Below are 285,764 nucleotides of genomic sequence, written 5' to 3'. Positions count from 1 at the left end.
GGTGTGCACCTGAGGAGCCTGCCTCCAAACACAGCCCAACGTATGTATATATAGGTAGCAGTGCAGCTATGTGCCAGTGCCATTACGCAGTTTTTGCTCTGAGTTGTGCTGTGTAAGTCCTTGTACGTAAATAGGCCAAGGCTAAACCTTGGCTGAGGGAGGCTGGTGTCACAGTGTGGGAGCCCTGCAGGTGTTGCTTCTATGGGATGAAGGCCATCCACGTGTAAGGAAATATCTCAATCTGACAAAATTCAGATAGTGAAAGAGGATCGAATGCAACGGCCTGGATTTGGAATCCTGCTGTAATTCAATAGGCCACGCTAACAGTATTATACACAGAACTTCACAACCAAAACCTACAGAGGAGCCAGCAAGTAGGACTGCAACCACCTGGAGGAAGTCAAAGAAAAGGGCTGCATGCACTCTTTTCCTACACAGCACACCAGGGCTGAGTGCCCAGCCCAGCTCAGGAACATGGCACGTACTTTTCTCAGCTCTTCTTCTAGCTTTCTGTCCACAGGATTGGTGCACACTTTCTTCCAGGTCCGTGCAACAGCATCCAGTGTTTTGCTTGGGACTTTTTCATCATCAAAGTTCACAAAGATGGCATTGCTGGGGTAGAGGACTGGGTTTGCTGTCTGCCTATGGCACACACAGGCATGAGGATTTCATGGGAACATGCAAAAATGAAGTCTGTTTTCCAGATGACTGAGGAGAAAGGATCAAGCTGTATGAGCAGTGGGTTTTACTTTGGCCTCAGCTCCTCATGGATTTTGGAATCATGTACTTGTAAGCTGTAACTTAAAGACTTTTGTGATACCACTGAGGAAGGGAAATTCCAGTTAAAAAAACAACACCATCCAAATGGCCAAACTACCTCTAGTTGTCTAATGAAAGTGTTAGCCTGTACTACCAGAGAGAAACCCCTCCATGCAATCGATGCTGATTTGCAGGAGATGGATTTGTTACACAAAAGGCTGCACGCTTCTGTTTTTGCTCCACTGTAACTCCTGGAGTTCAGCAGGGTACAGGGACAATGTAAGATGGAAATGCAGTTATTAAGATATTTTTTTTCCCCTCTAAATGCTGATAAAGGAGTGCAGTGAGAAAAGCAAAAGCTGTTTCTTGTGGGAGATCTCACAGAATGTTCTTCAGGCATAAGTGACCATGGGCCTTGAGGGAACAGATCCAGTGAATGTGGTCAGAGGAACATATGGCATTGACTCCTCATTGCCTCCACACAGCTCCAGCCCATGGCAGTGGCATCACTCCAAAATCTCACATTGATCTTGGTGAGACTCAGGAGCCTGGGTAGGGATTCCCGCTGCAGGGTCACCCCCTGCACTGTTCCCTCCTCTGGTTGGGGCTGAACTCCTGGCCCTACGAAGGCACACTTTCCTGTTTCTCACAGTGCTCCCCATCATCAGGTACCCCATACATAGCAGTGTTTGGGACAGCTCTAGCCAGGGCTTTGGTAGTGAGTGTGTATTTGTGTTACAGCTGCTGGTTTTCCTGCTCATCCCAGCAGTACAGGCAATTGTGGTATGGGGCAGAAGCAGAACTGCCAGCCCTAAATGTGCAAGAGTCCTGATGCAGCCTCCTTCTCAAAAGTAATGAGCCTCATTTGGATACTGTGATATATATATATATATATATATATGTGTATGTGTGTGTACACATATAAAGAATGATTGACTCTTTATTTTCAGCCTGTAGGGTGCAGTGGCACTACATTTTCAATGCTCTCCCTGCAAACATCAGGCTTAACAAATGTCTTCATCTCTTGGCTCTGACACTCCAACTTTAAGTAATACAGCTGATTATCATTAGACTTGAGAGGAAAGCCTCCAGACCTGTGAGAGCAGGTGGCATAACTGCAAAGGGAAATGCTTTAAAAGGAGACAGATGTGACTTCAACTGTGGGTAATTTGAGTGCTGTTAATTCATAGAATCATAGAATGGCCTGGGTTGAAAAGGGCCATAGTGATCATTTAATTTCAGCCTCCCTGCTACTGCTCTGTAAGTACCTAAACTAAAATCCTGTTCCCTTTAGGAGCCCATAGGAAAGGGGCAAGGAGTGCTTTCTTTTCTTTTCTACGATCACAGGTCTGTTTAAACCCTGGGGAGGAGTTGGCAGATGAGTGGGTGTGAGGCAGTTCAGTACTTCACGGTTGCTTTCCTGAAGGTTTTGCTTTACTCTTGCCTTGTCAACTGTTGCCCTGGTGTCCCATGGAGCAGTCCCCCAAAGCAACACACTTTTGCTCTGATTCACGTCTTTTTGAAGACGTAATAAGTGGCTTCAGTAGGCTTTATGAACTGTGATTTCACATCGGTGTGAATGCATTAATATTCACAAAGAATACACAAACCCGTAGGGAGGTAAGTCAGTCCTCCTTACTTGTAGTTCAGTACTGAAATATGTACATATGCTTCTTCTCTATGTTTTCTGTTGTTGCATTTAATCTAGTGGAGGGGTGCATCTCTCTCTCACAGATGTTGGAGGACCCACTAGCTTGAGATGTTCCATAAATGTGACATGAGTGCTCTGTGAATTGCAAACACTTGCAAACATGGCATTTCTGGAACAGTGGGCTCTGACTGGAATATCTGGGCTGAATGCCATTCAGGGAAGTATTACATTTTCTGACTGATCTCTAGCTGTTAAGTGTTTGACAACAGGCTTCTGAGCCGTTGAAAGTGTTGGTTATGGTGAACAGAAACTCTTTTTGAAAATACTTTGCCTGGTAGAACTTAATTTCAATGTAAAACAGGATGGATTCTTTAGCTCTCAGTGATGCCATGAGGGCTCCATATCAGCCCTGTGCAATGCCCAGATCACATAGGGTGGAATGTGCTTCATTTCCTTACATGTGTGTTCTCACTTAGCAATATTTTAAGGAGTAAGGATGCCAAAAGACAACTATGTTTTATATTTTTATTGCTACACTCCATAAAAAGTCTATCAGGCATTTCAGCCCTTATGCCATGCGATTTCACCAGCTTTTATCTCCCTTCTTTGAGCTGCAGCTTTTCCCCGCTCATCTTTGTAATCTGACATTGTGATTTGTTCGCTTGTATGCTTGTTTTTCTCCTCAGAGAAGATTTGCTGAATCATTGGGGAGGAGGCAAGGGTTGTACGTGCAGCTGGTGGGCCACGATAAAGCCGTGGTCGCATCCAGCCATCAGGGTTTGCAGATGACAGCCCTTCAGTTGAAGGGTCTGAGTCACAGTCCCTTCGGAGCTAAGATTGCTGGGGACTTGGGAACTGAGGAAGTGGGGCTGGGAGCTAATACCAGTGACTTATTTTTGGGACACAGAATGAACTGTAGATTCTGATAACTACATTTTTTTTTTTGTTGCATCTCCTGAAAATTTATAATGATGCTGTGAGAAAGCTTGCAGACAAAGGCTTAATCCTTGTCAACTGTTGTCGGGGGGAATATTTATAGGTGAAAAATTAATAGGGGGTAGGAAGATCACAATGCTTTAATGCTCTGTGCATTTTCTATGGGATTTATTTTCATAATGCCAGGTCCCATCCCAGCACATGTACAGCAATTCTACCTTGCTCTTATCTGTTGATCTCAGGGTATGTCTGTGTTGTTATCCTCATTTTGTGGTTGGGAATCCTGAGACAGAGAGAAGGATAGTGACTGGCTTGGATCAGCTAACAGCAGCAAAGATAGGAGAAAAGTCTTTTTTGTTTGAGTTTCATGTTCATCACTCTTCATGATGCCTCAGTATTAAAAAATGGACTTGCAGTTTCTAGATGCTCACACCTAGGAGCTTATTGAGCCAATTGATTTACAGACAAGCCACTACAGGCTGGATCTAAATAAGGCACTGGGGCAGGGATGTGTGAGTGACACAGTGGTTCACCATGTCCATGCCCTCTTTGCTTTCTTTGAAAGAACAGGAATGCATCATCATCTGACTTCCCTTTCCCCAGCTGAAGCAAGAGATAACTTCTATTATATAAAGAGAAGAAACCAGCAGTCTTGGCCACTGCTAAAAATCCCACCAAAGTTCTTAATATAGAAGAGCCTAGGATGTAAGATAAAGTCCCATTGCTTTAAAACTCCTCAATGAGAAAGTAGAATCAACAGTAGGTGGGTTTTTTGATTTGTTTTTAACTCGTAAGCCTTGATGAGAAAGCCTTGAACCTCAGAAGTGCATTGGCCACTGCTAAGTGTGGATGTTGTACTTAGAGCTTGGTTAAGAGCCCTTGATGCACCGAGGAATTAAATGGCCCTGAACAAGCTCTCTGCCTGGAGAGCAGCAGACTGCAGCCTGGAACAGAATCAGCTGTGAGAAACATGGCCTGAGAGCAGTGCACAAACCACGAGAGTGTGACTCATCCCACGTAACTTCAGATATCTGCTGTGCTAGGTTCCCTTTCTGATCAGTGGGAGAACAAGGTGCATTAAGGACAGAACTTCTCTGTCCTACTTTAGATGCATACTTTAGGAGGAGCTGGATCGTGCTCTGTGTGCATGTATTTATATATATGTGTATACATATATACATACATACATACATATATATATATATACATACATATATATATATATATATATATATATATATATATATATATATATATATGTAATGTTACTTGCCATAAAGGGAGCCTTTGAGTGACTAGCTCAGAAGATATCTTATCCTACAATGTTGCTGTCCCCAGCCCTCTATGATATCCAACGTACTCACTTGTAGGCAGGTAGCATGTTCTTATGGGACAGGCTCAGGGCTTTTACTTGAGCCATCTCTCAGCAAAATTTCCTGACACAGACAGGACCTGAGTCCCCTGTTTCAACCAAAAGACCTGAAGATGAGCCCAATGCCCTGCATGCAGTCCACTACTATGAGCAGTGACACGGTAATAATACAGTTAGAGGGGCTGTAGGAATGCAGTGTGTCTAAGCTCATGGTCTTACACTATTTCTATCCCGCATGGCACATCCTCAGCAAGGAAACCAAGTAGGAAATGTGCTGTGCAACAATTCTTTTACCCTCTGTCATGACTGAGGTATGCAGAAAGGGAGTTCATCCAAACATGGGAGAGCCTGCTGTATAGATCTGGGTATTGCTGCACTAAAGCTAAGTGTGAAAGGATTTGCTGGTCCATGCTTTTGCTGCTCAGAATGGATAAGGTTTTTCTTCTATTTACGTGTTTGTTTTCTTAAAGGGAAAACAAAATAATTTTTTGTATGCTGAAATTTGGTGCCTTAGCGTTAGCCTGAGCTGCTGGAGCTCAAGCTCCAAGCTCAAGGCTTGATGGCAGCCTTCTGAAGGATCAGCTTGTGCAGTAAGCATCCAGACTCCTGAGTCCGACTCTCCCCTTTGGGCAACGTTCCTAGGAAAGCTTTCCCCCTCACCTTCCCTCAGGCCTCTATGTCCAAATTTGCAACTTTCCTACTGCACTTACCAGTGTCATTTGCATGGACAGGGCTCGTGGCTGGGAGCAGCAGGCTGACAGGTCCTTCCTGCCAATCTGTCTGCTCTTCAGATGAAGTGGTTGGAAAGTGCTCACTCTCCAGTTCCCGCTTTGGCTTAGGCGCTCCGATAAGGCTGGGGCTGTTCTATCTGACCCCGGGAGCTGTTCCCCCTCCCTAACAGGCCCACTTTGCTGGCTGACAGTTAGCAGCCGGCAGTGCCTGATAAACTTATCAGGCTAAAGCTGAGCCTGGTGCATGCTCATCTCCTCCCTGGCCTCAGATTTCCCCATTTCTGGGAACTCTTTGCTCTCTGCCTGCCTTGCAGTCTGGTGAGGTGAATGATGATCACCCTTGAGCCACCAGGTCAAAATCAGCCCAAGGGCCAGATTGGAAATGCCTGTATTTAGGCAGCATCCTCAGAATGAGGGGGGTCAAGTAGGATGTCTGTAGCATCAGTATCCAGCTCTGTCTCTCTCTCTCTCTCCCTTAAATATTATTCACTGATGGAAATGCTACCTGTCTGATTTATCCTTTGTCTTTCCACTTGCTTCATTTCTCTGCTTACGTGAAGTTTAACTTCTAATTTGGTGTTCTTGTTGTGCTTGGAGGATTTCTTTCTAAGCCATTAACAGAATTGGGTTGCTTTGCTGAAGTATGTTTCTATCATTCATTATTAGGATCACAGTAGCACTAAGTAGGTTCCAGCTGAGATCAAGGCTTCATTGTGCAAGGCACTGTTTGTAGGAGATAAGGAGGGGCAGTCCTGTGTCTGATTATCATACTGTTGGGGAGGTGGAGGAAGGAAAAAAAACAAACAAGTGAAATAGAAGGGAGAGGTGGAATTATCCTCCTTTTGCAGATGGGCTGAAGTTTTCTATGAGCACCTTTCTATGCATAGGGTGCTGAGCCAATTCCACAAATCCAGAGCTAATGTCTTGCCCAAGGTCATGCAAGAGATGTGGCAGATCTGGCACCTCAGGTCAGGGTTGTGAACATAGGATCCGTGTGTGTCCATGGTGACTGTTAGCTGAAGTGTGCTGGTTCTGTAATTGCTGCACAGGTCTGCATTTTCTTAGGTCTCACCTACCATAGAAGAACTGACTGATTTAGCTGCCCTGGGATGGTTGGTGTGGTGATTTGGTGCTTCCCATATGAACGTGTTGCTCCAGGTCAAAAGTGGGAAAACATCTCTGCTTTGTAAGCAGAATAATTGATTAAAAAAAAATAATTATTATGTAGTATTTCCCTATCTGTGGCCAGGCCCTTTTAATGGCAGGCAGGAATGTTTGTCCCATGCAAGGAAACATGCTTATGCAGCTGTTACTGAGAGACTGTGTAATGCTTCCAGGTTTCCACACGTGTTGCTGTTGCAGTTAGCAGCACAAAACTACTGGCAGCTGGGAGTACAGCTGCATCCCCTTTACTTACGACAGGCTGTACAGCACTGGGGGAATGGCCTGCTGCAAGGACTCTGCTTTTAACCTTTCACTGAAAACACTCTTGTGTGGTCTAGGATGGGAAGCAACTGGACTCAGCAAATACTTTTTTATCCAATGCAACCCATACCTGTCTGGATTCAAATTCTTCCCCATCCTTTCTCTCATTTCCACTCAGACCTTCTCTAAGTTTTGCCAACACATGTGAGAACTTCAGTTTTGCCTTCTCTGTCGGTTAATACAATCTGAAGATAAGCTCCAGTATAATGCCATGCTAACCAGGAGAGCACCTTTTCTTCCTGCAGGTGTCCTGTGGCTGTCTTCATTAGGAAAAGATGCACCCTGTGTCCAGACTTAAATCTACCTTCGATCACAACATTTCTGGGCCGCTCCTCTCAATACCTGAAGGCTGTCTGGAAGACAGAGGCTCACCTCTGCTCAACAGGATTGCTTTGCATGTCCCTCATTTGCTAAACAAAACAGCCCCAAGACTGAGGATTTTCTTTCCCTGGCAATAAAGGAATGAAGGTGTGAAGAGGACTGGGGAAGTGCAGGGTTTATGGTAGGGCTCAGGGAGAAGCAAAAACAATCGGTTCTTTCTTCAGCCACAAAGATTAGTTGAGATTTTGCTTTTTGTTATCTATTTCCTTGATTGACTGACCAGAATGTTTCAGATGCAAGGGGAGATGGTGGAGAAAGGGGTTACTTTCAGAACAGTCAGAACTGGGGAGAATTTGCATTATTGGAGAACAAGGCCAGGTGTGTTTGGACTTGGTGTCACCAACTGCCTGATCCTGACAGGTGCTCAGCATTCTTGGGTGCCTGTTGTGTGAGTTCAGTAGTGAGGATCATGTTGGGTTTGAAGCACTTGGGTAGGACCAGACCTGCTTCTTTCCTCTCTCCTTCGTGCCCAGGGAGGTGGTGAAGTCACCATCCCTGGAAGTGCTCCTGAACCAGGGAGATGTGGCACTGAGGGATGTGGTCAGAGGGCATGGTGGGGATGACTTGGAGTTGGACGTGATGATCCTAGACAATGATACTATGATTCTATGATTTTTCAGAGCTTCCAGTAGCATGGATGGAAGCCTGGGGAATGGTGCAGAGTGGAGCTGCCAGCCCCAGAGAATGGGGTGTTCCTTTCAATCTGGAAATGGGGTGCCACACACTGAGCAGCAGGCCAGAGCAGCCCCTGCTCCACGCTCCTGCCTTGGGAGGTCCATAGCAAGCAGGCTGTGAGGTTACACCGCTGTGTTTGTCACGCTGACTTCGCTGGGGCTGTTCCTCGAGATCTTTACTAGGATCTTTCTGATCTCTCGCTGCTGGGCAGATTGGAACTGTCACAGTATTTCTCTTTGCAAAGAACAGCAGGCAGTGAAACCAAGGTGGGGGTCCCTCCAGCTTCTTGCTCAAAGGACATCTCTCCCTGATCTGAGGAGCTGAGGATGCATGCTTGTTTTTCCTCTGAGCTGCTGACATCCATTGCTCCTTTAAGCATAATGTGGTGTTACCTGGTGGCCTGAGTCAGAGAGGCTCTTTAGGAAGAAATATATATATTTTTTAAATTGCTTTAGTGCAAAACTCTGCAAGCTAACTCCTTCCTTCTCAAGCCACCTTCCGACTCTTGTTTTTCTGTCTTGCAAGCACCTTTGCCAGCTGGCTTCCTTCCACAACCTGTGTTTGTGGAGATATGTTCACAGAGCTGGTGAGAGTGGGCTAGTCTGCCCACCCCGTCCTGTTGCAGCACAGCATGCTGCCCATGCTCACCCAGCATGTCTTTACTCACTGCCTTTACATCTCCTGGGAAAGGGTTTGGCTCCCATCAAGTAGATGGGTGAGGCTGGCACTGCCTGCTCTGGTGTGACTGCTCCTTGGTGATCTTTAGGCTCAGGAACAAAGAAGAATGGTGAAAGCTTTATTTCCCAATGTCCAGGGGAAATAAATGAAAGTTCTTGGGTGATCCTCTCTTTGCTAGAAGCCACCTATTCAAGGCTGTGACTTCTCTGTCACATAGAAATCAGAGGCAGAGAGGAAATCTAATAGATACAGTTAGATCTTGTTCTGCAGGCTCAAACCTAGCTGGCTGCTTTGGATTTGAGTGGTTTTGCTGGCGGTCTTGCTATGGTGCTGATCAATGTACACCAGCATTTCCCTCAAAACTGAGGAGCTTCTCATGAGTCAGAAGCACCTGCTGTCCCCCAGGATGTGGACTGGGTGCTGGTGTGCCTGTTGTTTTGGGGCCGGAGGGTGTTAGCTACAGAGCCGTTCAGATGCTCTTTGTATATCTCTGTTTGCAGATTTGAGGAGGACGAGGGAAATAATAAACACAGTTTGCATTTTTGGCAGCAATTTTAATAAGCTAAAATGGTTTTTACCTTATCTGAGGTTCGTGCATGTGTGTCTGGTGTCACAGATAGGGCCTGGGCATTGCTTTCTCTTTGGGAGCCCATACCCTGACCAGGTTCTGGCATGGTAAAATACGGAACAGCTCAGCTTTAACAGGGGAGCAATGCTATACTGTCACCCCCATCCTTTCCCCTTCTGCCCCCACTGCTGGCACCTCCAGAGCTGAGCACAAGACTTTCTTGAGATGAATGTTTTCAACACAAAGCACCCTGTGTTGGCAGAGCTACTGAGAGGTAACAGGTTTATCAGTTAAATCCCAGCAGGCCTGTACATGTTGTCGCTGTCTGGTGTATTGCAATAAAAATATACATTAGAAAAAGTATAAATACATATTTACAGTGTGCAAGGACAAGCCAGGAGTACAGACTCTGTTTCGAGTTGCCAGGCTGCGTATAAATGAGTAACAGCTTAAGCAAAGAACAGGGGCAAGTATGTTTTAAATCTTAGTAAGGAGAATGGCTTTGGATTTGCAGCAGTGTAGCTGAGGACAGGATCAGAACTCTTTTCTCTGGGCAGTAAATGAATTTTCCACTTGGACTGCTGCTGCTTTGCCCGTGGGGGCAGCCTTCCTTAATGAGCATTTGGAGTGAGATGGTGGATGGCACAGCCCCTTCTGCAGGCTGCTTCCCATAGGAGTCATCGTGCGATGCCATGGAGTCACGGAGTGGGCTGTGCCCTGCTGCAATGCCCCACTCAACAGCAAGCACTTGTCTTTTTAATGCTATAATAATACTTTGTCCTTCCTCTCAAAAACTCAAGGGACTTTACAAACCTGAACGAATGACTCCTCATCACCAAGAGGTGTGGAGAAATAGAAGTCAGAGCAGTGCAGTGACTTGCCAAAGGTTATGCACTGAGAACACAGCAGAGCTTAGAGGAGAGCCAGCTATTTACTTCTTCCTGTGCTTTGTTTCAACCTCTAGACCTGCAAGAAGGAGGAAATACCACTGCTGTGTTGGTGTAATATTTGTGAAGTACTCATATCATGCCAGTGTATATGGGTTAGACCACTTCCTCCTGTAAGAGTGGAAGGAAATCATGTTTCTTTGGCCCTTGACATCTACATCCATGGTCATTCCTGACCGTGCAGTAACACAGAGCTGTCCAGGACAGATTTAAGCCAATAAATCCAGCACACAGTGCAACACTGGGGAACATCCCAGCCTGGATTCTGAGAGCCAGTCTCTCTCCCAGAGTACTGAGATCCAGGGCTCATTAGCTTAACCCCAGTGCTGTGGCGTGGCTTTCCCTGGAGTTCATCTGGTTGTCCCTTGCTTAGGGATCTTTGCTGGAGGATGTGGGTGTGGAATGCATGCAGAGACCCTTGTTATTAGTTAGGGATAGGAGCTATTTTTTTTCCCAATATTTTCCTCCTACTCCAAGCTAAAAATAGGATGCAGTTAATTTGTCACTTGATCACAGTAAATGCTCCACTGAAAGAAAATGACTTTAGGTGTCTGTTGCTGGAATTTATGACCTGGGCAAGTCTCTGCAGAAGCCCTGTCCAGGTTAAAAACAACTCACTGAACACAATCTATTTGCATGCCCTATCCTTATCTTTCTAACCATCAAAGCAGAACATGGTTACAGCAGCAGCTTGGCACAGATTGTGGCTGCCACTAGTCCAGGTGTTCCCACCTCACTGCTGGTCAGGTTGGTGTGATGGACTGAATTCTGAATGGTGTAAATCCAGAGTAATTGTGACCCTGGAGGAATTTGGAGGAACCCTGCATTTACACTTGAGCAGGTGATACCAGATCTGGCCTGATACCTGCTGTAACCAAGAAGTGAGAGCTCCCACAGGCTTCTTTGTCACATACTGGGGTGTGTAAGGCTCTGGGGTTGCAAGAACACCAAAGCAGTGATATGGCATTGTCACTTCTCAGGAAAGTGCAGGAAGCAATGTGAGCTGAATGAAATGAGAGTCCCCATGCTGGATAGAAATGCTGCGGAGGGTTGTCTTCCATGAAGCATGCACTGGCAGTGGGACCTCCAGCAGAGAACTGGAGCCATCCCTCACTTGAGACTGTGTTGGGTCTCCCGGTGCCTCCGTAAGTCCACCTTACGTTGGAAACCCTTGGCACAGAGCTCACAGCTGAAGGGCTTGAAGCCAGTGTGCTTGCGGCTGTGGGTGATGAGGTTGGAGCTCTGGCTGAAGGCTTTGCCGCATACCTGGCATTTGTGGGGCTTCTCTCCTGCAGAGCAAAGAAGATGGTAAGAAAGCTCTCAAAAGAGAGAAAGAAATATGCCTGCCAGTGTCTGTGCTCTCCTTGAGGAGCAGAGGGGGATTAACAACAGAGGCAGCCCTCCCCATCTTGGTCCCAGGCCCTTTCTGCATCCAGGGCTGGGGGTGAGCATGCTGTGGACCAGAGGCTGGATAATGAGTGGCTCCTCATTACACAAAGGAGGAGGTGCATCTCAGGGATGCTCAGACTTAGAAAAGAATGACTTAGTGTGTGTGTGTGTATAGACATGAGGGACTCCAGTTTGTATTTATTCCATGGGAATATTTTGTTTCTCACCAGTGTGGATGTAAGTGTGTTTCTTCATATCCGACTTCTGGTGGAAGCGCTTGCCGCAGTATTGGCAGGGATAGGGCCGTGTGTCGGAATGGATCAGCAGATGTGTGGAGAGGGTGGAGGAACGCTTGAATGTCTTCCCACACATCTTGCACTCAAAACTTCTTTCCTGGTAGGGAAAGAAAATCATGAGGTGTCAATCAGTGGCTGCAGAACATGTGACAGCTTGAAGAGTGTGGTAGATATGAGCAAATCTCAGCTCATGGGCTGATGTGCTAATACAAGGAGGATGAAAGGAGGATTTAGGGAAATAGCTGGCAGTTGGTCCTGCATCCTTTAAGAGAAGGTGAAGCGCAGGAGAACTAGTAGCAACAATCCTCCCCGTGCAGGACTTTCCCAAGGACTGTCTGAGAGTGGAAAGGTGAGAACTATGATCTGTGGTCTTCAGAGCTTCTGTCGCTGGGTGCTGCAGGAAAGCCATTGCATGTGTAATCTAGGAAGCATCACCTCCCTTGTCACAGAAGTCCAAGCACCACTGGGCTGTGGAGGGCAGTTCTCTTGGGATGCTACACACCTGGGAGTGAATGTTGGTGTGCTGCTCCAGGCTTACAGCGTGTCCAAAGGTTTTGCCACATACTTCACAAGCGAAGGGCCGGATCCCACTGTGAGACCTTCGTACGTGGACCTCCAGGCCGTGGGGAGTGGAGAACACCTGAAAAACAAAATGCCATTGATTTTTCCAGGAGCCGGCTTTGTTTTCACCTCTGTTTACAGTTCCTACTCTTTGATTCTTCCCTCTCACAGGCCATGTAAACTGTACCATTCTTAGCCCCCTCCAGCCCCAACTCATGGCTGAGGTTCTCAGCCACACACCTTGCTGCACTTCACACAGTGGTAGGTCTCCATGTCCGAGGAGTACTGCATGCTGTAATCCAGAGGGGGTTCGGTGCTTGACAGGAGATGGCTTCCATACAGGCTGACTGGGTGCTCCAGGAGGGGTGACTGCATGCTGGAAGACATCTGTCTGTAGCTGTATGGCAGTTGGAAAGCATCCCAAGAAAAGACGGTTTTGTAGAAGGTAGGCGTGCTGGTTGGGCTAGCGCAGTGTTTGACTTGCAGACCTGAGATGGTCGTGTCTGAGTCTGTAAAGGAGAGGGAGAAAGTGAGTGTCATACCAATGCTGAGTTACCCCCAAGCTAAGTCAAGTCCTGGTGCCCATATGATGTTTGATTTAGGACTTTGATTTCAATCTGAGGAAATGTTAATGGAGAGGGGATGTTAAGGGATTGTTTTCTTGAACAAGTATCATGGGGACACCCATATCACCCACCACAGTTACATTTGTTGCTGAGGTTTGGAGGCTTGCTTGCTGGGAATCGTAGCCATATGCTTCAGGGAGATGCTGATCTAAACCAGAATCATAAAGGGAAATACAGAAAGATTTTAATGATCTCTGCCTGGGGCAAGTTTGACCACTGGTGTCAAAATAAGAGCTGCCATTTGTTGAAAATCTGGACCCAGTCATAGGGGCCCCCTAAGCTTACAAAGCCCTGATCTCTTCTGCAATTCTGGCTTTGGTTAGCAGACCTTGAGCTGAAGTTCCTGGCAGCATCCTGCTCAGGTAGGGGACAGGGACACTTTCTTCCTTTGGTTGAAAAGAATCATCTTCTTGTTTTGGAACCACCCATTCCAGGTCCTGTTTCTTGCCATCCTCTGGTGTCTTGTCTCTGTCTCCTGCGGCTGTAATCACAGTAGTGTCACAGTTAGTTTATTCTAGCCACTGAGAGAACAGTCAGTGCACTGAGCATGTGAATTCATGCTTGGACACACAGATCACCCACTCAGTTCCCTGAGTTGTTGCAGAGTGGCCCAATCAGCATGGCAATCAAGGTCTGTCCATTGCTGGCAAAGGGAAATTCTAAGCAGAATGAGATATGCAAGTTAGAGAGGGGCAGGATATGATATGGCACTTGATGCAACCTATACCTATAGCAAATCAACCCTAGGCTGCCACGTTTCTGTAAGAATAATTTCCTTATTCAAAACCATTTCATTTATGAGGGTAATTAACGATCACTAACTTATTAACTTCCCCATCTCTCCCAGCAGAGAGTTCAGTAGACAGTCAAGTAAGGAAGCTGAGAGGGGAGGTAACTGCTTGTACAGCTGCAAAGGTTGCCACAGAGCCTTGTGTCCTTCTGCCCACCCACATTTCTCCATGCCTGTCCCAGCCCTTTAATAGACCAACCAGTGCTTGTTAGATGTATAATTTATAGTACAAATCTAAACCAGAAGTCTAATACATGTGCCTCATTTCTGCTGCAGACAGCACTCGGCTGCTGAAGGAGAGCATCCATGTGTCATCCAAACCATCCTGTGCACTGCAGATGGCCAAGGGATGATGTGAGGAACTAACACTGGAAAGTTGCCTCCATTCTTCTATCAAGCGTATCATAAGGCTGGACTCTAGTTCCACAGCCAGGGCTAGAACAAAGGGTAAGTTGATCCTAGATTTGAATAATGAAAATTTGAATGGGGCCTGAAGGAAGGAGATAATTGTCTCAGCCCCGCTATTGCATGGATGGCTGTGGGAGAGCATGGCCAGGAGAAGAGATGGCAGCAGGCATAGGCAGAAGCAGCATTGGTTTGTGTTAATCTAGCACACAGTAGCTGGTTTTTCCTCTGCAGTGCACAGGATTCCTTTCAGTCAGTGTTTGGATATCACTATTTTCTCATTCTAGTTTTAACCTTCCTTGCAAGTCATCAGGAGGAAGTGGTAACACTGAGGTAGAGAAGATATGGTGAATGGAGATGGCAGTCAACAACTGGAGCAAGAGCCAAAAACAAAAGGCAGAATTCTGTCTAATTCCCACACAGGTAGAGTACTGGCCATCAGGAACTCTGTGCTTACTCAGGGCTTCCAGTGCTTGCATCTGCCCAAAGCTTGCCAGTGTAAGGGATTCTCGCTCTGCTGGAATTATAATAGCAGCAGCCCAACAGGAAACAAAGGAAGGATCTAAATTCATTTCCAGCATGACAATGTGGATTTAGCCAACAGAAAGAGGGTGCACACAGAGGGACCAGTTTGTCCTCAGACTGCCATCCCTGCATGGGAGCAGGGAATTAGTAATTCTTAGTAATTCTTTTGCTCATTCATCCAGCTCCCTTAGCTTGCTTACTCAATTATTTATTTGCCTCGGTGTATTCTTACGTGCCCGGTGGATGTATTGACTCACCAGTGAAAGCAGAGGTGATTGGATCCCATGTGAATGTAGGCAGATCATCTTCCACAAAGCGGTGCTGATGGTAGGAATGAGCCTTTTTGGTCTTCACCAAAAAGGAACGCGGCATTTTCCATTCACTGCCTGGGCAGAAGCGTGGAATAACAGCATGTAAATCCCTGCAGTTTGTGGGGTTATTCCTCCTTGCTCCCACAGCACCTCAGCTCTGCATCCAGCAGAGGTGAGAATTAAAACCCTTCTGCTGGGGTGACAGCCCACCTCAAAGGGCCCCCCACCCAGCTGAAGGGATGGGAGTGGTTGCTTGGCTGTAGGCGCTCAACGGGCCTTAACTCTGGAGAAAACACACAGCTGTGTGTAAGCTGTTACAGACCAAAAGTGTTCGTGTGGCAGGGATGCACCAGAACTCAGAATCTCCTTGACATCGTTCTTTGTTCTGGCTGACAAAGTCAAGCAGAGGCTGAGCAAAGAGAGGTTACCTTTTGGACCCGACTCAGATATCACAGACCGTTGAAATGATGGGTTAGGAACTAACATAAAATGCTCGAATTTAATCGTATGAAATTCTCTTGCAATGCATCTGTTATCTTTGCTACCCAGAGCCCAGCCCGCCCTGTGCCCGCTCCCCGTGGCCAACAACTGTTCTCATGCAGACAGTGTGACAACAGGCTCAATCCTGCGTGTGGCAATATCAGCTGGTGCATTATTTGCATACGTATTTGCATTTTCCCTAGTAATTGTTCAAGATAGCAGCACTAAAAGCAAATCTTGCTATATTTCATATGGAAAGTCAGCAGTAAGTCCTGGCTCTCAACCGATGGGCAAATGCATTATGTTATTGCTTGGGTTCTTTTTCTCAGGAGCAGTTGAAGCGTAGAGTACTTATTTACTGAAAAAGAATACAGTTTGTTCCTGTTGAGTAGGAATGATGTGAAGTGTCTGCTTAAGTTAGGACAGAGCAGTGTGAGCTCTTGGAAACAGCCAGGGATGGAAAAGCTCTTCTCTTGCTCCTCTTTAGGGTTCAGAAGTGTATGTGCTTACCCCTAAATGCTAAATGTAATCACAGAGCCCAGTGGTGTTTCATTTAAGGGTCCAAGGGACCAGATTTACACCAGATCTACGATTGCAGCTTTGCCTACATTTACACATACAAGGGCACTCATGCAGCAAAGTCTACTGTGGCCAGTGAAGCTCACTGCTGTCTGTGGGAGTCAGGTGCTCACCAGCCCCAGTCCCACTAGAAATCCCATTACAGCTCCAGCTGTCTTTTTAATTCTGGTCCAGGATTCCCACTTTCATGTATGACTTTAGCCATTTTTTTCTTCTGAAATGACTCACCTGTTTTTATCTTCTTCCGAGAAATGTACATGTGACTTGAGATGAATATGAGACAACAAGCCAAGAGTGGATGTGTTAATTTAATTTTAGTAAGAGAACAAAATAGTACTGAGAAGGAATCATAAGTATGCACACAGGAGAAGGGATGCTGAAATACATCGCTGTATTTACATTTCTGCAACTCTCCAGTGAGGTTCTTTTAAGCATCATGAAATGTATCAGCCTGACCTGCATGCAGAAGCACTCAGCTCAGTAGCACAGAAGTGCTCTGGGATGGCCACGAGCATTGCAGCAGTGTGCTCTGCCTGGCCATGTGCCTCACACTCTATGGGAATGCTTAGCTCAGCAGCGATGGTGGGAAGGTCTCAGTACCCTTGCTCAGCCCCGGGTGGGATCTATGTGCCTGGACAACTTGACAACACAGACGTGCCCCAAATTAAACTCCTGCCACAAGCCCTTTCTGCATGGGATTTCCATTCACGTCAAAGGGATTTTCCCATAGAGGGCAGGACCGTGCCATCTACAATAGAGACTATTCAGATGTCTAAAGCTTGCTGGTATGCGTTGTCTGCCTGAATGAACCAGTTAATTTTCCTGGGCTTCCCACACAGTGGAGGAAGAGGCTCTGGCAGCAGGTGAAGGGCAAGGTGAAAGCGTGTGCTCAGTGCTCCTGGAAAGGCTGCTCTCCCTGCCTACCAGCTGGAACATCCAGAGGCACTCACAGATACATTGGAGGACTGCAGATGGGTGGCAAAAACAGCCTTGCTGTGTTTTACTCTAGTATCCATGCACTCAGGATATGAAGGTACTGATTCCAGCCCATCTTTTCAGGTGGCTGTTGAAAGTAGCTGCCTAAAAATCACCAGGGTTTTTCTGGATGAATTTGCCCCAGCATATGCAAAAGTCAAATTTGGGCCAGTATCTTGGCTGCTGATAAGCCTGTACTGAGCAACACAATCTTTAATGCACTACTGAACGTTGCAAAAGGAAGTTACCTTCCCCCACCCCATTTTGCAGAGAAAACAGGAACTGGGAGCCTGAGCATAGTTAATTAACGACTGCATCGGACTGTCTTTGTGATTCACACAGCCGACATAGAGGGAAAGCTGGGAGCACAGATTGTCAGAGAAAAAAAATACTCTCTCCCTCTCTGAAACTCAAGATTATCAGCAGCTAGTTGAGCTGCTACAGACAGCTCAGTGCATCTCGCAGGGAATGCAGTGCAGTGGGCAGCAGGGCCTGCTGTGGCTTGAACCATCACTGGAGCTTCCAACAGAATTTTGCTTTGACTTTTTGTTAAAAACAGGTCTTGTCTTTTATGGAGCCTGTTTTTGCCAGCTCCAGTGGCAGAGGTTTCTGTCTTCTGATAACTGCATGGCAGAGTTCATTGCTTGGGCAGGATGTCTTCCTGAGGCGCACATGGATGGGTTGGGTTCAAGATCCTAATTTGTATCCTAATCCTAAATTGTAAGGGCTCATGTTCCTCTTGAAGCCCCAGTTCCCATCTCAGCACACAACAGCTCACAGTCCCCAAAACCACAGGATTGGCTCCTTTGGTATATTTTAGAAGAAATCGGTATTCTCTCTTCCCTATATGAGGTTATGGGTCTGTTCTGTCAGCAGTTCCTTCAGGGACACAATTAACCCCAAATTACCATATTTTGGGGGCAAGGGTTTGCAGGATTGTGCCATCCTGAATCAGGAACCCAAGGTGCCATGTAAGTTCCATTCTCAAGCTGACTCATTTTCCTCGAAGTCTTTCTAAATTCAGGTTTCCCATTTTCAAATTTACAATGTAAACTGTAGCCATGAAGCCCTTTCACCCACGGCACTCAGAAGAAATACTTCATTTTACTTAACTTAAAATTGATGCGTGGCTTTATGTAAATTGATGGGTATATAAAGTTTTAGCCTGAAAGAGGCTTATTTCCTTCCTACTGCTTAATTTATTTTAAACCTTAGTATTGGTTTGTGTTTTTTTCTTTTTCCTGGCAAAATTAATCTATGAAGAACAGTGTATCTACTGGAAGACTGTATTTGTGAAGAAAAAAGCACAAAACATAACCTGTGTGTGACGTTTTTAAGAGCCCAAGTAAAATGAGAAGTTTTGTGGACTTCTGACTCTTTAAATATAAAATACTTCAGAATTCCCGTTCTTTACACTGAGATCAAGCCAGTGTAAAATTCATTGTAGTTGGGGCAAATAATTTGAATGTGGCTTTTTGAGTGAGGAAAGATGCACAGAACACTTTCCATTCCTGCAGTAAGAACGGGCAGATGGGCGTTATGCCAGAGCCTGAAAATTACAGTGAACGTTTTGTCAAAGAAGTAGATGGGAAATCCGTGGAGATCTTTATTATCTAGACAGAATGCTAATAATATAATTGCAGCATTTGTCCTTCAGAAAGCTCCTTTGCTCCTAGCGATGTTGGGAATGCCACTGGTTTTAGCACTCTGCCTTAAGCTTCCATTTATAGACTTACACAGCACAGCCTAACACATCCTATGTCCCTCTGTATATGCATTTAGTTTGTGGACTTGTAAACCATTTGTTTTCCTGCTTAATGCATTGAATCAGCCAGGTAAATATTAGACACTTATAAATACCAAATTCCATATGTTAAAAATTGTTACACTAATTAGCATGTGCTTAGAAAGGATGGAGAGGTGATATAAATTATAGGTTGGAAGCAAAAATCCTCAACAGGAGAGTGAGTTCTCACCTAGCAAAATCGGTATCAAAACTTACGCAATTAATCATTTAAATCAGCAGAGATGTAATAAATCTGAATCTAAAAGTCTGCACAAGAGCACTTAAAAGGAAAAATACAGTATATCCTCATTGCTCAAGTACAGAAGTCTACAGCTGGAAACTGCTCCTGCTGCACAGAACTCGCTGGGATGCAGGTATCTGAGACCACTGACACATCTTCTGTGTTTTATTCTGCTATTATCATTTTCATGCGTGCATGTGAGGGTGCAAAATAAGTATACAGTATGTCACTTCTGTAAAGTTTGATAAAAGTAAAGCGTTCTCACAAAGGAATGCTCAACACAACTGACTTAGCGGGGAGCTACGTTACATATTTGCACACAGAAGCAAAGAATAAGGCAAAGGGTACGAGATCAGAGAAACAAGCCGGACAGTGACACTGAAAGTGTTAAAAAGGATAAATAAATCACCTGTTTAGGGTACTCTGCTTCACTGGATTTGCCTTGATGTCTCCCCAGACAAGCCCCCAGCAAGACGTAGTCTTCTCTCTGGGCTCCGTCTTCCACTTTTTCACTTAGTTGCAGCCTGCTGAAATAGAAACTTCTCCTTTTTTCTCTCTGTTTTTTGCCCCCGTTCCCCTCCCTGATTTTTCAATCAGATTATTTGTGTCAAAATCTGGCGGTGAAGAAAGAGCCAATGGAGAAGCAGAGCCCAGAAAGTATTTGCTTATCAAAACTTCCCAGGACTTTGAAAACTTGAAGAGAATTCACAATGCCCAGCTGCAAACCCTGGAGGCAGCACCCTTAAATTTCGCTTTCTGCAGGAATACTCTTCTGTCATATTGACAAAGAGCACGACATGGGGAAATAAAGTACAAAGCAGGCATTTCTATGCTTTTTCTTAAAAAATAAAAATAAAAAAATAGCCCTTAAGAAACCTGTATTTTCACACACGTTCATCCAAGCATCGTATCTTTCCCAAACAGACATGCCATCTGTCTCACATACACTCCCATGCTTCAGTCTCATCAACAAAACCATACAGCACATATGTACGAAATTATTTTATTCCAGGATGGATCTCTCTCCAATTTCCAAGAAAAAAAAAAAAAAAAAAAAAGAAGAAGAAATAATTTCACAGTAATAACTGAAAAAGATGTTTGTTAATCAGCCTTTGTTTTCCTAGATGTGTGTACGCAGTCTATATATGCATTTTAGGCACTGCTCTTATCTATATACAGCTGCATATAAGGTATAGACATAACACATAACAAGCACCTTTGTAAGAAGTTCTTCACCTCAAGAGCAATAATAAGAATTTGTATTACTTCTATTGAAAATGGGTTTACAAGTGTGGAATAACTGACTGCCTGTAAGGTAGGTGAGAGAAGGGAAAGCACAGCAGGGCAAAATGCCTTTCCTCATCACCTGGTGGCTCTCCAGCACAGGTGAGATGGAAGCTGAAGAGCAGTGATTTTCTTTGGAGAATCCTCAGACACGACTCTTGTTTGGGGGAAAACAAGGAGAGAGCTGATCTTTCCATAGCCTTGGGGGGGGGAAAGAAGTGATTCTTTGATTTCACTTGTTTTCTGGTTTCCACTGCACCACTGTGCAGTGCACAGCGTTGTGCTGCCTGTGCCACTGGTTAACCCCTCCTGCACAGCTGGAACAGCAAAGATACCTCCTAAGTTTGTAGCTTCAGAAGCACGCAGCCAGCTGCCAAGCATTCAGACTTCACTGTCAGAGGACTGCCTTGATATCATGGACTTTTCTGTGCGTTGTGAACCTTCAAACACATCTCCCTGTTTCCTACAGCCAGCTGCACTATGCCAGGATTCAGCACGCTCCATTTTCCTGCTGTAACGCAGAGCAGTGACAGCACCAGGAACGAGTGGCTTCTTCTCTGCCACGCAAGAGGATCGGCTGCAGGGTGCTGGTGTTCCCCTGCGGAACAGATGCGGTGCAGAGGAACCTCAGATTCATCGTGGAGGTGCTGTGTGTGTCGCTGGTGGCCCGAGCGCTCCCTGCTGGGACAGCCACAACTCACAGCTCGTAGCACCGCGTTGTCCCACGGCACCGCACAGGCTGTGCAACAGGGTTTGCTGCAACTGGGAGATAGGAGCGTAGATTCTCAACGTAGACCCACGTTGAGACAGAATCAGATTTTAATCTTTGCCCATCTTCACCTATTTACTGAACTTAATTAATTCTTGCTGTTTACAGAAGCAAACGATCCCTTTCCCTCTCCCTTTTCCCTCCCTTTATTTATTTAGCTGTATTTTGCATGAAAGAAACGTTCCCAAAGCATTGTGCTAGCAGGCTGATTTGCATCCTCTTAAACACAGGCATTTCAAGGATTACGTTTCCCACTACGAAAAACAAGCACTGTAACAGAAGACCAAGATGTACATTGCAGCTTCGGGGTTTCATGTGAACACGGTTACAGGAATTAAACAAAATAGGAAAAAAGACAAGCTGCTGAAGGGACTGAGATGTTATTCTATGAAACACTGGAGCTAGCTCCTGCCAGCACCTTGAGCACAGACTTCCCATTGACATGAAGTGCAATTGGTTGTTCTTAAACCAGAGATAATAAAACCAAGTCGACCACAGAAACAAAACCCTAGAACAGACTAATTATACAACACAATTTAACAGTGTGTACAGTCAAACTTGAGCAGCTAGCTGGTTCCAGAGGAGATCCAAACAGCACTGGGCATGGTCCTTTGGAGAAGGAGGATGGCTGCATCTCCTCATTTCAGTAGGCTGTGCAAAACATCATCTGTATCAGCCATTCTAGTTCCCCAAGTAGCTATCATCTCACAAAGCACCTATATCACTGAATACAAATTGATCCCTGAGATACTCTGTATTACTATTATTACAATGCTAGAATGTCTGAAGAGAGACGGGGGACACTGCTGTATCTGATTCAGCTCTCATTCATCCCTTTTTACTTTATGTCAGGAGTTCCTTTGGAGCAAATAGCCACAGGACCAGAGTGTGGTCAGGAAAGCTGTCACCGTGGCTCCTTGTGATCTTCCGTAAATCTTTTTGTGGCCCCTGTTAAACTTATCACCTCTTCTCTTCAGTGAAATCATTAGCAAAAGGTGATTTATACAAGCTGATTATACAAGGAAAATAAAAGAATGTCAGAGATGCATTTTAGTCTAGAAGGACCTTTGAGGTGACCCTTTGTGTTCAGTCATATTTTATGTTCTTATTAATCCCATTTCCCTTTTCTTTCTTCACATCTCAGGGTCAGCAGAGGGCCTGGATTCAGAACCTTGTGCTGGCCCTGACCCACAGAGGGGATATACAATGAGTTCACTTGGCAACTGAAGGCAATTTAATTTTATGTATTGCTGTGAGTTCTTATTACATGTCACATGCTCTGGTGCATCCTAAGCGAATAGATGATTACGTGCATAACTCAGCAAGAACAAACAGGTTAATTATAGTGCATCACGCCCGTTCTAATGGTGTTGTCTTTCCTTTCAAATCTAGCAGCAGACCTCTCCTATAGCATCCACGTTCTCTATGTCATATTTAACAGTATAGTAATTAAGTCACAGTAAAATAACACAACTAATTGTTCTCAGTTCTTTTCTGAAGCTCATCCTAACTTGAATTCTCTTCTGTGAGAAAAGAAATAAATACATCTGCACAGCAGAAAAAAATGCCATCACCCAGCCCAAGCTGCAGTAAACATTAACTGCAATGGATGCAGCAGAAGCGGATTAAAAGCACGCTCACATCAAGCAGCTCCATCTCATCCAGAAGCAGAACAACCCATCACAGGTGCAGCACAAAGGAACTGCTGTAAGAGGGCACAGCTGATGCTGCAGAAGTTAAAGATCGGCTGTGACTTGTTGCAGGGGGCTCACAGCTGTGTTTTCTTACACCTGGCTTCTACTCCAATCTCTGTACTTCTCTCTGGAAGACAGTTCTTACAGGTAGAATTGGATCAAACGCTTGCAAAGGATTGTTGGTGCAGCCCTGCTGAACTCATCCTATGGGGAACGCTGAGACCCCGCTGGGCTGAGGGCTGAAACACGGGTCTGAAGAACCTGTGTGGCATATGGCAGCTGGAGAACCTTCCCTGAGCCAACGTCCTGGCTTCTCCCCTCAGCCCTATTTTAACCACGGGAATAAAAGAAAAACACCTAAAAAGAACGATCTTTGGCTGCTGGTTCAGCGCGTGGCCCGGGCCGGCAGCACGGTGCTCGCAACCACCGCTCTGCCGCAAAGGGCCAAACCAGGCGATCTCAGACGCAATATCGCTCCTCACGAGGAACCGCGTACGGCGCCGCTCAGCGGCACATAGAGAAGCGCCGCGGAGCCGGGCTCAGGCAGCCAGGCAGTGCCGGGCCTTGTTTACCGGCCGCACCCCGCCCCGCCCCCTCACGTGACCGCCGCCCGCGGCTCCGCCCCCAGAATCACGCGACCTCTCGGCGGCCGCAGGGCGCCCTAGTCCGGATCCTTCCGCCGTGAGAGACCGGGTGGGTGCGGCCATCTGTCCGGCCCCTCCGGCTTCCTCAGAGGAAGAAGGGTTCATGAGGGAAAGCAGTCGGAGAGGGGCGGCGTGGGACCGGCGCGGCGCCGAGGGAAGGGCGGTAGGAAAGCTGCGCGGGATTACTTTCTATGGCGGATGGATTCCAGGAGAGAGGCGGCTCGTGAATGGGAGGGGGGAAGGGGGAGGCTGGGCCAAGATGGCGGCGCCCTGTGGGCCAGGGGAGCCCTGAGCGGTAAACAGCTGAGGGGAGGAGAGGGCGAGGTGAGTGCCGGGCCTGCCGCCGCCCCGCTGGGGGAGAAAGGAGGGGCAGGGAGCGGGAGACACCGTGAGGTGAGAGCGGGGAGAGTGCTGAGGACGAGGCGGCGGGAGAAAGGGAGGGGGCTGGGGGGCGGCGGTGCGCGGAGCGGGGCTGGGGGGCGGCGCGCTTTCCTTTGCCTTTCTCCTCCTTCCTCCTCACCCCGCGGGGCCGCTCTCTGAGTACCGCCGCGGCTCCGCTCCCAGCGCCGGGCGGCGGTGTGCGGCTGCCCCCCGGCCCTGAGGGGCTGCCTGGGCGGGGGCGGCTCCCCTCGCTCGGGGAGTTGTTTGTTGGAGCACAAAAACGTCCGGCTTCCCGTTGTCACGGAGAACTTGGGAAGCTGCAGCTCCGCAGTTCTCACTTTGTGAAGGCGCTCTGTCATCGTGCTGGCTGTTCAGTCAGTGCTCCTCTTTCTCTCTCTCTTTTTTTTTTTTTCCCCCTAATGAGCCGTTTACAAGGCAGTCAGTGGGAGAAAGACGTGCCTCAGAGCAGTGCGTGATTCAAGCCCCTCAGAAATGACCCGGCGTGGGGATTGGGCCACGTCTGTAGAGCTGTTTCTAGAAGTGCAGGAGCTTTTTGTTTTTCGGTCCCATCCCGTCCTTTCCTCTGCAGCGAGTTGTTAGAAACCATCGCTTGGAGCAGTGCTGAAGTGATGCCATCAGGTGGGGAAGGTCCTCAGTGCTCTGTGTGAGCCACAGGGAGCTGGCAACTGAAGGACTGGAACTGCCTGAGCATGCAGCAGTTATTGTGAGCACTGGGAGTGCAGCTTTCTGAAGTTTGCTAAGCAGCAGCAAGGTGCCAGATCTGCTTATCAGAATGAGCTACGTTTGAGCTTGAAATCAAGGATTTTACGTCCTTTACTCAAATGGCAACAAAAACATCTCTTTTTGTTCTGTTTTTTAGTTAACAACCTCATCAGCCTTTGGCTAAGTTGTGTTTTTGTGGAGTGACGTGGATTACTCAGATGAAAATGTAGTCAGAGCGTCTAATGTGTCATGAGATAAGCTTTAATTAAATGCCTTTATCTTTGTTTTTCAATCTCAGCTACCTGACTCTGTTACTTGAGAAGTTACTTTAGGGTGACTAACAGAAAACAGTGCTACTGAAGGGTTCTCACATGAGATGTGCTGTGCTATGGCAGATGTTCTGATCAAACCAGTGAATGTTGTCTTGGCTCCACGTAGAGCTGAGCTGCTGACCTGTAGTGATCCCTGATATTCTGTTGGCTGTCAGACACCTTCTCGTTGGGTCTGGTGGTGTGGTTACCACAGGCCACGGTTCTGTAAGAGCCAAATAACATGCAGCACATACACACACACACACACACGTGTGTCTCTGGAAAAGGTATTTTCCACGATAAGCAAGTCAAATAAATGGTCAGTGAACTTTTTAGTGGCAGAAGTGAGGAAGAGATACCAGATTTTATGGCACGTTGTGGCCAGATGAGTGGCTTTTTTGGAGAGACTGTTAGAGCTTGGTCTGATGTGCAGCTGCAGTGTTTTCACATAATTTTAAAAAACGTGATGAAGACAAGTAATAATACTTAGTGATCATAAGCACCTCTTTGGGTATCACATTAAGACACAGAGCAGAATTTTGGAATCAGTGTATCCCCATTTCACTTTCCTGGGTATTGTTCATTGTTTTTAACCGAGAAGTTTAGCATCGTTTGGTCATGGCTCTGTGCAGTGCCTGCTTTGATTTTGGGGTGATTAAGATGACAGCGCAGCAGCTGGTTTGCAGTGGTTTCAAGGCCTATTGGATTGCACTGTAACCCCTGGGATATGCTTAAGGGGTTCTCCTAAGGGCAGACAAACCTGCAGCAGTGGTTCGGGAGTCTCACTTGTGTTGCTGTGAGAACTAGAGCTCTCTGTGCATAGTTCTAGAAAGATTCTGTATCTAAACTTATTTTCCTCATGTGCTGTTGATTAAATTGGCATAGAGAAGCAGTGCTTGTTTATATTTGTTTGTTGTTAGTAGATATGGTTATATGTAAGGAGCTGAAATCACTCCTTGTCGGGTAACTGGCTTGTTAGCATGGCTGCTGCCAAAGGGTTATGTGTCATCTCTGCCATGTTTGGGCTTCTTTTTTCAGCATGAATTGATTTTAAACAATTTTCTCTCTGTCAGAAGTTTGATGGGTAGCAATTAGTGTAGTATATTGGCACAGCACAGTTTCAAAAGAATCTTTAAAGGTGCTGAATGTGATTCTCTCTTTATGTGGAGGTGCTGGTCTTCGTGGGTCTCCATGCTTCGTTTAAGCACCTGTAACGAAGTACATGAATGTGAATGTAATATATTGAATTACACCTTATAAAATAATTACTGAGTTTAAGAGCCTGATCTTGTGTTAGATCTTAAAATAACCAGAAAAAATCTAGACTATTAGGAGAAGCCAGACGCCTGCATTCTTATAAATGAATATTTACTGTATTGCCTGTTGTAATGATCCATTCAAACTGATGTTCAAAGTGTTCAGGGTTAATATTTTCAGGGGGCAAAAAAGGACGCTATGAGCTGCTTACTGCCCTGTTGCCACCACTGCTTTTTATTCCTACTCTCAGTTTTCATTCTTTTTTTTGCTTGTGAAGAAATTCTAAAATCAGATATTTCTAGGAAACCAAAGCCAGGATTGTGGTGTTTCACGTTGGAGTGAGGCGTATCCTGTTTGACCATAGAACATCTGAAAGTTTGGAACGTAAGGGGCTCCGTTCTTATCAGTCTGAGCTTTTCTTCAGAAATAACAACCCCTGTGCAATACTTCTGTCCTCATTCGTGGCCTGCTTTGCCTGCAGTGAGAATCAGACAGAAGAATGTAAGCTTCAGTTTCATTTCGTGGCTATCAGCAGTGCTCTTACGTTGTTAACATCTACGTGCTTTTGGTTGGGGGCAAATAACCATTCCCTTGTATGTCTCAAACTGTATTTAATGAAAAGGGATGAAATGCTGACATGGCCCCAGCACTAAGTGCTTCTGAACTGCTTCACTGTAGCCAACACTAAGGACGTTACAGGAGGAGCAGGTGTGTATGTTGAGTGCGTCCCCCTCCTCCCCACCCCTCACAGAGGCATAACTGGCACTACCAGCTGCCTTTTCCCTTGGCTGGAGATAAAAATACACCGAACAGAAGAACATCTCTTGACAGAAATACTTACAGAAGTCGTACTCTTTTGAAATACTTTTTCTCCTTCTCTCCGTAGCCTTTTCCAATGAACATTTGTGTAGTCTTTCCCTTTTGTCGTGAGTTTGCAGCTCAGCTGTATTGTGTTGTGGTTAAATTAACCACTGAGAACTTTTTAATTTGATTCTTTGCTTCTCGGCTTCTCTGTTTTCCCTCTTAAGCTGGCTCTGAAGTGGTGCTGGTACTTAAAGACCACACTTCGGTTAAATTTGTCATTATGGAAGGTGCTGAATATAAGAATAACTATCTTGTTCTTGGTGTTTGTATCTTCTGATGAGAAGAAATGTTAAAAGGTAACGAAGCAGAATTTTTTCGATCTTAATTATTGAGCACATTGGACATTTTACATAAACCTAATGGTTGTGAAGAGCCTCAAACTGCATGGAGAAGTTGCATTGTTTCAGTGCTGTCCGTTCGGAGGATTGCTGTGTGGATGTGGAAATCCTTCTTGGGGAATGATTGCAGCAGCTAGTGATGGAAGAAGTAGAGACTTGTCTTTATGCTGTGTGTCTGAGAAGCAAGGCACAACCATGATATGACAGTGCAAAGATCTAAGGGAGATCTGGTCACCACAGGTGCCATACCAATCCCAGGTGCAAACTGCTGTGGCTTTCAGTGGATGATCTTGTTTTGTTCCAAGGTACTGGACGTTCCCCAGCCTGGTCTGTCTTGAGATCCTTATCTAAAGATTGGAAAATCACGTCCCAGGTTACTGTGGGATTAGTCAGAAATCACCACAGCTCCTGGGAACCGCGCTTGTTTTTCTGTCTTTAAAGCATGACATAGTGGTGATGCTGTTGTGGATTTCCCTGGTTTGTTCATTTCTGCTGTGCGCTCTTAGGATTTCAAATCTCTTCCTCACAAAGGTCTTCAAAGGAAATGTTGCATCAATCAGATTTGCTTTTAAAAAGTTTTTTTTTTTAAAGGACTAATTGTGTGCAGCGGGGTGACAACTTTGTACTGGTTTTTATTCAGCTGATCAACTTTCCCCTCTAATACCATCCCACTGTTAAACCTGGCTTGGGATTCTTTTCATATTTTGAATGCTGGCTTCTGGAGCATGGCTCCAGTTCGTGGCGAGTGCTTTCAGTGCACAACTGAGTGTAAGGCAAATTCATTTTGACTGTGCTGAATTTCTTGGCACAGGGTCGCTTGAGCCATCTGTTTTAATTCGTTTAGGGGGCTTGGGAAGTTATTAGTTACCTCTGCGTGTAGTTATCATGGATTAAGCTTGCATTGTCCACCTTGCTTTGGTCTGACTGTAGTGTTTGTATGTGCCAACAGCATAAAGGTTGAAATCCTTATACCTGCTGAACACTTCAGCCAGAGTTCTTCCCATCTGGCTGCAAGGGTTGTGCTGAACCTGGCCACCAAAACCCAGTTACTGCTGTTGCATAGGTGGTTCTTGATGCCACCGTGCTGTAGCTCTTCTCTGGCAATACCAGGCTTGGGAAGACCTGCTGTTGACCTTTTTACTGGTGTCGTGACAATCTGCTCCAGCACAATGTGGTATTCCTAGAGGAAAATCAGAAATAAAAGCATTTTGGGTGGTGAGTTCAGTTCTGTATGTAAAAGGTGCTTAGGCAATGGTGGGTATGGGGAGCAAAGAAAATACCATTGACAAGGTCATGATGGGGTAAAGAAAAAAGAAATAAGAAAAAAGCAGAGACTGCTATTTATGCCACTTCAACTCTCAAAACAGGTTTTGCTTGCAGCTTGGGGGGTGTGGTCATCCATCTCTTGTTAACAAGACTTTAAACAATTAGTTCATGTTGCTTAGGAAGCCCATGAATCCCTTGCTTAACCAAAGCTGAGGCTGAATCCTGATGAGGAATGAGGGATGTATGTTAGCAGGCCTTTGGTGATCTCAAAGGTAATGTTCTCGGATGTAATGGAGTTGGTGACTTGTAGTAAACTATCTCTGGGACTGTGTGAGTTCTGGGTATCTCAATATAACTGTAATTTACTAAATGAAATGTTTCAGTGATTACTAGAAACTGACGAAACGCTTGGCTCCTGAAAATGAACAGTGAAGCAGAAGATTGACTTCTTAGGTTGTGTAGAGGAACAACTTTAAACTTTTTCAGTGGATGATTTCCCACTTTGAGCATTGCTTCTCTCTGACCAGCAAAGCTCTTTGAGGAAGAACTTGAAGCTTGGAAGTCTGTAAAACTTCCAAAGTCAAAGCAAAATAAACCCAATGCAAGAACAAGTTCTGCCCCTCATCTTTTTGGAAAGCATTCTGAGCTCTTACGTATTCGAGTGAAATGCAGCACTTTCCCCTCCACCCCCAACTTTCGCTTCTATTCTGTTCAGTTGAGGTTCTTCTCAGTACCAGCTGGTTTCTGAGTGCACGGTTTTTAAGGTCGTATCAACACGGGCCATGAAATGTCCTGGGAATTGTCAGGTAGCTGCTTTTCTTTGGGCTGCTGATCGGTCTGTGATCATTGAGAATCAAGAGTGATTCTGTGCTCTGGAACTGTGATTGCTGAAGCATTTTAAGAAAGTTTGTTGCTATAGAAATGCCTGTTGTGAGCGTGGTGCTATATTATCACCTTTGAAATTGCAGTCAGTGCCAAATTAAGTAAGCTGATGGCTTGTGGCCCCAATAAAAGTGACCTTGGGCAGTTCTGCATATAGGAAGTGATATGTTGCAAATGACGAAGATTACTGGTGAGCAGGTTAACTCCTGCAATCCACTAACTGTCAGATGTGAGCTCTAGAGAAAGTAATACCTGCAGAAGTAATGATAACATTATTTCCAAAATAGAACGTGGATACATAGTCCTTGGCTAATGTGTAACAGTGTTTTAGTTAGGGACTGAGGACTTTAATATTATAGAAATTTTGCTGGGTTCAAAGTTTTCTAGGTAAGAGAAGACTTTTTTTTTGGTAAGTTTTTACCTATAAAATAAAACTCTTTTTGCAGCAGCTTAAGATTCACAGTAGAAAGCTGTGATCTCGTGAAAGCCATCTGGTTTGAGGCCATTGTGCAGCCTAACTTATGGACAATTCCAGAAGAGGCATAACTGCAATACTTGGTGGTGTTTTCCAAAACTAAGGGCTGACCTCTTACAGGCACAGGTCCTCCTTACTCCAGTACAGGACATACTGAGCTCTGCTGTTCTAAATTTACCTGGTTTGATAAGGAAGAGATAAGCTTTAAACTTTGTTAACCTTGTCATGTTTTTTTCTTTACTTAGTGATCATGAAAGCTGTGTGGTTGACAGCATTGCAGACAGAAGCTCAAGGCATCCACAGAACAGGTACAGTATACACAATTCCAGTAAAAAAAATACAATAAAATTCTTGTATGTAAGCTTGGTGCATGTCAGTCCTGCCTTCCATAGGGGAAATGAAAAATGCATGCTGGCTGGTAAAGAAAAAAGAAAACCTTACTAACAAAATTCAGTGTGATTTGAAGCCAAATTCCCTCTGTCATTTGGAAGAGTTCAGCATAGGAATCTTATGGATGAAGGAAAATTTGATGTATTGTAATAGGTAGGTGTGGTAACTACACCTTTCCCTCAGTGCTCCTTGGGAGGAAGCCCCTAAAAAGGCTGAGATGGTTTATATTTACTCTTGCTCAGTACTGCAGAGATGGCCTGAGTCATTTAATCTACACAGTGTTGTTTGTAATAATCTGTACAGCTTGTGTGCTGTGGAGTTTTTAATATAGAATGCACAAATCATACATGTGAAATTGAAATGTGTTGTACTGCAAAGCTTGTAATTTAGTATGCATGGATGGCCAGGCAACAGCAGCTGTAGTAACCCTGAGTTTTTGAACAGCTGCAACTTGGCCACATTGCAAATATTAAAGCACAGATCTGTTAGTATGCAATAATGGAAGGCTGAGGGCAGAGAAATTCTCATCTAGCGGTGAAGGATCTTGAGCTGTGGATTTCTTCCAGAATGTAGACCACTATGCAAAGTGGTTGGTTGAAGAGGAATTGCTGTTAAGAAAATGAGTGGTTTCAGGGAGTATTTTTCTTAAATTAACAGAATATTGTGACATAGTCAGTGTACACTAGCCAAAGTCTTCCATAAAAGACATTAATATCTTAAAAACAAACAAACATTAAAAACAAAAACAACCCCAAACTCTTCTCTCAGAGCTTTTGTTGCAGGTGTGTGAACTCTAGCAGTCGTTTCAGTGTGAAGCTGTTAAATGGCCAATACTGCAGAAAAGAGAAAAGGAAGTGGTGAGAGATCTAGGACAGGAAGGGAAAAAGGAAAGCTCATTCATCTCTTCTCTCCTAGTCTGGTAGAGGCACAAATGAGGAACTCCTTGACATTTTAACCTCCACATTCATGTTAGTACATGCATCATGGCTCAGCAAGGGAATGTTGGTGAGCTCCTCTCAATGCTGGATTCTCCAATTCTGGGTGTTCTGGAAGACATAACAGCTGCATTCAAAGATAATCTCATCTGTGGTACGTATCCTTATGGTGGTAGAATTCTGCTTAGGCACAAGTAAATGTAGAATAATGGTGCTTTTTTTCTATCAAATACATTGTTTTGTGAATACGACTTGAAAGAAACTCTTAGTATTTGAAATTTAAATGGCTTTAAGGCTTGAGTCTCCTCTTTGGTCTGTTTTGCTTAATGGCATGCTTCTCCAAAGGTTTGTTATATAATTGTTAAAATGCTGTTATGAAATGACTGGAGTTTCCTGGGGCATAACCTCAAGATGCAAACTCATGAAACTTTCTTTGTGGATTGTATGTAAAAAGAATTAGGTGTTATGTATGTTATGGGAACTGGTGGAATTCCACTCACTGGAAACAAAAAACCCAACCCTGAAGAGAACGCTTTCTGTTGCTAAAGCATCCCTTATGTTGATGGAGCCTTTTCAGGGAGTGAGAGCACTGTTAACGTCCTTCTAGTAAGGGGAGTGAAGATAGAATTGCTCCTGAACTCTTCTCCTACTGGGTGGAATACTCCTGCAGTTCAGCTCCCTCCAGGTTTTTAAGGTCAGACAGTGTCACAGTCATTGCTATTAAAACAAACAAAAGAGCTTGCAAGTTCATTTCCTACCCAGCTGAAAGCAGTTGCTCCATCAATTGTAGCTGAGATCTTCTCTCAAAGGTCTGGTAACAGTTAAGTCCTAGTTTGTGTCAGAAATTGTGCAACAGTTGCTATAAAGTTGAGCAACATTCCTGTAACAAATGCTTCATTTCTAGTGTATTGAAACGTATGTTGTCTTTTTTCTTGTTAAGACCGTGGACCTGTGCTTGTGAACAGCCTGGTGGACTATTACTTGGAAACCAATTCTCAGCAAGCACTGCATATACTGTCCACATTGCAGGAGCCTCACGACAAGGTAAAAAATAAAAGTAAAAAAATATGACAAATGTTAGCCTCATAATTAAAGAAACCTTGAAATTACGTCTGCTAGAATTCAGCTTTTACATTATATATGTAATTGTCTTGTTGTAGAGATACAGTATCTGTGTAGTAAGAGCACTGCAGTGTTTTTTGTGGGTTTTTTTTTTTTTTTTAAAGTCTTCAGAAGACTCCATTCCTGGAGTTGTTTAAACTGGCCAGGCTATTCTGAAATCTAAAACCTTGAGGAGTGATGTTGTCTCTTGGAAGTGCTGCTGCAGCTTGTTCAGTGCTGGATTCCTCAACCTGAAAAAAAAAATGGGTGTTTCGAGAGCAAGTAAACGTTCTTAAATAGATTGAGTGGAGGGCACTGGAAATGTTTATTTTGGCTGAGCAAATTATATGGTATCATTTTGACCAAATTATATAATAACATTTTATATATGTATGTATCATTATATCATTTTAATGTTTGGATCTGTTGTTAGATCCTATGTACGTGTAAAGTTGCCTTAGTTTCCATAACTGACAATAGCAAACTGTTGAATGTAGATTGGTGGAAAAGAACATATATCTGTTCAGCATTTAAAAAACAAACACAAAACTTCCCTTTTTCTGCCTCTCTGCAAATCTTCCATCAGCACCTTCTGGACAAAATTAATGAATATATGGGCAAAGCTGCTACTCGTTTACCCACTCTCTCGCTGCTGGGACATGTGATAAGAAGACAACCATCGTGGAAACATAAGCTTTCTCAAGCACCTCTCCTGCTCTCATTGCTTAAATGTCTCAAGGTAAGAGCTGTCGCACTTGTACACTTGAGGTAAACGTGCATACTTGCAATGCAAGGTATTTTTCTGCTTTGATGTCATTTAGTTAAGCTGTGAGAAGAGATGCTGATTAAAATATAGAGTTTAAAAATTTCAACTGAATATTCTGTGCTGACCCTGTTGTTACTGACAGTCTTCTCTTTAAAGAAGGCACTGCAGAACTTCGTGTTAGAAAAGTTCACCAAAACTCTTCTTTGGGTATTTGAGCTGTGTCAGAGATTGAGAGCTATTGGCAAAGCTGACAGATACCTTGAATGTGATCTTAGTAAGAAATACAATAACTTCCCACTAGTGCATTCTGAAATGCATACCTCTAAGGCACTGCATTCCGCTCTCCACAGCATAGATGAGCCAAACAGCAGCAGAGCAGCTGCAAAGGAAAGCATGCATTGAACTGGGGGAGCAAGTAGGTGCTGCACAGGGAAAGAGTTTGAGTGTGTCCTGGTCATGCTTTAAAATTTGGTTCTTTATTGTATCTAGCTAAAGGTTTTTACTCCCACAGCCCTTTTTCTCAGTATAAGCCATAGAGTTCTGACAGTTGTTTGAGTTGCTGCTTTTTGAAATATTTACCAACTGGAGTCATCAACCAGGCAATGTTTATGCTTGTATGCCATGCAGCATTGCCACCCTCAGGTCTCAGTGTTTCAACAGTGCTGTTTTGGTTTTTTTTGTTGTTGTTGTTGAACATTGGAAGACTCTGAAACTGTGAGAAGCTAGCTTTTGATTCAGTGAAGATTTAAAAGACACAATAATTTATGTAATAATTTATCACGTGAATCATCCTGCAAACTTACTGGGCACTGTCACAGGTAACTTGTTTGCAGGAATTCACATTTGGTCGAAATCATCTGACCTTTGTGTTGGTGGTTGGCCAACATCCTTGAATGCTATGGTCAGGTTTGCCATTTCTTAGATGCTGAAGTGCATTGTGCTTGGCTCTGGGGAAGAAAGACAGGCAGTACATAAGATGCTTCACATACCAGTGATTTTTTTTTTTTTTTTTTCTTACCTAATTGATGGAATTGTGGTGATGTTCCATTCTTAAGTGAAGGTGTTTTCAACAGAAAAGCAGCGGGCAAGTGACAGGTTAAGAACAAGAACTTAAAATATTTCTTAAATTTATTATGGATGAAAGAAACAGTAACCTTGGTCCATTAAGTTATGGAATGTTTTGGAGAGATTGTTTCAATCTAGAGGACATTTTTCATGATGATGATTCCAGCATTCACTTCACCCTTGGAAAAAACAACCTCTAGTCAACTAATGCAAGTTTTTTCCCTTCTTGCAGACTGACACAGATGTAGTAGTACTCACCACAGGTGTCCTAGTGCTAATAACCATGTTGCCAATGATTCCTCAGTCTGGCAAACAGTACCTCCATGATTTCTTTGGTATCTTTGGGCGTCTCTCAGCCTGGTGCTTGCAGAATCCAGGTGAGATTTCAGTTTGGTTGCATGCAGTTGCAATGTAGCAGTATCCTTGAGATTCTTACACCCTTTCTTTTGTGAGATTCCTAATGGTTTCAGATTATTTAAATGCAGAAAATGTTGCAGCTCACAAGGTATGCTGTTCTTTGACAGCATTGGGTTGTACGTCTGTACTCAAAAGTTAGAAGTCTTAGATTCTTTAGTGTGATGCTGCTATTATGTGAAGTGTCATTGGCCAGAAAGGCTACATTGATGGCAGTGAAAAAGCAGGGGTTTATGTTAATTAATAGAGAAAGGAAAAACTGCTAATATTTGAGGCAGATATTTAGGAATTTGAGATTCTGAGGTACGGATGGGTAGGAGAGCAAAACAACGTGCGTGAGTTTATTTTAATTACAACTATCAATAGTACTGAAATGTCATCAAATCTAGTCAGCTTAGTTACAACATCGGTTTTGCAGAAATCTTGAGTTATCTGAGATGTAACACTGTAGTTACACATGGATGTCTTAGGGCTGTGTGGACAGAGGCTGGGTTAAGCACACAGAAGTACTGTGTGCCATTTGACACTGGCAGTTAAGATTGGAATTTATAGGAGGAAAGATGGCTGGTAAGAGTCAAGTCAGAATGCTTTGTGTAGAGACAACCTTTCAGTTTTTACTTTGGAAGTGAAGCATACCTTGTCTTTTTAAAATCATTTGGTCAATCTTGCAAGCTGTCTTACTATCTAGAGTGGTTTCGACCTTTACATTTGGATAGAAGGGACAAATTCAAACCAGCATCCTTTAATTCTTAATAGTCTATATCTATTTCTTGTGTTAGCTGAGACTGGATGAGTGAGTATTTGTTTGTTCACTCCGAAGGCTTCACAGCTTTGCTAGGGAACATTCATAACTCTGAAGACTTTCCAGTTAGCATTTCAAATTTAAAAGCACTTTGCCTTCTTGAAGTGTTGTTCTTTACTCCAATGTACTGAAAAAAAAAAATAAAAATCTAACTACTTTTTCCAGGTCACGTGGCAGAGATTTATCTTGTCCATCTTCATGCCAGTGTTTATGCTCTCTTTCATCGGCTTTATGGAATGTATCCTTGCAATTTTGTCTCCTTTCTGCGTTCTCACTACAGTATGAAGGAAAACTTGGGGACCTTTGAAGAGGTAGTCAAGGTAAAAATGCAGTTCAGCTCTATGTTATCTGAGACAAGGAATTCATAGCTGTTCAAAGGCAGTTATGTGCTACATTAGTACACTGTGTTATTTAACTGAGTGCTACTCAACAAAAATGTATAAAGACAGGGTACTACAGGGATGAAAGCTCATTTGGGAACAGGATCATCTCTTGAATCTGGCAATGTGTGTCAGCTTTGAACATCTGTTAAATGCAAAAATCCCATTGATTTTTGTGATCAGGAGTTAGCTCTCAGCTTTGTGTAGTTCAGTGCAAGCAGAAAAAAATGTTTTAATTGAAGTCTGTACTTTTTTTTTTTTGCTCTTGCTCATTCAGCCAATGATGGAACATGTGCGAATTCATCCAGAATTAGTGACTGGATCTAAGGACCATGAACTGGACCCACGAAGGTACATACGTTCTCTCTGCTACTAGGAAAGACTGCAAACTAGCAGTTTGTACTTGACTTATTTCAGAAGGCTTACAGCAAAACCTTTTCTCTTGACAACAGTGTGTGCCAGTGGTGTTTTGCCATCCATTTTTCCTAAGTCCACCAGGTAAATGTAAAATTTCTTCATCCAGGCTGACGGCTGGATGAATAAGCAGCCTTTTGTCATGAAGGGCCGTTAACAGCGATGTTGGGGCTCTGTATTCATTTTGATTTTGGGATAGAATCTGTCTCTTACCCAACTGCTGACTTTGTCTTAATTTTATGGCTTTATAGTCAAACATTCTCAAAGTTCTAAGAAAAAAATCCCTTGTGATAGGAAGGAAACATTGGCGTAAGCTTTGGGTCGTATTTTTTGGTCTGTTGTAGTACTTGGTGGGATTTGCCCATTTGAAATGGCTTTGGTGTGTCTTTGTTTTGGTACCTAGACATTGGTTCCATTAACAGATCAGTTCTTTTAACAGGTATGTCTTAACATCAGCTGTATTAGTTTTCTTTAGAAATAGGCTCATTTGCCTGCAGCAGCACCACTTGCTGCTTTTCTCTTGTCTCCACAGGCCCAGCCAATGAAGAGGAGAAATTGACTCTTGTTGCTGCACAGTAGTGCTCTTGCCCTGCTTTTCAGAGCCACTAGGAAAACACTGCTAAATGGGAACCTATTGAATATCACAGTGCTCAGTTTTGCAGGCTTCTCTCAGACAGGGAGGAGGGGGATGGAGAGAGAGGGTGGCACCACTGAGGAATTCAGTTGGCACAAAACTACCATTTGAAGCCTTCTGATTTGGTATCTTTCACGTGTCTTTATATTCAAAAGTAACTCAGCCTTTCATAGACAGCCTAATAGACAGCCTTCTGTGCTTTCTCTTCTTTACAGTGAACTTCCATCCCTTGAAATATTGGGCAGATCTGATATGGCTGCTAAATTTAGTGAGAAAAGATTTCCAAGCGAAGGTGGTAGTAATAATAAAGGACGTTCCCAAAACTTAGGAGCCAAAACACAGACCTGAAACTGGCATTGCAGGTGGCAGTTGCTTAAATAATATGGTTCCCTGTCTGCTGGCATTTCTAAATTTTGGCAACCAACATCTGAGTCTAAATGAGCTGATTTCTACAGCTGCCGAAGCTCAGGATCAACCGAATCTTCATATGCTATTCCTCCTTTCCAGAATGCTCCATGGCAGACCTTATGGATCTCTATATCAAAGCTGTTTGTCTCCTATCTGAGACCCCCTTTTCACAAGTCATCTGGTTACAATTTCTGTACGGTGCCTTGTTTTGCATTTGGGAGCACACAAGGCAGTTTGGATCAAATGAGCCATCCTACAAGCCAATTCCTGAAATCTCCAGGAACCTTTGTTCGTAGCAATAATTGACTAACTTACTCTTTTGGATCCAAAAACTGTCTGCAGGTGGAAAAGACTAGAAACTCATGATGTTGTGATAGAATGTGCCAAAATCTCCCTGGACCCTGCAGAAGCCTCATATGAAGATGGCTATTACTCTGCGTCTCGGAAATCCTGTACAAACTTAAAACATCATCAAACTGACCCCAGTGCCAGCCATTACATTGACACACAGAGCAGCTATGGTAAGATCTGCCTGATGTCTAATGAATACCCATTTCCAGGAAGAAAATGGCCCCTATAGCAAACGGGCACCTTAATTGATTTATTCTCACTTGAAGTCCAATTCTTAAGCACTGGAAAACAAACTTTCATTTAACATATGTATATAATGTTATATGCATGTATGTTTATTTATATATGCATGCATGTCTGGTCATGCAGATGTACAGAACTTTTACAAAGTTACCTTTGCCTACTTCTGCCTGGGCCCTCAAAACAACCAAACCAAACAAAAGCTGTAGTATGTAATACATTCAAAACATATTTTCTTGGGTTGGAATAGAATTTTCTTGTTTGCTAGCTATGACTGTATATGTTTAATGGACTTAAAGGCTTTTAAATAAAACATTTCACTATTTTAACCATAAGAATAATTGCTTTGTATTTGGTATGTAGGATACTTTATTTATCTTTTTACATTTTCAGGGACATCTACCCCATATTCCACTCCTCGACTAACACTATCACAACTGCCAGGGCAGCTACCTCAGATTCTGAGCCCGCAGTCAATAAAGCTGTCAACTGAGCCACAGCAGGTAAAGCAGAGGATCACATGCAGTGTGTGTTCAGTGCCTTGCAAGGTACAAGTGTACCTTCTTGTGACAGTCTTAAAAAAAATAATGATTTTGGGAAGTACTGTGAACTGGTCAGAGCTTTGCATACGTTTCAGATTTCATTCCCATCTTGTTTGCAATGTCAGAACCTGGATATGGATATCTCGCAGTGCACGTGTTCCTGTTATGAGCTTTGCTGATCTGTGTTTATTGTGTATTACTTTTGCATAGGTTACCATCTGGAGTCCTTCTGCAGTTTGTGGTATGACCACTCCACCAACCTCCCCTGGAATTGTCCCATCAGAGTCAGCCCAGTCAGCATCGCAACCTTACAGCAAAGCTTTTGGCACATCTGGTACGTGCTGTGTTTTTGTATTACTAAAATAGAAACTCTCACTATAAATTGTGCTGTCTGCTTCATAAATTGGAACTGCAGCACTTGGCTATTTGAGAGGCTTGAGCCATTAATTCTGTGAACAGAGTGCCAGGTCATCCAGAGTAGTACTAGTGCAAATACTGAGAGAGGAAATAAATTCCAGTGAGTTGAGTGCCCAGGTCTGAAATAGGTCCACTGGAAACTCTGTGCTTTTATCGTGCTAAATAGTTGAGAGAGATCTAAGAAGTGGTTGAGATCCTGTTTAAACACACAATTCTTCACATACAATGTTCAGCTGAAATGTGGAAATGGGAACCTTACTGAAATAAGTTTTGCTCCCACTTTTCAGCAGTGGGGAAGGGAACACCTTTGGGGACACCAGCCACATCTCCTCCACCCTGCACTTCAGATGACTTTGTGCATGTCTCACTTCCTTCAGCTGCTGCCACACCTCCTAAAAAGGTACAACAAAATTCTTCTGCCAAATGAACACAATTTGTCATTGACTGATGATACATGCAATGACCGTAAATGAGAAAGAAAATCAGAATAACAGATTTAATGTTATATTTTATTGCAAAATCCCAATTTCTAAGGTTAGAAACTTTTGCCATTTCCAATTACACATTTTTGTGTGATCGTTTCACACAGAACTGTTGTGTTGCTTTGCTATTCAAGGTATCTACCTGCAGGAATTTCATTTCTATGAAACTACTCAAGAGATTTGTTTCCCACAGATATCTGATGCAAGAAATCTGTATGCCTTTCTTGTGTTTCTTTTCTAACAGGAGGACAAACCAGATTCTGGGAGGCCTTCACTGTACCGACAGCAAAATGTCATAAGCAGCGATAAATCATTGGGTAAACTCCAGTTTCCTCTCCCCATTTTCCATAACCTGTGTTAGACAAACCTTGGTTTTGTTGCCACATTCCAACTGCCAAACACTTTTCCGCAGGTTTTTCTCTTTTTCTCTCCTCTGAATTCTTCATAGTTCCAGGATCCTGCCTTAACCTGTGATTCAGCCTAAAACCTTCCTGTGATGCTTTTGATTCAATTTTAACTGTTCACCTTCAGAAATAGGTTGCAGATATTTTTTTTAACTAGCCCTCTTGCATTCTTACACACATCTAAATATGAATATCAGCACTGAAACCTGGAAAAGGATTTAAAAAAGCTGAAGGTTTGAGGGTGATTTTTTTTTTTTTTTTTTTTTTTTTTTTTTTTTTTTTTTTTTTAGAAGCAACAAATTCGAAGCTTTTACTTGAATAACTTTTATGTTGTGTGCAGCCTTACAATTTGATCCAGGCTTAAGGATAGATGTTTCTTTTTAAAGGCTTTTGGAAAAATTTTGTTTGCTATCTACAATTGTAGTGCTGTACTTGAACCTTTTTTTTTTTAAAAGTCCTGTGGAATGTTGAAAGCAACAGTGGATGGTTGAGGAGCTCAGCTTCTAATAGGTAAATCTAGATTTCCTTTTCCATTCTCTATCATCTACATCTCTGACAGCTATAAAAAGGGATTTTGACTCTGTGTTTGAGGCTTCTATACTGTGCTTCCGTACTGTCCCCAGGGTGGAGATGGTAATGAAATTTAAGCTCATTTTCCTGGTGATGTTGTAGCAGCAACCCTGGAATCTGAACTTCATGAACTACAAGTGAAGACTGTGCTAAATTCTTCGCTTAGTTCATAATCTGTGACTGAGCTGTGAGCGTGAGGTTTCTGTCCTGCACAGTTGGTGTGTATTCCTGGCAGCTGTCTCAGTGTTTTGATCAGTAGTGTAATACATCAGTTTACTTTACCTCCTTCTCAGGGAGTAAGTACCGTGCTTCTGAGTAGCCAGGACTGAAGCCAAGAGGGAGTTTAAAGCTAATGTGGAAGTGTAATAGACACACTAGGTTTTGGCTGCTTTTCTAACTGACATAATGGGTTCAGTTGAATCCTTCTTGGTAGAGGAGGCCACCTGCAGTAACAGGTGTTAAGTTTACCAAATGAAATTCCTGGATCAGGAGAAATGTGACTCGTCTCTGAACTGGTTTCCACAAGAAGAGATGCTTCCTTAAGAAGGGGATGCATTTAATCTAAGGTCCTTACAGCAGTAAGAGGCTCCTGGTTTTCGCTCTGATAAGACTAGACAAGACATATGTGCAATCTGTACAACTAACTTTTCTCTTTTCTTTTTTTTCAGACACATCTGGTAGTAAAAGTTCAGTAACCTTAAGTGATCTTCCAGAGTTTTTAGGCGGTTTGTCTTTTGAAGATAGTGCTGAAAAGGACAGAGAAGAAGGTAACTTCTGTCATCCTTACCTATATCTTAGCCAAGGAATTATATTTAATAGAAATGTGAGATTCACAGCTTGTTCTGAAGCGTCTTGCCCTGTATCAGTGTTGTTCACCATGCTCTCTACAGTAGATTTCATATGGTTAATGCACTTCTTTTCAAATACAGCTGTTGTTTATAAACAGTGAAAACAGTAAAACTTGCAGAGTTAATCTTCAGAAGGTTACTGAAGTGAGTATGATTTTGATGTAAAAAACAAGCTCTCTAGAAGGTGTTTTAGCTGCTGTAAATCTGTGTTGCCTTCGAAGCAAGTTGTTGGGGTTTTTTGTTTAAGGCACGTTTTTGTGTTGCCCATTTTAATTCTAAGATTTAAGTTTTTGAGGAAAAGTTGACCAATTTAAGAACTAGAGACATTTAAAACAGAAGCAAATCACTCTTCTACCTCAAAACCATGAGTTAGCTTGTGCTTTTCAGTTCTGAAGCATGGTCTGGTTCTGAATTTTACATCTGGACCTGAATCATGGTCTGGTTCTAATTTTATATTAGGACACCTCACAGGATTTTTTCCCTGGTTATTGAGAAGTCCAAGCGTGGATGAGGTAAATGGATGCCTTGAGAACTGGTTAGGATACAGCACTGGAACAGCAATAAGTACACTGTACAGAAACAAAGTATACTAAGCTGAGCTGGCAAATAACTGTGCTCCCTCCTCCAATCCTTTTCAGATGCAATATCTAAAGAGATCTCTGAGATCACAACCGATGCTGAACACATGGTGCCTAGAGGAGGTTTTGACTCTCCATTTTACCACACAAATGAAAATCTGTCGGGTTCTCAGAAGAAGACCCACTCAGTAGTCTCTAGTGTTCAGGGACACAGTCTGACCTCTGAGCCTTTAATATCTTCTCTGGACAAGCCTGGGCCTGAGAGTGTGCTGGAGACACCCAAACAAACATTTACTCCCATAGACAAACCCTGCAGAGGCTCTGGTGAAAGCCCTGCTGGTAACAGGGAAGGAACCTCTGGGGAGACGAGTATTCTCACTCCCAGCCCTTGCAAAGCATCAGCACAAGGAAGAGCAGTGTTTGGGAGTGGACAGCCTCCCCTGTATGAGCACCTTTTTGAGGTTGCGTTACCAAAGACTGCCTACCTCTTTGTTGGCAAGAAGACTGAGGAGCTGCTAAAGAAAGCCAAGGGAACCCAGGATAAAGACTGGATGTCCTCTACTTCTCCCGTGGAAGTACTGGATAGGCTGATACAGCAAGGGGCAGATGCACACACTAAGGAACTGAACAAGTAGGTGACTGAAAGTCATACTCTACAAACTTTCTCATGCAACTTTTTTGTATTGGCTTTATTTTAATACCTCTGCCTGGAAAGCACCTGTGCTAGGAAACGTGAATGAAAGCATGTTCTGTGAAGTGTTACTGTTAACTGAGTTAGATTCTCTACCCAGCAACCCTTTATAGTAACAACTAGTTTAATATTTTATGAAAAGTGGGGGGAGAAAAGTGTGGTGGGGAGGTCAGTTAGAGCTCTATATACCTTCAGTAACAGAGTTTGGGATGAAGAAGCAGAGCAGCTGGGTGTCTTAAAGACCACTGTTGTGCATACTCTCTTCTTTCTAATAGAATGACACTAAGAACTGAAGAATCAGATTTAAGGGCTAGATGCATCTGCTGCATTCCTTCTTTTCATCTCGTTACTCTGTACTCCACTTTGTCCTTATGCTGTTTTTTATGCCTGAGAGAATTATTCTTGCTGAGTTCCAAGAAATAATATGGCCTCTTTCACCATCTGCCCTTGCAACCTGCTTCTTGCACAACTCCTCTTTATTCTCCCCATACAAATTGATCATCTTCGTGCTTAATTATTAAGCTGTAAGCTCGTTTGAGGTGGGGATTCCATTTTAAAGTGATTTGCTTAATGTTTGCATATTTAAACTTACCGGTTAATGCTGCGTTTTCATTTTTCAGATTGTCTCTGCCAAGCAAATCTGCTGACTGGACTCACTTTGGAGGTGATGATGTTTCTTATGTTTTGGCAATCTGTTCCTCTATTATTAGACTTGTTTAAACAATGACCTGCTACTGTCTTGGGTGTGTGTGGGTGTGTGTGTGTGTTCATCTCTGTCTTGTAACTCCAACCCAGGTTCTCCCCCTTCAGATGAGATTCACACCCTGCGTAACCAATTGCTGTTGCTGCACAACCAGCTGCTGTACGAACGCTTCAAAAGACAACAGCACGCCCTCCGGAACAGGCGCCTCTTGAGAAAAGTGATTAAAGCCACAGCACTGGAGGAGCACAACGCTGCCATGGTGAGGAGGGGTACAGATCTAGCAGTGCTCTAAATCACTGCTCCTAGAACAGGAGTTAATCGGCTTGGGCAGCACCTCTCAGCACCACTGAGTTGCAGAAGCCCAGTAGCTCACCGTACTCAAGTCGGTGTTTGTGGAATGGCCCGTGAATGAGTTGTGTGTGCTGTGATTATTCCTGTTGACTGTAAGTGGCTGAATCAGTGAGTGACTGCGTGCTTTACCTCTGCAAGCAGTTACCTTTGTTAAAGGCTTCGCAGTTAGTGCAGTGGTTACTTAGTGCTCCTCAGTTAAAGAGGGGAAAAATAAAAACGGTTGGAAAACTCAGACGTTCTTTGAGTTATTTACTGTGATGAAATTCCAAGTTGTAAGTGCACTGAAGAATGTTTAATTCTGTACCTCTTTATTGTAGTTACTTCCATTTACAATTTCACTTTTCGGTAAATAATTTAAGAGTGAAAAAGAGCTTTCCATATTAGTTTTGGAAAATAAAGTGTGGCTTCAGCTTTGAAGTCTAAGTCCTGTCAAGAGCGTGGCGGGGAGGAACATGCTATTGCTCACTGTGCCTTCGGATGCAACTTTGAGTTATCAGCCAGTCCCCTCCAGCACCATTCAGTCTCTCTTTAAGTTGAAGAAACCCCACAAAACCATACATTACACAGAATGTTCCATGTATGGAGAAGTGTTCAGCCTGCATGCTGTTAACTGATGTTATTGCTTTACTTAGCTAGTGGCACTGAATAGATGTTCTAACTAATAAATGTCTTGTCTAATGCTTTGCATGGGGTTCTCAACAGAAAGATCAGCTGAAATTACAGGAAAGAGAAATCCAGGCCTTGAAACTGAGTCTGCAGAAAGAACAGGCCAGGTACCACCAGTTTCAGGAGGAGCATGAAAGTATAGTGGCTCAGCTTCACAGCCAGATCAGACAGCTGCAACATGACCGTGAGGAATTCTACAACCAGAGCCAGGAATTGCAGGTATGAAGCAGAACACTGAGCAACATTGCGTTATCTCCTCACTGTGGTTTTAAAAATAACCTTCCCAATGACAGAGCATGAAATACCTAAGAGAAATTTATTATCATCTTTGGATGTATTGTCCTAATTCAGAATAAGACAAAGCTTAGTTGGAAATGCCTGGCTAAACAGTCTTTGTCCATTCGTAGCTCTGTTTTATTCTGTCTTCTATTTGGGAATAGGAAAATGCAGTTTCTTAGCTTCTGTTTTGGGACTTTCTCAAGTGCTCTACATAACTTGACTCACAGCCTTGGGGGTTCTGGCCTTCCAGCCATGTGGCACTGCTGCTCCTTGCTGAAGTTTCAGAACCCTGAGCGAGTTCTTTTTGTTTGAACAGACCAAGCTGGAAGACTGCAGGACCATGATTGCAGATCTGAGGTTAGAATTGAAAAAGGCTAACAACAAAGTCTGTCACACAGAACTGCTGCTTAGCCAAGTTTCTCAAAAGGTAAGAGAAGTCACAGATTGCAGGGTCCCTCTGTCTGTCTTTTTTTTTTTCTTTTACTTTTGATGATTGCAGTTGAGTGCTTTTTCTTTCTTGTTCTGAAAGCCTAGATCCATAGAATCTGATACTCATTGCACAAAAACAACAGAAGCAGATCATGGTGATGAAATTCTAAACAGTTAAAGGCTCTTGAAACTTCTCATTTTGGCTGCTCTCCATGCAGCTTCATTGCAGCTTCATTGCAGCTCTTCTTCACAGAGTGAGCAACATAAACTTGTATTAAAGCCCTGCTAAATCTGAGCATTAGAGAGATCTTGCTGAAGTTAAATGGGCTTTTCATCAAAGTGGAAACAAGATTGAAGGAAACAATGCCAGTGTGGTGAGAGCCTGTTTGAATTGTCACTGCCTTTATGAAAATTCATTTCTGTAGCACCTATGACCTTTGCCTTTTTTAATAAAAATAGCTTGTGAGCAGTGCTGGTCAACTGTGACTCCTGCTGAAATGTTAAATCCAGTGTTTAATTCTGTTCAATTTCTCTTTAAAAAGCTTTCCAACAGTGAATCAGTGCAACAGCAGATGGAGTTCTTGAACAGACAACTTCTGGTTCTTGGAGAGGTCAATGAGTTGTACCTGGAGCAGCTGCAGCACAAGCACACAGACACTACAAAGGTACAGTTGCAGACAATGCCTTCTGGGGAGACTTGGCTCACAGTCATCATCAAGCTGAAATAGCTTGATGTCAGAATAAAAGAAATGATTCAGAGCTCAACGTATTTTGTTGGCCTTCTGTTCAGATATTTTTATGCACTGTGTGGTTATGAAATCTCTTCAGCTCGCTGTTCTTGAAAGCTAAGAATGGTGTGTTAGCATACACTTGAAGTCAGTTTTAGCCACTTCATCTGAATCCTTATTAATTTCTTCATGCCACTGCTGTAAGTCACAAACCTTACTGTGCTCCTGCTGTAATTGGTAGCAGACTGTTGGAGATTAAGCAACACTGGGCTCTTATGTTTGTGGAAGTGTATCTCATGGAATAGTATTGGCATTTGCAGGAGGATCTTAACCAGGATTTAACTAGTTAGTGTGATATGCTGTTCTAAAACAAGCAGCTGCTTGTTCCCCCTAAGTTGCTTTCTTCATAGGAGTGCTAACTTTACTAAAACACCTGTGGTTCGTGTGGTTTTACTTCCTGACTTCAAATAAGCCTTTTTCTAATTAGGAGCAAGCAGCTTGCCCAACAGTAGAACAGTTTCTGCATGACAGCAAGTAATTGAAGAAGGTGAATAAGCCAAAAAAAAAACCAAAACAAAACAAAACTATTTTTCATGTTTTTATTGAAGGCCATGTTGAAAAGATTGTTTTAAAATTGAGGCTGCCTAATCTGCAGAGCTCAAAAGTTTGCTTTGCTAAAAAGTTTTTTTTTAATAAAGAACAGCAGTGTGCTGATAAATTGCAGTGATGGAGGATTGCTTTCTCAGTGACTGTGTGTACGTCCTCTCACTATCTGGCTTTCTATATCAACTTCTAGAAATGCATCTTTTTATCCTGCTTAAGTTGTGCTTATTTATAGTGCCAGAAACATGTCTAAATAAAAATAACACACAATCAAATTGTACTTAATGTTGTGCTCTTTCCTTTGAGGAGGTTGAAATGTTGCATGCTGCTTTTCGAAAGGAACTGGAGAAAGCAAAATTGTGTGTTCAGCAGCAAAGCCAAAGGCTCGATGCTTCCCAGAAACGGATAGCTGAACTGGAATCTCAGCTTTCTAAAAAGGACCACCTTTTCTTGGAGCAAAAGAAATACCTGGAGGATGTCAAAATCAAAGCAAGGTAGAGATTTCTAATAAAAAAAAATTGTGAGTGCATTGACAGATGCAGTGTTATATTTGAGGGAGAATTTGGAGATACTGGATCTGATAGGTTTTGATTTCTCTTTCCATTCAGAGGTCAGTTGCAAGCAGTAGAAAGTAGATACAGGGCCCAGAAAAGAATCACCCAGGCGTTTGAGCTGGAGATCTTGAACCTGTTTGGCCGACTGGAGAACAGCCCACTGAAAAAACTTGAAGATGAAAAAACAGAAGCAGCTGAAGCAGCAGAAGAAAGGTGAGGATGATGATGCAAAGTATGCTGGACTCACAACCAGCTCCAGGGGTGTTGTATAACTGGGGGATTCCTAGCACTTGGATGTATTGTTTCAAGGTGTTTCTGTTACTCCCCCTTTTACAGACTGAGTTTGGGGATTCTTCCTGGATTACTGGGAGTCATTAGCAAAATTGGAAATGCTCATAAAATACTTCTCAGATAGTTGAGCCGTTATTTAAACTTTGGGCAAACTTATCTATTTACACTATTCTGAAGAAGTTGCTGTATAAGTGTAAAACAGTTGGGTCCCCTCAGATGATACTTGTTCTACACCGGTCTTCTACAGCATGAGGATCATTCTTTGCACTGCAAGCAGATTTGTAGCAAAAAACTTGTTCTTGGGATAGGTGAAAGGTCTGCAACCCAGGCACAGTGCATAGCTACCTCCGTTTTCCTGTCTGATCCATCAAGGATACAGTTCTGTTTTGCTTTAGGATTACTGTAAGTTATTCCCTTCCTGGTTACTCGCTGTCAGTTCTGCTTCACTACAAAACTGCAGAAGATGTAGGCCTGCTGAAGCATACATGCAGTTCTAGAATTAGGAAGTAATGAAACTCGCCTCCATTCCCATTTTAACAGTTACCATTTCCTTGATGCTGTATCCTCTCTTGTTCCAAAACAGGCTGGATTGTGGTAACGAAGGTTGTGCAGATACTGTGGCAGGATACAGCGAAGAAACCATTGATAGAAATGGAGAAACCAAACCTCCCAGCACTCGAGGTAGCAGTAGCAGTAAAGGTGGTAGCAACAGTGAGCTCTCCACCCCAGAAAAAAAACAGAACCAGAGATTCAGCAGTCGCTGGGAGACCTCCATGTTGCGGGAGCCCTCCACTACCGTCCCACTGACTGTAGGTTCACTCCCCAGCTCCAAGAGCTTCCTTGGCATGAAGTCACGAGAGTTGTTTCGCAACAAGAGTGAGAGCCAGTGTGATGAGCACGGTGTAACCATCAACAGCCTTTCTGATACTCTAAAGACTGAACTATGTAAAGATCCAAGCATGGAGACGAAGGCTCCTCCAAGCCCCGATAACCTTAGCCTCTCACCTAAGATCCAGGAAAGCAGTGTTGGACAGCTTCATATCATGGACTACAACGAAACTCATCATGACCACAGTTAAAAAGGAAGATAGTCAATCAGTGTTATTTTCATGTTCTTGGCATAGAACAGGAGGCGTGAATGCAAGTTTAACTAAAAGCTTTTATGTTTCTTTGGTCTGAGCAGCTAGCTCATGCAGTGGAATAGGATTGATGTCCAGTAACACAAGAAGGCTGCTGAATGAATGCAAGGTGGATTTTTGGGTCTGCAGTTGAAATGCCCAGCCTAACTCTTGCTTCTTTCTCAAATTCAGTCCTTAGCAGCGTGTACTAATTTGAAGGGACAACTGTTAGCATTTACAGATATTTTTTTTTCCCTTTCTCCCTGTCCGCAGTGAGTTGCTGCGTTTATGAACTTGAGTGCAATATGAGGCCAAACTAACGTTTGTGAGTCTACTATGAATGCTTTGTATTTCCTTGCAAGCTTCCAATTTAGAGCAGTTAATTGTGCTGCCTGTTTGGGTGATTCTGATTGTTTTCATCACGGAAAGGAGCAACGCTAGAATTTCTGGTGTGTTCATCTAAGGGTCTCTATTTTGCCTGTCTGCTGCCCCACCTTTCTCAGAGCCCGATCTTTAAGTTGGACTCCAATTGAGTACTTAAATGTTTAAGGAACGGTGTACCTCTGCAAAATGATTCATTCATCCTAATTCATAATCACTGTTTATATTGTCCTTAACATTTCTTGGAAAGTTTCGTTTGAACAGATGCTTAACAAGGAACTGGAGCTTGTAATGCAGAGACGATATGTGAAGACTTGTTAAAACACTAGCTTCTGATTGCATTGGAATTGTGTTTGTTTGACAGACTGGTACTGACCTCAGACTGGTTCATAGGGAAAGCAATTAGGTGGGAGAAGAGGGAGAAGGAAGCCTTAGTCACATAAGGAGAGCATGCAGAACATGTATGTAGAATGAAGATTTGCAGCTCACAAAGAGCGTTTCTTTCTCTAATCAGGGAAGTATTTGTCCTGCCTGGACTCCTTCACGGTTTTTGTTCCTGATCTGAGCAAGACCACTGTGTTCTGACGTCAAGAAATTGGCTTCTACCTGGGAGTTTGTTTTGGGGCTTGACTTGCAGAAAACAGTTTCCTTTGAGTGCTGCTCTGTACCACCTGCCGCATGCTTTTCAGCTCAGCGATGTCAGTTTGGCACTAGATGTATCCCCCTCATCCCCATTTCCTTAGAAGATGAGGCTGAAGAAGCAGCTTGCTCGATCGAACTGAGAATCTGATGGTGAAAGCCTTTCTGTGTTAATCATGTTTAAGCCCTCAGTGAAAGAGGATTGCAGGGTCAGGGCTTGTCAGTGGTCTGACTCAGTCTCCTTTGTGACAGAGCAGAGCCTGTGGTTCGGAAGGCAGTGTGCTTGTTTCAAGCCGTAGGAGTGTCCGAGTCCAAGCGTACGTGGCCATACTGGGCTTCACAGGTACCTGCACGGCACGTGGCCTCTTCTCAGACCTTCTGTGGGTGGCAGCTGCTGGTCGAGAATCGTCTCAAGTATTAAATCAAGGCCACATTAAATCAGTTCCCATCCTAACCTGAGGAGGAGTCTGCTGGAGGAGCTAGCGGTCTGATAACTTGTGCCAGGCACTGCTTTTCCTGCTGCTTTGTCCGTAACACCTCGGGTTGAAATACATTTCTGCCTGTCTGCGTTACTCTGTGTCCTTTTGGTTGGTCAGTCCTAACTCTGAAAGTAAGGTGAACTTAAGTGGTTTTGTCAAAGCTTGAATCTGCATGGAATAGAAAATAGAGAGTTGGTTGTAAGTGACAGACTGGTTTTGTCGACATGTCTATAGGCTTTCTAAGACTTAGTGGTAGCAAACGTGGTAGCGTATGTTTTGGTAAGGTTTGGAGGTTTCCTGCCTCTCATCCCACCTGGTCCCAGCATGGGGAGTGGAGCAGTTTGCACGTTGCCCTGCAGGCAGCTCGGCTGGTGGAGCTGGAGGTGTTGCATGGCTTCCTTGGAGCACCCTGCTGTGCTGAGCCCCAGAGCAGCACCCTGCTGGTGTGGCGACCTCCATCGTCCAGAGGAGAGGCAGCTTTTGTTGTCGGTGACAAACGTGCCCTGGTGGTAATGCAAGCTCATTGAGGTGGCTTTTTTCTTCTTTTAAAAAGGACTTTAGCACCAGGATAGTGATAGAAACCACTTTCGGTTTGTTTATGGACCACAACGATTATGGAGGAACAAATTTTGCAGTTTGTTTTTTTTTTTTTTGTAAAAGTCTAAAAATCATGGATCTGCTGTATGTAGTTAACTTGCAGTTTGTTTGAAGGGGTCCCATCAGTGAAGTGGAAACAGATATATTTTTTTTCTAACTGACTGCTTTTAGTTAAATCTAAAATTGCTGTCTTTGTCAAGTTAATCTGTTCCCTGCCTCGCTCTTTGTAAGCATGTTAAACAATCCACATTAAATGCCATAAATATGAAACATGAGGAAATGGTACAATCCTAAGCTAAAGAGAACTTAAACCAAAAGGAGGTTTTGCTGTCCTTATTAGAATGTTCTAAAATGTCAAGGCAGTTGCTTGTGTTTAACTGTGAACAAATAAAATGTATTGTTTTGCACTACTAAGTGTTAAATTCCCTGCAAGCTGATCTGTTTGGGACCAAGCTGTGCTGAGGCAGAACGTGCAGAAACCAAGTGAAGCATCCTCCAGGATCTGCAAGCAGAACAGCATTGAGCAGGTAAGAGGTTCTGCCCCTTTTTGTATGGTGTTCATTCGACAGAATTTGAACAGCGTGCATGAAGGCACGAGTCAATGTGCAGCTGTCTGTGAAAGCACACTGGCTGAATGGGAGGATGTTGTGTAACCCTAAGCCTTATTCTAGATACTGGGTGTTGGGGAAGCTGCTTTTGGTCCTCCTGCATTGGATAAGAAAGCAGAAAGTTCATCCAAGCTCGTTTTGAATCCCTTTTGCACAGCTCTTAAGAAGCGTGCTGCTGGAAAGCTGAATGTGCCAGTGTAAGAATGGCAGGTGTTACCCACAGAACTGTGGCCCCAAGGTACAGCAAGAAAGAAGAAAGAAAAGCTACAATGTAATAGCTTGGTAGTTTGTAAACCTGGCTGCGAACAATAAATACACAATAGGCACCAGGGGAGGAAATCACTAACTTTATTTCATGTCTTTTAAGCACTTCTGCTGGTTGATCTTGATTTACTTGTACTGCTTCGCTACCAGTGCAATAGGCTGGAGTTTGGAAGTTACAGAGCTGGTGACAGAGCTTTGTGGGGGAAGCATTGGGCATTCAGAGCCCTGTATCAGCATTTGGGGCTGCAGGGCCGGACACTTAACTTGCACACTCACAGAAGTCGGAGGTGAGCCTTACCCCAAGGCAGTGATGGGTGCTGGGATGCCCTAAGCTCTGCTGCCCTGCAGCCCTCAGCATCTGAAAGGAATGAGGCGTTTATTTTCTCGGCGTACATCAGCTCAGTGCCAGCAGTCTCTTGAGATTTTATGCTCTCAGAGCCTGAAGTAGAACTTTATGGCACTTCTGTGCTTGGCATTTACATCCTGTTTATGTAAATGCCTCAAACAGCTTGATTTGTAAGAGAGAAAAACAATTCTTGCTGTATCTTTTTCTCTTTTGAAGTGTCCATCCACTCTGGAAGAGAAGAACTTGTATGGAAATTAAGTAATTTGTCTCTCTGTTTTTGTGAGGTTTAACTTTGTGTCTTTCCAACAGATCCTGGTCGTGTCATTACCAAACCCCAGACTGCAGTTTTATGTGCTCGTTTTCCTGCTTGTGTCTTCAGATTTTGCTTAAGACTGATTGAAAGGATAAGGCCAGGTTAGAGACGACTGCTAAGGTCTGTGAATTGTGTTTGTTGTGTGTGTCAGACCTCTGTCAAGCACGAGCGCTAACAGCGGGGCTGGAGAGGCAGCAGCTCTGGTGGCACTGCTCTGACGTGCAGTTTGTGCTGTCACGTGCTGTGGGAACTGAAAGGAGCTCTGGAGTGGAGGGTAATTGCAGTCTGATCAGAGCCTGCATATTCAAACTGAAGTGTCTTGGCAGCTGGCACTGGGACAGCCAGAAAAGAGAGCTGGGAATTGTATCCCTGGTGTCCCAACACTTGTTGCCCTGTAGTCAACATAGCTGTGCTGGGTTTGGAAAACTTTCCAGGCCAGCAACTGTTATCAGACACTCGTCTTTGCAACACGAAACACAATGAGGCAGCTGCAGACAGCTTTGATTTCCTTCCCCCAAAGCTGCCTCTGCAACACAGCTCCCTAATGAAGCACATCTTGCTGCTGTGGCCCCGTTAGTGCCCTGGAGTCTGTGTCATCTCAGGAAGGTTTTGGAGTTCAGTTGGAGTGTAATGCCTCATAAAAATGGGCTTCTTCTCCAGATGGGCAGATGTATTAGAGAGCAGCACATGGAGGCAGGGGAGGAAGGGAAGTGGAGAAAAAAGAGGGTATATGTGAGGAATCACAGTGCTCCTGGAACTACTTATTTCATCATTCCTTACTATGTTCCCTCCTCTGTGTTGTATTAATTCTCCCTTCTTTTTTGGCTGCTTGTTGCCAAAATCTGGTCGTAAGGCAACAGCTTTCCACAATTTGAGCAAACTGAGCCAAGTATGCAAGGGGAAATTGTTTATTCAGGAGTGTCTTCCAGCAGGAAGCAAAGAACAGGAGCTAATTTGCCTGTGGGAGGGGAAAAGAGCAGTCAGATACAGGGAAGACATTGCATTAGTGAGATCCTAAGTTTGTAGCTAACTGCATTTGAATAAAAGCACCACCACAGATGCATGTTGGCTGCAGGGAGGGGGGGCTCTGTAACTGCTGAGCCCCCAAAGAGGGCTGGGAGGAAAGCTGCTCTCAGCAACTGGGGAAAAGGAATTGTGTTGGAATTGCAAAGGGCTGTTAGAAAAGCAGTGTGAGACCATTTCCAGTGCCTTTCAGTTTTAATGAACTAGGTGTCATAACGCCCTTGAAAATCAAGGAAGCTGGGTTCTTTTCTTGAACAGGGGGAGAGGCTTTTTTTTTTTTTTTAATATAACTTGCAGTCTGTAAAGAAAGGAACCATCTGAAAATGGCCACCGCTTTCTCAATCTCTGCTTCCCTTAGATTCCCATTAATCATGCTTAATGAAAAGGATTCCTCCCATTAGCTTTGCCTGGTTCTGGGGAGGAATCCTTTATATTTCCAGCTCTGCTGACAGCAAAGAAGTTAAAGTGGATATAAGGAAAATGTTCTGGTTGGTGTTACTGGTGATGATGTGAGGATCTGCAAGGACCCCGCAGAGCCCAGGCAGTGCAGCTAAACCATGCTGACCTTTCCTATAGCCAGTGGCATTACAGTCCTGTTGACACTGATTCTTTGGTCCAGAAAGCTGGTGATTTCCATGGGATCAGCGGGGGTGGGGAAATCTTAGGGATAAGCCCAGTATGATTAGAATATGATTGCTCCTCACTGTTACTCTCACCACAGTACTTGTCAAAGGGACCACGAGTGATAAAGCTGCTTCTGTTGAGATCTGACTTTCAGGAGGAGAGTGGAAATAACAGCAAGGAGGAGGAAGATAGATCTGCCAGGACTAACTCTTCAGATCTTGGATTTCCAGCGTTCATTTCACTATCTTTAATCAGCCACCTGATTAAAGGCGGTTAAGTGGAAGATACACGAACTTCAATCCTTTAAAAGGCATGTCTGCCAGGTGGTTTCCAGGGGCCTTTAAGTTTCCCACAGTGATTTTCTCTGTCAGTCATGTGCTTCTTTCTGACACGCTTATTCCCCTGCACTTGTACACAATCTTTGTTACTAACTGAGGTCTGAGCTTCAGGATGGACGGAAGGTGTTTGGGGGGAAATGGCTGCCCTAGATGCTGCATCCTGGGGTGCCCTCTTCTCAGCACTTGTATCACTCACGTTACACACCATGTGCCGTGGCAGCTTCTCAATGTGGGACAGCCACTCCTTCACGCCATCTAGGACAATGGGGATGAGGCTCACCACACCTCCAAAGTGATTCTTTGCTTCGTCGCAGCTCAGGTGATTCACAACGTCGTGAGGATATCTGTGGGACAGAAGGAAGCATTCGTTGAGTAGTCCAGGCAATGCAGCCCTGGTGAGTCCAGCAGTGCCACCCTGAGCCCACGGGGAAAGGTGGAGATGTAGGCAGCAATGTCCCCAGAGCAAAAGGGCGCTGATAGAACTTGAGAAAGGAGCTGTGTTGTGCCTGCTGGACTCAGCCTGCAAGAGTTGAAGAGCAAATACAAACATCTGCTCCACGAAATTAACTACACACAGAGCAGGAATAGCAGGGAGGAGCCAGAACGGTGTCATAACAGAAACCAGCAGGGAGGTCAAGTAGGAATATGCATTCTTGTGACAGTCTTCCTGTATCCACAATTGCCTCCACAGAACTCAGCTGATGGAAAGACGTACTTGGCTCGGATGGTGCTCAGATCATTGCTGTGGTTAAGGAGCAGCTTGCATCTTTCCAAAATTTCATTGGTTGTGCTGTTACCACGATGCATAGTTTCCAGCTTGTGGCAGAGATTGCTCAGGTCATTACAGATGTTTAGGAACATGGTGAGGATACGCCTGTCCGTTAAGTTGTTACAGTGGTGGTCCATGTAGGACTGTACCTGCAGAGTGCAACGTGGGGAAAGATGGAGTCACGCATGTTAAATTACACTGTGATATGCTGCAAAGTTGCCTAAGTCAGTGAACAGCAGATACTTTCTGGTGTGACTGAAGGAATGAGCCACTATGGAAAATGATACAGAGGCAAGCAGTAAGCTTTCTAGGGCATGCCTGAGATTGTTCGCTCATCATTCATCACAGCTGAAGAGGGCTGGGGTAATGGATCTGCTTGTCAGCACAGCAACAAGCCTTCCTTCCCTCTTTGGAGAGTAGTATGGCAGTACTGCAGCCAAAAACAGCTCTGCTACGAGCACTGCAAAGTTGGGTTGGGTGTAAGCAGGGGAGTTTACTGTCTTCTGTACTGCCACAGCTGCTTGCATAGAATGGGGTGGGAGATGGGGGTGGTGGCCAAACTGGGAGTGTTCTGGAGTAAAGCATGGATGTGCTTGCATACGTGCATGTTGTTCACGGTTCTTTATTTGGCACTATTAGCTGTGACAGCAAAATTAAAAGCATTTAACCTGAGTTGTCCTTACTAACCTGTTATAGCAATGACAATTCCCTATTTGCCTTGAATGGTTTTGTTACTCAGAGTAAATGGCACTGTGTGACAAGAGATTCAGTATCTGCTCCAAAAGCATTATGCTTCAGACTTGAGTGGTAGGAATGTAAAACACGGGGGGGGGGGGGTTGGCAGCCACAGCTGGACTGTAACACCTTCAGTGCTTTCTGTAAGACTACAGCATAAGAACGAAGGAACCGCTCCACCACCAGCATGCTCTGTGCATACAGAACAGCCATGCTATACACCAGGGCAAATTCTCAGCAGGTTTGTAAGAGAAATAAAGAAGGCCCCTAAGGATCCATTTCCGCTACGGATTTTTCCTTCCTCTGTGTTCATGCTGTGTTCTGTCCACGTGAGTGGCAGGATTTTTTTTTTTTATTGCTGCTCTGAGCAGAAACAGTCCTAAAGAGAATAGCGTTTTAGCCTGGGTGTTCATCAACAGGATTACAGGACTTCTTTCTGTCCATATCAACAGAAGAGAGTTAGTGCACCAGGAGGGGACCAGGACAACGTGAGCAACAGCTTGCAGTGACCACCAGGTTCTGCAGCAGGAGTTGCTGGCTCTTAAGCTGCAGCCTGGGGAGCTCAGGGAGAGCTGGACTAAAGCCATGAGCACAGCCAGGCTCGGCAGCGGAGGCACTTGCTGGGTTATTTGAATCTCTGATGGAAGCAAGTGACAGCACAGGTATTTGCTGGTTTTATTCCTATGCCCTCCTATATACAATTCAAAACAGGATTGGGATAAGGCAGAAGAATGGCAGTGAAACTAAATGTGTGACTGTTTTTGTCCCAGTTAACTTTCTTTGTTTCAGTTCCCACACAAGAGCCCACCACCGTGTGCTGTACCCATGTTCCCTGCTCTCCCCAGTAACAATCTCTTCCTTTTTCTCTCCTTTCTCTAAGGTGACATGGTGATATCCCTAGGGCTACCCATGCAGTAAGGTTTGCCACTGCTGAGTCCACGTCCCTGTATCACTGTATCAGTGTTACTGTCAGGTATGAAGTAGTTGCTAGAAGGTTTCATCCCTACAAAAAGCAGGTCTTCCACCCCACCAGGAAGCAGAGTCTGAGCTTGCTCTATGCTTCTACAATACCCGTACTTTTAAAAACAACATAATGCTATACAAAACTTCAATGTCTATTTTTCTGGGGGAAAAAAAAAGAAATTAGCTTAATGTCTGTGAGAATACCCTTCAGTGTTAGAACAAAGTCAGCCCTCTTCAGTTTCTTAATCCTAGTAAGAGCTTGGCCTTCATTCTGGCTTTGGCATGCTTCTGGTCTTTGTGCCTGGGTTCTGCTTTCTCACATCCACTATTCTAGTTCTGTTTGGATTTTTCTTCCCCTTTTGTTTTCCAGTGATTGAAGTTTGCACTACTTAAAACATCCCCTTATCAAAATTCCATGACATTTCACTTACCAGCCCAGAAAACACCTTAGCCCACTTGGGACTTTCAGCCCTCAATCCATCATACTATCTCTGTAACACAGCCATTATTTTTAATAAGCCCTACAGAAAGATACAGTAGCACCAATACCAGGGGAAGAGGCAAGCAGGCTGGTTACTGCAAGTTAAGGATTACAGATTCCATGTGTGGCTGGGGAGGAAGGGTGGGTTTGTTGGTAGTACCCTGTACTTCTGACTGCCTCAGCAGTGAAATGACAGTGTTAAGCTAAATTCTACAGCAGTGCTGAGCAATGTACTTCCTTTTCTGTCAATGGGAAAGTCTAACAGAGGTGTTCCTTTCCCATGCTTAATCTTTTGCCACTGCTTCACAGTTGTGCACACACATTAGTAGCAAGTTTCTGTGCATTCTTGCATCGTTGTGCCCCCTTCCCATCAGCAGAAACCTTTGTGCTGAGCGTTCTGTACCTGGCTGATGCTCGCCACGGGTCTGATCATGTCGTGTGCGTTCTCTCGGGTGTGTTGCAGAGCTCCAATGAACGTGAACTGCTGCTGCAGGAAGAGCTTGTAGTTGTCTTCTATGACTTTTAGGCTATCCCTTACCTCATTCATCTTTTCCCTCTGTTGGAATCTGGGAGAAAAGGAGAGAAAAGCAGCTCCTTTTTAGAAATGACACGATTCTACGTGTGTAACTCTATGTTTCAGCAGAGTTGGAAAGCAACACCACCACCAGAAGGATAGAAAAGAAGATATACGACGTCAAAGCACGGTGGTCCCTGGGTCCCAGGCAGTAAGTCATGGAAGCAGTAACGATGCTGGAAAAGAGGCAGAGAGCCCGGGGGGCCGCTGACAATCAACTGCCATAAACCCGAGCGGGGCTGCTGTAAACATAACGCAGCACTGCATCAGTCACGGCGCTGGGAAATGGCCGCAGGGAGAGCTGTCGTTTTTTTTGCCCGTGTGAAACCATTGCCCGAGGGGGAACGCGGGGCAAATGGAGGGCCTCTGCCCGGCACCGCAGGTGGCTCCAACGCCCCCCCTCACCCCTTCACCGCCGCAGAGAACCGGGCCGGGCCTCCCCATGCAGCTCTGTACCGGCGTGTGGGGCCGCGCGGGGCAGTGGGGCCTGGGCCGGGCAAAGCACGCACCCCGAGCCGGGTCCCTAGCAACCGCCGCCGCCGTCTCCGTAGCAACCGTCGCCGTTCGATGACGTCACACTGCAGCGCCTCCCTTACGTTTCGGGGCGCGTGTCGCTGCGTCGCATTGCAGTGACGTCACTCCATAGCAACGCAGCGCCGCGGACGGTTGCTAAGGGCGGCCATGGACGCCCCCGCCCGGTCGTGGCCGCCGTCGGTGGGCGGCTACGCGGAGCGACAGGGGCTCTTCCGGCTCCTGCAGGTGAACAGGGGCGGGGAGGGGCCGGGGGGGCCCGGCTTTCCTTACAGCCTCCGGTGTCGCAGGGAAAGTGGGCACGTAAGGCTGGAGTGCCCGCGTCAAACTGAACCCCGATGTGCAGAAGTGAATGAAATGGAGGGGAGGCACGTGAGGGTGTGGGCGCGGAACGGCGAGGGTCCATCGCTGCCGGCCTGAACAAGTTCGATAAAGCTCGGTTTGCTCTGTTCAGTCAGGGCTCGCAGCTCGAACAAACGCTGCAAAGCGATGGTCGTGGGCTGAACTTAGGAGAAGCCGAGCTTTGTGCTGTGCTGTTTGCTGCTGGGTGGGAAAGGAGACGGTCGTTCACTCAGCACTGTTTGAGGTTTGCTTTTAATTACAGAACTCTCAGCTGTGCTGAAGTGCCTGATGAGAAAACGGATGGAGTGGTGTTTGCCCATAGAGCCGCAGTCAGCAGAGATCTGTGCTGCTGGAGGGGCTTCAGCTCAGCTCCTCCACAGCCTCCATTCTGCAATAAGAGAACAGGATCCAAAATCAGAGTTCAGAAAAGGGCTTTAAACCTTTTTTTCCCCTGCTAGTTTTATGGCAGGACAGAGGGCAGCAAGATTAAAGCAGCAAAATGTGCTGCTTTTGTGGTTTTGATTGCTTGGTTTGGGGCAGTTGTGTGTATTTCCTGTGGGCCCCGTCTATTCCACTGCCCTCTAGGCTCACTGGGCACTTGTGGGGATGTGCCACAGGTTTAACTTGCCCCAAAAAGACACGAAGGAGGCTGGTTTTGTGCTGTCCGTGTGGGTTGATGTCAGTGCTGGCTCAGCCACTGCAACACTGGGGCAAAACCCCTCATGTCTCCGTATGTATCATAAATAAGCAAAAGCAAATTGCTGTGGGGTTTTCATTTAATTCATTTCTTTATTTATTGTAAAACCATGTTTCGCTTTTTCAGCCTCTAAAATAGGGTCTATATTCCCTGCTTTGTCTGTTGAAGGGGACCTAAGAAAATGAGTGGCTAAGATCCTCATCACCCCCTTGTTGTAACATTGCTCCTGTGGCGACTGAGAGCCCTTTAATTTTCCTCTGACTTTGTCCTTTTGTTTTTCAGAACATGCTTGAAGAGCTGTTAATTCATAAGCCGGAGGACCCCGTTCAGTTCATGATAGAGCACTTAAAGCAGCACAATGATGATGGTAAGTGAAAATTGAGAGACTAGAGACAGTGCAAGGCCTTATTTGCAACGAGCTGCTCAGAAATGGCATTTTGGTTGGCAAAGGGTGGATAAAAGGTTTCAGACCGTTCCCTGGAAGGAATAAAAAGGATTGAGCGTTATGCAGTGGTTATAAATAAGGTGCTTTTAATTTCATCATCATCTGTTGTGTTTTTTTTTTAGTGGGTAATCTAATAAAAAACACACTTATAACAGTTATAACAATGAAACCCTCTCAGGGAATAACAAAGAGTTCTATTGTATCAATTATTAATGCGTTCCGTGCCCCATCTGATATTTCCTGTTGTCTTTAAGCTCACTAATTACTCCTTTTGTCAGGTGTAAATTTGGTTTCCCATTCTACCTGGGCTGGCAGATTCTCTGGTTTTTGATTAGTGAGTTACTAGCTGTTGTTAATGAGTTCCGCCGCTCAGTGGCATCTCAGATGAAGGAACAGTGAGTGTGCCTACTTGTGTGGATAACAAAACCTGGTAAATTGAATGGGAAGGCTGTACTCTGCACAATAAAAGCATGTACACTCAATCAAATTATTTGATTTACAAACTGTTCACCCTTAGGCAGATTCTATTTGGATATGCACAACGGAACTCTAATTTTTGTTCTGCGTGAGCTGTCAGGAATAGCTGGCGTCACGTTGCTTTGATGTTTCTTTAAAACCAGAGTAAACCATTACGAAAGTTCTGCTGCAGCATCAATGAAGTCATTATCACTGGAGGTGCTCTGAGATCTTCATACGTCGTGGTAGGGATCAGATGGATGTTGATTGAAACCCCGCTCAGGATCAAAACCAGAAAGAAATGTCCAATCCTGCAAATTGTGCCTGACCCTTCCTGGTGTGGGCAGCACCAGTAATCAATCTGTTTTATTGGCCCGTGGGCAATTTGCAGAGGAATTGCAGCTTGATGGAATGCTGATGAGATTTCTCTGCATTACTCGAGCATTTGTTGCTGAGCCCCACAGAATTATTTGAGCGCATTTAGGCGGGCTGCCATTTTGTGGCTTCAGCTCTTGGAGGCTAAAGATAGAACTACAGCAGTTGTTTGTCAGAGGAAAAATGCTGTCTGCTTTTGGTCTGGAATGAGCTATTAAGAAGGGGAAGGCGCTCCAATTAAAATTAGAGACTAAATGTTGTTTTAGAGATAAATTATATGGAAAGTAACGTACCAGAAATCTGTAACAAGGTTGATTTTACCTTTTTGATCATGGCAGAAGGTGCTGACTATTTAGAAGAAAAAAAACCCTTATTAGAGCCATCAGTAAAGCAATGAATTTTCATGATCCTGCCTTGCTAGACAGCTTTAGCCCTAGAGAAAATTTCAAACAGAGACGTGTGGAAAAGGAGTATTGCATCTATCCCAGGTGTGAAGTTAGCAACCCTTTTTAATTAATAATAAGATCTAAAGTACTCTTAAAAATATAAACAAGTCTAATGATGATTATAGCTCACAACTGCCTCCGAAAGCTCCGAGGTCAGACGCACACCAATGCGTTTGTGCTTCCAGTTCTGTGATGTTCTGCTTTCCTGTGATCCTTCTGGAAGCCCTAACGAACGATACGAAGATTGAGAATTCTTTAATATACAGAGATGTGAATTTTGTGTGTTGCATCTTGGTTTTTGTTAACAAAGAGAGCTTTCAGGATCCGAGCAGCATTTCTGTGAGCTTTTGCTTCACAATTCCTCTGAAGGAATTTAACACAGTTCTGTAAGAATGTTCCTCACATACTGTGTGCTGTTCCTCTTTGACGTGGAATTTCCCTTATAAATGAAGCAGATTTTATTGCATTAATATTAATTGTAGACTCTTTTGGACCTAAATGGAATGCGGAGAGTCCAGCCGTATTTCATTATTCCAGAATTCATTTTGTTTATTGCTAAGAGCATCCTTGGATGTTAAAACTTCATAGTGCTTGGAAGAGTAAATCCTGTAACATTGGGACTAAACACAGGATGAAATGTGATTTGTTGCTGCAGGAAAAGTCCTTTTCCAGGTTTTTCTCACTTTGTTTAGGGATGGAGGTCCGGACCTGCAGCATTAAGCACCGACTGTCTGCTGATGGGAGGGGTTAAATATGACATCCAGCCATGTCCTGCTTGTGCCCTGGTGTCAGATGTTTGGGGAGAATGCTTTAGAAGAGCCTTACAAGTGTGCAAATGAGTAAATCAGTGAATTACGCTGCCCCATCTGCTGCGAGTCACTAAGCAGAGAGAAAACCAGATTTAGTACAAAGTGAGCATTTACAGTAGCCCTGGGCAATATTAAAGCATGATATGGTGTATATAATGGTATGTTTCGTTTTTTATCAAACGTTTGTCCAAGAAAGCTGTGTATTAAAGCTTCAATACCTAAGGGTTTTCTTGTGAATTTTAAATCACGCTCCTAGTTAAACCTCAAAAGGATCTGTGGATGGAAAGGTTTTTTGATTTTCTTTGAAGTGGTTTGAAGAAGTTGATTAGTGTTGGCACCCGAGCACTCTTTTATGACGCTGTTTATAAATAATTCCTAAGTATCGGGCTGGAGTTTCAAGGTGTTAGATTAAAAAAAAAAAAAAAAAAAGCCCTAGGATTTAATCACATTACATTTGAAAGAAATTAGGTGATAAAAACAGCTGATGTATCCTTTTAAAGTATTTTTCTACATTGTGTACTAGTTCTGTTGCACTTGCAAGAACCAATAAGGGGGAGTTTTTCTTAAACCTTCCGAGTCGGAGAACTTTGTAAAGATGAATCTGTAATTTGGGTTTCATGTATGTTTAAAAATTGCACCTGCCCAATAACTGGTAAGTGTGTGGAAGGCCTCATAAAAATACAGTTCACATCCTTCCATGTCTGCTGTCATCACACGCTGCATTTCCCTCGGTTACCAAGAACTGAAGAGGTTTGGGGGTGAGCAGATCCCTCCTCTGTGCTGCCCTGTGTTACTGCTGGTAAGCCCTTGTCAGCCCCTTCTCTAGATGATCCTTTTTTTGTTATAATTTTCCTGAGAAAACATCAAAGGCATTAACAGAAAATGTCAGCTCCAGGGATTGCAGCCCAAAATATGGTTGTGCAAAAAGTCCCAAATACTTTCCTGAGAGTTGCTCCATTTCCCCCCCCTTTTTTTTTTTTTTGCCTTGCCCCTGCTCTGTTCACATTACAGCTATCAGTGGCAGGATTGAGAATTCTCCCCATCTTGGGTGGGGGACACACAGCAGAGAAATACAGCTTACAGAGAGGGGGAAAAAAAAAGGCCTTTCAACACTGACTTGAGAACATGAAGGCAGCTGTCAAAGCGCAGAGGAAAAAGTGCTTAGTTTTGCAACATCTAAATCTGCTTTCGACCCTGACACGGCTGTTGAGTTGCAACTAAAATGCAGAGTCTCCTTTTTTTGTGATGGGAGCCAAAAGCTCTGCCAAAGTTTGGTGGTTTTGCTACGGTATTTCATAAGGAAAATGAGAAGAGATTAGATGATCTCCGAAGATCCCATCCAATGTCAACAACCCTGTGATTACAGCATTAGTCACTTTTAAGTAGTCTTGTCCTGCAAACACAAACTATCTTCTTTTTTTCATTGCAAAATATGCTCTAAATCAATCTTTTGGGAATAGAAGTCAAACTGAGATAAGAAAACGTTCCTGTTTATGCTCTGGTTCACCCCATAAACTATTTATCCTTTGGAATAGATAGAAATATGCTTAAGTGACGTGTTTAGTTAGGATATCAGTCTAATTAGCCTTGGAGGTTAAAGACAGACCGAGGTGGCACTGGCTGAGTGTTCCCCCTTCTTTCTCCTTAGCCCAGTCCTGAGCTTTACGTTCAGGCAGATTTCCTATTGAAATAATTGTTTCTATGTGCTTATGGCTAGGCTGTGCAATAACAAGGAAACAAGTTTGCATTCTTCTGTTCCACATCTTAACATTTGCATGTTCTCATTTCTTAGCTCCAAGGATTTTCATACTCGGTCCACCTGCTTCTGGTAAAACTACAATGGTAAGTGTGCTCTTTTCAGGGCTCTGACACTCCCCACGTACCTTCTTGCTTTTTACTTAGCACAGCACTTGTGAAGATCAGTTATAGAAGAGCACAGGGCACATTGAAGGGTGGCATTCATAGGGTTACCTACCATAACCCGTAAAGTTAAATGGGAGCATTCCCGTGAGCTCTGTGAGAACCTGCAGGGTAGTGGTGGTGGTAGTGCTGTAATACAGAACTCTGCGTGCCTTTTCAGTGAACCTGGGAGGAGTTTGTGGTGTTCCCACATTGCTGGTTGCTTTGTTGGCATGGCCGGCTGCCTCTCTTGTCCACACTGAAAATGTCGAAGCTGTGTTTGAACCACAGAGAGAGCTGAGCGCAGAAACTTCACAGATGATGGTGCTGTGTGCATGCTAGGAAGAATGCTTTCTTCTTTAAAATCCATGTTATAGCAAGGTAGATGAAAAAGGCCTTATTCAAAGCTTTAGATTCTTGAACGTCTTTGTATGATACTGTTTAAAGTTACACACATAGTCTGCTTGTTTAAATTGAAGGTGAGGAAAGCTCCCTTTCTTTCTCGAGTCTGCTGAAAAAATGCTGCATTTTCTTTCCAGATATTTCATCCTGTACTTTTTTTTATCTTTCCTCAGGCAATACGGCTTTGTAAACATTTGGATGCCATACGTATCTCTCAGGAGACTTTGCTTTCCAAGGAAACATTAGCTCTGACAAAGGAAGCAAAGGCATATAAAGAAAGAAAGCAGGTGTGTAAGAGGATATAATAATGGTAGCTCTCATGGCACAGAAGGAGAATTATGTGGCATTTCCATGATTTCCACTGCTATAAGTTGAGCAGATCAGAGTAAGTATTCTTGTATCTATGGAGGTTTATGCATCAATTTATGTTTACGTAGGTGCAGGGTCCTTCCGAGAGGAAGAGTAGCCTCTGCTTAATAAGAAGATATCTACAAGTATAAGAATATGTCAGGGCATAGAATTAGGGGCGAGGGAGGAAGAAAATATAGAATAATGGAGATCTTGAAAACATCAACCTTGGACATGACTTGACAGAACTGAGAGAAGCCCAGGAATGCTTGGTACCATTTAAAGAGTGTTTCATTATATCATCAAACAAAGCACCTTCTGGTTTCAGCATATTTGGTAATCTCCATAAAGTAAGCATTAATCTCTGAGGCTTCCTTCAGTACAAAATATGTACACAAAGAACTCTTTTTTGATCTGACAGAGCTACTTAGTCGTGCACATTTGATTTCTCTGTAGCATGACACGAATAACTCAGTGCATCAACTCAAAATTTGAATGACAATTCAGTCAGTTGTTGAAAGCTGTAGAAGCTTTCAAACTGAGGCAATAGCAGTAACTCAGGAGATCATTCCATTCCCAGGTGCACTTTGTCCAGCTGTGAGTGCACTGTTTGCTCTATTCCAGGTTTTCCATTGAAAGCAGCATGTTTTTCTGTGACCATCCCTAGCAAGTCCACTGCTCTGAGCTGCTTTTCTCCTTTATCGCTTGTTTTCATGAAAATTGAAAGAATTTCATGTCTGTAAGAATTCTGTATCCTTACTAAATTTGATTTGAATTGGCCAACAGATTCAGAACTTACTAAGATGGTAGGTTGTGTAATTTCAGAGTTTTGGCTTCCTGGGAAAACTAAGTTGAAAACGGAGTGGTGTCTGTTACACTGAATTGATGAGTGAAGTTGGAGATACCTCAGGTGATATATTTAAAGATCTGAGAGGAAAGACATCGTTGAAATCATGGAACTTGCTGGCAAAAGGTTTGCTTTTGGCTGGGATGATAGAAAATTATTCTTACTGAGCATTATGTACTTTGAAATTTCAGTTCTAATTGTTAGAGATTGTTTTACTGGATTCATAAATTTCAGCTTAGATGGGGGAGAAATTAAAACAAAAATTCCCGTTGGTTTAATTACTCTAATTATTAATGTATTTCAGACTATACAGATGTACTTTCAAGGGTGTCCTTTTGGGCTTATTTGGTTTAGAAAGATGGATGGTGGGGAAGATGAAAGGCAAAAATGTCAAGGCTAATCAGGTAGTGAGGGCTGTGAGGAGTGCCTGAAGAGCAGGATTTGTTGGTGTTTCAGCACTGTGCAGTTTGCCTTTGTTTCTGAGATGATAAATGCTAAATGTTAAATCGCTCACTCACTTCTTTTGTTCTTTCACACAAATTTGAATCTTCAGATGTAACTCCTAACGCTGGGAGGGAACTCCTTGCTTCCTCTAAATCAGCTGAATCTTTGGAGTAACTTAACATGTAGGCAGAGCAGCATCTCAAGAGCTGTGTGTTCTCTTCCTGTTTCATGACTGCTGGCTACATCTACCTTAGCAGTAACTGACCCTAGGTTCTTCTGAAGCAAGCAGTAAACTTGATTCCTCTAGCATACGTAACATCCATTAGCACTAATAGGTTTTGAGTGTCTGTTCAGGAACAGAACAATAGCTGTTTATACAATCTTCGGTACAACCAGGGCATTTAAAACGTTGTACTGCTGGCCAAAGCAATTTAATAAATGGAGAGAGGAAAAGCATGAACTAAGACTGGTTCTGAGAGTCCAGTGTGAAGATCACATGGCACAATTTAATGTGAGAGGAACGTTCTGTGTGTGCAGGGTTTCTGGGGCTACATTAACCCCAGTGCCAAAGGTCATTTGTTTTGGGGTCAGTAGGCCAATGTTACCAGATTTGGGCAAATGCTCCAAAAAGGTCTGCAAATATTTGTTCTCATATTTTACTTCTCTTTAGCTATGCTTTCATCTCTTTTGTGTTCACTTCTAGGAAGAAAAAAAAAAAGAAAGCATGAGAATTCGTGGTATTTAAAGTATGTGATTATTCTCTTTAGCTCAATTTTTAAATTTGGACATGCAATCATCTACTAACACACCTGGCCACTTACTAATGAGCACAGCTGAAGTAGTGAATTTTAAATATTGACTGTTCAAAGCAAAATGTGATCATTCTGCATGTAAAAGTATTCCAAAAAGAAGTAAAATATTTGAATATTCAATAAATTTGAGGAACCATGAGCTACCAATAAATATTCCATGAACAGAAAAAGAGGCTACATTTTTTGATAAATCATTGCAAATTATTCCCTCATCTCTAGTTATTATAATGTTAATAGAAAGCACCTTCAGGTTTTTCCTATAGTGGAGTCTAATGATGTGCTACTGCATGTTTCACTTCTCCTGTTAGATGGGTAAAATAAGAAGCTGACAGAGCTGTGCTGCTAGCTGTGGGCTTGTGAGATGGGTGTGCTTTTAATTCAGTACTGAGTTACAGGTGTTTGTGTACTACTGCATCATTTAGAACTGCTCTACGGTTGCATCATATCCTCGTAATTTCTTGGAAGGCATAGAAGAAAGGAAAAGCCACGGTTTTATGCATGGGTTTTATCCTTTTTTATGCATGGTCAGTGTTCTATTCAAGCAGTCACTATGAACAAATGAGTAGGAACTGTTCCACTCTTATGTATGCATTAAAAAAAAAATCAAACTAAAAAAAGCCCATCCTTGTTGGGTATTTTTCTCTGAACAGTCTAAATGCACACACTCGTGGTTTTCAAAATGCTAAGCCAAGTTTCTTGTGCCTTTTAGAAGGTTTGACATTTCAAGCAGTGTGTCTTTCCATTAACCAAACTGGATTTTGGGACAGGCTCAGAGTGCCTGCAATCAGATGCACTGCTTTAGTCATCAGATGGCTTTGCATCATTTCCATTCTTGCAGATTCCTGGGAGGAGAAGTCCTGCTTTATCGTGATGTATTCACGTGTTAATGTGTAAATGTGCTTTATAGACCACATGTGCTTTGGACTTAATGGTTTCTAATGCAATAATCAGGTGTTCTACAAGCCAGCTGTTCAAAGTGGTTCTGTAGGCAGCTGCTCAGTGGGAGGAAAACTGCCCAGGAAATGAGGCTGGAGTTTGTGCCACAGAGAGCAGAAGTAGCTAAAGCACAGAAATACCTGTGTGTCACCTGAACTGCTTTTGTGCAATAAACCCTGCTCAAAAGAGTGCTAAGAATACGGCTGCACTGAAAGAAGGTAGTATAATTTAAATTGCTTTGGCAGAGCTTAGCAGAGTGGACCCCTGGCAGTTGCTAGCCCGTCTTGACATGACACATCAAAGAAGTAAGCAAGACGCTGGCTGTTTCTGATAGCAGCATGATGCACCTTTGGAAGGTGACAGACTCAAAGCCACAGACCCAGGTTCCAGCAGCGAGAGACGGCGGGAGGCTTTGACACACCGTCCTGTGGGACCTGCTGGCTTTCAGGAGACGAAGCGATTCCTTTCCCTTTCCTCTTTCACCTGCTCAAATGCTGCCTGATGAATGGCTGACAATACTACAGGTGCTGAGGCCTGGGGACAGCAGAGATGAACAAAACAAGGAAAGCAGTGCCTGGCTGGGCCACCTTGTTGCTTCCCCTGCTGGGCGAGGACTGTTTTCTGCAGTGCTTTCTCCGCTCTACTTTAAAGTAGGAATCGTGTGGTAGTGTGTTCAGTGCTCCTGGTGAAAGTGTTTTGTGACTAGTGTGCTAGGAGACCTTCCGCCACACTTCCACCAGGCCTGTTTACATCCCTCAATATGATGTAAGCCTACAGAAATGCTTTATTTCAGGATCATGTCCATCAGGCTATTTGGTTAGACAGAGAGATGGGAACCCACAGTGTATGCAAGTGCTTGGAAGAAAGAATCTGGTTCACACTGTCAGGTGAAAGATAATTCCATGCCTCGGGAGGCAGGGAATCTGACAGCAGCATTTTTTCTAAGCGATGGCAAAATGAATGAGGCTGAAGCACAGCATTCAGCTGAATGGTCATTGACTCAGAGTGGCTGGGAAAATATTAAATCTGCAGAGGAGGATCTTCATTCTCCTGCCCAATAGCAGATACCACGTTACAAAACGTCTGTACGTGTGGCAAAGTGGAAGTCACAGAAAGAAACGCCACAACAGAAAGTTTTGGGACGTCTCATTTCAATTCCATTTGGAACTTGTGCGTTGAAAATTAAGCTAACATTAAAATGAACTTTAACGTTACCGTTTATTTTAAATAAGCTTTCTGGAAATTGAAAGAGAGTTAACAGAAACCAAAGCAAACTTCCTGAAAATGAGGCTGTCTTCATATTTCTGTTGTTGCTGTTCTGCTGAACTCACTCCATGGCTGTTTGTTTCACTAATGCTGTGTGCTGACGTGACGTAGGGGGTCAGATACTTGCAAAAGAAATTACACGTGGATGTGATATCCTTGTGGATCCCTTTGCCAGTTTGATGTCCAACATGGTAGTCAGTGTGCAACATTTGGCAGTGCCAAATTGGTCGTGCAAAGTACATGGAGGTGGGCTTGGGCAAGCAGAAGTGTGCTCAGCTTCCCTTCATTTTTATGCCTTTATTAACTCTCTGATCTATTATGTTAACGACTTGGGGCTTACGCAGTGTTATTTATATATTTATTTCAAGAAGACATCTCAGTTCACCTTTAACCGGAATATGCCTGCATGATAAAATTCCTTTTGAACTCAATTGTGAATATGCAGCCTTCTTTTTTTTTGTTGTTCTTTCTTTAGAAAATTCCCAACGCGCTTTGGGCCAATCTGATCCGGGAACGTCTGTCAAACGTGGACTGCATCAAACAAGTAAGAATTGCTCCTCGGAGGACCAGTGGATAAGCACTTACACAACTCGTGCATAGTAGTTAGCATTCTGAGTCCTGAGCAGAGGAGGGAATAGGGGCAAATCTGTGGGGGCTCGGGAGCGGATTGCTTTCTTGAACATCAGCAGAGGGAGTTTGGAGCTTTATTAACAGGATAAAGGGGAGGATGAGAGTATGCATATGCTAATCTTTTAGCACTGAGATGATCAAAGGCTGAACAAGTGTAGCTTTGTTGATTGCCTGGGGCAACTGGCAGAGTTGAAGTGGACAAAACAGATAAACAGAAAATATATAAAAATCAATATGTTAAGGCTTTAACTCTTATTGAGGACAAGAGGAAAAAGAGTCTAATGCTATTCATTTCAATTTGCTTCCTTTCTTATTGAATCTTTTGTTTCTTACCGTGTAACACTGAATTTGAATATATTCTCCTCTGGGTAATAATTAATATGTTCACTGTTAATTACACAAACAGGCAACTGTATAGGTTTGGTTGTACCCACAGATGGGTGGCTTTCCTTCTCCCCTTTCCACTCCAGTATGCTCGATCTTAATGTAAGTAGAGACTGTTAACTTGGAATCAAAAGAGACCTTAAGTAGATTAATATTGGTTGAAATTAATGGCTGGACTCAACAAAAGCAAAACTTCCTTTCTGTGTTTCCTTTAAAATCTCAGGTGTTGTTATGGTTTGTTGACTCCATAGTCAGACCATTATAAAGGATTATTGGTGAGAGACAAATCTGTAAGGATAAAAACCTCTCCCTAAACGATGCCAGAATAATAATGTATATTACTTGATGTACTGTTGAGAGGAAAAAGCCCATTGACCAAAGCAGGTGTTGCACTCATGAAGGACTGAGCAACATTTCCAGAAGACAGTACAAGTGCTTAGAAGGGTTGCTCTGTCTCTTCAGCTGGTGGTCATAGGCCAGCTGGTACTTCTGACCTTGCAGGGATGTGGCAAGCTCACAGCTGTACTGAAATGTGTTACTCCTTGACATCATTCTCTACCTTGTTGCTTCAATAAAGCAGGGCCAGTAATTAATATTTCACTGAAGTGTGAAAATTGCTTCTTGAATTTGACCCAGCATCAGCCCCAAAAGAAACTGAACATGCTGAAACCTTATGTCCCACGTTTCTGGATGTGTAAAATTAGCAAGAAAAAGGAGCAAAACTAGCAAGAACTCAGATCATTGTTTTCTGCCCCTGTCTGAAAGTTTCTGCCTTACAGCTCAGGTGATGTAAATGATTGCTATAAAGGTCTTGTGCTGCAATGCAAAGTCAGTTATTTCAGCCTAGGCCACTGGTGGAGCTGTCTTTCAGTGGACCTGCCTTGTGTAAGCTAGATCAGATGGTCAATTACAGTCTATGAACTGTGGAAAGGATAACTTGATCAGGATGGTAATGAATAGCTGGAGATGTAATCTCTTAAATTGTTCTTTCCTGGCAGGTTTGCTAGGGGACATCTGTCTGTGTCATATATCTGTTGCAGAAGTATAGCTGTAGCAAAATGGGTGGCATGCTGCTCTCCTTCAGCAATGCTTTAGGACTAGCAGTAACTAAACTGTGACCTATCCTGTTAGATAACCCACTGTATGTATGGGAATTGAATTTAAAATTCTGCCTGCTGGTATTTAATGTTACTGAGAAAAGTCTTTAAGCTGAAATAAAACTTGCCAGGTTTGGAAGAAGTGCACATAGTGCCCTTATTTGTGTGACAGTGCCTTTATGTGTGGAGGGAGAACCTCAGTATAGAAGTCCTTCTTTTCACATCTGTAGAGAAAGCTATGAAAGAGTAAGAATAAGTTAGGGTGGGTGATTTTTGAACATTTCATTGAATTTGTAGCATAATCCAAGTTTACCGAGAGACTGACCGTAACAAAAAGCTGGGGTGCATCGTTGGTTTGCATAAATATTTACAGATGACAGTACTTCTCCTCCCCCATAGGAACACGTGCAATTGTTTTATGACTGGTAATGTATGAAGCAAAGACCTGGCTTGTCTCTAGGTTATAGTTTTCCACCAGGTATGGATCCCACTGATGGTAATGGGGCTGAATCTCTGCAAATTTGGAGTGATGAGTTGAACCCTGCACTTTTAAATTACACCAATATTTGCTTACATGGAGAATAATTTAGATACTCTCAGCTGCTCTAAGTGGTTCTCATTTTTAAGTACCAGGTCATGCAAAGTCTGAGTGAGGTGACGAGATGGTTCAGATGCCAGCAGCTGCACTGTGTCCTGCCCACGTTTTGTGCCTGCTGTTATCAGAGCAAGATGGAACTGGCAGCTCTGGATGTGTTACAGGAGCAACAAAAGCAAAAACCTTTATTTCTGAAGTTTCCCTGGCATTCTGAAAGAATGAAATTCTTACTATTAGCCTAAGTTAAGATTTCAGCTATTTTTAGGAAATAAGCATAACTGGCTTTTCGAAGTAGAGATGGATATGAAAACCATTTTGTTTAATAGAGAGTAATCTACGATCGCTAAAACTTCCTCACGTTGTGCATGTCTCCTCCGTGGGAGAGGGGATCTAGAGATTTCAATTGCCATATTCCCCCTGTATGAGTGGAAGTCATGCAGTGGATTTTGTTCGTCGCTGAGCAGATTTATGCCATCTCTCTCAAAGCATGAGTCAGCCTTTTTTTTTTTACTGAAAATGTTAATAGATGAGGAGCTGGATGTTGGACACAGTACCACCAGCTGTTTGTTTTATTTCTCCTTGTGGTGTCATTGAGTTGGCATTAATTGCACAGCTTTCATCCCACTGACAGTAGGAATACAGGATTTTTTGTGCCATTGTTTTGACACTCGCAGGTTTATAGATGTCACAGGCATTCTCTGAGGAGAACATTTTTATTGATCAACGGCTCTGCTGGAGACTGTGTTGTGTGTTCTTCTAATACAAATGTCGTTAGGACTGCGAGGGATCAGATGGGTAGGTCTTCCAGCTCACACACAGAAAACTTATTGCAAGCATTATGTTAGAACCTGGGACTTGGGAAGTTGATAGGAAAACTTTTCATCTTTCAGGGTTAGTACATGTTGGTTATAGCACCTCTGGCTGCTGTGTAACTCCCAGTGCTGGGACTGAGGAGGGAAATCACAGAACTGGGGAAAGCTGGTGAGGAGATTGGTACATGATGAATTGGTGAGAGAGAGCTGAGCAGCCTTCATCCTGCCTCAAACCACTTGGAAACTAAGCTTAGGCTGGTGATGCACATGAATAGAGGCAGAATTACATCTGATTGGTATTAAACTATTCAGAGGGGTGGTGGTTGCCATTGAAAGAGAAGGAAAAGAAAGCAATGGCTACTGGTTCTTCTGATCTTGCCATGACAGATAAAGATCATCATGCTGTCTCTGTGAAACTCCATACCAAAGATAGTGAGGGTCTATTCTTTTTCAAGCACAATGTGGCATTTTTATATCTTCATAGTTAACTAAAGCTACAAAAATACTTTGCATGTGGGAATGAGGGGTTTCTTCCTAATGGAGAACTCGGTAAAGTTGGAGCTTCTTCCATCATCTGTACTCCTAATGCTGACAGGCTGCAGGAGCCGGGTTGGCAGTTTGGGATCCATTCTGGCAGAACTATTACTGATATCATTTTGTTGTGTTATTTTCTGTCCCCTTTCTTCAGATGGCAGAGAAGGATGTGGTAATTTTCACAACCACTGAATGATGATGATGCGGAGAATCTGTTGCAGTGATCTGTTTTCCTAAGGGCCAAGCTGGTCGTGCCCTTTGGTTGCCATGCTTGTGGTTAAGATTTCTTTCAGAGGTGCCATGTAATTCAGAGCTACATCTGTGTGCTATCCCTTTGCTGTTTTCATTATTCCAAGCCAGTCTCAGTTCTGTCTTTTCTAAAGCATTTTAAAGCTGTGCTGGTCAAATAACAAGAGAGAATTGAATGTCTAGGTCATTCTTATTGGGCTGGAAGGTGTGAAAGTCTGTAGGCTTGGTCTTACAGCTGAGAGCAGTGTGCCAGTGAAGGAATGAGATCTACATTTCAGAATGACCTTGAGGTTTTCCTTTGTTCCAGATGCCTTAAATCTGGAGAGGAAAGTGATGGCTTTGAGCGTTACTTCCTTGTCACTGAATTTTGGTGTGGTGTGGGTCTCCAAGGAGCACTTCACTTGGCATTAAGGCACCAGCAGAAATTTGTATTTACAGCAGTCTTCATGGGGGAAAGGATGGAGGTTTGCAGTCGGTGACCACAGAGTAAGGCACTGTGGAATTACTTGTTTTTAGCCTTTGTTCAACCCTTGATGTGATAAAGTGCAATCGTGCTTGGATGTAAGGTTACTACTATCAAGAACAAAAAATAGATGACTTCTTAAAGAAGCAAATTTACCATGTGAAGTTACTAATTACACTTTAATGATAGTCAGGAGGGCAAAAAAGACCAGTGTTTGCATAAAGCATGATAGGCATATTTTAAGTCAGGTCTTGCTCTGCTGTGTGTTGCTTCCTCTTGCTGGTTCCCAAGCCACACTCCTTTTTACTCTTTTTTTTTTTTTTTTTTTAATAATTTTTTTTTTATCTGTGACATCTGCTTGGAGCTTGTCCCTCCTGTGATACCATACTACTTGCAGCTGTTCAGACCTCCAGCTCTGAGCTGTGCACGGGGTGCCCTGAGCATACGGCCTTTTTGATGTGTGATAAAACAGAACCAAGCCACTGGGGGTATGGAGAGGGAATGCAGCAGAATATCAATAAACCTGTTCTGAACAAAGCTGCAGCTCTGTGGTGGAATAGACATTTCACTGAAGTGTCAAGTAGATGGATAATGTATTCTAATTAGGGACTGACTGATACCCTGGAACTCAGAGACCTTTGGAAATAAGATCCAAAATGCTAACTATTTCTGTAGCGAGTGGTTATTATGCATTTGTTTAATGCCTTGAAATGTATTTGTTGCAGGAAGCCATTTATTGAACTACGTTTTACTGCACTGCAAAAACTTTCATTTATAAAATTCCTTATTGCCTGCTTTAAGGACCTTTGAAAGGAGTATAGAAGCATCTTGAAGCTTACGCTGTTAAAGAACAGGCTTCTGTGTTTACTGCCTGTTGCTCAGGATTTGATTTTGAGCACTAAGCTGTAGTGACACCAGAAGCAATGGTTTTGTGGCATGCTGGATATTTTTGTATTTTTTTTTTCCTTCTGTTTAAGTTTCCAAAAGCACTGTGCTTGGACTGAATAAAATGAGCCAGATTCGTAGTCTGTGTAAATAGGCATAGATTTATTGCCTTCCAACCTCTGATGCCATTTCTCCTAAGAAGATTCGGGCCTGTATAACTCCATACAAACACAACATATTCAGAAGTAGCACTGAAGTTCCTTGCATACTGCTCAAAATACTGTGCAGCCTTGCCTCCTGCAAGTCCCAAGGGATAAATTGATTTCTTAGCACCTGTGTGACCTTAGGCAGCGGTTCATTCTCATTCGATAGAGCAAACACTGGGAGTGGCAAAAATGGCTCGCGGTTTCTTAAGGCTCTTATTTTCTACAGCTATCAGCAGGATGACATGTTCCTGAAACCAGGCTAATTAAGGAATTTGAAGTAGTCTACTCTATTTTCGTGTATAATTGGAATGTCCCAATTTCCTCTTACAGAAGTCATGGAGATATGCGAAAATGCTTCTAAAACCTTTGGACCCCATACTGGCAGAGCTTCAAATTTATGTGGGAGATGAGAATGATTGCTGGCTAATGCAATATTAAAGTGTCTTATTTCAGTACGAAGATGGTTTTCCCATTTACTGTAGTATCTCAGAGTTGTCTGGGGGTATGGGATGTAGTGACGAGGACGTGTGGTTCAGGCACTGATAAAAATGAGAGAAAGTCCCAAAGATTCAGCCTTGAGTCTGGGAAGTGATTACTTCTCAAATACTGCATCACACAGAAGCAGAGTGAGGCTGCTGCTCTTCTCTGCTATTTTGCAAATCCGTAAATGTTTTTTTAAAGATGCTCAGTCCAACACTTAGCTGGCTATAACAAGGACTTAAGGGAGCAAAAGGCTCTTTTTTCTTTTTCCTTTCTTTTGCTCTGTTGCTTCATTAGCTTTGGGAACGCCGGTTCCATTACTGTGAGTTTCCCTGTATAATTTAAGAAAATAATGAAAGCGTGCATGTTTTCCTCGGCGTTCTTGGCATTAAATCTGTCTTTAGATTTGTTTAGCCTCTTTTTTTTATCCACAGTGTGGGCCGGTATCCTTTTGAATATTTCAAAACTGTAGAAATTGTTTTGGGGTTGTTTTTATTCAAGAGAGAAGTTTCCTTTTATTTAAGACAAGTATGGAGGAAAAAAAAAACAGAACAAAAAACAAAAAACATTTTTGCTGCAAGACAAAAGTGCCCTCTGCACTGTGCTGGTGGTGATAGTGCGTGCCACTGCACAGAAACACCAGTGCTCCATGTTTGTGTTCTTCTCTCATAGGCGTCTGTAACAAATATTGTGCAGCTGTGATAGAGAATGAGGCAATTTGTCTGCAAGCAGCACTGATATTTAGTGCTATTTTTTGGGTTTTCTCTTCTAGTACCAATAACACTTTCATGGTTTTGTTCAATAGGGCTGGATTTTGGAAGGCTTCCCTGAAAATCAGGAGCAGGCATGGTTGCTGCAATCATCTGGCATCATTCCGAGGCACGTTGGTAAGCAGTGCGAGGTTGATGCGTGGCTGCAAGCAGCAGGTGAAAGCCTCCAGTGTTCTTCCCCAAACATCCTCTTTAAATTCAGTATCAAAATTGGAGACAACAGAGTCACCAGACAGCCAAAGGATGTTTCTGTGTAGTTCAGTTTCACTCAAAACCTGGAGTTAACCTGGAAATCTTGAGATCCTGTCTTTCATACATGAACCCCTGTCTTCCTAAATGTTAGAGGGAGAAAATTCCTGCAAGTGTCTCTGAGCAGCTGTATGTAGCTTTGCTTCAGTACTAGGCGTGGGTCTGAATGTTTTATGATTTCAATCTCTAGATCTCTAAATCAATCTCTAAATCTGTTTGGTGATTCTCAGATCAAAGCAATTTCCTCATCCCCTAAATACAAATTCATTCTTCTGCCGAATTAGAGAATACAAACTTCACAAACTGCACCGAGTGAAAAAGAAGCATCGTGATTTTAGACTTGATCTGCACCAGTGAGGATGAATTAGAACTTGATTTGAGAGGAACGTTTCTTTACTGAAAAAGAGCTCACAAACACGACCTTTCCAGCTGCCATTGCCATCTAGAACAGCCAGCTGTCCCGAAGTCATACAGTTAGAGAACCTATTTAGATGTAAGAAATGATTGCAATTGCTTGGAATACAGTGTGAAGTGATAGATGTACTGCTTCTCAGTGGATGCTGAACTTAACACAGTGTTAGAGAACTCAGATTGTCACTTTGGATTTGATTTGGATGAGGTTTGACTGCTAATGAAGAATTTGGAATCACTGCAACAGAGTCAGGCAAAAATGTTTAATGTCTGGTACTTGCATGTATTTTTAATATAGCTAATAACATTTGAAGTCAAGTTTTGCTCACAATTATATCTGTGCAACCACGACCTGAATGAGAATCTTAAAGCTCAGTCTGTCTAGTTAATCAAAAAGAAGATTGAGAGGAGATGAGATTTACAGTGTATGAGTACCTTAATAGGGAGAAAAGTGTCTGAAAGTGTTATTTGATACTGTGAAGAAACTCTTAAGAAGAACTGGTTTGAAACTTGTAATCAAATGCACTGAAAACAGTAATTAAATTACAACGTTTAACTGTGAGAATGATGAGCTGAAAGCAACCCGGGAAACTGACAGATTCTCCATCTTTTGATGCTTTCTAATTAAGCTTGAACAGTTTTCTGGGAGGTTATCCAAAAATAAGTTTCACTGGTTTCACTACCAGAATAGCTGGGTGTAAAGGAATTGCTCGTGGTGCAGAAGAGAATCAGTGTTGGGTGATCTGTGGCTGCTTGTGTGTCCTAAATTCTGGATATAATGTAAGTGAGAAAGAGCCTTGTTAATGGATGTGGTGGCTGGGATAGCCAGTGCTCTTAGGTTATTATTATTATGTATTTTCTCCTGCTATACTGTCTAGGAGAAGGAGGAAAACTCTGATTAAAGTGAAACTAACTATTTGCAGTAGAACACTGGGAAAGGACAATGAGACAAGCAGAGACAAGTGCGTTTGAAATGCATTTACCCATCTTTAAAACTAGAATATAACTGACCAGCTGCAAGAAATAAAGCAAGTAACTACACTTCTTTTCTTTCTTTTTCTTCCTACTGTTTTTTGGTGGGGGTCCAGTTGTGCTCTATGCTGCAGACACTATGCTGATTGAGCGGAACAGTGGGAAGAGGCTCGATCCCCTCACAGAAGGTGCAGTGTTTGTTTCTTCCTGTTCTTGGTTAGAAACGAGGCTAGGATAAGTCTTTTAATACATCCCTTTAAAAAAGAGAAGAAATCTATGATTATAAATGCAAAATTTATAGAGTTTGGGAAAAATGCGTTCACTTTATATTATTTTCTATGCCAGAGAAGTATGGCAAAATGTAAAGCTCACTATTGATTTTGTAAACAGCAGAATATGGCAGTACAGAATCATGAAGGTTAGGTCTGTCCATATGAATTTACATCAAGCATCTGTGCTGGATCCTGATTTTTTTCCTGAGCTTCAGGCATGCTTTTGTGTGTCTTCCATTGAATGACTGTCACACAGATTTAGCTCCACATCATCTCTCGAGTAGCTGTCAGTACAGTTAAGAAGTGTGTTGCACAGATTATTGCTTGTGCTACGATTTGAAGCTTAAACGTAGACCTTGATATTCTCTATGAAACTGGAGCTGAGCAGCATAGATGAAATCATCCTCTTAGCTCCTAATTACTCTCTAACTTCCAGAGGTGTACCACACGACCTTTGACTGGCCAAGTGATGTGCAGATACAGCAACGTTTGGTGAAACCAGATGTGACTGAGGAGGAGATGGCAAAGCAGCTGCTGGAATACCATAGGAACCTCCCCGGAGTGTTCCAGATCTACCACAAAATCCTGCGATCGATCAACGCAGACCAGCCTTGTGTGGATGTCATCTCACAAGGTAATTGGGCACGTGTATGGCAAATGGTAGTGGACAAACTGTTCTCTGAAAGGTAGCTCCTAATTGTTCTAGGATTAAAATCAGTCAACGTGGATGGCTCCCAGCTGAGTCGTGTTCTCTCTATGGCAGAGTTTGGGCTGTTCCTGATAATTATTTTCAGAGGGCTGCGTAAATGCAGATAACCAGAAAGTCTTGTTTGCACCCTCCTGTCAAGGAGCAGCTTGCTCAGCACAGCAATTGTCAGTTACTTCTTTGGGGGTCACTTAAAGGCTGCACTGTGGCTCAGCTGCTCACCCCCCAAAGGCCAGTGCCTTCCACAGGTCTGATAAGAAGGAGGAGTTGTTGAAAGCTGGTCACATTTCATGATTTAAAAGCTGCTTGTGCTTGTAGCTTTTCTCTTCAACAATCCTTGTTTGCCTCTGCTTGACTGTAATGCAATCTGACTTCTAGTGTTGATACTTCAAGAAGAAAAGAGGGAAATTGCCAGAACACCCAGCTGATAATGTACTTTGCAGCTGCCAGTCTGTAGATGATCTGTTATATCTCAGCAATTCTGCATCTCATAAAGGTCTTTTTTTTTACTGACAAGTGCAGCACTTTTAAGATAAACAAGTAGGAAGTTTATATTCTGAATTTACGCATTAATTACCTCTAAATTACTTAATTAAATTTAAAAGTTCGTATCATAATTCATAAAGAATTCATGCCTTGAATTGTAAATAAAAATGTGAGTGCCTGAATATTAATTATTATTAATTAATAATGTAGTGAGATAAATTGAAAATTGGAATGAAAAAATCCTCTCCAGATCCTTTTTTCTGTAGTGCATCAAGCAGCCAGATTTTTTTTTTTTAAAGAATAATTAGATGTGGAGACTGTCTAGGGGATCATTACTCCTAATTAACTTGGTTATTTACTGCAAATTAAGCATCATTTGTAAGCAGGGTGCTTTGCCTGTAATGTTTGTGCTTTTCAATACACAGGGTTATGGAAAATGTTCAGAATAACTAGAGCACTCCTTGGTTAGCTGATACTGGGCTCTGCAGCAAACAGACTTTGCTGCTGCCATTTTCCTGTTGGTTTTGATTCTGTGGTGGCTTTTCTTACAGTATTTGTATTACTGCAGACAGAGATTAAACAATACAGAGATGTCAACAGCACTGGGATTTTAATGGATTGTTTCATACAAGGATGAGATTTTGCAGATTCCTGAATTTTAGTGGAATTACTGCTGGGATGTGTGACATCACATCCAATCCATGTCGTGGTGTTGCAGCACGGCTTGCAGTGCTGGAAAAAGAGATGTGTATGATCCTATGTGGTTGCACTTTGAGGTAGTTTCTCAATTCTCTGGATTCTCTAGAATAGCAAAGTGGGAGCTTTCTTGAGCTGCTGCTTTATTAATTAGTCCATAATGATACCTCCATGTCCAGAGGAGGGTCCTTAGAAAAATTGTTAGTATGCAGCAGCATGTTAACAGTAGTAATTCAAATACTTATCCTGTTGATGTTCTTCATCAATCCTTTTGCATTATTTTAATACAGAACTATGATTCATACAGATCCCAATGCCTGCCCTAAGAAGATTCTATTTTATTGCAAGGACTCTTTAGAGCATAGACCTATTGGGATTGGAGATGCCTGGGCTGACACTTGGCTGTATATGCTGCAGGTGCAGAGGAAAGAAGTGCAGGTGTGCTTATGCAGCTTCTAAACATGGGTAGCAATGGCAGTCAAGATGCAGTAAGCATGAAGTTGAACCTTTCTGTGTGGATCTGTGATGCTGGAAAGCTCAGGTAGCTTATACTGCAACTTTAGCTGCTCTCCTTAGTGTTATTTTTGGCCTGAATAGGGGTATGGAGAGTAAAACTGCTCAGCTGCGTACGAATACAATCCTAGTTTGTCCTCACTGTCAAGCCACCTTTTGCTATAGCATCTTGGTGTCTACCAGGTTCTACTGTTCTACTGTGGCAGAGTTCAGGTCTCTTTAATGCAGCTACAATTATACTCCATGCATCCTGTGGGCCTTCCAAGCTCTTGTAATCTGTACGTTGATACGACTGTAATTTCTAATATGCAGTAGAAAATGCTGAAGAAGGAATACCATCCAACACAGAACTGAATCAGACAGAAGAGATCAAATAGCCTTTCCACGTTATGCAAGAATGACGGACAAAGAAAGAAACTTGTGCTCAATTATGTGTTGTCAGTGCCATATTGTGACATGATACATTACAAGTCTGTGATAATGTAATTAGGAGTGTGTTAATCACAAACGATGCTCTGTAAATGTCATATTAATTTAACATCCTGAGTTTTTACAGTTAAATATTTGTTCAGAAACTGCAGAAAGTATTAAGTGTAATTATCTCCCTCTATAATTTGCATGGTAAAATTGTACCTATCAAGCAAAAAAAAAAAGACTTCTGCTAAAAACAACATGGTGAAAGAGCAATTATTAATTGAATCTGCTCTTTAAAATGATTTGATGTCTGCTGATGAAAGGAGGTACAGGAGCCTAATGATGGTAAGATTTCTAAAGTGCTTCTCAGTGGAAGTTGCTGACACGAGAGTTTTATGAGAGTCTTGATTTGGGCTGCAATCTCTGGATGTTTCTGTGGTAAAATAAACAATGATGATGATTACAGCCTTCAAGGAAAAAAAATAGAAGTTAATGTTTATAATGTAAGTTAAAAAAAATGAAGAAATAAGGTACGAGCAACATTTCTTGCCTTTCTGTCCTTTTCTAGCTCTTACCTACGTCCAAACCCAGCCCCGATCAGCTGCCCCTTTTACTCCACGTATTCTCTTTTGTGGCCCCCCAGGCAGTGGGAAGAGCCTGCAGGCAGCACTAATAGCTCAGAAATACAGCGTTGTCAACAGTAAGTTCTCAGTAAATATGCACTTTGCTCAATTCCTCCTTTCTGTCTTTTTGATCATTTATCTTCTGCTGTCTGCCTTTCTTACTCGCACCCAGAATTTCTCTGCCCATTGCTATGGATGTCAGATTTTTGAGGGAAGTGAAAAATATTTCAGTGTAGAAGTATATACCAACAGAACAAACATTCTGTGACAAACCAGCTCTAATGTTTTTTTAGTCATCATTTTTTATATCCTTTACATCAGTGCTTTTTCACATGTTGCATTCTTGTAGTGCCGTGAATTCTTCAGTGGATCGGGGGATTGTGAGTGATAGCATTGTAGCTGCAGCTGTCTGACTAAATTTGGGGCACTTTTAAGATAGAATTTGCTCTGAAATTGTACGTTTTCTTTCTTTTCTGTCAGAAAATTCAGTTTGAGGCTTCCTGGTTCCTGCTTAACATGCTGGTGTTAAAAAGTGCTACAGTACAGATACTCAGCTATGTGATGGGATCAGTGCAATGTGTGTCCACATTCCATAACATTTTCTAATGCTGGAGTAGCCATCAATTATTTTAAACAAATGTCTGATTTCTGTAGAATTTGCCAGCTGGCAATATCCTCTTGGTGAAGTAAAATGCTGATTCGTTTCACTAGTCTTCCTTCAGCATACACCAAACAACAAAGAAACAAACCAGAATTAGGGAGGTAGTGGGGTTTTGCTTTTCTTTCTTTCTTTCTTTTTTTTCCTGCAAGTTTGGCACAGTGATTTCATCTAGGTCAAAATTTGCATTTTTAAAAATAACTGCTATGTAAAAGAGTTGCAGTTCTGTTTACTAAATACCACTGCCACTGCTTTACCCACCCATTACATTCTATTGTAATTATACTTTAAACCAAATATTGCTAAGAATTGCCTATTTAAGACAAAGTCAGAAGACCATCATTTTTTCATCAAGTCAGTGGTGCTGCTGGTGTTGGTGCCACTGATTTCAGGGCAGAACTGATTTACAGCTGTTGGTTGAAAGGTTGTGCAGTAATGCATGCTGCTATTCAGTAGTTACCAAAAATGAAGTGGAATTAGGACATGCTGTGATATCACTTAATTTCTCCATACCTTGGTTCCCTCTCTGTAAAACGAGGGAACATGAGCTCATATGGGGCAGCCAGACACAATAACTCAATAACTCAAGTCCAGAAGTGCTGTACAGTCCAAAATGGTGACATTTCGTGCACTGCTGGCCTGAATGGAACTTTAAATCTGTGTCTCCTGCTATTCTGTGTATTTGAAGTCAATGACAAGATTGCATTAGCACAGTTTTTAAAATATAATTCTTGTATGATCATTAAATGACCCAGGGAGTCACTGCCTCGAGCTGCGTCTGATCCTGCGCCCCCAGCAGTGCGGTTCAGCTGCTGTTCAGCAGGCGCAACTTTTTTCCCCTAATTATAACTTTATAAGAAGTGAAAAACACTAGCAATCCCTTGAGTTACTATTTCAGTAACATATTTGATTAGTACCTTTCCCTCTGTTTTTAATATGATCTTTGCCAAATGTATTCTTTTTTATTCGGTATTCTCCCCTGCTCAGTCTTTTTGCTTTTTCCTCTGCTTGGCCAAAAAGAAAATAATCCTAAACAACAAACCTGAAGAACCTACAACTTTTATTTTATTCAGTGACCTTATTCCAGTATGCAGCTTCTGTGTTGTGCTTTTTTTTCTTTTTTTTTTTTTTTCTTTGTTGCTTCCTTTTTAAAATTTAACCTTGTGTCTTTTTGTTCTTCCTTCCTCTTAGTTTGCTGTGGGCAACTGCTAAAGGAAGCTGTTGCAGACAAGACAGAACTTGGAGAACTCGTTAAGCCTTATATTGACAATGGATACCCAGGTAGGGCACCTTGTTGTCTCATTACACTGTAGTTACAAATTAATGGAAAAAGATCAGTGATGAATGATTTTTTTTTCTTGATTGGAGTATGCATTACATTGATCTGGAGGCTGCTTAATTCCATTCATTAGATGTGACTTACAGCACTACACAGTTAAAATAAACAACAGAAGTTAGATTTTTAGGCTCCTCAATGTGTTCAAATAGTCCACTGTTCCAGTGAAATTCAGTATTTTTGGTACATATTCCATAATTTAATTCCATATTTTTTATCTCTGAATCCAAATCAAAATTCCGATACAGATGTGCAATTTAACAATATTTAAAGTGCCTTCTAAAGCACAGTATCCTGTTTCACTTTTATTTCAGTTTCAAGTAGATGATAATAAGGACTGCCTGCTTTTATGTAGGTAGGTGTCGACTTATAAAATGCTACTGTAGGTTCATCTGGATTCACACAAGCATTTTTAACTCAAAAATAAAGTTTCGTGTCCTTCATTTCTTATTAGCCTCTATGGTGGTAGGAGGGGCATACCACAAAGAATATTTAAGTATATATTGCTTCTGGATGATGGTTCTGCAAGTGATTTCAGATAAATCATAAATACTGTAAGCTCCTTAGGGCAGCAGTTTAAACTTGCATGTTTGTTAGCTTTCTTGCACAAAGACAGTTCTCTGTGGTGGATATTAAAAATCAAAAAAAGATCTATAGTTCTAAAATATAAATTGCATTTCAGCACGGTTCAAGCATGTTTATTTTGCCAAATTACAGTGGCCTGGAAGAGGAATTTTTAGTCCTGTTTCCAGCAACGGGCCACCTGGTTACCAATGAGACAAATGCAGGGGGAAGATCTTGCTGAAAATTGAGCAATCTCAGTCCAGTTTTCATATTGACAGAACTTTGTACAAAAAAAGTCTTCATTGGTTTTTCTTTTGCTTTTTGGCCAGCTGAGCCATTTGGTGAGATGGAAAGCTTAAAAGGCTGTCTCTTTTTTTTTTTGCTCCACAATAGTTTAATTTTGTGACTGAATTACATAGATCTGAAACGTGAGCCTATAAAATTAACTGATTTTCCCTCAATACCATATGAACAGATTCAGTACTTTCCTAAGCATTTCAAAAAGACCTTTGGCAGCCTGCAGCTTTGGGTATTCTGTCTCTCCATCAAACCACAAGGTAATGTATTTTAACTCTAAACTTGCTCGTGGATTAATGGCTGCCCTTTCTTGGAGAGAACATTCTGATCTAGAGATCCAGCTAACCAGTGTTTAACCCACAGGCAAGTGTTCTGAGCCTTTGTCATTTGCAATGTATCCAAGGTCTTAGTATGGAAGTAGACTTAGTATAGTCTTAAAGTATGGAAGCAGCTTCTGTATGGGTGTAGCCTGATGGACTCTGGACCCGTGCCTGCTTGGTATCCTTTAATTTCAGGATCTGACCTAAATACCCTTGTTTCACTTTTTTTCTCATCCCTATGAACTCTCTAGGAGTGTTCAAGGCCAGGTTGGATGGGGCCCTGGACAACCTGATCGATGGGTGGCAACCCTGCTTGTGGCTGGGGTTTGGGTCTGGGTGGGCTTTAAGATCCCTTCCAACCCAAACCAATCTGTGATTTCTATCCTGATTCTATGGGGGGAGAGCACTGCCACTGCAAACACCTTCCTCTCTAGATTCCAGTTATGTTTGAGACTGGAGTTTGGATGATCTGTCTATTCAAAGCTAAGTCCTACAAGAGCTTTCTTTACTGCGTGTATTTTATAAACTTCATCTAACCATTGAAGATCCTTAAAGGGGATATCAAAAGCATTCCCAGGAGAGTAGAATAATTGCACATGTAGTGTTTAGCCTTAAAAATACGCACATCCTTAGTCCAAGGGAGCTCCTTTTATTTCAGGAGCACGCAGTTGAAGCGATAATCCATTTCTTCCTCCAAATTAGAAATTATTTCAGATTTAGACAAATTTTCTGATATAATATGCAAGGATAAAACTATATGGTGCTTTTGAATGTTAATGGGAATCATAACTATATTTCAGTGCATCGTGCTAAAAAAACTTCATCTCTTTTGCTCTGCGTGCACATATATTTTATTTAGTTGGACGCACTACAAAATTAATGGATGAATAAAAATAAATATTATATAGCAATACCAAAAATAATAAGTTCTGTCACTTTGCTAATCCTCCTCTCCTAGGGATAACAGAGAATGAATTTACATTCGTAAACACTAACAAGAATTCATTAATGCCCTCACAAGAGCCTAGGAGAAAATGAAAGAACATAGGATACTGAGGAGGAAAGAAGGGCTACAGAGTCACAACCAGGTTAATATGAGGGAAAGATTCTTGTGCTATTATTGACTGTGTTCTGTTCCAAGAAAATGACATTTTTATAGAATTAGTTTAGCAAATAAAAGTAAATGAGGACACATATGGACTTTCACAGTGTTATAAATGTGAAAACAATTGAAACTTGAAAATGTTCAGTACATTTCTAGTTACAGGTAAGCTTAGTGCTTCATTTGGATGTGGAATCATGGCAGTGACTGCATCATAGAATAACCTGGAAACAAAGACCAAGAGAAATGTGACACTCAAATCATTGCTAGTCAAAATCAAACCAGAGCCATAAAATCCTGAGGCATGCCTCATATATTCTTAAAACACTTGCCTTGGGGACAGATCTCAGTGTGATTTCCCTTCTTTTGGACCATTGCATACAATTAGTCAGTCAAGACACGCCAATGGAATATGTCATGGTGTCATAAAAAGGCTCCAAAAAATAGCTTATTCAAATCCAACTCATTATGGAGTTACTGAGGCTGTCCGCTGCCTGTTCTGTTCTAGTTCTGGATGACTAACTCAGATCTCTCCTTGTTTTCAGGATTCACAAACATTCCTTGTTATTGTTTCTTTCCTGTACTGCTGCTTCATGTATACTACATGCATTTCAAGAACAGCTCAAACAATTCTGTTATTCATCCCAGAAGGCAACTCAATGCATTCCCGTTTTCAGTGTTTTCTAGTGCTTGTTTTCTCATAAAGACCTTAGCTCTTGTTTCATCAAACTCATCAGGTTTTTTGTGGGGTAATTTATTTTGCTTAATGAAGGTAGCATGAGCATTTTTGAACCCACTCCTTTTATTAATTCCCAGAACACTTTTTTTTCCTGCACTAGATATTTTAATGTGTGTTCTCAGTTAAAAGTTCAACAACCAGACAGCCTTCTTTATGTCACAAACACAGATTTATTGTTTGGACAACACGTCTGAAATGTGCTGATTTTTCCTTTAGTACAATGTGGTTTTCTTTGAATGCTGTGCACTTATTGCTAAATATACTCTGGGCAGAAAAAGACCAACCTGGAATCTGATACCAGTTTCCTGGTCCCTATCTCCTGTTAGCTTAAATCTCGGTCGGTAAAGCTGGATTCAGCAATTACTGTTTGTTTGGTTGGGATGGGAAGACTAACGTGTGCAGGATGAGATGCTCTAAGGAGCTTTCCCAGGCAATGACCCTTCCCCAGGCAGCAGGACGGCTCCTACAAAAGAATTCTTTCCATGTGGCTGCTACTGGAACGTTGTGAAAAGTCTGTTCCTTGGGCTGCTCCTTCCCTTCCAGTATTTGAGAGCAAATGTGAACAAGGCACATGTATAGACAGTCCACATTCACAGACTCCTCTGGCTTGATGAAGTCCTTGAAGGCCTTTATGCAGGATTTGTTGATTCAGATTGCTGTAATTCTGAGGGCTATTCTGCACCTTAGTAATGAAAATAGCAGAAGAATTTGGGCAAGAAAAAGAAAAGCCATCAGTCAGTTGAAAAGAAATTTGTTCAGTCTGATATGTCTTTGTGGTGAAACAGCACGGAGTGATCACTGCTAGTTAATGCGTTTGCGAGGCTGCAATAAATGGATGCAGGAAAAATGAAACGACAGGAAAACAGCACGAAGGGCAGAAAAAAAAAACAACAACCCTGAAGCAGAAAGATTTTGCTTTTCAGCTGGGAGAACCGCTATTAGTTTGGGTAACGTCGGTTTTTTTTCCCCACCAAAATGAGCATTCAGGTGGTAAAGAGATTCACGGAAGACAAATAACACGGCGCTGTGTGCAGCCTGTTAGGATCGAACGCACACAGTCCGTGTTGGTTTTTTTCCTCTTCCTTTTTCAAGCAGTAACATACGAAGCTGTCCCCAATGGCAGTCTTTGTGTGAGGGGCACAATCCGGAATTCTCTAATTTCTCCTCTTTTCTAATAACAACCATTACCGCACAAACGATGATTTCTGCCCTGGTTTTCAACTGGGATGGATGTAAAGGGGCGCTTTTTGGTGCCACCTCTGCAAGTCAGGGTCCCCTGGTGACAGTGATCACAGTCTCCCTGAAAGCACTTGCGGGGTTGTTTGTTTGTTTGTTTTATTGACATCAAATTAATATCCTCGTCGCTAAGTGCGAAGCACAGGTTTGGCAATAGAGCAGCTTCCTCTTTGTTTAAAAACTTGCAAAGAGTTTGGGAGTTGAAAGGCTGAGTAAATCCTTCTATCTGAGGAGGTAAGCTCCGTGTTATTTCTTGTTTTTAGCAGCTCTGTACTGGCGAGCTGCAAGCTGTCTGAACATCGGAGAGAGACCCTTTGGGAGCTCCATTGGTTTTCAGCAAGTCTTTGCATGCAGTGTGTTTGTACTAGCTGAAGACAGCGCATGGCTCTCTAAATAATTTACAAGTTGATTAATAGACTCACATGGGTATAATTAGAAGAGGGAGAGACAGCAGCTACAGTAACGGGTACAGTGCTTGGGGGAACTAGAGACTTTATTTTTTTTTTAAGAAACTTTCTAGGGTGCTGGGCGTTTGAAGATAAGTTGGGAAGAGCTCAGTGCCTCTTCTCTTTTGAAGTGGAAATAGGACAGTTTGAATCCGTCGAGTTTAATTTTTCACAAGCTTTAGGGGCCCTGCAGTGCAACTCCCTTTTTATTATTGAAAAAAACTCTCCATTTTTCTTTCATTTTTCACACACATGCGCACACACACACACACACGGACGCTCAGAGTCCAAACAGCACCTAATAAACAAATCGATTTCCTACTTTATTTAAGTTCATTTCATAACAAGGGCGCGCATTCATTTATATACACCCCTCAGTCACACACACACACCATAGAAAGTTAGGAAGGTATTTGTGAATGCACCCTCCTTTAATTTATGCATTTTTAAGGAACCTTCACCTCTGTTTGACAATGCTTTTGAAGTAGCTCCGTTTTTCAAGTCAAACTTTTGACTTCTCCTCTGGGACCGCTACAAAGGGTTTTTTTTATGGAAAATAGGTAGCAGCCTTTTTTCCTGCCAGGATAAAATTGGTGGTCAAGAGAACAAAATAAAATTTAAATATCTATTTTTTTTTTGGTTTTTTTTCTGGTTTAGATGTCCGTATTTTAGTAACAGATGGAAGGTCGTAGAATAGAAAGCTTCACATGGGGGCACGTGGACAGTAAGTTGTCATCTCCTTTTCTGATTTTTTACTTTTGTTCTTTAATGTGTTGAATCACCACAGTGTGGTAAATTGGAGCCGTCCCCCGTTTCCTTTATTTGGCAATTGCAATATGTTGATTTTCTCCAGCACAACACGCAAACAATGCAAACCTCTGCGTGTGGTCACCAGATCTGCTGGGTGACACTGGAGAGACCTGGGCACAAAGGTATTCTTTAATGCCGCCCCATTTGGGATTAAGAAAAACAAACAAAAAGAAAAACCAACAACAAAACAAACCACCACCAAGCAAACAAACAGAACCACGCACACACAAACAGGGAGGCAGATCAGAAGCAATCTGTAGAGTCGGTGTGACTTTAGAGGCTGGTGAGGCTGTGCTCTGAGCTGTTGTGAGGATGGCAGTTAGTGGGCACGGCTCTGCCCATACATGTGTTGCCATCCTCCTGGTTTTGCAGCAGTGTTTGCCATTGTCCTTGTCACCAGGGTATCAATAGGTGCCTTCATTTCGCAGAGACGCTGCTGGGCTCTGTGGGTTTGCATGAGGAAGGGGCTGAAGCACTTTGTAGATGACAAGGTAATGCCCACAGTCACCCTTTGGAGTCATCAGGGATCACTGTGAATCGACACAGAGCCGCAAAAACCTCCTGGATTGGAGGGAAGCTGTGGCCATGCTGGGCCTCGTGCTTATCAGGGCTTTTAAACAGCAAAGCAGAATATCGATTCCGAGTGCTGATCTTCTGTTTATTTTGATCTCTATTGCTGACTGTCATTCTTAGAAAACATAGAAATAAGTTCTTTATTTTCTTCCTGGCTGCTCTTCTTGCAGCACCAGCTGCTGGGCAAAAAGCTTGAATTGTTTGTTCTGCTGTTTGGAGTTTGGGATGGTGAAATCACAGTGTTTTTATAAGATAAGTGGAAGGCAATGCACATTGGCAGCACCCCTTTCTAGGATCTTTGGAGTTTATCATCCAATTCTGTCTTTGGCTGTGTTTCGCTGGGAGCTGTATGAATGGAAACATTTTATTGTGACAAGCAAAACATTAAATAGCTCTTATGCATCACTCTACGTTTTGGAAACGTGACATTCATTCACTGTTTTCTACTCAGTATGTGGTGGGTTGGGGTGGTGTGAGGTGCTGGTCTGGTGGTTTGTGTGGCTGGGAGCCCCTGAATGAGGATGGTGGGTGAGGGGAGCAGCAAGGGGAGCAGGCTGGCACCAGGCATCACTGCTGGAGGATGACAGACCCCTTAATATCCTCCTCATCATATGATGAAATCTATATTTGGTATAGAAAGACAAGGTGGCTTTCAGCAGGGCTGTCAGAGTGAATTTCTTTTTTTTTTTTTTAATATTGTCAGTGTAAAAAAAAAAAAAAAAAAAAAGGGTTTTATAGCCCAAATTCTACTGCAAGCCCTGTGCTCTTCAGTAGAGCTGTTGTAGAAATAAGGAAGAGATAGGAAGCTTTGTTGAGTACCCTGGAAATGATGCATTACCTGGGTGAGAACTGTGCTTACTGCCTGACATTTAGCTGTATTCTCTCTGCAGAAGCTGAAGGAGTAAGAAGCAGTGGTGCAAATACACGATTTCCTGCTAGTTTTAGAAACTTGCAGGTTAGAAACATCCCTTTGAGGCAATTCAGAGCAGCTTTTATCTTGCAGGTGGTAAACTGAGGCAGAAGACCTAAATCAGCTCGAGCCGTGCTGCAATCAGCGTGTGTTTGGGGATGGGAACCCAGGTGTGTGGATCTGACCTTGCTGTCAGCCCACTAGATCATCCCAGGGCTCGCTGATGGCTGCTGCCATTAGGCAAATTATGCAGAGATGCTCGAAAACACCTAAAAACACAGGGCCTGTTTTTAGAGGAGAAAAGCTTTATTTGTTGTTGGTGGATGCAGGACTTGGACTGAATTTCCTTTGCTAAACAGAAGGTGCCACTGGCAGGTAAAGCAACGCAGGGCTGAGTGCTTTCCCCCATCCCTGGCTGTGAACAGGAGGAGATCTCTGCCTCGGTAACCGAGAAGGAACCATGCACTCCTTTCACTTCATCATACGGTTCTGAAAGTCTGAATTTGTCACACATCATCTGCTATCGTCTGATTGATGATTTGGGGTTGTACCTGCCTTAAAAATGCTGCTGTCACTTCTCTTGAAAACCTTTAATTTTTATTAAATGGCAACAAAACTGAGGGGGGAGAGGAAAGAAAAGAAAAAAAAAAAGGAGGCTCTACTATGTTAGAAGAGACAAATATATATATATATATCTAAAATGCGGCCGTTTTATTGTATTAAAATAATTCCTCTTCTTACGGGGAGCCATCCTCTCAGCGCTGCACACGTGAAATGAGCGACCGCAGGCTGTATTTCTGCGTGCATTTTCCATCCGATGAGAGATGATTAAATAAGCGTTCACAGCTCTTCGCAAACACCGCGGGCCGCTCTTCTCCCTTACCTTCTCTCCTTCTTTGCCGCCAACGCAGCAGCCTCAGCGCTCGGGAAGGAGCGACGCGTGCGGTGCTCGGGCTTCGAGATTCCGAGAGCCCCGCGATTCGATTCCGAGCGCCCCGCTATCGAGTTCCGAGGGCTGCGGGGCAGCTGCAGTCAGGCGCTGCTCCCGCTGAGCCGCCGCGGCCGGCAGGTGGCGCTGTACAACCGGGAGCGGCGCGCTGCCCTCCCCGCGCGGCGCTGCCCCGGAGCGGGTCGGATTCCGCGCATCGCCACCCGCAGTGGGGATGGTTGGTTCTGTCCAACTGTGAGATGGAGGAAGAAGTCCCTGCGTGCTGGAGGTGTTATGTGAAAATCTCGGTCGGGCTACGCGATCGCGTGTCGCTAAGGAATGCCGTTTTTGGATGTTATTAAATTGGGGCGAACGTGGGTGTGAAAATGGAGTGCCTCTCTGAAAGGTGCAAATAAAATTACCTAATGTGAATAATGCGGAGTTTATAGAGCAGTAAAATAAGCAAATTGCATGCTTTGCTAATTTTAGGATTGACACCACAATCCGGGAAAGCAGCCTTTGGCAGTAGCTTCTACTCAGGGCAAGATGTTAACTGTCAGGTACTGGGATCGAGCCTCAGGCATCTGAATTAGCAGTGAAAGTCTTCTGCTAAAAAAATCTCTGAGTGAAGTATAAAGGGCAAATGGACAGTATTGTCAAAAGGACCTTAAGGTTTTTATGGTGCAAAGCTGACAGAATTTATGCCTGCAAATGCTTTTATGCCCTCCTTAAAATCAAGGGTTTATAGCATTGGAGAAGTGAGTCAATAGGCTTCAGACGTCTGTTTTAAAGAGAAATAGGTGGAGGAGGAATCCATTTAAATATGATAATCGTATAGCTGGGAGCACTGACAGCACTGAAGCTATTGGGGAATGGTGCCCTGTAAGCTCTCAAGCACTGTTTTTGCCTCTCAGTCTGTGCCTTTAATGTTCTGTTACTTTTGTCTTGAGCAGATGGTATGATTTTGTCAACTGATTGCCTGATAGGGTTTTCTATTAGTCCTGCAGATCTATGGGTTGGGTCAGAGCTAATAGGCCACACTCCTTTGAGTTTCATGAGAAAGTGCTTTTCATGCGAAATACCTTTTACCTGTGAAAAGCTTTGAAGCTCTGGGAAGTAAATTTATTTTTTAATGGTCTGCTGGAAGGGGCTGATTGACAGTCATGGAGACAGGAGCTCTCCGGGTGTCCGTGCAGCAGTTCCAGCTTCTGTTCCTGTGCCATGCATGCCCTTACCTTTGGGCTGCTTAGGGTCACGGCCAGCTGTGTGGTCTGGACCATTAGCACAGCCGAAACAGGCTGAGAGCTGAAGGGGATGCGCTGTGCGCTACTGACATTAGGCAAGAATATAGTTCATTACTGCATATACTTCTGCATGGAGCTGATTGTGGCCCAGTCCTGCCACGTGTGCCATTTTGGAGGCCCTGCCCCACTGCTCTCAGCATAGGGTGCCATTGGAGCTCTGAAGAATTACTTCTGATGGTGGGTTTTACCCCTGTACCTTAATTTCGCTCCTTAATAGAGATGTGCTCCAACTGCCTGCTCTGGATATCTCTTTGTAGCAAACTGTAATTTTTACAAGAAACTTATCTTTGGACCTCTCTAATGATAAAGTAAAATCTCTCTAGAGCCTCGTTCCCCCAACTTTCAGAGTTGGAAACTCACACAAGCTTATGTTGAAAAGGAATTGATTATTCAAAGCTCTCGTGCTTCATAATCTACTTAAAACATGTAGACTGACTGCCTCATCAGAAAAGCTGTAGACTCTACTTTGCTGTATAGCCCTCTGGGTCGTGTGCTAAAGGCCAGGAGACCTATGGCTAGTTGCTCACAGGCTGTGTGCCACTCCAATTACAGGTTATTAATTTCCCTTGCATTCCAGAGACAGTTCCACATGAGTGAAAAGGAATACCATACTGCAGCGTTCTTCATTACTTACTGTCTATACCACGGCAAAATACTGATTTCTTTCTCCCCTCCTCCCCCTTTTTTGTTTCTCTGGCCTGTGGAAGATGTTTTACAGTTTTAATGCAGCCGTTTTAAGTGCGACTGTTCCTGTTCAAGGGCAGCTGATGTACTTTGTAATGCCATTGAACAGCCAACAAGCTATGTTCCCCCATTGTGTTGAAGTGATAGGTATGTTTGCTAATCAAGAGGAGAGCAGAGCTTGCTGTCTGACTTGTTTATGTTTTATTTCTCACCATCAAGCTTTAGAAGGAGGCACAGAAGTATGTAAGCATCTATATTATTCACTGATACATGGATGTACGTGAGCACACAAGCAATGTGAACAGTATTGCTGATCTCTTCTCATCAGTCATCACCAAAATTAGCAGGATATCAGGGTTACCACGTAATCCCCAGTACTCCTCAAAAGACCCATCAACCTGGTGTATTGTTGGCTGTATTGTTAATTAATTGTTACTTCAACCTGTTAGACTTTTTTTTCCTCTTGTGTTGGCTTCAGTGCTTTTTTCAAAAGCAGTCACAAAACGGGGGGATTTTCATCCTCAGGCTTCATAGAAGACTAATGGGAAGTGATCAGATGAATCAGATGGTTCCCATCACAATTGCATTTTAACTGCTTGTAGGCTGTGGTGTTTCTCCTCCCCTTATGCAGGATGGGAGCAGTTTGACTCCTGGAACTGGAGAATCTCTGAAGATGTGCTGGCAGCCCAACAGCAGAGTGCACCCACTTGTGTTTCTGTGCCATTCCGGGGCTCCAAGCTCTTGCCCCGGTTCCCTGGAGTTCATCTTGCAGGGAATGTGGGATCGTGCAGAGTCCCACCTTCGCATGGGTTTATGCATGGCTTCGGAGGCCTCATTCATTTCCCTTGCACAACCATCTTTAAGCATTCTGTAAGTTTCAAAAATCACACGTTTTGGCATCTTTACATCCATTCCAGCGGGAATCGTGACAAAACAATGTGCATGGAGCCTGAAAGTTTCGCGTCACAGCCAGAAATTCATGAGTACTGGGGAAATTCCACCCATCTTTGCATGGAAATACATTTTCAGGAAAGAGAAGGTGGGATTTTGTTCTTGTTTTCCTACTGAAATGGCTTGGTTCTGTGTTAGATCTTGAAACCTGGAGGGCGGGGAGAAGAGCTGACCTGCAGACAGCTCTGCAATGCTGCTGCTACTCCCAGCCTGCAGCTCAGCTCTTGGGTAGTTAGATAGGTAACACTGCTTAATAACATTCCCGCCTGCTGTTAGTTTTATCAGTCCCATTTTTAATGCAATGCCGAGTTTTGCACTGTCATTTTGCCCCCTGTCAAGTGACTGGTGATGATTTTATTCCATACCTTTTCTTTTTCTTTTAGCAGATGGAGAATAGCACTCTTTATCTTGTTGGGTTTTTTGGTTGGTTGGTTGTGTTTCCTTTTGTTGTTTGTTTTTAATAATGTGAAACGAGTACCCTCAGTTAATACACTAATCTGTTTTGTAATTAATTCCCCGTGGTTTTCCTCCATTTTTGCTGGTACATTGAATTCTGAGTGCAATTCTGTAAACTCAGTAATTTGATTACTTAAAGGAGAGGTAATGAATTTCATGATAGAGGTATAAGTCTTTAGGAAATATTAAATTTCAGGGAGCAAATGGATTCTATTACTGCAGTTCAAACCCAGCTTGTATCCAGGGTGTAAACGTGCACTGACAATAATAATATACTCCTCTAAACACAGGCACGCTGCTGTCAGTCAGTCCTAAAGCAAATTGCATTGTCAGAAATCTGACACACACACCCTCCTGCAAAAACCTGTTGCATTTCTGTATGCAGATGTGATGGCAGGGCGAGTATCAGAACATCAGCATCCCACCATGTGGATTTATGTCGCGTTTTTTATTGCTTGCTTCCAGTAGAGGCAACAGTGTATTAAACACAGAGCACAGATGAAGAGGAGAGACTCTCACTGCTTCTTGCAGATCACTTTGGCTGCTTTGTGGGATGCAGCTGGAGGTGGTTTTGCTGCCCTTTCTTTGCATTATTTGACAAGAATCCCAACACAGGTCAAGGCCTCCGGAAAATTAAATCGTGGTTGTTGAAGCTGGTTACTGAATTCTCCAGTTTGTTTAAAAATGGTAAAAATATTTACAGTACAAATATTTTACTTTATGGGGTCTGTTATGCAGGATACCTCCTGTGTATGATTACCTAGAATTTAAAAAGCTACATGGTGATTGTAAGCCCAGCCAAGCTCTTGCAGGTATCACTCTCTTGCCTAAAAGATAAATAATAACAGAGGAAAGAAAACTTCTATCTCTAAAATTGGAGTCATCAGTGCTGTAACCACAGTAGTTGACACACGTTTTGGAAGTGTATTTTTGGTTGTAAAAGCTTCAAGCCTTTGGGCAAAATGGAGAAGTAGCACATCCAGCCTGCTATTGCAGAACCATTATCATCTCCAAAGTGAAATACAGAATGCTGCAGACGTTTGTTTTTGCCCCTGGTTTTAGGATCAGGTCATTATTTTTGCATTTTTATAAGATTGTGTCACACACTTCTTTGTGACATCATCCCAGTATGAGAGAAAAAGGACAATGCAGAGCTACCAAGGTGTCAGTTCTCACCAAACACTTGCTGTAATCCTATGGTTTCTTATGATCTGGGGGTTTCTGTGACAGCACAGTAGATGCTCAGGCTCGAAAAGATCATGTCTCCAAAATCCATCATCTGTAAACACGTTTCTGTTTTTGTTGTTCCTTTTAACCAGAAGCAGTGGCATGCTTGCCTCTTTAATTGCAGACTCAGTGTACAAAAGAAATGTCATCTTTGTAATCCTTTGCAGTCCCAGACAACGTGGTTATGAAGATCCTGGAGAGACGCCTGAATGCACCAGACTGCATGACCAAGGGCTGGGTGCTTCGTGGCTTCCCGAGGGACATAGAGCAGGCAGAGAGGCTGCAAAAAGCATGTATTATTCCAAACAGGTAAGATATATATTTAGCACATTACATACATTGCAAATAAGCCTGTGGAGAGATACAGATCTTTACTGACATTACGTAGGCAGCTGCAACTCCTCTGTTTATTCCTTCCATATCTAGAAAGGGGGTCTCATTCTAAAGAGCTGGAAATAGAGCATTGGCCTTACGAAGCCTTATGAATTAGAAATCAGATGGCTAAACTGTGGAAGAGAGGAGAGGTTGTTCTGCTCGTTTGTCTGAGTTGCTTTTAAAGGCACGCCATAAAACCATAAGAAATGGATTAAAGTTTGGATTATATCAGGAGGTGTATTTTTATTTGCAGCAGGAGGGGGATCGACATCCTCTTGCTTTGGCATTGGCATAATATCATGGAATATATTAGTACTGCAAGGACTCGTTATGAGAGTTTTGGGTTTTGTGAAATAATTAAAGACAACATGAGAATTACATTTTATTTGAGCCATAAAGCATTGTTCAGAAATGCAATAGAGGAGAAATGAGCATCAAAAGAGAACTTGTAATACAGGCAGATACAACGGGGTTACTCTTCACAGCTGGTCCAAAGGTGGTGAGCATTTGAAATGTTGGTAGACTTATCTATGCTGAGAAGCTTTTCCATTCTGCTCCAGGAGTTCCTGGTTCAGTCTGTGCAACTGGATGACACGATGGCCACTCCCAAGGCACACAGTGGAAATACGTGGTCCTTGAGCTTCTAAAAACTTGTTTCTATCTAAGAACTAATGGGGGAAAAAGTGTTCAAGTTGGTGAGGGTATCCTTCCTGTGTCTTCTCTGTGGCTGCCTTTGTCGTGAAAGAAGTGGAGAAGGAATCTTGGTAGCAATGCTAGTGACAATTAAATAGCATTTCCCATGGATTATTCTTGCTGTGCACTTAAAAAGCAGATCCGCAGTCTCTGAACAAGTGTCTGAGCACATGAGATCACTGTGAATGCTCCAGTGTGCGCAGGGTGCTCCTTCACAGGGCTGGGACCTCATCAAGTGAGAAAGAACAACTCGTTCTGAGATCCTCCGTGTAGAAATTTTGCACTCATCCATTTCCTCAGCCTCCATTTTCTTTAAAGAGCAAGGCGCATTCAGATCTGAGTGAAGAATTTGGCCCTTACTGTTTTACACAGGGCTTGAAGTAGGGGACAAAAATAGGCATCATGCTACCTGATTGATTTTGGAGCTGTTATTTTCCATGCAGCTGAAGCAGTAGGTGTATGAGGGAGAGAGGGTGATTATAAACAAAAGGACATATTGCAGCCTAGGATAGCAGGGCAGTAATTCAGTTGCAGTTGTGATGCTAGTTATAAAACACTATCTGCAGAGGTGGTGTTTCTGACATCAGGAGAAAACCCTGATAGAATTATAGCCCTGAAATCAATCTGGGAATAGGATGCAGAAATCTATAAATCAGACACGGAACAATCTGCAAAGTCTCATTTTTAGGAGGACTCTGTTGATGAAATTAGATTAAAATAAATTTACATATATATCAAGTTTATTATTAAAATCTAGTCACATCAGTAAACAAAATTATTTGTGAAAGAGTATGTTACTCTGTGTTTTGAACTCAAAGTAGACCTCTTTGGCTGATCAGAACACAGAGTTATTGTCTGGTTGTCAAGTCATAAATCTATTCCTTAGAGCTAATAAATGGTTAGTGTTCAAATACTATGTTTTATCTGACTCCCACCTCATAAAGCTGGTACACATAATACTAAATTATACAGCATGGAGCAGGATCAGTCTCCTGACTCCTCCATCTTATGGAAAGAAAAACAAACCCAGTAATTGATGGTAGAAAAGAAGGAAAATAAAGTTATTTGAAAACAAACAAAATGGGCCATAAAGTTTGTTAAAATGTAACAATAAAAAAAACTCATAGGGAGTCAGCCACTGCATCCAAAGAACTGCCCTGGAACAAAAAGGACAATAATTCATCTTCTACTGAATGAGGAAGGTGTGAGGTTTTGTTTAAATTAGAATTTGCAGTAGAGCAAAGGCTGGCTGATGGGCTGGTGCAGGAAGATCTCCTTGGCATCAGAAAAAACTTGTCTACCAGAGAACTCCTCTTCCTATACTCAGAGAAGAGCCTTGTTCTGCTTTCTGTGTTCTTCCCCACGAAGCAGTACTGCTTAAGTGGACAGGATCCTCAGCGCATTGAACTGTGGCAGCCTTTAGGGCAAATGAGAAGCTGAATCCATTAGTGGTCTCACAGCTATCCAGCAAAAGAACAGCATTAACCACTTAGTGACTGCAGCAAGTGGGACTCCAAGCATAATTACAGGTTGCCACCTGAAGCTCAGAACTTCTAAGGCAAGAGGCTGAACGCAGTTCCTCATCCAGATGACCACAAATAGGCATTTTGGCTTTGTTCATTGCTAATGCTTGAGCAACAACAAGAGGAAACCCAAAGCACAGCGCTGGGCAGTTCTAATATTAAGAAAACTCTACTTAATGTTTGGCAAAATCCTTCTTGTCTCTTTCTGCTCCCTCCCAGTGTAGATAAAACACAGTTCAGCAGCAACAATCTCATCTGTTATTGTTCTCTAGTCATTCGCTTCAGCTCATTCATGACCAGCTGTCTGCTGGTTCCAGGCCACTTTGTGGCCACCAGCAGTTTACAGATGCCCTGAGCTAGAGGCTCATCTGATCAGCTACGTCTAACAACCCATTTTTCTTGACTTTATAGCTTCTTCAACACGTTGTGCTTTGGGCCTCGACCAAGCAGGAATGAGTTTCACTTGTTAATTTGGCATTATATGAAAATGCTTTGCTGGGGCTTTTTTGGGTTGTAAAAAGAAATAGTTGTAAGTATTTCCTGTGCACCCTCTCCTCACACTCCTGTTTTAATCCTCTTGTATGTCCCAGTTCAGCCTAAGTTCCCATGTGAAGGATCTTGACGTGTTTATGCTTTCCTATTTTGGAAGTCATTTCACTTTTCTGATGGTGCTGATTCACTCCTCTCTTCTTGTAGTTCTTCCAGCTGTTCCTTTTCTATGATGGGACAACCAGAACCATGTTCAGCTTTCAACACAGTGCTGTGTACTGGATGTGTAGATATAGGAGCACAGATACATTTTTATTTTATCTCCATTAATAACCACTCATATTCCATTGGATGTTACTGTGATATATTTGTGAATAATATCTCATGTTTAGATTGTGGTACCTATACAGTGTCTCCTTCATTGAGAACATACTGGAAAATGACAAAGTGTAACCAATCTCAACTGAGTGTATAAACTTAGCAAGAAGGAGCCTGAGGACCCTTTAACTCAAGATCTCTGTAGTTAAAATTATAGCCTAGTTTGTCTTGGAGTTCCCCTCAAGATGATGAAACCAATCTTTCCATGTGTTCCAATGGGGGCTACTGCTAAGGGTGTCCTGAGATTCCCATTTGCTCTGCTACACCACCTGCTTTGTTTTTCCATCTATTCTGAATCCAGGGCTGATTGTTTTACATCTCAGTATTGATTAATTATGTTACAGTAGTACCTACAGGCTTCATTATTAGACAGATAACAATGTTGTCAGTTCCCATCTCATCTAATATGCAGAAAATTCACCCAGCCATACACCAAGCGGACAGACAAAGCTGGGGAGGGATGCTGAACTTGAGGGATGATGTAGCAGTACAATGAAACAAGCGTGCAATATACTTCAAATACCCATTTTTCCAATACTAAAGGTTTTTCTTTCCCAGTGGAGAAAACAAACAGCAGTAGCTTCTCCAATACAAGTTTTCCAGTGCTGTTTTATCTGGTCTTCAAAAGGATGTGGCTGTATCTCCAATTATACGATCTTTTCACATAATAGATTTAAAGCTTCTTTTTCACCAGGCTACTAAGAACTTGTATCCAAACAGATTAGGGTAATGAAGTTCCCCATTTCTAACGTAGCATACGTGGATATGCTGAGAACAAAAGGAAAAAATCAGAATGGGGAAAAAAAAAAGATTTTTTTAAACTATTTGGTCTTTACCTGGGGCTTTCATATTTCTGCAGCTGATCCCAGTGTGGATTAGGGATAATAAACAGCCTATTAATGGAGGCCTGAACTAGGAAATGGAGTTGGAATCAGCAGCAAAATTCAATGGCTGGTGAAGGTTAATAACTCCATTACTACCAGCTCTATTTTTGAGCCGTTTGAAGAGCTAGGTGTTAGCCTTATCTTACTCCTCATTAATTGAGCTAATAGAACCCCAGTGACCCTGCCGTGCTGCCATTATCTGAGAGTTTACCAGACATGGACTGGAATACTTATCGCTGAATATGTATTCCTCAGATTCATTTTTTATATCAGAAATATTTTTGTTAAAGACTGGCTGTCTTCTGGCTCTTTTTTTATTATTTTTTTTTAATTTCCTGCCTTCTGTAACAGCTACATATTTGGAAATTAAATGTAAATGACTTAATTAAAATCCTATCAAGCAACAAGCTAAGTCCCAAAATAGTTGCATCAAAAAAAAACTTAGCAGTGATTGAATTATTCTGACATGGAAAATCTTACAGGGCGTTTTTAAAACTTTGGCCTAATTTAGATGATAGCTTCTGTGTATCTTTTTAGTGGTGATTTTAATTGATGGCATGCAAAAACCTTATGAGTAACAAAGAAGAAATGTTGTAACAATATCTTATTTTCCCCTCATTTTCAAGGGAAAAATACAGAAAGATTGTTTGTTAATTAAGGTACTAAATCAGTACACCACAATTTGCCTGCACCAGGGACAGAGAGAAACTGCATGCAAGTCCAAATGGCCTATGGCTTAATTTTAAAAGGAAGTAGTAAAAATAATGGGCAGATCAATTCCCCGTTTCAATCATTCTTGCTTTCTGTCTCTTCTGATTAGAAAGCAGCTCTCTCTTACCAGAGCTGTTTTCTGGTTGCTGGCTTGCTGACTGTTGTCTTCACTAATGCTAATTGCTTTCCTTTTTATTATCACTTCTCACATCAGTGCTCCCACCTCAGCTACTCTCGTCCTTCTCCTCTACATATTCAACGCCAAACAGACTCGAGTGGCCTGGTAAGATCTTAAGAGGCGAGTCATTAGGAGCTAAGAGGGCAGGACAGCCACTTACCTTTCTTTTCCTGTTCCATCTCTATTGCAAGAGTTGTCACTGAGCTCTTCATGATGGGCAGAAGCGTAGCTATGCCATTAACCTTACGCACAACAGCTGTGCATGGAAAGGCACTCTTTGCTCTGGCATCTGGGCTCTATCCAGCAGTCACACCCTCAGGTTTCTTCACAGTGACAACTAATGCTCCATGTTTAGTGCAAAAAGCAGCACATCCTGTCTTTGGCAAAACTGACAGAAGCATCTCCTCTGACACGTCTGATGTTTGGTTGGTGGTGGAGAATCCTTATTCTCCTTTCTCCCTCTTCCTTAGCAGACTCTGTTATTTCTACCCTCATAAAACAGCAGTAATCTGAATAGATGTTATTGCTACTAAGGAATCCAGTAGATCGCTACTGGAGAAAAAAAATCAGTCATTACAGGAATAGGGTTGTGATGTCACTGCTGCAGCCTTTGCTGATCGTTGTGCCTAACCTATAGTGGTAGCACATCCTGCAGAGAGCCATTCCTGTCCCTCTTGAGCCAACAGCAGCAAAACATCAAATGCAGCTGTGAAAGCCTTCGCTGGACGTTCTGTGGGATGCTACATTTGCTGTCACAAACATCACTTCTTCTTTCTTACTCTGCTCCAGCAAGAATAAGAGGTATATTTGGCTTCAGCTGTGGGAAGCAGGTATTAGTTTTACAGGTTTCCTCTTCCAGGCTCCTTCTGATGGTTGAAGTTGGTTTGGTGAAGTCCTGGGTCCAGCAATTAAGGAGATCTCTGATCTCAGCAAGCTTCCAAGTCTCCAGGAAGAGAAAGAAGAAAAACTTCTACTTCTAAGCCAAGGTTTTTTTATTATTATTTTTTAAGGACACAAAACCACACGCAGAATCCTTTCATTCTTTTTGCTGCAGAAAAGAAGTGATGTCTTCTTGCAGCAGCTACCTCTTGCAAACGAAGAGACATTAGGAAACCTGAAGACTCTCTACACTGATAAAATGTGTAGTCTGGGCTACTTTTCATGTCTTTGGCAATTGTAGCAAGTGTTAGACAAGACAAACCAAACCAGAAAAACCTCTGCATGGGAACAGATACAGTCGAACTGTGCAAGCACTGAGCTTAATATTAATGCTTTCGGTGCTTCTTCACAAAGTGACATGAAGTATCCATACTGCCAAGGCAATGCCAGTGCTCCTAGATCCTCCTTTGGCTTCCAAAATTAGATGCCTTTGATCAAGGTGACTTTGAATAGCTGACATTGGGTGGTAATCTCTAAAATCAGCAAAGACAGTTCAGGATATTCGCCTACAACACAACTTTTGTTGAAGGAATGAAAGTCACAGAATCACAGGATGTCATGGGATATCAAAGTGTTATTGCTTCTGTGATCATACGTGCTTTTCGCTCCTGAATTATTTTTGCTTTGGTGACAAAAATGGGAATAAAAACCATAACAACATCCTTGGGAGCTCACAGAGCCTGGTCCCCTTGGGCTTCTCAGCGTGCTCTCCTCTCCTCCTGCTCCCTGGGCTGACCCTGTGGGCTGGGATCTGGCAGCAGCCTACATGCTGTGAGAGGGCCATCCTGCAGCCCTTGGCTGTTTGGTGTAGAGCTACTTTTAAGTAATGCTTTTGCTGAGATGAGTGTGCAGGAGAAGATGGAGCTGCATGTGGCCATGCACCCTCAGTCACATTTTGTTGAGTGTGGTATTGATTGATCTCACCAGGATAAAACATGACACGCAGTGTCAATTCTGACTGTTTCTTCAGGGACTAAAGCACCCGTTTTTCAAAATTTTACCTTAATTTCCCCAGTAGTTCACACACAACAGAACCAATATGCAAATCTTATCTTAGGGGATGTGGCAGCTTTTGGTAAGGAAATTACTGGTTTCAAGAAGAGATTGGAACCAACAAGCTGGAGGAACTAAACTGAGGGAGGAAAGCTTCAACTATAATGGTGCAACAGAATTTTAATATGCACTGGAGAAAAGACCATGTATTGATAAAACTGATGAGAGTTGTACGTGCCTGAGAACTGTGGGTGGAGACGGTGTCTGAGAAAGCACAGGAGGAAGAGGAGGGTCTGCAGTGTTGTCAGGCATCTCAGATCATGGATCTCTTACCATTGATTCACTTCAGTGGTGTGGTGGCAGAAGTGGGCTGAATATTATTCTGAATAAATGTGAAAATTTAGTTTATGAAAGTCCCTGTTTGCTGTCGGATTTTGCACCAGGGTGGTTACATTAGAAATGTTCCTTGCCTTTGAACTCTGTGGTTACTAAAATTTGGGAATGCTGGAATAAAAACGTAGGACAAGGCTTTGCCAGCTGCCCTCCTGTTTAGAAATCTCTCTGGGCCTGAGCCTCATCCCAGAGTAAGAAAGCTGTTACGCAGGTAATGTGGCTGGCAGCATTGGGCCGTGCTGAAATCCACAAGCAGAACTGGCATTATGCTGCTTTTGCTTAGATTCTCCATGCTGAAGATCTGGGAAGACAAGTGCATCAGTCTGTAGCAAATGTAATACGGCTGGGGTGATTAAAACTGTCAAGTAATATTGCATATTGAATGGAGACTAGTTTGTCATTACCAGGAGGATTAGAAAGTGTAATCTTCATTAAAACATCAGTGGATTTACTGCTGTTTGCCTTGGAACAAGATATTTGCTCAGAATTTTCTAGTTAGTAAATTTAGCAAGCGCGGGGCAATTTGAGAGAGCAGAGCTGAGTGGTGCCAGAGCTGATCCTGCAGGAAAGGTGCTGGAACGACCCCGTAAGTCTGACAGATGCAGTGGATCTCATTCTGTTGGTCTGGATCGTGTGCAGTCACATAAATGTATTAATTGCCATCACTTAAATTGGCTTCCCTTGTCTCAGCTGTAAGTGGAGACGCAGCGTTTTTGTGCTATGAAAGGATTATAATTTCTGTCCCTAAATGCATCGTGTTTACATATTTGTGTATCACTAAAGCCTGTCCTTTGTAAGGCCTGAAACACATTTTGGGTAAGGCTCTCATCTGTCCCACAGAGGCTTCTTTCTTCTCCTTTCCTAACAGATGCTGTATTTTTGAGCTCAGTAAGACCAGTATTGAAATTTGCACGTGTTCAGAATTTAAAAAAATGAAAGGTTGTATGTTAGGGTTGTTTTGATCTGAATCCTGATAAATATCCCATTGACATGAACCGCCATGATCCAGAGAGCAATTTGTTCTTTTGGCATAGCTCTCAAAAGACCAAGAAATGGCAAATTAAAAAAAAAAAAAGTTGTTTGATTTAACCAGAAATGCTGCTAATTTTGAGAACATAATTGAAACTGATTTTCTAGCCAAGTTTATATGAAGAATTCCACCTCGTGTAGTTGCAGTCAAATGAAAGGATTTGTATTGGCTGTGAATTTGCCCCAAAGTTGAAGAGAAGAGAAACAGAATAAGGAAATCACATGGCTTCTCAGCCCCGTGAGTCTTCTGGGCTTTTCATGTTGACATATATTTTTCATGGCTGTGTTTCCAGTAGACCGCTGAACTGTCAGAGCCAAGTCATGGGTAAGGCAAAGTTGTTACGATTTCGTAACCCTAACCCTAACTGCCATGGATGAGAGTGCATTGGTACAGCCAGAATAGGAGCAAGTCCTTGGCTTTCATCCCAAGGATTACAGGGCAAATCTAGGACTGGATTCAGAACTTAAGGTCTCATCTACATCCTTCTTTATATTTGCCTTACATAGGAAGTTCAGTCATTACAGCTTCCAAGTTGTTCTGTCTGCAAGAAGCTGAGAGTAGCTCCCTCTGATTTATTAAGCCTTGTGTTTCAGTGCTAAGCAGAGGAAAGCTCAATATTCAAGCTGAAAGTTTGTTTTCAGTTCCTGCCTTGCCGAGAATTTCTGCAGCAGTTCCCAACCACGCCGTCTTCCTTTCTCCCACCCCTACCTGACCCTGCCATAGATCTCAACGGTTGTTTTACCTTGTTGATGTTTTGTCTATATGTGCTTTAACCAGCTGCCCCTCTTTGCATGCAGCACTGGGACTCATCCCCTCTCTCCTATCAACAATAATTAGCCTTGTAAGACTAATGGAAGAAATCGTGTCTAATTACCCTGTTGAAGGCCCAATTATGTTATTAACATTTGTGGGCTATAAGCTAATGATGAGGAGAGCCGCTCATTTGCATAGCATTAAGTTAATTGAGCTGGAAGCTATGGGGTGGATAGCGGCGACGATAGCAGGATTCTGTTACAGAATGGATAATGATGACCAGAGCAGGACGATTCACCTGACAGGTTTATTAATTAACAGCTATCTGATTACCTAACAGAAATGGCAAGTGGCAGTCCTGAAAGAAGCAGCAGCATTTCTTTTTATTGAAAGATTCTGTATCGCTGTTGATGTTCTGGGATGATTTATGGCAATGGCAGTGTAAGCTCCTTCCTGGAAGCCTACCCAAAACTCGTTTGGGTCCAGCCCCACGCCGTTATGAAAATGCCCAGTGAATGTCCCTTAACTCTAAATATGCCTAATTCCTACATCAGGTGGGGCTGTGCCAGTGAACTCGTACAGCTCTGAGAACAGTGTATTTTGGGAATCCTTAATGATGATACAGTCCTCAAGTTTTGGCTGCAGAAGAGCTGGATGGTTTGGTTTGGTAAAAGCTCTTGTTAGCCGTGGTGTTGGGAGGGATCCTCTGTTGTATCAGGGAGAAAATAACAGTAAATGTTGAGCTTTTCAGATTTCCCTGGTACAAACAAAGCACAAGTGGAGGTGAGCGCCCTTACCTTCGATTTATTTCTAGGTACAAAGAGTTGTGCAATGTTGGTGGGCCTTTTAAGAAACGGGATTTTTTTATTATTATTACTTAAAACTGTAATAAGTGTAAAAATGTCTTTTCCTTCCTGATGAGATGTCAGCTTGTCTTGTTAATTCCAAACACGTTGTAATTCACAACAGATTCAGACAGTCTTGTTTGAACTGCAGTATCCTTTAGATGAAGAAAACCCACTCTGTTTAAAAGTTGCCTGCATTAATGATTCCAAGGCAGAGCTGAGCTACTTGCTACACCGTTCTTCTTTCTTACAAATCCTCACCTTAGTCCTGAAGGTACCCTCATGTCAAATACACCTTCCAGTCAACAAATGTTCTTAGATTATTTTTTTTTTTCCTACTACTTCGAAGCGCCCATTATTAAATCATGTGAACTCCAGCCCTTAACTACTGGCTGGGACACCGGTTCATCCTGGAATGACCTCTGACCAGACTTGTTCCAGGCAGAAAGAGAATACTGCCAATTTTAACCTTCCAGAGAATGATCTTTCATCCATCCAGATGGCACAATGATTAGGGTTTCAATAGTAAGGGATCTGTGAAGAGTAAAGATGGTTAAAATGCCATCACCATTATTGTGCTGTCAGAGAATTCATACGGTTTCCCTTAGTTCTGGGACTGAAATTTGTTGGATACCAAGAAGTAGATAACGTTGCCTTCATCAGATGTGATAAGGAGTCCAAAAGCTTAGTTTAATAGATACTTAGAAACATTCACAAATCAGCACAGGCACATTTGGTCGTAAGGAGAAGAAAAGTAGAAAATCAAATATAAAGGACACAGTCTGGGAGAGCAGCTCCTGAGCTGCTACGTCCGATCTGTTCCTACAGCCAGCAGCTGCCAGCAAGGAGAAAGTCCCACTGTTCACACTGACTGAGGGACAGTGACTCTGTGGCTGCAGAAACCTGTGTGACATGGAGCAAGTGAGGGTGAAATGTTTGTCCAGTATTTACAAGGAGCATCTTCTCTCTCCTTGTAGCGATGGCACAGAGGCTGATCTCCACAATTGTGTTAAAATTACCTAAAAGGTTGCTCAGGAAACGTAGCGCAATAAACGAGTGCTGGAATTTAAACCCTACGTCCTCCTGCTCCTCATTATCTTTCTGTAATCACTAACCCGTACAGTCAGTGTTGGATAGAAATATCTTTACTGTACAAATTAGTTTTTCTGTAAGGCATTGTGCAGTTCACCACAGTGCCTTGCTGAATAAAATAGACAAACGCAGCATCAAGCCAAGATCCAATAGATGAGGAATTATGTATTTAATTCAGAGTTCTGTATGGAGTGCTCATAAAAGCTTGATCATGATGGAGGGGCCAATAAACATTTGGGAACATAAATATTTCTGTAGGAAATGGCTTTGTGAAACATTTAGTTGTTGAGTAATAAGAACAGAGAAAATCAGAGGAGCAGAAATCTCTAGGTACTAATCTGATGGGTTATATATGATACAATGATAATAACATTGAGAGAGATTATTTTTTTTTACGGGACCAGTAGCAACAAATACACTGAGTCCTGCACTTTCTGCTAACATCTTCATCTGTTTGATGCCCCACTTTCTATCTCTAAAAGTCAGCTTTAAGCCTAGGAAAGCAGTGGATGAGATGGAGGAGTGCTGAGCTACTGTGGACACGACCTGTAAGTTCTCTCTGAATCAACAGGAGTGGAGTGCTTTGAGCAGACAGAGCAAAGCCTTGGAATCTCAGGCTCACCCAATCCCACCCAGCAGCTCTGCTGTTGGAACAAAGCCTCTGTCAGAGGGACCGAGAGGGACGTGGTGGCAGATCTGGGGTCAGCTTCTGCCAAGGGACAACCAGGAGCAAGCTGGGTGTGAGCTGGAGGCAGGTACTGGAGGTGCTCTGCTGGCAACTCACCTGCTGCTGGCACCTTTCAGCAGCAGAAGGTGATGGAGCTGGGGGAACAAATCTGATCACATGGCCCATGCATTGCAGATTGTGGTCAGGGATGGGCTGTGAGTGGATGTGCAACTGCCGGAGGATTTGGGGAAAATAATGCTCGCAGCATCTCTGTCTTTTGGCTTTTATGGAACATCCATTACTTGAGTGTTTAGGCATCGATCCAGATCGATGACACAAGGAAATGTTTTTAGAAAATCACACATTTTAAATTGTATGTTAAGTGATCAAATTGTAGAACAAACACTCTGGCAACGCAGCCGGTGCCTTTGTCGGTGCGTAGGCTCAAAAAAAAAGAGAACTGCTAAGAAAAATAAAACCAACGTAGGAATGGCTAACCAGGCAAGAAGCGATGCTTTGGCTGCAAGGATTTTTGAGGGCTACAGAGAAAAATAGAATAAGATTAGGAAATGTTTGTCCAGCCCGGATGACAGATGTGTGAGAAGATGTTATCATTTGCTACTTCTCTTTTTTGCTCTGAAAACAGCAGCGGCAATGAGCTGGCAGGCACAGTGAAATGCAGTTAGCAAAAGTAATGGGAGTTGAAAGTTTGACCTTTTGTGATGGAAATTTGATATGAAAAAAGGGCCTTTTGATAATTTCTCTACCCAATCAGATATTGGAGATGTCTTGATCCTGTTTCCTCATTTGCATGCTGACTGATCTCATTTGAAAACCCAATCATTCAGAAATATTGGGACGTCAACAGAAATGTTACAAGCAAGGAGCCGTTTTATCTGAAAGGTCTGCAGGATGTCATCTCTTGTTTTTCACTCCAGTGGCCTGATCTCTTCTTCATCATCCCATGTTTTTATTGGCAGGATAAGTTGAACATATTGAAATGCAAATAGCCTTTTCCACATTGAACCAAAATAGAGAAGTTTTTTGCTGTATGATTGATTGTATCCGAGGTACTTCAAAAGCAACAAAGAAAATACTTTCTGCTTCCTTTCGTGACATTGCCAAGTTTTGACGTTTCCTGTCAGTAATCATGGGCAGAACATGGGCAGAAATCATGGGTTTCTGGGCCCCCATCTCACCTCTGTTTTTCCCCCTTGTAAGGCCCACGCTGATGCATTTCACTGTTTCTGGGACAAGGCTGTGAGGTCCTCCCATTTCTCTCCATCGACTCACACACAGATGCTGTCCTCAATGTATTTAATAGACCTTCTGAAATTGTAGAGCTATATTAATCCAACAGTGGTATAATTCAAAGCCTACCAGTGTTGCATACTGACTTTCAGCTGTGTTAACAGATCCCTGATGCTGGGCACTGCCCACTCGAGTGAGTTGAATCTCACAAAGAATTTAACCTTTTTATTTTCCAGAGCAGGCAATTCAGTTTTCATTTCACTCAACCACGTGGTGGGTTCATGGTATGTTCTTATACTCTGCAATTGGAATCACGTTCCCTTATTTCAGAGAATGCCTATTCATGTCTTAAGCCAAAATTCTCTATTTGTTAAGCCAGAAGCGAAGAACAAATGAACAATATATAGTAGTTTGAATAAAGAAAGTGATTGTCAGGGACTTTTTAGAGACATTCTGCTTTTTAGAAAAAAATAAATGCTCACTGACTGTAAGTCTCTTGCCTTGTGCTGGTGAACACCTGCACTGGACTGCAGAAGTACTCTGCTTTTGTGCTTTGGTGTGGCTTTTAGAACAGAATGATGCCAGCAGAAGTGAAGGGCAGAAATGGATGTTATTAGTTTGATGCTGTGGCACTTGGCTGGGAGATGGTTTGTCATTGGAATGCCAATGGAAGCTGGCACATTTTAAAGAGTAATCCTGTGCATCAGCTCCTGGCTGTCCCTTCCTAACAAAACCTTTCTTAAAGTGGTGTTTTTGTAGAGTTTTGCTTGTGGCAGATTGGCACACATCCTTGGGTTCTTTGGAGCCCATAGGTTCAGACAGGGGACTCGATGCCCTGTGCTGTGGTGTGGGGCATGTGATAGGGAGCAGCAATGCAGGAGTAGGGGACGGATGGACCAGATGATCAGCTTTACATTATGGGATGTTTTGAACTTTGTGTAGTTGGTATTCGTACAATGCTTTGAAAGGTAAAGCTCTAAATTAGGAGGTCAGGAATTACCAGTCTGCCTCAGGTGGGTGACAATTTGTCTGATTAGGGACGTGTAGAAGTTCAGTCTGCAATTCTGGACTGCAGAAATAGTACCCAAGTTAACCCAACTTGTTCTTTATTCAGTTGGTGTCAAGGGCTGACCACAATGTGGTGCATCAGTTTGTGGTATCCATCTTCCCCCAGTTTCTCCAGCAGTAGATGTAGTTCTGGGTGCAGGCTGGGAGCTGATGGAGGAATGCACGTGTGGGTGACTGAGGACAAGAGCACCCCAACTGACTGATGGGCCTCTTCCATCAAACCCCTCGGCCTGTCGGCCAGCAGAGATGCTTTGTGGGATGGCAGCAGAGGTAAACCTCCTGTTCTTTGGGCAGGAAAGGTAAACCTCCCATTCTTTGGGCAGTAAACTGAAGCTGTTGGTATGAAGCCCAAGTGCAGCTCTGCGTTAGACACCGAGTGTTTTCCCAGGTGGGAAAGCAGCCTCTTTCATCTCTCAGTATTCTAGAATATCGAAGCACGTAAGTTAAAACATGATGTGTTATCCTCAATATCCGCAGCAATCAAACTCCTCCCTGCTGGATTCTTTTTTCATAATATATTTCTCTCGCCACCTATTTCTGTTGCTCCTCAGTGTTGAGAACAAAAACGCAGCTTAGTTTACCAATATTTTCTCTGCAGTGAAGTCAGCATAGAATATTAGTGTCCAAAAAGTTGTAAAACAAAAGACTATCATATGTTGCACCTTTTAATCATGTAATTGCTGAGTGACATTTAACTCTGCAGCTTTAAGTTTCCCCTTTGTCAGCCAGCCTTCTCCTCCTGCCCCTCTCATCCCCTCCTCTCAAGGCAGCCTGCTTTTGCAGAGTAGTGCTTTAACTACACTGAAGTTTGGCTGGGCTTCTACATATTACAGCAGCAACACGAAAGCAAACAATTGAAGTATTTGAGAACAATGAAATATGTATGGCTATCTGTGACAGCCCTATAAAGCAGAGCAATTAGCCGCGTAATCCGAGAAAGCCAAAGCGCCCGGCAGCCCACGGTTCCCTATTAGTTAAATGCTTTTTGTACGTCCTCTTCCCATCAAATCAACTAACACTTCCTTTAATTGGTTCATGAATTATACAGCTTGGCTGCATTATAATTTAATCACCAGTAAACATTCCTGGGGCCCGCTGTAAAGCGTATAGCGCTCATTAATTCCTTAATTTCAGCAGATGGAAGGGGAGATCGGATGAACGGTGGCAGTACAGAGCGCCTTGGGCAATGGAAGAAGGAAAAAAAGGTGGGGGGCCGTTTAGGTTTTTTAAGGGCTGTCAGAAACTCAATCTGTGAGCTGTCAGCAGCTTGGACCCGCTTCCCCCCGCCTTCCCCTGCCTTCACCCCACCTACCGCTGCAAGTGACTGACGGATTCATATGGAGCCTTGTCAACCCGTCTTTAAACATCAAGCCAGCGGGTAAACCAAGCCCAATGTAAATTAATTCTTGTCTTACGGGCCCCCCTTTCTCTGTCCCCATGAATATTTCATGGCGGGCAGCATAAATATTAATTCTAATAGCTCTGCACAGTGGTTATTATTTCTGTTTTATGACAAATATTCATAAAATATTCAGGACCCTTTTTTAGAACATTTACACACTTGATTGTGAAATTTTCCAGCTTCCTGGGGACACAGTAAACATATTGGGGTTCTCTTGATGGACTTTTTTCTCTCTTAATTAATACTACGCCGCATTAATATTTAATCGGATTTAGTTTTCTTTTCCCCAGAAGTGAACCCTATTACATTTGAGGATTTATTTGACAGTATTTAAACAGGGAATTTTTATTCCCTATTATGAAATTGGTTTCCTTTGACACACATATAAAATGACACATAATAATCCATTCTTTTATTCCCTCCCCTCGCCCCCACATCATACACTTTTTGGTGCCGGTTCTTTCATTTATCTCATCGGCCAAATATCCTGCCAACAACAGAAGTTTGTGTTTAAATGGTGGAGTGGGGGGACTCCGATGTAGCTTCTTATGAGAACGCTTAAGATTAAACATCATTTGCTATCAATTTGATTCTGTTTATTTAAAAGGAAGAAAAGTGTCAGGAAGAAGATTATAAGGAGGAAAAGTGCTTTTTAGAAGCAGTTGGTAGCAGAGAAAAGCAGCAGACAGGCAGTGAAGGCATCACTTCTGATACGAGTTTCCAAGTGCTTAACCCCAGAGTTAAAATTTGCTCAGCAGAATGTAATTAATGCAGGGAGGGCTGCAGGCATCTGAGGAAACGGGACTGCGCTGGGGGGAGTGGATTCAGGCTCCCAACCGTGGGCCTCCGGGGCTGCAGAGGCTTTCGATTGTGGGAGATGGATCTGACTAACCTTATGGATGGGGGAAATCGTGGCAGCCACATTACTCCGAGGCAGTGCTGGCTGCCATCTTATTGTGTGATTCATAAAGCACTGCTGGAATGAACTCCAGGCGGAATGCAAAGATGCTCGAATAACAGCTGAGAAGTAAGGAGGAGGCAAAGAATGAAAATGAAGGGAGAAACGTAAAGCAGGTTTGAATGGAGCAAGCCACAGAGTGCATACAGAAAGAGTTAATGTTGCTTTCTGAATTGAAGCTTTAAAACCCCACGGAAGCCCCTAGTATGAAAGCATTTGCTCTGTACATGTGTGTTTTTCACTGTGCTTATATAGCACTTACACTGCCAGCAGCTCGTCTTGCGTGGGACGGCTCTGGGTGCACATCTGTGTGATACCAGAGCAGCATCTCTGCTTTCTCCCTGCTGAAGCCCCAGCCCATGGTTCTGCCCCGCAAGGCTGTGCCCAATCCTGTGGGGTGAGCCATGTGGCACCTGCAGAGACACCGTGATGGCTGGAGGGTGAGCTGCCCAGAGACCCCATCCCTGTTGAGCATGTCTAACTGCTGGGTGGAGAGCACCTCATGGGGTCATTGCTTCATACTGCCCACGAAGAGAACATCTGCAGCTCTGAAGGATGATGTTCGTCTCGCTCCCCTGGCCTGAAGCCACGTCTTGGGAATTGTGGCCCACTTAGCTGCCTTTCAGAGTTATCCTACAGAAATGCATCCATTTGAAAAGGAAGATCCGATGTCTGGAAAGAGCTTGTTGTCAAGTGAGTCATTGTAGGAGCTCTACGTTGGGCTGATTAACCTGTGGTTTAGTCTTTATGCAATGTTTTTTCCCTCGTGGTCCAAACCTAGAGGGTGAAATTACTTCTCAAAATAGAACTAAGCATTCTTCATCAGAAGAGATCCTAGAACTTGAAAGACATTGCTGAATAAAACCTCCCAATACCTCCATCCATAAATAAGAGATACGGTTCATTTCATCCTCTGCAGAGAGATGCAAAAGCGGTATTTAGGATAGGAGGTAAACTAAGATCCACATTCAGTCAGTAGTTCAGCCTTAGAAGATCATTTGTAGTCTGGGTACCCATGGGCAGAATACCTGGTTTATAGCTACACTGAGAGGAAGCTGAACAAGACTGGGGAAGAGGTAGGTGGGATCTACATAACCAGTCTTTATGAGGGAGTTTGGAGATGGAGAATGTAATTACGGAATAGGGTGTGCACAGAGTCCTGTGCATGGGCTCTTGAGAGGTGGCTTAGCCAAGGTTTCAAGGGCACATTCTAAAGGGAAACTGCTTGATCCAAGCCTGGTGTCTGGCTGGCTAAAACATCAATAAAGACAAGGTGACCAGGGTTTTAACTGAGAGGAGTCACTTGGATTCAAATCTGAACCTCTTTCTCTCTCTCGGGTTGAACCCTAACTTCATCTGCCGTATTGTTGAGAAAGCTCAGCAGTGCTAAAAGCACTTTGCAGTGCAGATTTTTCTTGTATCTTGACCAAGCCTGCTGCTTTACCCCTGCTTGGCTTGATCCAGAAGTTTGGTTTTTTTTGTATTTTGGGAAACTTTTAAACAAAAACAACTGTGGTCAGTTTTAACAGTGGGCCCATGGTTTATCCATGGTTCTTATCTCTCTGCCAGGCCAGTCCATAATGCCTCCAGGGCTACTTCATCCTTTTGTGAGAGCTGTGTTATTCCCTCCTCCACCTGCTTTGGCTCTGTTTTATGAACCAGAAGGAGGAGCTTGCACGGAGCCAATGATCACACAAGGATTCGACCTCTGGCAGCCCTTTAGGGAGCTGCTGCATCCATACACTTCAGTAGCCTCATTTCTTTTCCAGCTTTATATCTCAAATACAAAAATCGAAGCCGTTGTGCTGCCAGAACGAAGTCCTCCAGGTGAGCTCCTTTTCATAGGGAATTATGTCATAGCATCAGATAACGTGGTGTTAATATCTTGATTGTCAAAGATGTATCACACCCTATCAAAGACTCCATTTTCTCACCTTGAGCTTAGCATTTTCTATTTGTCTGCCTAAAAAAGAGAATAGTTTCAGGGTCCTTCCCTCTCCTTCCTCTCTCTTTTGCTCTTTCTCCCACTCACTCTTTCCATTGCCTTTTGCTCCTGTTTAGCTGGGGCTTCTGTCAAAGTTCTGCCAGCAAAGTTAGAAGTAACTTTGAGATCACACAGACATCTGATCTTCACATTCTATTTTTTTCCTTTTTTATTTAAAGAAAAGCAGACTGATGTGGTATGTTGTAAACTGCCAGGAGCACTTGCTAATTTAGTAGTTAATGACAGTCACAGAGAGTGTTTTTCTTGCCCCTGGAGAGGTTTTAGACACAGCTGGGGTAGATTTGCCACTATCAATTATGCACAATTTTAAACAAGAATTGGCCAGCAGGGGCCTCTTTTTTTGCAGAGTGCAGAGCGTGAAGAATGGGAGCATGGCAGCTGGTACCTGCCTACATGGGAGGAGATGTATAGGAGTCAAGAAAATAAGGGAAAGATTAATAGCTTACTATTTTTAAAGTTGCTGTTTCAACTCAAAAGTTTCAATGCTGCATTAGAAGCGGCCCAGTGCTGTGCTTTTGGTGTTTGTTGTTGCCTTTTCTTTTTTTAATTCAAGTGTCCCAACTTTCTTGCCAAGGCTGTTCTGGCCATAGCACAGCCACAGGTGAGGCAGCACTGCCTGTTTTTAAATGCCAGTTAGGGAGTCAAGATTCTGAGTTCAGTGTTCTCAGATATTGTGTCACGTTCTCTTTACATCCTTAAATGTAAACGAGGTATGAATTCCATTACATTTAGTGGTGCAGGTCGGATTTCACTGGCAGTAAGCTTACAAAAAGGGCTTGGCTTTGTGCTCTCCTCCACTGATGTCAATCCAGAGTAACTCCAGGTAACAGGAAATGCCAATGAGAATCTGGCCTAAGTAAATAGCTCAGGTCCTGAACAGTCAACATCTGCATCGTTCCTTCAGGTCAGCCTCACAGAGCAGCTATGATGACATTACAAGACCAAGACCTGTGGATGGCCGTGGTCTGACAAGCAGAGCTTTGCTTCTCATGGCTGTGAAGGCAGCTGGAAGGCAGTGGGGCCATCCTGGGAGGTGGCTGTCAGGACCTACCTGGGGAAGAGAAGTGTGCCCTCATCCCCAGCTCGATGGTGTCAGATGCAGGCACACAACACTTTTTTTTGTTCTGTTTTAATGGCAACACATTTTCCTGTTGTACGTGCTTTGAGACTGTGACATTATATCCACAAAAACAGGAAAACCACCGCCAAAAAAATTCTCCCGAGGACAACTCTCAGCTCTGTCAGTTGTTAATAACTTGGGTTAACCAGGTTGCCATCTGGAACAAATGCGTTGTTCAGGATTAGAAGAATGCTGCTGTGCAGGTCAGAAATGCTTCCTTCTTATTTACTGCATGGCTGTGACATGTTTCTCCAAAAACCTCTGCCGTCACCACCTTTACCTTCTCTGTTTGTGAAGGGAAGCCATCAGGATGCTGCAGTGGCAGTGCTGAAAAGCCAGAAGCGATTGGAACACCGTTTTGGGATAGCAGATGGCTGGTAGGAAAACAGCATTATATTCCAGCTGTTGGAGGCCCCATGTGCTTCATCATCATCCAAAGGCAGATAGTTCTCATAACAGGGCCTTTGACTACGTGCGCAGTGATGGTGTCATCAACATTATTAATTTGTTGGAGTTTAATGTGTCTAATGTATCTGAAAGCTGCAGTAGATTAGACAAGTAGAATCAGAGAATCGTGAGATGGTTTGTGTTGGAAGGCCCCTTAGCAATCACCATGTACAGTGGGAATTAAGCAGGGTTTTGACATAAGATTTTTTCCCTTTGACATTTGTTCCTGGTTTTGTTATCTGTGTAAGCCAGCTGGTGGGACTGGACCCTCTCTCCCATCCCTCTCCTGGAACAGAGAGCAAAGGAGAGAGGACAGAGTTTTGCTTACAAGTTGCTTTGTTCACTCCTGCACTTGGCAGCAGTGTGTCCACTCGGTAGGTTTGGGCTGAGTGTTCTACCAAGTTATATTCCACAGAACAGCCATCTGTACCTGGGTGCCGAGGGTTTGGGGCTGTCCCCAGGCAGGGAGCTGAGCTGTGGTTCAGCAGGGAGGATTCCTGGAAGGTCTGTGCCCAACCCATCCCAGAGCAGACCTCGTGCTGCTGCTGATTGACGTTATTCACCTGTTGCAGAGCTGAACTAACAGCTTGCCAACTCTGAAAGAGAAGCTGTGCTAGATGCTAATCTAGCAGTATAATGTAGTATCCTTTGATATGAGGCTGTGTTTCCTTGCCTCCCTGTCTACCGATTCTGATGACATCTGTTTCATATTTCCCCTTGATAGAAGTTGTGACACATTACAACATACAAAGCCTGGCTGATTCCTAACGCGAGCTTTACGGAGGATGCATTGATGTGGGGAAGAGAAACAAAGCACTGTATGCAGAAGGGGCCAAGCTCTGAGCCCAGTGCTTGCCAGGAGCTGCTCCCATTACGGCTCTGAGCTCTGGGGTCATGGATGCAGCCCTTTGTCTCAATGCAACAAAGGCATTACCTGGACAGCTTGAGGCTCGAGAAATACCAGAAGGCCAACGCTCTGTAGAGCGCGTGTAAATAGCGCTCACTCATGTGGGTGACCTCCTGGGGCTGCGTAAGTGCGCAGTGCTGCGTGTCTCCTTCAAAACAATCACAACACTTTCGAAATGGAAGCATTTAAAATATCCCTGATAGCTCCATTGTTTTTTCCCTTCCTTTTCCTGCCTCGGAGTGGCGTTACCCAGCCAGCCCTGGGGTTCCAGCTGCGTTGCACCTCTGGGGGCTGTGTGGTGCCTCCTTCTGCTGGGCCACGTCAGGAGTTTGTGCTGTGTGTCCCACGTGCACCCTGTTACCATGCGTTGGGGGAAGAAAGAAATCCGTATTAGCAGCAATGTCTGTTCTCTCCCACATCTTCCCCCGACACTTCTCTTTAATGGTGACACCAGCCTGGATAATAAGAAGCATCTTGTGTAGAAAAGAAGGGAATCTCAGACAAGGCTTTCAGAGTTCATTTTGTTGGCAGCTTTTTAAGTGGAGTTTTTTAGGCTCTTGTGTTTCAAACACCGTAATACTTCCTGAGTTGGTAACTATGAATTACGACAAGCTTTCTTGATACGCCAGGTTATAATCCTTTAGTGGTTTTGTTTATTTCAGAATATAATGGGAAGCCGTATCAATTATCATGACTGCATAGGTGTTGTTCCTCTCTACTAGAATATTCATCTCGAGATGCATCATCAGATGTTACCTGTTCTGACAATCACGTTTTTGTGCCATTGTTGGGCAACGGAAACAAAGAAAAACAAAATGTTCAGAGTGTATGGGATAAAAGAGTGTTGAAACTGTTGTTCTCTTCCTGTCTTTGGAACCTCCGAGATCTTGAATGTTTTATTCCTGGCTGTTGTTTTGTTACCGCGGTGTGAAAGGAAGTCATTATCTGTAAACATTTGAAAAGAGAGATGATTTTCATAACTTTAAATCCTACAAAGGATTCTAGTAATCTGCTCTGTGCACGCCGAGGCAAAGCTCAGCCTTTCATCTGGTTTGATCCCACCCAGGCAGTGTAAAATGTTCCTTTGGTGAATGTCTAAAGCGTGCCGCATCGCTGCGAGAGGCAGACAGCCGAAGTGGGAAGTCGGGCCTTGCAGGGAGCAGCAGAATAAGGTGCTTTATAAAGAAACACGTGTGTACAGCCTTCAGGCCTGTTCAGTTGGTAGAAGTTTATTTTCCTAAGTTTTCAAGGGAAGCTTTACTTCTTGTTTTGCTCTAAATTCACCATTACATGTGACCTTTGTTCCGGCTCTTCCAATGACTGTGGGACTCCCCCAGGCTGGGGGCTCACAGCACTCAGTCTCACTATGAGAATTCATCGAGAATTTTCTGCTGAAGTGTTTTTGGACCAGAATATAAAATTGACAGAACCATTGTGTGGAACCAACCTGCCAACGAGGGGTCACTGTGGGACGGGCACAACGGCACGGCTGGGCTCCATAGCAGTGTGTATTGAGTTCTGGTTGTGCATCCTTGATTCAGCTCAGGGCTCTCATGTAAGGCAGGTGGAAGGAGCTGACCAGTCCCACCCCATGCTCTGTTCACAGCATGAAACCCACACTCCTGACACTGGGGGTCGGATGTTTTAGGGTGCTGAGCAACTGTGACTCGTACAGACTCAATGAGAATTGCAGACTTGGATCTTAAAACCAAGCATGAACCTTTTCTCTTAGCAGCAAGGCTTGTTGCCAGAGGGGTCATGCCTCTCTGCGCTGCTTTCTGTGCCCTGGCATGAGTGTATGCTGAGCTCTGACGCTGCACTGTGCTACTCACTGCTGCCTTTGAAATGCAATAACTGCTCTCCTAGCTTGGAGGCTCAACGAGATGGGAGAAGAACCAGAGAAGAATCTGTGCATATACTACTGCCTTCTGATACACTAATGCATGATGGACATTTCCATGTCTGTATGTCCCGTTCCATTAGGATAAGGATTAACTCCTGTCTGAAGATTGCCAGTGCTGTTCTCAGGTTGTTAATGCTCTTACTCATTATGTTCTCCATAGGGTATTTTTCTTCAATCTTCCCTACGAATCCATCATTGAACGACTGTCTCAGCGGAGGATTGATCCAGTCACAGGGGAAAGGTTAGCACTAATATCTCATGTTTAACTTTTTTTTTTAAGACTGCCAGCAAGATGAAAGCAGCAAGTAGACTTCATAGAAATCTAAGGAACCTCAGGAATATTGTACTCATGCTCAGGGATTCCTTAAAAGAAAAGTTAAAATTTTCATAGCTACTCAAGTACCAACCCACCCATCTGTTCCTGTATGCTCCTCTCCGCAGAACAGGGCATTTTAAATTCCCAGAGACTGAAATGCACAGCAGCAAGTGGCTCCATTCTTAACATTTTAATGGCAACTAAATTGGTCGGTAAAAATAATGCTGAGGGAAGATGTCTGAAACCTAGCCTAAATGCAGATGGTTTTCAGACATTCCCATGAGAATTCTGAAGGCTTTCCAGCTGGGGAAGATGGAAATCTTGCTGTGTTTTACTTCCCCTGCTGCTGTGATGGTTCTGCCTACCATGAGATATTAAAACATTTCCCGCTCAGTAGAGCAAACTTGTTTGAGACACAGAGTCGCTGTACAACGTGGTTCTCAGATGTGCTGGTTTGTCTGACGGATGCTCACATCGCCTCATTTCATGGGGACATCAGGTTACTGCCTTCCCCACCCTCGTGCTGTGAGGGACCGCCCTACATCTCTGCTGGAAATGGGGCTGCAACTCCAACTGTCGCTTGTGCTGCTTTATTATCTCCAGTGGATAACTCCCCACACTGGAGTTGTACAGCACTGTTTCACATTCTTAACGTGCAAATGCCTGCTGTTGAATCAAAGACAAACACGGAACCCTCGAAGATAAGGCCCTAAATACTGGGTTTGTGCCAAAGCCATGTGATTATTCAGACATCTCACTCTAGGTGCAACATTAACTGGTGACAGCAGCAGTGATTTGCAGAAGCGTTCTCTTTGTTTTAGTAATAAGTGATGCAGTTGTTGAGAAGAAATGAACGGCACGAAGCAAATCATTCACACGTCTTTGCATTTCCTATCATTAGGATTAGCCTGTTTGGTATCTGCTCCAGTTAACACGTCTCCTTCTTCCAAAGTCCGGGTTTTATTCCTTACAAATTCATTGTGAATTGAATTGTTTTAGATGCTGTATCTAATCCTCATCATTATATTAAAGCTGCATCACTGGCTGAAATGCAGTGAGGAGGGCGGGTGGCCTTCAGCTGTATCCTAAATAATCCTCACGTGGAATGAATTTTGTTCCCACATTGTGGTACCAGCTGGAGCTGCAATGCAGTTCTGTGCAGAGGCTCCGCTTTCCTCCTTGTTGTTGCTTCTGTCCCAATGGTTTCAGGACAATTGGCTTTACTACAGAGGGATGCACGGTCTCTGTGACATCAGGAGCAAAGGGGGCAGGAGATGATCAGTCAGATGCAGAAATACTGTGGCAGAAAATTTAAATACGTGTTTGCAAAAGAGCTTTTAGCAATTGCTGAGAGCCTTTGGCAATACAGAATCATTGTCTGAATACCTTCTGGCATCAGCTGTGTGGGCAGGCTGGGCTGGACTCTGCTGATGGAAATCCTCTGCCTCTGTAAATCCACAGCTGCGGGTTCAGGAGAGCCAAATTTCAGCATTTTGGAAATCAGAAGTAACTAAAATCTACCTCAGAGCAAATCAAGCTGTTTTTATTTCCAGCTACTATAAAAAGACACCAAGAATTACATTCTATCTTTTATCCTCCCAGAAGCAGGCACGGGAGAGCGGGGCCAGAACAGATCCAGAAGTGCTTCTTAATTTGCAGCATTGGGCACAGGGCAGGGGTTTATCTGCACCTTACGGGAAGCAGTGTTGCATTGCCTCCAACAAAGCAGATAGACACTGGCAGCAGTTTCTGCACCACTTCAAGGGAACCTCTTGGTTCTTGAGTATCTGACGCTCTTGAGAGCAGGAATGCTGGTTAACTTACCTTGAAGTTTCCAACCTAGACCAGAAAGGAACAGCGGTAGGAGAACCATGGAGTGAGTGAGGCGATGGCTGCTGTGTCCTCAAGCTGAGCTGAAGAGGTGGCATTTGTATCCCATCTGCAGATACCACACAACACTCAGACCAGCACCCACTGCGAAGATCCAAGCCCGCCTCAAGCAGAACCCCAAGGACAAGGAGGAGAACATTGAGAAGCGCGTGGACGCCTATCACAGGAACGTCAGGGATCTGCAGGAGTTTTATGAAGACGCCTTTGACGTCAATGCTGATCAAGATCCATATCCTATCTTTGAGTTCATAGAAAGCTGTATCATTAAGCCCCTTCCGTGCAAAAAATTAAATGCTTCTAATTAATTAAGGTTGATTTCTTGGATAGTTGGTTTCAATTTTTCCTTGTAATGCTTGCAATCCAGTCACTGATGTGGCACATTCACAGGGGAACAGGAATTCAACCAAGCAGTGTTAGATCCAGAGCTCACCAAGGTGAAGTACAGAATAAGAGATTGTGCTTTTAGGGATTTTTGTTTTGCTTTTGTTTCGTGATCCAAATTATGAAGGGTGGCAGCTAAGGAAGCTCCTGTGTTTGATTCAGATGTCCTTTCCTGACTCTGCAATGGAGCAATTAGCAGTTTTATGTTAACCGTGTGATATCCATACATAACTTACAATATTAAAGCTACTAGATGTTCTTTGGTTTTTTGTTTCCTTGTTCACTCAACTTGCTTAAAATATTCTGGCAGAGCAGCAGGACGGTCCCTGCGATCTGCTCTGCAATCACACAGCCAGGCAGAAACACTCAGAAGAACAGGAGATAGTTTCTAGAGTCATAGACTCTACCACCAGCAGGTTCATCACGTTTAGAACCCAATTAGGGGCATAACGAGGCTCTCAGCCTGTGTTAGAGGCTCTTCTGTAGCAGCTATTCCCATCTTATTTCCTGCTGGCTGGGGTTGTACCTGGGGCTGCTGTAGCTTGGCTGGGGTTTGCTCTGCCTGGATCGGGCTGCCCTAAAATTCAGGTAAGTCTTTCTTAATTAGAAAATCATGAGAGGTGAGAAGTACAGCACTATTAATTAGAGCCTGGTTATGGGAACGTGCATCTTTCATTCTTCCAAGGAAGGAGTGTGATTTGTTGTTGCGATTCACTGAGTTTGATGCCTTTATTATGACTATTTCTGCTGTGTATGAGTGTGAGCTCCCCTTGAGCAGGGGTTGAGGGTGCCTCGACTTTCTCCTTGAAGTCTTTATGTCTAGGAAGAGGCAGGATGTGTGTGCCCCCAGGAGCCTTTTGGTTCTGTGACTTCTCTGCTCCTGCTGCTATCAAGTATGTCCCTGTTGTTGTCTTTAATCAAGTATATGGAGTACCATAAGGATATATGTGCTCAAATCCTTCCTTGCACCTGCGGAGTAAATTTGGTTGGGAAGGCCCTGCTTAGCTGGATGGCTCCGGTGGTGCTGTGTTATTTGGGGTAGGGATGATGAGAGTTTAAGGTCAGAATTCTCAAAACCTTTGGGAGGTTTGATGAGGGGGGGATTTGCCAGCCTGAGGGATAGCATTAAAGATCTCAGGATAAATAAGTTAGTCTCTAGTACTGGCAATATGAGTTGAGTCCTCTGTGCCTCTTGCACTGAGAAATTCAACCCACGGTGCCAGGAACAGCCATGCAGGGCCTGACTGCAAACCCTTGTGTAAAGCTGGGCCAGAGCATTTATAACAGTTTTACCTGTTACAAATGTGCTGTTTGGTAACCTGTTTGGGCAGCTGTTTTTTATGCTATTACTATAAAGATATGCTGTAGCATTCATGCATAATTGGGAGCCCTTCTATTAATAATACATGGGAAGCTCATCTCGCTAATATCACCTTCATCTGAGTGTTCCAACTAAATATTTTGATAGATGAAATGGGTAGAGAGTGTATTTAAATACTGTTTGTACTGCAGCTAGGGTACAAAAGGGACGGCCTGTCTTTAATTAGACAGGTACATCTGCTTAATTAATTTAGCTGTAAAGCCCTTTTTCCTCTTCATTCTTTCATCTATATGCGGACGTTATATTAGTTCCGCTCTGCTGGTTCCATAGAAACTGAGAAAAAGAGCTTGTCTCATTGAGATGCACTTGGCATGTCTGGGTACGCAGTCTCAGGTCAATGGTCAACCCCCAAGGGTTTGCAGCAGGCCTGAAGAGCAGAACGTAAGGGTTAGCAGAACATGCTAATACTCGTGTAGAACTCTCCCTCGGAAACAACTAAAACAATTGACATTCATTTAATTACTGTAAACGAAACAGCCCCTGCATCACTTTGCATAGTAAAGCCTGTTAATACCAAAAAGGTTCAGCGGATGGGAGGAGGAATTAGGTTTTTATAATTGGAATGCAACACTTGAAAACCAATTTGGTAACTGTTCTTGATTTTATTAGCATCTTATTCCGGCAAAACAAATGTTAAGCAATGAGAGAAACACGGTAAAGAGGAGGCAGTAAGAACACAGCAGGGAGCAGACATTACTTATTGCACCGTGTGCCCAGTCCTGGAGCAGACATCTTTCATCAGTTTTCCAAAGACACTTTGCAGGGAGGGCTGTTTGGAGGCTGTGCTGTACTCAATAGATTATGCTGGTAATGATGTAACTCGCACCAAAACGAACGCGTTCAGCTGTTCCACAAACTTTCCCATCTGCCTGCTCCACAGAGCGGATCCTCCGTGTGCTTTGTGGAAGGACGCTCAGGTGCTGTGGGTAGAAAACCCAATCCTCCAGCCCTGTCTCTGCAGGGGCGCCTGTGGCCCTTGAAGGAATTACCCTGCCTTTTTTGCTTTCTCAGCTTTCCTTTAAGGGCTTAGGTGCACACATCTCAGGTGAGGATGCCAGCACAGAAATCTTAGCTGTAACTGGTTTTACATCCATTCACGGGGTGTTGTAGAAGCTGTATGATGGAAGGAAGAGAAGGAGGCATCCTTACAGCTCCTTAAGTTTTTTGTTCCTGTGCCTCAGGGTCTGCTTCTCAGAGGTGCCAACTGCAGTTCTGACCCTGTAACTGCCCATCTGGGTCAAGCTGCATAAACGCAGCCTCAAAGGTGACTTCTGGATTGTTCTTACTCATACAGTGTCTATTCCTCTCTACAAGCAGGCTGTCCTGGGCTATTCTCTTTCTCCAACCAGAACAGTTTCTTTCTATGGAAGAAAAGAAAAAAGTGATTGTCAGACCCCTTCCTTGGAAGCAAGTTGCTTCTTTAGTGTAACTGTGGATCTGGAGAGCTGCCATGCAGCACTGAGGGTGTCAGGGGTAAGGGGCTGAACCTACACAGGTGAGGAGGGAAGGGCTGTACAGCTGAGGACCTCAGGTCATCCCTCAGGCTTCACCACCAGTGTTGTGGCACCTAGGAGTCAGAACTGCAAGTGCTATGGCTGGGAAGTCATCGTCCAGATCCGTGGAACTTGCCTCTAAATCATGTCTCAGACTTCTTACTTCCCCCTTCCTCTGTGTGTAACAACAGATGAACAGTGCTTATTCATCCCCAACCTGGTTATTTGGGTGTTCACAGACATAAAGAGCTTAGCATTCCGTATTTGTTTTAACCAAATAGTTTCCATTGTAAATAACTTCTCAGGATTAATTAAATGAGGCACAACTATTCCATTTCTCCAGCAAGCCACTTTTTTAGAGCTGCAGAAACTTTCTTTTCTTCTCATCTCTTTAAAGATTAAAATCAAGAGCTGATCTTTTTATCCTGTTTCAGCAGCCTAGGCTAAAAACATTTATCCTTTCATAACGCAAATGAGGCCCAGGGTTACAGCAGAGATTGAGAAGAGCTGCCCGTCTGCACCATACAGCTCCCTTGACATAAACAGCCCCTGGCTCTGCATTCACCTTTCCCACAGCTCCTGTATTTCAAGTCTTTCGTATGTCATAGCTGAGAAATCCCACTTTCAAAAGGCACGGGGTCAAATCTGCTGCTCTGTGTTGTCCTTATGGAAGTGAGACTTTTATTGAGTGTGAAGCCTTATGCTCAAAGACCGTGTGCTTTACATGCCTCACCTTCTCTTGTCCCTTCCAGCTCTTGGCACTCTGTGTCCCTCCCAAGAAGTCACTTCCTTAAAATACAGACATTACAAACAAGTACTTTATTTATTTATTTAGAATTTAAAAAAAGGAGCAGGATTACAATGCAGTATATAAAACATTCATCCGAGTTTGCTTCACGTTTACAAAATGTGCCATATACATAGCATCAATATTCACAGCAGCTTTGTCAGACCCTCTCGTGAACTGAATCTCCAAAGAAAAATCCAGAAACTGAAGATGAGAACTCATCTATGCTTTTCATTTAGCTTGGACCGTGCAGTCTGCCAGCTACAACACTTACACTGCAGAACAGAATTTGAAGCAGCATGAAGAGATCCATTAAATTAGCAGAGCAATTTAATTTAATCTTATGTGAACTGTTCCTTTTGGGTGGCTCTTGGGTTTTCCCCTTTGGGGGTTGGCTTATTATGCTTAGTGTTAAATAAGAGTGCTACAGGATTGGTGTGGCCCTGGAACTCTGGCTGTAGGCTCTCAGCAGCGCACGAGTCCTTCTGTGATGGAGGTACTCCAGATGAGATGCACACACTTGGAATGATTTAGCTGAAGCCTAAGACAGTGCAGGAAATTTGCAAACTCCCTTTGCTGCTCTGTAATGCACACAGATTGGATAGCAATGCAGTTAATGTTAGGATGGAGCCCTGTGTACCTGCTGTGTTGCAGCAATGGGAACAGCTCTGGCTAGTCATGTAGAGGCAGTTGTGACACTGCTGAGGTCCCTATGCAGGTGACAGAGCAGCAGGAGTTCTGGGTATCTCAAATAAAGACAAATAAAAACTGAATCAGCGGTAATAAAATACAGCTATGGAAAAAGAATATTCCTACTGACAGCAAGGGTCTGGAAACAACTCCAGTGTAAAGTATTAATGCACACTTTGTATGAGTTAGAACTGAGTATGGCAAAGGATTAGCACAGATTAAGTGACGGTGTGGATACAAGGCCCTCCTCCACTAGAAGTGAGAACAGCAGCTCTGCAGACACTGCTGTGCAGACGTGCTGACCTCCATGTAACTGTGAAAAGCCATCCTGGCCTGAGACTTCCAGGAGAATGCTGAACTCTGTCTTGTCAAGATTTCTCCATCTTCAATAGGCAGAGTAGGAATCTTGGTGCATAGAGCCAAGCTCACATCCTCCTTGTTTACCCGCCCAGATGGGAAAAGCAGCTTTGCTAATCTCACGTAGCAGCAAAGCAGTAAACTAGCAGGCATCCCACAGCTCTTATTAAAGGATAAGCCCTTTCCCTTGTCAGTGTACATTTAAAATGCAAGTGTAGCTTGTGCATTTACAGGCCTGATATAGAAAGCTTCAAAAGGGGGGTTGAGAAAAACAGTCCTGATAACTACTTGGAGCATCTCACCTCTATTTACTGAGATTCCATCAACTTTTTCTTCCAGTTTAGAAACTTATAAATCTCCCTTCTGCTGCGACCACCAGCACTTTGAGGCTAATTCTGCTATTGCCCTTGCTTCCAGCTGCATTGCTAAACCAGTGCACAGCAACAAACTGCGAGGCTTGCTGTGGAGGGCACTGAACTGCTGCTGTCAGCACACTTACCACGTGGCTGCCAGAAAAAATGATGACATTCTTCTCCTGGTTCTCTCTGATTTCCTATTTGGAGGTGGTTGCTGAGATGCCAGCAATTGTGCCTTCAAGTGCTGCCCACTGTTTTACAAACTGGGTAAGCAATAGAGAAGGGCTTTGTATTTCAGAAGTTACACTTGTGAAAACAAGCCTCCTGTAAACACTAGTTTACTTCCCCACCCCAAAGCTAAATTAATTAACAAGGCAGTGATGAGCTGCAGTGTCACTGATTCCAGAGCAGGAGATGGAGTTTGGAGAACCAAGTGTCATCATCACCCCAAACTTTCACCTTACTTCAAGCAATGGCATTTAACATCAAGGCAAAACAACTGTCCAAAACCAGTCCAAAGCTGTTCTGTCCATCTCCTCAACAGCCTGGATTTCTTCTCTCCAGGATAAGAGCGATGAACTCTCGTAATTGCCATGAGAAGCACATCGTGGTTTCTCAGACCAGACTGAGCCTTAATGCAGAACTGCTCTGCCAGGTACCAGTTTGGGAAGGCAGCTCTGTTCACAGCCAAAACCGTGCAAGGACCCAGCAGCAGGTGTTTGTACCTCCTTCATCCGCTGCCCTTCTCTGTACGTGGGGTGAAAGCAAAGGCTTTGATAAGGGAAAACACAAGGGATGATGCACTAGGGTGCAGCTCTGCAGGCTGCTACAGTACTTTACCAGGAATGGGACTAAACCTCCCATTTCTAGGCCTGCAAGCCACGTATCCAAGACAGACAAAAGGTTTCTTGAAGTTTCAGCTGGTAGCTGGGCAGAAAAACCCAGTAAGATCAACATCTGAGGTTAAATGCTACTGGTCTGAGGCTACACTACTCAATCTACACTAGTTAAAAACACATTCAGGGACCAATGACTGTTTAAAAAATAAATCACAATACCTCTTTACCTGTTGTGAATGGGTCAGGGTGAGAAGTGAAAGCTTTGTGCTAAAGGATCTCCACTGGCATGCAGACAAAGCTGACATCGTTGGCTTTAAAATTCCATTCTCCCAGCAGTCATAAATCAGGTTAAATAAACTGGCAATGGTATAGTGAGTATCTACTGCCTTGAAAGACAAGGAAAATAAACATTAATGCTGGAACATTAGTGCTAGGTGTACTAGCTTCTACATGTCTAAAGCATTAAAACTCCAGGGAAATTCAGGAGAACTGCTTGAAGTAAAACCAGGTTTTCATCTGATGACAGCACAGTGAACCTTGCAGTCAGCCAACCAACACTTCAGCAGAGCAGGGCATTAATCTAATATCAGAGTTCTTACGTGCAGCTCTGGAAAGCTCTCTCATCTCTGTCATCAGGTGAATTTCTGAGTGGGGATATTTATTCACTGAGAGAAGTGGTCAGGACTGCCCAAGTGAAGTCTTGAAGCTTCTACTTCATGTGCTTTCCCTGTCACCACCTTCTGTTCACATCAGAAATAAACGTTGCGCCCCCCACACCCCACAAACACTGGGAAGGAGAACATCAATGCTGTCTCAGGTAGATTCTGCCTCAGACTGCACACAAATTGGGCAGCAAGGTTTGACTTTGCTGTAGGAGATGCTGCCACGATCTGCCTTTTCTTTGCAGACACCCCAAAGTCATTTCAGTGTTCAACGCGCAGCAATAAAAAACTAAACATTTCTTTAATACAGTCATGGTATCACTTCCAAGGATATTTACAAACGAGACTAATTATGTTACAGATGAATGTGCTTCCGTTGCTCTAGTCTACTATCTCAGTATTATTCTCAGTCAAAGCACTGTCATGCTTAATGCACGAACACCAAATAGTGAGGACAGCCGACTTGTTTTAATGTTAGCTGCGAAACATTTGCTCCTGCTGGAGGTTAAGGAACAAGAAGAAAATATGCATAGTCATTAAATGAAGGAAACTAAGCACCAATCCACACATGCACTGCTGGAGACTGACACTGTCACAAACAGAGCAGCACAGCTGAGTGTCCCAGTTCATATTCTGAGGAATGTAAATACATGAACTTTGTATTATTTGACGCCGTGTTTTTTGAACAAGACAACTGTGCCATACAACCACACGTATTTCAGAGGTATCGTTCCTCTAGCACTGCATAGGAAGCTGAAAGGGATTCTCCTGCTCCTTGTGTGAACTAGATGCAAAAGACAGATTTCTTTCTGAAAGCAGAACGGATTCTGGGCTCAGCCATGCTACATCACTGCCTTGTCTATGAATCTCTTGATGAGAAAGTCAGGGTTATACAAGAGCAGCTTCACCAGGCTCCAAGACCAGCTGTGGAAACCCTACCTGGAGTACATTGGCCATGTTGGGGCTTTTGTTTTGCTTTAACTGCATTATTATGAAAAGAGCTGTCATCTGGGAGTGATTACTTACATCAGATTTCTGTGAAACAAAGTCTGTATGAGGGGACTCAATTCATTTGAAATTAAGGTAAATTGGTAGTGGTTTTGGTACTGACTTGCACTGGAAAAGAGGATTCTTGTTGGTAAAGGGTTAAATGGAGTGAGAAGTACACGCATTGGGAAGTAGTCAGAAGTTCTTTTAGAAAATTGGGCAGGAGACCTGAGATTGGGAATTTTATATATATTAGTGTTTAATTGCTAATAGTTTAAAATCTATTACGTTAAAAACTCTTCTTACTGATCTGTATTTGATCCAAGCAATAGTTTACTCTTCTAACTGCAACACTGTTACGACAGCTCAAAGGCAGTCATTCTTCAAGACTTTGGGTGGAACTAATACATCAGCCCATTTCTTTCCTATGGCTGCAACTGAGCCTGGCTTTGCTCTTCAAGAAATTAGAACCACAAAATGTTTTGTTGGTTTAATATTCTGCAGGAAGTGCCCGTATTGTGGGGGGGAAAAGGCAAACAAGCACTACAAGTTAAAGCCTGCTCTACCCACCAAGGCTATTCAAGAGGCAGCTCCGCTGTTCCCTCCCAGCTTTTGGGAAATCACACAGTTGTCCTGCAGAGAGGACAGTTCACGCTGTGTGCTTAAGACTTCAGTTTCTTTTCAGTGAAAGGAAGCATGTCCAGCTGCTGACACATCAATGGGGTGCTTAATGAGCTCACTCTTCCAGACGTACTTCTGCTGCTGGAGCATGGAATGGCCTCTGGACACAGGGAGTTTCTAGAACATCCAGCGTTCTATTTACAGGGTCAGGGACAGAGTCCTCCCCCTCCAGTAAAGTTTGTATTCCTGCACTTGATATCATTCTAGACTGTGAAGGGAGCTTATGCAGCAGAGAAAATAGTTTCAGTCTTTACACAGCTCTTGTCTAGAACACAGGAGAGTCGCAGAACGTGCAGGGTCCTTGCAATAACCTCTTGATCCACTCAGGATCTGCAAATAAGAAAACACTCTTTAGAACTGGAGATGCAGATGAACAGAAATGGTGCTGACATGGACAAACTAAACAGCAATCCTGAAAGTCTGCATACATTCACCATGCAGGATTAACTGAGAGTGCAGGGAGTCCAACTCCATTTCTGACTTGAAATTCCAAGTAATGACAGCTTAAATCTCATTTCAGCAGGCGACAAAACTAAGGTGAAACAGTCGATGCTTCATCATTACATACTCAGCTAAGCAGTCTCAGATGGGAAAAAGTCACATAACTCAAACAGGCAACAAAAATTGAAGAATCACAATGCCAGAATTTAACATCCTTGTTTTTTAAATGAAATTACATGCGCTGCTTGCAGTCTGTAATTCCTTCTTCTTTGTCCCCCTCCAACATGGAAGCAATGAAGGTTACAGCCTCTCTCTATAGAGGCTTCAGTTCTGTAGTTGATCTTAGTGATGACAGGAATTCTCACACCTTATAGAGGAAAAGTATCAACAGAATTTGGGACCTAAGCCAGCAGGATGCTCATTTTTTCTTAACGTGTGCTGGATCAATACAACTTGCACTGAATGTCAGGGACATCCCACATCTGCAGAACTGTGTGTTAATTCATTTCTTTAGCTTGAATATAACCTAACTGTTGCAGCACCCTACTGTAGTTTACATGTTCACCAGCTGTCATAAAATACAATACTAACAAGTTAATTTCCATAGTAGCTATTTTGTAATTAACATCTACCAATAAGGTATGCCAAAACCAGGACAGCACGCAGTGCATACTAGTACCTTCATACAGCTGCCTGAAAGAGAAAAGTCAGTGAAATTAATTCAGGTCTTTATGCAAATAAGATGTAAAAATACACAGTCCTGCCCTTTTGGGCCACAGGAATGGTTTACCTTCTGGGGTTGGATGCCGTGCAATGCTGTCGTGAAGCAAACACCTCCTGTACACCAAACTCTGACAGGACTGGTAGGTTAGAAAGCACCTGTGAAAGGACAAGTTGCTTTCAACCCCAAAGCTTGGGGTTTGGTAACCTGCTCACACACCCTGCCCACAGGCTGGCTGGGTTCTGTTCCCAACAGACCTCGCCTCCTGAGGTAAGGGCAGCGTGAGCCACATCAAACACAAGAACTGACAGTTCATTCATTCAAGTAAGTGAAACTTCACACGCACAACATGGTTAAAAAGCCCAAAACCCAGCTTTCTAGCGAAAAAAGGTTCATTATTGGCCCAAGAACTCTAGTGGACAGTAGAAGAGGCAAAATGTCCCACAGGCACTGCACAGGGGAAGAACCACAGTGTCTCCAACCAAAAGCAGTGACAATTTAGCCAAAATAGCTCTTACATCTGCTAAGAAAAATGTATGTGGGAAAGGCTTTTCTGAAGTGAGACTGCTGCCATGCTAAGGCTCCAGGGACCAACAGCATCCTGATGCGTTGATGTGGAAATATTTCCTTTTCTAGATATTCCAGAATATGTCTGACTTCTCAGCATGGCTGCTGCCTATCATTTTTCACTTTGTTTTCAGTGCTGAAGTAGCTAGAATTCTTTTACATGCTGTTCCAAAGGATGACATGTGCTTCATTTCTCATCCTCCCCCTGCTTTCTCCCTGTCCCATCCCTCCCTCTTGAAGAAAAGAGTTAAATGATCAAAAGCATTTTATTTTGAAAACAGTATACTGATAAAAGATCCAAGTCCAAACTACAGTGTTTTCTCTAACTACAGTGTTCTTTTCTTTCAGGGATGAGGACACATAAGAGCCAGCAAAAAAAAAAAAAAAGCAATTAATTGCAGTATGGCAACACACTTCACGACTTCTTACTCCAGAACTACAAAGAATTTGATGTCAGCTATTGAAACACGTTTAATTTATGTAGAGGAGGAAGGGGAAAGGCAAAAACTCTAAGGACAGATTACCTGAGCCAAATATGTCCATTGGAGCAGACTGCCTGTTTGCGATCAGTGAATGGCAGGATCTCCTTACACAAGCTGCAGTGCTCTGGAAAAGTCTGTTTGTTCATTTTCTTTAAGATATGCCCAATCAGCACCTGGGAATACACAGCAGTCAGCATCGTTTATAGCAAGACAGCTGCCTACTGAAAGGTAGAGGAGTCTCTCAGGATATAGTGATTTTAGAGCATGATACAGGATGCAAAGACCTATCCACTTCACTGAAGCACATTCAGAAGCAGAAACATAAGGCTGTCAAAGAGACATTAATTTATTCTTGCTTTATCAGGATCTCCTACATTAATCTGTGCTGTACTAAAGGGGTACAAAAAGCAACAGTGTTAGGTTAATTATAAATGTAAACACCACTGGAAAAGTTGATGTTGTAGCACTTCAGAAGATCTCAGTGATGGTTACAGTGAAGTTTTCATGTGTATCACAGTGAATGGGCTAAAAAAAACAAACAAACCAAAACACCTATCCAGCACCCAGTGGGATGTATGTGTTCAGCAGTCATCACAGAGGATACACAACGTTTACACTAGAACATCTACATGATCAGATTTATCATTTCAATGTCAAATGTTTGTAAACCACATCCCAAGAACCTTTAAAATGTGACAGCAAACCAAATAGATAAAATAGAATTTGGAAGTCAGCTTTTAATCACTGTAAGGAGTAGAATTTTAAGCCTTCAGTTGATAGTAACTGGGTCCTAGAAAAGCACAGCAGTTCTGCCAGAATGCTTTTCCAGTGGATTACTGAAGAGCCCATGGTGTGCCCTGCTTGCTTGCAGAGAACACTACACTGCATCAGCAACAGAAACTGTGCCTGTCTGTCCTTCTGGATGCAATGTAAAGATTGGCTTTTACAGCTCAAGTGGTTTGAGAATTTAGGTACAGGAAAGCATTGTTCTCTGCTTGTACAAAGAGGCATAGACAAATGTGAGACAATCTTGTCATCCAGTCTTAACAGCAGGGAGGCTGAGGGCAGCATTCCCACTGACGCTTCCTTGCCTGAAGGAAACCTCACTGCCCAGTGCAGGGCTCACTGATCACTGATTTCCTGCCAGAGAAATGCAGGCCTGCAACTCTTACATCTGCAAATGCAGATGTAACTTTCTAGAGGATACAGCCCCTAGGTTTAGTTTTGAAGAGATGCTAAATTAAGTGAACTTAGCCACAAAAACATTCTTCTCAATCAGCACACCTTCTAAACCTACCAACAGCTGTGGAATAACTGAGCCTCTCCCATGTTCTGCCAAAACTGTGTTTACACCTGTTTATTCTTTATCGTACCTGATCCAGATTTCAACATCTGTACTTCCATTCCCTCTTGTTCCACAATTTCAAGGAAGCACAACTTAAGATGTATGCACTGTAGGAGCTGTCTAGTGAGGATTACATGATTACAGCTCTCTTTCCTACCCAAGCTGTGTTCTCGTTTAAGGTTGTGGAAGGGGGTGAAAGAAGAAACTTGCAACACCAAATCCCCAGAGCATAGAGGTGCACTTACTCGTGCTGTTCTGTCATCATATCCATCATCGGACATTAAGAAATCACAGACTCCTCTGGTGGGAATACTGGTGTTTTCTGTAATCCATGTGTGTAGATAAACTTCTCCCAACACCCGTTTCATGTGTTCTCGTGTCAAGTGCATTTCTACTGCCTCAATTTGTGCCTGTATTTCAAGAAGCTTTTCTTCCATTGGCTCACGGCCTCCTATGTCACTCGACTGAGGAAGAGAATCATCTGCAGTGTCATCTATGTCCATACCTTTGCCTGTGTCACATAGGCTCTGCTTGCTGGCTTGTTTAGAAGTTCCTTCCTCTTGATCGTCTTCAGTGCTGCCCATTCCAGGGGAATCAGATATCAGTATTTTTGCATCCTCGTGGGAAGGTTTCCACATCACCTCTGAGGGAGCTTTCTGCATTGACTGGTATAAAATCCTCAGGAGAAACAGCTTAAACCGCCAGAAATAAGTAGAACCACAGCTCTCAATCTTTTTATCCAGTGCTTCCTGTAAAAATTGAGGAATATGCTTATCCTTCAAGATTTTCCAGCGTACAAGATCTGTCAAGTCCACTTGCCGGAAAAGATTCTGTACAGAAGATTCCAAGAGCTGTGCAGCTGCCTCCTCAAAAGTCTTAAGGGTAACAAACTGAACTTGATAGTTTTTGTTAACAGGGTGAAGGCCGTTAGTCATGCCCTCGGTCGTAATAACTGCTAAGTATGCACCGCAGGGGCTAACAGCTATTCCGTGAGTCCTTACAGAGCCAAACACTTCTGAGAGCTTAATCAGCTGGTGCTCAAACTTTAAAGCAACATCTGTAAAGATAGGAATCAGCTGCCTTACCTTTCCATCGTTGGAGCACGTATACACTGTGCCGTTCTGTTTGTCCGCCGTCATAGATACAATTGGCAAAGAATGTAGCCCTGTCACGTGGGAATTATGGACATTCAGACCTGCCTTGGATATCAACAGAAGACACCAAAACACATAAGCTCCTCTTGCAGCCACCACTAAGCTACAACTACATTTCTGGTAGGGATGGTAAAGAGGAATACATTTGATACTATGCACTGGCAACTGGTCCATTTCTTGCCATAACACTACGGGCTGCCTGAGCGTAAAGTAGCCTTTGACTGCTTTCAGATTGACGGGAAGGATTTTAACTGGTCCAAAAGCACTGCCTACAATAAGTCCACTCATCTTTCGGTTGTTATGTTCATATTCCCACCAAGACAGGACACTCGGAGAACTTATTCCGGACTCTATGGTATTGCAAGAAGTAATTGATTCCTTACCCAAAAACGGAAGCTGAAATTGCCAAACCGCAATGTTACTGTTTTCAAAGAGCACTGCTAAGAGCACGCTGCCAACATCCCGACATTCGTTGTTGTGTTTAACCTGCTGAGTGGTACAGATACCCGACCACTCCATGCGTACTGGGGTCTGCATGCTGTGCCGCCGCTGAAATTCAGAGAAGTCTTCTAATTCTCCCCTGGGAGTGTCAGCCTTCGTCAGTCTGTAATTGGCTTCATACAAACGTTCCCCATAGATTTCCGTCAGGTCCACCAGCTGCACCCACTGCAGCCTGTTGAGGTTGGCGTGGATGGTCAATCGATTGTCCATGGTTAAAGCTGCAAGCAGGCACCTTCCGTTGGCATCGCAGCCCAGTGGTGACCAGCTGGAATACTTGAATCCTCGCATCGGCGGCAGCGACTTTCCCTCTGGATTGAACACACGATCCAGCATAAAAGTCTGACTAACAGTCGGATCCATGGAATTGGCAAACTTCTCTTTGCATTCCGCTACCTCCTTTTTCGGGCCAACCTGAAAGATGACGAAAAAAACCATAACGTTTAGAATGTTATTTGAAGAAGGCTTTTTTGGAGTTAATAACTGTAGAAGCATTTGAGCTGGAAGGGATCTTTAAATCAATCTGGTCCAACTGCCTGCAATGAATAGGGACACATACAGCTCACTCAGGTGCACAGAGTGTGGTCCAGCCTGAGCCATCTGAAGCAGAGCATTTCTATCACAACCTGTGCTACAGCGCTCAAGTTATTTGATGTCAATCTTGGTGACTGAAGCTTCTCTGTTGGCCAAAATTTGTATAAGTTCTGACTTAGAAGCACTAAAGTTACAAGAGACTGCAAAGATCACATCCAACCATCAGTGTTCCCTCTGAGCTGCGTCCTTCCAGGACTTCAGGTTTCTGAATCGTTGTCTGCTGAACCAAAGAATGTTTTCATACAACAGCTCTGCAAGCTGTCCAGAGGGGGATTTCAAACAACACTGAGAGTGGAGTAAAATGAAATATGAGGTGCTTTACGTAATCTCAAGTGTTGATTTGGAAATATAACATTAATGATCAGTGACACTGACTGATTACTGAGATGCTCAGCCGGGGCTGAGTGCTGCGTGGGTGAGGAACGTAAGAGAAACGTGGAAATCTTTCCGCTCCAACAGCAACACGAGCAGCATTTCCACTCAGAATTACACTCGCAGCTCTCAGTGTCGGCGCTGAAGCGATTCTTGGAGCGGCAGTTCGTCCTCGGAGCCGTTCCGTACCACGTCCCCGTACGGCTCTCGGAGCCTCGCAGCCGCTCACCTTCAGCAGGCAGGCGGCGCCGGGCGCGGGCACGGCCGTGCGATGGATGACCATCTCCTGCCCGCCGCCGTGCACGTCGCTGAGCTGCTCCAGCACGGCGATGCTGCGGGCGGTGCTCACCGACACCCGGTGATCCTCCGACCAGGCCAGCGGCTCCAACCCGCTGACCCCGTGCTGCAGCCGCACCGCCGGTTCTCTCCTCACCGCCGTCAATCGGAACCCCGCGCTGGCCGCCGCGGTCGCCGCCGCTTCCTCCACCAGCGAATCGAGTCCCAGAGGCGGCTCCTCCTCCCCCGCCGCCGGCGCTGACGGGCCGCCCCCGCTCTCCGCCGCCGCCGCCGCCATCTTACCGCCGCCTCGCGGCCGGCCCGCCCGCACCGCGCATGCGCCGCCGCCGCCGAAGGCCCCGCGTTGTGCGGCTGCCCCGGCGCTGCCTGAGCGCGGTTACCTCGGCGCCATGGAGGAGGACGGGCCGCTGCTCCTCAACCTCGGGCGGGTGGGTGCCTCCTCCTGCCTGAGGGGGGTCGCTTGGGAAAGGAACCGCGGGGCCCGTGGGGGCGGCAAAACGCGGGGCTGAGGGGGCTTCTCCGAGCGCTGTGATTTCCCGCGGGGACGCCGAGATGGGAGCGTCGTGAGTCGCTGCGGGTGGAAGGACGGGGGTTTGTTGGGTTGGGTGAGCGAGGATGGCGCTGCTGGTGGCGCGTCAGCCTCCACAAAGCGGGGAGGGGGGGAGGCCGAGGGGGCTGAGGGGTGAATCCCTGTGGGGGGAACGCTGAGGGTAACGAGGGGGCCGGGTGTGAGACCCGCGGAGCTGGGCGAGCGGCTGGGATTCGGTCGCTGTGAAAAGCTTGGACAGCCGAGAGTCTGAGCTGAGAAGTTCTCTCATGCCAAACAACGTGAAGAAGAGAGTGGAGAAGACGAACAGGGCTTGAGAACGGTGCGGTTCACAGGAGGACAGGGAGAAGTGGGGGAGAGGAACGGGCGAAGTGAGGCAGTGTGGGGACGTTGCCTCGCTGGGGAGTTCTGCAGGTGTGTCAAATATTCATTGAGAAAGGGCTGAGGAATACGAAAGAGCTTTAGGGACAAAGGAAGCGAAATTAGTTTCCTTCCTCGCTGTTTCTGGAGGGAAGAATCTTTCTTCAGATTGGAAGGTAAGGAAAAGAATCCAATTGTAAAAGGAAGAGAGCTCAGAAATCTTGGAAGCTGGCAGGAGCACGGGTTGGAGTGAAGGATGGGGTTGTTCTTCCTAAGAGAAATAAAGAATCCCTATGAGCTTGTTTTGATGATGTGAGGACGTTTGCAGAGCTTTTGAGAGTGATTTTTTTGTAGCTAAACAGTTCCTAGTTTATTTATGGCTATATATAAAAATCTACCTTTGTTTCTTTAATTAAAGTGCAGAGGATTTAAAAAAGAAGGGATCAATTCTTGGGCTGATATTTCTGTTGTTCACTGTGAGTGAGGTATGGTACCATTTACTCAGTCCTCATTCATTAATGCATTCTTGCTGTCTGGTTTGTTTGCTAACATCAAAGCAGCGTAATGCTCTGAAAAGAAAGCTCCAGTCGTCACCACATGGAAACCCACCTCTGAAACGTAAATCTAAGCCATCAGTAAACAACTTCAAGAAACGTGCTGCAGAGACTGGCACCAGGGAAAAGGGAAGCTCATCACAAAGATCTCTTCCTAAGAAGCAACTGACTGCCAACCAAAACGAAAGCCAGAAAAGCAAACTTTTCATTAAGACATCCAGCCTGTTTAAAAACAACCCTGATATCCCAGAAATTCACAGGTATCTTACAAATTTCAGTGCTTGAGATTCAGTCTTCAATTCTAGCCCTTGCTTTGGCAAAGCAATTGCTTGGCATTTGGTTTCTTTGCTTTCTACATGAAATGCTCATGTGTAATTGTTTACTGTATGCTTTGCTTTGTTTTCCCTAACTCAGAAAAGCAGTGCAGCAGGTGCAAGAAAATGTTTTCACTACAGACTCTTTCAGCCAGTTGGACCTCCATCCACACCTGGTGAGTGCTGTGGGGGCTTTGTGCCTTAGAACATGCTATTTAAGGGAGGGTGACTTTTGAAAGATGAGAGATGTGCTTATATTCATGGCGACTTGGACAGACTCAACAGTGCTTTGATTGTGCTGCAGTCTCTTAGCTCAGTGTGCTGACCAGTGTCCTGACATATCCCTGCACACAGTGACTCAGCACCCTTTGCTGTTTCCATCTGTAATGTGGAAACCACTGAAAACTGTTTGAGAATTTCAGTATTTTGACAAATCTGGTATTTCATGTTGCACCAGCAGTGGTGTAATTCTGATGAACTAGTAGAAGTATTTTGAGGATGTTGAAACTTTTCCATTTGGTTGTCCTGGGCTAGCAGAGAAGGTGTTTTCTGGTTTTTGCTTTGTCTTGTGCTACAGAAGTAACAAAAAAGACAGTTTGACAACAAAACCTGTTTACTCCTGTTCATTCTCTCTCTAGATAGCCACAATAACTACAGTTCTGAAGATATGTAGTATGACCAGGTAAGCAAATACCATGTCGAAACTTCACGTTTCACTGACTCTTAAAGCCAATCGTGTGTGATTGTTTCATTACATATAATTGGTTTGTGAAGGCAGCAGCAACTGTTAAGCTGACCCACTCCATGGGGTTTGTTTCTTTCACATTTTAGTACAGTAAATGACTTCTAAGTTACGTAGCAATTCATTGGGTAGAAGTGAAACCTAGGAATCCTAGCTCCTAATTTGGTACTCAAATCATAAAATCATCTTTTTTTGTGATTTATCATACCTAACATGTATCTGTAGACTTTCCTCAAAAGCCACCTTCACTGGTGTAGCCGGACAGCAGAGATGAACGTGCAGAATTAAGAGTAAACAGTTTTGAAACAGCCATTGTATGTTATAACCTTAGGTTTCTATGCTCTCTTGCATTCTGTATTTCCTGACCTGCTTTGTTTGTTACGCAGTGTTCAGAAGCAAACAATTCCTGTGCTCCTGCAAGGCAAAGATGCTCTGGTGAGATCTCAGACTGGTTCAGGTCAGTGCTTAATTGCCAGTTTCCATTCCTGGGGCATTTTAAGTTGGATCTGAAAAAAAGAACCAAAACATCATGTTTCTGGTACAGCTTATGAGAGTGACAGGCTCAGAACCCTGGGGTGGGAATGCTGTGGCACAGACAGATGCTGTGCAAACTTCTGTAATGACACAGTGCCCAGTGGTGGGACTGAATGGTGATGTGCAGCTGCCAGCTATTGCACATGGGCCAGTTCCAAGGCTTGTGCTGGGGATGCCAGTCCAGGATGCCAGTGGAGCTAAGCAGCACGCTCTCATCAAATAAACTTATGTGCTTACTCTACAGTTAACTGTCTTGATGTCACATTTTCTTGAGTGGAAGTATTTATTTAGATGGATTTATTCTGCTTTCAATCCTTTTCAATTTAACCCGAGTGTATGATCTACCAATCTTCCTTCCTGGAAACATTCTACTTAATTAAGACTTTTCCAAGTTCTGAAGTCAGTTTAAGAATAGTGGGGTGAATTATTTTATTTTCTGGAGTACCACAATTTCCTTTTTTTTTATTTTTTTTTTTCTTGAATACTCTTCCAATTTTCTTCCTTTTATGAAGGTAAAACTCTCGCCTATGGAATTCCACTTGTACAATCTTTGCAAGGAATGAAATCCAAAATACAGGTAGGTGCAACAGAGTATGCTTAGTTTTGATACTAAGATTAATAAAAAATAAATTCTGTCATCTTGAAGTCATCAGTGCCTATTCTTGTTACAAATATTAAGCAGTCTCACTTTTTTCATTCATGGTTGTGGCTTATGTGATTGTCCTGTACTGTTGAGGTACAGATGATGTAAGAAAAATGTAGATTATGTATAAAATGTTGCACATTTGCTTTCACATCCTGCAACAGCTAAATGTGCTATATTGTAAAGCTGGAAGCAGGTGGATTGCAGGAGAGGCAACAGTTTGGAATCTTGGAAAACTGAAAACAAAGGTTACCACCATGTCCATTGAAATAATAGGCTTCTAATTTTCAACATCACGTGAGATTTGTTATTTGCTTTGGATCATCTGGTTGGCCAGAGAATGCTGCTGCCTTCATTTGTGCATTGTGTTTTGTGGAAAGCCTTCAACCCATAACAAAGTTGGGGTGATGCTTTTCCAGCTCTTGGAATAAATGGGTACAGTGGATTAAATTCCAGTATGTGGAATAAAATGTGGGGTCTGACTGTAGGTGGGTGTCAGAGCAGAGAAGAGGTGGCAGTGAGGTATTGATATTTGAAAAAGAGGTGGTTTTTTTAGAACTTCTTTAAAAGGGGAGGAGGAATACCTCAAAGCATGGTGTGCAAGTTTGTACTAAAACCCATGAGAATTTGCTTTGTCAGCTATCAGTGCTAATAGTGGAAATGTCACATGTATGAGCACTGCATTCTTCTTAGCAGTCTTCTCTGTTTGCAGCGAAGTGATGGGCCTTATGCACTGGTGTTAGTCCCTACAAGAGAGGTGGGTGACCCTTTTCCTTTCAGTCTTGCTGAGTGTTTGAACGTAGGGCAGATGTGGATCCACAGGAGCCTAAAAAACCTTAAGAAACATTTGTCCTTTTGCCCGCACAGAAAGAAACACTGGATGTGTGTTGGCATTTTGCTTGCTGCCATACTGAAATAAGTCATAAGAAATGTCTAAGTTTTTCCATGCAGTGAGATATCAGTTAGCAAGACTGGAGGAACACTCTAATTCAGTGCATGGGAAGGAAAAGCTTGCTTAACTCATGCAGGGGTTATAAGTAAAGCTATTGAAATTAGCTTTGCAAGTGCGTAGGTTTATACAAACACATCATTTTTAAAGCCTCTCTTTCAAATGTGTGAATGCTGAAGATGAGGCTATCAACAGTTGGTTTCTCCACTGAACTGTTTGATGTATGTGATTTGCAAGTGCCAAGGCAATTTCAGAGTAAGGTATCAACCTTTTTTTTTTTTTTTTTGTGTGCGTGAAATAATAATAACTTCAGTGTGGAGAAATGATTACAGGCATCCAGTTTGGGTCACAATATTTCATACAACCTGCAGTGCAATATTTCATCTCAGTTCCATGAGAAGATAAGGATCTGAAGCTATTTTGCTGTTTTTAAACTTTTACTGCAGTAAGCTCTCTGCCTTGCTAGGATGCTCCACGAATACTAAGCATGTAGGAAGCTGCTCATGAGTTTGTTTAAAGAGCTTCCATTAAATGCACTGACGCAGATAACTTGTAATTGCAGTTGTGTCATTTTTACTTGCTATTGAAGGCAATGGCCTTTCTGGAGAGCTCGACAAAGAGTGTGTAATGTGTGTAGTCAGAGCATTTAAAAAAACTTCTCTCTCACAACTGAGCCCTTTTCACTTGTGTTCCATGAGTGAGTCAGAGTGGCACCACTGCCATTCTCAGTCTTCCTCATTGCCGTGGCACAGATGTCTGTTGGGCAGTACATGAAACCCAACAGTGAATTGTTTCTTAAACCAAATTTTTGGTGACTTGCAAGCTTTGTGTGTACCATCTGTGTTGTGCTTACTGGGATATGAAGAGGTACTGAGATCCAGTGGGGTGATCAGTCCGTGGTCAGGGGAGGAAATAATGTGGCCCTTCCTGACTGCTGGAAGACAACTTGTTTTAACCTCTGGGCTCTGCATTTCCTTTTTGTAGTGATTTTCTTCCAGAAGTTGCAGAGCTTTCCTTTTTGCTCCTCCAGTGGAGCAAAATCTTCTGTGCCTCCAACTTATTTTCTCCCTGGGGCGTTCACAGAGGCCAGCAGAAGTCTGTATAGTCCTCAGAGCTGCCTTCTGGACCTGAACAAATAGGGAGGTTTTTGAACAGTTGCAAATACAATAGAAGAATGATTCAATGTAATAAAATAATAGACAACTTCTTTAAAAAATAAAATCAGATAAATCAAGGATGTTGTTAGGATTCTGAAAATCTATGAAACTGAATTATTTTACAGATTTTTTTTGAGCCTAAAAGGGACTTAACGTCCACTAGCAGGCTTTCTCAGAACTCACTTTCTCATGTTGATTTCCTTAGCTTGCACTCCAGACTTTTGATACAATACAGAAGCTACTCAAGGTAAGAATGCAGTTCCCCGTTGTTTTCTTGTTTGGTTGTGTTGTGTGGTTTTCTTTACCTTTGATCATCTTGGAAATGCTTACGATGACATGTACCATTTTACTGAAACTTATAGACTGATGTGTTTCGGAAGGGGAGCAGAAGTTGTTTTGCCAGTTGAAAAGCTGGAGGAGTCAGAAGGCTTTTCGAAGTCGTTTAATGGTGATGTGCTCTTTTTACTGAGGCAGAGGTCTTACAGTGGGGTTAGAAGGTACCTAACTGGTTTATCTGATCCATATTCCCACTCTATCTTTTGGTTTTCCTTGAAATAATTATGGACTTTCCACATCTTTTTTTAATGCTGGAATTAGTATTTCTTTGTATCATGGTGAGGTTTAAAGTACTTCAGTCTTCCATAGTAGTTACAGATTATGATGAGCAGTCTCTTGGTGTGGAATTTGCACCTTTTAATACTGGCCAGTAGCATTCTTTCATGATCTCAAGCGATTGAAGACGATCTGCAGAGATGAAGTCTGATTGCTGCCCTTTTCCCCTCTAATTTTTTGCTTGATTACATACATGTCATCACTATCAATTGCCATTGTGACCCAAACCAAAAGATTTAGATCATGGTCAGACTGGACAACTGGAGAGTGTAATTTCTTGGGTGATCACTGAGGGAGAAAACAGACAGTTGATCTCTTTTTGGCACTCTAACTTTGCCAGCTGCAGAGATGACATTGTATGGATCTTGCTTAGACATCTTTCTTATTTTAAACCTTATAAAGAAGTGCTTTTTGTTAAAAACTATTTTGTTGGAGTATTTTTGGCAAGCAGTGACCCATGCAAACTGAAACTTACTTCCCAGTCACGCATTTGTGCAGTCCTTCCAAGCTGTGCTGTGTCTGTCCTGCATTTCTTCTCAAGCGAGGCAATGGCAGTCCTGTGCTTTGATTATCTCCCCTGTAAATATTGGGCAGTGTTGGATGTGATGAAGAGCTGGGCCTCATTGAAGTAAAAGGCAAAAACTCCTGCTAGTATCAATGAGACTGACGTTTTATGTGCAGGCATGGTGACTGTGTGCCTGTAGGGCTGTGTACATACCAATAAACTTCATAGGTCTTGTGTCTTTCTTAAGTCTTTCTTGGCCACAGGAGGATATTGCTTAAAGGCAAGATGAAGAAATAGCAGCATAGTTTGTCTTTGAACATTTAGACTTCATGGGGAGAAGGAAAAGAAATATTATTATGTGAGTGAAAGTGGTGCAAAGATGATTTCATTTCTATCTTCCTAGGCAATGTGGGGAGTAAGTTACATGCCTAGAACTAGAGGTGCCATTGATATTTAGCTGTGGGTGAGATAGAGCATGTAGATTGGGTCTGTTAGATCAAATCAGGAACGCTCTGCTGCCAGCCCTGTCTTTTCTCTTTTTGCCAAGAAGAATAATTTTTTGGTTAGGCTCTGTTTCTTAATAAAGAAGAACCTATGTTGTTCTTGGTTTTCCTTTCTGTAGCCATTTACCTGGATTGTGCCTGGAGTGCTTATGGGGGGAGAAAAGAGAAAATCAGAAAAAGCCAGGTAGGAAGCCAACTTCTTAAACTGCATTTTGGATTCTTCTGCTCTACAGCCATTTTATCTGTTACTCTTCTTCGGAGTGCTTTTCTTACTGAGCAAGGGAGTTGTGAGTTTGGATCTAGCTGTGATCCCCTTGGGTCTTACGTAGGTAGGTTGGCTGGGTCAGCAGGAAGCATTCACTTTCCTCAGTTGGATCTATTTCTAAAGTGTTGATGAGCCTTCTGAGAAGATGATCTCCCTTGTCAGTATTTTTTCTCTTCTGACAAACACTTATATTTGCTTACCACCAAGTGCTGCCTGTAGTAATTGTTACGGGGGAAATTGGTTTCTGGAGAAGAGATTTCCTGGTGTTAAAAACCTTTCTTTTCCCTTTGCAAAAATTGAACTGTAAGCCAGTAATCCAGAATGGAGTTTTCATTTGTCTATGTATAAGCATACACAAAAAGAAGTTTACTCTTGACAGTAAAAAATACTTGATTTGAAAGAAAACCTGGCTTGCATGCTGTAATATTACTGATATTTCTTTCCACCTTGTCTGTATCTCTGAGTGTGCTGCTATGAATATCAGTGATGATTAAAGGTGAAAGTTGGCAAGGAATTCCAGCTTTCATCAGTAAGAAAGTACTGTTCTGTTCATCTTACTGTGGCAGTGATTTTTCCTCTGTAGGTTCAGTTCCTCATTGCAGGTTCCTATTCCAGAGTTTCTGGTGATCAGTGTGTTGGGTTTTTTCTTTTTCTTAATCAGATTACGGAAGGGGATAAATATCCTTATTTCGACTCCTGGTCGCCTGGTTGATCACATCAAGTCCACAGAATGTATTCATTTCCGTCGCACTCAGTGGCTGATCATTGATGAGGCAGACAGGTAAACTTGCAGGTGTTTGGATACAGAAAAGAATGAAAATACCCCCTGCATCCACATGGATAATGCATTTAAAAAATAACGAAACCATTCGTACTCAGGGCCTCAGTCAAGCAGCAAATGCCTGAGATTAGGAAGAAATGTCCCAGTTGGACAGATTATTCCACAGTCATTCAACTACAGAGGTCCTCTCAGTGTCTTCTGACATCTTCTTTTGGCAAAATCCAAAGACAAGAAATAAAGCTAGATGGGCAAAAGATCTGATCAGCTCTAACACTTCTGCTATTTTTAATGGGATTATGTAGGCTTCAGACTTCTTTTTTTTTCTCATTCCTTCCTTACGGCGTCTTTTGTCATTTCTGTTCCTTTTGTAGGATCCTGGACCTGGGCTTTGAGAAGGATGTAACTGTGATACTTAATGCTTTAAATGCTGAGAGGGAGACGCGTCAGAATGTCCTGCTCTCAGCCACACTCACTGAAGGTAGGTTACAGACAGGTGGTCAGCAATGTTAGCTGAAAAATTCACAGGGAACTGCAAAATAAGAGACTTAAATTACATTGTTGAAACTTACTAAATTATAGCCCAATAAGAAGCCCTTTGCTGAAGTGGAATAATGCCTATTGATGATATGGGATTTATGACACTTTTTTGTTACTGGAGTTTCTGTCAGTGTGTTTATGTATATGTCACACACGTTCCAGAGCCATGAACCTGGCAAGCGCTGTTTTTTAATGATATTTCTTTTCTTACATGTGAGTTAAGGCAAAAAAAGGACAGGGCAGGGCTGTTGCTGTGTTGTTTGCTCTTATCTTACGGTCAGCTGGGTGGAATTGAGCCATGCCTAGTGCTCTTGGTAAATGCAAAGTAACACAGTTGGCTGGAGTAGGGTCCTGTGAGACTGTTGTGGAGTCCACAACAGCTATGCTTAGCCGAGACCTGAAAGCTCTTATGTTTGTGCAAGTGTTCTCTCAGTGTTTGAGGCATTACACATTAATTCCTTGCCCTTCACTGTTTTTCCCTGGAATTGCATTGTTGTATGATCACCTTCCAGATTGAGCCTCATGTATTTTTCATTTCCTGTGCTCCAGGAGTAACACGGCTGGCTGATATCAGTTTGAATGATCCCATCAGAATTTCCATAGCAGATGAAGTCCGAAAGAGTCTCAAACCAGCATTACAAAGAGAGAAAGAAGCCAACAGTTCCTCAAACTGTATGGAGCAGGAAAACTTTGCTGTTCCGGAGAAGCTTAAGCAGTATTTCATGATGGTCCCCAGCAAATTGAGGCTTGTCACATTAGCAGCTTTTATCCTGGAGAAATGCATGGTGAGACTCTTGTTTGCATTTATGTTAAGTAGCCTTTTGCTCATTTCAACTCTCACATCTCTTAGTTTGTCAAGGTTAGCGTGGATTACGTATAAAGCTTTGAGCTTAAGGCTTTCATGCTGACTGAGGTAATTTCTTCAGTGGCTTAGCCTTTGGCTTCAGACTCCTCAATGTATCCATTCCTGGGTAATTGTATCTACAGAAGTGGAAGTCAGGTCGTAAATGAGCTCTTGGAGTTGGGAGAGGCCTGCAGGAAATGGTTAAATGCGATTTTCTTATTTTCTTACAGTATGCAAAGCAACAGAAGATGATCATCTTTTTCTCCAGTTGTGAACAAGTAGAATTCCACTATGAGCTCCTTGTTAATGTCCTTTCAGGAGAGCTAGAGTCTGAACAGCCTAAACGTTCACCTGTCTCTGTGCAATTACAGTTTCTACGACTGCATGGCAACATGGAACAGGAAGTATGTATTATCAGAATGGCTGGATACACAGTTTTGTTCCTTATTCACTGTGATTTATTTTGTGGTTATTTTTGGGAGGAGGGCAGAAGAGAGGATAGAGAATCATTTCACCTCTAGGGGCCTCACTCTTCCATCTGCTAATGAGAATAAGGATATTGTCCTACTTCTAAAAAGTACTTTGGTAGCTATATCCAAAAAGCACAGCTGAAGAGGAAGGAGGTACTATTTCAGCAGGCTGAGGCAGCCGTTCAGTATTCCCAGTGGGCATGCTTAAAGCATTTATGTATCCATGCTGCTTTTTCATGCAGTCAAAAAAGACTTTTGATGCCAGAGGCAAACTTCATCCAAGCCCCAAAATGTTACTACATGATAAGTTGACCCCCATTAGATGTGGATGGAGCAGTTTGGCACTGATTTTAAAGAACAGTGTCTTGACAGGCCGCTCTTTTCACTGGGCTGGAATAATAGCAAGATAATGATGATTACCCCAAAATAAATGGGTTTTAGCAGGGTGTGCCTGGATGATGAATTTGGAGTTTGCTGCAGGGAGTTGAGAGGCCAGGAGAAGAGCACCAAATAAGCTGTCACTGCAGTGTTTTTCTCAATAACTAAGAGAGCTCCCTTGAAACTTCAGCCCCTGATCTTGCCCTTAGCCTGTGATAGAGAGAGCTGCTGCTCCGCTCTGAGCTGCACAGCAGAGATGGTAAATGAATAGAGCTTTTCTGATGAAGCAAGAGGTGAAGAGCCATTGTTTTTCTCACTCATTCCCATCCTGTGGAGACCAGAAACATGTGCTTTGCTGTCCCTGCATTCTGGCCTTTCCTCAACCTGCCTGTCTGAGCGAGTGAGCAGGCCTGGTCTGGCCCAACTCTACCCTGACCAGCTGTTAAGGCAACAGAACACCACTAAGTAGCTGGCACCAGGGGAAGGGTTTTGCCTTTTTAGTACCCAGTGTGTAATTAGTGCTTGATGTCTTCAAATTAAGAGCATTAATGGAGCTAAATTGTGGATCCCATATGGTACTGCTGAGCACGGCTGCTGTCATTGTCAACAAGATACAGCGTGCTCTCTTCTTTAATTTTTGTCAGCAGAGGGTTCATCGTGTCAGCAAGGCCCAAGTTTCCCTTCTTTCCTAGAGCAATGAGTCTAGCTGGGAGTCAAGTGTGTAAAGCTGTTTCTATAGCATCGATATAGCAGGTTGTTCACTTAGCCTCTAACTCGGGGGGGAAAGCTTGGAACGTGGAGGGTGAGGATATTTTGGAAGAAAGGGGAAAGTGGCTCAGGAAGGAGGTGGGAATGGTATATTGGAAGCCAGAGACAGGACAAGAGTAAATGGAGCAAGGTGAAAGAAGTGTGAATGTAATGTTGTTTCTTACAGCTGGGGTAGGCAGGAGCAGCTGAATGGGTGTTCCTCACAAATGTGAAGACCAAATGCTGTTGAGGCCTTCAGTTACTGGTCGTCAGAGGTTGACTAATGTGACAGCAAATACATCTGTGATGTCATGTGGGACTGCTGGCAGGGCAGTGTGGTGTCTGGGGCTGTGGGCAGCCTTACTTTGGAGACTGACCTCAGTTTAGAAGTGGAGTAGCAGGAATCGTGTTGGTACAGACTAGAGGTGGGGACACAGCTGTAGAGCTGAGGCTGTGGTCCCATCCCAGTGTCATCAGTCCTGGTTTTCAGGAGCCTGTGGAGTGGCCCTTAGAAGTGCAAGGGCCCTCCTCATTGCTGGGGCCACGGGAGGGCGCCCAGGGAGCTCTACGGATGCTGCCTCAAAGCCTGGGAGCCCACTTCCTCCTTTCTGCACAGGAGATTCTGACCAAGGTCTCCTTTCCCTCATCCTGTTGCTTTGGAAACTTATCCTATGGTTCTCGTGTGCAGCTGAGCATCTTTGGGACTTAATAATCTGTTTTGCTCCATTGTGCTTTCCAGGCCATGCATCTGTACCATTACTTTGTCATTTGAGCCCGACTGCTCTTGAAGCTGTACATGATAGAGTTGCAGGAGGTGTAGTTGTTGTTACTCTAGCTAACTTGCTTTGAAGTTGATTGTAATGTGCATCCGTGTTCTTCATTTTTCTGTTCTAATCCTCTAGGAAAGAACGGAGGTCTTCCAGGAGTTCCTAAAATCCAATACCGGCATCTTACTTTGCACCGTAAGTATCTTAGTCTCTGCAGCACCATGCTAATGGGCCTGCCTGGTAATCTAATGGTAGGACAGAGGACTTGGCACTGAACTGTAATTCCAGCTCGCTGTCTGACCTTGAGGAAGGTCATCTCCTTTCTCTGCATCTCACATGTTAAATAAGGGCTGGTGCCCTCTTTGCAAACTATTGTGTGATCTTTTGCAGTAAGGCACCATCTGCAGAAAAAAGCTTGTATCTTATACAAGAGCCTTTAAGTATGTTGCATGGCCGTATGTCTGCAAAAATCTGTTCAGTTGAAGCTGGAACCTTGCCCTCTGTGTGCAGTCAATAGAGAGCAATCCTAATTTGTAGCATGCCCCATAACTGCCAGGTAAATTGGATGTGGTGTGATATTTTCCATCTTAATGACTATCCCAAGGTTAAAAACAAAAACCTGCGGGGATGGAAGGGAAGCCCTACCAGAGAACAGTGTCATTAGAAATGCACATGCTCTGCTGCTCTCCATAGTTTGCCCTTCAAGCTTCCTTCACGGGTGCTGAGGGAGAAATTCTTGTCCTCTACTGAAGTTTGCTGGCACCCTTGTGTTATGGTGGCACCTTCTACTTCTCGTTTCTGACCTGTCGGTGCCACAGCTAGCCTGCTGCAGTGGTGCAGAAGGCTGCACGATTTGCTCTCTAATAGTGGCAGCTGTTGACCTGAAAATGTGTGAATCTTGGCGATTTCTACCCACTGCAAACTTGTAAATTACAGCGATCGGGAGTAATTAGAGCTGAGAAACCCTCTCTAGCTCTGAAGTGACTCCTGTTCTTGCAGCACATTGTTCTTAAAGGAAACTAGTTACGATTTATTTTTTGCAGAGAATGGGGGCTGATTTTTGTCTTATTTTTAAGTGCACAGTTATGAAGTGGGACTGCCACGTATATAGGAGCATTTGACTTAGCACTGCCAAATTATGTTTTGTATCACTTGTGAAGATGCATATATTACCTGCTCCTTGTCTGTGTGAAGTCTTTACAACAAATTGATCAAGGTCAAAATGCATCTTTGCAATTCATAAGTGTAACTATTACTTTACTACTTATTACTGTATCTGGAGATAATACTTAAGTGTCTCAGGTGAGGAACATACCAAGCTTAATCATTCACTGGTGCAGATAAAGTATTTTGAAGATAAGTAGCATATGGTAAATGCTGTATACTAAATAGGTAAACTGTGCTATCCTTCATGCACACTTTAGCTGTAACTGAGAAATTTCAAGGATTTTGTTACTGAAATTTCTGTTTAAGGAGTTCACAAAGATGCTGAATGTTTGGTTTTAGACAAAGATAAAATAGAACCATTGCAAACACTCTTCTGTCTTTCATTGGGATAACAGTTCCTGGGTAAGATGATCTGGAGGGGAAGTGCAGCCTGTGTCAGGAAAAATATGGCAGGAAACATACAGCTGATGGCAGGGTAGGAGGAAAAAAAAAGTTAGATAAAGAAATCCCAGTGGATGGGATTCCCTTCTTGAGACACTGGAGATGTGGTTTGATTTCTTGCTATGCCACAGGCTCCATACAAGTGGACGAGGAATTGTGATGACAGGGCAGGTAGCCACATGTCAACTGAGTGATGATAGTTGTGCATTTGCTCCTGACCTGTCATAAATGGGAGTTAATGTGTATTAGCTTTGGTTGCAGTGAAGAGAGTAGTGTAAGGTGATGCATTTATCATAACCCTTCTTCATTTTCGGTCTAAGCTACTTTGCATTTACTGCAAGGTAGGGATGCAAATCCTGACAGCTACAGTTACTATGGCTCAGCTGGCACATGGTTACCATGTTAAGTACAGTAAGTTGTATGTCTAGTCCAAAATAATCTCTGCGCTTCAGTTCCCCATCTGTAAAATGGGGGTAGTAGCACTCTTCTGTCTTACAGAGACGTTGGGAGGACAAATGCATTGAAACCAGGAGGTGGCCTGTTACCACAGTAATGGGGACCATATGGACGCCTTAATATAGAGATAGGCTTTGCACTAGTCCCACATTACAGGTGCCTCCCCAACGCAGATGTCCAAAGGGCAGCCAGGCACTATGATCACCTCCTGCCTCCGAGGGCATTGCTTTTTTTGTTTGTTTGTTTTTAAATGCTTTTATTCATATCAGCAAAAATCTGCAGTGAGGTGGTTCTGCTCTCTTCACTGCAAAACCACGTTTGGTGCCTGCGAAATTTTGAAACTTGGCTCACAAAAGAGCTGCACAAATAATGTTACTGTCCTTCCCTTGTCCCTTATGCCATGTTCTCCACCCATCTTTCCGCTCCAGTAAGCAACGGGACCTGCTGTTCCTTTTATTAATTTGCTCTATGTCATATGTATATTAGTACAGACCATGAAATATTTTGTGCAGACAGGAAAATAAAGAAGGGCTGTGTATCTCAGAGGGTCTCATCCAGATTTATTTCTCTCTCCTTCACTGAAGTTCTTTGCGGCTTCCTTTGGGATGTGCCTTTTAAACAAGTTCATCTCTTCCATGGAGAGAGGAAAGATCATTTGGAGATTGTTTGCTGTTTACTCAGTCACGCTAACTCATCTTGCCAGTTTTCTGGCGGCCCCAGCCAAGAGCTTTCGCCTCTGACAGCTTCTGTGCTCTCTCCTTCCTCCTCTGATTACGCAGCCCAATCTGTCACCCTGCCGACGGGGGTCTCTACCCTGCTGATGGCTTTCCACACTCGGCAGTAATGACTTTTGGCAGGCCGGGAAGGCGCGAGAGCTTCTTCCCCAGCTTGGAGAGCCGTTAGGCCCTCTCTGCCTGTTAGCTAAAGCACTTTGTGAGGTTCTTTGGTAAATAAATGAGTCATTTTAATCCAACTGACAGCCTGGCACCTGAGCAAGCTGCCTTCCATCTGTACTTCTAGGCCTCATGTAGGCAGCCAATTGTCAAGCTCAGGGCCTTCAAGACCTCACCATTGAGTGTCTTTCAAAAGCAACTTTAGCAGTTTCCTTTGCCCTAATTAGATTGTGAGCAGCGAAGGCCACTGCAAAAGTTTTGTGGCTGCGCTGTTTCTGATATTCTGCAGCAATACCCTTTGCTCTCTGTATGGGGTTTCTGCCCTTTGTTCCCTTGCATCCAACCCCTCTCTCTCTCCCTCACACCTCTGTCGTGCCATGAGGATCGGCTGCTGATGTGCATTGTTAGTAGCAGGAATTTCAGCATTTCTGCAAGTCTTCAGGTAGGCTGGACTTCTAAATTGTGCCATTCTTTGACTTGCAGTTGGGATCGGGGCAGGAACATGGCGAAGGCTTCAGGTTATTATTTGGTTGGCATCAGGGTTTTCTTTAAAATTATGCTGGAGTGGTTTCTTTCTCCTTGCTCCTGTGAGATGGGCATTCAGTTCTCCCTCTCACTGCTCATTGAGAGGAAACAGCGGCGATGTCATCAATCAGGTGTCATATTCTTCATTTCCCTGTTATTAAGGAATGGTGGTGTGAGAAATATATGGGAGGGATAATGCTGTCTGGGACAATGGGGAAGAAGTGAAAGTAGCGAATTGGAAATCTGTCAGGTTTCTTGAAAGAGCATTGGCAGCAGGTTAGTGCTTCTGTGTAGGAAATAAATGTCGTGCTAGTAGAACAGGATAATTGTTGTTTGAGCTGTATTCTCTTTCCTGATACAATGACCCAAAAGTGTTTTTCTAAAGATGTGAGAAGCGAGAAGCTCATGCCTTCCTCAGCAGAGGAAGGCAAATCATCTCAAACTTTTAATCCTAATTCTACCCTGCTGCTGCCTACCAGGGTCTTTGTGAAAAAGGAGCTACAGGAGACGCAGGTGGACTGATACTGAGAAATCTTTGAGAGTTTGCAAAACACTCCAATTACCAGTGAATCCCAGGATACTTCTGAAAGAAAGCCAAGTTAAACCCCAAGAGAATAGCTGCTGATACATGTCAGTAACAGCTGAATGGAGTTGGTGGCATTGTGAAAGCAATAGCGAATGCGGGGCTGATGATGGCAGAGAGCCTCCTCCTGAAACGTCCCTGGCTCTTCATCATGATTTTGGTTAACCTTTCAACTGTTCTTCTTCCTTTGGCAAAATGTACTTGGAAACAATGGTGTCTGCAGTAGTGGTTTCCCAGCCAGATCTGTTGAGAAAAGGTATCGTAGAAGAGGAGGGGAATGGTCCTGATGGTTGAGAGGGCAGGTCCCTTTCTCTGCTGTTGTCCCTGTGTAGGAGCTGTGTGCTTGTGACCACAGGGATAGCTTGGTTATCTGCATGTTTCAGGTAAGCTGTCCTTGTCCCAAGGTCAGAGCCCTCTGCTCAGCTACAGCCTTCCCTATACTGCTAGGTGTGAGAAAGAGCACAGAACAGGAGAAGACCAAAGACCTGTCAGCATGGAAGTACGTAGCAGAACCAGCAAAATCAGACATCAGCACTCCTATCTGATTGTGCTGTAGAGTTCATAATCTTGTTATCCCAGTAACTGCTGTTCCCTGACTTCTCTTGATTTATCTTCTCCAGCCTCCTTTAAATGGCTTTTTGTACATCTGTTCATCTGACTCTGGGAACAAGTCATTTCTTAATGAGCGTGTTGGAGTGGAAGTACATATTATTTCAGAGTGGGCGCTGTGGAAATTGTCTCCTCCTTTACTGCACTTGGAGCCACAAAGCAGCCTGGCTAGAGCTCATGGAAAGGTCTTTGCTGCCAAAACATCAGCTTCCTCGTCTTTTAACGTGTGTGGGAGTCACATGAAAACACTTCAGTGGGTGGCTGACACATTTTTAGTACATTAAGCTCCTGCTTACATTCTTAATATATTCTATTTTGCGACTAGCTAAAAGATACACATGTTCCAAAACATTACCTAACAGAGTTAAATCTGCACACCTGCTCTGTTACTGTGCGTGGTGAATGTAAAATCCAAGGAGTATGTGAGGACGTTGCTAATGAACAGAGCATCAAGAAGGGAGATTGAAGCACGCTTGTGCTATCTCTCCATTTTGAACAGTATTTAAACTGTTTCTTCTCTGACAGGATATATTTTTGAGCTGCACTTGTCTGCAGATAACTAAAGGGTCTCACTCAAGCCCTTCTCCAAGTTGATGGGTTTTCTTACCAGCTGGCACATCAAACCATGTGAATGTCAGTCACTTCAGACTGTTTTCTTCAGGGCTGAGTTTTGTTTCTCCAAATTAAAACCAGACTGGTGAAAATCTAAAGCATGGCTGGAGTCTCTTCCCCTTGGGCTGTCCTTCAGCTTCCTGCAGATTCTACCAAATTCTTTGCTGCCCCTTTTTTTTTTCTTTTTTTTTCTTTTTTAATCACAGCACCGGGTGACCTGCAAGTCTTCTGCTCCTCTGCTTCGTATCACCACTTAGGACACTCTTAGTTCTTGGTGGAGATCAGTGCACTTTCGGATGTTGTACTCTAGGCCTAGAATCATTAGGATCACTAATCACTTGTTCTGTGGCCGTTTTCCTTTTCACCATTAGCAACCTGGTTTTAGTTCTTAGAGTTGCAGAAGTTAGCTCAGTGGCAGTATTGCCTTCCAGGGTTTTAATTCTGCCTCTCTTGTTGTTTGGGTTGTATATGCCTCAAGTGAGTCTGTTTCATCGATGAAACAGACTGAAGAACCAAAGGTGTCAGTACCATTAAGGTAATTGACCCTCTGATGTAATGCAAAGGGACTGTAATTCAGCACCACTCTCCTGAAAGAGTTGTTTTTATATTCTCCAAGCTTTGGCCCATGGTAGTGGAATGCTTTTCATTGTGTTAACCTGATAACAGTCTCCCTTATATTTAAAGCTCTTCACTAGTTGTGACCTTCAGCCCATCTCACCCAAAAACAGGCACGTAAAATTCCTATTTGTGCAGCCAGTTGTTCCCCAGCATAATCACTGTCCCGGCAGAGTTCTTAATTTGCTGAGACCTGTGAAGCATTTTCACTTGATCATTTCCTTGTTCATTTTAAAGGACGTCGCAGCACGTGGACTAGACCTGCCTCAAGTCATGTGGATCGTGCAGGTAGGTTTGCTGTGTGTGTATGTGTGTGTGTGCATTAAGTGCAGTCCTGCTTAAATGAGCTCCCTTTCCAGTCCAGACCCTCATTCTGCAGTTGACTTGTCTTTGTGCTGATGCTTCAGGTGTGGGAGACCCATGTATTTCTGACTGCATCTGTGCATTGGTCTGAGTGCTTCAGGTTGGGCTTTCCTGGATTGGGTTTACTGGGTTAGCTGTAAGCATTCAGCTTTCAGTAGAACTGTATAGTTCAGATTTCTCCTTCAAAAACAAACAAAAACCCACACCAACGCTGCATTGCTGTTGACAGAAATATTGTCTTTAAAAAAAAAGTCTTGAAACTAGGAGAGATGGATTGAACCTTAAAAATAGCAGTCTGTCACTTCAAAGAGGAATCTGGGGGCATGAAGCATTTCAATTTTTGTAAAAGATCGATTATTAAAAGAAAGTTAGTTGAACTGGGGAAAACTGATTTAGAGATTCTCATGTATCAAGTGACATGTGGGTAAAAAGAACAGGGCACAAAGCGTTGGTGAAACAACCTTTTAATTTCTACCTCATCAGGTAACAAATTTGATTTGAATTTAGTGTTTTTAAAAATGAAAAGATTTTGTAGCAGCTAGCTCGTCAGAGAAGGCTGGGGAAGTAAAGTCTTTAATTCCCAGATCTGTATATTAATATAATTTACCAAAGATATAGTTGCCAGTGTTAGAACGCAGTGCAAATTACCTCGAGCCCTGGGAGACTTCTGTGTGTCCAGAAGGCGAAATCTCAGCTGTCCTGAGAGCTGTGTCCAAGAGCAAGGACCTGCAGGGAGCAATTAGATTGCTCACAGCATCTTACTCACACCTCTAGCCAGTAGAAACTTTGCCAGAGGGCACAGGTATAAACACTAGAGTGGGCTTTGGTTGTTGGTTTTTTTCCAGTTAAACTGCTGAGGGCTCATTTCTGAGCAGTATCTCTGTGCATGTTCATTTTTCTAGGAAAGGAGGGGGAGAAAGAATGGGGGAAGGCTAAAGGGAGGGAAATACGTCACCCTTTATCAGATCTTGCAAATAGCTGGGCATTTTGTCAGTCAAGTAAGTGAGAGGCACTGCTCTACTGGGGTTGGGTGGGGGCCTTTAAGCAACATCTCAGTTTGGACTCACAGTCATAGACGGAAAGACAACTGCTACCTGTATCATATGCTGCCCAAAGGACTTGATATCACATCTCTCTTAGGCTTCTTCTATCCAAAAACTACCTATGATTTGCTTTAATCACAACAAAAACATAGCCAAATTTAGATTGGCCATATTTAATTGCATGGCTTTTCTCCTAAATGTGGCACAGGTGGCATCCCGCTCTGCATGGGTACTGATGGGCTTTGGTTGGTTGGAGGATTTAGTGAGAATTTATTTTTTGAGAGGGAGAAGCAAACAGATTCCTGATGTGCCTGTATAGAAATAAAATGTAAAAGGCAAAGAGAGACACTGAGATGGGGAAAACTGTCCTATTATCTGAAAGTTGGCCAATGTGTCACATTCACATGTCAAAAAACTGCTGCGGCTGAGGGGGTTGAGTGATGGTTACAGCGATGAGTCCGATGGGCTCTTGATAAACAGACTGATTCCGAGGGAGGTACAGCAGGTGGGTTTTGCTGAGATCCCCTTTGTTTCAGACGAGCAGACCGAGCGTCTCGTTTATAATTAACATGCTGTGTTCTGTTAATTCCTCCCTTCCCTTCTCATGTTCCCTTTTTGAAGTATAACGCTCCAGCTTCACCTGCGGAATACATCCACCGGATCGGGAGGACGGCTCGGATTGGCTGTCACGGGAACAGCCTGCTTGTCCTGGCGCCTTCGGAGGCAGAATATGTCAGCTTGCTGGCTTCTCACAAGATTAAGTGAGTCAGAAACGCGAACAAAAGTTTCAGCTCATCCTTGCTAATTAACCTTCCGTGGCGCTTGCAGCGGGACTGTAGCTTCGTGCAGGTTTTAATAAGAATTTATTAATTCTTGTGATCCAGAACCAGCCCCAGACTGGTAAAAGGAGAGGGGGATGCGTGTGGAAAATCATCCGGCTGGCAGACTGTATGAGAAGTGTGTGTGTGTGTGTGTGTGTGTGTGTGTGTGTGTGGTGAGGGGCACGGAGGAGATGGGAGTCGGAGATCCTTTGCGTTTGGTTGTTATCTCTGTGGCCCTGGGTTCAAGTTGTGGCTATGCGGAGATCACAAGTCAAATGAGCCTGTCAAATGCTAGCTGGCCATCTGCCTGCATAGCACCATATTGTCAGAGATTGTGCTTTCTCTTCAGGAGAGATCCGGCAGAGAAATAGCTGGGGAGCAGTGGGTCGTATCTGGCAGGTAATTGGCCCAGATATGTTGTGTAAGTGCCTTGTGGCAAAAATAGAAGAGGTTTCTGTGAGTGGTGAGTGCCCAGTATGGTCCTGGAAGGCAAAGGGGTGGGGGGGACTCAACAGACCTAAAGTGGGGTGTGTTTCCAGGCTGGCTGAGAATGCTTCTCACACCGGCTGTGGCCAGGACTCGGGACCAGGCAATAAGGAGAGCAAAGCCAGGCTGGTGAGGGAGCTGACTGCTCTTTGGGCTGCTACTTGATGGCTGGCATGCTATGATATTTCAGTCCAGGTCTCCTTGCATAGTGGTCCCTTTGTGGGGATAAAAAAACCTTCAGTATTGCTAGCAGGGAGCATTACCAGGTCCCAAGCCTCCCCAGCAGGCAACTGGAGATGCGACTCCTCTTGCTTCCTGCATTGCTGTCTCTTTGGCATTTCAGAGCAGCAGCTGAATAGAGTCCCTTTAGTGTTGTTCTAGCGTTGGTGGAGTCCTGTAAACTCATGCACAGATTAGTTCTCTTTTATTTGTTGTGTTTATGTCGGGTGGAGCTGCTTGGAGCCGAATTTGGTTTTGCATCCTTGAAACAAACAAATGTTGGCAGTAAATACGGGCTTATTCTAGGCTGCGAGCCATTTAGTGGTCTAACAAAGAGCCATCCATCATCCCAGGTAACTATCTATTAAGCAGACACCAGCAAGACATGGAGGGCTAAGCTGACAGGGCTTTTTTTCATGTAACAAACAGCACTGACATTTAAAGGTGAAATCCCACATAATTGTGAATTTTTAACTCCAAGTAGAAAGTTGTATTTTTCCACTTTATAATATTTGGGAAGGGTTGGAGGAAGGAGAGGAAAACTTCCTTTTTTCTTTTCTTTTTTTTTTTTTTTTAATTGTTAATGCTTTTATCCACTTTTGCTGGATTTTTTTAACAAGTTTAAGAAGCAGTGTCACTCACTCACACTGCTAATTATATCTGCTGAGAAGACCTGTTGTTGAGCTAGCCACCGTTCTTCAGCAATCTAGAAGACTGTGCTCAGTGTGTAAGGGAGAGCTTTATGTGAATATTTTTTCTCTGCTTCTCAAATCAGTACGTCCAAACAACTCCAGGGATTGTCTTCTCTTGTTTGTTTTATGTTCGTCGTAAAACTTGCTGCCCTGGAGATAAGGGACTGCCGAAAAAAAAGGAGTGTGATTTTTCTGCCTTTGACCTCTGTCTTCAGATGGGAGAAAATCAGTGTCTAATTGGCATCGGTGGGCGATTCGGCCTGTTTGCAGTCATGTGTCCTCTGCTCTTCCTACGTAGCAGTGCGCGGTGTGAGAAGGGACAGCGGCAAGAAGAGAGAGCTGATGAATTACAGAGAAGATGCAGGAAGGCAGCTTGAAGCTAAAGGCAGCGAGTGCCATCAGCACAAATTGCCGTTACTCTTCATAAACAGAGCATTATGGTGATAATCCTGACAATTTAATTCAGTGCGAGGCTGAAAGACAGCATGTGTTGGGCTGTCACCCATCCTCTTCAGCACTGGTAATTTTTTTCCTTTATCCTGGGTCTTCACAGCTTTTGACCCGGGCTGCACAAGTTACCAGAATTCGTGTCGTTTTTAATTCTTAGCCTTTTGTTTTGTGTTGGTTTCTGCGTGTGCTGTGAATTGTTTTTAATTTTTTTTTTTTTCCTTTTATAAATGAAATTCCCGTGAGGTTTATTGAAATGTAAATACTTCATAAAATATGTATTTCTGAGAAGACAAAGCACGAGACAGGTCCCTGCCATCTTCAGCTGGTGTAAATGAGTTAGTGCCACACTGATTTACAGGAGGTGAGGATCTGACCCAGAGGTTTTTTTAAACCCCTCCACCCACCCCAGCATGCATGGGAGTAAGTCCAGAAGTGTTGAGAGTCGGAAGTAATGAGAGCAGACGTGGCTTTGTTCCTGGATGAAAATCCACTTCGGAATTAGGGATGACTGCCTTTGAAATTGGAAATCGCTCGCAATTAATTTTCACCAGTACCTGAAGCCTCTCCTTGGCTTCCACTGTGGAAAAGCAGCTTTAGCCGTTGCCAAAACGATCTCACTTTGGCTCTGCTGAGATCAGTAATTCCCAATGGGTCTCAAGGAAGCCGTGTGCCTCTGTAACTTTCTTTTCAGTCTTTGTGTGGCTTGAAGTTGTGGCTCCTCTGTCCAGCTGTGTGTTCATGCATGCTGATGTTTTGTGTGCATTTCCCCATTTTTCTTTTTCTTTTTAAAGGTTAGACTCCAAAACATTCTGTCTCAGCGTAACTAACACATTTTCCTCTATAGGGAAGAGGCAAGAAGCAGCAGAAAGTCAGTGAGGTTTACTTTTTTTTTCTTTTTTTTGCTTATGTCTCTTTTAGTTCCTTCAACTGCAATCTAGCAGCGCCTGCCTCGACAGCTATCAGATAATTTCTTTATCTCCTAACGGGCGGCCTAACTAATTTATAAAGGAGGGAGCATCACCGTGAAGGCACGAGTCATTTCTCTCCCTTCTCCACGTTGTGCTCCCCCTCCCCTGCTCCCCTCACATGCTGCTCCCCGCTGAGAACCGAGTTCACATATCTGTTAGGCTGCGAGCTGGCAGCGCGCCGCGAGAGGGGAGGATCGGCGAGGGGGTGACATATCAGACAAATCAATGTCAAAGGTTTGACGTTTTCATTCATAGCTGTGTCAAAGAAACCTTGGGGGGGTGGGGAGGTACACTTTTCACTTGCTTAAGCGGTTGCCATTTATGTTTTAATTTACTGTTACACTTTTCAGAAACAAACAGAAACCCTCAGTTGTCATTTTATGCTCCATTTCCCTTGCTCTCCATCTCTCCCCTACCCCTCTCCGCATCCCCTGTGGAGGAATTTGTGTACTGAGAATCCCAGCTGCAGAGAGATGGGGCTCCTCTCCCATGTAGGATATCTTACGGCCACATTCGCCTGTGCCTCTGAGGCTGGGTGACTCTTTCTGCAGACCATCTCTTTTCCTTTAGTTGTGTTGTGATGATGAGCCAGTGGAGGTTGGAAGTGCAGATTGCAGGAAAAAGGTATTTGTTGCTTTAAGTGGAAAGGACACTGCATCCCGTTGTAATGCAGAACATAGCAAGGAATTATTCATTCCTCCTTACCAGGAGTTTTGAGATCTCTGAGTGAAGAGAAAAGGAAGATCCTTGTTGGTACAATTTGTTTCGGTACTTCGTAGAAAATCATCAGTGCCTGCTTTCAGAAACTGCCTGCATCTGTCTGACCATGTGAGATCTGGGAATCTGAGGAGTGCTGGGCCCCCAAGATTTATCTTTTCCTTACCCTCTAGTAAACCCCAATGAACTCCTTGGCTTCCATGCAGTATTTATGATTTACTCTGGTATAAAAAAGGGAAAGAATCTCTTTTTCTAGAGATGACCTTTGCCCACCGCTGAAATGCAGCGACTGGAAAACTTGGACCCACAAACATCAACTTTTATTATTCGAGCAATTCCCTTGGAAATGGGGCCCAGTTTGGATGCAGGCATGCTATTAATTGCCTGAAGCTGCACAGCTGTTCTTGTGCTGTGTCACCTGGTGTGTGTGTGCCCCACAAGACAGTGTTAAAGAGGACGAAGGATATCTCATCTCCTTTACATGTGTCTCTGGATGGGACCACTTGCATGCTTTAAAATGAAGCTGGCTCTTAAGAATTCATTGGTATCTAGGCCATAGCAGTAGGCCAGCAGTGTCTTGCAAGCAAGCAGGGCTAGAGAATAAATCATCTGGTTGAAGCAACAGGAAGAATGTGAGGTAGAATGGAAATAAATGCCCAGTGTGAAACATGGCTAGGGATAGCTAACTGAGTTGACTTTATTTTAAAAAAATGTTTTTAAAAAAAAAATAAATAAATAAAGTATTTTAAGTCCCTAATGTGCAGGACTTTGGTTTTATACTTGTGCCGAGGGAGAAAGAGGGTGAGTCCTCAGAACGGAAAAGAAAATCAAACTGTGTGTTTGGTATCAGAACTGGCTTTTGAAGCTATAAATGAATGTGAGAGTAGGTCCATCAGGAGGAGTATTTCTGGGCTCCGAGTCCAGCAATGGAGAAAGAGGTTGGAGTGACATAAGTGGGGTATGATGTGACTGTGTGGAAGAGAAGAGTTGGCTTAGTAGAAGTTCCTTTTGATCCTGTTGTTTCCCCATAAACACTTTCCTTCTTTGGATGAAGGTTGAGTATCACCTCCTATCTTGGCATCCATTATCAGCCTTTAGTTTCTTATTCAGAATAAATTGCAAGTTTGTTTTGTCTTTGCTGCTTCAGTGTCTCAGAGATAAAGATGGAGAAGGTCTTATCCACCCTGATGAAAGACGATCGCTTGAGGCTGCACAGACCAGGAAGCAAGGTGAGTTTCCTGATTTGGAATTGCTGCCATTTTCATTTACCAGTTAAAGATCATAAATATTCCTCCCTTAGCTTCCATCTTTGTGGTGTGGTGGTTGGTATATCCATCATGTCAGGCAATGCAAATAATCACAGAATTGCCTTATGTCACAGTTGCCCAATCTTTAACCTGCTGTCCAAAAACCAGTTCTTTCTAACTCTTCAGCAAATATTTTGTAGCAGACAGTAAAGCTTTCTGGCTGCAAAAGTATTTTTTTTTAATTATTTTTCCCCACATTGCTTCTCTTCTGCTTGGCTTTTCTGCACTATAACTGTTGGAGATGGCAAATAACATAAAATCGTTCTGAAGAAATGAGCAAAATGTATTTGGTGATGTGCTGTGTAGGCTTTTTAATTATTACCTGTATTTACTTGGAGCCTGAAACAAATCTTGCTGGGCTGACAGACATCTTTTCATTGATTTCTGCAAACTTTGGGTCTGCCGTCAGTTTGCTAATTCACAGCATTCAGTCATTTGCAACTGATGGCTGAGGTGTTTCTGCATTCTGTGGAATTAAATTCTTGAGGAACTTTCAGTCGAGAATGCTTCAAGCATTTTGCAGAATGCTTTTTTCTTTCCTCTTGATGCAGTTTTGCCTGATTGTTCTTTCTGCTTTAAGACACGTGAGCCTACAGCCTGTCCAGTGCCTTCTCATTTCCTGCAGATGGCTGTTAAGAACTGTGGTGGTTTTGGTAGATATGCTTTTGGAAGATGCTGTTCTCCTTAACGCTCTGCGTTTCACAGAAAGCCGCATCTGTGGCTGCTATGAGATACAGCTGTACTTCAAGCTCTGAGCTTTTCACTGAAATCACCATACATCTTCTATTTTAGATGTTTGGAACACGCTTATGGCATGGTCTGTCAGCTGGTTCAGCAAATACATAGAAGTGTAGATGTGCTTTGTTAATGCAGGAATTATGTAAAATAGCTTTTTGTGTCCTTTTCTGGCTAGTAAGCCTGGTTAGTAGCAGGACTGATAGAATTTGTATTTCTACCATGCTTTCAAATTGCAACATACTCTGCACATATAAATGTAAAATAGTCTGACTTAAATACTCTTTTTTTTTTTTGCCTTTCTTACTCTTCTCAAAACAAAAACAAAGGGATACACAAATAGCAACAAAATGTATTTGGAAAACAGTTGTTTACTCTCTTTTTTTTTTTTTTTTTGCTGGGTGCTGCTGCCTAGCCATGCCCTGTCATGCCAGGTACTGTGCATAAACAGGAGCCGATTCCTTTCACCTGCAGTCAAAAGTAGGATTGAACTTCTCTTTTCCCTCTGCCTTCAAAGTGAATGGTATTTGCTTGTTGACTGCACTGGAGCTGTGATAGATCCACTCTGGCTGTAGGATGGTCTGAATCTGCTGTGAGGACTTAAAAATACAGAATTATCAATTTTGATATGACTCAGAATCTTACAGAACTGAGAGTGAGAAATAGTTGATGGAAAAGAAATCTCTGCGGTTTAATGGGAATGAGATTGCAGTAGGCCTATCAATATCACATGGGCTTCTTGAGGAATTACTTGAAAAATATACTAAATGCAATCAAGGATGTTGAGTTCTATTTTATTGCCATCAGAGGCTCTGTAAGAGGTCTAACACTTTCTCAGCTGTTGCAGGGACACGTTACCAAGTTTTAAGGAAGGTTAATCTCTATTAAATTCCCTAAGTTTGCTGTAAAGGCAGCAGAGTAAGCTGGGGATGCAATGGACACTGCATAGGACAGAGAGTGAAGGAGGTCTTGTTACGAGGAGCTGAACCTGATCTAGTTGTGATGTTCCCATTCGAGAGAGAGTTAGCTTTGCTTATCAGCTCTCCATGCATTGAGTCATGTATATATTATAGTTGTGCACACAGGAATCTCATTATGATGCTCTTCGGTTCTCATTGCCTCAACTGAAGTCCATTACAAGAACCCCGTTGGAACGTGCATTTTTTGGGCTTCTGTGTGCAGCCAGGGAGCAAGCTGAAGTGCCTGTAAAATGTATATTTTATATTTAGGTGTATAAAATATATATGTGGCTATGTCTGGGTGTGTGAATGTTCACCTGCCTACAAAGAGAATAAATTTGATCTTTCAACTTTTATCGAGGGGGGCAGGGGGACTTGGTGAGTTCTGGAGGAGGTGTGTGGAGGTTGGTAAAAAGTTGTTATTAAAACAAAATCCTTCATTTTGTTTTGAAGTATAATGGAAGCAGGAGATGTTATAGCCAGGGTTTGGGGCTGGCTTTTTCTTTTTTTCCTTCCTGCTTTAAGAAAGAGAATTTCTCCACCTCAGCCTGGTTTTATTGAGTTTCTGTCCTTTCCACCATTAACAAACCTCCTAATGAAGTAAGAGGCTTTCAGTTCTTACCCTCACCTCCCAAACCTAAAAGCTGCAGTCTTTATAATCACAAGTTTCTTCTGAAAGAGGTAAGTGTGCCTTTTCCAAGCGTAGCTGTGGGGAGGTTCCCCAGTGTCCTGAGCTGGTTAAGTCACGTTATGGCCAGGCCTTTTTCTTCTTAGAGATGATAGATGCTGTTATTGATCACAGGTTATGCTAGTGGTTAGGGATCTGCCAGAATAGGTTCATTCCAAGCAAATACAGGCTAGAAAATGCTCTTCTATCCCACTAGTTCTCCATAATGACAATCATGCTTATTACTTAATGGATGTAACGAATTCATCTATGTGGGGAGTAGATCAAGCAAACCTCTGGAGTTGGCTTTTATCTTCTGGGCCTTGGAAAAGCTGTAAGGGTCTCAATTGTCCTGCTCGCCTGAACCTGGGCACAAGCAGGATTAAAGCTTGTAGAGCATAGGGCTTGGTTTCCAGTACACTTCCAGTAGCACTGCTCTGTTTGATCTGCCCAGACACTCGCATGGTGCACTGGTTTTATTTTCAGTTTGGCTCTGAGACAGTTTTAAATTTAGATTTTCGGGGTTTTTTTAATTATTTTTTAAGATGATCCTCTCTGGAAGGCAGGAATCAAACACAGATATTTTTTTTTCATGCCCATTAGGGGGCAATTTTAAAATGAGATCTGTCTCAAGGGGCTGGAGGGGATAAAAGACAAGGTGGAGATGGGAGGAGGGGAGAAGCTGTTTTGTGAGTACATTATGTTTCCTGCCATTTGCTTTTTTCATTTATTTCTCTTGGACTGACCTCACACTTTGGAAATTATGCACCTAGTTCTTTATCCCTCATTTTTGTCTTACTTTTTTTTTCCCCCAGCACCAGGAAGAAGAGATGCCTCATTTTGAAACCTAAAGGGGGGAATAAGAAAAGTCCTTTGTAATATATTGCCATATTATCACTAAATCCCCTGACAGTTGTGACACAGAAGCAAGTCACCTGTCACTTAAGCTTGAGGTCTCTTTAATTTTCTCCTGGAATTCGCACCAGGCTGTCTTTAATTTGAGGCCTTTATTGGAATTCTGAAACCTTTCTGCCTCCCCGGTGCTCAGATCTATTCTGAGTGCTGTTACAGAATGTATACAATAACCAACAGAGGGATTCAGAAGGGGCTGAAGCACTGTTTATTTAACACTCTGGAGGGATTTTCGTGCTTATTCGGTCCAGGCTACCCGGCTTTCAATATCGCTTTGACAACCGTTATGCCCTTCTCATTAATTTTAAACAGTTAAAACACAGGAAAAAGAGAAAAAGTTTTCATTATTAAAGTGCTTTACTTTTTAATAACAGAGGATTCTGTCCGCCAGGGGAAAGGGCAAACCTCACTAATTTCACATTCATATTAAAAAACGCTGGGAAGGTGACACTTTGTGCTGCCAGGAGGCTTAACAAAAGAAAAGTGATGGGGGCTAGGAGGAGCGGGCGGGTGGGAGAAAGTTTTATGTTTCACGTCAGTGGAAACTTGTTAGTCACAATGACGAGTGTCCACTTGGAGAAGGCAGCACCACTTGTAGTTTATTAAACCCTTACAGAGGCCCCTCGACTGGAAACTGTCTCAGCTGATTAATAGGAGTGTGTTAAGTCGAACCAGAAGATGACGACGAAGCAGTCTGTATTGGCCATCTCTGCGGTGCACTGGGAGATGGAGAGCAGAGACTGGCAAACTGGGAGCCTCTTACAAGTCCTTAAAACACCAGCGTTGATTTTGCTGGAGGTACAGGTGGTTCAGGCAGGGGGAGAGCAGGAATTCTGTTCCCCGTATGTGTTTGTTTCACTGGAGGATGATGCAGTGGCTGGGAGCGGTGGGATCTCAAGCTCCAAGGAAGGCACCATGCAGGGACTTTGAACTGCACTCAGGGTCTTTCTGCGAGTGGGTTTTCTGTTAGGATACAGAGCAACAGATCTGGGTCAGCAGAGCTTTTTGCATCGGGTGTCAGCAGCATTTCCTGGCTTCCACAGTCCTCAGGGTTCCCAGTCAGCGTGACATGGCACCCCTGGACTGGCAGCAGGGCAGAGGGAAGTGAGGGTTTGAGCAGCATTAGATATGCTGGGGAGGAAGATGAGGAGTTGACTAGCATCAAATTACTGTGTTGGCTCATGTGCTCCAGCTTGGATGCTGGTTCCTATTTGAGTAGCTTTTGAGAGTTGTGGTCCTTTCTTGAGGGAGGTTTGTATCCATGGATGCTTGACTTTGCACTTTGCTGTCAACTTGCCATCGAAAATGTTTTCTTCTGGTCCACATTTCCTCTGCCTTGGTAGCTTAGAAGTAGAGCTAACCTCTTTCCTCCTCCTAGTAATGGCTCGTTCCCTGCAGTGTTTGCTCTCCATTTCCTGAACCAAATCCTACAGTCCAATGATGGGAAACCTTGAGCACATTCAGAATTGCCTTTTTGGTTTAAGGAAGTTTCTTCTGCCACGCATTTGGTGCACGGGACTTACCTTACCGTAGAGGAATTGTGTGATAACGATTAGTTACATATGCCTTGTTGACAATGAGGAAACTTCATGTAGCCATCAGTAATGAGAAGCTAGGTTTGTTCTCAGGTGCTGAATTTGGCCCATTCAATCAGGCGTGGACATGAATGTAGATCTCTTGCCCTGTGCATGCTAAGAAGGGGCCAGGTGCTGTGGGGAGCTGTTCAGGAGAGCTTGAAACATCCATCTGAAAGTCCTAAGAAAAAAAAACTCAAGTCTGGCGAGGCTGGCATGGAGCCTGTGGAGAGTTACTCCAAATAACGGCAGGAGAAATGAGCAGTGGTATCTGGCCTGTTGAATCAGAGGAGAAAAAAAGAAAAAGAAAAAAAAAAAAAAAAAAAAGAGGGGGAAAAAGAAACGTGAAAGATGTTAGAAAACACAAAATTAAAACTGATTTGCTCTCCTCACCATGGAGTGCTTACTGGCTGCTTTGACTTTAACGTCTTTATCTATAATTTTTTTTTTCCTCTAGTAATATTGAGAGGATTACCTTTGTTGGCCCCTGGGTGGTTACTGTGTGATTTTACTGTTATTAAATCTATTGTAAACTGCTTCATTATTCCTGACTCAAATTCTCTCTTTCCTCTAATCCTCCCTTGTAGAAATCCTATGGCGTGGACCCTCAGGAAGTCCGGGAGCGGGCCACGGTCCTGCAGACAAAATTTGAGAATTATGTTCACTCCAGTGAGGGGACCATCCAGTGGGCCAAAAAAGGTCAGTGCATTTCTTCTCCATTATTGCATTATAGGAGTGGGGCTCGTAAGTTGCTATGATTTGCTTCAGGGAAAAGGATTGGAAGAAACCTTTCTGGGTCCGTTGGGCCCTGCAGGGGGTTGGGATGGACCCAGAAGGCTTTGTGATGATATTACATGTTAATTTCTTGCATTCCCATATTAAGTGCAAATGAGGTTTAATCTTGGCTTTCAGCAGGATTCACATCTGAGGGCTCTGACCCAATCACTTGAGCGAATAGAGTGTGTTGCTCTGGGAAGGTCAGCCTGTGCAATACCTGCTTGGTGCTTTCAGTTTTGCACCGTGGATGTTTGAAAGCTGTATGGCAGGATGTCTTAGGAGCAGCTCTCAGGCTGGTTGTTGCTGTGTGGGACGGGAGAAAAATGGGAGATCACAACTGCAAGCAAAAGCAAGCAGGAAGTAGAAAAAAACCAGGGTGGATTTAATAATAATTGTACCTAGGAATAAATCTGGAGACTGTGTGTCCATCTTTGCCTGGTCAGATATGCAGCTGCTGTGACTGTGCAGCCCTAGAAGCTTTTTCCTTCTGCTTCTCTAAAAAAAAACAAGTGAGGTGGATTTGGGGAAGAAGATGGGAAACTTGACAAAGATATGGTGGGAACTGTACTGCATATACAACCAAAGTCACATGCTAAGTGGTCCAGAAACAAGGGGGGAAGTTGGCCTTTGAGCTGTACGATGTCATCGTGTAACTGAGCACGAGGAGGCTGTTCTCCACATAGAATTTACATTCAGCATTACAATTGTATGAAATCAAGAGACGTGATTGGACCTGTTAAAGAGGTCAGAGGGGCTGTTTTTTCTGAATGTTAGCAAAACTTTTTTGATTGCACTCAGAAAACCTCTGTAGGCTGTTTATCCAGCATATGTCACTGCAGGTAAGCACACACACGCGTTCCATATGCACTTGTTGCTGACCTCAACACCAAACTTTTCCTATTTTCCTCTTTTCCTATTCCACTATCTACATATGCAAATTTTCCACTGCTGAGTGGCTTCCATAAACCCCCTCTTCCTCCTCTCTGCGCCAGGCATCATGAATAATTAACATGGCAGCTGGCTTTTGCTTTCATGGCAGACAATCAATTGGAAACCGTGCCAGAGATGCATTTGTTTCTCTCTTTTTCTCTTTTTCCCCGTTTTCTGACCCAGTCAATGTTAATAAGCAGTGTTTTGATTGCAGCTTGCTTTCAGAAGGCGAGTGGCTCCCTGCCCGCTCATCCCTTCTGCCCTTCAGATCCATATTTTTCTAACTCAGATAGTTTAGAGAAAGTGCTGCCCTTCAAACTTGATTGACTGACCAGCAGTGCGATAGCATGGGAGGAGAGCTGTGGCTGAGCCCTGCTTTCTGAAGGACAAACTTCATGGAGTGTGGAGCCCTTTTTGGAAAGCTGAAGTCTTACGTGGTGAGAGGTGTGCTGCTCTGAAGCTGCAGTGACAGGCAGAGCTCATTCTTCATGCTGCTGTGGAACCTCATGCTGCTGGAACCTTAATGCTGCTGTGGTTACAGGAAAGTAGGGAAGCAAACCACTGTTTGTGGTTGGTAGTTGAGCAGCTGCTCTCACCCTCTCTGTCCTCAGCACTGCTATGTGCAGAGGGACAGCAGCGTTACAGGAACCCACTGCTGTGGCACAAAGCCTGTGTTGGTGGTGGTTTTGGTGCGTTCTTCCTTCCTATTCCCACATGCTCTGAACAGTGGCAAAATGTCCCCACCAGCATATCCAGCCATTATCCACAAACCTATCTGACCTTCACTGTGTGTAGTTCTTTGGTTTTTCCCTTTGTCTTTCCACAACTACAATTCCATTGGAAAAGAGAGAGGAAATGGGGAAAGGACCGGCCTAAATCCATTCTCTTATATCAGTGCAAATCTGAAATCTCCCCAGACCAGCATGCATCTCCTAGGGCTGCTGTTGGGTCTCCATTTAAATCTCATGGGTGCTGTGATGAACGTTAGCAGCTCTGAGCTCCCCAGAGGTAAGACAGTTACATGAGCTGAGCTTTCACCCTGCTGATGTGGCAGGGCTGCTAGTTCAGATTTGGATTAGTCTCTCTTTCACATGCTCTGAGTCAGCGCTGGGGTTGGCAGTTTTCTGGCTGGACTTTGGGAAGTGAGGGGCCTTTGGCACTTTGATTCTCAAACGGTGATCTGGGGAATGAGTACCAGCAGCCTTTGCCATCTGAAGAACTGTGGGAGATGAGCTCAGCCTTCATAATAACAGGATCTTTAGTATCAACCATTTCAAATGCTGAAAGAAAAACAGCTATATTAACTCCAGTGGGACTGGATTCAGTGCGGGAGAGAGCTCGTGTTGTTCCTTTTGAGGAGTTGCACCCTCTCACAGCAGGTGAATTCGACCAATAACTTTGTGAAAAAAAGCAGCAGCAGAACAGGTTTGTTGAGAGCATGTGAGCTGGTTTATAAGCCCTCCGAGGGATGGCCTTCAGATGAGACAGTGAGACTTGGTGTTTGGAATTTAACATTCTCTTTTTGGGAAAATACAGGTCTCTTGATGTTCAGATGCCTCTAAAACAGTAACGTTGTGAAATTGGGAAGAAGGTGCAAAAAAACTCAATCTTTTCTTCTCATCGATTGGGAAAAGGAGTTCGCTTTGCTCAGTAAACAGAGCTTTGATGGATTCCCTGGGTCCTTCCAGGAGCTGATCTGCTAAAATGACATTTTTATTACTGTTCATAAACTCCAATCTCCTGCTGCTGCCAAGAGATTAGACATAAGCTGTGGGCAAACTTGCTGGTCCGGTGGCTCAACAGGCAAGGGCAGGAGAGGTTAGAGTTTAGAGCTTGCTGCTGTCAGGGACTGAGAGGGAGAGAGAGATGAAGGTGGTGGTTGGGGTGAGGGCTGAGGGGAGGCACAGGAGGTTTAAAAGCAGAGGAGCAGTCGGGGGATTGTGGGGAGGCGTTTTCTGAGCTGTAGAGTTTCCTTACTGAAAGTCCTTGTATTCCCTGTAGCAAAGAGGACAACCTGGGTATAATGTTACAGGTACCTTGAAGAGCAGTGCTGGTGTTCATATTAGTGGATGATTGTCTTTGGAGCAATGAGCCCTGAGGGAAGGGCATTACAGGAATATAAAGATGTGAAAGAGAAAATTCGTACGCTATCCTATTATTTTTCCCTTCTGAGAAGGTGAGCTCTGTTCTCAGAGCGATGATGAGTCAGGAAATCCATCTGGTTCTCATGTATTTATAAGGGACTATCTAGTAACTGGTGAAAAATGCATGGGCTGCTGGGATTGTAGTATTGGAGGAGCCTTCCTGTGCCACTTCCATGCTTCCATTTCCCTTTCTTCATCCCTCTATCCCTCTATTCCCTGTTTCACCCTTTCTGCTACCTTTTGATGTCAGCAACTCTTCATATGAGATGTGCTGCAGACGTTGCCCTCTGTGGCAGAAGGGGCATTCTTACAAGAGGCAAACCTAATGCAACCTAATGTAGTGTTGTTTCAGTTCCTAACCCTTCTTCACCACCTTTCTTCTCCTTATGGGATTGTACCAGTGCTATGTACAACCTTCACAGATTTTTAACATACCAACCTTATTCACCAGCTGCTGACCAGAAGGTGTCCCAAAGGACAAGACCAATGTCCTTTCAGCTGGAACAGCTGAATCTTTAAGTATATATATATAAAGATGCAGTAGCAAACAGAATTCACTTGTTTTTTTTTTTCTCTCCCCAGCACTGCAGTCTTTTCTTTGTGCCTACACTGCCTATCCCAGAAGCCTTAAGCACATCTTCCACATCAAATCTATCCACCTGGGTCATGTGGCCAAGAGCTTTGGCCTGAGAGATGCTCCCCAGAACCTGACTACTCTTCCAACTGCTAACTCAAAGAAGAAAACCAAACTAAAAGCAAAAAGGTAGGCCAGCTTGGTGTTCTCAAGCCAAGGGATGCCATGTGCCAACCCAGGGTATGCATTGCTCCCTGAAGTTATTGTGGTTGCTCCAGGAGTTCATATGTGATTGCTGAGAGGCTAAATCATGCTGAGCCATTGGCTTAGGTTGTGCTCTGAGCTATTGCTTAATTCTCTGTTTTTCCCCAACAGCTGTAGAATGCCTAAAAATTATGTGTATTAAACCAGCTTGGTTGAATATTTGAATGTGAATTTAGTTTAAAAAAAAATAATAATAAATAGCTCACTTTGTAGTTTTGCTTCTGATAAAGATGATCTTTTCTTGAAGGAAGGCGTTAAGTGTGGAGCAGTGCCTCCATGGACTCGCCTGGGTTTTGCTGCACCTTTTCTGTTTTTTTAATGCTTGAAACACAAGCAGAAGCAGCCTAACTTTTATTTATTTATACTTAACTCCAGAACTACTTTGAAGGATCAGGAAGGGCACAGGCACTGTTCCAGAGCGAAGCATGAGATTTCCCATATATTGGAGTGGTTCTCTGCCTTGCACAGGCCGTGGTTGTGATAGAGCTCCAGCAGCAGTCCTGTTGGAGCCAAACATTTCTGCAGTAGAAGCTGCCAGGATTTTCCATTCACATCCTCGTTTCCAATCTCACAGTCCTACACAGATCTGTGATTCCTGGCTTGGGAGCAACTGCAGTAGCATCTCTGCCCTCATCCCTGACTAGGGAAAGTCTCTCAGACAAAGCTGTGTGCATAATTGCTTGCTGTTGGTATATGGAGTGATAAAAGCATCAAGGAAACTGCAGAGGAATGAGTATTTTCCCTTTTCAAGTTTGACCGTTCTCCTTATTGTAATCCAAGGCAGTGTGAGTGGTGATTTATCTCACAATACACTTCTTCCTTCTTGGCCTTGACAAATACCAGTCATTCTCCCCTGTCTTATAGGTGTGCCTTTCCTGCATCAGGAATCTGAGATTCCCTGTCAAACCTGGAGGAGAAAAGCCCCAGGTGGTCTCCTCTCCCTGAGATGGAGCTGAAAATGCTCGGTACCTCTCACCCTAGGTGCTTTGAGGTGGTTCCACGAGACAAATAGTCCTCCCTTCTGAGATCATAACATTAAGCTCTTGCAGTCTTCCCCAACACGACAGCGGACTGCAGACTTCTGGCTTGCCTGTAAAATCACTGCAATAATTCAAAGGAAGAAAAATCTTTCTTTTCCTGGTATCAGTTGTGACTCCTTCCATGTAATTGTTGCTGCAAACCCCATTAGCCATGCAATTAAAGCACTAATCCACTTAATTGTTCCTAGGCTGGTGACATCTCTTGCACATGTATGTATTTTGGAGGGGGGAGGAAAAACAAAAAAAAAAAAAAAAAAAAAGGAAGAAAGAATGGGGAAAGGATTTTAAAATAGAAAGTCGGAGACAGCATTGTCCTGCTTTGAGAAGCCACCAGGGACAGAGCACCGATCTGCCTCCTGCTTCAGCTGACCCTCACCAGCAGATGGGCAACAGGATGGGAATGCCCCTGTGAGGGGGGATTTAACGGAGCTTTATTTCAGGAAGAATAGCCTGATTAGCTGATAAAGAGCATGTAAGATGGTATGGGGTGGGCTTTGATGTCTTGCTGGCCCAGCAGGGTGTCGAGCTATGACTGACAGTAGCGTGTCACAGGATTACTTGGCCTGCAACAATGCCTCTCTGTGTTCCTATGATGTTGCTATTCTGTTAGAGCTACTTTTTCCCTTGTTACGCACCTCTTCTAGACAGCATTCCTCCTCCCCAAGTCTTCATCCTATTATAGTACAGACAAGCTCAAGATACAGTAGGTAGTTCAGGCACAGGATGCGTGGGGTTGGGGGATGTGGAGGCGTTGGAACAAATGGTCAGAGTGATTTGAAAGCTCATTTGCACATGGGTCATACAATTGCAGCTCAAGGCAAGTGGGCAGACTTTGCATGGGTTTGTCACTGCTCAAGCTCCAGGACACCTGAGAACATCTGGGAAGCTAAAATGCTGCAAAAATACTCCACTGTCATACAACTGTTATTGCCTGTGAAACTTAGTTCTAATTAACTTTGGTTAAAAAAAAAAGGTATATTAGTATTTAAGGGACAGCTTAGAAAAAGGGTGAATACAGATTCAAATTCAGTATCTGCTAACATAAATCCAAGATAGCTCTGTTCATTTGCAGAGGATTGCTTTCGAGTTCACACTGACATAGCAGAGAGCAGAATTTAGACTGCCATAAATGGTTTTGAATTGTAATGTGTGGGGCTTGAAATGATAGCACTGTAGGCATGGGGCAATCTTTTTAATTGTATTTCTCACGTGGTACCGTGAGTGTTGGTTGTATTACACATTGTCTCCAAACATCTGATACTTGTTTTAATCAGTCTGCTCACTAAGGCCTCATCTCTCAGCACCTGCCCAGAGAAGAAAGAACAGTTGAAAGTAAAGGCAATCATTAAATGTTTCTTTAAGAGGACAAAGAAAAGTTGTCCTCGTTTCTTTTGAAGTCTCCTTTTGCGCTTAGTGCCTCCTTAGGGAGCCTGGTTGGGGAAGGTGGGACAGGAAGATGTGGCAGCCAGGTGTGTGATGGTTCAGTGCTGGAATGTGGAAGCAGCCCTCTCCTGAACAAGTGTAGAAAACTTCCATGTTTTTTTTTTTTTTCTTAATCTTTTTGTGCAAAACTGTCCCCTTAGCCATAGCAGGCTTTGGAAAACCCAGTCTGAGGATGGCAAAATCACATACTTGTGAATTCTTTGGAAGCTGGAATGCTGTATTTATGTAAGCTGCATAAACCAGATACTGTATATTGAGTTACAGTACATCAGCTTAGTAAGTGCCTGGGCTCGTGCTTTTACTGAAGGGTAGATGCAAGGAAGCTGATCCCACTTCCATTGAGGGATTAACTGTCTTTCACTCACTGCAGAGAAGCAGCTTGCACAGGAAGCAGCTGACGTGCCCAATAGACATGTCTTTTGACTCCTTCACAATGCAGATGCTGAGGACCTATTGCCATTCCCCCAAGCCTCCCTGTGCTGCTCGGCGTTTTGCACTGTGAATCAGCAGGATTTTATGGGATTCTGTGGGGTACTGGTGGCCTGTTTCTTTTCCCTATTGATCTCTCTGGAAGCCAGAGGGTTTCACCATAATGGGGAGTCACAACTTAATTTGCCTGGTTTGTGAACTCGTGCCATTACAAAGAAAGAGGTAAGTCCTTAAGTTCAATGGATTCTGTGGAACTCATTGCTGCAGGAATGCTCAGAAAGATTGAATATTAAATATAGTCATTGCTGCTGCAGCATCTGCATTTAAAAATGTATATATAAAAACTAAGGTGAAAATCCCCTCTACTCCAAGGTTAAGTCGAAGCTCAGGTAATATGGGATCAAAGTAAGGCACACAGGATGGCTCTGCTTGAGGGGATTGATTTACATCATTATTACACCAGCATTGCTCTGGATATGAGTATTGTTAGGCCCTTAAGGTTTTGGCTGCAAGATTGTTATCCAGTTTTGTCTCTATGTGTAGCTGAAATAATCGACTTTGGTCGGTGTGCAGTGAACTTTACTGTTTGGCTGTCTCAATGTGGACACTGCTCTGCTCTGACTGCTGCAACAGCACTTGATGCTCGGTCTGACCAAGTGATAATTATGTGCATTCTGCTCAAGGCAGTGTTTGTATCAGCAGATAAGAGGCCCTAGTCTGTCTGTTGGGAGCAGTGTAGGATTGCTGATGAATTTCTTGCCCCCACTCCACTAAAAACAGCAATGGAGAAACCAACGCAAGCAGGGTTGCGTTGGCTGCAGATGGTTTGTCCAGCTCTGTAAGTAGAAAAAGCAGGTGTTGCAGCAGCCTTGGCCCAGAGGTAACCCAGCTCTGCTGCTGGCACAGTTTCAGAGAGCTGCTGGAGATGCTGTCAGGCAGATTGATGGCGCGTTCCATGTTGAAATGCCTTCTGATAAATGAAACAACCTACCTCAGTCTCCTCCAAAGACACACCATGAGTTCTGGGACTGTGCGTCAGAACTTTTTACTCTGTCTTTCTCAGCTGAAGCAATTTGGGAACCCTTGGTTGCTGCAGATGCTGCAAGTTGGCTAAAGGTCGTCACACTTGCTGCACTGCATCACACCAGCATTCCACAGAGCTCAAGACAAAGGAACAGCCAGCAGTAGTGACCGAGAGGAAGGAGAAGAAAAAGCATGCTCTTCATTTAGGTAAAAAGAGGCTCAAATCTTCTCAACCATCAAATGATGTCTGAGTAACCACGCACACGTGGGTGCAGTGCTCTGGCTGTGGGAGCTTTTAGTTGAGAGATCAGCTTGCGATTCAGCTCTGCAGTGAGGCAGATATATCACTGTGATGCACAGACTGGGGATTTTGGCATGAAAATCAAAAATGGCTTCAGATGCTCAGTCCTTTTCTTAGCATTGTCCCTCGGTCCTTTCACACCTGAGTGTGTGAGAATCTCCCCATCCATGATGAGGTTTAGTAAGCATGGTGGTGACGGGTTGTGGTTGGTGTGGATGATCTTAGTGCTCTTTTCCAGCCTCAGCGATTCTATGATTTGAACACACGTGTTGCAGTCATGTTGGGAGGTTTTTTGGTTGTTTTTTTTTTATGTCAACAAAGATCTGCATGGATGTTTTTTTGTTTTGTTTTGTTTTTATGATACTCTGAAGCAGAGCAGTGAATTGAATTATGGAATTGAAAGGAATTGCAATCCAAAATTGTTAGGATTTCCTTTGGGTGGAAGGCTGGGCAGCTGGTCACTGCAGACAGTGACACAGGGAAGTCAAATAACTTGTGTGCAGGGATAAGTTGCTCCTAATGTGCACATTGGGGCTGTTTCATTTTCTGAGTTACGGTTTCTCTATTCCTGTCTTGCTTTCCCCCAGCTAATAAAACTAGCTATTTTCTCATCCATTTGAGCCTTCCTTTCTCCTTTAAGCCCTGCTGAAATCTTGGCACCGTAGCACATCGAGATGGTCAATCATTAGTGATTTTTTTTTATTTCTTATTTTTCTCTGCAAGCTCCCCTTCGTTTCAGTGTCTTGTAGCTCCCCACCAAAACACTGACTCTGGTTTGGAAGGAGGAATTTAAAGGGCTGTGGATTTCTCTGCCCGTTATCAACATGATGTGTTCTCATTAGAGCTCAATACAGCATGATATCTAGACATGAGATCACAGAAAGAGATGCTGACAATCCATGTGTTTATCCAGTGATGGGAACATGGGTTCTGTCTGTGTTGCAAATGTGTCTTACGTTTCCAGCCGTTCTGTGAAGCTTTTTGCCAGGCATTGCCACACAGCTCTGTTCAATTAGCATCACTCCAGCCCTCGGCAACTGGGAAATACAGACATCCTGGGTTATGAGGTGGGAGAATGGACATGAAGGACAAAGAGGTTAAATACTTTGCCCAGGGATGCTCAGAGTTGAGTGCTGAGGTCTCTCTCCATTCTCCTGGGCTTTGCGTCATAACCACAGGGCACCTTTCCTTGTTAGCTTGGCTCCTTTAGCAGAGCCCTGGAGACTTTGGCCAGTTGAGCAGAGAAGGGAATGCACAGTTAGCAGCAGCACAGCAGGGTTAAGGATCTGGACGAGGATCCTGACCTGGTGCACTTTCCCTGCATGCTGTCACTACAGCCTGTCACTGTTGCTGGTGCCTCTTACATCTTGTGGTTAATCGAGGCCTTGACAGCTGTTTTTCTGCTTTCAGTGATCAGCACAGGTTCCACAGCACAGCTCCATTGATTTTTGTGGCACTCGTTAGAGGGGCAAGCCTCTCTTTTTGCCCCCCCCCCCCCCCCCCTCCTACATCCTTATTTTTCGGTGTACAGCTGATCACCCCAGCAGGAGGTATTGATTTACTAATTGGGCAATGATTTCACCTGATTGATAATAACGTGTTGGACAACCTCCCTGCTGAGCTGAAATTCAGCCTGGCAGCTACTGGTGGATTGCTTGTCCTTTTGCAGCAGATAGTTCCATGTTGTTGAGTAAACTGATCTGTTGCTTGGTAACCCTGAATTACTGTAGTAAACACTTGGGGACACACCAAAAGTGTCAAATAGAAACTTTGTCAAGTGATGGAGGGGTCTGGGCAGGGAATGCAGCTGCAGAGGTACCCTACAAAGTTACTCCAGCATTGCTGGGTGGCTGAGGGTACATCTTGCACTGGTGCTGTGCCTGCACCCCCTGGAGCCCCTCTGTGTAGCAGTGCCACGTAGGTGTAGGAAGGCAGTTTGACAAGGTGCATCTGTGGAGGTACTGTAGGTAGGGCTTTACCAGCAGCATAATTGCTTCACTGGAGCTGATTCTGTCTTTTTCCCTTAGTTTCTTCAGGTTTCAAAATAGGCAGTGGCTGTGTGCCTTATTTCTCTGCTATGTCCAGTCTCTAACCCTTCTGCCAGCACAGAGTTTGGGTCTTAAATTAGTGAGAGAATGGAGGCTGCACCAAAAATAGCAGTTTTCTCTCCTGTCTTCCGGGTTTCATATGCTAGAGAAACCATCTTACAGAAGTAATCATCACACCATCCTTCTTACCATTCAGAGCCTTCCTCTTGAACACAGTCCAGCTGTGGGAACTACACAGGGATGGAAAATGAGATGTGGAAAAGGGGCGAGCAGATATCCCAGATAGACAAGTGTTTGCTTCCCTTCCCTTCCTTGCACACTGGGCCTAATGAATGAGTTCAGCTGTCGCTGCAGCCAAGGTTCTGTGGTCCCCACCATGGTTCTGCACACCTGAAGGCGCTGTGAGGGGCAGTGCTGTATGGCTGAACCCTTTAGGACTGCTGAGGTCCCTGTGTTATTAATGATGTGTGCTGGAGTGCATATGGAGCTTCTGTTGTATTCCTTCGTTTACTTAGGTGGACCCCTGTTTACTTCTCAGGAAAGGTTTGAGATCTGATTCTGGTCCTTGCAATAAACCAAAGAGTGGGATGTGCAGACCCAGTAGCTGTGGATGTCCCCTCGTGCCCAGGACTGTGGGAATGCTATTGGGAACAGTGGTCCTGTGCTGAAGAGGCTGCAGTTCAGACAGATAAGAGGGAGGGAGCAGCAACAAGGATGAAATTTGCCCAAGGTCACAGAGCAGGACAGTGGCAGAACTTGTGGTAGAAAAATGCTGAGTGGGGTTTTTATATTTATAGCTGGCAGTTTAGGGCTGCAGGGAGATCCACGTCGGAGTTTAGAGGCTGGGCAGAATGTGGCTTCCCTTGCAAAAGCTGGTCTCTGGAGAGGGAGTGCTGCAAGGTGCGTGTGATGTCTGCAGGACAGTGCAAGGGAAGAGTCTGCCGTGTTACACTCTTGAAATCATTTTTTGTTGATTGTTTGTTTGGGATTTTTGCTTTCAAGCTATGGATTTCAGCTCTGTTTGTAAAATGCTTCCATTGTTCGGTGTCTTAGAGCTCTTAGTCTTTTTCATTATTATTACAGTTTTCAAACTGCTGTGTCACCTAATTCATCAGCCTTCAGCACAACCTTCCCTCCTTCTCCCCACCACCCCTGCAAGAGCATTTGTACAGAACAAAGGCTTGCTTTTAAAAACGGCATGATATTTTGCCACCTTTGTGAAAACCTGTCACAACAATATCTAATTTTGCATGAGACGGAATTTCAAATCAAGCCTCAAGAAAAGGAAGCTGTTCTTCTGCTAATGCGCAAATGTCACTTTCCACAGCTGTAAAATAAGTAACCCACCTAGCAGAGCAAAGCAGAATCTAATTCCTGTTACCTTCCTCCTGCCCAGGTCTGACCTTCTCAAGAAGACTCGTGGCAAACATCGCCTGGCTGAGATCTTGCGATCTGAATATTCCAGTGGGATGGACAGTGGTGTATCCAAGGTCAAGAAGAAGAGGAAGAAAAAACAGAGAAAAACTGGCGACCAGCAGACCCCAGAGTGAGCCAGGACCTCCCAGTCATTTGCTGCACAACCTGCTGGAGTTACCTCAGCCAGAGGTCAGGCTGGTCTGCCAGACTGACTGACGTGGTTCAGTTTGTCAGGCAAAATGGGGAGGGGTCTTGGGGATGCTGACCTCCTCCTTCTTATCCCATAGTTCCAAATGGAATTGAATCCAGACATGTCCTGTTGCACTGCTGCAATTATATGTGGCTTCCTGAGGATGCAGCTTGTTTCTAAGGTGATATTTTGCGAGAAAAATAAAAGAGTTTAATTACGGTTTTCTGAGAAATGTGGTGTCTGTGTAACCTCAGAGTGAGACAAGCGTGTTCAGAAAGGAGACTTTCCTATGTAGAGGACCCATAGAAACACTCTACAACCTGTTTGCTTGCTTATTTTTAGCCAGAGAAGCAGTGGTGGAGAAGGTGTTCAAGGTGCACATTTAGGAGGAGGGAGAGGAGGCTGCTGCTGTCCAAGAGGATACTCTGCTCCTGTTACAGGTAACAGAGTCGCTGCCACCTTCCCTCTGTGCACGGGGGCAGAAGCTGCCCCTGGACACCGTTACTCAAATGCTGCCACCTCCCAGCAGCGTCCCCAGTTTCAGTGAAATTGGTCTGCTTTTGGAGAGCTCTTCAGTGTGATGACACACGGTCCCTTTGGGGCAGAGCTCATGGGCACAGAACTTCATGTCAAAAGTCTGAGTTTGGGAACAAACGTTGTCACCGTAGGAAGGAGCCAGAGTGGAATCCAGCAATCTCCAAACTTCTCCTTGCCTGCAGCGTATTGTCATCCCTAATTATGAAATGCAGAATATGTATGAAATGTCTCACCTCTCTGAACATGAAAGCCTTTGCAGAGCCTTGCTAACGCTTCCCACTGCTAACCCAGGCTTTCAAGGTTCTCCCTGCTTTGGCTAGGCCTCGCACTGTGCTTCATTTCAGTGTGTCCCAAGCCAACAGTTTTCATTTTGTGCTTTTACCAGGTGTTGTTTTTCGGGTTTTTTTTCTTCATTCCTCCTTCTCTCATCAACCAATACTGACTGAGAAAAGGGACACGGTGTGATCCTGAACACACCAAGGATGGCACTCGTTCCCCGTTGCCCAGCATGGGGAGACTGAGCTCCGGTGGGTCAGGAGTTTGTGTGGGGCCAGCAGGGTTCCAAGCAGGAGACTGCAAAGCCCTACAGGTGCTCACCCACCTCACTGTGCTGCTCCCAGCACCCCAGCAGTCCTGAGCCTTCCTCCAGGGTGGGGACAAAGTGCAGCCCATCGGTGTAACGTGGAGCCAGAGGGGGGTTCCAATCCAGCAGCAAAAGGGGACAAAGTCACGAGAACAAAACCCACTTTGTGAATACAGAATTGAGGGCACCTCCTGTTGGGTTGTAGTGAGTCATGCTAAAGGCTGTAGGAGGGAATAAATCAGTCCGAAAGTATTTAATTTCTCAAGTGAGTGCAACTCTTGAGAACCAAAATGCTTCTCCTTTCCTCCCAGGCAATTACCAAACAGAACGCTGATTTTACTGCAGCACTTTTCTGACTGCTTAAGAAAGATGTTAAAAGGACTCAAGCAAAACATTAATTGTATTTTTGCAGAGAGAGAGAAAAATTAATAATATTTATTAGATTAAGATAAGAACAAAACCCACCTGACTCTGTGATTACTGCTTGGCAGAGCAATCAGGTCTAAGCCAAATGTCAGCTTAGAAAACAGAAAAGAAACCCCTGAGGATGAAAATGACTCAGAGAGGGCAAAGCAGAGAGTAAGTTTGGGAAGAAGTGATCCTGTGCATGAGGGGAGAGCACCTGAGCTCCTGGCTCACTGTTAAATACGAGTCAATGGAGGCTATTGGTAAATTCACACTAACAGCAGCCATGGCCATCAGCACATCAGTGAGACTCCAGGACATTGCACTGCTGCTGGCATGAAGTGGGCATGGGAACCTTATGAACAATGATGAATAACATGATGATGTTTTTTCAGCTTCATCTTTGTTAGCAGGGGGCTCTGGGCTAACGGGGTGGTTAGGGAAAGGAGGAGGAGATTGTTAACAGGAAAAAGAAAGTCTTAGAGGCGGTGGGCTCACCTGAAGCTAAGCCCAGCTGGTTTGCTCTTAAACTTCAGAGCCAAAGTGCAGAAAGCTGTAGCTGAGGCAGCAACTCTGCCCTTATTTACACTTGAGCAGCCCTCTGTCTGCTCTGAGCTGCCTTTATCCGTGTACCTCCCCTAATTCAGCTAGAACTTAGCTACCTGTTTGCAGTTCATTTGTGCTCAACACCCCCTTAACAGGCCAGGGCTCTGGACATGGGGCCAAACTGCAGCTCTGCACCCAGACCAGGAGGAGCTGCATGGTGGTGTGGCTGAGCTCCGCTGGCAGAGCGGTTGGACGCAGCGCTGAGGTATGTGTGCGTGCTGCGGGGTTTGGGCTGGGGAGCTCAAGAGTTAGATTGGCTCACTGAGGTGTTCAGTGGAAGCACGGCCTCGTGTGACTGTTGGCTTTCAGGCAGGTTGGTTCTGGTGGTGGCGACAAGCAGGACCTGGTTGTCCTGCAGCCTGAAGTTGGGTCTGTAACGGCGGCACTATGGAGCCTTCCTTGAGCTCCTCTGCAAATGTGGGTTTGCCTTCCCTGCTGCTTCTCCTTCTGGCTCCTTGTCCTTCCCAGCAATGGAAGCTCACATCCTATGCCCCATCAGGCCGGACTCCTTGCCCTGCAGCCAAAGCACCCTGAGTGTGGAAGCTTTGGGAGAGGGAAAAGCAGAACAGGGACCTCAATGTGGAGGGCACAGCTGAGCAGTCAGACACCAGGCACCCTGTGCCCTGCTGCTGAGGTGGCTGATCAGGGGAGAAAGCAACAGAACCTCTCTGCTATGTTAGTTTATGTCCTCCATCAGCACGGTGAGGGGACTGGAGCAGCTCCGAGCTCTCCATTTTGGTGTAGCATCGCCTGCATTCAGACAGAACAGTAAAACAGCAGCTAAAACCACTTCTGGTGGTTTCCTTCCATTTGTGTGTCTCTCAGTGTGTTGGCAAAGCAGCTCTCGGCCTTCACCTGCTCCCCATGCCCCGGTTGAGGCTATGGGGCCAGGAGGGGTCGGCAGTCAGGAATGGATCTGGGGGTCCTGGGTCTGCACGGGGGGCGCTGAGCTCCCCCACAGCCGATGCCTCTCTCAGAGCAGAGCCCACCGCGCACAGCACCTCTCCCAACCCTTTTCTCTTTGGGAGCTGCCTTTGTTTGGCTGCCGGGAGGTCCCTCGAACCCACCACCCTTCCAGATGCGAAAAGGCAAATTGGGATACCGCAATTAGCGACGTGTAACGAAGCCTTGTACTTCGTTAATGTCGGAGGAGGAATCAGCCGCGGCTACAAGGACAATTAAATCTTAGATAGCTCCTTTGATTCGCGTTCCTGCTGTGCGGATGGGAGGAAGGCTGCCTGCCCGCTCCTCGCCTTCCCTTTCGCCCCGCGGAAAGCACACCCACTGCAAGTTGTCCTTTGATCGATTTTTAATATGATTTTAAAGAGTTTTGTTTGGGCCTCATTCTTATTCAATGAGATTAATTTAAAGCACTTATCCCCTGGGTTTAAGTCAATCCATGTCGGATTGGGGACGGGGTTTGTTGCCCGCGGAGGGGGCTGTTTGCAGGGCGCTCTGAAAGACTCCTTTCCCACTTCATTAACCCGGAGCTGGGAGAAACCCCCCCCCCCCGCCCTCTCAACCCCCCCAATTCTTCCTCCTCGCCGAGGTTCGGGGATTTACCAAACTCCCCCATTCACATGCAAAGGATCCGCTCCGGCCACAAAAGCCGGGGCTCTCCGCTCGGAGCGTGGCCGCGCATTTCTCGGAGCCCCCAACCCAAAGCTCCGGGGACGGGGCGGGGAGAGGCGCGGAGTTTTGCTCTGATTCGGGGGGATGCGGGGGGAGGTTCGGGGCCGACCGCAGCCCGCAGCCCATCTGTCGGCTCCCGGAGCCCGAGAGCCGCTGCCCGGCTGTCCCGGAGCAGCTGCCTGGCCCACGGCCTCAACCATCTGAGCGACACTTTTCAAGGGTGGAAACAATCCATTTTCCAAAGCGATCATTTAAAGCACTTAAGCAATTATACGCTTAAGATTAGCGTTAATAATTCACCGGGCGGATGCCGGCAGTGGGAGCGAACCCCGCTTTCCCCCGAGGAGGGGGGGGGGGGGGGGGCAGAAAGCCCGGCGCAGGCAGGAGCCGTTCGTGTGTAAAGAAGTTTATTTTCACATTTAAAAAAGGGGGGGACGGAAGCGGGAGCTGCCCCCGAGCTCCCCCCGCCCCGGCCGGGCCGGCCCCGGGATACAGACGGACAAAGCATCACTTACACAAATACGCCCTCAGGGTTCACAAATAAATAATTCATATACATTTTGCGCACCGTATTTACATTCGCCGCTTTTTGTTTCTTTTTTTTTTTTTTTTTTTTTTGGTGTTTTTCCTTCCCCCCCCCCACCCCCCTTCTTTTCTTTTTTCTTTTTTTTTTTTTTCCCCTTTTTTTCCTTATTATTATTATTTTTTGTTCCGGTTACGGAGCTCCCAAAGTGTCGCTGCGGCGGAGGTTGGGGTTCGGTACCCCCCTGGCTCTTCCCGATCCCGGAGCGGAGCCGGGACGGTTGGGGAGGGGCCTCCCCGGCTCCGGCCGTACTGGGGGTCGGGCCGGGCAATTGCTTGGAAAGAAGCCTTCCAACCCCCCCCTCACCCCGAGCAGCCCCTCCCCGTGCCCCCGGTGCAGCCTCGGATTGGGCGGGGGGCTGGGGAGGGACCCACATCGCTGCCCCCCGAGGGCACAACGGAGTAAAGCGACCGCAGTCCCGGAGCCCCCGGGTTGGGGGGGGGGGGGAGCGGCTTTTTCTGTTCTTTCGTACTTCGTATATTAAAAAAAGGTGGTGGTGTGTGCGTGTGTGTGTGTAGAGGGGGGGGAGGGGGTCTCGTTTTTTATATATATATATTTATATGTAGGGGGGAAACGGGAGTCTTTCGCTTGCTCGAGGCCCCAGGGCTGGGCTGGCCCTCTCCGGCCCCCCCCACGCCCGGGGATCGGGGCCGGGGCTCACCGGGGCTGCGCGGCCCGGGGCAGAACGCCGGGCAGCGGGGGTAGGGGCGGGGGGGGCTCGCTGCCGCCCTGCAGTCCGTGGATGAGGATGCGGGGCACCAAAGGTCTCTGTAGGGCCGGGGGCGGAGCGCTGGGTCCGCGGTACAGGTAGAGGGCGGCGCCGGGGTCCAGGTTGGAGACCAAACTCTGCGGGTAGAAGTAGGGCGAGGGGAACATCCTCTGCAGGGCTGAGTAGTTGCCAGCCTCGGCCAGCAGCTCCAGGCCCACCGCCGTCTGCCTTTTCCATTTGGTCCTGGAGGGGGGACAAGCCGAGACAGGGGGGTCAGGGATGGGGATGCTCTGAAGGACGCTCCCTGTTCTTCCCCCCCGCCCTTGCGTATCCTCTTCTCTCAGGCTCCGCTCCCTTGCTGCTGGATCCCGGGGCGTCCGGGATGGGATGGGATGGGATGGAGGGACGTAGCCCTCATTAACGGGACGAGAGGATTTAGCTGTCCCCGGGCAGCCCGGAGGCACGGGAGCCCTAAAGCGGCCGCGAGACAAATCACTGCGTTCCAAACCGCGACCGATACGGTCCACCTTTCCTGGTGCGCAGCCCGCGGGTAACGAATCCCGCACCGCGTTGGGTGCATCTCGTGCGGGACGCGCACCGGGCAGCTCCGCCGGCACCGAACCGCGGGGCGATGCGCAGAACCGGCACCGCAGTTCTCCCAAATCAGCGCGGAGCGCTCCGGGCCGCCTCTGGGGTCGGGAGTGACGCTGCTGGAAGGAACCGCGGTGTCGGTGCTGTGCATTCGTTTGCGATCTGTATGTGTGGGTGCGTGTGTACGTGTACGTATGTATCTCTTAAATTTACACATAGACCGCGCCGTCCCCACACCGCCTAAAAGCCCCGACGAGTTGGCAGAGCCGCCGGGCATTGCAGAGAGTGAAGTGGGGCTGAAATCGGAGGGGGAGAGGGTTAAAATGTGGGGGGAGAGAGTGGTCGGGGGGGGGGCTCGGTGTCCCTCGTTCCGTCGGGTTTGGGGACAGCGCCGACGGGGCCGTCTGGTGAATCAGTCGGAGCCGTCAAATGTCTTCAACCCTTTTACGGTTTCGTCGCTGAAGCGCTAAACCTATTTCCCCCGGTAAATTATTCATCATAATAATAATTGTGTAATTACTGTAAGGGGTGTTAATTATTGATGCCCAAAGCAGTAATTGGTATCTATTATTAATGGGCCGATGTGTTATGCTGTTGTGTTTCGCTGGAAGCCCGCTGCTCTCCGCCGGCTGGGGCTGGGGGTGCGCGTCCCCCCGGTTGCGGGGCGGGGCGGTGCGGGATGCAGAACCGCTGCGCTCGGGGCTGCGGGGCCGGGAGAGGGGCAGGACGGGGCCCGGCGCGGTGAGGCGGGAGGGGACGAGCGGTGCGTTTTTACCTTCTGTTCTGGTACCACGTTTTCACCTGCGTGTCGGTGAGGTTGAGGGAGGCGGCCAACTCCATCCTGTCCTGCACGCTCAGGTATTTCTGCCTCTCGAAGCTGCGCTCCAGCTGGGCCAGCTGGTGGTCGGTGAAGGCGGTGCGGGCTTTGCGAGGCTTTTTCAGCCGCACCGGGGGGCTGTCCCGGGAACTGGAAATCTCCCGGTCCCCTTCTTCTTTCACTGGGCCGAGAGGAAGGAAGAGAGGCCGAGTCAGGGCAGGAAGAGACTGGAAACGCGCTCAGAAGAAAGCGGCAAAGCGCGGTAGCAACAAACGGGAGCAGAGAGTTCGAGCACCGCGCGGATTCCCGCAGCGTTTGTCCCGCAGTTCCCTCAATTCGAATCGCGGGGCCTCGCGTTGCGGTGCGGTGCGGTGCTGCCTGGGCCGCCGGAGCCCCAGCTGCGCCGCTCCGCCCGGCGGGCAGCAAACCCCGCAGGTCGCTTTTTCTCTTATTTAAATACATTTCCCACATTTTTTAATTTTTCCTTTCCCTTATTATTTTCTTTTCCCTTTCCTTTTATCTCTTTTCTTTTCTTTTCCTTTTTTTTTTCTTTTCTTTTTTTTTTTTTTTTTAATTTCTATTTAAATCATTTTTAAATCCCCAAACAAACCCAACCCCAAAATAAAGATGCTGAGGCAACGTATGTTTAAAGAGAAAAGTCTCCGGGCCCGGAGCCTTCGGCCTCCCGGAGCCTCACAACGAAATGCTGCGGGATGACCCCGCTTGGGCCGTTTTTTAGCCTCTAACGAGAGGTCGGGGGCCGCGGTTCGGTACCGGTGCTGCGCGCACCGGAGGGGATTTACGCTGCGAAACATCAGCGAGAAACAGGAAAACAGCAGAGAGGAAAAACATACGTTAAAAAAAGAAACCAAAAAAAACAGAAAACGGGGGAGGGAAAAAGCTTAAAATGAACAGAGAGAAAACAAAATAATCATTAAAAAAAAAAAAAAGGAAGAAAGAGTCCGTGTTGGTGCTCGCCGTGCCCTCCCTCACCCCCTCCCGAAGGATTAGGTGGCAGAAATCGGCGTCCGCGGGTGTTTGCGGGTTTATGTTAAATTTCCCGGCGGTGGGGGTTGGTGGGGCCGGGGCTGCGCGGGCCGCGAGCTGATGCCTCTCTGTAGGAAGACAATAATCCCGTTAATTGAGCCACCGGGGAGCGAAAGCCTTCAGCCGGAACCCTTCGCTCCGGCCGAGCGGGCACAGTGAGCTGGGGGGTTGGGGGGGGGAAGGAAGATGAGGGCAGCGGGGATGGGGGGTCCGGGTCCGTCCCAAAGTTTGGCGGAGTTTCTCCACCACACTCCGGGAAAATCAAATCCGCCACCCTGCAGCTCCCAAAAAAGTTCCCTGGGCGGCTCCGTGTTTTGTGCCCCGGCCGCTCCGAGCTGCCATAAGGACAAAAGCACGGATCTGAGTTGCGGGATTCGGGCCGTTCCGGGTTCTGGGCGCCCGCGCTGCCCCTCCGTGCGTGAACTCGGGGGGTTGGCCGGGAAAGGCGATGTCCGAAGTGGCAAAAAGGGGTCGGAGGAGCTGCGGCCCTCCTCTGCTGCCCCATTTACGCGAAGACTTTCAACTCCAATCGGGCACTGTTTTTAATCCTAGTTAAAACGTATTTATTCTGTGTTTGTTTGTTCGTTTTTTAAGGCTTTCTCCCATTCCAGCAGGGTTTTTACCTCCATGTATGCAGAGTTTTCACTCCGTTTAACTAAGGCTTTTCCCCCATGACAGCGGTGTTTTCTCTCCTGTTTAAGCAGGGTTCCCCCCATTTAAGCTCTCTCCCCGCCTGCAGACGGCCCCGCTCCGTTCCTCCCTCCTTTCCTCTCTCGCTTTTTCCAGGCTCGGCCCTTTTTTTGGGAAAGGGGGTAAAGGCTGCGAGAATTGCGGGGGGAGAATTCAGGAAGCGTAAAGAAACCCCCCCAAAAAACAGCATCTTCCCCCCCACCCCAAAAAGAAACAACCAACCAACAAACAAAAAAAGTATAAACCAAACCAACCAAAGAAAACCAAACCATCTTCCCCCCCCCCCCCCCCCCCCAGCAATAAAGCAAACAAACAAACAAACTCAAGATCCGCGGGGAGGATCGCGGCCGTTTTCGATCCCTTCGCAGCGCCGGTGCCGATCCCCGCTGCCCCCCCGCTCACTCCCAGCCCCGGCCCTCGATCACAACGAGAAGCCCCCCGGCGTTTCGGGGCTCTTCGGGGCCGCCCCCCAGGCCCTACAATTTTTCCGGTTGGAAGTGTCGTTTTTATGTGTTGTTTTTTTTTTTTGCTGGGGCGATGAGAGCGAGAAGGACGGGGGCTGCCGGCAGAACGGGTTCCGGGGGGGCGATCGTCGATGCCGACCCCCCCCGTGCTGCTCCCGTTCCTCCCGGCCCGGGCGGAAGCTGTGGGGGCCCGAGAGGCCGCAGCCGCTTCCCCGCAGCCCTGGGGCTGCCGTGCTCCTTTCCGAACCATCTCCAAAACAACACCGGGAATAACACCGATAATACAAATCGGATCAATCTCGCCGGCTTTTCTTATTCGTTTCTTCCCGGAGCAGGGGAAATACCCGGCAAAACCCGTGATTATTTCATTTAGCATTATTATTTCTTTTCTTGTATTTTCCTCGCTTTTTTTTTTTTTTCCCTGGCGGTTCTCCCTTCCTTTCTCCCCACGGATAGGAACGAAAGAACCGAATTCTGTCCGCGGAACCTGGCGCTGCGAACCCCCCAGGCGCCCCCGGCCCCGCGCCGCGCACGGCCCCGTCGTTCCCTCCCGAAGTTTCCCCAAGTTGGTGCCGAGCCCGCTCGAATTTCGGGGGTACCCCGGTTCCCCCACCCTTTTATCTCTGGGGCCCCGCAAAAGGCTGCGCTGCTCTTACCTTTGTACTCGGAGTCCGAGGAGGAGCTGCTGGTGGTTTTTTCCATTTTCTCCCTAAAGTCCTCTCCGGGTTTGGTGGGGATCCTGCCCGCCGCCTCCTGCCCGCCGTGAGGTCCATTGGTGCTGGAGTAAGGCGCGCAGGCGGCAGGGGTTTGCAGTCGGCCAGGATGTCTCTGATGAGGAAGGAGGAGGTGACGGTTCGGGACTGGGAGGGAGCCGAGAGCTGCCCCGGCTGCAGGTGCGCGTCCAGGCCCGGCCGCACCGCCGCCTCCGGGGAACGCGGAGAGGGGCACCCGCTGCTGCCCTCCGAGCGGGGGCTCAGCTCCAGCGGGGAGCGGCCGTCGCCCACCAGCGGGTCCCCCTTGGGCACGGCCGGGCTGCGGCTCGGTGCGAGAGGATGGAGTCGATCCCGAAGCCGGTGGAGCCCTCCATGGCCCCCGCGAGGTGCCGGCGCTCACACAGGCATTGGCGGGGAGGGCGCGGCGGAAGCGGGTTGGTAATTAACAATAACGGCGACGACAACAACAAAAAGCGAAAGGAAAAAAAAAAAAAAAAAAAAAAGGAAAAAAAAATCTAAAAGGAAAAAAAAAAAAAAATAGATCGAAGTTCAGCTTGAGATCGGGCAACAATTGCTGCAGGGCTCTCCGAGGCGCCGCGTGTTACATCCAGGGCTGCTCCGTCTTCAGCATCGCGCCCAGCTGCACTCAGACAGACAGACAGGAGAGGGGGGGAGAGGGAGGCAGAGTCAAACTTTGGCCGCCGAGGGGGTGGGGAGGGGGGGAACGGACCCCGACCTCACCGGGGCCCCTTCCCGGCCACCCCACCCTTGCCCGGAGCCGCGGGGCTGGGGGCTGCCAGCCGGTGGTGGGGAGGCAGCGATCGATAGTGAGGGGCTCCGCAGCGCCTTAACCACTTAATGATCCAGAAATCAACGGGGAGGGCGAGGGGAGGGCGGAGGGGGTGGGAGCCTTCGGGCCGCCGCGGCGCCCCCCTTCCCCGACAGCACCTCGGACAGCGCCGGGGGGGATCCGGGGGGCGGGAAGGGGGGGGGGGGGAGTGGGAGAACCGGAGTCAAACCGGAGCCAAAGCGTCAGCACCGCGACCAGGAGTCACTCCGGATGCCAATTTCAGAACCTCGGACAGCTCCGGAGTCACCCCGACTTCAGCACCTCGGACAGCGGCTTCCCCACGGTGGGGGCCGAGGGGGGGGGGGGGCGGTATAAAAATAACACAAAATTAAACAATTAAAAAAAGGAGAACGAAATGAACTTGTGCCGCTCCGGCCAGCGCTCCCCCCTCGCCTCAGCCGTGTGAACGCGCCCATTGGCCGCGAGGCGTTTCGGGGGCTGTCACTCCCCGCCGGAGACACCTTGCAGCTTGATTAACGCGAATTAATTGCCGCCCGTGTCCCCGCGCTTTCCGGGCGGTTTCCGCCCTCTTTGCTGTCATTATGGCGCTGATGGGGCTCTTAATGGGGTGATTAGCCGCGGGGGGGTCGGGGCACACGGAGGGTTGCTGCTTTCTGCTCGCCTCCCCGCAATTAACTGCTCCGCCGCTCGCTCCGAGCAGGGAAAGTTTTGCTGAGCGTTCGAAATACAAAATAATAATAATTAAAAAAAAACGAACGGTGAGGAAAAGTGCTGAAACCCTTCCCGAAGCCTCAACGCAGAGGCGGCAGCTCTGAGCCCGAGCTGAGCTTCGGAACTGCGGGTTTCGTTGAATCCATTCGTTGAAATCCGTTGCGAACGGGCGGAGAGCCTTTTGCAAAAGCAAACGCGGGGCCACCGTGTGCCGAACTCCGAAGCGGCGGCGCTGCCGTCAGTTCGGCAATTACCCCTCCAACGAACCCCCCGGCCTGGCTGGAGCTGCCCGCCCCGCACAGTTTCTCTTTTCCCCCTCCCGCCCCGTCGGGACATTTCGCCGCTCTCGCACGTCTCCCACCTTCCGACCGCTCCGACCGCTCCTGCCTCCTCCCGGACTCTTTTCCTGGGGGCAGACAAGAGGAAAACGTCCGCGCCCGCGTGCGTGGAGCCGTGCTATTTGAGAGGGATACTGCGGCTTAATTCTCAAATAGTCGATTTCTTCCTTTTCCCCCCTTCCCGGCCGGGCAGCTGCATCTTGTCCCTCTTCCAAAGCCGCTCTTGGCCGGCAGCTTGGAGGCGGCAGGGCCCCCCCGGGCTGCACGGCTGCCAGCTGTCGGGCAGCGGCCAGGCAGGGCCCCCCACCTCCTGCCCTCCGCCCCGGCTCAGGGCTGGCTGTGAGCGGGGCAGGGAACAAAGGAGCCCCGCAGGTGGACAGGGACGGGAGGAAAGCCCCGTCAGTCCCTCCTCTGCCCCAAATCTGGGGGTGCAATGGACCTGGCTCGAGGCTGCACGTCCCCCCGTGTTCTCATATTAGGAGAAATTCCTCCTGTGAAAGGATGGTCAGGCATTGGCACAGCTGCCCGGGGAGTGGTGCAGTCACCGTCCCTGGAGGTGTTCAAGAACCACAGTGATGTGGCACTGAGGGATGTGTCAGTGGGTATGGTGGGGTGGGTTGGGGTTGGATTTGGGGATCTTAGAGGTCTTCTCCAACCTGAATGATTCTGTGATTCTACGATTCATCTGCTGGCATTGCTTTCGCAGCATCCACCAGATCGAGAGATGCACAGCAACTGGTCCCAGTGAGAAATGGGGCAAAGACCCCCATGGGGTTTTTCAGCTCTCTGCAGCATGCTAGGCTCTGGTAACCCACCCAATCCAACCATAGCACCCTGTTCGGATGGAAATGGGCACTTGGAACAGCACAGAGGTTGGGTTTGGGGCCAAGAATGGGAGCCAGAAGATGGATCAGGGATGGGATTGGGATTGTGTTATAATCACACATGTAGGGGACTGATTTAAATGGTGAGTCTGATGCTGGCATTCCCTCTCTTGAATGGAGCACTGGCCCTCAGGGAGTCACACAAAGTTATGGGGTGCAGGCAGGGGGGGTCCAGTCCTCACCCCTGAGTGCACACAGTATTGTGCCATGCCCAGGCAAGGCCCCATGTCTCTCTGTGGCTACATTTGGTGTTCTCAGCAGCTACAGGTGCTCTCACTGCTCATGTCCTAATGTCAGTGTGGCTGACATTCATTAAAATGAATTATTAATATTATTATTATTTCAAAACTGGACTCTCCAAGGCAGAAGTGTCCCCCATTTTGCCAGTGCACGGCATCCCGGCATTCAGCAGGTAGGAGCTCATTAATTCAAGTGGTGACACTGTCAGTGTGGGTCTACCCCAGATGCAAGCTTTCTCCTTTGGTTGAGCTGAATCCTGCAGAACCCTGGGGCACCTGAGGCCGTGCAGGACCTTAAAGGGTAAATCCCCATACAGCAGAGCCCAGGTTCATCCTGGCAGCCCCTCTTTCATGAAGGCTGAAAAGCAGCTTAGGAGCAGTCCCAGGGGTGAAGCTGGCGGAGCACCAGGACATGCTGCCCCGTGTCCCACTGGCCAGATGGATCCCAAATGGTTTATTCAACACGGGTGTCCCCATCCCTGTCAGCCTCTGCTCTGCAGCCATGGTGTCCCTGGAGGAGCGGGGTCTGCTGGCCGTGGCAGGGCTCGCACCTCCACATCGGGGTGAGGGACAAGAGATGCTGTGCTGCGCTGCTGTCTCCGCAGGATTGAGCTCTTTTAGTTCCAACACCTTGTCGTTTTCCTACAAAGCAGACCTAGCTGCCCTGAAAACCCATTTCCTCGGGGCACCGCCGTTCCCCGGAGGGTATCTGGGTGAGAGAGAGCAGAGCGGTCGGGATGAGGGTAGCGTTCGGGTAGGAGGAGTGGGGAAAAAATATCGGCCCGAAGGCCGCAACGAGCGGAGGGGGGGGGGGGGGGGGGGGGGGGGGGGGGCGGCGGGGAGCCTGCGGCAGCGGTAGAGCAGCGTTACCAGTGGGTGTCACTGCAGGACAAGGAGCGCCGGGGCGTGCGGGGCGGCTCAGGGCCCCCCGGTATCGGGGACAGGGAATGGGGCCGGGGGGGTCGGGGCGCGGGTCTGCCCGGCCGGCAGCGGGGGAACACAGAACGGAGCCGGGCGGCAGCGGCTCTTGAGCTGTACGCGGAGGATCGGCGGGGGCTGAGCGCACGCACAGAGCTCTGCGGAGGGGCCTCGGCTTGGCAGAGGGTTTGCAGCAGGTGCTGGGATGGCTGCATGCAGGCAAACGGGCAAGAGCTTTGCTGAATCAGGCAGCAAAGGGGAGCTTGCTCGGCAGCCAGTGGGAAGGACTGATGGGCTCTGGAGCTGTCCTAGACTTGGTGTTGAGCGGGATGTGGTTTAACAGGTTTGTGCAGAACAGGCTGGGGAGGAGACCGTCCTTGCCCTGTGTACTGAGTTGCTACAAGCACTGCCCTCTGGGCACTGTGACTTGTTACCCCGAGCCTAAGGTCTGTGGTGGTCGTACTGAGGAAAGCGTTGGTGTGCATCAGCCATGAAGCAATGAACAGGCAGAAACAGGACCTTGATTTCCACATGTGGTTTATTTGGCTACATCTGCATGAACGCAACTCTTTAAATCCTGAGAAATCCTATAATCCTATGTCTGTGGCCGATGCAGGGCTCCATGCTGGCTGAGGTCCTGACCTGAGCTCGATGTAGGGCTGCCCTGGGGAGGGAACTGCTTCTCCCAGCCACTTCTCAATGGGAGGAACTGAACGCCTTCTTACGAGCATCACAGTCTGGAAAAGTACTGAGATGAGGCCCAATCTATAGTGAAAGGAGCAGATAGATGATTGGTTACAAGAGCAGCCGGCCAAAGAAAATAGGTTGCAGATACAGGTTTAAACTGAGACGTGTGAGCACATCTTCATGTTTGGAGTGGGGTTACCATCAGGGCCCTGACGTTGCCTTGTGCCATAGATCTGCCTCGTGTGGACGTGCAGAGCTTGCTCCTGCTTCCCTCCCCCCTGTCCTGCTCAGACTGGATGGATGTCAGCTTTTGCATATGTAAAAATACACAGCAGTCTTTGCCCTGAAAAGCTTGCTAGTAATCTCATTAATCAAGACAGACAAAGCATATTTTGCTATTCCCCCTCTCTGGAGGAAGGCATCCGGGTGCTTCTATTTGCATTCGAGTGCCTGACTTCAGCCAGCTGTTTCTGGATGTTCTTGCTTCCCCACAACCCCTGGCTGGGAGGGTATGAGGGAGGCAGAGTCCAGGCCGCAGAGATGGGTGGGCAGCCCCAGAGCCCCCCAAGCCAGCTCTGACCTCCCTCTGCAGATGCAGCAGTTCTTCCCTCTGACCTGTGTGGGACCGGAGCTGGGATTGTTAGAAAAATCTGCTGTCTGTATGTAGGGACAGCTGAGCTGCTTCTCTTGGCTGCGTTTCGTGGGAGCTGGGCAGGGCAACGTTTCTTTGTGGGGTTGAGTTGAGGCCACAGGGGAGGCGGCGGCAGTTTGTTCACTCCAGGCTGGTGCAATGCTCCTGGGTGAGAAATGTCACACTGAGCCACCGCCGGCTGTAATTAAAATTAGCGGAGTCCTTGACAAAGTTGTGAGTGATGCCACAGCATGAGTAAGTGGGAAGCACCAGGTGTAAGGCAGGGGACAAGTGCTGCGTTAAAAAATGAGGAACCCCCTCATAATGAGGGATACCTGAGGTGTATGGATTAGTCCCAGGCCAGTAATGAGAGACAAGATAAGGGTGTCCCTGGGTCAGAGGTCTTCCTGTGACAGACCGGTGTGAGAAGTCGGTGCCGGTGATGGATCCACATCTCTGATTCTTCTAATTCATATTTTCAATGATGAACCCAATGGTACTTTCTGTAGAGGCAGCTGATGATCTTCACCGTTGCTCTGATGTGGCTATGGGCTTACAGCAGGACTTGGTTTTAATTTCAGGTTCAGAGCTTTGGCTGTAGCAGGTTGCAGGCACAGGCGTGGTGGTTTCCTTTGCAGGATGATAGAGCTGCAGTTTCTTTCTGCTTATTAGAAGCAATGATTTGCTCTTTTTCTTTGCATATTTATTGACAAATTCAAGCTCACAGGACACTTTTAGATGGGGTGCTTTAACATCAGCCCCTGCTGCGAAGAGTTAGAGGGGCAGTAAAACAAACTTGGCCCCCAAAATACATATTAAAGCTTTAGGGATGTTATTTTCATTTGGGTTTATGAGTGTCACTCACGTTTTAAATTGGAGGTCTGTAAGAGATCCCTCGTCAAGCATTAGTACAACCACACGCACGGTGCGAGCAGAGAGGTCCATAGGAGGAGAACCAATACAGAGGGAGATGTAGGAAATGCAGGGCGGGCAGAGCTCCCTGAGGCAGCGTCCCAAGGATGGTTTCTGGGTGCTGCTGGGTGGTCAGGCAGGTCAGCTCCCAATGGGAGGCACATCGGGGCTGCAAGGGGAGAGTGGGCTCAGGAGGCAGCTGTGCAGTGACGCATGGCAGGCACTGAGCAGCCCAGGGGTCTCCCAGCCCCACTTCTGCCATTCCTTGCTTCCGCAACACAGCCGCCCTTACACCCAACCCCACCTCCATCATCCATTTGATCGAATGCTTTTAGTGGGTGACAAAACACTTTCCTGAGCTCTCTTTACAGGAAACCAATCTCTGTTCCTTTTTCAAAACCCCCCTCATTTACAGAGCCCGAGAAATCCTGGGCCTTTCAAGCCTTCTCCTGTTTCTTCTTTTCCCAAAACGACACAAAACAACAGCGTCGTGTTCGTGGATTTTTTTCTTTCTGGTGGGGAGGAGGGAATAAAGCACACAATGTATGGGTGCTGCACGCACTCAGAGCTGCGCCGAGCGTCCCTGTGCAGACAGAGCCGCGCGCGCATCGAGATGCAAATGATTTCCGTGAAGCTATCACTTGTAAAGCTTGACAGAAAATAATGAGAAACACTAAATCTTTTATAAGGTCAACACTCAAGCAGCTGTCAAACAAGAAAAGAATTTAGCGAAAGATCCGCAAAAACTTCCATCGCCTCATTAAATCCAACAGGGCCGGGGCCCGGCGTGGTGAGGAGGCACCGGGGCGCCTCCGTTTTGTGTCAGTAATTTGCGGCGGAGGAAGAGGGAAGACGAAACAGCCAGCGCCGAAGGGGCCTTGGGGGAGGCTGGGGAATCGTTAGTGCGCCAGGAGCGGCCTCGGCTCCTAATTGGAAGCATTGGGCATTATCAACGGAGGATTTGCCTCGGCTCCCTGACAGCTCTCTAGGCCTGGAATGATAGCCCACTTGTCAGTGTAAAAGACCATTAAAAACAAACCATTTTGATTTAATTGGAGGCGGTGCGCTGGGGGCCCAGGTGAGGCGCTTCATCAGCTGATGTTGGCTGCTGATGCCTTTTTCCCCCTGTATTGATGGCTTTTTTTTTTTCTTTTTTTTTTTTTTTCTTCTTCCTTCCCCTCCCTTTCAAAAACTGTCTAGGAGAGAGAAAGAGGTGCTGAAAGATCCTTCACAGCTGCACTGAGAGCGGCTTTCAATAGGGTTGTCAACAAATGCCATGACAAGTTAGGGAGAGGCAGGTATTTTTAAAACAGACGTTATTCTGTCCAAGCTGAGCTGTGCTCAGAGGGCTGTGTTGGGTTATCAGGGTTACAAACACCGCGGCTTTTCCCGGTGGCTTCGTCCTGAAGTTGCTTAATGAATGGGCTGGGTCTTCTCTCCCCACCTTTCTAATTCCAAGAAGATAAGGAAATAAGGACAAAGCAGCTTGGGCTAAATGGTCCATGTGTGTGCAAAGGTTTCAGAAAATGCTTGATTTAATGCCCCACTGAGACTTTGCGTTTTTTTTCCCTCCTGCAAAGAAGGGCTGCAGACATTTGTTGGATTTCACAGCTTGCTCGGTTTGGGCAGTTTGAGATTTTGACTTGGAGCCCTTTTGTGCCATGGAAATGAAGTTGTCAGGTGGCAAACAGAGTCCCTACAGAAGGCAGAATGGCCATGAATGAAACCTCAATCCAAAGCTTTCCTGTGGATTTGTATGAGGAAGCAGCAATGGTAGGGGCTTACCTGGAAGACAGCACAGCATTTGTGGTTTCACTCCACTGCAACCCATGAGGCTGCAAGCACCCCACATCGGTTCCTTCATGGTTGAATCTCTAACAGCAATGGGCCCTGGGTGTCAGCAGCTCCTTGTGCTGCCTTTGGACATCAGGGCTTGGGTGCAGCTGGAGCCTGGCCTGGAGATTTCCCAGGCTGTGAGGTTGCACAGGGGGAGGCTGAGCTGCACTGTGCCTCACGCTGCAGAGCTCACAGGCTTGGGTCTCTGGCTGGGTTCACTCTGATACTGGAAGTCACGAGCTTACACGATCTGGGGTCTTCTGGACTGGGGCTTCAATAATAGGCCAGGTTGAAATATCTTCTCCCTTTTCTTTCTTTCTTTCTTTTTTTTTTTCTTTTTATGCTGTTTTGTTGCTGTTAACAAGGAGATGTTGGAGAGCAGTGCAATGGCAGAGGAAGGATGGTCTACTGTGGAGGTTCAGTGGACGTGGTGGTGGTGGGTTGATGTTTGGATTAGTTGATCTTAGGGGTCTTTTCCAATCTTAATGATTCTATGATTCTACCACACCTCTGAGGTGAAGGAAGGACTGAGAGTGGCAGAGGGGAGAGTAGGGTATGATGGAGAGGCTGAGCGTACAAGGTATGTGTGAAGGGATGCTGGGAAAGACTGGACCATGGAAATGCATTGCTGTGATCTGATACAGGCTGCTCCAAGCAGTTGTGTTGTTGGTAGTTCTTATGTTAGGCAAAACAAGAAAATCCAAAGAATCCTGGCTAGGCTGTTATCCCCCAGTTCATTTCACTTTGGCCATGGATCAGCCATCAGGTGAGACCATTTTTTAGCCAAAACCCAACTTTAGAACAGAGGTTTGATCTGGTGTCATGGTGACAGAAAACTTGCTTTGGTCTATGTGCCATCCAGGCCCCAACTCCAAGAATTTCTGTCGTCCCCCTAAAACCAGGAGGACCAGTGCTGCACTACGAAGCCATCCTGCTGTGTGGATCAAGCACAGGTTGGTTAAGCACAGTCTATGGCTTTTCTGACAAGGCAACAATTGCAGGATTACATGAGCCACGCTTGTCAGTTCAGCTCTTCAGACAAAAATAGAGGTAAGGCATTAAAAAAAAATGCAGAACATTTCTGTGTGTATGTCTTAAACCTCAACTGTTAATTCTGACGAAAGATCAGGCTGTGAGCAGGTATCGGATCCCTGGTGAGAATCAAATTCTGGAGCCCAGAATTTTGCTGCAAAGTTTATACAGTGGGGATTCCTCTAATTACTTTCACTGGAAATTTACCTGACAGAGCTTTCCCAGGTAATGCAAGGCATACGCAGGAGAGCCGCTCAGTCGTTGACAGAGCCTTTGATTTTGTGCCAGGTTGCAAATTAAGTCTTTTGCCAAGGTACCCGAACACTTGCTCGTCAATTGCTTATCGCTTATTCATATCATGCATTGAGCACAGCTCGTTTCATCTGCTCGGGAAGGCAGCACACGTTGACAAAAATGTTGTCCAAAGTTGCTGCATTTTCTTTCCTCCCCCTGTTTGGTCAAGTAAACAAGAATATTCTCTCTGGAAAGCCTCCTTGAATGTGTGTGCAAGTTGGGATTCTCTAATGAGCAAAGAAAAGCCAATACTTAGTGTCTGTGACACACAGAATACGGAGCTGTTTTGACTCATGTGCAAATTCTGTCCTTCCACATCATGAGGTGCTGCTACAAAAACAAACGTCCTTCTGGACTGACTTGACAGAGCCCTGAAAATCTATTGCTGAGCGGCCTGTGTTGGTCATTGGTTTGGATTATGGCCATCAAAGATTCAGATGGAGGCAACCAAAGCCTCACCCTGCACTGGCTCTCTGCAGACAGCAGTGCTTTAGGGATGATGTATTTTGGCAGCAACATCTTGTCCAGAATTTGACAGTGGAGATGCCATTTTGCCCAGGTCAATGCAACGTTAGTGATGGGAGACACGAGGACAGGATACATGCTTTTGTACATGCTGGGTGTCTGAGCTCTTATAGACCCCAGGAATGTAGTGCAGACAAAAAGGAAGTATTGGTGCGTGGTCCCAGCTGTGTTAGCAGAACCTGAGCTGAGCTGAGATTGCTGCAGGCGGAACAAGATGGAGGCCTTTTGCCATGGGGGTGGTCGAGGAAGTGGAGGGCAGCAGGAATGCCTTGTGAGGTGAGCAAGGAGTTAACTTCTGTTTGGATTTGTAACAAATAAATGTAAAAACCCCTCTAGGACAACTTCCCCTAATGAACTGCCCACCAGGACATGACTGGCTCCCCATGCCCTGCCTCTCTCCATGAGTGGGGGGCCTGGGGGGCCCAGGGGACCACGCACCAGGTCAGTCCTGCAGAGCGAAACGCAGAGCTGGAGAGCCCCTGGTGTGAGAGGGCGTGCAAACCACACATTAGGTTAGCCTAATGGTGTGGGCCATTATTCTAAGGCACTGGGGCTGAAACCAAATGAAAACAGTCAATTTGTCTATACTTTAGCAACTCATTGACTAGGTAATGCCATGCAGCCCTGGCAATGCAGGGAGCAGGCAGAGACAATTAATGGGAAGGGCGAAGCTTCTCTGTTTTCTTTTCTGCTTCCTCCATGAGCTTTAGCGTGGTGCCAGGTCTTGCATGGATCTACTGATTAGTCCAGAGATTTCATGAGAACAGTAATGGTGTATCAACAAACTCCCTTACCTCTTTGGAGTGCTGCACTTCATCACCTTTCTAAAAGATGGGATGGTATGACTGACTGAGTTTGTCTGAGTTTGGGTGAAGGTTTGGGCCAGCTTGTGTCTCAAGGCTTTTGCTTTGAAAGAACCCAAACTTACAGAGATGGTTAAAGCACAGTTTGGAGTCTATCAAGCATTCTTTGAAGCCAACAGCTTCCTTTGGGGTATTTCTGCTCTTAACTGGGTACACTTTTATGGATGTTTGAGAACTTGCTTTTCCATGGAGGAAATCATGCACTGAAAGTCAACTAAGCAATTAATTTCCTGATTCAAGTTCTAACATGAACAGTGCCTGTTAGATCTGCAGCTAGGGAAAGGCGAGCCTTCCAGGTAATGAGAAGGGAATGCAGACAATAGAAGATGCTGTGTCTTTCTCCTCCCTGGATGCTGTTCCTGAGAAAGAGAGGAAGAGGAGGGAGGAAGAAGAGAAGAGACAGAAAGACTCAGGTGGTGTTTGAGACCTGTGGCTGTGGGGGGAATCCAACCGCAATCACGGATGAAACAAAAGGGAAAGCACAGAGAAAAACGGAGGCTGAAAAATGAATAGTGATGGAAAGGTCTGGGGTGAGAGGAGCTCTAAAGAGAAGGCTTGCCCCAGTATCTCGTGTGACTTACACAATCTGTTTAACAGCGATCGGTCATGTTCTTTCCCTGACACGAGCCGCAGCAGCAGCTTTGTGCTGACAGGCAGCTGGGATAAATGATTACTGACATATGCTAATCGGACAGTCTTAGACAGGATGTAAGAGGAATACATCAAGGTGGTGCAAAATACATTTCTTGGTTGAAACTCTCCAACTTGTACAAGTAAATTAGCTTCAGGAAGTCAAAAGGCTCTTTCATTGTTTTAAACTGCAGTTAAAAATCTACAGCATGGTACAAAAAAACCCAAAAAACAAAACCAACCAGAACCATCAGAACCAGGGCTGGAACAGAGGGTTGAGAGGCTCTTTGCAATAGTATCAATGCCAGATACAATTTTGACATGCCAACTCTCTGAAGGGCTTCCATGCTTTCAGACCTTCTGGTGTTTCCTTTCCATTTCTCTTGCCCAGCTCCTATTTCTACCTTTCTAAAATGCCTCCTAGATTTTCACTTGACGTTTCCCTGCATTTTACACCACAAACAAAGCTAGGAGAATTCACACAGGTATTACAGAGCACAGCAGGATGTGCTGATGAATTCAGGAAGAAGATCCCGTTGCTGGGATAATAATAAGAAATCATCATCTTAGCTCTTATTTGGATCAGTTCAAGGAATTGTCTTGCACATCTGTAGCCTGGCTAGACCCTTTGCTCAGTCTCAGGGTGAATATTATCAAACAGGTAGTTTAGGGAGATATCATGAGTGTAGGCTTTCTGGGAATCTCCAACTCTTGGGATGAAAATGAGTCTTTGTAGCAGAAATGCTAAGTCAGGGCTTGTAGCAGTGATTGAGCACCTGGTGGGAAGGCAGGGCCAACCCAGGGGAGCTCAGGTGTATCCAATGCACTGAATGACAGAAGGGCTGGAGCCAGGATCCACCCCTGCCCAGACCAGGGTTGGCAGTGAAGGGGTGAGTTTCTTGCTGGAGATCCCTGCATACCTGAGGCTTTCTGGAAGTAAGCGTCTTCTTTCCTTTATTTCTGTGCTCATGGCTGTTGTATTTGAGCAAATTCTCACTGTGTGCAGCCTGGGACCTTGTTGCTCTGCTGTCATTGCTGTGCTTTCCATTGTGTTACAGTCTTGGAACGCTTTAATCTGGCGTGGCTTGAATTAGTTGTGGTGAGAGCTGATAAAACGTTAGACTATCTAAAGGTAGGTTTGATTGTTATGGTCACGTAGAGCAGTTGCAGGAATACCGACAGAGAACAAAGGCCAGTACTGATGAGAGGTATAATAAGGTGTTTCTGATCTGATGAAGATCACAGAAGTGCCCACAAGTTAGGCAATAAGTCCTTTATTTGTTAACTGCTGCCCCTTTTCCAGGTCCAAAATATAATGGAGTTTAAGCACGTCCAGGGTGGGAATGCTATGGGGTCTGGTTCTTGGGGAGCTTTCAGTTACCTGTCTGTCTACCTGCTATGTCTGCCTTCATGAGATAAGAGATTTCCCAGGGAACCTGGGTGAGGTTAGAAGATGTTCCTAAGTTCAAATGGTTCATACCTTTTCCAGGCTGGGCAGGTGCCAAAAGGACTCCTCCTTTGGAGACGCTGGGTTTTTTCGGAGAAGCGTGGTGCGGGTGTCGCGCACTTTGTCCTTCCGTGTCTAAAGATGAACAAGAACAGGCTGAAATGGCTGCAAGGTTATGTATGTCACATCTGTGTCTTGAAATGATCGTCCCAGGGTCATTACTAGTCTATAAGTCACTTTGGATCACCCTAATGCGTCTGGTCTTCCATGTCCATGCAGTTGATGCTGATACCTAAAACATACTGATAAGGAAATGCTGGGCAACAGCCAACTTTCAGCTTTATGTCATCTCAGTGAGATGACTGTTGCCTGTGTGGAACCTGAACTAGAGCAATGGCTCATCACCAGCTGGGAAAGTCACTTCCACCACCCTCAGCAGAGGGGGGGATTTCCTGACTGTTTGATGTGTTGCTCTCCTAATTAATTGAAACAGGGAATCTGTCCACTCTGTGGTCTAGTTTGTAGGCCTGTGTTGCTTAACTCAGTAACTGGTGGCTGCAGAATTCAGGAATTTGATGGAGGGAACTTAGTGATTAAAACATCAGTCATTAATAAATAAGTTAGGGATGCATTTTTCCAACATCCTCGGCTTGTGCGTTCATAAAGTAGCTGCTAATTAAGAACACTGTATAGCAATTCCACTATAAAGCATACTTTGTGATGGCAGTAAGCCCACTGAAATTGGTCATTACCATATTAGCCCGACTCTTCCTTGAGTCATTAACTAATAAAACAGTCATTGGCTGCTTTTAAATGTTATTACAATATTGTTACGTTTAACAGCTCTAACAACTGCTTGGGGTGAGGGCATCTGCTGTGCCATGCCAGGATCAAGGCTGATGTTGGCCCCTTGAATGTTTGTTGGCTGCTCCATTCTTTTATCCACTGCTGCAGGAAACCTGAGCGGAGCTGATGCTGTCCAGAGGACAATCTGCAGGGCTTCTGGCATGAGTATGGCATTAAATACCAATGATAATTTGAAACCAAATTCTTTGTTACAGTAGAGCTTTTTAGTACTGTAAAAGCATTAGAGCTTCCATTTCAATTTAACAGGAGTTTAGGTGGGCACCCCGTGACTAGAGACATATTGATGTAAGCAGATGCTTAATGATAGCCAGAGAGATGTCTTAGAAGAGCTGCCTAAGCCTTTAGCAAGGCTTTCATCAAAGCACCATTGCTCCGAGCTTGCTCCATTTCCGATAAGCTGATACACTTTCCAATGAAAAAATACTTTTAAAAAGCCTCCCTTCTGTCTGCAGAGCACTTCCAGGCCCACTCATCTGCTGTTCACTCCCACAGCATCAACCTGCAGGACATGCTCTGGCTGGAGCCAGGCCCATCCGGACTAGGAGGAAGCTGATCTGATCTTTATGAGGCTTTGTCTTCTAGTAGGCAGGGAAAATGGTTTCCCAGCTGAAACCCCTCCCTGTGACTGGCAGAAGCCCATCTATTATGGGTGGGACAGTGGGAGCTGATGTCTGGTAGCAAGCAGCAGCCCTGTTGGAGCATTACTACCTTTGTCTTCTCCAGCCGGAGCGCTGCGGTCCGTGCTCTCTGCTGATCCATCCACAGCTCCTTGTATTTGTGTTGCAGGAGGTCAAACAGGGGAGTGGAAGGCCTGGAAAACATTCAGAACGTGACAATGTAATCTCCAGGGTTAACACCTCTCTACCTCCTTGTGCTGATTCCCTTCTCTACTCCTGGAACATGTCACCAAGTAGAGGCGCAGCTGTAGCCTGGACTTATTGAGGCTTGCTCCTGCCAGGTGAGGATGCTTTAATCAGAAACTGCAGGAGGTAGAACTGGCAGTGGCAGCAGTGGAGCAGCAGGGTTCTTGCCTTGAGGACAGCATATTGCTTATTACCAGTTGTGGTGCTATTCTTCTCCCCCAGAAGCAAACAGAATACCCAAGGGAGGAGGTGATGGAGGATTTCTAGCTTGAATTTTATCAGTCCTTGTCCTTGCACGTCTTGTTGGGGAGGGACTTTCTCATCTCAGTAGCAGCCACTGACTTTAGAACCATCAGGTCTACTCACACCTGTAGCTGCAGTGCCTTCAGCTGCTGCTCCTGTAACACAAGGCAGTGCTTTCCCCACCTGACCAGGCCAACTGCAAGACACCAGTGAGCTGGGCAGAGAAACTGAGAAATGCAAAATGTCGCCGACGTGCACTGGAAACAACTCAAATTCCTTTAAACTTTTTCTCAGAGCTTTGCAAGGGTCCTCTACAGTAGCTCAGGGACCCTGGCAAAGGGGGAGTCCATTAGAGCAGAAATTAGAAATGACTTGTCTTCAGAATAACTTCTGCTGCAATTAAAGGAGTCCCCTTTGCCACCCACGTGCTGTCCACATGCTTCAGAACAGCCTAATCTGTGGTTGTGTTTTCTAATGATACTGAATGGGCAATCCAGCAACGCGCATCCCAGGGGGCATTCATATCAGAAGAGCATCCTGCTACAGCCCTCCTGCTGCACAGATCACACGCTGCAGGGCTTTTCAAGGCTCTGCTTACAAATCAGCCCTGCTGCTCCAGACTGCCATCTGGAGAGCCACTGTGCCAAAGGGGACACCTACATTTGTCCCTCTCTTTCCCCTTTTCATTTCCTTTGCTTCCAGTTTGGCATTGCACACTGCTCAGAGCTGAGCAAAAGTATCTGCAAAGGATTAAAAGATACGGCAAAACTGAAGTTGGATGTTTCATTGCATGGTGTAAATGTTGGTAGTTATGGCACAAGCCTGTGGTGAGCCTTGCTCCCAGGCTGGTTTCCTTGGCTCTCCGAGGCAGGAGATGTCCTGAAGTGCAGGAACAGGGAGGGATGCAGGAAGACATGGAGCCCTTGAGGATGGTGGTTTGATTCTGGATTTTTATGATAGCTGTGTGTTTTCACATCTCTATGGAGGTGACTTTACCATCTCTGATGGACCAGCCAGTTGGTGACTGATTAGTCCACAGCTGGCTTGTACGTAAATGCTTGAAAGGACACATTTGGGTTGATGCTCTTCAGAAACTCTTCCCTGCCGTGTGATTAATCGCATTTAAGTCCTGATCCAGCAAAGTATAGAGTCATGCCTGGAATAATGCACGCACGAACTGCCTCTTTGAAATTAGTAGGAGTGACTTGTGTCCTATTTAAATGCGTGGGTTCTGCTGGGCTGTAGGATGTGACCCCTCATCTGGCTTTTCTTATTGAGGGAGCAAGGAAGAGAAGGGATATCGAGGAGCACGCTTCCTCCACTAAAGTTGCAGGAGAAATTTCAGGGAGGAAGCTTTGTCTTTGTAGGTCAAACGCTGATCCCAGTGGGGTGGATGGGGAGTTGTGGCCTTGCTACCAGCGCTGCTTGGCAGTGTGATGGTACATCGCCTTTGCAGCTGGCCCATAGGAACATGTCCCCACACCTCAGCTTGCTTAGGGGCTGCTGATGTGTCCTGTCACCCTGCCCAGATGTCACCCTCTGCACTGGGAGGCTTTTGCTGTTACTGTCTGTGGATGCTGTGGGGAGGGGGGAAGCATCTGCTGAAAATGCATTGTGGATTAAAACCTGTCTCATTCCCAGCCCCTCAGATCTCCTTGTTTTGGCACAAGCACAGTTGCCACAGAAAGGAGAGGGAGAGAAGTTCTGATAGGATGTAACAAATTATTTATAATTGTGGAGGAAAAAAAAAATAATCAGCCACCTCCTTTTATAGTCAAATAGTTGGAGCCACTTCTAATGTTGACATTTCCTAAATATTTTAAAATTTATCTATGCACATTTTCAAGACTATTATCCCTGAAACAATTCCTGTCTCTTTAATAGACTTTCTCTCTAATTTACTTTCAAGAGTGAGGGTACAGACCTATTTTCGACTGAAGTGACAAGAGCCTGCTTACTTGGTTACACAATGTGGGGTGTTAGCCTGCCAGAAATCTCTTGGAAAAGGAGCTGCAGCCTCCTAATAGGCTATTTTACTGTGAAAACAATGTTAAAAAGTATAATAAAGTATTAACAATATTAAAATAAAACAGTGTAGGCCTTAAATGAGCTACAAACTAGTTAAATCTATTCTATTCAATGTGAGCCTTCAGTGCTTTGCAGCTGATACCTCAGAGCTGGGATTTATCTAAAATGAAGGCACCAGGGACATGCAAGGGAAATGGTAATTATAATTTGCAAACATTAGGCTGACACTTTTTTTGTGTATGTGTGTATAAATTCTGACAGCTGTGATTTGTGCGGCATGCCAAATAGTGTTCCACCGAGTTGGGAGGGAGTCCCTTTCTGGCAGGCCGTCCTCAGAGCAGCAGCTCATTAAAACTTTGCAGAAGGAGAAGTTGCCGAAAACAGGAAGGCGTCAGAAGCATCTGAGGGACTTTTGGTACACGCTCGTTGAAAGGTGTTTGAGAAGAGAGCCTTGGGTCTGACAAACTGGAATTTTAGTACGCCTCTCCGTTCACAGTGGGGCAAAATAATTGGTCATCAGTGACTACTAATTTGGTTTAGTAGCCAGAGGCGTTTTTTTTCTTCCCAGAAAATCAATGACAGCGCCGAGGTCTGTTCAACGTGATTCAGCTCAAGATGGGTCCTCATTTAGCTCTTGATGCTGCTTCCACTGGAGACAGCTATTTTGTTAAAATGAAATTAAAATCTATCTATAATACTCGGCTCTGAGAGCAGCACCCGTCAATGCCATGCTGCTCTTGAGGTTTCAAGGTTGTCAGTCTCCCCTCAAACTTACTTTCAAAGGTTTCTGCAGCAGCGGGGAAAAAAGGTACCTGGCAAAAGTGGGTACAAAGGGCTTTGCTCTGGGAGGGTTTTCACACTGGCTTAAAGGATGCAATCAGTTGGATTGTGGAGTTGTAAATGGGTAAAAAACTTGACTTGCGATCGCTTTGTTCTTGCATTACTCAACAACAAAAGGGCTCGTAAATATATTAGAACAAACTTCAGCCCTTGGGTTTCCTGGTAGGCTCCAGCCGGTGCAGCAGTGTTCCTGCTGATGGTCAGTGTGGTGGGAGTGCTGCTCCCAGGAGTTGGGTGTGCGTGCCCCAAACTCAATGGCAGCTCCACAGCAGTGGGCAATAGCAATGCAGTACGGGTGTTTGTGCAACAGAGAAATCATGCCATCGGTGTTCTTTTTATTGAAGCCGTGTTGCACCAAGTCATCCTGAAATTTTAACTGATTCTTGAGAGGTTGGTGGGTTTTGCATGGAAAGGATCTCTCTTTAGGGGTCTTTGGTGCACAGAGGAGACAGCATAGGGGGCATCACTTTTGTGTCTAGTCCATGCAGATCTCATGATGGAAGGTTTTGTCCTGAGGTGGTTCTGTCTGTGGTGTTCCCCTCCCTTCTCTGTGGCTGGGGCTCAGACAGCCAATCTGTCTCCCAGCAGCTCAGATCAGTCCCTTGCTGGGAACCAGTTTGGTCCCAGTGTCTCTGTGGAGCTCCTCAGCACACCCAGCACAGATTATCTTCAGCAAATAAAGCACAGGCTGGAATCTGTGATTCAGCTCCAGGCTTTGGGGTTCCGCCAGTGCACGCAGCTCTGAGACATGAGTGCTCAGCTCCCTCTGCCCTGAAAGGGATTTACAGTACAGGAAAACTCTGATTACAGTTCCCTTGTACTGCTATATTGTCTCCCTTCCTCCCTTGTTACTGATGGGCTGGAGCTAGCAATCTATCTACCATTAATTTGTCTCTGTGTAGCCCAGCAGGAATCTGGGGCATGATTACAGCTCTGGCCCTTCTGCGAGCGCCGGCACGGCCCTGCATCCCCTTGCAAACTGCCTGGATCTGCCTTGCCTTAATTGTTCCCCTTTGGCCAGTGGACCTGTCTGCTCTAACAAGGGCAACGAGGAGGGCCGAGGTAATTGAAGCACTTAGCCACACTCCCCAGCATTGCCTCCTGCAGCTAATTAGGAAAGAGGGCCTCTGGGCTCTTTGTTATTTCTTTTAATTGTTTGTGGGTTTTGCATAACAGTGAATGGCAGAAGAGGGGTATGCAGTTAGGGGTGAATTCTTGACTTTGAAATTTGTATAAAAGGTCACTTACAATTTGTTAACGCTTTCACAAAAATGAATTCAATTAGCAGCTCCAGAAGTCCCTGCGCACACGTGCATGCGTGTTTGCAAGAAGAGGGAGGGATGGAGAAACAAGCAGAGCACGAATGCAATGGCTCTTCATTTTCCTAGGAAGCTCATGGACTATACAGCAATGTTATAGGCCCCTTACAGTTTTATGCTCTTCTAAATAGGTCCTGGCAATAAACCCATGGAGAGGCCCAAAAGATCATTTTTAAATGATCTCCACTTGTCCTCGCTTTCCATTAACCACTGAAGAAAATAACAAGAGAAAAATTGGTAGAGAACACTTGGGGACCAATTTTTTTTGCAGTCTTTGCAAACTCTCATTGAAATAGTGGGTGTCTCACCCGCGTGGCAGCAGTGGGATCCATGCGCTGAAGCACTGATTACTCTGAATTCTGGACTTTCTTTACAATCCTTGTAATTTGGACGAACACCAATATAAATTATTTCACTGTGGGCAGCCAATAAGGCAGTGGCTTCTTCCAAGTGTCAGAGGATCTGTTATTTTGCTCAGAGGGCTCGTATGTACAGAACAGTAAAAAGAATAAAATCCATTGTAAACATGCACTTTAAAAGATTTATCAGATACTCATAGCTGTACTTAAGAGCACACATGGTTACAAGAACACCAATTTGCTTTACTATTCCCTCTCAGGCCAAGAGTGAGATGTATACTTGTAACAGTCCTGACTGCGCACAAGGAAACGTGTCTTGAAGCAAAGATACCAAACCAGCTCTGACCTATTAAATAACCAGCTTCACAAGCTGCAGTCTGTGCACTAGCATTGATTTTGGGGGGTTGGAGATGCCCTGTGGCTGATTTAGTTGAAGGTTATTTAGATCTGTCTGCAGTAAATTTCTCTCTCCTGACTTGAAATTGCGTTGTTCTCCAAGAAACCCAGGTGGGACCTGGCTTTGGGGCAGAGCTGTTCCAGCAAACACAGGCCATCCTGATGGGCATTCCATTTGGGAGGAAATGATTCCCCCTGAATGTCTCCTGAACACCATAACGCTGAGTGGAACAAATCGAAGGACCAGCTCTTCCCCTTGACCTCCTGTTTACACTCAAACCTTTCTGGTCAGGCCACTGCCTTTGCAGGGGGAAAGAAGTCCACAGGGGCAATGAGTGGCTTTAGTTCGTAAAAGTTTTTTTGTAAAAGCCAGCCCTATTGATAGGGAGGGACTGTATAGGAGTGTGAATTATTTCCTACTCAGCATAATGCACTTAGCAATTAGGGATCAAAATCTTTGCTCTTCATATCTTTTTTTCCTAGCTCCCTTATGGCCAACCCTGACCTGCCTGTTTTCCTCTTCACCCTAAAGCCTGAAGGAATTAAGTTATTCACTGCAGCTGCAGGATGGCCAACATCTGTGTGGTGCATTCAGGGTCACTGCAGGCCTGTGTGCAGCAGTGGGCACACAGCAGAGCAACCCAGGCAGCAGTGAAAGCATGCACAGCAATGTGAGCACATCACAGCCTGGAAGGTGTCCAACGCAAAGAAATGACTCTTGAAATAGAAATTCTTATCTTAGCAATGTGAGAATGGTGGCAGACGCACAAAGTGTCTTCTGTGGTGGAGCTGGGTAGGATATGCAATTATCTGAACTGATGGGAGGCCTGTTTTATTTTTTATTTTTTTAACTTGGTTGCATTTTTTGGTCTCTTCAGCCTGACTTTCAGTCTCTGTGTAATATTTTTATAATTTTTCTTTGTCAGTCCTCGGATGTTTTGTTTTTTTTCTCCATAAAACATTGGTTTGCCCCAGTGTGGGGGAGGCTCTGTGGCTTTACACGTTATTTGTTCTGCTTCCAATTGACTGCAGACCAAGGGTTGCTATAGCATTCATCTTCCTTGCCTGCCCACCTCTTCCTGATGGGTTCTTTATGGGAAAAATCTGGATAGCTGGACTTTTCTTTCTGCCTGCAGGGCTATACGTTAATGACCTGAAATGCTCTCTAAGTGTTTCAAAAAATAGGTCTGCTAATGCATTTTGTGTGCCAGAGAGATGCTGGGAATATTAAAGCAGCATTTGGGACAGCCTTCTAAACTTTGTTCTGGCTGCGTGCAAACAGCACGGGCATTTTGGGACGAAAGGCCACTTACAAAGCACAGGTATGAGCACTGAAACCTCTCTTCTTGGGGAAGGTGAAAGATAAGGACAGAGCAGCCAGGTATGCCAGGAAGCTGCAGGAGTACCCAGTGTTAACAGCTGAGCTGCTAAAGGCCACTGAGACAATTGTCAGCAGAGCATCAGGCCGCTGCAAATGATACGAAGGAAAGAGGAGGTACTGGGTAACTGATGCCTTTGGTTAGTGATGTCAATTTGGAGAGGAGAGACTGCAGTGAAGAAATGCTTTGGAGGGATGAGTTTGCTGCAGAAACACAGTGAAAGCAGCTGGTGAAGAATAAAGACTGGTTGTAGAGAATGGGAGGCGGACTGGTAGGAGGAAAGAAGTTAGAAGGAAAATGGGATGTGAAATTCAGGAAAGGGATGGCTAAAGTGAAGGCGGGCAGTAGGGGGGACCCTGCTGGAGATGTGGGGATGACAGAGTGCCAGGGAAATCCTGCCAGCACACCCAAGGTCAGCCCAACCTACAGGCCAACTGCCAAGTGGATGGCAGCATGGCTCAGGCAGGGTTATGGCCATGCAGGGTTTGAGGGAGGTGCAGGTGTAGGATGGCAGAAAATCCTGTCTGCATGGTCCTTGTGTCCAGGAATGTGTGCAGGGATGTGGAAAGCAGAATTAGCAAACTTGCACTAAGAAACAAGGAGTAAAGAAAGGCTTTTCTCTAAAAGCAGCCCTGGAAATGCTGGACTGTGTTCATGCTCAGAATGTACTCTGCACTGCTGGAATTTGTCCCTGGCTCCTGGGGATAAAACTTGTGCTTGGGGTACCAACCGTGTGCTGGGATGTTTTGCCTTCAAACTCTATGTGTGACCTTGTGCAAATCAATATAATTTAAAATCGGGCTGTGGACAGCATCCCTATCTTTTATGTGGCTTATGGTTCCAAAAATGATAGTTTAATACCCGCTAATTTCAATGCATGTAAGTTTCAATCAGAAAAGTTGGGGAGGGCTGAATGTTTGCCTTGATATTTACTGGGGGTTTCCGAGTGCTGTATTGACACCAGTAAAGATCCTGCAGGTCTTCACAGCCCCTCTGTGTTTTTGGGTCCCCAGTGCCAGCAGGACTCAATCCACTGAGCACCTTGCCTCCTCCCTTTTGTGGAACACTACATGAAGAGGCTGGGAGTGAACACAGCTGCTATTAGCACAGTGCGGGAGGTTATTTTAAGTGGAAGGACAGAGGACTTGAGTGCAGAACAGCAATCCTGTGCTGCAAATGTCTTATAGCTACACAACATGCCCCACGCTAAGAGCCTGCATTGATAGGACAGGCTCATCTCCTGGAGTATCACTATGGCTATTTTCCTTGAAAGAAGATCTGTAGCTGTTTTTGCAGCTGGAAAGCAGGCTGGGGCAGGTGGAACTGAATGCATTTGCACTGCAGCACGGCTGTTACTCCAGTGCCTGCACCCAGTGGGCATATGCTCTTGCAAATCGTGGCTTCCACGAGGCGGCTCTTGTAGAGATCAGAAGCTGGAGTGTGAATCAGAGGAGCCTGGCTGGAGGTTGCCCCGTGGGGCGAGCTGGGACCCCACTGCATCCTCGTTACTGCTGACCTTGGCACGAGTGCTGCCTGCTGATGGATCAGCTATGGAGCTGGACAAGCCCTTGGGGAACTGCTGCATTATCTATTATCGTCCCATCAGTGCCTCCCCTGACCCCTCCCAGCTTCGAATGCCACAGGCATCAGGGAGGGAATAAATCTTTGTCTGATACCGAGAGAGAGAGGGAGCGAGAGCAGGAAAAAGGAGAGATGAAAAATGTCCTTTTTATGACTCTCACAACAAAGCTGCCACATGATTCGTAGCAAACATTTCTCTGGGAAGAGGGAGGGAGAGAATGGGGAGAATCAGCAAAAAAGCAGAGCTGCTTCTCTCCCCTGGAAGGTGCCCACAGGGAATTAATAGAGAGTGGGCATGGGTGACCTTTGAAGGTAAATATCCTGTGCAAGGAAACGGGCCCCAGAGCCTCAGAAAGCTCTCACCAATGCCTGTGAGGTGCCTGGTGAGATGCTCCATGCAGCACACATCCACCAGAACGGAAAGCAGAAAGTGATCTGTGCTAGAGGGAGCAGCAGGGCCAGGGTGTGATTAATAAGGCACTAATAGCAACCCCAGCATTTATCTCGGCTTGTTTCCATGCAGGATGATTCAGGAGGGCTTGTACTCACGAGCCTGGGGACGGCTCCTGACCTTGGTGTCTTTGGGACACTTGGGTACCTTCAGCAGTGCTCGCTCCTCGGCTGCACCATCTGTGCTGTGCCTTGGGCAGGGGGACATCACACACTGTTCTCAGTGGGAAAACTTTGGAGGTCTTTATCCAAGTGGATGTTATTAAAGGCAAGCAAGAGCTTGGTGAGATGGAAAGGGGCTGCCTGCTACTGATGTCTCCCTTTTTGCCCCTAGACAAGCATGTACCTTAACAGCAAGCATATTCCCAATTGGCAATAAGAAACAGTTATACAGAGCTTGGAGTCCAAAAGCAGGAGAGCACTGACAGCCAGTTGATTTTTAGCAGAGAGGGTCTTGCTGAAACAGATCTGTGGTGACTGGGAGACCCCAGATGGGAGTGCTCACCCACATGGGTGTCTTTAACTTGTCGGTCATGAAAAGGGAGTTAAATTCCCCACTTTTACCCAAATGGCTGTAACAGCTCCTTGGTGATGCTGGTAATTTGATTTTGTCTATAACGTGCTTTTAAAGTTAGGGGATAAATACAATCAGCCTGCATAAAAGGTAGCTATTAAGGAGCAGACAAGTTGCACGATAATAACTTTAAATTAAAAGCCCTTTCTCACTACTTCTGTGGTTGTGGGGTCTGCAGATTTTCCTTAAAACTTTTGGAACGTGCCTAGACTTCTTACAGGCAGCCATTTAACCTCCGTTTATGAAGAAATAAAGCAAAATTGATGTTGATTTTGGTCTACATTGGGGGATACTTTTGCAACATAAAAGCCCTTTTGCCTGCAATTTGCAGAGCAGCCCTGTCACATTGGTGAGGGCTGATACTGATAAAGATAAAGCTTTATAGCTGGGGCATTTGCAGCTAACAGCAAGCTAATGCTGCATTTTCATTTTGATGCAATTAATGTTAATGTCTGCTACGAAAATTGTCATTAAATACCATTTTAAAATCCATTCAATTTGCATATGCAAAGCCCATTTACTATCATGTAAAATACACAGTGCAGTTCATCATGTCTTTTCTCTAGAATTTGTTGCTGTTATTTTGCTGGTAGTGATTATTATCTAGCTCTTAAAATGAAACCTAATGTCTAGTCCAGACCTGCACAGAGCAAGAGAAGTCTGCGCTCCAGTAGCATTGGGGCTGCTTTGGAGACCTTTTTTGGAGGTTTTAGTATTTGTTTGCATTGGAATTGAACTGGCTTTTCCAGGGCACCCTGTGTACTGCAGCCCCTTTGTGCTGCTGTAGAGGACAGGTGTCTGGGGGTCAGGCTGAGCAGGGTGCTTGTTTTCCCCCACAGAACCCCTGTTCACAACTGCTCATGAGAAATCAGCACAGTGGATAATCAGGAATTGGAGTCTGAGTGACTTGTCAAATGGGTCACTTTTTCCACTTCTAAATGCTGGGTGGTGATCTAGCAAGTATGAGAGACTGGGATAAAGAATCTGAACTCATCCTTAATTGCACAAGAGTATTTCAACCCTTGTGAGCAGGTAGAAATGCTGCTGCTCTGCCTCAGCCTCACTTGCTGACCAGGGAAGCGTTATTCTGGCTTACAGCTCTCTGCTCCTTTAAGTCAAAGGATTGACATATAACATTTGAAAGGTTTCCAAGCTTGTATTAAGAGGTGAACTGGGGATGTGTTGTGGCATGCGGACCAGATTTAGGCAGGTGACTGTGAAGGATGGAACCAGGCAGGAAGGCCTGCAAGTAACGTTATGACTCCATCACAGCATGTCTGGTCTTGGGTCACTTCTCTCTTGGGGACTGAGCTGGCTGAGATGTGAGAGTGTTGCAAATATGAAGGTAGGAATGGATAACGTCATTCTGAGAAGGGCCTGAGCTTTCCTCCTTACCGTGCTGGGATGCCATAGGTCCTGTCTGCAGGTACATGAGGAGGAGATCTCCTAAAGCGGCTGTATTCGTCGTCTTTGCACCGAATGTCCTTGGCCTTGTAGTACAAGTTAAACTCCCGGGCTGTGGTATACCCAGCCTTCAGAGCACCACGGTTCATGGTGATGAAGTCTCGGGGCATATTCTGAGTTAAATTCGTCCTAGGCTTTATTGTGTTCCAGTGGCCTATTGCTGGAAACGAAAGGAAATGTGAGGCAAAGAGAAAAAGGTGAGGGTAACTTTTATCTGGGGAGACAGGACGGTGCAAGGTTTGTGTGCCAGGTCTGAGGGCCTCAGCAAGTTTGATTTCATAGGGTAATCCCTGAGAGCACACAGTAGCAGTCCTCTTGAGTTACGAAGTGGCCATATATATGTTGCACTCTTGCAGTTGCCATACCCTTCTCTGCTTGGGGTTTGTGTGATCCAATAGATATTTCCAAGGTGATGGGCAAGATTTACCAATCGCCAAGAAATTTGGGTAATATTAATGGAAGTGGGTGAATGTTGTTTTTTCAGCCCCAGCTTTCTGAGAAGTAATGAGGAGCATTGGGAAGGAGAGCCCCTGTTAGCATTAGGACTTGTATATTTTAGTAGCACTGCCATACCTTCAGGGACTCCTCCATCTGTCCTTTCGATGTACAGCCCGTATGAAAAATCCAAGCCTGGCAGCGTATAGCAGTTTCTCAGAGGCTTTCCCAGTTCTGCCTGTGGAAGAATGAGATTAAAGAAGAAGAATAAAGACCTTGCTTGATGAGCTGCACCCTCTGAAAACAAAATCATGTATAGAACATGGCCATGAGCGCCTGCAGAGGCTCTCACTGCTCTTGGCACCAGATGGATCCCACTGCCCAGACCCAAGCACAAAGGAGATCTCATAGCTGTGAGGCTTCCTCAGGCCTGGAGCCTGTGGGATGCTGAATTTGGCACAGATTCACAACTGAGTTACAAGGTGATCCAGCCATGCTGGAAATCATGGCTTGGACAATATGTACGATTTCAATCTAATTGTTTGACTAATTTCTCCTTTGGCCAGGGTGCCCAGCCATGGTGGGCAGATAGAATTTTTTTTTTTTTAATTAATTTATTTTTTTCAGCAGCTGACCTTAGATATCCTTTAAAGTATTTCACTTCCAAGTTGTTCGCTCCATAAACTCTCCCAAATGCAATCACACTGCCACTCCTGCCTGGGAATAATCAAGGCGCAAGGCATGTTGCGGTGGGATAAGGGCGATGAAGGAGGGGGAGCAGAGCTTGGGATTTATAGCACAGAAAAGAAGAGAACTTGAGCTCAGTAATCTCATTTCTATTTAGTTTCAAAATGAACTCTTACCCAGCCCATGTGTATCCCAGCCTGGTGTTGTCTGTGGGATTAACTGACCTCCCTTCACCCCTTTGTCCCAGCCCTCCCATCTCCATGGTGAAGTCACTGCAGGATGTGTGTGTCTTGAAACCTTATTGCCGCTTGAAAGAGAGGCCATGGAGAAGGGAAGGGTGAGAGCAGCCGGGCTGTGTGTGTTCCTGCTGGGGAGAGGGAGCAGAGCAAGGCATTCAGCTCCTTGCAGCCCTGAGGCATGGGGTGGGTGCCTTGGGATGGGTTATTTTCCATGGGAAGCCTGTTGAGGAAGATAGGGTTGTAAGTGTTGGGGCAAATAGCAATGTTGAAATACTGCTCTGTGGCTGAGATCTCTGTGTCTGCAAAGCCACATCGCAGGGCTTCAGGTACAGCTGGGCATTGGCTTCCCAGGTCTGGGAGGGAAATCCTGCACCCTGGGGCCGTTAAATCCAACCACTCATGGCACTGTGGAACTGATGTGGTATCCCTGTGATTCCCAGCAGCACAAGCTCACCAGAAAATGAATTTTCTGGACTTACTAAGATCCTTTGGTAAACTCCATCAGCCTATTGCCCTCTGCAAGGCTATGGATCCTTTGCTGCGAGCAAACACGAGCAATGAGCTACTTGAAAGCAACCAGCTCAGCTACCTGCTCGAACCTGTGCATAACATGGCTGCTTTTTCCCCACTGCCTCCCACAGACCTCTGGCAGAGGAAGGGACCATTCCTTGCAGATGTGTGCAGCGATGGCAGCAAGAGGGCTTTTAGCACTGCTGCCATTGAAATATCGCGCGGCGGTGCTAAACCATATGTGCACGCTGGGTGTGAGTCAGGGAGCTCACGCAAAACGCATAAACTGGTGCCAGGAGTGATAAAGGAGCTTTCAGTGTTGATCTATTTCTCTGGTATTTACAGGCATTCGTACGGCAGCTATTTTTAGGGGGAGTTGTCACTGATCTTGCAGGGAAATTGAACAGCGTTGTTCAGATGCGCAAGCAAAGGCTTTACCCAGGGCTCACATTCTGATCCTGGGTCAGCTGAGCGAGGCCAAGAATCTGCTGCTGGGGGGAAGGTGTGGCAGGTGGGAGGAAATTGCTGAGAAGCTGCAGGAAAGGAGAGGCAAAGTGGCTTCCAGACCTCAGAATGCACAACTCTGTAGAACAGAAGAAATTCCCTTTTGCAGAGCGCGTGATGTTACCTCAAAATGAGCGTGTGCTGTTTCTTCTTACGATCAGGTGGCAGTTTACAGTCGCTTTGCACTGAATAAATAAAGTTGAAGGTGCTGGATAATTAATTAAAAAAAAAATCTGGTCCAATATGTTGAACAGGGAGAGAATCGGCAGCTCTGAAGAAAACCAATGGGCTCAGAGGACTCTGGCTGCATGCCAAGGGTTTTACCCACAAAAGCAAAGAAGGGGAAGGATGTAGCAGGAATGAATCCTGCTGAGTGTAATCAAAGATTAGCCGTTCTCATTCATAAATTAGCAAAACGCTGTTGCAACCTCACGGGCTGGTTTCCTTTGCTTGTCCTCGGGCAATGTAGGTGTGCTGTGCCATGAGCTGTGGTGGGAGAGAGCCAAAGTTGGTGCAGAAGGTCCTTTTTTTCCTCCCCAGCTCCAGCACTGCTTCCTGTGTTCGGGTTTAGACTGTCACAAAGCTGCTTGGCTGGAATACAGATCTGTCTGACAGCTGTGCCCATCAGCAGACAACTTCATTAAACCTCATTAAGATGTCATTTCTCTGCCTTATTTCCCACCTCTTGGCTCTAATTAAAACCGTCTCTCTCTGCATCCCAGGCGGTCCTAATTTTCTCTGGGTACCTTCTGCAAGTTTTCTCCCTTTATGACCTCAGTGAGGAAAATCAGGCATCTTAAACACTGTTTATCTAGCCCGTTCACAAACACAACTCCAGGCTTTTTCCTGAAACACTCCCAGTGCATCCTGCAGAGACCGCCTCTTCCCGGGCCTGCAAGAAATGTGTGCTGAGGCTCTGCTTTCTAAAACTCTCTTTAAGGGCTCAGCTCATGCATCCCTTCCCCCTGAGCAGGGTGATTCTAATTTTTGAACCAGGGGTGTGTGTTCTGTGCTTGGAGGACGCTGCTCCAAGCAGTGCAGTGCTGGAGCTGTGTGGTCAGTGAGATGCCCTGGTTGGCTGCAGTGCTGGGAGTACTGAACTCCCTTGCTCTTCCCAGGTAGGTTCCCATTCATGCAGCCCTGGATTTGGGTTTGAGTGTCTGATGGTGTTGGAAAATGTTTGATGCAAAGCAAAAGCTGGGCTTGGAAGCGGATCTGTGTGTGAGGAGAGCTGGGTGAGCCGCAAAAGAGCAGAGAAGTAAAGGAACTTGCAGGCTTGCTGTAAACCTCATTTATGTTCCATCCCCTGGCATTTATGATCCATCAACACACACTGCATTAATTTGCTAAAGATGGCTGAGATAGAGAGGGGTGAGGCACCTGCCTGTGTGCAGAGGGGTACGATGAGAGATGGAGGCCTTTTAATCCATGCATCTCCTGCAGCCCTTTGGGAGGAGATGCTGGGCAGATTCACAGATCCCCTCTTCTCCAGCTCAGCAGGGGTGCCCCATCCCCTCCCCATCAGCTCCGTCCTGCCGATGGATGCCTGCAAACCCGCTGCATTTCCAACCCGGCAGGCCCTGCTTCCTTTCCTACCTTCTGTTCCACTTTTCATTACACCCCCTTGTACAGTAAAGCCTCCCGTCACGCTGCCATTACTATTATTATTGCAGATTTACTGCACTTGCAGAGTGAAGTGATGGCAGTGACAAGGCCCAGCATTTTTCCCTCCTTCCCCCCGCGACAGCTTGAAATCAAGCCCTTCATTTGCATTTACATGATCTTGCTGTGCAGCTTATGAGATCGGGAGATTTATTTGCTACTTAGCTTGATGTTTGATTACACTCTAAGAAGGCAGTGAGCTACAAAGTGCAGGGATACATCAGAACTGAGCTACTGAAAGCCTCTGGGGGACAGTAACTCAACATCAGGTTTAGGTAGATGAGAAAGGGAATGTTCAGTGTTTTGAGAAAGGCAAATTTGATCAGCTTTTTTTTTTTTTTTTAAAGGTGAAAAACTTATTTTTCCATCTCTCACAAAAATGGTTGGGAAAACAAGAATGGTATTAAAATGCACGTGAAAATCTGGATGTGTTGATGCAGAAGAAGTCCAAGCAGGGCTGGCGGCTGCTGGGCTGCGTGCTGCTAAGTGCTGTTAACTTCCCCTCCCAGGAAGATTATTAATAATAAGTTGGCACTTATCTTTGAAGATTCTCATAAGCATTAAAGGTCAAAGACGAAGGAAGTTTTGCTTGATGAAGGACCACAAAAGCTGGCCCTGATTTATTAAACTTCGGAATGTGCCACCAAGTGATGATCCTGCTGTAACAGCTGGGGAAACTGAGGTAGGGAATGAATGTGTCTGTGACTAATGGCAAAGGGAGTGGGGGTTGGATGGGGGAAATCAGGAGTGTGGCCGTGTTCAGGCTGAGACAACACTGGGTTGTGAGCCTTCCAGAGCACAGGGAGATGGCTGGGCAAGCAGCTCTCGTGGAGTCCAGCAAGAAAAACGCTTGTTGGTCTGACATATGCAGCTGGACTCCTGACACTACAAACCCTCCAGACAGGGCAGGGATGCTGCTAACCCAGCTACGCGTGGTTTTTGAGCAGCCTACACTGACGTGCTCCTGACTGATCCACCTCAGGTGTGTGAATTTCAGAACTGCCCTCCCCTCTGGAAGCGATGTTTTGCACAAGGCTGGCTGCAGGAGGTTGTGTGAACAGTGGGACACAGGTGTCCCCTCACTGGGTCAGACACAGCTGCACACACAGGCTGCAGGGGGCACTTTTACCCTGGGGGCTTTCCCTACACAAGCTCAGCTTGCCCCCCCCCCCTCTGTTCTATACTCAAGGACAGGACCTGCTGCAGCAGGGTGGAATCACTGATAACCAAAGATCCCCGGCACAGAATTCTACGTCTGTAGAAAGACACCTCTATCTGGTACTGTAGCTTTGCTTGCAAACTTTGTACTTATGCTATTACAATTAATCATTTAGAACTTAAGAAAGAGTATACCCCATTACATAAAAGACTCCAGCAGTGATCTTTATCCAACTTGTAAAATGGGCAGACTTGATGCGACTGAATAATTTTCCTCTCATCTGCACAAAATCATGAATGCAAGTCATACTTGGAGCCTGAAGTGAACACTGTGAGACCAGCCTATAATTACCAAAATAGAAAAAAAGAACAGCGTTTTCTAATGAATGACAAGCCACTAGGTGGAAATCTAATTTGGTCTAATTAAGCAGCCTTTGTGAGGATTTGTCTTTAGATGAAAAGAGGGAGCCAAAGAGATCTAAATGCAAATGAACTCTATCGTTTTGGTTTTAAAGGGCCAGGCAGATATGAAAGTATTCGCCTATGTAAGACTTTCATTTGTTTTCATGGGCTCATTCACCTTCCAGGTTTCCCTTGAAAAATATTTTGTGCCCCCACGTTCCTGGGCTCTGGATACTGGTTGCTGTTTATTGAGTTAAAACACAGTATGCTGTTTGAAAGGTAACTTTTGAACTGTAGAGCACTGCAAATATTAAGGCTTGATTTCTCTGCAACAGAGCTGCATCTTTCAGCTGTTTGCAAATGGTTGTGGACAAAAACATTCTTTGCTGGGGAGCCAGATCTAAGATCTACTGCTTTTGCTGCAAGGCTCTGTATAACTCAGGGGGCACCTGCAGGACCCTAAGCTCTTCCTCAGAGTCTCTGTGTCAGTACAAATCAGTCCAGCACTGATAAATCACCGCCACCTCACCCCACTGTGCTGCTTCTTCCAACAGTCCCAATGCTGGGAGCTGGCAGCCTGAGTATGGCCCAAAGGCTGAGAGTCGCAGAGGGGTTTGACTGTAATTGAGATGCAAATATTGGAAATTATCTTCTCCTGCTCTGTTAAATCTGCTTCTGAGTTAAAGATAAGTTTGTGTCTATGTAAGGTTTCATGCCAGTACTGAAGGTCAAAGAAGCCTCTGTGTTTCTGGAGTGGGTGTCAAGCCATGACGAAGCAGTGCATGCTATTCATAAAACAAAGCTGTAGGCAGGAAGGAGATGTTATTTAGGATAAATGAAGATGTGTGCAGCTCATGGTTGCTGCTAACCTGGGGTCTGACCTGCACCTCAACCCCAGAGCTACAGCCATCACCCATCTCTGGTGTGAGGAATGAGCACGGGACGGATGTGGGGGAAGTGGCAGAGATGTTTGGGGCAGGGAAGATTCTGCCCCACTGGGAATTCTGACACCAAATTCAGCTGGAGAACACTGTTGCTCAGCTCCTGTTGGCTTCAGAGGGAGCACTGTAGTTTACCTGTGAGCGGGATTTGGGTTAGTTGGTGGCTGAGACAACATTCTATAAATGTTAAAGAGATGGGATGGAATGTTAAATGGAAAAAAAAGTTCCCTTAGAGCAGTTACGACCTTTTCTCTGTGCTTCATCCTAAGTAATATCTTTTCTATAAGCCTCCCCATCTGTTACTCCGAGAAAAATCTCTTTATGTTCTCAGGGCCAGATGTTGTTTGAGTTTATGTGCAGGACAGCTCAACTCAGTGAAGCTGCTTTTTATGCCATGTAACTTGCTGGCGTCTCCTTCAGCTCCATACAGGTAGTTTTAATTTCCTCCTCCCAAATTTCTTTGGGTCCCTATAGAAAATATTAGGCAAAGATCTGCCAGCATGGCATCCATATACTCACAGTGACATTTAAGGAGTTGAATGCAAATGAGAATGTGGCTCTGTGTGTTTTTGAGCAGACCGAATATGGCCGTATTCCCGACACAGCAAAACAGTTTCTTGGTGGCATAGGTCTGATTTCAGGGCCAAATCCAACCCTCACTCAAATGAGATGCTGGCTGCCCTCATCTTGCAGCACAATTTGCCTGAAGTCAGTACAGCTGTGGTTCCTGCCAGGACAAGGCATTCAATATCTTGTACTAGCAGACAACTTGCTAACTTTGGGCAAGTTTTTGGTTTAAGAATCTCCCTGCCTTCACTCAAGGAGAAGCTCTAATCTCTGATCACAGATGCAGGAACTTTGTACCTTCAGTCACTTCACATACAGAATAATCTCCATTTTCATTAGAGAATAGATAAAAGTTTTTGCTGCTTAAAAAAAAAAAAAAGATGCTGTTTCTTTAATGTAATAAAATCTCAGCAGGACAGAATGTCTTTACTAGACTATCCCCCACTATTCCCATAAGAAATCAAATATAATCCTATTTAAGAAGCTTTAAATAATTTTGAGCTTCCATATTGACTTATTAAAATGCAGCTTAAAAAACGCCTTCCTTGCAATCCCTTTACAAGGGTCAGGGATATAAAATTTGAAGAAATACGATTAGTAGATCAGTTGGAAAGATATCTGCAGCAGCTCCTGGTTTTATTCCTTAAAGTGCCCTTCTAGGAGGAAAGGTGATTCTGTCACACAGTGGCACCATCTCCCTCGGGAGCTGAGACCCTTACTTCCTAGCTGTACCTCCTGCCCCTCCACCCAAAGCATTTCATGGGTTTTTCTTGAACACGAAGAGCTCTTGCAGGGAGGATTGAAGAGTTTGTGTCCTCATAGCGCAGCAAAATAGAAGCTGATCAGGCTCAAGGTGCAGAGGAAGCCAGTTGTGCTTTTGCCCATCCATTTGTTGGTGCCAAAGACCAAGTGATGGTAATACAGATGCAAATATGTCATGGAGGAAAGGGACACTGCAGAGCTATTGTGAGCATGAGCTCACGTTGGCCCACATCGCTTTCTTTTTACTGCCTGGAAACTGTTAGGGAGGAAGAGCTCCTGTAAGCTTCCAGATTTTGGAGTGGGACGACCCCTTTTCACTTTCTGAATGTGCTCTATGTGCTCATTTCTATGTGCTCACATCCAGGCCTGTTGACTTGGGAAGAACTGGAGCCGTAACCAAGAGTGCTAGAAAAATTAGCTGAAAGTCTCTAAGCAGAGAAAATTGAGTCAGTTACATGTCCTGAGCTTCAGCTCTGCACATCTCCTGGGATTAGCAGGGTTGTGTGGATGTAAATGATGAGACAATTTGACCCCCGCTCTTGAAGTATATTAAATACAATGAAGATCCAAATTGTGCTGTCAGTTAGACAGAACTCCTATTAAGCACAGAGGGGCTTGTGCTACTGCAAAAATCTGCCCAAGTCATTTGCTCTGTCCTACAGCAAAATGTATTCAACATGCTGAAATTAAACCGCAAAACCTAGTGAGCAAAATCACACCCTGCCCATTACACTTACAGCCAGTTACTGTGAAATCCTAATGTGTCAGGCTCTTTCTCTGGGAAATAAGGTAGCTAATAACTTTACTCCTGCCTAAGGCTGGACTTTGGTCAAGGCTGTCAAGGCTTCTATGATTTTCACGTGTTTCTGAAAAAATACCCATGATTTTGACACGCTGGGGCTTGTGTGAGCAAGCAGGGAGCTGTAATAGCTGAACTTCCCCAGGAGCTGCGGTGCTCAACCTTGGGCTCTCAGCAAGATGAACACCAAAGCGGCCCCGAGCCCGTGAGTGCCTCAGTGTCTGCAGCTCCCAATGAAGTCAATGGCAGTCAAGTGTGATTGACTGCTGGTAGGATCCTGCCCTGAATTTTCTCGTGGCAGAAAAAGAAGCAGTGACACCAAAGGCAAGACCGACCAGCAAATGCTGGTGAGAGCCTGAGTCCCCCAAGGAGTTGTCAGGGCAGGAAAAATCTCAAGACTTCCTAATTTTCTACATTTATGACAATTGTGGAACTAGGCTGAAGCAGCACTGGGAACTTGCTGCTGATGGTTAAAGAGCTATTATTGCCCATGAGCTAATTGCTAAAGGCAGCAGAAATATGGCAAAAGATATTTGCCTTACAAATTAATGCTCATCTTTGATCCCTGCATTTTTATGAAATTCCTTTTAATCCTACATCTGAGTCCCTCACCTCTTTCTCCACCAAGTCTTCTACCTGCAATCTCAGTCCTGCTCTGTGCTACTGTTCCCCTCAGTCCTGTCCATTTCCAAAAGCCTGGAATGAGAGGGCTCAGACGTGGCTCAGGTGATGCACACAAACAGCCTGACTGCTTTCAGGGGGGCTGCTCTTGTGAGGCAAGAAAGGGTTGGCTCTAAAACCCCACTTCATAATCGCATCATATTTGATGAATCAGACGTTTTATGTGCTTGAGCATTCTCTGTGTTCCCTTCGTACTCAGCCATTGCAGAGGGATCCTGCTCGGCTGGAGTTCTGACCCATATTTTCCCGGCTGCAGTCCAAATTGGGTTGCTAAAAGGTAAAGGAAAAAATCTGTCTCATCACATCTCTCCCAACCCCTGTTCAGCTGCTGTGGTATTTTCCTTCATTATGCTGCTGCCTCAGACTGTAAACCTCTCTAATTTCCTACATCGCAGCTATTTATTTAAATGCTAACTCGCATTATGAAGTGATAATCCACAAGCGCAGGAGATAATTTATGAAGCATTTAAATTAAGAGGAGCAGCTAATTGGGAGCATGTGTCTTATAAGCCTTGCTAACACCAGAAAACTACAAATTAGGGAGAAAATGGAAGATATTTTTATCTTGCTTTTTTCTTTTGTAATGCACTGAGGAAAAATATTACCATACATCACACAACACTGCTGCTCACAGAAGTCCTCTCTTTTCTGTTGTTCTCCTCATGGCCAGTGTAACACACAGTGCTCTCGTTTCCTCATTATAACACCAAATAATCTTTGCTCTCACAGAAGGTGCAACAAGGTGGGGTTTTCTGTTTCCAAATGAAGCGGAATAAATTTTCCAGGGAAGGTCCCCTTCTCAGCTACATGTGTTAATTTAAAAGAGCAAAGACTCCCTTGTTATATCGGGATGCTAAAACGCACTTAATTTAGGACTGCATCACCCTGTAAGAGCTTTATGGGCTTTTGTTGAAATGAGAATGAACGTAAACGGCTGCTAATAGGGGAAAAGCCAGCGTGTGATGGCCACAGGGCTGCAGAGAATGTATCTGGGATGCTCTGTGCAGGTTTTGGTGCCAAACTGACAAGCTTGGATTTCATCAAAGCTTAGTGCTCGAGTCAGAAAGACAAATTCTAACCTGGATGCAAATACCAGTACCCCGTAATACGTGATTGCCAGGGTTACAGCTGTGTGATGGAGATCGCTCAGGAAACGCTGCTGGGATGGGTGATGTACGAACACTTGGGAGGAAGGGGAAGGCAGTAACCATCCCCTCCTGGAGGCTCATGGCCATCCACAGTCCCTGGTTTTGCTCTTCGATGCTGCTGCCTCAAGGGGTGAGTTGCAATACTTTGTTTTGCAATAGGAAATGGCCTCTTCCTGCCAGCGTAATTCCACTTTGGCTGCTTTTTGGGTTGCTGGATCTGCAGAATTGCTGGGACTTTCTCTCAGAGGAGAGAGAGAATTTGTCAGTGCTCCCCCAGGAGCATCGCAGGCACCCAGATTGTTGTGCCAATGCAGTTAGGAAAGAACTGAGGTATTTAGAAAGCTGACAGCAAGGACTGCCTTAATATACCGCTCTCTTCCCTTCTTCAGCTACAACTTAAGAGTAGTTTCCAGCACAGTTGTGAGAGATGTTTAGTTAGGATCCTCCTTTATAGGCAGCTGGTTCTTGTGGGTCCCTAGAGTGGTTGCTTGAGACAGATTTGCTGTTAGAGTACAACACGGTGCACATCTCCTGCCTCGTTGGGTGCTGCGAGCTGCAGGGAGGGCTGTGTGAAAGGATGCTCTGGAAGCATGTGGGAATTGAACCTCACACGTGTGCTCTGTTTGTAGAAAATACCCTGCCTTAGTATTTGCATTTGTGTTTCTGCACTTACAAATCTCCCTTTACATATATCCTGTCAAAAGCAGTCAGCAAACAGGCTCTGGCATTATTGGAGCTGCTCCTCGATTGGAAGGAAACCATAAATCTGAAACTTCAATCATATCTTTATGATCATTCAGCAAACAGAGATGGAGGATTTATTCAACATGGGATAGCAAAGGGGAAACTGCAGGGGGTTATTGCAGGAGATATTGGTTTAGCTAAGGCAGAACTGCTCCCTCGGGCCTCTCTATGGACGAGCCAATGAACAATGGCACCAATGACAATAACAAGGCAATTATGGGGAAGAGGGTGAGGAGGGGGTAATGCTTTGTTAAAGATATAGGTAAGATTCCAGCATGGTGTCTCTTTTGTGTGCTTTCAAAACTAAAGGATGGTGTGCCTGCCTGGGGTGGTCTTATTAGGAGCTGCTGATCCTAAAAACACAGGGAGTGCTTAAAAGAGCTTCTAGCTTGTGTGTGATTGTGCTGCTTTTAGGAGTTTATGAATATTTCCTCCCTCATTAAATAGGGCTGGCAATAGGGTTCCCTAATCCATCCTACACCCCAGGGCAGGAGATAAGTACCAAAACCTCTGTTGGCAGAGGTTTGTCTCTCTGGCCACAGCTGATCTTGGGCTTTCTGCATTTAGGACGTGCTCTTGTTCCTGGGAGGGAGCCCAGGGCACTTCCCTCTGCTGGGGGATGCTCAGACTGTTACCCCAGGCCGGTAATGCTGTTGTGTCATGGTGCTGCTGCCCTAATGCGCAGCAATGCTGGGGTCAGCAGTGGGCACAGGCAACAAAGTTGTCCGAGTGCAAGATGGGAACACAAGGTACACAAAGATGTTCAAAGGAGAGCTGGATCCTGCTGCTGCCACCAACAGACGAGACTGGCACAAAATCCGCACCTTTTCTCTGTGCGTTTGAGACAAATGCCTCTTTTTAAAAAGATGCAGTGGTGCAAAAGCGGGAACTGAGCGATCCATCGCCACCTGTCCTGCCTCCCCTCCCCTTCCTCTGGCAATTTTTCCTCCTCCTCTTCCCTTGCGAGCCCCCAAGCAGTTTGTTTTTGCCTGTGGAAGGAAGCTTGAAATATTGCATGGGGGGTACAGGCGGCGGTCCCCGCGGCCCTGCCCCTGATGGCATGAATGCAGACATAAAATAACCCAGTGCCATCAGTAACCTGTCGCCAAAGCTCCACTACGAGGTGAGAGTTTTCCTCCCTGCCGTGGCTGTTAGCTGCAATGTATTTCTCCCTGCACTAAGCACCGTCTTTCCCAGGGCTGCATTACAATGATTTATAAACCCCATTTCTGTGGAAAACTAATAGATCAAAGTGAGGAGAAGGAAAAGGAGACATGAGCAGCTGGAAGATATTGAGGCATGAAACAAAAACAGAAATGAAAAACTAGTTTGTGGCACTAGTGAGTAGTTCTGTGCGGCACTTGTGTTACTGAAAAATAATAGAGGGAATCCGCATTTTAATTCCTTTTTTAAGAGCCATTCAAGTAATCTGAAAAGCTCTTCCTAGAGCCAGCTTAGCTTTTGTATTTTTGTGCATCTCTTGCAGAACTAAATACATTTTTGTTGTTGTTGTTGTTGTTGTTGTTTAGTCCTTCCATGCACATTCCCATGCTATTTTAAACTTTCCATGGTTTGAGCATCCTTTGGATTTTCTAAGAGGTCAACACAAAACACTGCTTTGGGAACAAATGCTTGGCTGGACCTCGGCCTGGGACGTGCTTGTCCTGAGCTGGCTGTCACAAAGGGACAGTGAGCTGCTCTGCCTTGGCTTTGGTTTCCTCTGCTGCACGGTGGGGATAAACAGATGAGATTTCTGGTGTAATTCTCAGCTTCAGTCAACTTATATCCTGAGTGAATTGAGCCAGGAGTACAGACCGATGCTCATCTTCATTTTACAATGATTAATGCATTAGTGTTTGTAAGAGCTTTGGAGATAGGAAGCTAATTGGGCTTTTGTGTGTGCGTTCTGCTTGTCTGGTTCAGCCACCAAACATCCCTGACTTCAAACATAGGCAACAGTGAGGAATTATTATCAAAACAACCACAATCCTTAGTACTTGAGCAGCACTCATACATTCAGAGTGCTGCACAAGCCTTAAATCTACAATCTCAGTGCACGGCACACATGTAAGTGCAAATGTTATGTATGGCAGGTGAAATGCACTGAATGGGACAAACAGCAGATTTGGTGGAAAACAGATGTGTGGTGGGACTGCAGGGGCTTTTATAAAGATTTTACAGAGCCGTGAGATGGAAGCTGCTGGATTACCCCTAGGTATGTTCAAAACTTGTCTGAGGTTTGCAGGTTTCCATTCTAAGTATTTTCTCTCTGTTTTTCAGTGTTTGTTTTGTTTTGTTTTGTTTTGTTTTGTCTTAAGTTTTCACTCTCCCTGGCAATTTTCTGTTGCCAGTGAATGCTGCATTGCCATGTTAACTTCAGGCTGACTGCTTTACCTTGGTTCCTGATTTCTGTTGCATCCTTTGGAGTTGATAAGGCAGTGCTCCTGGGGGAAAGCAGGTGCAGGGATATGTTCACAGACATCTATAATTGATATTTCTCACAGATGACATGGGAAGCAAGCACGTACTGAATGTGCTGGTGCGACTGCTCTGCACGAGGAAATGCTGCACTTAGTCACATGCTGGAGCAGTGTGGGCAGTGAAGCTACCAATAGGTGAGCAACACACTGCTGTTGGCAGGAGCAACACTTGCCAATTGTATCAGCATGAGATGACCAACATCTCACAGCTGAGCTTGACTTGAGGCTGAAGGCTCTGATCGTTAAGAGATGAGTGAATGAACCTGCGCGATGCAATTTTAACACCCTCCTCAAAAGCACTTGGAACCAGATGTCATTTACTCCCTTCCTTTTGGTGCTGGTCGTGTGGCTGGTGCCTGGCACAGTGATGCAGCAGGCAGATGCAGAAGCCCTGTTATTTTCACTGCATGGATCCTAACGCAGCTGTCTGTTCTGTACACCTCACACTGGTAGCTGCAGACTGCATTCTCTGCTACAGCAGGCAGAAGAAGCTGTCCATGCTCTAACAGCTATCTGGAAATGATGACAACATCTTTCTTCTGCCTCCCTATGGCCTCACCACTCTTTGCTCTTCTTCATTTCCTTTCTGCAGAGAGAGCTCGTGGGATGAAAGACAGCCAGGAAGGTAGGGAGAGCTGAGCGTGGACTAAGAACTGCCAGAGGAATATGAGAGGAGAATTTTGCCCTATAAGTTTTAATAAGGTGGTGGGTTAAGAGAAATGCAGCTAGGGAGGAAAATGGGGAATGTTCTCTCTCCAAATGGGCACTGCTTCAGTTTGTAAAAGCACCAGGGATTCCCCATGTGGCTTAATTTATTATTTTCCCACTCGTTAAATGCCAAAACAATAAAGCAAAATCTATTGTTAGCTTTAAAATGCAGATGATTTGCATACGGCTGTGATCGTCCTACTGCTGCCTTCATTTAAACTCAGTAAGCCGAGGTACCTTTAAAAATTATGGCTTGCTTTACATTTAATATACTGAACTATGTTAACATAATAGTAAGGGGCTGACTTCACAGCTTAATTGCTGATCATGGAGGAGGCTGGGTAGCGTCAGCTTTAGCCTGGCGGTGCGGTAGGGCCGTCCAACAGCATAGCAAAAAGGGGCTGAGCTGCTCTCCTCCTTGGCATGATGCCCTCCTGAGATCACCAGGAAAACCAGAGCCATTTCTGCACAGCTCTTGGTTTGCTTCTGCTGGAAAGGCGTTCAGGGCCCAGGCAATGCAAACAGGATGTAACTGCACCCAAACAAAGTCCTTGTTGGGAAATCGGTGAGATTTTATTATTTTTCCCCATTCAGTAAAATTTTGTAGAGGGGAATGAATGTCCTGTTTAGTGGCAGAGGTGAGCACGTGCGTCACTTCCCAGCCACAGGGTCTGCAAGGTTGCTGTAGAGAGCCTGTGCGGTTCTAGTGATGTTATTACACCCCCCTTGCATTTTTTCCTTCCTTGTTTGACCCTTGCTCGTGTCAGACTGAGCAGAGACTGCGCAGGGACTGGGAAAGGGAACCAGCTCCAGGGAGGCTGCTAATTCCTGCCTGAATTCAGAGAACCTGTGGCAGTAGGGCTGGCAAGGCACAAAGCCTACGAGCTGCTGTGTGGGAAGGGGGCATGGAGCTGTATCCTCTGCACCTGCTGGATTTGTATGAGTCTCCAGGTCAGCATGCGATGGCAGAGCACCACCTTCCAGGAGGGAGCTGCTGCAGATGGCTGACCTTCCTGTCTGCTACACCCAAATAAAAATTCATTAAGGACTAAATGCTACCCCAAGGTGTTTCTGTGATAAGCAGCATTTATGGGCTTCTCAGGAGCTGAAGAGATACCCAAGCATTACCAGCCATTCACATCCGTGTGTGTCTCTGACTTCTGTGCGTAGCTCCAATTTGGGAGTTCTGGACTCCTTACAAATTTTGCCTTTGTTCCTCGAATAAAAAGCGTGCAGATTGACAGAGATGTACACCGAGTCCTAGCATTCTGATTTAAAAGAGCAAAGTTATAGGCCCCTGAAAATTGAGGTTTATAATAGAAGCACTGGCAAACCCTTAACTGCAGAGAAGCTACCAGGCGTTGCAACAATAATTGGGAAGGGAGGGAAAAAAAATCGCACTGTGTTTTTCAGTGCTTAGCTAAGAAATACAACAAGAGAGTTTATTGCTTGCAAAACACAGCTGCACTGCCTCAAATTGGATGGAAAAACGAACCCTGATAATTTATTACACCCCTAAAGTCACAAGAATGTACCCATAAATTACTTTTTTGGAGGGGGAGGGAAGTGGTACCACTGTAGTCCGTTCTGCACAACCTACTTATTAGTATCATAATTTATTATTATTATGCCCTGCTGCAAATAGAGAGGCAGATAAAACTCAAATCTATTAAAACAACCGCTCCACTTTCTCTGAGCCACTGAGGGACACCATTCCAAAGGAAATGAGATAAATTACAAAGACGAATGGAGGAGTCTTGCATTGCAGCACACAGCTTGTATATATGCAAGAGCAGGAGGATAATTCAAGGAAAAAAGAATCGTGTTAAATTTCACCATTCAGGATTCAACACAGAGGGACTAGAATAACATCAAGCGGTCAATTAAATATTTGTAATGTATTGATCTTTTTTCTTTCAGAAGATCCTGTATGTTCACTCTGAATACCTGAATGTGTAAATCTGAAATAACTGCCCTGCGTCTATTCCAAATAATACTTGAGTCAACACGTATTTAAAAATAATTTTTATCCAGCTGCTTTGAGGAAGTGGATACCAACTGAGAAGTCTGAACATGCTATCACTGGGATACAGCTATCCTTGTGGTAACGACTAATTGCAAGGCTGAAGGGAATTTAAGGTTGGTGGGAGAAACTGCTTTGAGATCCCAGAAGGACAAAGTGGCAGAACCAAAGATGAAGTTATAAAGCTCTCCGCGTGCTTCAGATAATGGGTTTCAGAGAAGCCAGTAGGAATTTTGTGTTATTCCTCCTTCTCTTCATTTCCTACTGGGGTATTTAGCTGGACCAGCAGTTCTTAATGGCGCGTTCCTCCTCCTGGCTGCATGGGTGCATTAGCAGAAACAATAATAGTACTGGGAGGTTATTGAGATTGAGCTCATTGCTTTCTTCAGGACAGATTGCTGTTGGGCTCTAACAAAGATGTTTGGTGCTTTTGGTCACAGTCATGAAGGTGTAGCAGACCCCTAATTCTGGATTTGGGAGTGACAGCTGCCATCTTTAAGGCGAGACCTAGCAGTAATCTTCCTGCATAGCCAATTTGCTTTTCAGTTCTGTCTTTAGAAAAACACAATGATGCATATGTAATAAAAATTCACATTGAACTTTTCTAAGCATTGTAAGAGCTGTGGATGTTCGGGAGGTTTTACTGTTATGAATGCTGGGGATCCTCAAAGAAAGAGTACAGGAGACACAAAGCCAGCAAAACCTCGATGGTCCACAACATAAACAAATTTAATGAGAAGAAAAGAGTCAGCAATCATTTCATCTTCCCTGCAAAGCCTGCTGCTATGGTAAGGAAAACAACATCCAGGCCACGCAGCAAGACACCAAGACTTTGTGCTCTTGCTAAAGAGTGGGGGAACAGAAGGGATTGACAAAGGAAGGAAATGAGGCCACCTACTTGCTATGATACTGAAGATTTTCATCTTTGCAGACTGCTGGTGACGTGCATCAATCTATACTTCAGATTATTACTTCTACACTCTTGCACGCTTGTAGCAACCGTGTGTTTCTAAGTCAGAATCAGCATGCTTTTCTGTGATCAACAGCTGCTTGTCTAATGGTGGAATATGAAAGACTTGCAGAACTGAAGCTTGGTGACTCGCTGCCTGTTGATGACCCTCAGTGCTGACCAAAAGCCACAGGGTGATGCATGATTGAGGCAGTAGATGGGTGACGTTCCCCTGCCTTTTGCACAAGTTGTAGGAATTCCTCTGCATCAGTGAACTGTGGCTGTGTTTTCCAAGATTGGGTTTGGAAGAGCCGACCCCAGACTGTGCTTGGAGAAGGGACTTGCTTGGACAGGACTGCTAGGAATATGGAAAGCCTGACCTCAGAGCACCATTTTGTGTTGCTTTGTGAAGCACATTACTGTTGAAATCACATTACCAAGCAACTATTGCCCTTTTCAAGAGGGAAGAGGATGACAGGAGCCTAAGCGAAGCAAGGATAATGAAATTTAAAGTATTATGACACACATATATTTAATAGTACATCACACGTAAGGAAACAAGCACAAACAATCACAATATTGCAAGATGAACGCGGGTCCTACAATGTTAAATTTAGTGCCTTGTGATTGATGTTCCTTTGTTTGCAGGTTTTCTTTTTCTGTATACGTTATTTCTGTAGGATAAGCATCTTAGCGGCTGGAAGAAACATACAACTTTTTTATTTTCTAGCGCGTAATTTCTGTTTGATTCACAGCTAATAAATAGGTCATCTTGTACTTTCGAAATGCCAACATGCAGTAATTCAGGGAAATAGAGGCTCTACATTAAAAAGCTGTCAACCTTGGTGCAATTTTCCTGCACCCGGCGCTCCAGAAAGATACCTTGTCACTCATGGTTCAGCTCTGTTTTCCTGAAATATCTCTTCTTCTGCATAAATAATGAATATAGTTGCATGGAAATATCTGGCACAACGCCTGCTCTTCCTCCCACTCTAAGGAGCTGCGGTGCACATTCTGTATTTATTGGTTGATCTTCCCAACAAATCTTCCTGAAATCACAGGTGTGGTAATAGCAGGGCCCCCTCCCACCTGCAGGCAGGTGCTCTCAGCTGTGCTAATCACATCCCAGAACCACTGCCTTAAAATGATCTGCTGCTATTGAGCTACTTCCCCAAACAGAAAGGCTACGCATACAGAGAATAATATACGTGCACAGAGAATAATTTTAAACACTTATTCGCTTTCGGTCTCTTTCTACTTCTAATGTGTTATGGAACTCTTGCATAAAAAAGGTAGTGGGATGAAGCAGGGCCAGTCTGGGACAATGCTTTGAAGGGATTCCACTTTCAGAGATAATTTTCAAAAGTGAATTAGGCAGAAGTCTGCGCTATGTGTAATCCACCGCTGCTGCGAACAGATGAAGTTCCAAGGCAAAGGTTTAATCCTGCAGGTGTTACTCACATGAATGGTTTCTCCTGACCCCGAGTTTGACAATGTGGGGTGAGGAGGGGAAACGCTGTTTCAGTGAAAAAGTGGACTCAAACCATGAAAAATTTGGCGGTGCCTTTTGTGTTCTGAAATCAATAGAGAGTTGAAACTGATAAGATGTCAACCCTGTAAAAATGGGAAAAGCAGGGTGTGCTAACCCCCTGTGAGCTGAGTTTTACAAGGGATAAAGCTACTGAATCCTCACAGTGAGGTCCAAAAGTAATTTAAATCTCTTCCCCTCTCTCTTTGCTCCCAATTTCCCCATCCCAGTTGTTGTTAGATGCATCGACTGAGAAGGACGGTTAGAGAGTGACACTAATAAGGAGGGCTCAGACTCACTAAGAGTCTTAAAAGGTTAGGTCATGGTGTGTTCTATTAAACAGAATATTAATTGAATTCTTGACATCTGAGGTGAACTGTGACATACTCATGGGATAAATATTGCATTTAACAGAGCATTATGACCTAAAGCTCTAAATACTACTGAGCATCGGTGCCAATCCTTCACAATGGATCTGAGCCTCAATCCTCAGGGTACGAATGCTCCCTTGGAGTTTTGGAAGATGAGCTTAAAAACAGATTTCACATTTCTTGTTTCTGTTCTCAGTTAAGTCCAAAATTGGTTCTTCCATCTCATGACATTCACACACTCAGGCTCAGTTGTTTGGTTATGGTTTGGTTCCATATAAGAAAATGCCCTTTTCTAAGGCCGTGCATTACAATCCTATTGGGCATGGTACAAGAAAGGTTGAAAGACAATATCTCCATCTCCACCCCTGCACCATAAAGGAGATTAAAACATTAAAAAGACCAATTAAAAATAGGGAATCTCATGGCAACATTTTCATTAACCCTCCCCAGTTCTTCTTTCTGTCTCATTAATCATCACAGGGAGAGGAAGGATCATTTTAATTAGCAGCATTGTAAAGCTTTATTTAAGGCAACTGCCCCTCCTGCTGCTCCCTGGATTACCCTGCTGGCTTATAAATACAATAGCAAATCATTAACAGCCAAAAACAACACCACTGAAGGGTTTGGAAGAAAGATGATCCACTACGGTCAATGTTTAGGGCTCTTTAACAATGTCCTTTCTCCTTATTCAGGCATAATTCAAGCGTAATATTGGGCTTTATGAAACAACTCAATATCCTCTTACAGCAAAGCCCTTTCTAGCTGAGGATACCATGTGTTCAACTTTCTTCCCCTTTGTCTGCAAGGCAGTGAAAGCACAGAGCCACATCTGATGGGATAGACATGGTAGATAGGATCACAGATTTTCCAACGTCCTAATTGAGAATTCCTTGTTAAATTCTCAAATTAAAAGGACTGCTGCACACTAACAGCCTTGCAGGAGGGAGGTGAGGGTCCAGACTGCTACTGAGGAGGCTGCGGGAGCATTTTAGAAAGAGGCTCCTGCAAGTGTGGCTTGAAAAGAATGTTAGAACACACGTTTCATAAAAAGAAATTGCTTTTTTCAATCATTACCTGCTGAGTTTCATCTTTTGGCAGAAGCACATCCAATTGGTGTGCTCTGTTAGGAAATGCTCTGCCAGTGTTTCCTCCCAGCTGTTTCCATGCCTGGGAGCGCAGACCTGAACGCACATCCATGCAGAAGAGGAAATCTGCTTGCCCTCACAGCCCTGTGACACATCCCACTTCTGGGGCAGGACAGAATGACTTCAGTGGCAATGCACAGGCTCATTTTGCAAGTACTTTGAGTCACTATGGTTGATCAGGAATTAGATGCAAATGGAGATACGACTCAGGGCTGCGCTAATGGAAGTGAACAGAACAGTGTGACCCCAGATCCTAAAGACACCAGTGCTGGGAATTGCTGAGCGGTGCCTTCCAGCCCCTGGCACTTTCTTACCCTTGCAAACAAACAAATTGCTCTTCCTCTGAACCACACCGCAGCAGCTTTTCTGCATACAGCAGAGTACCGAGAGGAACACCACATTTCTTAACAAAAAAAAGTTGCACAAAACCTCCTCCTTACCACAAAACAACTCAGGCTGTTAGGATTCATCACCCCGATCTGTGGCCTACTTTCCCTGACCTGAATATGTAAAGACGGACTCCTCAGTACAGCTGTGTGCTGCGATCCCTAATTGTTCATCACTGTCCAGCAAAGGCAGCCCAGTCCTTCCCTTAGAGCAACCCATCAGATACATTTGGGAATTCAAGTGCTCTGAGTACTCCACTGTGGAATTTTCAGCATCAGTCACGTTGGGACCACATTTAGTATTTGATTTTTCAAAGCTAGAACATCAAATGGCTGAAGTGAGCTGAAAGCCTGAGATGCCACCTTTTTCTCTGAGAGCCAAGGTCCACCAGCCCAGAGAACACAAACTCCTAACATTCAAATCTGAAAACACAAAGCACAGTTTGTCTCCCACTGACAAACTTCGTGCATGCTTCAGAAGTATGCATATTCCTCAAGAAAGGCTAGGAGTACACGGCTTTAGCTACATCAACTGCTGGTTAAGTCATAAAAAAGACAGCACTGATGTCTCGCTGAATGATTAATGCAGTGCTACACAGTTCATTTCATGTTAAGCCAAGATCTGTACCGGTGGTGGTTTGCAGGGAGAGATGCTATCTTGTATGGAAGTCACTGCTATGTGTCAGACTCTTATAAATGCAGTTTTGTAAATGAATTAAAAATAAGTGAAATACTTTGATTTTTTTCTGTCTGGGAGCACTCAGCCCCTCTATACCTCTGCTCACCATGAGGGGCTCTGAAGACAAGGTTGGCAGGTCACAGAGCAGGGCTGCAGGCTCTGGATGCTCAGGGCAGAGCTGGGGCAGATTACAGGCAGCAGTGCTGTGCCAGTGCTGGAGCAGAGGTTTCAGGCAGTAGCAGCCTCCAGAGATCACAGATGCTAAATTCATTTAAAAACAGGCTGTGACGATAGCCTGAGTAACAGTCATTGTAAAAGTTTATGTACAAGTTGCTTTGTTTTCTATTTATAGCTGCACTGTATTTTTCTTATAATACATTTTTAATGACTTATAAGGCCTAGTTATTTATTCTGCAGAAGACAAATGCTTCCTCACCCTAATCGTGCCAGCAGAGGAGCAGTGTGGGAGCTGGGCGGGCAGGGGGACACAGCGGGGCCCTATGGAGCCCAGGGCATGGATGCAGTGTGCAGCTCCCCATAGAGGGGCTGCCTGCACGGAGGGCCTCTCCCAGGCCAGAGTACTTCCAAATGATTAATTATTCTATCTGCATGCAAAGGAGTCTCTTTCTGTGGTTATTTAGCTCTGCGTTTCCTAATCCCAAGCTAACCTTAATTAAAATAAAGAACAATCCCCAAACTTGCAGCGCCATGAATCCAACCCCTTCCATCTACGTGTTGAAAAGTTAAGCAGCATAAACAACAGAGCAAACAACAGCAGAAGACAGAACACTTGGAAATGACAGTTTTCTGGATGGAACATAATTAATCTGCTAAACTATCACCCAAATGCTGATTGCCTCATGTTGACACTAACCAGAGTGTTATTAAGTCTACTGTGCTTCCTAAACTGTTACATATCCAATATTTTCTCTTGACTCTTTTTCATATTTAGATTAATAACTTTGTAATCACTTCATTAGCTTATTTAGATTATATCATTTTAGGAAATTATTGTTTAGATCAGCCTTGCCTTGTCCTTCCCATCTATCCGCGCCTTTCCAGAATTAAGTAATTTCTGTGGAAACCAATTAATTGCAACTCGACCGCTGTAATGGGGTCTGCTCTACAATGTGGCAGCATCTAATGGAGTTTTAATTTCCCCATGGTGAGTCAACGTTTGCTTAAAGAGAGAGGGCTGTCAGAGCAAACCACTGCCCCAAGACACGTGCAGCTCCTTCCAAGTCTGTGGGGCTGGAAAGGCATCTTGGGGCTGCTGCTGCTTTTGCTGTGGCTAAAATCCACAGAGAGTCATAGAAGAGCATCCCAGTTCCCACTGCGGGCTCGGGTCTCCTGTGGGCTTGTAGAACAAGGACATTTAGCCTGGCGGGGCTTTCAGATTGCACCTCGTAACCTTGCAGGGATGCTGGGTGTAAAATGAACTTCATCACAGTTTGAAGGTTATGAGGTCTTTTCTTAACACGTGGTCTTCTGGAAAAAAGACATGTTTAAGTGTCCTGGGAGCTTGCTATGCCATTGCACCAGGGAGTCCCTGTCATGGAGCAGAGCCCACTGAGGTGGGGCTGCACAGAGCCTCTCCCCCAGGGAAGACGCTGTGCCGGTGCAACTCGCAACACACATGGGATGCAGGCAGCCAACAGAGAGCCAGGAACAGAGAGAACAGGATTCGTAATGAGTTTTGCCACCAGTTGGGCTGGTCAGAGCTTTTAGCACCACCAGAAGTTCCACTGGGGATGCCCCAGAGAGGCAGAGCACCCAGCTACCCTTGAAACTCGGTGGGACCTGGCCCCTCCTCACCCAGACCACAGGCACCTGTCAGCCTCAGCCCTCAGCCCCTGCTGCTGTTGGTTAATGGCTGCTCTGCTTGGCAAACGCTGACAAACTTTAAAGTCGCTCTGCCTTCCCCAATTTTCTGACAGCTTAAAAGATTTGAAGCAAAGCTACATTATGATGCAACCCATCTCAGCAGCATCTGATTAACAAAAAGGAGGCCACAGCCACCTGACAGCAGCCGGTGGTTATTTTTTATTTCTAAAACAAACGGATGGGCTCAAACATTCATACATGTATTTTTGTTGTTGTTGTTGTTTAAATGTCTCATTTCCAGGTTTTTTGGAAGGGGGATCATGCAGGGAAATAAAGTTTTGCAATTCTTCTTCCCATAATAAGTCTGTCCAAAAATGATGCAGCTCATTCTGTTGAAAGATGGTTTCATTTTCTACTCAAAATTGGTATGAAAAATTTGCCTTGCCAAATGAACATTGTATACTGAACTTGTCAAATCCCCTCTCCTGACACAAATAAAAGATAACATTGGGTGGCAGCATGTAAAACAGCACTGACAAGACAGCTGGGATGGAAGCAAAGAAATACACATTTTTTTTTCCTAAGAAGGGGAGGGAGAGCTCCAGGTGAGCGAATGCTGTTGTGTTGCAACCAGCAATGCGTGGTCTAAAGACATAACAAGGCATTTTGGTGCGAGTTTTAAGCTGAACGTAAGCAATTCCATTTCTGATTAGCAAGATCGTGACAAAAGTTCTCCACTTTTTCAAGGCAACCCAGCGAGCTGCCAAGTGGCTGCTTGACAGAGGTGCTCGGTTCAAAGTTCACAGCTGCACTGTGCAGGCTGGGATGGCTGCTTGCAGCACTGCTGAAAACTATTCCTATTATGTTTAAATACAAACAAAGTGATGATGGTACTTTCATTCCATCTGCAGTCACATCATGGAAGTGATTTTTTTTTTTTCCCATTAAAATAGCTGATTGAAGGCTGTTAGCTATTTATCGGCCCAAAATTACATTTTTCCTCTCCTAGGGGTTGCCTCTGCTAAAAATCACCACAACTGCCTAGTTAGTAACAAGAAAAGACGACTAAAACTGCAGTTTCGGACGAGGGGGGAGGAATACAGGCATGAAACACAGATTGCACCTTCAAATCCCCAATGGCATCACGCTTCTTTGTTCTGCTAAGAAAAATTAACCTCAATCTCGGCTCAAGGTCCCCCGATTGATTATCATAGTCATTTAAATACTGTAATCTCATTTTCAGCATCAGGGAAAGGGAGCGAAAAGAAGAAAAAGAGAAAGAGGTGGGGAAGAGGGGAGAGAAGGAGAAAACAGAATAAATTATCTGACAAAAGGAAAAAGGGCCTTTCTGCTTACGGAGCCTATTTCAGATCCTTCCACTTGATTGGAAAAGTTGATGAAGTTTAAATGAAGCAGAATTAGAGGCTCAGGCCACTGAGTATTGACAGGGGCCCACGGAAGAATGTGCAATTCAATAGGCCCGATTTCTGTGGAAAACAGGGGAAAGGCCTAAATGGTATAATCTTCAATCAAATCTAACATCGACACTGACAAGGCAGGGTAATGAGATAGGCCAGATCAGGCATGTTGGTTAAAGAAATTAATCCCTCTTGCTGCACCAAGAGTTCAGCTTTGATGCCTATTGTACGGACCCCTGTCCCAGCCTATCTAAATGCTAACTAACCGCGAGTGTGATCTGGGACTGTGCTTTTCATTGCTGGGGCTAATCTGATCCCAATTTGATCTCCCTGATGGCGGAGGCAGGGCTGGCCGTGCGGAGCAGAGGGGCAGAGCGCAGCGCCGGCCGTGGCGGGGAGGTGCGGGGAAACTTGCATTTCAGCATCGCTCAGCGCCGCAACGCGCCGCAATTATTGGAGTCACAGCCGCCTCCGATCGGAGCCTGCGGGGAACCAGCAAAGGTGCGGCAGCCGTGGAGGTGATCTGAGGGGAGCAAGCGGAAAGGGAAGTTACAAAGCTGCTGCAAACAAAGGCGCTCGTCCACCTGGGCGGGCGGCCCGAACCTGCCATTCAAACGATCTTCGTTTTCAGCTTAGTTTGCTCTTCGCTCTGCTCGCTTTCTGATTTTTCAGCCCGGCACTGACGCTGTTGCTTTTAGTTGGGTTTCGCCGTGAGATTTTTAGGTGCAAATCTGCACGTTGATTTGCTTTAAAAATCCAAAATCAAACGAAAGCTGTTTGCCCCAGTAGAGAAATTTCTTAAAGGCTGTTGCAAGAAATCTGGCAATAGGGCCCCGCTTTCGCTTGTCCGCGTCCCTTCAAATAAATGCAAGTTGAAAAGTCATGATGTAATTTATTTTAAGTGTAAATGGTTAACAAAGATAATAACCTACAGAAATCAGGTTCTGTCTAATCTGTACCATGTGAGCAGCCAAGCAAGAACAAAACAATTCCTGCAAGATGACAAAGGCTTCTCAAATTCAGTAATTAAGCATGAGAGCATCTCTAGGAATTTGCACGGAAAGCAATCTGCCCTTGGGAAACTGTGGTGAAAAACTTGTAAACCTGGAACAGAAAACATTGATCCCAGTGACCCCCATTTGCTCTCTATGCTGCATAAAAAGAGGAGAAATGATTTTAGCAAAGGTTTAGAAATGAAGAGCCTTCTGCCCTTCCTTTGAGCGCTCACCCAGTGCCCTCCTGTTCAGAAGGGTCCTTACTGAGCCTCCTCTGGCTTCTCCTGCGTTCTTGGGACATTTGCTTGTGCCCTTTTACAGAACAGGAGGCCTATTTGTTGCTGATGGGGTGAGGAGCTGAGAGTGCAGAGGAAATAAGGGCAGAGATGTTCCTGTGCTCCTACAAGTCCCCAGTGGGTCGGCAGTGCTGCCCTCAGGCCGGTGGGTTCAGCATCTCCAGAGGACAGCTTGTAGATCAGGGTGCGTTCTCAGGTCAGTGGTTCAAATGGGAGGACAGGATAAACTCTGAAAAGAACTGTGAGACGTGTGGTTCTGAGCCTTGCGGATTATTGCCATCCTTTCCCCTCTGTTTGACAGGGACTCAAATGTCCCTGACATTTTGCATGGTGTCCTGGATTTGAATTAGCCTGCAAATCATCTCCTGGCTTAGCATGGGTTGGGGCCAACACCATGAACGGGTGTTGGCTCTCTCCCAAAGTTTCTTAAACCTTCCAGACAATAAAGCCTGAGTTCCAGCTCCATCATAAAAATTTATTGCCTGACGCAGCTCTTGTTGCACTGTGAGTACGACAGCCTCATTTTATACGTGGACCCATTTGTGACCTTTTTTGTCATTTTATTTTTTCTTCTCATGTCTAACGTTCTTTCTTCCTTTAGTTTAATCTCTGATTTTATATCAACAACAACTCATGCAAGAGGCTGTGCAGGCTTCCTTTGCTCCGGCAGCGCTGCTGTTAGGGTCATAATGCAACAATTCGGTCTAATGGTTATTATTTTGCAGGCTGACTTCAATAATGCACTTTTAAATCAAAGGGCCCTTTGAAGCTTTATTTCTATTGTATTAGACGGATAAACACAGAAGATTTTCACAAACATGAAAGGCATTCACCTTGTAATGTTTTGGGGCTTATTAGTCTCACCAATTTGCATTGTTTTGTTCACATCAAGGATCAAAATGCCCCTTTGCTTGTTTTCGCATCCTGCACGCCCATCTTTGTGCTGAGCAGCTACGGATGCCCCGCACTGCTGCTGCCTCTCTGCCTACTGACTCACTGCTGTCTGTCTGCAGCCTGAATCCTGCCTTCAGACGCCCACCAGAAGAACCCACTATTTTCACCACTGCAGAATGTTTGCTCGCCTCTTGGAAACGCTGATTTATTTCAGTGTTGTCTGTGCAAAACGTGGGAGGGCGTTCAAGCTCGTGAGGAGTTTAATTTTTAGCGTACCAAACAATTCATTTAAAATCTTAAATGAGTTCATGCTGAGAAGAAAACCCTCAGAAGTCGGAGCATTGGCAAAACAAAGCTCGGAACCAAATCTAATGATTATTTGACTAACCAGCCCTTCGTTAGCTTATTTCTCTAATGAATTATTGAGCTGTACTGGGTAGACATTCCAGAATACATTGCAAAAGCACAATGCTGGCCTTAGACTGTGGAAATATAATAGTAAGAGTGATATAATAATAATAATAATATTAATAAGCACACAGAACGCTGCATAAACACTAATTAATCCTCAGCGCCCCTGAGCAGCAAAGCACAGGATGCTCAGCACGTGTAGCAAATTGAGGTAAACAGTATAATTAACAGCAAATAAAAGATGCTCTTATTCTGACCACAGCTCACAGCCCCTGTGGCTGCTCTCCTCTGCGTTCACCTGCAATGGACAAATTAGAACTGGTTCCCAACCAAGTTTGGAATAGGAGCAGTGAGTACAAACAGCCGAGAGCAATATTAGGAAAGGGAATGGTTCTTTAAATCAGCAAAGCTAACAATTGAGGGAAGTTATCTAAGTGACGGTAGAAGCTGCCTTGTGAACGGCAGCAATGCTGTCAGCAGCAACTCCTACCTCGGGGGGTTTCCTGGCTGCTCTCAGCCCATGTGGTGCTGCTGCTGTGGACCCCCAGGCACTGGGGTAGGAATGTGCCACGGAGACAGAGCAGGACACCAGGAGCTGTGCTTTTTTGGCACGCTTTAGGGAGAGGGAACAGTTTTGCTCTGTCAGTCCCACCCATCGCGCACACACTGCGTGGTTTCTAATAGCTGTCACAGCTCTGAGCATCCAGCAATGGGTGTTATTTTTAGAGAAGCCTAAAGAATTTTATCCGATTCTCTTCCAGCGTAGGTGAGCAGTCCTTGCACAAAGGTGGATGCGGATGAGGAAAGGAGTGTTGCATCATGATTGTGCCTCCTGGAAGGACTGGGTGAGATAGGAGTACCTGGCCCCCTGCTATGCCCATGTGGGCTGAAGAAGCTGTGTGGACAGGGAGAGAAGGTCTATGAAAAGAGTAAACTGGAGGTGAAAGGCTCAAAGGTTGAGCGCAATGTTCAGACAAGTCAAAGTTCTGTTACTGCCACAGTGTGGGTCTGTTAATAAGAGCCTGAACCCCAGAGTGCTGGGCAGCCTGTCTTTCAACAGCTACTGCTGCAAGAGTTTCTGATGCAGGCACGTTGTTCCCTGAAGTCAGTATCCTTTTCCACACCATATCCTAGTCCACGCCTACTGATGTGTTGACAGTCAGACCTGATGATCTTAGTGGTCTTTTCCAGCCTTAATGGTCCTATGATTCTGTGTTTGTCTCTCGTGCAAGAAGAGCTTTTTTTTCTTCCATGGCGTGACACAATTTGATGAAATGCTGCTGCTTGTTTTCACAGCTGTCCTTTCTATGAATGTCTCCAGAAAAGAAGATGAGTTTGCAGTAATTCTCAGCAGTTCGGTGACAAGTCAGATGGCCAAGAAGTCGCTTATGGTGTGGTTCAACAGGAGGTAAAGAGTGAAATCTGGTGAGTTGCTTCTGCCTTTACCCCTTGTGGCTGAAGAGCAAAGCACAGGGAAATGAATCTTAAATGTTCTGGCACTTAGACCAGTAAAAAGAGCCTGGCAACAGTTATCGTTAAGTAACAAGATTTTAAAGCAAATACTGTAGATGTTAATAGCTCTGAAAAATTCTGTTACATCTGGTTCTCTTGCAGCCTTCATAACAGGGATTGAGACCTCCTGCAGCCTTTCCCATGGGTTTCCTGAGCCTCCTTGGAATTGCTGCTTCTGAAAAAGCTTTTCTTTTTGATACTGCAAGACTCAGTTTGGGCTCAAAAGTTGTTTCACAGAGAGCTGTTCCCAGACTCCACCTTTTTTTTGTCCCCCAAGTGCACTTCAGCTGGTAGGAGCATGCTTTGATGGGCAGGTTTCACAGCTGTGATTTCTCATTTACCTTCATGCAGCAGATGTGTGTGCTGCTATGGGCTGGTAAGGCAAGGACTTTGGCAGCTCTCTGTTGGGGATGATTATGGTGTGCTGGAAGTTAAGTGTGGGGAAGTTGTTTCCTGCCTAGAGCTGGATTATTTTTGTACCACAGAGTAGTTTTCAAAAAGTCTTTACTAAGCAAAGTGCTTTGCTAAGGCTTTTACTGGTAAAAACAAAGCAAGTAAAAATGCTTTGCTCAGATTTCTACTGGTATCACTAGATGAAATACTTTCCTCAGTTTTATACTGCAAGAAAACATATGTTGATTAACAAAATTAATTACTTGATTAATTAAAACCTACAATATATTCTACCGGAGAGTAATAGAGAACAACAGTTTCAGGGACTGAGTGCTGGTCAGAGTAAGACTGGGGAGCAAATGTCCCATCCGTGACTCCTAGGCCTTGAGATCTTCTGTATTTGCTGCCCAGTGCACCTTAATGCCAGCTGCACATTCTGCAGTGCCCTCCCCTGGCTGCCAGAAGCACCTGTCCAAGTGACAGTTGTCTCAAAGCCTTTGTCCCTTCTTCGTGTCTTTGGCTGTCAGGTGTCACTGCAGGCCAATCCCTTCAGCATTGGCTCCAAAGTACTGCACCTCCAGGGCTCCCCTGCAGGGAGAAGAGACCCATAACTGCAGCTGGAAGCATGGAGAAGGGATGTGGCAGAGGGCTGGGATGGGGGTATGCCACCATCAGTGCCATCCCATCAGCATGGGACACACTGCACAGGTTGGCATTTGGTGGGGTATGACGTGACGTGGGATTGCACTGAGAAGGTGGGCAGCGGAGTTTGCTTTAAGGTAAATTACTGCTGACTCTGTGTGTGTGAAAGCATCTCTGTGCTAGAGAACTGCATCGGGTGGGTGCAAGTCTCTTTACATCCCTATGAGCTGGCTTACTGGGAAGGAAACCTTCTTGCAGAGAAACACTGAGAAAAGTTGTGTAGAATGCTAAAACATAAAAATTTATCACTACTATTCCTCAAAACTTTCTCAAATCTTATTTCACTTGACCAGATAGAAGTAATCAAGATTGAGCCTTAATAAAATGTTTAGGAGGATGAATCGTGATGACAAGTCAGACCAACCAATCCTTACAATTATGCCCTAATTATCAAACTCTTCTGCTTTATGTAGCATCTAAAAACGTATTTACTATCATGCTTTTCTACAATAAGGCAGATTTAGCATGGAGGGAGGGGGAAGACGCTGCCTCTGTGCTGGTGGGTTTCTCTGCTTTCACATGCAAGCACGGTGCTCTGCTTGTGCTGTTTGCCCCACATCCTTCACAGAGAGGTCTTCAGGTGAGGACAATCTTACCCCAGCTCCACTTCCAACCACAGATACAGGAGGGCTGACACAGGTTGTGCAGAGAGGCGGTGGTGCCCCGTGCCTGCAGACACCCGAGGGCAGGGGAGGAGATGAGAGCACTGATGGAGCCCTGGGTGCCTCCGTTCATGGAGAGAGACCCGACGGCCTTTCAAGATCCCTTCCATCTCAAACGATTCTACGGTACCGCCGCTCCCAATCAATCTTAGAGGATACAGAGAAAACGAACTAACGTAGAAGGTCGGGATTTGAAAAGCTGCGCTTTGCTTTTACGCCGTATGGCAGAGCTCCGCCGCGCCAGGCAGCACCGGGACCAACCGCACCGACCGCAGGCAGCCCGGCGGGGCCGAGCGGGGCCGCAGTGCCACCCAGGGGGCGAGGGCTGCACTTCAGCCGCTGTGCCCGGGGAGCTCCGGCCGCGGAGCCGAGGGATGGGAGCGATCGGGAGCCGTGCGGCCGCGGGGCTCACCTTGAGGATGCGCGGGTTGCGCAGCATGCTGTCCCGGGCCACCCCCAGCCGCTCGTTCTCGCTGCCCGCTGCCACCTCCGCCAGACTCAGGGGGCGCCGAGGGGGCCCCGCCATGCCGAGACCGCTGTTGCGGGGGCAACGGGTGAAAGAAAGGGGCAAAAAAAGAGCAGAAAGGGACGGGTTACGGCCCCGCTACGCTGCGGGACCTCGGGGAGGTCCAGCACTGAGGGTGTGGGGGGTGCGGGGGCAGAACGGCGTCGCCCCGTCTCCTAGCAACCGCCACGCTGTGGGTGCGCCGCTGTGATGGTTCCGGGTGGGAACGCTTCCGCCTGGCGGGGCGGAACGGGAAAAGCGAGCGGAACGGGAAGAGCGGCGCGGGGGCGCTGTGCGGAGGGACGAAGGGTGAACGCGTGAGCGGCGGTGCGGTGCCGTGCGGTGCTGTGCTGCGTGGTGCGGTGCCGCGTTGTGCTGAGCGGAGCGGTGCCGTGCGGTGCCGGCCTGCTGGTGCCGGCCTGCGGTAACGGCGCGGTGCTCAGGAGGTGCGGAGGGACGGGCTGCAGTGCTGGGCTGCGGGTTGGGCCGTTTTGCGCGTAGTTTTTCCCGATTAAACGTTCGAGCTTTCGGGTGTTGGCGTAGAGCTGCCGGTACCGGCTCAACCGCTCACAGAATCGAAGCGCGGTCGGGAGGCTCTGAGCAGAAAACTCAATGCCTCAGTGCTGTAGTACTGTTAGACTGTCGGTGTGTCGGTGCTGAGCGTAGCAGCGTTATTACGGAGTTGTTCCCAGTCACCTTAGTGCTGACGTTGTGTCTGTTGTTGCAGGCGGCGTTCCCGAGGCTGGGATGCACGGTGTGTGTGATGAGGGCGGCAGCGTTTCCACGCACTCGCTTTGCAAAGTTTGCTCTCCTGCTAAGCAAGCATCTGCCCTGTCTGCTTCTCACCCAATGCTGAGTCGTTCTACAGCAGTTCTATAGGTTTTATCTATTTTATTTTATTTTTTTACTATATGAGAGTCTGGTACAGATGTAATGTTGAGCACGTGAGTAAAACTCTTACTTAACATAAGTAGAAAATATGAGAGAAAAAGCAAATGGTGATGATTTTCCCATTTGGGATTCTCACAAGAAGAAAAAGAGAAAACGCAAACGGTTCAGTGAGGACCACGAGAATGGAAGTATCCAGGATGCAGAGCTCAGCTGTGCTTCTACGCAGCTCTCTGAAGATCATGCAGGACAGAGCAGTGAAGTCTCTAAAAAGAAGAAGAAAAAGAAAAAAAAAAGAGAGGAGCAGCAGCATCTGCTGGAGAATTCTCTTGCAGAACTGGAACGTGAAGTAGGTAGTGAAACTGTGGTGGATGCTTCCCGGAAGAAAAAGAAAAGAAAGAAGTGGAAGCTCAATGAGAGTATGGATAGTCACGGTGATGTAGCTTGTGTCCGGGTAAATCAGGATTGTGTTGATAGTTGTCAGGAGGATGATGCTGATAACGTGTGTTTTAAAAAGTCTGTTAAGAAGAAAAGAAAACGAAAAGTGCCAGAAGAGGATGGGGTGAGTGAGTCACCAGCTTCAGAAACACATGGCAATAAAAAGCCGAAAAAGAAGAAGAGAAGAGCGAGCAGTACCCAGGATACGCAGGAGGACAGCGATGCAAATGTTGACTTGTCACTTCTGACATGTGCAGGCCAAAAGAAGCAACGGGAGGGCATGGAGTCACCATCCACCACAGGTGAGGGCGGTGTGGCAGCGTCGCAGTGCAGAGGCAGCGCCTGTGGTGCTTCTGCTGTCAGTGAGGATCCTACAGATGAACCCACTGGTTTCTCCAAACCTGCTGCAGAAGCTAAGAAGTCATCTAGATGGGCTGCAAAGGTTATCAAAAGCAGGACTTACATCACAGAAGACAGCTCTTCAGATTCTGACGCAATGTAAGTTTAGGGTGGTTTTTTTCCTACTCCACTTAAATAGGTTTATAGAGCAGTATTTGAGTCTCAGATCTTTCTTCAGTCTTTATTGCGTGCATCTTTAAAAACAGCTTTAAAGCCTGAATGTTATGTTGAGATAATAGAATCCTGCTTTTAGACCTTAGGTATTTCATGAATATAAACATAAGCAGTGAAAGTTTGTAAGAATATGTGACCATTTGCACTGATGTAGAATAAACAATAATAAAAATAACCTTAAAAGTATTTTTTGATAGTAAGAGCATTAATAACAAAGAGAAGTTCCATGCTGCCACTGGTATTAAGAGCCACTATTATTTTTGTGTGTCTATGTGTAAGAGTTCTCTGAGAAAGCTGGGACTGATTTCAGAAACTGTTTGAATACTGTAAGCACTAAATGTCATAATGAATTACACCTGTATGAAAAGGCTTCTTCTGGAGTGGAGTGTATGGATCATAGAATCACAGAATGGCCAGGGTTGGAAGGAACCTCAAGGATCATGAATGTCCACCCCCCTGACACATGCAGGGCCACCAACCTCCACATTTAATACCAGACCAGGCTGCCAGGGCCCCATCCGTGGATGTCTGAAATAGTCCTTATTCTTTAATTAATGAATGTGTTTATCCTTTTAATTGTAGAATATCAAAATCTGTTTTGGAGCTCTGCTGTTGGTGGGTTGGTTGGTTTGTTTGTTTGTTTTAATGCTGTTTAATTTTTTAATCAGGACACCTGAAACCACAACATCAAGTAAAAAGGAGGACCAGAATAATTCGTTTACTGAAACCACGGCTACTGATGAGCTCAGTCTGGATGATGAAGAGTTCCTGCACATGGTTACAGTCTTGGATTTAGATACTGCAAGGCAAGAATTGGAGGAGTTTATTCCTCATGTGGGTCAATTGTCTGACCATTCAATCAGAAAAATGGCTGGAAGAGACTTACTGAGATTTAAACAGTTTAAAAGACAAGGTGAGACCTCAAAAGAATGCTGCAGTGAAGAAGTGTGTAGCTGTGCTGATATTTTGACAGAGGGGAAATAGCTTTTGTGTCCTCTCACAGCCGTGCTCTTGTTGCAATTTATGTAATTCTAGTGAGCATGTTTTTGTTGCTCTGTTTTGTAGCATCCCCTATTTTATCAGCAAATTACAGTTCAGAATGTATGCTTAAATTGCCTGCTCTTGTCTCTAGTTTACTTTCTCTTCCGTATGCCGTTTTATCTCCTGAATTTGTTGATCTTCTGCTACATGTTTTCTAAAACATCTTTGCTATCTTGAGGTATTCTCTACTTGGGCCTATTTTATTTATGTTTCTAATAGAAGTTTCTTTCCATTTTAGGTATCGCTATCAAGTTTGGCAGATTCACCCAGAAAGAAAATAATCAAATCAGGAAAAATGTTGAAGAGTTCTTATCAATTACTGGGATAGACAGTGCTGAAAAGCTCCTGTTTACCTCCAGGTATCCAGAAGAGAAGGAAGCCATCAATCGGCTCAAAGCAGAGCACCGTTTTTGTGAGAAGCTTGGTAAGCATTAAAGCTCTGTCTCGGATATTTTGATGTTACATTGCACAGACTGGTGATATCTCCTTTTTCTTTTCTTTTTAGTAAATTATTACTGAAAAGCGCTCAAGTTGGTGATTTGGCAAAGAAAAGGAACACGTTGCTGAGTTTTGTAGTTGATAAATGCACAGGGTGCTGTTCTTGTTATTTGTTCTAGGTCAGGAAGAAGTTAGAAATGAAAATTTTATCATGACCAGCAGCTCTTACAGACTTACATTTGGGTTTTGTGGCTTAAGGTACATTATTTGCTAGGCTGTATCTAAGTTTAGTGACTTATCAATGGGAAGGAATGATTAAATGCTGTCTGAAATATTCAGCATCCAGTGATGTCATGAACAGGAAGGAGTGAAGTCATTAGCCAGGGGAGTTAGTATTCCAAAACGTGAGGAAAGCAAATAAAATTCCAGCTCATGAGATTCTGTTTGCAAGAGGCACAATCTCTTCCCTTGTGACTTTTCATCCATGGATGAAACATCCATGGATGCTGGACATTAGGAAGTATTACTTTTCAGAAAGGGTGGTCAGGCACTGGAATGGACTGCCAAGGGAGGTGGTGGAGTCACCGAGCCTGGGGGTGTTCAAGGAAAGGCTGGATGTTGTGCTGAGGGACATGGTTTAGTGGGAGCTATTGGGAATAGGTGAACGGTTGGACTGGATGATCTCTTAGGTCTTTTCCAACCTTGGTGATTCTATGATTCTATGATTCTATGATTCATGGCTAGGAAACTTTCCTGCTTTGTATAGCAAATATATTCATTTTGTGATGTCCCTGGTGAAGCTGCTCGGTGCCCTTTCTCAGTGGCTCGTCATGCTGTGTTCTCTACAGGCAAGGCAGAATAAATGATAGCCCTGGGATTGGCTACTTTGGTTCTTCTTGAAGATTTCATGAACCTGATCTTTCCACCTGTGTTGTCACACTGGCATGGTGTTGACTTCTCATTTGAGACACCACTCCTGCTCTGGGAACGTGTGGCAGAAAGTGACATTGATGTGATGCCAGGTGCTGTTAGCAGTCTTAGCCGAAGTTGTTAGGTGTTCCTGGGTGCGTTTATTTCTGTGGATCTTTCTCCACTTCAAGGATCTTTCCTTCAGCCAGGATCTTCGCTTTCTTCTCCCCGAGTGCCTCCTTTCCCTGATTTTCAGAGTTGAAATAGTCAGCATGCAAAAGGGCTTGGCCTCCTGATGGGTGGCTGCCTCGTGCCTTTCTATTAGTAGGACGATTCACTAAGCTACTTGCATGTGGTCCACATGTGATACAAATTTACACCCAGTCCATCCAAACTGGAAGCTTTAGAGCAGCAGATTTAGCTTTAGAATTCAAAAGTTCAGTTTGGAATATTCACCTGCACACTCACAGAATTATGTATTAGCTGTCACATGTGTAATCTTACCGTGGCTGTAACAGTTACATCTCTGGGACTCTTCAGGAGATTCTATCAACACTTTTTCCTGTGCAGTTTCTGAAGTGTTGTAGAGTACTGTCTCGTGAATGGAGAGAATCTATGATTAAAAGCAGAGTCATAAAAATACTTTTTTTTAAAGTTGCTTCACCAGTGTAAAAATGTTTCTTCAAATTGAATTGTTTACCTTCCAGCTGAGGGCATACCTCGAGCCTGGAGGCTTATATATTACCGAGCAAGGAAGATATTTGACCCCAATAATTACAAAGGGAGGTAAGCCAGTAATTTGAAAGAGTTTAAAAGAAGGTTGATGGCATTCTCTGATGTTTACTTCTTCGTTAAATGTGGGTATAATTAAGATCATCCCACGTTTCTGCTGGTTCCTGTGACTTAATGGCCAATTCATTTTTCTAACTAGTTGCTGTAAATCCCTCCAGTATAAAGCGTGACTTGAAATTGTGCTGAATCTCTCTCTTATGATATTGGAGGGGTTTGAATTTGCATGTGAAGCTGCGTCCATTTCTTCTATTAGGTATACTAAAGAAGAAAAAGAAAAATTGAAGAGGTATCATGCTCTCCATGGCAACGACTGGAAGAAGATTGCTGAGATGATGTCCCGTTCTAATCTCTCAGTTGCCATGAAATACTCTGAAATCAAGTCACGTATGTATTGTTAAAGAATTATAATTCTTTCTGTGTATTTTAATTTAAAAAGCTTTTGGGCAAAAGAGAACAGTCTCGAATCTGAGGGAGAAGAAAAACAAACAAAAAAGATGGGGTGGGAGGAAGAGGAACTGGGACAAAAGTGATTTTCTTAAATGGAATTGACATTTCTGATGTCTGAATGCTGTTGTGGGGAGGATGTGAGGAATTTGACAGCAGGGTCTTGAAATATAGGAGTTAGGAACTGGTGCTGTTCTTCAGGCTGAACTCTCATTAAACTGAGTGTCCCTCTCACATCTGGTGTGCAGAGGAGTTTCTGGGAAGCAGGTAAGAAATGGATCCTTTAAATGAAAATATGGCAAAGTGAAGCATTTTTTCCTAATAATGGATGATAAATTATGTCCCAACCATGAATATTTTTCTATTTTAGAAATTAATTATGGTCCTTGGTCAAAAGAAGAGATCCGGAAGTTGATGCACGCAGTGGAGGAAGTGATGGTAAAAAGAGCAAGATTGGAAAATGCAAATTCTCTTTCATCATCAAAAAAATCACACAGAAGTCTCCAGATTGACCGTGAGAAACTTTTTGAGAAATTACCATGGACTGAGATTGAAACTAAAGTGGGCACGAGGTATTGGAGACAATGTAAGCAGAAATGGTAAGGCTTTCTACTAAACTGAGTAGTGAAATCTGTTCTCGGAGTATTTAACCCCATTCTGAATAGTTTGTAGGAGGATGTTTGGTAGGACAGGCAATAGGTTGGAGGCTACAAAAAGAGACAAACAACTCCTTGCCAGCTGTGCTGAGTTTTCTCATTGCTGTCATCTCCAGGCCTGATTGCTGCTGCCTTGTTGCTGTAGCACTGCGGCACCTTGGAGTTGCTTCCTTTGGGTGCCTGAAATGTCATGAAATAACAGGAACCTTTTTTTGTGTGTGTTTTAAAGGACTTCAATTCTAACCAACAAGATCACCAAAGGGCAGCAGTTACACAGGGGAACCAAAAGATTACAAGCCAGCATCAACCTTATTAAAAGGTATAGTTGAGAGTTACTGGGATGTTTCTGATCTCTTGCTGTTCAGATGGTGGGATGAAAGCATGCTGCTTGTGAGCTGTGTGCCTGTGGTTTCGTACCACTCTTTGGACAAAGAGTCCTGTAACTTCTGACTGGGGGAGCTGTGAACCTGATTGAATTATTTATTGAATTCTGCCTACAAACTGCCTCTGTTGTGTTCCCAGGTTGTACGAAATGAAAGTGGAAGATGCTAATGAAATAAAATGGCAAGAACTCAGTGGTATTATTGGGTAAAAACTCTTTTCTTTTCTTATGGATACAAAGGATGGTTGAAGCAGGCTGTCTGAATTTCCTCAAAGGAATGAACATCCTGCAACCATAAAAAATACTGCCTAATTTGATAATGTGCAGTTGTGGATCCTGGCATAGCACTGCACAATCAGCCACGTCTAGAAGCTCTGAAAGTTAATTTTACCTGCTTCAGGCAACCCTATTATTCTGCTCTAAAACTACTAACACTGCATTACACAGCCTGTGCTGAAGTTCTGATAAAGGACATTTCCAAATGCACATCAGGAAACAGCAAAAGGAGCAACTATGGGGATGTGTGACAGAGTATCAATCTTCCAAACAAAGTAAAAATTGAACATGAATTTACTGATACTGTGAATGCTATTCTTTCTATGTGATTCTCTTGATGTTTTACACGGTTTCTTCAGCTTTGTTGTTTCTTTTTTACTAACTAGGTAATGAATGTGTGTAGTGTTACGTTTTAGGCGCTTAAAACTTGGCTGTATTGGGATTTGCAGGCTGTGCTTTCTACCTGAAGCAAAGTTAACTGTTTGACCAGCGTCATTCTCAGGAATTGTAACTCACATAGAGTCAGTAGTGACTCAGTGCACTGTGCCTTTCAACTCCTGTCTTTTCAGAGATGTTCCTGGCAGCTACGTGCAAGCAAAATTTTACAAGCTTAAAGTCTCCTATGTTCCTTTTTGGCGAGAAAAGACTTTTTCTGGTGAGTCTCCCAGCTGTTTTCAGATACTCCTTAAGCTTTTAGTTCCAATTTAAGAGGTCACATCTTCTACCTCACTGCATGCTTCCTTAGTTTTTCTGTCCTAAGCAATTTGGCTAATACCACAGGCTTTATACTTATTTCACTATTTTTTTCCCCTTTTTAATGCAATCTAACAGTTTCCTTTTAATTGCATTTTCACACAGCGCTCATCAACCCCTTCTGCTGAGTACCTCAACTATAAACTTTATAAATCAACTGTGCTCTTTTGCTTTATGTTTTAATGTAATGTCAATGCATGTCTGATCTACACTGCAGTCATTACGGCGACTGTGGAATAGTGAGATTAGCATTAAACACTGACAAACAGTTTTTGCCTGTGAGATCCTTTCTCCTGAAGGGATCCAGTTCTGAACAGATTTTCAGTTAAGACTCCTTTTTCTTTTTTCAAAGAAATCATTGATTACCTTTTCGAAAAGACACTGCCAGAATTTGAACAGAAGTTGGAAAAGAGGAAAGGGAAGCAGTCGAACTCCACTGATCCAACGGTCAGTCCAAAGAAACAGGTTTTCCAGCTCAGTGATGTTTTCGACTCCAGTGAAGAGAGTGATGACTGACTGCCTTAGAAGCAACTGAACTGCGTGCTGAACTGCCAGAAGGGTCTGCTGGAAAGGGTGTGCAGATCAACCACTGCAGGCACCCAGGCTATGAAATAATGGAAAAGCATGAATAGAGGCACATCTGCTTTTCTTGTTTTATATTGAAGACTGACTGAAGATACAGGTTTTTTAATGCTACCTTTTGTTACCGTAATTTAGCTTTGTTTTAGAAGTCCTTTTCTAACTGCAACCAAATTTCTTTCTAAAAGTCTCAAAATAGAGATTTTTTTCCACTGCTTTGTTGTCTGTGGAGCTAGAAACTTGAGTGTGATCTTAACTAAAATATAAACAAACCTTCAGGCATCCGTGGTGATGAAAACAGCACAACTGTGTGATGTCTTACGCTTTAAACCAACTTATTTTATTTTTGGTGTAGATTTAACTCTTTTAGAGAAAAGGGATTTTTCTCCATTGTAATCATAAATTGTGCCATCATTTCATGTAAATCAGAACAAAACATTTAAAATGTTTTTGTTAATATCTGGAATATAGAGAGAGAACAGACTGTGTATATGTATATACATAAATACATATATGCACATAAATATTTTTTTATTGTGCCAAGGTGAGTTTTTATGTTTTGATATGAAAGAAGGATAAGGTGGAGGTTGCACCTCCTGTCTTAATAATTTGCCTAAAACTTATTTGTAAATTCAGTGAATGTAATATAATTGTACTGTGTGTATAAAGCATTTGTATGGCTTGTTTATATTTCATATGTGCCGTGTTAGAAACACAAGGATTGGTTCTGACATAATGCTTTGTGTTGCCTTTGGTAAGTGAGAATTTCCTACTTTAATAATTGTCGATGAAAATGCAGAAGTTTTAAAGGCTTTTGAAATAAAGGCCTTGTATGAGTGTTTTTTCTTGGCTGTCATGAAGCAAAGGACGTTACATGGGAGCTTTCCATGTTAACGGCAGTCTGGCTTTAGTCTCTCTGAAGATAGGAAACAGTGGGATTCTGTGGGACAGACAGGATGCTGCATGAGATCAGCTGCCTGTATAAAGGTAAGTTTTCAGCCCAACTTGCCTGGCAGCTTTGGAGGTTAAAAGTTGAAGCCTTTGAATTTTTAAATATAAGCAGTCTGTGCTTTTCCATCCTACCCACCAGTGTGAATTTTTTTTGTGGAGTAGAGCACAACAGGTTGCTTGCAGATTTTGCAGGGTAGATCTCACAGGAACAAACCTGCACCTCCATGACAGGATTTATTTTATACCCGCTCAAAGGCAAAATTGTACAGGAAGAGTTCTGCTGATCCATTCTTTAATGGAGAAACAGCATTTAACAAGTCACTCAGTGCAAGAACTGTGAACTTGGGGCCACCACTACTGTGGCTGCTTTGAGAAAAGTACTAATCTGACCTCTCTCCTACAGCAAAAAAGGGGAGACTTATTCTCATGCAGGCTTTGGGAACGGAGAAGGAAAACAAGGACAAGGCAAAATGGTGTTAAGTTGAGGGAGGGAAGATTGAGGTTGGATGTCAGGGGGAAATTCTTTACAGTGAGAGCGGTGAGGTGCTGGAACAGCTGCCCAGAGAGGCTGTGGATGCCTGTCCATCCCTGGAGGTGTTCAAGGCCAGGTTGGATGGGGCCCTGGGCAGCCTGGGCTGCTATGAAATGTGGAGGTTGGTGGCCCTGCATGAGGCAGGGGGGTGGAGATTTGTGATCCCTGAGGTCCCTTCCAACCCTGGCCATTCTGTGGAAACAGTTCCCTACCCCTAATCTCCTTGGTGAGCTGTTGCTGACTCTTTCATCCATTGGAGGAGGAGAAGGCTTCCAAAATCATATCCCATTCTGTGAGTCCTGGCACTTGAGAGGATAAGCAAGGATCTTTTCCCTTTGTGCTTTTTTTTGTAAAGGTGGAGGAGGGAGAAGCAACTGGTTCGTGTGGGTGTTGAGTTATTGCTGAAAACAGCAACTCTGGGCAGAGGTTAAAAAATAAACAAGCACAAACTTCCCAGACCCAGCAGAACTGAATAACACTGACAGCTCTACCTCAGGCTGTCACAAAGAGCGGGGCAGATCCTCTGAGTCTAAAAGCACCGTCAGTCCTTCAAAAATCACAGCAGATTCAAACAGACCACGTCACTTCGAGCACTGATGATGGGATGAACGGCGTAGAAAGAAATCTTGGCTGCCGTTATCCCAGGCTGGCTTACAGCTGCGCCTGCAGTAGCGCCAGGCCTCGAAGCTGCGATCTCGGGGCAGCAGGAAGGCCGAGCACGGCTTTTCCACCTCTCCTCCGGGAGGCTGAAGCAAGGCCCTACCCGCACACCCCCTCTCTGCCCGGCAGAGGGCGCTGCTCTCCTCGGAGCCGCCAGCAGCCTGGACGGTTTCCGTTGCATCGCAGGCCTCGAGGGGAAGCTTTCTCCCAGGTGTTTATAGGCTCAGATTGCTGATCGGAGGTTTTATGAGCTTAGCGCTTAAATCATTCAAGTTCGGGGCTCTGTCAGCACTTGCATTCACAGCACCGCTCGGCTGTCCCAATTTCCCCGCCGCGGCGGTCCCACCTGCTCGCGGCCGTTGCCCCTTTAAGGACGCGAGGGCGCCGGACTCGCGCGGCGCCAACTTCCGCTAGCGGACCGGAAGCGCGGGGTCGCGCCGCGCCGTGAGGCGGGGCGGGGCGGGTGGGGTCGGGTAGCGCCGCCATCTGAGGTGAGCTCAGGTGAGGCGGGCTCTCCCGGCCCCGCGATGCTGATTTTCGCTGCTCCGAAGCGACGCGCTCCGACCTCTGCTCTCCCTTCTCTTTCTTTTAGCTGCACTGTTTCTGTGGAGGTAGCGCCGGACCCGCTTGGTTCCTGAGGCGCTGTGAGCTCGGGGCGGGCGGTGGTTGGGACAGGAGGAAGCGGAAAGCTGCCTTCTATCCCTGCTGAGGCCGGGGGTTCCTCTGGGGTCGGTGTGGGTTTCGGCGGGAGCCGTTACGGGGTGAGCGCGGGTCGGGGCTTCTTTCTGCTGGGGGCGTTTGTGTGTGTGGAGGGGTCTCTTATTTTTAGCAGGTTTGTTCCTTGAGGTGCGCGGGTAAATCCACCTGTGTCAGAACGAAGTGAGTGGAATTTGTACTGCCTGCGTGCGAGCAACGGAAAGAAACGACGCTTAGCAACTCGGGAAGGGATTGCTTAGCGTAGAGACAAAGTCTATTAATCCAGAAACCGAAGCAGTTCTTAGCCTGCAGCTACTGAGCTGATTTTCTGACTCCTGTTTTCTTCAAGGTCTCCGAAGCGCAGCCCAAGTGCCGGCGGATGGGCTGTGCTGTGCCGTGCTGCAGGGCAGCTGTGGCTGCAGGCTTTGACCCCCGGCCCTGAGTGCAGGGCAGCCCGAGGCCATCCCACCATGTGACCCAGGGCTCCTGCAGCAAATCTCTTCCTTTTCTAAAGGTAAATCCTACCGCTGGTGGTTTGTTTTCCTTTCGGTGCCTTATGTATGAGGAAATCTGTGGTTCTACTTTACCTTGGTTTCACTTTTGCATTCGTTGCTGTGCTGAATGACAGCTGTTGCCAGTGCTCATTTTATGCAGCCATTCCAAAGTGTTCGTGCTCCACTAGAACTAATGGGATCTGAGATGGCCGTGTAGCTTCTGTAGGAATGGAATGTTGTTTCTGTGTTAGAACTAGCAAGATAAGTATTTCGTTTCATGGTCTCTACTGTCATCTAGCATCCTTTATCAGTACTAACAACTCTTTTTGAGTCCTTCTTACTTCAACGGGGGTCTCTGGTGGTCTTCATCACTTGTCCTTTGTATGAACTTTCCTCATGGGCACATGCTTAGTAGATAAGGTAGAAACAATTTACAGTCATGAAGATTAGGCAGATGGAGTAATTTATAGGTATGCAGACTGCAGCTCTTGTTTGTCCAGCCATCTGGAATACCTCTGAGCCTTGAGTTAAAGACAAGTTGGACAACCCGCTCCTAAACAGTGCAATAATGCCTTTACAAATCAAAAAGCCTTAACAGGGATATCATTAGGCTCATTATGTTGGAAGATTGCTGGTTTTTGGTGCTGGCAGATGAGGCCTGAGTGATAGAAAATTTAAGGAGGACAAGTTAGATAATTAGCAATATGTATGTCTAGTGCAACAGGTAGACTGTATTTTTGCATTGGAAGTTTCCAGTATTCTTTGTATATAGCGTAGGCTCTTAATGAACTTATAACCCTCTTGTGAAAGAGTTATATGAGTTGTTTTTCACAAAGGAAGTTGCTGAATGGAGTGAAGTTGAGATTGGAGCATTGGCTCAGCTAGAATAGAGACAGGCAGAAGATAAGGTAAATATGCAGGGAGGAGATAGCCTAGTACAGGACAGAACGAATGTGCTAACTTTTGGCAACATTGCCCTGCTGTCGCCATAGGAAAATACAAAAATACCTAAAAACAACAGGTTGGTAACAGACCTTATATGGAGACGTATCGTAGCAACAGCGTCGGGAGGCCTGTGAGCCTGAGGCTCAACCGGCGAGTGCCAGGAGAGCATCACCTGCGTCGGGTTTAGGGCATCGAGCGGAATGAATTGCGCTGACTGGTGCGCAATTTCTCGCTTGCCAGTAGGGGGCGGGCGTCCATTATTGAAATAATGAAAAAACTTTGCTGCTATCACTAAAATCTTTGCCTAACTAGAAATCTTTCATTCTGAGAGTTTCTCGCAGTAGCTGGCAGCAGTTTATGTTTAACCAGTATCCATATGTTAAGTGTCGGGAAGGTTTGTGATCCTGAAGTACTCATTCAATGAAGAACCAGAGGAGAGAAAGGATAAGCATAGGGTAATAGGGCATAAAAGAAGTAATGCTGTTTCTGCAGGCATGCTCCTGCTTGCAGGATGCCTGCCATTGCAATTGTGAATAAAATCTACTTTTATCAGAAGAGCTATCCTGACAAATTATTTGGGTTTTTCAACAGTATGAAGACTATATAATGTGACTTTTTTGTAGTGCTGTGGCTGTGTTTTTAATGTTTGTCATACAGAAAACTGCCCACTGGAATTTTTATGTAATGTTTTTCACATATTCTGTTTCTTTGTTTAATTGCAAGTGCCTACATTGTCTAAAACAGCTGTTATGGTTGGAGGGAAATACTTGACCACTCTGTCTTAAGACTTTTGTTGATCTCATTGTCTTTCTTTCTAAAGAATGAACGTGTGTCGATGGTGTACACCGAGTGGTCTTGATACCACTGAATACCTGAAGAGCTATGCATCTAAACAGTTGTCCCCAGAAGATCTTGAAGGTTCCAACGATGACCTCTGCTACTGCTTGGAGTGCGTGGTTGAATACCACAAAGCAAGGGAGAGATTGCCCAGCTTGCATCGGGTAATGGAGTGTTTTGACTCTCAACCTTTACGTAGCAAGGAGAGCTTAAAACTGAAGGAAAACTTCAGAAGGGGCTTCAGTGGCTTGGCCTCAGTATACAGGGGAGCTTTTTGCAGGAATTGTGTTACAATGACTGAGGAAAATGGTAGGTTGAATTTTAACCATGCTTTTTTGTTTTTTTACACTAGGTTGCATAGAGCAAAGCATAACAGAAGACCTGTTTGTTTTGCATATATTCAAATTAGTGATAACTAAAGTCACTGATTTAGAAATTATAGCTTGAAGCAAATCAAGAGATTGTACGCCAAGCAAATTAACTGCTCTGCTTTTAAAGTATTGGCTTCTGTTCAGTTTCGAGTTCTTCCTCTTTTTGTTTCGCTTTCATTTTTCGCTCACAGTTTCCAACGATGTTTGAGTTTCAAAGCTCTGATTTTTGCACGTGTGTACGAGATAGAAATTAACGGGAAAGAAAATAAAAGGCTTAGAGCTGCTGGGGATCAGATAGTCATAATCATAGAAGCTCGTGGGGGACTTTGTAGGAGATAAGATAAAATTCCAAAAAGGGAACAGGGACAGAGTTGGATAAAACCCGTCTGTGTTCCAGTACAGAAGTCACAATATAAACTGCTCACAAGGCCGTGTCGTCCTGAGACTGTGGGCCTCCTCTGTATTGCCTCGAATCTGTAGGCCAAAATCTAACCATCAGATAGAACAGAAGAAAAGAAGAGATAGTCAGTGGGTAATCTGCTGACAACGGACTGAACAGGATGTTGAAAAGACGGTGTGCCATGAAACGAAGGGATGAAGATAAACTGATAAGTTCATGGCTTTTGACTCATGCAAAAAAGGGACTGCAAGCGAATGGACCCTGGGAAAGATCTTGGTGGGAAGAGAGATTGAGCCCACTGTTAGGATGTGTGTGTGTGTATAAATATAATTTTAACCTTTAACCATTATCTAGATATGGGTAGACAGTCCAAGTTTGGAACTCTGCCCATGTGTTTTTGTAGCCTAGTATGGATGCTGATGATTATCTGAATCAATCAAAAGGCTAAGGTACCTGCTTGGCAGGACTCTCTGGCAGTCCTTAACAGTGTGAAACTGACTTGAAAACAATGAAGGGTGCTTCTAAGTTGTTACTTTAAGATGATTGTTAGCATCCCGTTGTGTATTTTGAAAAGCTTATTTGCGTGTGTGGTGTCCTTGTCTATGCCAGATGAATATTTGTAGCTGTTCAATCATCATTGCTTTTTATATGAAGAGATTTCTCAGGAGTCCACAAAAATGCATACCTCTAGAGGGCAGTCCCACTTGTATAAAGGCTGGAATTAAGCGGGGTGACTGAACCACTGAATGTGCCTTTCTGCATGGTTTGATTGTGGGGTATGACCTTGATTTCTAATTGGAGCAGTTATTTTAGATGATTAATATAGTAAGGAAAGAATCCTGGATAAATATTCAGCAGGTCAGTTGTTCTGCTTGCTTTGTTTATGTTCTCACTCTTTCATTATTGTGTCACAAAATGTCACATGAGAAAATAAGATTTTTAAAACTGGTGTTTCTATTTTTTGAATGTCTTTTTTTCTGGTATCATTAACTTCTTTATGCTGTGCTTTACCTATTGCCTGAAATAATTACTTGAACAGTTCGAGTTACGAAAATGCTTGAAGTTTTAATGCCACTCTTTTTTTTCTTCTTTAATCATTTTTAATATTATCTCTGGAGTGAGGATATTGTCATTTGCACAAGCTGAATTCCACTACAAAATTTTGTTATATACCATGTCAAGAAAGAACCTTTGCAAAATGAAATTGCAAATTTTGGAAATCTGGTCAGAGTTTCTGCTTGTAGTAATATTCTCAATGACTTTCTTTGCAAAAGCAGTATTTTTAAAAATTGATTTTTATTTTTTTTTTTCCCATCTCCCACAATGAATAGGTTTTGCTGGAATTGGAAACCTCCCGTCTCATAGCCCACATTGAAAAATCCATGAGAGAAGAAGCTGGAGAAGATGATGAGTTGTTTATAGTGGATGAGAATGGAGAGACACAGCTGCCTGTTTATGTTGGCCCAGATTTTGAGAATAACCTGAGAGTGCCACTTCTAGAAATGCTGAAATACCCGTATCTGCTGCTGCATGAGAAAGTCAGTATGTATCTTCTAGCATGTAGCTGGAAAGGCATGGTGTTGTTTGTACTGAAGGAGACAAAAATAGCAAATAGTGGATAAACCAGAGTACCAATTTTTTGGTTTGTTTCATGAGCTGATAAATTTATTTTTATTATAACTTATGTTTCTCCTTTCAGGTGAGCTTTGTGTAGAAGTGCTGTGTAGAATGGAAGAAAGTCACACCTCCTTTCAGATTTTTGAGAAATATCCAGGAATTTATCTATTTTTGGTGCACCCAAATGAAGTGGTAAGTTACTTCTTCTGTTCCATAAAGCTTGATTTTTAATAATGTTAGAACAGATTCTAAGTGGTTCTGTGTTGTTGTTTTTTTTTATTTTTTTGTGTATGTGTTTTTGTTGTAATCCTTAGATTCGTCGTTGGGCCATCCTAACAGCAAGGAATTTAGGGAAGGTTGACAGGGATGATTACTATGACTTACAGGAAGTGTTGACTTGCTTGTTTAAAGTTATTGAACTGGGGCTTTTTGAGAGTCCAGATATTTACAGATCTTCAGTGATCGAAAAGGGAAAACTCATTCTTCTGCCATCCCATTTATATGATAATACCAACTACAAGAACTATTGGCTAGGTGAGTATTTCTGATTTGAAATGAGCCTTGTGCTTGTAACTTGTCTGGTAAGTAGTTGCTTCAAGTCTGAGCTATTTCAAGTAGATTTGGTTTCTCTTGGAGCTTGTCAAATGGAGAAACTGCACATTGCACATCTGCAGTAGTGTTCAGGTAGTTAAATATTGCTGCTGATCTCTTAGGTTGAATGTTATAGCAGTAGTGACACTTGGAAAATCCTTGATTTGGTGAAACTTAAAACAAGTTTTCAGAAATGTACAGAAAGGTGGTTTTCTTGCAGGCATTTGTATGTTGCTAACAGTGCTGGAAGAACAAGCTATGGACTCCTTGTTACTGGGCCCAGACAAACAGAATGACTTCATGCAGTCTATACTTCACACCATGGAGAAGGAAGCAGATGGTAACTAATTTTTAGTATGAGATTGAGACGATTTCTAGTTTATTATTCATTTCTGTCTTTTTTGTTTTTATTTTCTATAGTACTTTGTTGTTTAGTTTTTTTTTTTTTTAGCATTATAATGCTGGGGTGATAAAACTTCAGCTTTGGGGCTTATTTGTCTCCTGGGAGATGGTCAATATTTTGCAATATTTGGATTATACTGACAAATACCGAAAAGTGACATTCATGACAAACTCCTAATAAGAAAAAACATGGTAGTGCTTGAAGAGAACAAAATTGATCATTTCTCCCACATCGTTTTCACAGGTCATATGGAAATGAACATTTCACTATGGCATAACGTTAGAATTTTTAGCACTGAAATAACAAAACACCTTTTGGCCTTTTTGGACTTGCTTAAAAAACTGATTCTTGCATCTGTTTTATTTGGACTTTAGATTTTAGGCTTGTAGCCCTTGAACCATCCTTGTAGCCTGTGTGCCATGGCGTAGCTCTACAAAAGCCCGTGAGCTGGAGACTAGAGCTGCCCTTCAGAGAAATAATTTCCTGTATGAAGATATTTATAACATAGTACGAATGTTGAGGATATGGTATCACCTTATATGAGGAAGGAAAAACACACAGGAAAGAAAATTAATTGCTTCCATCTTAAATTTGAAGAATAAATTGTCCTAGAGGTGTAAGTTTTTAACTAAGAACTGCTTTGGTTTTTAGATTATCAGAGCAGGGAAGTGGTAATAATAGTTATCCAGGTACCTGTTGATCAAATACAGCATAAGCAGTATCTTTCTGTACAAACAAATTAAGCCGACTTTTCCTAATTGTTTTTTCTTGGGGTTAAAAAGCGTAATTGCAACCTACTCAACTAGTTAAATCTGTGTTAACTTCATTTTAAACAAACAAACAAAAGAAAACACCACAGAACAAAAGCTCCAGTAAGAATCAGTTTCACCCTAGTCCAGGAACACACAGGACTCTTGCATTTCAGTTCTCTCCGATGTTACTGTTATGTTTCAGATGATTCCACTGACCCCTTCTGGCCAGCGCTGCATTGTTTCATGGTTATTTTGGATCAGCTTGGAGCTAAAGTATGGGGTCAGCTTATTGATCCTGTCCAGGCCTTTCAAACAATTATCAACAGTGTGAGCTATAACAATGAAATAAAGAATATACGCAATAGCTTTATTAGGTAAGTTTTGCTTGTTTGTTTTGTTGTTGTTGTTGTTTTTTTTTAATAATAGGTCATTTTTGTTACTGGAATAGGGCAATCTTTATGACCACAGAATGGCTTAGGTTGGAGGGGACCTTAAAGATCATCTAGTTTCAACCCCTTGTCACTGGTAGGGTTGCCAACTGCTAGGTCAGGCTGCCCTGGATCCTGTCCTACCTGGCCTTAAATGCCTCCAGAGATCTTAATATCAGGTAGCATAATAGCTTGGTATTTGTTTCCTTGTCAGTGCTGCCTTAATTTATGTTGGGGAAGTGGCAAGGAGAAAAATGAGGTGTTGACAACTTCAAGCAATGCAAAGTTGAAGTAGGCCATCTACAATCTCAAAAAAGTATGTGCTTGCTTCTCTTTGATTACTTGATATCTCAGGTATACTCAGATTTTTTTTCCTCAGTCAGAAAGCCTGCTAACTGCTTAGTGCTTACTGAGTGTCATAACCAAGTCATGCTTGAGATTGAAGAAAAATGCCACATTTGAGACTCTTAATAGAATTATGAAATTCCAGAATTTTCAATAGGATGATGCTGTTTTAAATTTTATTGTAGTTTCATATGACGACTGATTTGAGTTTACTTTCAGCTCACGTTAAGTCTTGATTATTTCTCCAGATTTTTTTTAAAAGGTATTGTATGATCACGAAAGTTTTATACATTTTCTGCATGTATTCTTTTCAGAGAAGTTAGTAAAGCCTTACCTTGTAACATCACTATTTGCTTCTTGGTCTTGCTGGAGTGAATGTATGAGTACCACATGCCAGTGTAGCCATAATTTGGCTGTACTTAGGGATCAAAAATTCAAAGAAAATTGACTTTGAATGCTTGTTCTATTTATTCGGTCAAATCTACATCTTACTGAAAAACTCTTTTTTCTGAGGCTGTCCCTCCCTCTTCTCTGCTTCCCACTCTTTTACAAGCAGGATAGAATAAGATTTCACAGTTTTTACTGTCAGTGATAAAACATAGCTAGGAGAATTTCTAATAGTGACATGGTCAGTATTTTAAAAGTGAAGTCTGTGTCTTGGCTGATTGGCTTTCTGATTGCTAACTGTGTGGAATATGTAATGGTTAATATTTCTTTTTAGGACAAAATCTGAATCAAAGACAAACTACGATGATGAAATGGTTACTTGCAGTCAGATTGTATATACTTGTAACACAGAAAAGCCTCAAAAGGTATTAACAACTATATTTTTTACTTGCTTTTTAAACTCTGATTACTGAATGACAGTGTCAATTTAAATCATCTTTGAAATAGAGGGGAATACATTCTGTTTCTATTACTAATTTTCATAACGTTGCAAAAGAAAAAAAAGTGAAGTCAATATTGTGTGCCTTAAGCAGCAGCAGGTCTGGCCATTTTCTTCTTTTTCTGATACTTTCAGGATGCAAAAGAAAAGAAGAACATGTCTATGAAGTAGGCAGAGATTCTCCTAAAACTAAAGTTGGTATTGAGATCGAGGCAAACACCATTACCTGAAGGAAAACTCTGAATTCAATTTAGATACGGAGAAACAAAGGGCTTTAAATATAGGATAGCTAATTATCTGAGGTTAAAATACGTCATTGTGATAACATCTCTGGAAGGTTTTAAAATGCTTTTTTTTTTTTTTTTTTTTTTTTTAAAGGAAATACAGTTCTACGTTGGCGCTATAAGTTAATTGAAATATTTTTTTCTTGCGTATAGTAGTTTGATTTTTTTTTTTTTTTTTTTTTTTTGTCTTTTCATTTAGATTTTGACTTATATGTTAACTAATAATAGATCCCTTATATGTGAGAAAATAACAGAAAGGTTAGGAAAACAAAGGCAGATTGAACTGTGAAGATGTGAATAATGATCATTATTCATGATTAATTTATTTTTCAGGATACTGGGTGGAAAACTGCTATTTGTCCGGACTACTGCCCCAACATGTATGAAGATATGCAAACACTGGCTAATGTTCTTCAGTCTGATATTGGCAGAGATATGCGTGTCCATGACAGCACGTTTCTGTGGTTCATCCCTTTTGTTCAGTCACTAATGGATCTCAAGGACTTGGGTGTAGCATATATAGTAGAGGTCATTCACTACCTCTGTTCGGAAATTAAGGATATTCTCAATGAAAGAATGCAGCGCTGTGACAAAGTTTCTGAATTTTTTCTGTTGATCTTGGTGTCGATTATTGAACTACACAGAAACAAAAAGTGCCTGCACTTGCTGTGGATTAGCTCTCAAGAATGGGTGGAAGCAGTGGTGAGATGTGCTAAGCTTCCAGCAATTGCATTTACCCGGTGTACTGAGAAAGCAGCTGGCAGCTATGCAAGAGGTTCATCAACAGTATCTTCACAGGCTTCTAACTCTGTGCAGCATGCTTGTGTGCAGCTGATACGCAGCCTTCTTAGAGAAGGCTATCAGATCGGTCAGCATGCACTGTGCAAGCAATATTTAGACAAACTCAATCTCCTTCTGCGAGGAAATCTATCTTTAGGTTGGCAGCTGAACATCCAAGAAACTCAGGAATTACAAGTATGCTTAAAGCAGGTTATAAGAAACTTAAAGAGCAAAGCAGTGAATGTGTCTGTATCTGTAGAAAACAATGCAAACTCTGCAGCTTTACCCAGTGTTTCTTTGAAGCAAGAAAAGGGCACACCTGGTGATAAGATGAGTGTGCATGGCAGAGAGAATCTTTGTTCGCCAGTTGCCTTCATATCAAAGGAAGGTGAGGATGGACGTTGTCAAGATAACTCTTTCACAGGCAGAAATCGTGCCTGGGAAGAGGATTGTACAGATTCATCTAAAAATTCAAAATCTTTGACCTCTACAGACTGCCTCTTGGTAAATATCAAAAAGGAGCCTAAGGACTTGATAACTCAGCAGTGCAAATGCCTGCAGAAATCATTTGCAAAAGAAATGCATGGGAAAGTTCAGGAAAATAGGAACAGTGATCTTATGTCAGGGAACTGTGATGTGGGTAATCAGGGCTTTAATACAAGTATTCAGAGTTCAAATTCTAGAAGAAGTGGAGTGTTGGAAAACAAACAGGAAGCAGAAGCCGTATCACCAATGTGTCTATCTGCTCAGACTAGTGTTGATTCTCCAGAGGATGTTTACAGCTCAGATGTAAATGGAAGAAAAGTGTCTCCTAGTTCCTCTTCAGAGTTTAAAGAAGATGCGCATAGACTTGTGTGTCTGAAAATGAAGATGCCCAATACTGAAGGGCACTCTAGACTATTAACTCCAATAGTGGATTTGGAAAACTGTGGTTCTGCAGCAGGTGCTTCAGAAGCAGAGCAACCTGTGTTTTGCGCTGGTAGTTCGTGTATGAGGAAAGACTGTTGCAAGCATCAGGGAGTAAATGCTGTGGGTGAAAATGAAGACAGAGAATCGGCAAATATTTCAAGGAGTTCTGAAAGTACATGGGAGAAAAGTGCTTTTCAATATGGGCTGGTCTCCAAAATCCAGGAACGAAGAGAGATGCCACTTGACTGCTTCAGCTTTGCTAAAAATCAACCTGGCATGCAAGGAAACAAAGATAACAGTATTTTGCTTGCAAATATCAGTGACACCGTACTGCAGAACGTATCCACCAAAGATGACTCAAGTTCGTTGTTGAAGTCTATCTGTCTTAAAGACCAAGAACAGCCTAATTTAAGAGACCTTCTTAAATGTGACCGTAAAGGTCAAATTTCAAAGACATCCTGTACAGTTAATAATTCAGTGAGTGGTCACGTTCCACCTAGCTTTGAAAATAAGGGAGATATGTCCAATGCTGCTCTTCCAGTCAGTCCACTGGCAACCAAATGCGAATCAAGTGAAAGGTTGATAGTATGCTCAAAATATTTCAAGAGAGAAAACGATTTAGAGGGGAATGAAGAAGAGCATTTTGTGAGGATGGTTTCTGGAGATAATACTTTAACAAACTCCCAGCTCGATAAAGATCTCAGTAAATTGTCATTAGCTGCTTATGCCAAAAGTGTCAATTTTCCGTCACAGTCAAGTCAGGAAAGTTCAATGCATAATAATACATGTGATGTTAAAAGGAAAGTGAAAAGTGCTGTAAGATCCTCCAACAGTGCCCAGAGTAACCTGACTCTCTATGATATAGATAGCCATGGCAATAAAACCATTGTAATTTTAGACTCTTCTGATGAAGAAAACAATGTTACTGTCAATAAGGAAACAAAAGAAATTAATGAAAATACGTGTCCTGAAAAGCAACCTTTGTCAGAAATGCAGCATGATGTTACACATAGCAAATCAGAATCAAAGATGCCAAACTCTCCCTTGCCTCTTGAATACTGTGACTCTCAGTACTTTGAGTTTGAAACAGAAGTTGATGTATTTTCAGTTTGGCAAGATACTCAAGAGTATAAACAAGACGGGCTTTCAACATCGGTTGGTAGCAGTCATTCAGATGGCTTACTGAAGGATCACACAAATGAATGGGGTTATGATACAGATTATGTAAGTGATGATGCCGTGGAAAAAGAAACAAACTGGACAGGGGAGGAGATAAACACTTCTCATCAGAAAGAAAATGATAATACAGAAGTAACTAATTCAGCTTTGCAAGAATTTTCTGCTAAAGAAAATGCAAAAGATGAAGTGGAGAATTCTACTGACAAAACTACTGTTGATAAAGACTTAATTCAGAATGCAGATTTGACTGAACCCAGAGCTTCTACATCCAATATCTCCTTAGCTTCAAAGCTGGCACTGAAGAAAAGTACTCTGAGCCCACGTAAAAATATAGGTAAATCTAAGGTAGCAAGAACTATTCAGAGAAGTCCTAAAGCAACGGCTCTGAATACAACACAAACTAAAAAACTACTTCAAAGCACGTTAAAAAAAACTCAGCCTGGCAGGACAACGCCTGCTGTTGTTCCTCCAAAGAAAGCTCGACAGTGTCCTGCACCAACATCAACAGTGGAAAAGCTTGGTCTGAAAAAGGCACCCCGCAAAGCATTTGAATTATCCCAGCGCTCGTTAGATAGTCTAGCTGAATTGCGTAGTTATGGAAAAGATGCAGGGAAGGTTGGAGGTGTGCAGAGGGGGAAACTTAAACGAGCTGCTCATCCGAGTTTATCTACACAAATTAACAAAAAAATGCTAGCTTGCCAAGAACTTCAGTTTTTAAAGCAAACAAGGCTCAGCAAAAGCGTTCGAGTGAAAAATATTTCGAGGAGTTCTGAGGATAGAAGCAAAAAGGCATCCACAATGGATACAAAGTCTGTCAAACAAAAGGCTAAATGTCTTGATAAACCATCTGCTGAAAAGCAAGAAGAAAAAAAAACAGGAGAGACCTTTTACCCGTCTGTTGATGAGAGAGAACGTATCACTAGCATCTCTGTGGAGCAGGAGGCTGTGCAAACTACACTTGTCTCTAGTTGTTCAGACTCAAGCAGAGCAAAAGACTGTGATGTAATGATTCCTCCTCCACTTATGGATTCAAGTCCGTGTTCTGCTGCAGTTGTTGGAGATGCTAAAGGTAAACCAGAAGAAGGTTGCATTGTCCAGCCTGAATTTGGAATGGCAACTTCAAAAGAAAATGAGTGCAAACCAGATGAAAACGATGATGATGACGATGATTTATTTTTAACTCAGTTAGATCCTGTGGATATGGAATTGTGTTCACAGGATGAAGATGCTGTAGACAGTTCTATAGCTACTACAAGAACAGAGGAGATGGAAATAGATAGTACTGAAAACCTTCAGCAGAATGAGCCCTTGACTGTTGTGAAATGTAAGTTCAAAGACTGTACGGGGAAAGTGGAAAAAATAGGAGACTGCTGTAGCAAGCATTCGGCTGCCAATTCAGAATCAGATCACCTATTTGCTAAGCCTTCTTTGCCACCTAGAAAACCTTCCACTACTAAAATTTTCAGCTCAGTAAGTTCTTCACGAAATGCAGCCTTCAGCAAAGATCTTGAAGATGTTGAAAAACAACAAGCTTTAAAAAGCAGAGCTAGCGTTGCAAAACCCACTGTGTCGAGACCACTGAGTGAAAAGGCTACGCCAACAGGGAATCAAACATGCAAGACTCCAGGTTCCAGTAATATTCCTCAACCTCGTATTTCTAATAACGTTCTCCAACCACGAAATACACACGTCAACAATGCTTCAAATATTTCCAGACGGCCTGCCCGAGCAGAGCATTGTTCTTCTTTTCTTGGCGCTCAGCAGCACGATCATAATATTTTTGTTAAGGAGGTTCTGAAATGGACTTATGAAATGTTTGCAAACTCCATGCAGTTTGGACCTCCAAATACTCTCCTGCAATCTGTAGTCGCCTCTGTTCCCATCAGATTTCAGGGATACAATGACTATTTTAATACGTTTTTCCCCTTGATGATGCTAAATGCCTTTGAAACAGTAAGTTTTTCTTAGTTTGTTTTAATCAACCATAATTAGTAAACTCTGGAAAGAGATATAAAACTGTTTTCTGTTTACATTACTAAAAGGTACTTGATCGGTTCAGATATTCATCTGAACACAGGAGTGACTTGGGACAAATACTAAGGCTTTTTTGTGCGCATTCCCAACAGCGTGCAGTAGGGGATATTAAAAGAAGTTGTTCCTCTTCATAACATTTAAAGCTTAAAACAGCAATTTATTTATTTATTTATTTTTTTCCAAACTGAAGTTCTTCAATGACAGCCTCTGTTTAAAAAACAAAACAAAACAAAAAAAATAAAAACAAAAAAACACACACACAAAAAACAAAAAAAACAACACCACAAAACAAAACAGGTTTCAATCATTGCTGAGAAGTTAACATGAGTGTAGGTTAATCTAGAAAGCACTCTTTTCCAGAAAAATTCTATACAGTAGTTTTAATAGGAAACACAATGTTCCTTTAGTTAAAAACTGTATGTTTTTTAAGGCTGGTCATTGCTTTTCTTCTCCAGTTGAAATAAGACAAAAAAAAAAAAATTAAGTCAGTGCCAGGATAATGCTGGCATGCCTGAGGATGCAAGGCAGAAAAACCCACATTTGTTTTAAAGGGATGTGTAAGAAAATTGTATTTAAAATGGTGGGAAAAGTAAAAGCATTTTTGCTTGCTGCATGTATCTTGTGTTTGACAGCGCTTGGAGTCGTGATGAGCTGTTCTTCTGAATCCCTAAATCCTTTTAAGTGTTTTTATGTAGCTTTTACTTTCTAATACATAGCTGGCACAAGAGTGGGTAGAAAACCAGAAGATGAAAGACAGGACTTACCACTTGTACTTACAGAACTTCTGTGCGGATTTGAATACGGCGGAGTTTATAGGTAAGTGTGGTGATTGGTGTAATTTCCTTGTTTTGTTTTGCTTTTAAATGAGACTTAGACTTTATTTTCAGATAGGCAGTGCCTAATAACAAGCAAAGTAGCTAAAGGTAGAAATAAGTATCTGACATATGAGTGTCATGTCAATTTAAAATAATTGTAGGAAGGTAGGATTATGATTTATCTTTTTTCTTTATTATTTATCTTTATTTCAAAATACAGGTATAGATATATTGAGTGAATATAAGGTGTTTTGTCTCACTTATTTCTTAGAATGTGATACATTTTGTTCACTGATACAGTTCTTCAGCTCTGAAAGTGCAGTCTTGAGTCATGGAATAGAGCAGTGTAGCAGGAATCCAGGTGTTGCTACCTCTAGTTTTTCTATCTGTTCTTGCCATGTAACTGCTAAGGGATTTCATCTCTATTCCTCTCACCTTTTCTACTGTGGTTGCTTCACCAAATGCATGAAGTTCTTATTTGCTTTACGTACTAAAAGGATCTTTGATTTGTGCTTTACAGAATGTACAGAACAGAAATAAGCATTTTGCAGGGAACTTGTGCTTCATCGTGATTGGTTCAGTACAGAAGTTATTTGTGTAGCGTTGGGATAGTTTTACTCATTTGGAATGTTGTTTCATCTTATTCTAGCAAATGAAATAATCCTTGACTTGTTCTGCTTTTACGTGGCTCAGAAGAGTGCACATGGAGTTGATCTCGTAGTCTTCAGCTTTGTGAGAGTTAGATTGTGTTTTTGCAGTGGAAACTTCCAAGACCAAGATATAGGCCATGACTGAATTTGTAACTTTCTTACAAAATGGCTGCATAGGTTAAAATGGCCACATAGGTTGTTTTTCACAAGAGGAGCACTGAGAAGCAGAGCAAGATGGAGGCTAGGATGTGCTGAACAGGGTAAGAAACTAATCCGGAAGGCTTGAGCCATGCCCACAGTTATCAAGCATGAACAATATGAACTTCTGTGAAGGAGTACACATCTTCATTGAAGAGGGAAAGGCTGGTAAATAAATGTATAATTAAATTTGTGCTTGTTGGCACAGCAGACCAGGTATCATAAATCGGGAACTGGGGCTTAGCAACCTTTTAGCTATTTCCTGATAAGAGTTTCTTTTTTCTTAAACATGGCTTTTGTAAGCAACAACAAAAAAACTTTGCTGCTTCACTGAGGTCTTTGCCTGATAGAAAATTACTGATTCTGAGAATTTCCAACAGCTATCAAGTAGGTGTTACTGAAATATGTAACGTGTTAATTGTAGCATTTTGTTAGTCGGGAAGTAGTTGTGCCTGTTGTCCTTTTACAGTGCTAACTTTAAAATGTATTTTTGTGTAGCTTATTTTGAGGAGAACGATTTGACAAAGCAGCTCCATCCAAAGGAGGATGACTTAATCTTTCTGGTGGGCCAGAAGAAGAAGGATGCCTTTGGGGAAGACAGTGAGGTGGAGGAGCACCTGGTGAATCACGTTGGTCTTGTGAGGAGATTTTCTCGTGCGTCTGGCTGCTTAACGAGTAAGGGACAGAAATAAAAATGATACCATGAAGTGTTTCTTTAGAGCTGGTTGATGAGGGATGTAGCAATTACCTCAGAGGAAATATTGTTGTTTCAGCTCAGCATGTCAGCATGCTTACTATGTGCTAGAAACTCTGTAAGAAGCCAGCAGCTGAATATACAGACTTGGTTGGCTTTTCTTGCATTTTCTGCAGACTTCAGTACACATGTTCTTACTTCTGTAAGAGCAGAAACTCATAGCCAAGTGCTGTGCATCTTTAGGAGTGCGTTGTTGTTGGACATGAGGTGTCTTGAATTTCTATGACATCACTGCATAAAATCTTCATAGTCCTCTGTAACTTGAGCTGTGAAATGTTTACCAAATATTAAGATTAATGCTGCCCAAAGAAAGCAGGTTATTTTGGCGAGAATTATTTGTCTAATAGAAGACAACTCCTAATTCTGCCAATATTTTTATGTAACTTGTTTGAATATCTTTCAGTAGTCATTTTGAATGTTCTTTGAATTAACAATTTTTGTTGTCATTTCTCCTCCCTTCTCTTTCAATAGGACAAATAGAGCAGCATATTGTCTGTCATCTTTCTGTACAAACTCGAGGAAATTTGTCATTCTTCATAAATAATCAAATGAAGTGTGTGGTGGTTGGCTCCTTAGTGCCCACACAGCGATCATTCAAAGGTCTGCTACTACTGAGCAGGAGTCCCTTGGCTAAACCCATCATAAATCCAAGTTACAGTGATTTCTGTCCAAGAGATTTGCCTGTAGCTTCAGAAAATGCTGTAAGTCCTATGCCTAGGGCAAGTGATAGGAATGGCAAGTGGGCAATTGGATCTTGTGAATTTTGCAGAACTGATTCTGCGTGCTGATTTTGGAGGTGACCAAGGGTGAAAAGAAAGGTTTCAAAAGCACTGAGTTGCTCTGCTTTTCAGAGTTGGTTGATCGAATGAATAGAGATGATGCTGAGTTTGAGGTGCAACGGAACACCTTTGTTTCTTTGCTGGAGTGGTCTGTGCAGGAAGTTAACTGTAGTGTGGGAAAGATAATGCAGTTTTGTAGAGGAAGCATTGCTACAACTTTTCAGTCAGGTTGGGTTTGCCTCTAAGAGCAAACCTAGTATCAAAAGCTTCCATGCACTTTGATTTTGTGAGCCTTAGCTAAGGGAACATTCTGGGATTATGCAATGCTTAATCAGCATTAAGTCAGTATTTTCCTGTCGGTTCCTTCAGGCGTTTTCTATGAATGAATACAACGGAGATCAAAAGAGAGCCATTGAAACAGCTTATGCCATGGTAAAGCAACATCCAGGGCTTGCCAAAATCTGTCTTATCCATGGACCACCTGGAACCGGGAAGTCCAAAACTATAGTTGGACTTTTGTCTCGTGTTTTGAGTGAGGTAGGTGAATGTGATGCAGCCATCTGGTGCGGGTGTTTGGTTTCTCAATGCAAGTCAGTGGTAGCTTCAGCTAAGTAGAAGGGTAGGAGTGGGAATGACTGGGGATGCAGTTTATTAAACTGAAATAGTTAAACCAGAACAGAATAGGCTGTAATGGTGGAAATTATATTTTTTTGGATGCTTTGGAAAACATTTGCTTTACAGAACTTAGAAAATTAAAAAAGAATAGGAATTTGCTGAAAATATGCTTTATTAAAAGTAATACATCAAAGTATTAAGATATTTTTAACAGTGCTATATGGCCTGTCCAGTTTAATGGTTTTTGTATTAGCATCCATCAGATAATTGTTGAAGGGAGCTGTGCAGATGATGTTTGTTTGAATGACGTGCTGTACTCGAGGCCTACCTTAAAAGAGTTTAACATGTACCTGTACTCTGCATGCTGATCAAGTTGAATGTGCTGTCTGACTTCTGAAATGCAAGTGGGAACAATCTCAAGAGCCTGTCTTGGTTTATTGTTAATTAATCTCCAGAACATTAGGAATGAGAAAATAAATAAAAAAAACGCCAGGATGAAGCAGAACCGTTTCCTGGTTTGCGCCCCATCCAATGCTGCCGTTGATGAGCTCATGAAAAAGATCATCATTGCATTTAAGGAAAAATGCCAAAACAAGCAGGAGCCTTTGGGTAAGGTTTATTTAAATAAATCTGTTTCTGTGTTAAGTAGACAAAACCAGTTGTTACAATTTCTCCTTCAGGTTAGGTGTAATACTTCCGCGTTGCTCTGTACAGCTGTTTCCTTTTGCAGACCTTGACTGATGCTGCATCCTTGTACCACTGTTAGTTTGCTTATTAAAAAGATGCATTTTTTTATTTAAGTAAACTGCACTTTATGTAGATGTTTACCCTTCTTCTTAGTGTTATTATCAAGTCACCACATTTAAGTCATTAAAATTTGAATAGAGTGTTACCAGTACTGCTGTCGTTACATTGATTTTTATTTTTTATTTTTTCCCCCTCTCAAACTAAAGTGCAAAGATAATTAAAGCAACCTAAAAGTAATTTGGGTCTGATTTTGTAAACAGGAAACTGCGGTGATGTCAAATTAGTGCGACTGGGTGCTGAAAGATCAATCAACAGTGAAGTCCGGGCTTTTAGCCTGGATAAACAGGTTGAACATAGAATGAGTAAGTAGTGGGCTTTTCCTTAGGTTTTATTTAAGAGCTGGATGACGTTAAACACTTGGGACTGTATGTCCTTCAAAACAGGAGATCAGATGTAAGATTTTCTTTCTGCGGCCTGAAGTCTAAGTAAAACCCCCAGAAATTAACACCATGTCTTGTACATCTCAAAGAAATAATAACAAATGCATGTTAAAGCCATTCTTCTTAAACAACATGACTATGCAGCATTTGAGAGCTGCAGTTGGAACCAAGAAAAGTGTGTCATCTTCATTTTATTGTCCAAGGTAAAAGACCTTGATAGGAAAAAGGAAACTGCAATAAAAAGTGACTTTCTGGTCATTGTTAATGAGGTAACGATGTGACTGTAAGCAGTTGAACTCTTCCCCCTGCTTACTTTCCTCCAATTTATTATAGAACGAAAGCCAACTGACCGGGACCAGGACATCCAGAAGAAAAAAGCAGCTCTGGATGAGAAGCTGGACATGCTCTCTCGTCAGCGCGCCATGCACAGATGTGAAAAGAGGGAGGTAATAAATGGACAGTGTTTTATTTGTTTGGGTGTGTTTTTTTTGTATTCGTAACTGTATCCAAAGAGTGAAAAATGCTTTTTTTTTTTAAAAACATCCAGGATAAGGAATGAGGAACTTCAGGGATTTTTTTGTTTGTTTGTTTATACTGATGTTTTCAGCTGCGCAGTTATGGAACGTATTGCTCTAATGCCCAGCAACTTTCATTTGGTTCTGCCACCCTTCTGCTCTCAGTGCAACCATATCAATTATTTAATTTCATTGTGTGCCTCAAAGCTTTGTTTTGTTTAACTGGAAGTAATAAGATGACTTTAAAATCTGACATTTGAAGTGTTTTGCACTTGGAAGTTTTCCATCATCTTGCCCTAAGAAGTTGGCATTTGTTTTCAAGTTACAGATTTCTAAAGGTAAACCATTTTTCTGTTTGCATGGAAATGTGAGAATGCAGTATCATGTGTTGCAGAGTGTGAATATGTTGACAATTTTCTGAGGGAGCTGATCAACTTCTTCAGACACATTTGATATTTAGAGACAGTCTGGACCAGTCTAAATGATAAATGAATTATAGTGTGGAAAGAAGAAAGAGAAGTAGAACATGTGCTGTTAATTATTCCTGATATTTATGTGGATTCTTTTTTTCCTCATGTAGAGTCAAATGCTAGATGATGAAATTGGCAGACTTTCAAAGGAGAGACAGCAACTTGCTTCTCAGCTGAAAGAGGTAGGAATTTATCTTCAGGGCTCTTAATAAACCTCAGGTAATGTATTTGGATACTTGGTATCCTTTAATTGCGGTGAAGATTTGGATTTGATGTAGCTGGTAGTGTTTATAAGTAAGTGAAAAGGTAAAAGACAAGCTGCTTTAAGTTACGGATTGCCAGATGTGAGTTACATGTGTACACTGGCTGTTGTGTTGAGGAGAAAAACTATTTGAGAGTTCTCTCTGAGAGTGGATTTAAAAGGAAATGTAGCACGTTGGGTGAAGAAGACAGAAAAGAGCTCACAACCTTCATTTAATTTGACCTATATTCATCACCACTTTCATGCCTCTTGCAGTCCTGCTGGAGTTGAGGTATGTTTAAGCCTTTCCACGAGAGTGACAGCCAGAGATTTTGTGTGTGCAAGGGGGGAGTGCCAATCTGCACTTCGAAACCTGATAGCAAACACAGAGTTAGATGGCATAATTGTAGAGGCCCGCTTCAGTAGGACTGGTCTGTGATTTAAAGCGAGAGTACTGCTTAGAGTCAGCTTTTGTGACTTCCATTTGCAGTCATGGGAGATAAGTTTCATTGGGATGATCTATAACTCGTGTTTGGTTTGGCAGTTAAAATTGTCCAGGCAGTTAAAAATTGCTTGAGGGTAGTTGATGAAAACAAAAAGAGAAGAGAATACATGGTGTTCTGTTGTACTTGAAGGTTCGGGGACACTCTCAGAAGGTACAGACAGATATCATCTTGGAGTCTGATATAATCTGCTGCACACTGAGCACAAGCGGAGGAGGGCTGCTGGAATCCGCTTTCTGGCGGCAAGGACCTTTCAGCTGTGTCATTGTGGACGAGGTCAGTAAAGCCACTGAGAATTTCATCTTGTTCCGTGCTTGAAGTCTGCCTTGTTCTCTGCTTAGGCTACTTGTGGCTGCTTGCTGATGTAAAATGACCTGGGCTGACTACCCTGTCCCCACGTTTTATCTGATAACAGCCTGTTCTGTCACACAGAGCAACGAGAAGGGATAAGTACTAATTGCTTTTTTTTTTTTTTTTTGCTGACTTGGCTGTCACTAAAGCATCCCACAGCTTTTATTTAAAAATCATGGCTTAAGTATGCTTCTTGCTATAGAGATTTGTACATGACTGTGTTATGTTTATATCTGTTTGGAAAGCTTTGCATGTTTAATAATAAAGTAATGATCTGGTTTGAGTTTTTACTGAGAATTTTTTTTTTTTAAACCTTCAAAAGCATTTTTTTGTTAATTCTAGCTGGTATTACAGAACACTTTAGGTACCTCAGTCCTTTGCTTACAACTTGTGCTTTTTTTGTCCCATTCACGTATACAAAAAGGCAGGGCAGTCCTGTGAAGTTGAAACACTGATTCCACTGATTCATCGCTGTAATAAACTTGTCCTTGTTGGAGACCCCAGGCAGCTCCCTCCCACTATAAAATCAATAGTAAGTGTTTAAACTGTATTTTTGTTATACTATCTAGTGGGTGTAGGGTAAGAACCATGGAAAAAACATGGAAAAGAAAAAAAAAAGAAATGCTTCAAAGTCAGATCACAGTGTCTGTCAGGTTACAGCATTTTATGCTGCCAGGTGATGCCTGTTTAGTGTGTTATGTGGAGCCTGTATCCATACTGCCTTCAGATGTCTTAGTAAAGCTGATGTTGATGTGAGCGTGGCTTCTGTAGGCTTGCAGCTAATCTCTTGCACCAGTAAGAAAAGCTTACGGTGGCACAAACTTTCATGCAGCCTAGCACTTCATTTGTGATCGACTGCAGTGCTGCAGGCTCAGTTACACCGTTGTGAGCTTCATCCACTGTCACATTCCTTAAGGAACACAGGATTAGGATGAACTGCTGTTGGTGTGAGGACTTTCTTGCTCTATCAGAGTGTTCTAAGAATGAACATACGAGCAGCTCTTACTTTGCCTCTAGTGAAAAGAGGAGTCTTTCAAACATCTGACAAAGAAAAGAGGAATAACAGAATGCCTTTTTTAAGCACTTTTTTTTTTAAATTTACGTACTTATTTAGAGATCCCAGCTGGGAGACCTCACTTTTCATTATTACTGTGCTTAAAATTGCAGTATTTCAGAAAGGATAAATGCGAGTGTAAAAATGAAGTACAAAGTGTTGTCATTTCATCAGTGTTTTCCAAATATCAAATAGTTTCAAGTCTAAAAAGCAAATTTTTATCGTCAAGTTTGACCTAATTCCTCAGAAATCACTCCTGTTTCCTTCTGACAGAAAGCTCAGGAATATGGCTATGGTCAGTCCTTAATGGCACGCCTGCAGAGACACCTGGAAGAACAAGTGCAGAATAATCTTCTGCGACGTCTGCCAGTGGTGCAGCTGACCGTGCAGTACCGAATGCACCCTGACATCTGCCTTTTCCCATCCAGTTATGTTTATGGCAGGACTCTAAAGACTGACAAGTGAGTAGCTGTCTGCTCTGATTTCTGAGCAGCGGGGATTTCAGATGAGCCTTTTCATATCAGGGTTTTTATTATTTTTTTTTAATTCTAAAAATTGAGGTTGTGGGGGAAGATGCTTAGTGGGAGACTTGCATTTAACCTCTTAGTGCTTGCTGTTATACATAACTAGCTCACTCAAAGGATCGTACTCTTTAGTGCATGGAGTTCATTTTTAGGTTTCAGTTTATTCAGGTAACAGTGAAAGTTAAGAGCTCTGAAAAATAGCTGAAGGTCGCTTTTATGAAAACGATGGTGGAAATAAATGATGCATCAGTTTCTTGTGGTTACCTAGTGATGAAACTTATTTACAGAGCAACAGAAGAGAACAGATGTTCTTCGGAGTGGCCATTCCAGCCCTATCTTGTTTTTGATGTAGGAGATGGCCGTGAGGAGCGTGACAAAGAGTAAGTCCTGCATCCACTCTGCCCAATGGTACACGTGCTGAGAATCAGTTACCAGCCAAAGGGTTGTGTTCTTTCCTGTAATGTTTCCAGTATGCATTAAGTACCCAGAACTGCATTTTCATCTTGGTTTGATTTATGGGAAGAATTCTGCTGGAAGCAGGTGTTGATTTGTGGTGGTGGTGGGGTTTATTCACTTACCTGAATATAGTTTTAATCCTGTTGTGACTGTCTGCTAGATGCCAGTGAATCCTTACAGTTTATGCTAACTCAGGAGGTGGTTTGAGTTTCTGATGTATTTTATTTATTTTTAATCAGTTACTTTTTCTTCACAGCTGCATGCTGAGGTAAGACCAGAAGATGGCAGGCTGAGTCCTCCCTTTTGTGTGTGCTGAGGAAAGCAAAGCCATGTAATTTTAAGGGAGCATGAAGTGTAGCCTTTCATGGCTAACGTTTCTCATTGTTAGTACCTTGTCAGGGCCTTGAACATCTGTATGAAGGAAGCTCTGAAAGTTCCAAGGGGGTCTTTGAATCGCAATTCCACTTCCAATTTGGCTGAACTGTTGAATTCAGAAGCTGTCAAATGTTTTGTTGTTTTTTTTTTTTAACATTTCTTTCATTTCTTGTCCAGCTCTTTCAGTAATCCCCAAGAAGTGAAACTGGTGTTAGAAATAATTAAAACAATTAAAGAAAAAAGGAAGGATCTGGGTCTTCGTCGCATTGGAATAATTACACCTTACAGTGCACAGAAAAAGAAAATTCAAGAGGAACTCGACAGAGTGTTCAAGAATAACAGGTAAATAAACCATGATGTTTCAGATGGGAAGTGCTCTGGTGTATTAGTCCCTGGATTATCCTCTTAAAATCACAGCAAAAACTTAAAGATTTCTGTGTGTACTGCCAAGATGTGCCCCTGATAATGCTTTTAAAAAAGGACGTTACCGACCCTTTCTCTTAAAACAAATGTGGTCTCTTTGTACCATTTCTTAGTTATTGCTTGTCTGTGTGCTTTGATTATATTGCTGTTCTGAGTGTAGCTGACTTGAAAGAAAATCTAAAATTCCAAGTGATGTGGAACTGAACAGCTTTTTAGCAGTGATCTTGGCCTCAAAAAAGGAAATTTTGCTTTATATTCATACACTGAACCTTTTCAAGTTCAGAAGCAGAAACTAAGCTTGAATAGTTCTGACAGCTGATCATTCTGGGTAGCCTAGGCTGCTTGCATCAGTGTGTTGCTTAAAAATCCAACTAACAACTTAATGGCTTGATTAATATTTTCTTTGACAGCCCAGGAGAAGTGGATACAGTGGATGCATTTCAGGGACGAGAGAAGGATTGCATCATAGTGACGTGTGTCCGGGCACACAGCTCCAAAGGCTCCATTGGGTACGTCCATCTCCAGTGATTTGCAAGCCTCCTTTCCAGTAACACTCCAGATATTGTCATTACATTTTAAACATTATCAGTAGAGACGTTATTAGAGAGCATGTCACCATAGCTAGCAGATGAAAAGCCATCTGCGTGAATTGATGTTGGTGGTTTGACATCCCTCCCCAAACGGGGTGTGGAAAACACTAAGTATGTTCTGTTTTATATGCTGATGAATGCACGTGTCTGCTTTAGCCTGTTGTTGCTTAGTTTTGGCAGGCTCCTTAGCACACGGCAGGGCTTTGCTTTTAGCTTTCACTCTGTATTGTGATTTAACATTTTTTGTCACTATTGTTATTAATACAGCCTTCTGTCTGTAAAAGCACTGCCAACCTGTACGTAGTTTGGGCACATTGTGCAGAGCAGCTGTATCTTTGATTTGTAGAGCAGCATGCCTACGTTGATATGCAGAAAGTCTTGAATTAAGCTTGCAGATTTGATAGTTTATGTAGGTTTTTTCCAGTCTGAAGCAGAAGGAACTGAATGCCAGGTGCACTGTTTGTCCCTCCAGACAACAGTTACACAGTTGTTAATTTACTTTAATTTACTTTAATAATATTCTCCGTAGCTTACTGATTGCTTCAATTTAGAAATGGCAGTAGTGTGCTGCCTTCTAGTTCATTAGCTTTTAAATTAATCTATGGGAAAGCTGTTCACATAAACAGAAATCCTTTGTTTCCACACACCAGGTTTCACTAAGCTGTTTATGCTTTTCTGGTACTAATTTCCTACTTGTTAGCTTAAGGGCTTCTAATTGTGTTGACCTGTGCTGCTTTGGGAAGGATAAAAGACCCAAATTGTGTTAAACAGTGATGCTTTCTGAAGGTGTCTTAATCTAGTTGATTGAGATTGGAGACTGAAGGCAGCTGGAACCTGCCAGTACTTCTGGCTGGCCTGGGACATAACCTCTGTCTGTTCTTTCAGAACAAAACTTTGCAACACTGTGCTGGAGATTTACAGAATAAAACTTTGGCAGTGGTGTGCTTTAAAAGCTGTGTGTACTGATGAGTTGGACATCTCTGTTACAAAGTCAAGTGTCATTGGCAAGATGTGCTGGGAAAGTTTGCCATCACCATTACTGCTGATCTCTTAGCTGAGCAAAGTATTTTGGTCTCCAAGGTTGCTCGTCCAGCATTAAATTTGCCCTGAAAGTACCTCGCAAAAGGAGGAAAAAAATCTCACAAGACACAACAGTGAAAGGATTTTTTTCCTTTCCTCAGAACAAAGTGCTTGTCATCTTCCACTTTTAAATGCTGTTAAGACTGAGACGTTCTTTCAAGACCACTTTTTTTTTGCTTCTTTAAGACCTGTAGGTCTGTATCGTCTGTGCTGTTGGATCTGCTCCCCTGCCTCTGTCCTTTTTCACTCAGTGGCCAAATCCTCTGCTGTGGTTCTGTGACTTTTGCAGTCTTTACTCTGCAGGTATTGTAAGCCTGCTGTTCATCACCGTGCTATTGGGCACTGATGTTGGGTCTGTTCAAATTAAGTTGTGCAGAGGCTTGTCTTTGAATTGCAAACTTTGTTAATACAGAATAAGCTGTGCATTTTGGGAACTTCTTCGTTAGAGGAGGAATATAAGTTTTGTAACTGAGAGGTGTTCTTGTTTTTTTCCACTCTGAAGATTTGCTAGGGAAGAAGCCCTAACAGAAATCAGCATTCAAGAATACACTTAACATTTATTTGTAGGTTTCAGCACCTTGGTTTGTGAACCCACGGACACAGGCTAGGTGATCTCATGCTTGCAACATGAATATTTTCTTTTGCAAGGGTTGTGCTTTTCTGATCTCGAAGCATGATACAGCAGGTTTTCCTTCATATTCTGCCAGTGCACTTCATCTTTAAAATAAAAAGTTGAAATGTTCAGCATTTCAGTAGAAATTTTTTCCGTTAATCATGCCAAATATTATTAATCTATTTCAGTTCAAGTCAAAAAGAAGCTTAAAGTCTTGATAGGTGAAGTGAGGTTGATGACTTCTGTTCTTTGAGGAACATTTAAGGAAGCAGTAGTTGGCATTAAGAGGGGATTTGCACTAAGAAAGGAAACATCAATGGTAAGAGGTGGAAAGGACTGGAATTCCCTGCAAGGCGTCAGTGGAGAAAGAAGGAAAAGCAATTCATCTGAAGCCCTTCATGTAGAGCAGGGCTGTGCAATGGCATCTGGGAATGGGTCATGGGCTGTTTCTGTTGTCTTCGTTTCACAGTAACTGAATATTTCCTTACCACTTTCAAGTCTCTTCCAAGAAGTCTTCAGGAGCTTCATTCTGTCATGTCTCCTAGGTTTCTGGCAAGTCTTCAGCGTTTGAATGTTACAATTACCCGAGCCAGATTCAGCCTCTTCATCCTTGGAAGACTGAAAACACTCATGGTAGGTACAGTGTTAATCAAATGATAGTAATCTACCCTTTTAGGTTGAGTCAGTATTTTCAGTAACTAAATTATAACGCAGGGCTCTACAATTGAAGAACAGAGGCTTCAAAGATAGGCAAGATACAATGATGGCAGAGATACTTTCCTTCTCGATCCTTACTGTTCTTCCACTTAATGCAGTTGTCACAGGATTCTAGAGCAAGGAAAGATTAAAAACTGCAAAACACTCCCAAACATTCCCCTGATGTTCAGATTGTTTTACACTACTCTGTATAGCCATGTGGTGTCTGAGGATACTATTTGATGGTATTTTTTGAAACAAATGTTTCTGAAACAGATATGCATATTTGGGGGGAGGGGGGTCATAAAGATCCTATGAAATGTGCAGAAATACTCTTGAATAGACTTGGTCTTATTGTTTTTGGTTTTTATTCTTTTTCCATTGGAAGGGGGGTTAGCTACATCACTAGGGGGCATTAGACCCACATTTCACACTGGAAATAACTCTAGGCCTTCGTAGATACAGAAATTATCACTTAAAGAGTAGTTCAGATTGCTGAAAGTAATCTTCCCTGTGTTACAGCAGCCAGAGTGCCTACTGCTGTTTCGCCAGTGAAAGTTTAGATCCTTCTATTCCAGAAGGAACATTATGTGGTTTCCGTTACGGTTGTCAGGTACCTTGATTGAAGGGGTTTTGTATCCTCCAAAAGCTCTGGCCATGTGTTGTTTTCCTTGTGATAAATGTTTTCTTTTGGTGTGGGTTTTTTTTTTCTTCTTTACCATTAAGGAGAATAAAGACTGGAACAAGTTGATTCAGGACGCTCAGAGAAGAGGTGCAATTATCAAGACATCAGACAAAAGCTACAAGAAAGATGCCCTTAAGATTCTGAAGCTCAAACCAATGCCACAGAATCCCCTGTGCCAGCTTCCCACCAGAGCAGGGACAACGAAAGCTCCTCTGGCAGAGGCGATTTCTGGTAGGAAGGTGGGTGAGCCTGCAAATCCAAGGGAGGCCAGCAGACCACGGGAACTTGCTGCTCGTCCTGGCCATGCAGTGCCACAGGGAAGCAGAATGTCCCAGCAGCCACAGGGAACTCAGGTTGCATACTCCCGGAGAGTCAGCATCTCTGCACCAGTGGAGGCAGCAGCACTCCCTGCTGATAAAGAGAAACCGCGCGACCCAAGGCTGGCAAGTATGGCCAGCAGAACTGAAGCTAAAGGGAAGGAGCAGGACCCAAAACACAGCAGTCAGTCAGCCCAGAGCAGTCGAGAATCAACGCTGCAGCAGCGTCTGGATGTGTCCTCAGCTGCCAGGGACCTGATTTCCAGAACGGAGCCTTCTAGGAAGCACCAACAAGCAAAGGGCCAGTGTGAGGTGCCTTCCACATTGCCTTATGCAGCTAAACTAGAGGGCTACAGGAGAGCTCCGTTGCCAGAACACCATTCAACAGCCAGCAGTGAACGAGGTCAAGGTAGTAGCAGTAAGTGGAACAAAGACCCACGTACTTCAGTGAGGAGAACATCAGAGTCGTCATCAGTGAGCACAGACTCCAGCAGTGCCAAGCGAAGAAGGACCTCTCACTGACTTCAGTACTTCAGTGTTGGCTCGTTACTGAGACTCTATTCCCAGGTTTCTATCTAACAAAGAAATATTTTAAAATATTTAGTGCACCTGGAGCTCTCTTATAGTAATACTGCTACTGTCAGAAGATCCATCATTTGAAATGTCTCGAGTTACAAGAGGGACTGTGTATCTGGCAGTTGAGAGCTTTTGAAGAGAGAAGTTGGAGAGTTGCATTACTTGGAATGGCAGTGAATTTTGTCATCTAGGAAGTTAAGGTTGTAAATGTTGTATATTTGTACAGTATGCAAAATTATTTTAAGATTTAATTGGGCAAACATAACTTCTCATTTCCTTGTGCAAATGCAGATTTCTTAGCTATGTGATTTTTTTTTTTTAATGAAGAACAAGAGCAAAATATAAAATAAACAAAAAAAACCCCAGACCTAACCTGTCCAAAACAAAAAAGAGGAAAAAACAAACAAACAAAAAAACAGCCAGACTGTTTTCCTTTTGTACCAGTAAGTCTAATTTATTTAATAGAAAAGCGTGAGTGTTGGTAACGTGGTAACGATGAGTCTTCCTCGTGTTGCACTAGTGCCTCAGGGAAGGCTGAAGGCAGATGTACGTTGGTTGAATGAAGAGAATTCTACTTATTTTGTGTATTTTATTGTCTGTTTTTATAGGAACAGAAGAGCTTTCGTTTATATAGATGTGCCTTGAGTTTTGCTCTTGCTGCTTCGTCAGCTGGGATCCTTTTCCTCTTGCAGTACAAACTGCAGATTAAAGCCTGGGAGGTCTGTTTGAACCCAGTGAGTCCTTGTGATGAATAATCAACAGGACTGTGGAATCTGAGTCAGAGATCTAGTTAACACTTACTGATAATGACACTTAAGTTTCTTTGTATGTTGCTCTTGGAGATCCAGAGATAAAAAAAGGAGAAGCGTTCATTCTAAGTGTTATTACTGGATTCTTTTCACTGTGTCGATGAAGAAGTAACCAGTAAAATGAGGTTGCAGGGGGGAAGAAATACCTATTTTTAAGAAAGCATCCTGTCATCATTAACATTTCACAATAAAAGTGGAATTATTTCTCTTAAGAATGAAGTATTAATTCTTCTGGAATACACTGCGTCTGTCTTAAGCAAGTGAACAGTAATGTTTGCTATGCATGCGGATTTGCATGGAGGTAGTCTTGCATGCTTCTGCCCAAGAGCTTGGCACCTTGCTGCAGTAACTTGAGGTAGGGGCTTTGCTTGTAAGCCAGGTTGCTATCTCCAGGCTCTTGTGTTCAAATTCAGTGCTTTATGAACCAGGTTGGTATCGTGCTGTCCCTTTTGTAACTCTGACTTGAGAAGGGCTGTTTGTCCTGTGACTGCTGGGGCCTGATGAGATCTGAGACCTACAAAGAAACCAATGTTATCTTTGTGAGTGAGCTCTGGTAAGTGAATCTTGCACCTGAAATGGGAGCATTGTCACATGGTTGGGGGCAGGTCCTGGTAGGGTGAAGTTCTGAAAACCATACACTTATAACCAGTAAGTGGGGATGCTTTTGTTTCCAAAATGTCAGTGGCTTTTTCTGAGCAAATGAGCTGCTGGGTTTCTCTGGCCAGAGTTTAACCATCATCTTGTTTCTGTTTCTGCCCTGACACATTGATTGCAGTGATTAGTGCTGCCTTTGTTCTTTTATCCCACTGCCAGAGTGGTGTGTGTGATCCAGTCCAGTGACACACAAGTGGCTTACTGAACAACAGGGTGTAGCAGTTCAGTGGTGATTGATGCTGGGATAGCTTGCATGCTTGATGTATCCAAGCTCAGAAAAATGTGCTTTAGTAGCAACAACTGCATTGTAGGTGTGTTGGTAGACTGTTAGTCACTGTGCCTGTCCTGTTCGTTGTGCTATATTTAAGATAACAGGAGAATTCTGTCCTTTGGGATGCCTGTGAAGTGAAAGCAGAGTATGCATGGTGTTCAGCTTCAGTCATTCTCCGTGTTGCAATCTTAATTGTTGCAGTGAACCCCGACCTTTTCTTCTCAGCACTGTGCGCTTCTACCACTGCTGTCACTCTTGTTGCACGTAGTGTGAGAACGAAGGCTGCTTGTTTTACTGCTGTGAACTGGGCAGTTCTGCCACTCCCATGTTACAGATGGCACACAGGGATGGATTCTCCCTCTAAGTCAACAGGAACACTTAAAATACCTTTGTCTTTTAAACCCTTTGGCTCTACTTGCCAGGGCTGTGTTGACCTGTCTTCTGTTTTTTCACACATTAAAAAGGCTACTGTTCTGCAAGCTGCTGAAAGACCCTATAGCTGTGGAAGCTGTGAAGTCTGTCTTTCTGTAAATAAAACAAAGCTGGCAGCAGTGTGAATGAGAGGATGCTTTTCTGACCATTAAATAGAAGTTTGTCAAGGGAATTTTCTCTTAAGGCTTCTCTGCTTGTTTTCTTTCTGCTTAAGCATTCTGCATTTCAGAGCATGTTTTCTTCTGAAACTGTACTTACTCCGTGCCGGAAGGAATTTTGTTTTAACCTTGCCTTTTTTCTTGTATTATGTACGCATATAAGCCATGTAATTTTATAATTTGTGTTCTTCCATAAATCATCTTTGAGGTGTGGTCAGTGGCTGAGGCATTTTTCTTATTTAAAACTAGGTTTATTTTTGTCTGATATAAATTCACAGCATCACGGAATTGCAGAGGTTGGAAGAAACCTCAAGAGATCATCAAGTCCAGCCCCCCAAACTGTTGATCTTTCAGCAGAAGCTTTTCCTCCCGTTGTCAGTCTGTGCCATTAAGGATATATCTGGAATGAAATTGTGTGCTTGGCAGCTGAATTCTCAGCACAAAGAAGTTCCTGGTGTGATGCTATTGGTCCTTGACACCATAGAGAAGGGAAAATCCCTTGTGTGAGCACAGGGCTGTTTTCAAAGGTTTCTGTCTCGCTAATCCTTTGGTTGTACATAAAGCAGCCTCTCCAGTAGAGGTGAAGTGTAACTCCATGCCATTACTCCAAGCCATGGCTGTATCTATACTGATGATATCCAACCTAGGACTTTCCTGTTCAATTCTCCTTACCTGTGTATCACTGCACGTGCAGAGTGCAGTTGGGTGTTCATGGAAGGATGCCTTTGCTAGCTGTACCTACAGCTACCTGCCAACCCATCAGAGGAAGGCAGGCAGTTTGCTGGAGCATTATCACACTCCGGATAAATACTGGGGGGCTTTATGCTGC

General features: G+C 44.3%; 10 protein-coding genes across 10 annotated transcripts; 5 read left to right on the top strand and 5 right to left on the bottom strand.

Moving 5' to 3' along the window:
• Positions 1-11,293: 11,293 nt before the first annotated feature.
• GFI1B (growth factor independent 1B transcriptional repressor) lies at positions 11,294-15,147 on the bottom strand (the record flags this gene model as incomplete). The annotated part of the gene is made up of 6 exons (XM_079544601.1): positions 11,294-11,472; positions 11,800-11,965; positions 12,371-12,508; positions 12,670-12,932; positions 13,384-13,536; positions 15,033-15,147. The coding sequence occupies 6 exons, from the start codon at positions 15,145-15,147 to the stop codon at positions 11,294-11,296; spliced, it is 1,014 nt and encodes a 337-aa protein (XP_079400727.1).
• Positions 15,148-31,408: 16,261 nt separating this feature from the next.
• On the top strand, positions 31,409-48,150 carry TSC1 (TSC complex subunit 1; the record flags this gene model as incomplete). The annotated part of the gene is made up of 21 exons (XM_079544618.1): positions 31,409-31,514; positions 32,301-32,404; positions 33,048-33,200; positions 34,525-34,669; positions 35,674-35,828; positions 36,166-36,239; positions 37,687-37,865; positions 38,329-38,438; positions 38,688-38,811; positions 39,182-39,294; positions 39,621-39,693; positions 41,019-41,117; positions 41,837-42,407; positions 43,088-43,131; positions 43,263-43,429; positions 44,224-44,406; positions 44,783-44,893; positions 45,438-45,560; positions 46,533-46,720; positions 46,835-46,993; positions 47,655-48,150. 21 exons carry the CDS (start codon positions 31,409-31,411, stop codon positions 48,148-48,150), a joined length of 3,477 nt encoding a protein of 1,158 aa, XP_079400744.1.
• Positions 48,151-53,766: 5,616 nt separating this feature from the next.
• Positions 53,767-57,296, bottom strand: SPACA9 (sperm acrosome associated 9; the record flags this gene model as incomplete). The annotated part of the gene is made up of 3 exons (XM_079544583.1): positions 53,767-54,145; positions 54,517-54,719; positions 57,153-57,296. 3 exons carry the CDS (start codon positions 57,294-57,296, stop codon positions 53,767-53,769), a joined length of 726 nt encoding a protein of 241 aa, XP_079400709.1.
• Positions 57,297-58,004: 708 nt separating this feature from the next.
• On the top strand, positions 58,005-120,881 carry AK8 (adenylate kinase 8; the record flags this gene model as incomplete). The annotated part of the gene is made up of 14 exons (XM_079544703.1): positions 58,005-58,082; positions 59,176-59,260; positions 62,141-62,182; positions 63,217-63,266; positions 63,899-64,012; positions 68,854-68,922; positions 75,519-75,600; positions 77,232-77,303; positions 77,824-78,021; positions 80,771-80,902; positions 82,675-82,764; positions 95,534-95,675; positions 118,531-118,611; positions 120,632-120,881. 14 exons carry the CDS (start codon positions 58,005-58,007, stop codon positions 120,879-120,881), a joined length of 1,485 nt encoding a protein of 494 aa, XP_079400829.1.
• An 8,574-nt stretch (positions 120,882-129,455) lies between these two features.
• GTF3C4 (general transcription factor IIIC subunit 4) lies at positions 129,456-135,926 on the bottom strand (the record flags this gene model as incomplete). The annotated part of the gene is made up of 5 exons (XM_079544869.1): positions 135,594-135,926; positions 132,992-134,812; positions 131,444-131,574; positions 130,422-130,510; positions 129,456-129,520 (listed from the first exon to the last, which is right to left on the bottom strand). Exons 1-5 carry the CDS (start codon positions 135,645-135,647, stop codon positions 129,456-129,458), a joined length of 2,160 nt encoding a protein of 719 aa, XP_079400995.1. The 5' UTR covers positions 135,648-135,926.
• Positions 135,694-178,207, top strand: DDX31 (DEAD-box helicase 31; the record flags this gene model as incomplete). The annotated part of the gene is made up of 21 exons (XM_079544702.1): positions 135,694-135,722; positions 135,774-136,089; positions 137,129-137,382; positions 137,537-137,612; positions 138,075-138,118; positions 138,565-138,635; positions 139,225-139,289; positions 140,068-140,112; positions 141,667-141,708; positions 143,201-143,265; positions 144,008-144,127; positions 144,430-144,605; positions 145,214-145,449; positions 145,739-145,912; positions 148,006-148,065; positions 154,009-154,059; positions 155,799-155,938; positions 160,678-160,759; positions 166,272-166,383; positions 170,118-170,298; positions 178,054-178,207. The coding sequence occupies 21 exons, from the start codon at positions 135,694-135,696 to the stop codon at positions 178,205-178,207; spliced, it is 2,493 nt and encodes an 830-aa protein (XP_079400828.1).
• Positions 178,208-183,266: 5,059 nt separating this feature from the next.
• BARHL1 (BarH like homeobox 1) lies at positions 183,267-188,014 on the bottom strand (the record flags this gene model as incomplete). The annotated part of the gene is given in 5 exon segments (XM_079544791.1): positions 183,267-183,561; positions 184,685-184,907; positions 187,584-187,730; positions 187,733-187,963; positions 187,966-188,014. Coding segments are annotated over 5 exon segments (945 nt in total).
• A 4,223-nt stretch (positions 188,015-192,237) lies between these two features.
• Positions 192,238-243,902, bottom strand: CFAP77 (cilia and flagella associated protein 77; the record flags this gene model as incomplete). The annotated part of the gene is made up of 6 exons (XM_079544590.1): positions 192,238-192,306; positions 200,432-200,533; positions 201,974-202,076; positions 212,693-212,921; positions 213,335-213,434; positions 243,789-243,902. The coding sequence occupies 6 exons, from the start codon at positions 243,900-243,902 to the stop codon at positions 192,238-192,240; spliced, it is 717 nt and encodes a 238-aa protein (XP_079400716.1).
• Positions 243,903-244,860: 958 nt separating this feature from the next.
• TTF1 (transcription termination factor 1) lies at positions 244,861-251,987 on the top strand (the record flags this gene model as incomplete). The annotated part of the gene is made up of 10 exons (XM_079544578.1): positions 244,861-245,705; positions 246,449-246,693; positions 247,060-247,245; positions 248,876-248,954; positions 249,214-249,344; positions 249,775-250,003; positions 250,290-250,379; positions 250,583-250,648; positions 251,288-251,373; positions 251,824-251,987. 10 exons carry the CDS (start codon positions 244,861-244,863, stop codon positions 251,985-251,987), a joined length of 2,121 nt encoding a protein of 706 aa, XP_079400704.1.
• A 5,162-nt stretch (positions 251,988-257,149) lies between these two features.
• Positions 257,150-283,366, top strand: SETX (senataxin; the record flags this gene model as incomplete). The annotated part of the gene is made up of 24 exons (XM_079544878.1): positions 257,150-257,329; positions 259,268-259,478; positions 259,636-259,745; positions 259,868-260,087; positions 260,365-260,484; positions 261,502-261,673; positions 262,794-262,884; positions 263,576-268,063; positions 268,861-268,960; positions 270,306-270,482; positions 271,033-271,262; positions 271,710-271,877; positions 272,411-272,564; positions 272,963-273,064; positions 273,476-273,588; positions 274,238-274,309; positions 275,004-275,151; positions 275,651-275,754; positions 276,550-276,737; positions 277,088-277,180; positions 277,809-277,973; positions 278,465-278,563; positions 280,883-280,970; positions 283,220-283,366. The coding sequence occupies 24 exons, from the start codon at positions 257,150-257,152 to the stop codon at positions 283,364-283,366; spliced, it is 7,740 nt and encodes a 2,579-aa protein (XP_079401004.1).
• Positions 283,367-285,764: the final 2,398 nt, after the last annotated feature.

Source organism: Tetrao urogallus (genome assembly GCF_951394365.1).
Source record: "Tetrao urogallus genome assembly, chromosome: 19".
Classification (NCBI taxonomy): Eukaryota; Metazoa; Chordata; class Aves; order Galliformes; family Phasianidae; genus Tetrao; species Tetrao urogallus.
Note: the sequence above shows the minus strand (reverse complement) of the source record. Positions and strands in the feature narration are given on the sequence as shown.